A 247415-nucleotide genomic window follows, 5' to 3' on the forward strand; every position below is an offset into this window, starting at 1 on the left:
AGCAACGCCGTGAACGACGACCCGCCATCAAAAACAATTGCAAACTGAACACAAAAGCACAAACCACCAGTGGAATAACTGATTGTGCTGCTGAGATTCAAACACGACTCAAGCTGAATGTGTCCCCTTTCCATAATTCATACAATGCAGACTATATGCTTTATATATGCACACTGTCGTTGTAGAAATCAACACACAGAAGTGTTGTAAACAAACAGCAAACTGATTTCAGCTGTTAGAATATTTGGATTTGTTAATTGGCACTGAACAGCAGCTTAATATCATTTATCCTGGGAGGGCCGTGAATGTCCTAAAAAAAACACACACACAAATATCAACCTCATGGTGGCGCTACAGGAAGATTAAAACAGACTTTCAAATTAAAACGAACGTGAATGTTGAGACATTTTACTGAACGGGTGAAAGTTGTGACTTGGATAAAAAGTCAGGGCATCAGCGAGGACAGGACTCATCCTCTGAGCATCATGGAGAACTGCACCAAATAGTTACACAGTCCATCAACTTAAGAGATATTTTAATCCAAATCAAAATGGTGGACAAAAAAAATCCACAGACCTACTATTGAAAGAGACACCGGTGGCATCGGTAAAAACACAAACAGGACTTCAGAGTCATCTTTGAAACAACAAAATGACATCAGATACAGAAAAAAATAAAATAAAGGACTACGAGTTATACGAGTGGACAAAAATAAGCACAGGATACACACCTGTGAATTACCCCTCAAACCTCTGGATATGGAAATCATATTTCATGTCTGATGGTATAAAGAACTTGTCTGAAAAGATCAGTTAAATCGGGTACATATCAGTTTAAACAGGAGGTGTCTGCATTAGTTTTAGCTCAGTCTATCTGATAAACCGGTAACGGGGTGCAAATACGAGCTACAATCTGTCAAGACACGATAAACGCAACACGAACACGCCGCGGAAATGTTGGAACACCTGATGCAGCAGGACGGAGGATTGCTGTGCAGACTTTGATTTGTTTGATCTGTACAAACTGGAGTCAATCAGTCACCGATTACCGTCGCCATTCTTGCCCCTTCAAAAGGAAGCGATTACAGCCGGGCCCTTGATCTGTCCCGACAGTCTCCGGACCGCGCTGGCAGGGGCCGCTCGCATATCGGTCTGGAGGTGGCGGAGCTTATTATTACCAGTCTGCGGCTGCTGTGGCTTCCACTTGATGTGCACCTTTCATCTCAAAAGCCATTTCTCAGGGAAACAATAACCAGCCCTTCGCAGCCTTTTGAACTCACCAGGAGGGGGCAGCAGTGGGGATACGGATTAAACGGGTGACACGGGGAGGAGGGGAGGGAGGGGAAAGGGGGTTTGCATCCTTTGTTGATGCACCGGCCAGTCTGTCAACACGTATGATCACACCAGTGTCAGCAGCTTGATTATATATGTATATATATATATATATATGTATATATATATATATACATATATATATTCACAGGGGCTGCGTGTGGCTTCTTTTACATTTTTCATAGAAAAGCAAAAAATTTAAAACCAGAAACCAAAGGAGAATTTTTTTTTTTTGTTTAGGCTGCCTTTTGGAAACCGATCCCTCCGGAACCAAAGACAAAGCAAGGTATTAAAAGATTACAAGATAAACAGTTATGATATGTTCACATTTATTGTGCAGTGACTTTTATATACAGACGTTTTATACACCTAATTTACACGAACAGAAATAAATTAATCTGCTAATGTTCTTTAACTGATCTGGCTTTAGTGTTGCCACTGACTGGACACAGCAATCTTTGAAGGAGAAAAAGCACAATAATTCCAAGTGACACATGAGTGACAAGGCAGTAATATGAGTCAACGTCATCTAATTTCCATTAGTGTTATATCTTACACAAGTAAAGAAGCAGTTGGTAAGAGTTTTAGTGCCACGACTTCCAACGAATGCGTCCACGACGGAGCTTTGCTTTCACAGCAACCGTGACGGCCGGATATTTGAAGATCCGTCTCAGAATCGCACTCGTCTGAACGCAAATGGATCGCAACAGCGTGGACGCCCGCACAAACGAATGTCTGGAACTGATTTAGTGCAACTTGGTCTGCTGAAAGAATTCAAGTGACCGGTGTTGGTCAACCCAGTGCCTCCACTTCCTGCATCTGCTTCAAATTAAAAGCTCTCGCTTCAAATTGAAAGCCTTCCAGCGTTTCATACACAGAAACTTACCAAGAGGGTTTTAGGCTTTGTTATGTCTCAAATATGGGTTATATATTTTATGGTTATAAGTGTTACAAGTTCCACATTTCTTTTGGCACTTGGTTTCTCAATTCAAATTCTTCAGTTTTAGGACTTGGGAGAGAAAAGAGAAAACTAGTGCTTAAATTGTTAGTAATTAATTGCTGACAGCTGATGAGATGATTCAAACTATTTAAAAACAATGTTATCTTTGTTACGCGTCATGTTTAGAATTCAATGTTTTAGCAAATATAGTTTATCATTATTTATTGAAACATTTTTATACATGATTTTTTTTTTCTTTCACATAATAATTTGTTGTCATATACTTGAGTGATACATTGGATGTATATAACAGATTAGGATTTCTGCTTTTAGTGAGGTTAGTAAGTCTGAGGGTGTTTCGTAAAAAGCTACTGACGTCTCAGACAATGTGGCCAAACGAGTGCCAAATAACTAAAACATCTTACAAACTGCATCTTTAACATTAGAGATGACTATTACTATTGTGCTACATACAGTATTGATCACTGACAGACATAAAGATAAAATACAACTTGGCTAATTAGTGAGTTCTTTATAAAAACTAGATCTAACGAGCTAATGTGAAAATCGTCTTAACTGTGTACATTATAGTGCGTGGAAAGAATAAAAAATACATTAGGTGGAGCAGCCAGGGCTCAAAACACATCAAAATGTGGCCGAGGAAAAAAATAAAAATGTAAACCACTGGAGACATCATCTCTGGGTTTCCCATTTACACAGACTGTAAATGCAGACGTGAACCTGCTCTCGTGTTTTCAGTCTGAAGGAACTGACAGGAAGTCTAACTCTCTACTGCTAGCTTATGATAAACACTGACACCAAGTACAGTGACATGCCTATGTAACACGAAACAACACGTCACCTCCAGCCTCCTCTTACCACACAGAAACACAGAGAAAGAATTTACAGGATACATTGATGGCTTTTAAGCGCTATACTGCTGCAAGCGGCAATAACCCTAAGCTATCGAAACATGCAGCTTGTGGTGAGTTTCTACAGTACTATTCAGTAGTTGGTGGCGGTAAACAGCGGTGAGAAAACCCAGAGTTTGTGGTTGTTGTTTTTTTGTGTGGTTTTTTTTTTTTTATTACTATTATTTCTATTACGAGATAATGATTTTTCAACATGGCTCTGTTGTTCCATTAGCCTCACACCCGACCCACGCACTCCGACTCTCTCACCAAAGTGGACAAATAATCACATGGCAGTCATCTTATCACCACACCGCAGTGGAACATCTGATTATTGCACACTAGCACTGAACTTGCAAATGTTCATGCAGAATGAATGAGAAACACGCTACACTCAAATCCGTGGTTGCTCACTATGTGACAGATGACCATACAGCTCTTTGGAAGACTAAAATACATTGTCTGGGAGAGTCAGGGACACGACGACGTGGCGCATTACTGAGACGCCTGCAGCGCTTGTATGACAACCTAAAGTGGTGGAGAGAGGTGTCGAGATGAGTCAGGCTCGGGATCTTAGACACCGATGATGACGACTGCGTTACAGTACGTTCTTGAGATAGTAGAAAAGGAGGCGTGTTAAGAGATGAGAATTGCACCGAGGAGGACGAGGGGATGAGTGCATTTCTGTGAGGGAGTCTATCAACCTCTTTTTCAAGCAAATTCTAGCATCTGCATGTAAAATATATTACATCCATATCCAACATTCATAGCATTGTTTCTGTTAAAACACAAAAATAGTAAAGACTCACAGAAGGGATCCCAGCAAAGAAACCATTTGATGCCAGGACTCCATCCGTTTGGAGATGAGAGTTTAAAATTCTTATAGAAAGTAGAAGCCATAAAAGGAAATAAATGCAATCGTTTCAGACACATTTTCCCCACAAACTACTCCGCACACTAGATCAGGGGACTGGACAGAGTGACACGGTCGTAAGGCGAAAAGTGTGGCTAAAAGAAGGAAGGGAAGGGAAGGGGGGCGGGGGGGTTAAGAAGGGGCTGTTTGTGATGGACCTTGTGTTTAATGGACTGTGGATCATCTTCGCTCCAACTCAAGGGGACTGAGAGCCTGACCTGTAGCTCTTAAAGCTGCCCAGCAGACTCTGCACCCCCTTCTTGACCCGTCGAGCCACCGAGTCAGCAGGAGGAGTCGGCAGGCAGGAGGCGAGGCTGGGCGGACGTGCATCCAAACATTTCTGGTAGCGGAGCTATGAGTAGAAAACATACACGAGACTCAACATTCTGCACGTAAACAGCATTTGAGCCAAATTAGCTTTTCACTTTGGGGGAAAGGGACACAAACAAAAAGCACATTTCTCGGGTGCGTCCTTCCTCCATCACACGTCGCCGCTCTGTACTCACCATGCAGGCGGCCTGCACAGCCTCACTCAGACTGGCAGCATTGGGTTCGCACCAAAACATGTGACAGGTGAAGTCTCGGGGACCCTCCGCCATGATGAACGCGAAAGAGTGCACGTCTTTCCCTACACCCATGAAGGACAGGAAACGCACCCTGCACTCTGACAGCACCTCATCGTCCTGCAGGGACAAATATGAACAGCAAAAAAATAAATAAAAAAAGTAGAATCATCGAGTGTGGTTTCGATTTTTCTTCCATGTCTGCAATATTCTGACGCGAGTGCGACGTATGTTCATAAAACTGAGCCAATGATGTACGACAATAAATGGATGAAAGAATTCCTCCGGGGTTTTTTTTTTGTGACACGTGTACTTTGAGAAGTAAAACCTCAGTGTTCAGATACTGAAAAGTAGCATGCTATGCTAATTTCAAACTAGATCGCAGCACAATAACGAGTTGACACGTTTCCAGTGTTTCATCGATGCGGTCAAAGGTGGGTGACGTGAACAGTCAATGGTGAAAGTAGCGCATGTAAGTTTTACACTCAAACATACTGCTGGCATCAAATGTATTCCCTGATTTCAGCTCACCGTACCGTCATGTGGAGTTTGTTTTCCGTTACCTGTTTGGAGAGTATGGTGAGGGTGGCTGGTGCCACATTCACAGAGACTGGAGTCCATTCCTTTTTATCTTTGCCTTTGACTGCTGCCTCCAGGGTGTCATTGATTATTTCCATACCTGTCAAACATGCACAGATCACATGATACATTCACTATAGAGTTACTGCATTACACTGTCAATCAGCATAATCAGCATCAACAGTTTGAAGCACAAACATCACGACTATCTAAATAAACAATTCCATATCTGAAGGTGTTTTCTTACCGACTGGTCGAGCCACCGTCTCGCAGCCAAGATAATAAACCTGGAAACGCTGGAAGAGTTCATTTTTCGGAACAGGAAACTCTGTAAAAGAAGGAGAAAACGTACATGATCGGTTTCCACACTTTTAATTATGACGGTGTTCAAAGTGTCTAAAGGTAGTTGACTTTACCTTCAATAGGGATGACCACCGGTTTACCTGGGTCAGAGTGGAGTCTGCTCACCCCCGGCCTGGTTGCCTTTCTCTCCATCATTATCTAAAGTTCAATTAGGTGAGGAGAATGTGTGAATTTCAGATAAAAAAAAAAAAATTAAAAAAAAATCCATAGTTGAATGTGGACTAAGACACTGCACTGATTTCATAATTTTTGAATTATGAAAGAAAATAAAACCTGAAAAGGGCTGACCTTGGAACACATCTCATGTAAACTGGTGGCGATGTTCTTGGCAGGTGAGTCACAGCGGAAAACGTGACACTTCAGAACCTGGGTCAGGTTGTCTCGAGCCACGTAGGCAAAATCCCTACAGGTGAAATCAGAGGGGAAAGGTCACATTCACATTGAGTCAATTATACAGTGTGAGCCAGGTTGAACAAATACACACTAATGTGCACATAAATCACACACACACTACTGCAAACACAAAACAACTTATAACTATACAACTTTTACAGATAGTAATCATTAATGTATACCTTTCCCTGTTTATGATGGAAAATGCAGCATGAAAGATAAGACACAATTGTTAGACGTCAGACAGACAGAAGGCAGAAACAGTTTCCATCAGCTGTAATCGGGGTCTGCAGTGTTATCGACAATCCAGCAGAGGGCAGCAGATTGCAAAAAAAAGACAACAGCCTGAGTGAAGAAAGACTTCTTAAGGAATACTGAGGCTGAATCATGAATGAGTCATGACTGAAGGAGGCTCGACATTATTTTCACATCAATCTAAAATGTGATTTAAATATTAAAAAAATGTCCTCCATGTCAAATTAAATATGAAAACTTCCAAGATCGTAGTTTAGCGGATTTAAAAAAAATAAATAAAAAAAAGTACATTCATACATGAAGTATAACAGACCAATAAAAAAAAGCAAAGAGTTTTTAACAGCATGCTTTGTGTCAAGCAAATTTAGGAGGGCAGATGAATAAAAGGCTATCTTTCTTTTTGTCCTTGTACTGTGGACACTGACCTGCCGTTGTCTCTGCCAACGCCCCAAACACGGATGCTGCCAATGGGCTGAGCATGAAGCAGAGTCTGACCCAGTGGGTCGATCAAGTTCATCGTGTCATTCTCCAGGACCATTAGCATGTCTTTACCCTGTCGGACAAACACACTTTTAATATGAACAGCCTGCTTTAAAAACATTTCACCAATCAGACTAATTTGTGGGCTGGTAAAAAGTTAAGATCTCCATGCACACATTTGTACACAATTCAACCTTTACTTGAGGTACCGAGATATTTTGGTAAAATTCCCAAAATGAATTTAGACAGGGAAACTTTGAACTGCTTAAAAAGACCTTAAAATATGCATACATATCATATGATGGTTGAGGTAACACAATCAATCTCTTTCAACCAAAATATGTCTGTGGTGTTTTGCACTGACCAGCAAATGCAACATGCATCTCCACTAAAGTAGACATTACATAAATAGCCATGAAAGTGTGTGTGTTGGTAAAATCCCCTCACCTCTCCCCAGATCCCAGCAGTGTCGTGAAGGTTGTGTTTGTGATAGGAGAGCTGCCTGATGCAGTTGTTGACAGCAACACTGCTCTTGCCAGGAGCCATGTCCTCCTCAGACATCTCTACCCAGCCCAGGGAACGCACTGCAAAACACTGGCAGCACAGATGTGCAGCTCATTAGTACCAAACAGGACCGCACAGGTAAAGGTACCAAACAATGGACTCGGGTGGTTTAATGGTAATGCTGACGCTTTTTCCCTATTTCGCATTCATTTAGCTGGGCTGGTGACTCCTCAGCTGAGAAAATGCTTACAAACATGCAACAACAGCAACAACAAAAAAGGCATTATTTGTTATGCATACAAGAAACATAAACATATCACCTATACAGGACAATTATCCATATGTCTAAGTTGCAGAAATGTGAATTCTGTACAACACAAAAATAAAAGTTTCAACTGTTTTTGCTTTTTTAGGTGATTGATTAGTAAGAGCCAGCACGGTATTCTATACTAATACTCGAAGCAAAACTTGCAAACTCTGCATTAAATCTAAAATACATGTTTGAGAGAAGTTTTCAGTGACAGTGCAACACCTATCCAACACTTCTGATACCAACAGCAATGACAGTATTCCTGAAATTCAATCTGAAGGCCTAATTTTCTGTCAACATACTGAAACATGTGCTTTACCTTAGTTTCTATATCTGTGCAGAGTGGAGCGAGCTTCTCTTCTTCCTCAGACTGGGAGCAGTTGTAACTACAATGGAAGAACAAAATAGTTAAGGACAGGCAACAGAAAAAAAAAAAAAAAAAAGAATTATGTGACAGCATACCAAATACTAGCTGATGGGAAAACTTGAACACAACATACTTTAGGTTGATAGATGCATAGCGTAGAGTTGCTCCTTCAAACTCCTTCAGACTTTGATCAGATGCAACCTCTCCCTCCTCCTGACGACACAGTAAACAACTGCAATTTAAACTTTGCTTTGCTTAAATCCCACAAGAGGATGTAAAATCTGTACAGGTCAACACTCAGTCAGTATTAATAGACAGAACAAACATGCATCGTGATGCAGTTGGCATCTAAAATATTGGACAAATTGAAAAAGGTGTTACAGTAAGTCTCAATATGTTTTATAGACTGCAATTTGTCTCGTCTTGTCCAAAACCTGACCTATGTTCAAAAGACATTGAAAAACTATTTCTGCTAGACTGTGAAATGGTGACTTACCTTCCACAGTTCGCCCTCACCAATACCTTCATCTGTGCTGGAAAGTTGAGCCCAAGACTCCTGAAAGAAATGTAACAAAATCTCCAATAAACTGCAGATTTAAGTGTCATTGTCTCCTATTAAGAAAAATGTCTGTTGGAACTTACCTCAGGTTCCTCACAGGGTGTCGTCTCCAGGGACATAGTGGAGGACATCATGGAGTCGCCGACTTTCCCCAGGGGTGAAGGAGGCTCCCACTGGGTGGTGCCGGTGGGGATGTGCCAGTAGTACGTGCCCGATGTATCTCGCACCCTCATCCATCCTGAAGGCAAGTCGGTGTCCGTCTCAAAAGCGCTGGAGTCCCAGAAGGACTCTTGAGAGGCAGGGAGCGAAGGAAGGGGAAGTGTTCAATGTCAGGTTGAAAAAGATTTTAAAAGCTCCATGCTGACCAGGCAGAAAAAGAAAACCCAAGAACAAACAAGGACAAAACTATATCCTATGAGAAGTGCTGACAACAATGAAAGAGTTGAATATTAAAAGTAATATCTGCTGTATATATATATATATATACCCTGCTGTAGTGAAGAAATTTCCCCTCGGGGATTAATAAAGTGTATAAAATCTAAAAAAAAAAATTAAAAAAAATCTAATATGGTCTGACAATCAGATTAACTGGATGGAATAATGATTTACCATAGTCAGCAATGGATATTCTATATTAAATAATAAGTCATCAAAGATGTCTTGTGTTGCATCTTTTAGAAATATATTAACTTTCCTTTTAGCAGCTTAAAACCAAAAAAGACAGTTCAAACAACAGGAAGCCTCTGCTGCTGCATTTGTAAAGGGTCTTTATCTCTATTGTAGATTGTATAAAGTAAAATGTCATCTAATATAATACTACATTTGTACTATTCACTCAACTGTGCAGTACACAATGTTATGTCGATGTCTATTACGAGCGTTACCGATACGGATAAATGAAGACTACAGCCCTTTTCTGGTACTTCTATTTACCTCTGTTGCCATTTGGAGAGCTGTCGGCCGTGTTGTCGGCCGTGTTGTCATGAACCAGCGGAGGCCAGCTGGACTCTTCATCGCTTGGTGTCCCGTTCATGTTGGAGAAGAGGAGGCAAGCATTTCTCCCCACCACGTTGCCCTCTCTCTGTGACTCAAGGTTACTCTGTTCTTCTGCCACTTTTTCTCCCCTGGTGTCACCTGATGTCTCCTCATCCTCCTCCAAATTGTTTTCCTTCTCTTTATCATCCTCTTCCCCCTCTTTACCTTTCTCTTCTGCAGACTCCAGAGTGTCGATGAGTAGCGGCTCATTCAGGATGTTCTTGGACTCCTCCTGGCTGAGACCGGGGGTCATTGCTATTTTGGGAGATTTGGTCTGCTCCTCGCTTCCTTGCTGTTCTTCCTGAGTGGTGTTCTGGTGAGGGAAGTCGTCCTCGTTCCCATTCTGGTTGATATTGCAGTTGTGGTCCTGGTCCTGTTGGTTCCCGGCTACTTTCCGGTTCTGGCCTTCTTTGACCCACTTGGCATTGTTGCCGGTGGACTCCTGGTCGCACCAGTGGCTGCCGTCGTTGAGCTTGTTCTTCAGCTCTTCATCTTGCTTTTGTTTATTCACAACGTATGTCATATCTTCATCGTCATGACCACCCATGGTAGCTTCCCATGAAACTGCTCTAATGGAGACAGAGGTCCAGATGTGTTAGCATCGCGGTTAGCATGACAGAAGGATTCAGTCAACAGTTTCTCACCGGACTTCGAGCAAAAGTGTTACGGCTGCAAATATATTTAGAAGTTAGAAAGGTCATTATCGCAAAAACATGTTCAAGTAACAATGTCTGTAAAAAAAATAAATTAATAAAGAAAAAGAAGCTCCTACGACAGTTGAAGCTAAAGGATGAAGTCTGTTTCTGTTTCGTATATTCGGGTTGACCATCGCTGCAGTTACTTTCACTGTTGGATTCGTTGGACGAATACGAAACGCACTTCAGCAGCTTCACCTTCCATTTGCCAACACGACCTTTTTCTTTTTATCATGAGATAAATGAGCTCAACACAGATGCAGTCGTGAGCCTAGAGCCTGATTTTTTTGTTTTAGATTCAGCCATGTGATTGTAATCGAAAAAAAAATCCAGTTCTCAAGCAGGCCGTGTACTAAAAACACAACGGTATTTATCAGATGCCACCGTCGCAGCTGGAGGCTAACGGGCACCATCCGCCATCGACACCGTCATCTTGGCTAGGCTAATGTTAGCTTCCGTGCTAACGTTTCCAAAAACAGGGAAATCAAAAGCGGGTGCGGTGACACCGACGCACCGCGCTCACGTTAAAGGATCTTTACTTACCAGCTCCGCCAAAAACCCCCCCTGTTGTCGAAATACAGTGAAGCGTGCGGGCTAACTACATATTTCCACGGGTCGTGAGGGCTCGCTCTGGTTCTCGGTGGTGATTTCTGTCAGTGGGCTTGGCTCGTGAAGGAGGGCGGACCTGCGTCACGGATTGACGTCACAGGCGGAGCCCACTGCTGCCACTCAAGATCTGAATGAATTTTTTTTTAAAAAATCAACATTTCAGACTGTGTTTGGACATAATGATCCGGTACTGCGTATTTCCAGCTTCCCAAAACTCTAAGCATCGTGCGATAACACTGGCTGATACTTACCAGGAACTCAAAAAGCAAACTCAAGTCTTCAAAGTGAGTTAATGCCGCCGTCATGTGTTGTAGTAGAAAGCAAGTACAATATTTCCCTCTTAAAAGTAGTGAAGTAGAATAATAAAACAGCATGATGAGATAGAAGTAAAGCACTCGAGTGCATTTTAACTCTGCCCTTACAGAGTTAAATTAAATGATAAATTGACATTTATAAGGGCAGATGATCGTCTAACTGGTTCCTCGCTTAGAAAAAGTGAAAACCAGCGAGCTTTATTTAATGATTTGATTTAAATGTATAACAATTAATAGCTTGTTAGAAAGTAATAAACATTAGTGACTTGCCAATTAAACGACTTTTCACAACCTGGCAGCCTTTTAATAACCGGTAATGATCTACACTGATACTGATCTACAAGGCATTTATTAGATATCGATACGGGCATTTGAAAAGTTTGATCTTTTTTTTTTTACCAATTCCAACAATAAATGTACACATTTGAGTTGTCCATATGTTTCATTTTTAATATACTTATATATAAATACATACATTTGTATAAGTCTTTCTTGATTTTGGCTTCAACCGGAGATTCAGCACAAACAAGCAAAGCGGGCGGAGGCACATAAAGGATGCAGGTAGAAGAAACTACCTGTGAGATTCATATAAAGGCAGAGGTGACACAGAGGACCAAATAACAACATGAAAAAAACAATATAACAGTATAACAGTATGCAGAAAGTTAATTCCACCCCTTAATGTCCCAGTCACCTTCTGTTGGCAGCACTTAACCATGAAACTGGAAGCCCCCCACCAACAACTAATTTTAACTGTACCTACTGTATGTTATCCAATATTAAATCACAGTGGCGGTTTCATTACTCATTCCTGACACTAAAAGGAAAACAAGGCATTACATGTCAGACTGCATACATGTCTTGTATTCAACATGAAAATAACACTTGAGTTAGGTGCAAACACTTTTAGACATCTCGACGGAGGCTGACTATACTTTGGTCAATAGTACAGCTAACAGAATTCAAATAATGCCATTAACTCAAGGGACAGTATTTAAAATAAACTAGATTAAATTAGCCTGTTTAAGTAATCTATCTGATTGCATCAATACAATGAACAAGTGGGAATTAAGTCTTGTGATGCCTTTTGAATCAGCAGGTTGTACAGGATACAATCAGGGACCAATGCTCAAAATAGGCCAAACTCATCATCATGACTACACAGCTAAGCTGATATGAACATACACTCAAGGGAAAAACTCATTCATATAAAGTTGTTTTTGTTTTTTTTAATCATCTTGCATGTTTAGATGCTTGGTTTTAGACATTTTTCATGCTTGCCAAGTTTGCTGCAACTAACACAACAAATCTTTTCCCACAAGACAAGCTTTTGGGTAAATATGTTTATGATGAGTCGCCACTGTAAAGGGTGACTTTTATTAATAGTGAGCCCACGTCGGATAAAATAAGGCCTTAAATCCACTGAGGCAATCCAGCAGAATGTCATGCTGACCTCCACAGGTTATCCAGTCTCTAGTAGAAGACTGTACTCAGTTCACATGCTTACACTTTCGAAGATGAACGGTCAATACTAAGCCCCTGCAAAGACAGTATCACCACATCAGTGACAGAGAAAGTAATAAAAACGTGATATTACATTGAAAAAAAAAAAAGAAGAAACAATATAAAAGAAGTGACTGTTGCTGAACTCATCTCAGAAGCAAAAGCTACAGTGGCGTTAAATGCAGCGGTAGAGTACGAGTTTAAGGCAATACTGGTAAGCACCACACCACCATATCAGAGTCATATCTGGGGTAAGGTATTCAGGTAATCATCAGTTGATTAAAAGAAGGCAGAAGAGTTTGTTTTTTTTCACTTGTCCTGCATTTTTTCCAGGATTGGCACAATCATGTCAAATTTAGGCCTCTTTGCTGGGTCTTCGTTCATGCATATCTTCATGAGTTTACAAATGTGGGGCGAGATGCCAGGAGGGATGGTGGGCCTCAGACCCTCCAAGGAAACCTAAAACCCAAACCAGACAGACAGACATTACTAAATGCACTAAAATAGAAGGTAATGACTGCGAGCCTTACCTGCAAGGTATTGACATTTAGTTGGTAATCTAGTGAATGCTAGTCCTGCTAACCTTCATTCCTATCTCCATGTTGGACAGGTCAGCATACGGCACTTCTCTGGTCACCAACTCCCACAGTAGGATAGCAAAGCTCCACATGTCTGCTGACCGGCGGTTGATCTCTTCAGGCTTCTTTTGCAGAGCTGAGCACCGCCAAGAACCACATTTGAAGGTTATAGACAATGTCTATGAGAGTACACATGACATATACAAGGTGCGGGGTTCCTATATTAACGTGTTTTATTTTTTTGGAATAAATTTAGCTCCAGCTTGAAGTATTTTGTTTGTAGCAAAGTTCTAATAATATCTAATCTGAGACTCCATTCAGATAAGCAGTTATTTTCTGTGCAGTCAAACTGTATTATCAAAACAGTCCATTTAATGCATGTCACAATAAACCATAAACTACGTTCAAACAAGTCCTGTATCATAAAGCCTCATCATGAGGTAATTCCTTAACATTGAGCACTGTGGTAAACCATATGACAGCACTTGGAGAGTTTGATAACCACAGCACCCACAATAGAGTCCTGTGGGCTTTTGCTCTATGATCTGGCAGCTGTACTGTCGGTTGCTATGGAAACCAAATCAAATGGAAGACGATCAAATGAAGAGCTTTGGGTTTCTGTAGTTCACTTCACAAACCCAGATAGCAAGTTACAGACAGGAGGTGCAACTTAAAGGGAACATTTGAGCCATTTCTCTTTGCAAACTCAAAATGAAAGTGAAAGAAGACAAATGCTAAACAACAGTAGAGCGCATCATGCTATCACTGCAGAACAATTAGTTGATGTTAATCAGATTAAATGGCATGACAATGTAAAAATCGACAAGGAAATTTCATTTTTAAAACTATAATTCCTCTTCAGGCAGCTGTGTTTATTTAGATAACTAAAATGTCTAAACTAAACTACGACCAAACCCCCAAATATTTGAGTATAAAAGGAAAATGTCACTATATCCTGTATCCTGACAACTTTCATTTAAAATGAACCTGCAAAACTAATATACCTTCCAAGAAGTGATGGATTAAACCCAAAGCAATTATTTGTACATGAATTATAATGGATATACAGTTCCTTTTTTAGCATCCACATTATATTTAGGATTAAAATGTACTACATGTAAGATCACTTGGGGTAAATGTTACAAACAAATCTTTCTGAATAGAAGACCTATTCAAATGCTTCATCTTAACCAAATCTGCACATTTGTGTTATCAATAGCAACCCTCTCACTACCCACTATACATATACTGTAGGGATGTTGTTTCTATGGTAACTGATGGTGACAAATCCTCCATATACTGCTCTGTACACATCTCACCCTTTCCTGTGATATCCCATTTCTGTTTGCTGCAGAAGTTCTCTGGTTATTTTCACATCCTGTAATTAGTTTATGTTTCAAACCTACTTGGATTTCACTGTATCTCAAGGGGAAATCAGAGGTAGATTACATTTGGCTCAGAGACAGTCTGGAGTGACCGGCAACCATCATTCATGCTCAGCTTCAGCTGTCACGTTAGATCTGTGCTGTATGAGTGATGCCTACCCTCAGGGGCTACCCATGCAGGCGAGTACATCCTGCCAGGACACTGGAAGGAGAACTTGACGTCTGCCATGCTGATCCTCGCAGTCATGTCTTCATCTATCTGTGAAAATATGAAGCGAGATATCACAACACCTCCTCCCTCCTGCAATTTTCTGTGTTTTTTAGTCAACGCAATTTCCTTTGATAAGTCTGTTGTTGTTTATGACAATTGGACAGATTTAGGAGTTCCTCTTACCATTACACTCCTGCTGTTGAGATAATGGCGAGGGATCATGGGTTCAAGTGTGTGTAAGAAGGCCATCCCACAAGCGATGTCCAGAGCAAATTTCACCGCCTGTGTCTGGTCCACCACAAAGTCTGACAGCAAGATGAAGAAAAGGTAATACCAGGATTAAAACACTCTTTTTTTTTCCCACCACATAACAGGATGAGAGTGAAATTGCTGCTGTAGAAGAGAAATGCTTAAGTGCAATAAATCACAAATCCCTGCAGGGTATGGACTTTGTGACCAGAATGGAGATACTCACTTGTGCCTTCATGCAGCACGTTGTAGAGGGAGCCATAAGGCATCCAGTGTGTGATGATGATGGGGTGAGGGGCGGGAGGAGACTGACATGCTCCCAACATGGGTAGGACATTCGGGTGGGAAAATATCCTGGGATGAAGCCCAAGAGGGACGGACGGACAGAAAGACAGACAGACAGACACACAGAAAGAAAGAAAAAGGCAGTCCAACAGAGGATTTTGACATAAACAGACGTTTTGTGTGAGATGCAGTTTCCCCCAAAATAAATACATAGAGTTTGGTTCAACACAATGCAAACAGACAAATGAGGGACCACAGGAAAGAGGCTGAATAATAAAGTGAGGATTAAATAATAACCTGAGTTTGGGGTACTCCTCATTGAAGTCTCTGCTTTTCCGAGTGCTCCAGTCACGAACTTTTAGCACCTTAACAACAATTTCATTTCCTTGCCAGCGACCTTGCCACAGCTACGGATGACAAATAAATACAGAGGTGAATGACGTGTAGCTTTAACTGATCATCAGCAGTTCTGCACAAATATCAAGCACAATTAAATACAAGAAGCATGTAAAGTACCTCTCCAGACTGGTTCTCATTTATTTTAGCAAGTAGAGAGAGCTGTTTGTAGTCAACGCCTGCATGTTTGTTCAAAGTGCCATTACCTAAAAAACACAAGATGGAGAGAAAATAAAGAGACAAGTTAAAGCTCAGACTAAAAGCCCATTATTTATTGGAACTTTTCACTAACACCATGCAGAAGAAACAGAGGTGGAAATTTCAAAAAACCACAGTAAATCTAGTTCGGAGGTCAGCACGGAACATTGTTCTGTTTAATGCAGCACTTTCACCAAACCAACGGTTGGAAACTGGTCAGCTCATAAATTGGTTTATGTGTTGCTGGGACTCACGGGGTCGAGTTCTGGTGGTGCCTTTCCAAAACGTGTCCTTGAAGGGAATCTTAGTCAAGTTCTGTCCCAATTTCTCTGCCTTTTCTGGATGTTGGAGAAATAAGAAAATCAACACAGAGCAACAAGACAGACACATGTACCACTGGTTCATTTAAAAGTAGAGAAATATTTAGTCATAAAAGAAATTTGGGATACCTTTGAGGAGTTCACGCAGGTGCGGTTTGGCTTTGTCCAGGGGCGATTCCCCATATTTGTTACAGATGCTCACCTGAGCCCCATTAGTCACAAGGTCCTGAGGAGAAGACAGATTGTTGTCAGCAACATTTTAACATGTATATATATTTAAAAAAACAAAAAAAGAAAAGAGGCAAGTTTCAGCTTTATCACCACCAGGGGGTGCACTAACCTCAGCCACTTGGTCCTGGCCCCAGAAGCAGGCATAATGCAGTGGTGTGTTCCCGTGTTCATTGGCTGCATTGGTGTCTGCTTTGCACTGGATCAGCTAAAAGGAGGAGAAACAAAGTATTTGATGTAAAGCGAGGCAGCTCAGATCTTGTTTGGGCTGTACACAGATATGAGTCCTAATGCTGCCAAGAAAGGTCCTGGAAGGTTGTCTTGCCTGTGGACACATACCAGAGCTATTCAGACATGCCTAATATTAAACTGAATAGTTGCCCGGCAGCTATTCTAAATCAGACACCCTGCAGTAGAAGAAGCCTCACATTATGGCAACAGAACTGCATAAAACACATACATGGAAATGATCTTTATATTTCTTCTATGGATTGACAAGAATATATATCAACAAATCCATTTACTAAAAGGGTCACGGTGTGCCTCTCCGTTTTACAAAGCAGACCTTCTTTACAAAAATGTGCTACATGACGTTCCACATGGCAAACTACATGCTGCATCACTAAGAGTAAACCAGTCGATAACGGACAGGCAGACGTTTCATGTCTCCGAGTTTGTGAAGACGTTACTATTAGTTGACACATCTTTCTATTTCCAGTTCCAATGCAGCTATTGACTGAGTACAAATTTCACCCTTATGTAGGAAATTATTTGAATTTATGTTGGTGAATTTTTTTGGGGGGGGAATGAAAACCTTCACATCATAACATGCTTGTTCATTACAAGTGCGGTAGTCAGCAGATTTTAGAAACATATTTCATCTGCTGATGGGGGAACTGCAAGAACAGACATGACCTTTGGATTTGCTATTGCTCTTCAGATGATATCATTTCAGGTTTCACAATATCCCGTGTTTATGAAGCAAATGTGAAAAGATGTAGTATCATTGTTACAGAAGCACTCCATGAACCAGGAACCACCCTTTTCATGTGCCCCGTGTGTTTACATGAACCCTACCTTTCCCACAATGTCGCGGTGTCCATGGCTGGCCGCCAAGTGCAGAGGCGTGTCGTCTCCCCGGTTCATGACGTTGATGCGTGCTCCTCTCATTATGAGCATGTCCACCACACTGGAGCGACCCTCTCTGCAGGCCCAGTGGAGAGGGCTGAAGCCGTGGTCATCTCTGTAACACAGGTTCCACAAACAAACCTTCAGCACAGCAGGGAGTGTACTTTGGGAAAAAGCTTCAGAGTCTGACTTTGAAGTTTTTCATGCAAACAACTCTCTTGTGTAACTGGCACAACTGGAACTGGTGTTTGGAGCATGTTTGGTTTTGACACTCTAAATATCCCTGAAAAAAACTAAACAAATCCCTCCCACTCCACCTCAAAGGAACAAAAACAAAACAAAAAAAACCCCACATCAGATCAATGAGCTGTTTTGCACTGTATATGGACTAAGACACATTAAGAATTGCTAAGTTCAAAGACCTAAAAACATACTCAAGTACTGCAAAATGCAGCCCGAACACAGTCCTGTAATACATCTGACCTTCATTAAGAGTATACTATTTTTTTTATTGTATAATGTTGTTTTGGCATTTAGTGTTTCACAACTTTATAATGGCAAGTGTTAAAAAAAAAAAAAATACAAATAAGGCCAGACAAAATAATAAAAGAAACTGTCAGTATAACATAATACAATTGAACAGCAATACAAACTACAGCCTTCAAAATGATCATACAAACTGAACGATAAAACCTTCAGGCAGGAAGAGTTTACAGCAGGAATATTATTACTATATAAGACTAGTTGTACTCAATAAACGGGAGGCTGAGTGTATGTATTTGAAACGACAGCTTTATCTTCTTTTAGGGGATGTAGTGCTGCAAAGTTAACCTGTGGAATTGCAAAATTAGGAATTTGTTCATTTGTACTTTTGTAATTTTCTTCCTCTAAAAATAAGGAAGTTGTTGTGACTCAGACTGAGATAAGTGCTAAAAGGCCTCTGGCACAAATCACTCATCACTCCTCGGTGTCGCAGTGACACTGGCAGCAACACATGTAGGACAGTGGCCTAGATTACATGACAGGAAGATTGATGGAGTGCCTCCTCAGTGAAAGGGAGATAAAGACTGGGCGATTAAGACATGGCAAGAGCTGAGTGGCAGAAAGTCAGTCAGCAAAAAAGGCTGAAGAAATAAAATAAAACAGGCGACCCAGTGTTACCCTTCAGCAGTGTTACACACACACACACACACACACACACACTCCAGCTGATGTGTGTGATTGTGTTATTCTGCAACTCTGTTCTTTGTAAGTGGTTGTGGTCATGTCCTCCTCTCATTGCTTCCCCTCCCTCTCACTTCCAATGAAACAGATGGACTGCATTCATGATATATTCCACTTTCCATATACTTTCCTGTTGTGTGTGAGCATTACTGTTTGCGCCAAGACACAGCACAATCCTCCTGTTAATAAAGTTATGCAGTTGTTCTGACATTAGGAGTAGGCAGATGGCATAATAATAGGATCGGAGAACTGAGGGAGTATTATGAATCTGCAGGAATTTGAACCCTCTCCCTCCCCACCGCCATCAATTCACTGGCTTGGATTCACACATCCTGCAGAGCTCGACTCCAAACAGCATCAAGAGCCCCACAGAGACCCTCAGTCTCACAACACACATCTATCTGTGCGACCTGCTGCCAACATAACAGATCTGCTCAGAGAGCAATTTCCTCTCAGACTAAAAGGCCAAATCCTCAAAACTAATTAGCCGAAAGTTTATGAGAAAAACTCCCCACATCTATAACGTTATTAGCTTTCAGTGCTAAGCTGGTGTCTGTTTGGGGGAGGAGGTAGGCTTGTGACGATAATGGCTGTATTCTTCAAAAGCAGGAATGCACACGGTATATTCTTTAAGCAATTTTGTGTTCCCATGTGCGACAGTCCAACCTTAGTAAAAGAATCAAATTACATATTATATAATCATTTCACTGGGCTCTACTCGTGTGACCAATCGAGGTAAATCAATTTATACCGAGGTAAATCTTACATTAGAAGACGGCGTTCACTCTTCTAAAGCAGATTTTCGGCCTAATATCTGTCCGAGTTGTTTGCGTACCGTAGCGGTGGGGACTAGACAAGAGCTTTCTCTGTACGCAGCTGCCGAGCTGGTGTCTACGTTTAGGGAACATCCGTAAACTGTAGCATCTAAACATAGCCTGCATGTCAGGGGTTTAAGAAACACCTTTAAACTTTAGCGTCTACAGAAAGGCGTTTAGGAAACATCTGTAAACTTTAGCGGCTACAGATAGCCTGCACTTGAGGCGTTTAGGAAACATCTGTGAACTGTGGCATCAGCTGATGGGTCTTAATGGGAGGTGTTATCTCTAAATTGTAGCTACAGACATAAAAAAAAAAAATGTAAAAACCCGGCTTCCACTTTCGCTCTCTAAGCTGCATGAGTCTGCGTGAACATTGGTCCCCCGCTGTGCCACCCACCGCCACAAGTTAATTCTCTCTTGTTTCACTAACACAGCACATATTGAAAATGATCAAACACCTCTTAATATTCAGTGTAACTGACTGATGTTTATTTAAGAACAAACACATCCGGCTCCACTTGCTGAAAATGTACTTGTGGTGATGTGCAGTGAGGTTCAGCCCTCTTGTGTCTGCGTGTATTTCTGTTCCAGGGGACTTTATATAGGACAGATTTCCCCTTTAAGCTAACTTCATCCACCAAACCCAGAGTGCACTCGAGTGCCAGTGTATTCTCCCGTTCACCCCCTCTCGCAGCGACCGTGGTAATATATTTCAGGCACTTCCACCTGCCAGCAGAGCTCAGTCTGGCAGACTGAAGAGCCAGAGGAAGAGCCCCTGTCTGCACCCTGTATGTCTCTGCACAGACGTCCCACCGACTCGTATAACAAGCCTCAGTGACGGAAAACAGGTTCACAGAAACATTTATAAAATCATGCAGGTCCAACAGTACATGAGAAGAAAACACAGCTGCTACTCTCACCCGGGTTTCACAATGAATCCGAGGCCAAAGGTTAACCTCGGGTAAATGGGAAAAATCACTTCATCATTGCAGGTATGATTTGCATTTAAACTGATCATTTTAAGTCTTGTTGCCTTAGCTGCACACTGGACTAACAGTCTGGCAAGAGCAAGTCAGATTGGACAATAGTTGCATATTAATCAGGAACTGATGTCAGACTGCAACTAACACGTATTTTCATTATAATCACTTCATTAAGATAATATGCTTCTTTTTTTTTTATTATTATTTCATTGTTTGATCAGGAAACCGGGATAAATGCCTGTGAATGCCAACGATTTTTGTTCACACAGCTCAAGGTGATGAAATCTTTTGTTCAACCAACCCAAAACAAAAATGGTTGTAAATGAATTTTCTGCTGATTGACTTATTGTTGCTCCAAACTGATTTGGATATAGATTAAAAGAATATTGGTAATTATTTTCTATATTTTGTTGTTTGTTCTTTGAAATTTCAGAAAATGTTTATTATCATGGAGGAGTAAAGGAAACACAAATTATTCACATATAAGAACCGGCAATCAGAGAAGTTTTGCATCTCTTCATTGAAAAAATAACGTAAAAAGATTTATCAAATATCAAAATAGTTTCATATTTATTTTTTGTCCATCAAATAATTGATTAATCAACTAATCATTGCATCTCTAAAACCTTGAGATACTGCTTTTAATTCTTTACAATGTAAGACAAGGATATGTAAATATTTATTTAATAAAACAATTTAAACTTCATCAACTGCTATTTGACACACCATGAACAAAATAATTTGATTATTATCAATTATTTGAGAAAATTATCAGCAGAAAAAATATTAGTCTGCTCCACATGTAGGCTAATTAGGATTTTAAAACTAAACAGGCCTAAAATTCAACGTCACCCATTGTCCTCCATGCAAAACTATAACTCATACATCGAGCACCAACTAAGTGGCAGCGTAAAGCGTATTCAGAGAGGATGATTATAATGCAAATATTTGGGAGAATTTAAAACTCTGCAATTAGGTCTTTTAAACTTGGCGGAAGCATTGAGGGGAAATGAGCGGCGTTATCTAATACCGCATTATACAGGAAACATCAGTGGAGGGGACGGTGACGTGCGCTGCCATAGATTAAAATGCACATTCCTCTTTTGAAAAAGTCACTATTTTCCAAACACACACACACACACACACACACACACACACACACACACACACACACACACACACACACACACAGAGAGATTCCCTGTCTGTTCCAGCCCTGCCCACTATAATGATCTCCTCCCCCTCTCTGTCAGTTTGGGTCGGTGGTAGATGGCTCCCTCGAGGCTGGTGAGTTACTCCTTGTAAGGAGATTCAGCATTCCACAACTACTCTTTGTCTGGGAGTTACATCAGAGTAAACACACTGTCATTGAGGAACACAGAAAATATTAGTGAGATTCTGCTAGGCCAGAGTATAGTGGGCTCGCTACAATACCAAGGGCATTTTTAAGTTCTGCAGAAAAAAGGAAAGAGCGAATGTGTTTCACCCACTGGTGCAGATATATCAACCGGAAAAGGGAAGTTGACATGTAATCAGCTAATGGGCGAGTCACATGCAGGGATGCATGTATCCACACGGGCTTAAAGCAGTCTCACAAGAAGGGGACACTTTAAATATAAAGGAAAAAAAGCAACCAATAAGTCCAAAATAGAAAAATATCCTAAATTCCTGAACAAATTCTTGAGTTTTAAAAGAAAAAAAGGAAACAAATTGCAAAAATAAAGTCTATTCAGCATCTTGTGTGTGCTGATTTGTGGTGGTAGTATTTCAACAGCTGTGGAAATATGGTATAACACAATAATATGGTAAAAAATATACAAGTCTCGACATCTTCACAGGAAGAACAAGTCAAACTTATGCTGATCAAATAACATTAATATAATTTGTGCAAACAAAAGTGTACCTAAAGACATTCCTGTGCTTTAGAAGGCAACAAAACAATGTTTTCATGACGCGACTTAACATATGTATATTACTCCGTTTCAGACATTGTCAGAGTTTCTCTGAAAACCATGATTCATTTCATGTTAACTTGAACATCTGTAGGTTAAACTTTGCAACAGTATTTAAAGATCATGGCAAAGAAACAGAAAAGCTCCTTTGTTGTCACACGACAGCAGATGTCATTGAAATTTGACAACAATGTTCTTTGCAAATGAATCACTGTCACTAAAATAAATAATCTATCTGGACGTTAATGTGCTCAACCTTCTGACCACAAATGTACAAAATATAGAGTAAAGATGCAAAAAACAGAGCAGCACCAAGGTACACAGTCGACACAGTCAAATGGGTTCATTAATTCTTTCTTTGTTTGTTTGCTCTGAAAACAAATAACAGTGAAGTCTCCAAAAGACAAGATTTGTGGGAGGTCCACAAGACTGGACCGGCAAGTTCTGCCAAGTTCATATTTACAGAGTCAGCTCAGGATAAAAGAAGCAGCAGATAAGGACAGACTGTTCATCTGTAACTATGAGGCAGAAATGTCGCATCAAATCAGAACTACCGAAGCCTGCAGTATTTTCTGCACCTAAATCGTGCAATAATAAGTCTCTATTCAGTTCTTCTTCTTTTTTTCTTTTTTTTAATATATATATATATATATATATTTGTGAAGCCTGAATTTAATTGCAGCAGCTAAATGTGACTAACTGTAACAGCACAGCACGTTTCCTGTCCAACATCATGCTTTTGAATTACTCTGCTGGCATTCTGGACATAAACATGCATCCAGAAGGAAATGGGTTCAATCACAGGGCACCATCTCACTGGGGAATGAAAAGGCGGGCTCTCAGCCTGCCCCACAAAATACATTTAACAACGCAACATTTAAAACCAAGCATTGACACTGCATATTGTTTTAGAGATTCGTGTTATCTGACATCGCAAATTAAGGCTGTGGTGAGTCTCATGCAAATAAGTACAACTGCAAAAAAGTCATCTTTGACTAAAAATTGACAGAGGAGTCCTTTAACGTAATTATTTATCAGCCTGAGTAAATACTTTACCAGTAAACAAATTAAGTAGACCACAGTCAGTGTGATAGCCAGACTAAATAATCAAAATGTGATTCTTTTTTAGCCTTTACACAGACAAATTAAAACACAATCATAATAAGAAAAGGACTCTATGATTTTTTTTTTCTTTTGTTAACAGTGCACTTCTCAAGCGAACTTTTTGATTCCATTTAATGGACATGGATAGAAGTGATTTGTAAATTCTTAACATCATTACATCCTACAGACAAGAAAATAAACAGTGGCTCACCCTTGATTGAGGTCATTCTCTGTATTGTCCAGCCATAAGCGAACTGCCACCGCATTGCCTTCCCGGCACTGCGTAAAGATATCGTCCATTTTGTCGGGTGTACTCTTCTTCTCTTAAGATGCAGCCGTGGGAGCAGCTGCAGAACTGAACTGAGACAGATGACGGAAGCGAACCGAGGGGTTCAGGCGAGTCCCGGTCAGCATCAGCGCCTCATCTGGGACAATGAGGGACGCAATTAGAGAGGCTCAGTGGGACTCACACAGCCCTGAAAAACAGGGACACACAAAAAAAAAGGGAAGCAGCTCTGTTAATTCCTTTTCAATCAGTTCAACCTCTGCTACAACCAGCTTTTTATTCTGTTGTACAAACCTTAGGAGGAGAAACCTGTTGAGTAATCTCATCCACCTTAGTAATACTGGGTGGGTGTGCAGTTTACAGCATTGTGACTAACAAAACTTGGCTGGGACTTGCATCCTGTGCACCAGATTAATATTTTCATTCAGTCAGTGTCATGCTAAATTCTGTACTTTCCTAACACATTGCTGAGAGACAGAAAACGTATCTGCAGCTATTTTCATAATCGTCATTCATCAAGTAAAAACATCAAACATTACCCGATTACGTGGATGTACTAATTTCGTTTTGTTTCACTGAATGTTTTTGGATCATTGGTCAGTCAGGTCAAATAGGAAAGCTGAAGATGTCGCATTTGAAAAGTCTGAACAAATCCACAATCACGAAAGTCATCAATGATATAATGGAAATGAGTGTGATATTTGTAGAGTGTATGTAGATACAGATCAGGCATTGTGAATAACTTTATATGTGTATGTATATATATATATATATTTGCATAAACAGTGAAATTGCAAGACTACAGGGATCCCAGTTTTGACAAGTTACGATCACTGTCAATGAAGAAATAGTTCATTTTGAATAACACAAGCACTCCCATAAAAAACAAAACTACTGCTAATTAACACGACATTCATCGACAGCCTAAATACAACGTGATATTGAGATGATTTAGTGGAGTTTGTCTTGATCGATAGTGCCACATTATAATGAGGTTAGCGATTCACTGCTTTTACAGCAACCTGAGTGGCACCTCTGCTAATCCAGCTAACACAAGGAGGGGACGGGGACGGGGACGGGGACAGGGACAGGGGGGGGAGACTCACACAAAGTTAGTCTGCTATTCCTTCACCGGGTGTTTTCATTACAACACATCCGACAGAAAAGCCTCGATGAGATCCGTCGTACAAAGCAGCAGCAGCAGCATCCTCTGGTTGGCTAAACGAGACGCTGGCAGGTTTTCTGCTAACAAGCTAACCAACTGTCTCCGTTTCTCTCATTTGACGCTGACTGACTTTGAGAATTTGAAAACAACAACAACAACAACATCCTTTTATTGTTAAGCTGGAAAAAAACAAAAAACAAAGAAAACAAACCTACCTGAAATGTTCGCTTGTTGCCGTGCAACGTAGTAAGAAAGAGCAGAAGTTATGATCCGCGTTATGATGCCTCCGGAGGTGGACTGCTTGGAGGGACGTCCACACCCCGGAGGACGGACGTACGTGCAAACCTCTCCCGGAGCGCACTGCCCCCTACAGGCGGCAGCGTGAACTGCAACAAGTCCAAAAAACAAATATTCACCGCCTCAGGTAATGTTTTTTTTTTTTAGTTTTCGTTTCATAATTATACTATGTGTTAAAAAAAAAAAACAACAGCATAAACATAGGGGGTGGGCTTCAGCGGAAAACGCGTGTCACCCTTTCTTTTGGATTTCCATTAACAAACGACTATCATTTCCTCTTAAGTGCCTTCCTGTTGGGAAAAAAAAAAACTGCCCATTTCTCATGTGTTGCAGCAGATCTGGGATCCCGGGAAGAATTATACATTTGTGTACTTTAAATATAGCACTTTGGTCATCAGCTTAGATTTAGGTTTACCCTAGGGTGTATGTGCGTGTCCTTCAGGTATAGCCACCCTGAAACACCACGCAGTTTCTATCGTATTAGCGTTTTGGTAATTTGACATGAAGCGTCTTTGGACTGGTAAAATAAAAGCGAATATGTGCAAACATAGAAACACAACAAAATCACAAAAGCCTACATTTCCCAGACATCTCGGGTGTGCCTACGTCATTGCCCTGCGCCTGTAGTTCTGTTTTGCTTCCTCGACGCGCATGTCACAAACCAACGTGGCTCTTGCTTTTGGAGAGGACATTTCTGCCACTATTGAATGTAGTTAAATGTCCATTAAAGAAAAGTAATTCCATTCAAACACCGGAACAAGCCGCTTGCTCGACACGTGAATCAACTCGTTTTGGTGCCTCAGCTACGACCTGGTGAGCATTTTGTGGTAGCAGCTCTTTGATGGTAGAAGAAGTGGGTGGCCCTCATCGCCGAGAAGGGTTTACATGTGTGTTTACTTTCTTGTAGCGCTCGGGGGGGAAAAAAAAAACCAAAACATGTTTAATGAGGATGAAGACTGGAATGACGAACGAGACGCTCAAATCTTGACTAAAACTGTCCTCCAAGGCAGCCAGAAGGCCAACAGCAGCACAAATGTCAAGGTACGTGAGAGTTTCTCCTCTCCTGTGCACATGAGGATTTTTTTTTTTTTTTTGGTATATCACAGCAACAAAGTAAAAGTTCCCTCTTCCTATCCCGCACAAAAAAACAAAAAAAAAAACCTTCTTGCAGAGCATAAATATTGGACAGTCTACTGCTTAAGTTAATGCGGTCTCACTATATCACAGTGGTCTGCACTGTTTTTATGGAAGGACAAATTATTTATACTGATTTTATCCCCCGATCAGGCCAAGGTTGTTGGTAAAAAGAGCCTGCTGCGCACCCTGGAGACACTGGGATCAGTCCCAGAGTGGAAGAGCGACAACCCGCAGCAGGACAGCGACACGGAGACAGAAGCAGCTCCATCACCCAGTAAGAAGAAGAAGAAGAAGAGACGGAAGAAGAGGAGACGTGCAGAGACATCAGAGGAGCAGCAGGAGAATGGAGACACGGGTGAGACTGTCCAGGAGGACAAACCTAAACCAAAGATGAAGAAAAGAGATTTCCAATTTGGTGAGTAATTAACTGGCTTACATGTGCAGAAGTGTTTGAATCTCTGAAATGACCAAAACCACTCTGTCTCTTTCCAAAGGGGCCCGAAAGGCTGACAGCACGTCTGCAGGCGGCACTGAGGATAAAGACGTAACCGATGTAAACAAACCACAGAACTCAGAGAACATAAGCAGGCAACAGTGGAAGAACAAAATGAAGAACAAGAGGAAATGTAAAAATAAATACCGCCAGAATGAGCCTGAGGAGGAAGTAAACAAAGCAAAGTCTGCAGATACACAGGAGCCAAAGGAGGAAGTCAAAACGGATTCATGCAGCAACAACAACAGGGAAAGAAACGGTCGCCCAGCAACGCAGAAGAAGAAAGAGCCACAGAAAAGGAAAAAAACGGAGGAAAAGCCACCGATTGAAAAAGGAAAAATAACAAAGTGCGGCAAAGCTGACAAAAGTGCATCTGAATCTTCTGCTGACGGATCAAAACAGAAAGCAGGTGACTCGGGAGAGGAGATCACAGAGGATCAGCAGCGGCTCTCCGCCAAACCACCAAAAGCCGAGCTGAGCAAAGAGCAGAGTCTGAAGAGACAGAAGCTGCGTCAGATTCTCCACAGCCTGGAAACGGAGCGACACCAGAGTCCCGCAGAGCAGCAAGACGAGCCGGCGGCGCCAGAGGAAGAAGCGAAACAAGACTGCACCTCCTTCAGGTCCCGCATGGAGCAGCGGCTGGAGGCGGCTCGTTTCCGCTACATTAACGAAGTTTTGTACAGCACCTCCAGCGGCGAGGCGAAGCGGATGTTCAAGCAGGACCCGCAGGCCTTCTGGGTCTACCACAAAGGATACACGGCGCAGGTTCAGAGGTGGCCCGCAAACCCGGTGGACGCCATCATCTCGTACATCCAGCAAAAGTGAGAAACCCTTCATTGATGTTGTAATAGATTTCTTCAGTTTCTTTGGTAGGAACCACGATCTCAGTTCATGAAACCAAACAAAGATTTGCGACTTCAGCATTGAAATACATTTGGGAATAACATGTAACTAAATGATCTACGCTCAAATATCCACTTACCAGCCGTCTAGGGTTTTTAAATGAAGCCCGTGTTTTCTTTTACGCTGGTAACGGGCTCAGATGACCTCGCATGACCGACATGGTAACGACTCCAACCTCTAAACGACAGCTCTGATACGTCAGTTCATGTGATGACAGATGAAGAAGACTCTGAGATTCAGATAAAAGCGCCAGAAAGCAAATTAAAAACAGATCTCTGAGCTTAAACTGTTTCGTTACACATCAGATTTGAAGCTTCAGGATTTGAATGTCTCCTACTTAAAAAAAAAATCTTTGACACGCTTCTTTCTGATTGGGATTTTATCTCCTAGTTTGTCTATTAAGTCTCTAAGTTCTCTGTTAAACTCAAATGTGATTTTTATAACTTTTCATCACAACAAAAACAGTCAGTCATAACTGAGAGTCCCTTTATGTTTCATATTCAGAATACTTAATAATAATAATAATAATAATAATAATAATAATAATAATAATAAGACGGGAGATTCTGAATCATCTCAGATCAACGTCTAAATGATTCAACAGACTTTGAGCAGAAAGTGTGTTGAATCATTTGATTCACCAGGTGCCCTGAATTCAGACGAATACAGTTGGATAAAATGCATCGTTACACCGATGTGAGTTTGACACACAACTTCAGGTTGTTGAGCTGTGGGTCCCAATCCCCCGTTGACGTCATCTATCTGCTGGGGACGGTAAACATGCCATGAGTCTGCTGAGGACTTGCTGACGCAGCAGATAACGCTGCAGTCGGTGTTCGATCGATGCCGCCGCGAGAAGGCGGCCTCGTTAACGTCAGCAGTTCGCGAGCAGAGGAACAACTTGTTGTCCGTTTGTTGTTCCGTGAACCTTCAGTCGGCATTGCTGTTCACTCTTCTAATTATAACTTCTGTGCATTTCAGACCTTCCTCTCTCGTGGTCGCAGACTTCGGTTGTGGCGACTGCAAAATAGCGCGCAGTGTGAAGAACAAAGTGCACAGCTTCGACCTGGCAGCGGCCTGCGAGCTGGTCACCGTCTGCGACATGGCCAACGTGAGTGCCTCCTCCAGTAACTACCGCACATTCTCCGATTGTCACTGTCAGAAAATTAAACACACTCTCCGTCCGAGCAGGTGCCTCTTAAAGACGCGTCAGTGAACATCGCTGTGTTTTGTCTTTCTCTCATGGGGACCAACCTGGCTGATTTTTTAGCCGAGGCCAATCGAGTCTTAAAAACGAGGTAAAGGATGTGACGCTGAGCCAGAATATGAATGTTACATTTTGGCACACGCAGCGTATGTCTAATTGTTTTGCATATTTCTTGAAGCGGGGTCCTTAAAGTAGCAGAAGTGGCGAGTAGGTTCGACAACGTGCGGAACTTCATCACTGCACTGGCAAATCTGGGATTCAAGATCGTGTCCAAGGTGAGGCAACAAACATGACGACTCCAGTGAGCACATTTGCAGGAGCTTTTTAAATATTAATCATGTTTGTAAATGCATTAATTTAAAATGACACGGTACGCTCATACTAAAAAAAATGAAGGATTTTCTGCAGCGTAAACACAAACAAAAGTGCAACACAATCTGATGAAACTGCCACACATATACAACAATGTTTACTGCCAATACAAGTACAGATCATATCTTTTTCTTTTTGGCCCCAAGTGGTGGTCGGTAGCTGGCGGCAGCATCTTCTATAATTTATAGCTTGTGGTGATGTTGGCAAAAAAGAATATTCAGTAGACCAGTTTACAACAAAGAGACGATTGAAGGTAGATGGACATATAAACAGTTCAGTCTGAACAAACCTTTGACCACTTGATGCCGAGCAGCTGAGTTATTGCAGCGAGCCTGTGAGAATGACTGTTGTTATGTCTCTGTTTTTTTTTCTTCAGGATACAGAAAACACTCATTTCTACTCCTTTGAATTTGTGAAGACGAAAAACGCTCCAGAAAACGTAAAGAAATTTGGACTGCAGTTGAAGCCCTGCATGTACAAGAAAAGATGAAGACGTATGTGTGCATCAAAGGACTGTGCTTCTTGGATTTACTGTTTTTTTTTGTTTTTTTTTAAAGCAGTACAGATTTGTAAAGTTTTATTCATATGTCTCATTTTATTTTGATCCTGCTGTTTGTTCAGATTTCAACACAGGTGACTTATTTTTTTCATGTAATACACTGATCTGTGATTATGTACCATCACCATCCAGATAAACGCAGGTTTCTTTATCACCTACATATACAGCTGCTGATGTTGGCAGTCTTATAAGAAAAGATGTAAATGCAACAATGTGAATTTGGAAAATAAAATAGAAAATATAAACCTTTTTAAAACAAGTGGTGTGTGTACGTTAAACAATTTCAGGAGCATGTGCATCCATTTATATCCAGTAACAAGAAGCTTTAAAGCAGCTATATGGTAGAAATTTTAAAAGGTAAAACTCAAAAAACCTCCTGCATCCAGTTGCAAGCATGATCCTTCGCCACAAGAGGGTGTAACAATGCTGCAGTCCAATGAAGGCAGATGAGCCAGAGGTCCATCTGTCTACCTCTGGACCATACTGTATATTGTTTGAGAATTTATTTATAGCATTGCTCCTATCGTGACAGCAGGTCCTCACTAATTTAGCTGACCAAAGATACAACAAGGGCAGTTGGCGGGTAAAGTCAAAGGTAAGCCCGGCAGTCATTGGAACAAAATGGAAAACTGGAGGAAAATGACATTTAAATGACTTTATTGACAAATATTTTTAAGAAAATCACAGAAAATACACTCGGAAAGCAAAATGCAAAATTCAAGTAAGGTAAAAAAAAAAGTGCAAATCTTGTGCTATCGTATTAATGCCAATCTGTATAAAAGCTTCCATGTTTCAGTGCACAGCTTCACTTTAAATGCAACAGTCATAAAAATACCAACAATGCAGTTTTTGCAAGCCTTGATGTAACTTTTGCATAATGTAAACTCAATGTGATAAGACACACAACGCTCTACAAATCGCCTTAATCCTCACACTGTACTCTTGACATCAATGACTATGGAGTAACTGATCAGCTTGGCGAGCTCCTTACTGTCCTTTTCTGTCACCACTGGCTTCTTCACCTCTGGAGAGCCGGGCTCCTGCATCAGGGTCGTCAAGGCCGAGAGAGACTCGTGCTTCTGAATAATAGAGCGCGAGCAGCAAAGACACAGAGGACAGGACAATAAGGGAAAGAAGCGGTTAGTTTGTAATCGCATATTAAAACAGAGAAAATGAGATGAAAAACAAAATTTATAAACACAAAACTTTCTAAAGGAAAATTGTAAATCGACAATCAAAGGTACCTTGTGTTGTGTCCTGCTGTTTTGTTTGCTGTAAAACAAATACAGGTTGTATTAATAATTTTAATAATTAAGTTCTGAATTATTTCTGAGGGGATTGCAGCGCCGAGCGTCACCACTAGATGGTACTGTGACACAAACGCAGAGTTAATCAAATGGTCAAGTTGCGCTAGTGAATGAATGCACGATACGCGACAGGAATATAAATGGATACGAGAGGTGACCTGAGTTCTCATCATTGATCTCTGCTGTCAGAAGGACCTGTTCACTTTGTACATTACGACCTCATCAACCCAGTGATGACCCGCTGCTGTCCAAAAGTGTCCCCATCACTGGAGGGGAGGGTGAAGAGGGGGGGTGTATGGGAGTCCCAGAATAGCTTTCCTCTCGGGGAGTCATGTTTTCTTGTTGCTCAGTGGGAGTCTGACCTTCCCAAATTAGCTTGAAAGGACCCTCCCACTAGAGTAAGGGGTAACAGGACAGGACCTTGACCAAGTGGTTCAGCCAGAGGAGCAGGTGTATTCAAATAACCTGTAAAACCACTCTGATTTATTCACACTTAGACCTGACTGGATCCTGACAAACATTCTTAAGAACACTTGGCAGTGAATAGGAAAATGTGGAAACTTCTGCAGGCAGAAACCATAAACAGTCCTCCGATTGGGACATATCCCACATCAGTTGTAAAAGACGTGACTCACTCAATTCTTTCCAGCAGCATCAGGATCAAGAGATAAATTCCTGGATTTGTATTTATTTTTTAACTGATGAATGGCTGCTAGAATTTCATGACACCAATAACCTCACAGCATGTGGATTTTCTCGACCTTTAAACTGCACTTTTGCAATATGGCAGTGATGAGAGTGAGCAAGCTGAGAGCAGTCGGCTGCAGAAACTGCCCGAATGAACACTGCTCAGAGCCAGAGCAGGAAACTGGAAAATAAATATGTTTTTGACAAACAAAGTTGTACCTGTCTAGAAGCATGGCTGCTGTGGTAGAGGCACCTGTCTACTTCAACCACATAACTTCCTGTTTGTGAATAACTTTGCGATACTGCTGGTTTTGGTGAGTCGGGTTAGCGATCCACACATCCTGTTTGTCTGGTGTTGTACGACGTTGGCAGCGTTGCCCTCATTTGCCCGTCAGCACATCATGTGCCGAGATGAAACCTGTAATCTGTGGAAGCGTTTAACTCACCAGCACATGCAGAGGGTGATGACGAGGATGAGAGCGATGGCCGAGGCTGTAGAGATGCAGATTATGGTTGCCAGAGCTGCAACACACATATGCAAGCAGCACAGAAAGCCACAGCTATCAGATCAACAAACCTTATATTAAAACTGTGAACACAGCTCAGCATGTGGATATGATCAGACCATATTGAGTAAACTTGTCTCTCTGAATGAGAAACACAACATGGTGGGCACTTACCAAACAGCTGTCCCTCCATCATGACCTCCACTTGAATGTTGACCGTGGCTGTGTGGTGATAGAAAGACGCCCGACAGGTGTACTGGCCTTCATCGTGCTTTGTGAGCTCTAATTGGAAGATCATGGCGGCCCCTTCCATTTGGACAAATGAGCCGTCACTCCTGAAACACAAGTGACTTTGAACTGAATTTGTCTTTAAAGTAAAAAAATTTACAATTTTCCTTCATTGCCGAGGAAAACTGTAGAAAAACGACAGCCTGCAGGCAATTAGCATAGCTAGTAGTGGTTATCTTAAGCATAAAGCCTGAAAACAGGAGGAGAGGTAAAACACCCAGCCAAGAAATAGTTCCACATTTAACCCAATATAAAAACTTGTACAGTTTCTGTTTTGTACAGGTTAAACAAGTGGAATATACTGTGTTAATTAGCAAGAATTTAGCCCATTTTTTTGTACATATGGACAGAGACGGATAGTTGTGGCAAGCCTAACTACACCTGCGTTGGTCACAGCTTTAGTCTTTGCTGCGAATATAGTCTGGGAACCCAGTTCGCATGAAGGTTTGTTCAGCAGCTCTGAAGGGCGGACCAATCAGTGACCAGTAGAGGTGGCGAAAGGCACAGACGTTGCAGTCGAGAATTTTTGTGGAAATGTAGTTCTAACAGTGGCGGCGATGGTCGGCAACCATTAGCATGCAACGACTGGAAATGATTTCAAATCAAATTGTATTTCCAACCCCTCTCCCCTTCAAATCTACAATGGCTGAAAAACTACCGTAAAACGCGAAAGGCCCTCTCTAGAGCCAGTATTTGGTTTGTCTCGTTCCCTATGTAGATAGGTTCATTCTGAGGTGACAAAAACGCAACCATTCTTAGTTCAGGCTATTATACACTAAAGAAAATATAATATAATCCATTTCTGCTAATAGATTGCACAAAATCCTCCACACTGGACCTTTTAAATGGTTGGAAACATTACATTTTGTGCAGTAAAATATGTTCACAGAGGGCTTCCTGGTCATGACTAGGTGTAGATAACAGATGATAGAACACCTTTGACAGTTGATGTTGTACTCCGGCACGTTCCCTTCAACTCGGAGAAGTATTTTCTGGTCGTGATGATTCTCGTGGAGACACACTCTGTATACAACAGGTTGAGCACTGTAGCGGCTTTTCAGAGGAGTCGAGTCATTCAGGAGTCTCACAGAGGAGATGTCTGCAGAAACATCCATCAAACATGAACTTTGGATCTCTGAATGAATTGGTTTGAGTTTCTACAGTGTAGATCTACAAAGTGAGCAGGTGTTCATATGAGTATTGTTTCTGTTACACTCACAGTATTTGGGGATATGAACGGTCCTCTTCTCTGTGACCCCATGTTCAAACTGGTACACACAAGTCAGGTCCTGCCCCTCATGAAGGACCAGAGGAAACTGATAGGTCAGCCTGGTTTTCACTACGTGTCCTCCGTACTCTGACTGCTGAGGCGATTGACTTTTGGCATTTTCAGGAAGGACCCACGCAAGGTTTTTCCCGACACACTCCCCTCTGCAGTCACACACTGCCAGCCAGAGAGGAGAGTCTCGCTGTCGCACCACAGACGCACTCAGCAGAGTGGCTTCTGAAAGAGAAAAGAGAGGGGGGGGGGGGGGGGCAGGATGGAGATGAGCAGCTGTGTGAGGCTATGTGAGGCTGTGTGTGTCGCAGGAAGAAATACTGTATTTGTAAGAAAGAACTAGCGTACTGTGCACAGGAATGTGTATTGTTCTTTTCTCTGGTGCCTCCAGGCTCGAATGCTTCACCACGCATGTCAGATTCTGCCCAGCATACAGAGAGGTCAGGAAGTGGACAGAGCTACGGGCCGATACCAAACCATCGGCCTGGACTTCGGTCTCCGTCAGAAAACGTACGCTGTTGTCGTTGTTTCCAGCATGCCAGGTAATAGCTGCTACAGGAGAAGCAGTGTCTGCAGAGCAGTCCACCTTTGTGTACTGGTGACCATCTTTCCACTCGGTGCTGGCGTTGATGGTGATGTAAGGCCGAGCTGCGTGGGAAAAAGAAGTTAGATAACAGGAAGTGAGGGCTTTCTTTAGAGAAAAAGATCAAATGTATGGTGCGCTTCCATGGCCAAATATGTCCGCTGCTCAGACTAATTTATCCATTAGTTGATTTGTTGAACATACCGCAAAAAGGGAGGGTTATGCTTCTGTTCTCTGGTTCCTTAAACGCTGGGTGATTTATCACACACTCTGCAGTGAGCTCCCGAGGCGAGCAAGCAGGGAGGAGTAAAACTCCCCTGACGGAGTGCCTTCCATTATGAGAAGTGGAATTGAACCAAAAGTCCTCAGACACACCCTCTGGTAGAAGCCAGGACAAGTTGGCTGCAGGAACGGCGTCAGCTGCGAAGCACTCGATCACCCTGCGTCCATCTTCCGTCCGCAAATCAACTCGTATTGTGGGAGGAACTGAGAGGAAGTTTGACATGAATATTTTACAGTCAGACGATGCAGAGATTTAAAGTAGAGTCAGTCCTGGAAGTGTTTTTACAAGTACCTGCAAAGAGTTTTACCTACCAGGCTGTATGACTTGAGGTTTAACTGTGACATTGATCCGCAGCGTTGCTTCAAGATGGTGATACAAGAAGACGCATTCATACAGACCAGCGTGCTGATGCTCCAAAGGACCCTGAACTGTGAGGCTTTTGCCAACCAGCTCCACACCCTCAGGCAAGGGCCCATCATCTCTGCAGGGAAAATAAACAAAGATGTTTCTGTTTCAATATTTGCCAAATATGGAAATATTACAGGTGAAAACATTTAAAAAGTAGCATAATCTGAGACAGATCAACATTTTAAACAGGAAATGTGCCTAAATCTGGTTCCTGCTGTTTGTCACTTGTGGTTTTGTGCCACCAAGCGTTGAACCACATCCTCTACATAATCTCGTACGTAGATTGTTTCAGTCAATATGTGCATGAGAAAAAATTAAAGTACTATTAATGATACATTTTTCTGAAAAAGTCCGTCGTTATTTTCATATATGTACTGTATAGTTATATTGTTTCCACAAGAAAAAGAAACCACCCAAAAATCAAAACCAGTTAACTCTACAATCAACCATATATGAAGACATAAATTATGATATTAAAGATATAATAATCATCATTAAAGAAAGATTTTCTGCATAACAGCATGCTGAAATTTCCACCAGAGACCCATTTCTGTCCTAAAGGGGTGTTCAATAAATGTAATGCACTTTAGGAATGTGAGTTTTCTTAGGAAAGATAGATTAAAAAGATAATCCAAGCACCTGAGCCTACGATAACTGGACTTTGCTAGCATGGGTAAGACTCCTACATTTCCCATAATGCAGCTCAATAACATGTTTTCTTACTCTACCCAGCCTGGCATGTCAGATTTCACATTGCCAACTGTTAACACAGGCTCTCTGTGGTTTGTTTCTTATATTGTCCTGAGCTCCTTTACAGCATCAGAAGAATTATTGTTTCAGCAGAAGTGATGAAAATAGATGAAGTGCGCCTTTAACACTGAATCTTTCTCACTTTTTGCAGGTAAGACTGTAACGTGGTACATTCCCTATGATCTCCAGGCTGATAACAGCGTCACTCTGTCCTTCCTGCAGCTCTAAAACTTCAGCGGCTTCATACTCATCACTGGTGCTTCCCAGCTCCGAGTTCAGCTGAACGCCAGACAAATCTGTAGATAAAGAAAAAAAACACGTCTTTGTTTCCTGCAACTTTTACTTCATGAGCATCTGCAGTTTTTCCAAATCTGAAATAGTGGTGCACTCACAAAAAGTCGGCAGTGTGGTGACTCGTGACTCCTTGTGTTTAAATTTGGGGTGGTCAAACACACAGGTGACGCTGTGACCTTGATACTCTATTGCAGGGAGATGGACTGAGATTCTCTGCACATCTGAGTCCGTGTTCTTCTCTCTCTGCAGCTCTTCAGCCGTGTTCAAAGCCAAAGAGATGTCAGCGTCAGGTCTCCCTCCAGATGAAATGCAAGAGACCACCCAGAAATCATTTCCTCCTTCTTGTACCATCTCTGCTTTAATGGTCACAATTGGCCTCACTGGGGAGCAGGAAGAAAGGTGAGAAGAGTTATTCTTCCACAGCGTCTAATGTTTTTTCCAGCAAATTAAAAAGTCAGATAGCAAGTGGAGGTTCAGAGTGTTTTTGTTAAATAGGAAGCTGGGGCCGGATGAGCTGGATGTTAGCTAGACACAGGCCGCAAGGGGCTTCATTTTGGGGTTTTTGGAGAGTGCTGACTTAAGCTTATCACCTGTCCCATCTGTTGGCCGAGCTGCAGCTGAGAGCAGATGTCTGGCCCAGCTGCTGTCCACCCAAAGTTGGGAGAACCACATGCTTTAATACTGGGAATCAGCCGAGATCAGAGTCTATTATCAAATACATAAAAGTTGTGGTGTCATGCAATCGCCAGACATCCCTAATGAGTAAGAGAAGCAACTAACACCTCATAATAGCTCGGGTGTTTGAGAGGGGTTCGTACACTAAAAGTGAGTTAACGGACTTTGGTTTTAAAAGCTCCATCTGTTAACACCTAAAGTTATGTGAGGATTAAACCACTGCAGTCCAAAAATTACCTAAACTGCAGTACTTCAGTGGAGTGTAAAAGTATAATGGACAAACGAGCTGGCTGGCCCGGCTCATGCTAAGTGGACTGTTACCAAACAGTCTGCCATATAAACTTTCCCAGTGTCCATGAAGAGCTATGGACGCTCTGCACTGCCTGGAATGTAGATTTAAAGGCCAAAGAAATTAAGTAATTAGCCACAAAAATATCGTACTTCTTAAGAAGTAAGGCAACAGTCGAGTAGTCTTCAACCCTTCGTGGGCGTTTCTGGAACAATTGTAGGAGAGAAATATCAGATTTGTTTTGTTTTCGAGGAAAATATATCTTCTTATGGTGGCATTTTGAGATAACCAAATGGAAATTGTTCTATCAATCTGCATCATGATGCCCTCCACAGCGGTTTTTACTTTCTTCCGGCCTCCTGTTTTACTATATATGTGCAGAACCAGAGCCTAAATATATGATCATTTCTGGGTTAGTTTCTAGGATGCAGAGGTGACAATAAAACCAAGCCTGTGCAGGGTTTTGAGTTTGTTTAACCAACTGTTTCTTGCCAGCCTGGATGTGCTTTGTGCTTTCTGCTTGACTTTAAGATGCATCAAATTAAAATGCATGAAGTTTCATCTGGGGGTAAATTGTGCTACACTCAAAAAATGCATACATTTTTCTTACTCTTTCTAAACCTGCCGCCTGCATAATAAAATATTTTCACCTTATTAAAGTCCATGTGAGCAGGAAGTGGCCTGTTTATATGTGCTTTTTTTACAGAACAATATTTGCATTTGAGTTGTGTGTCTGTCCGCACGGTCAATCTCGGTCTAGTAAACCCGTGTCTTAAACTCTGTTTAGTCCTGGGAAAGATATGACTCTTTAGCTGCAAATGCTCACAAAAAACAAAATAAATAAAAACAATGCAGGGGAATAAAACAGGCTTAGAAACCAAAACAACGACCTGAAAAGATGCTAAAATGCTCAGTGCAGCTCATAAGAACTGCAGAGTCAGCTCATAACTCTGTATGTTATTGACATATAGTCATAGAATATTATAGCAGCTTTTACTTGATATAAAAAAAAGTGAGTGTGCCGGATTTATGCTTCCATTTTATTTAAGATTATTTTAGCCAATGTAACGATCATAATCTTAGTTAAAAGCTGTAAAATTGGAAAATGGGGTTTCACCAGGTCAACAGGTGGACATGTGTACATTTTGAACTGGGGGAATACAACACTATCTTATAATATTATTAATATGTTGCTGAGTTGTTGCAGCTTTTTCGTTTCCTATGCTCGCCTTCAGTAAAAGACTGCATTCCCACTAAAACGCATTGCACTGTACGATGTGATTTATGGTCTGTCACTGCGTATGTGGAGCGGAGTAAGAAGGCACAGCCGGTGTGAAAGATCAGCAGGAGAAAGTTATTGTGTTGTAAGATGCTGAGTCATGATGCATCACTGCAAACCTCTTTCTGGTAATGCAATACAATATGTCACCTCCTGGCAACACACAGACATACAAACACAACACCACTAAAGGGCTCTGCTGTGAACGTGAGTTTACCATAGGTCTCCACCCTCACTGTGGTGCGCTTGAGGTTTGGCAGGGTCGGATGTCGGACCACGCAGGTCACGCTGTCCTCGTCTTGCAGGTGGGTGGGGAAGTGAAGGATGCTGATCAGGGTGGAGGTGCCGTTCGAGTGAGGAGTGTCACTCACGTTAACGGTGAAGGGGTAATCTGGAGGAGGAAGGTCGTTGACCAACCATCTGATCTGAGGCGTGGGCCTGCCACCGGCGGCAGAGCACGACACAGACTGGTAGTGGGTGCCGTTTATGGTCTCTGCATTCACCAGGATCTGTACATCAGGCCGAGCTGAGGGTAAAACAACAAGTAAACATAATAAATGCTGCTGGTGTGTGTTATGCAACATGCAACTGCTTGCAAAGAGAAGGTCTGGTGTGAGTAACATCCATATGAAATTGATTTAATATATTTTAATAGCATTGGATTCATTTTATAATGAAATGTATTGGAATGTTATGATGATATTGTTTGCTTGAGGTAATAAAAAAATAGCTGGGACACGATGTGCTTGTTTCATAATCTCAAAACTTTATTGATGTATTTTTTTGTTATTTAGAAATCAACTGCAATGCAGTAAGTATTTTTTTTTAAGTGTAACTGACAACCCAGAATTTGCGTTGTATTTTTCAACAAACCTTTTGATAGCTTTAATCCGACAAAGTATTAATTTTACCATTTTTTTATCTGGGTAGAAAATATAACCCAACATGAAATTGGGTTATTTTAAAACAGCGTTTTTTTGGTGTGTTGGATGCAACATTTCTATTAAAATAAAGTAGATTTCTTCTCACGGAGAAGAGTGAATAAAAAAAGAACATTCACATTTTTGACTTGGCTCACCTACAACCGTGATGAATACACTGGCAAGAAAATCGTCATCCAGTGATTCAAACTCACAGATGTACTTTCCCTCTACTTCCACAGTGGCCACCCTCATCTGAACCGTGAGGTTGGTGGGAGACTCCGGGTATGAAAAGTTGTCGCGGCTGAATGGTTTTCCATTTTGAAACCCTGCCAGTCGCTTGGCTGTACTTTCAGAGTTGAATTGGCGTTTCCACTTGGCGCTCTGGATTTCACTGTTGCCCAGATATATACAGCTCAGGTACACGTCCTCCCCAAGGACCGCTGTGATGTTGGGAGAGATCTCGATAATCGGGCCACCGTCCGGACCTGAAACACAGTGTCCGATAATAACGAAAGGTCAGAAGTTCGACTCAACGGTCGTGAAATTGCAAACGCCAGCAAAGCAGAAATGCCTTGAGGGGTAAAATGTGATCGTTGGTGTTTTGACTGCAGGGTGATAGATGTCCATTGTTGTGCCTGTGAAAGAAGTTTCCCACATCCTAGTGTCTTTGATTAGCTAAGTGAAACTGTGATGGATGAGGAAAACTCATTGGGTCAGTGGTGATAAGGTCATTGTATCCTGATTAGAACCTACCAATGACTAATCAATAGACACAAGACTAGTGGTGTGTTAAGCTTAACGCTAACATGTTGATGCTTTAGAGGAAATGTTTTATTATCTTAATTTAGTGTAAAAATGCTAACATTAGCATATTAGCAAAACCCACTTGTTTTGCAGGTGTTTGGTTGTCGGTTGAGGTTTTTACCCAAAGTTATAATTAAAAAATAAAGATAGAAAGTCATTCTTGTGTGCATATATTATATTTTAAAAGTTGCAATCTGTAAAAACTTTAGTATAAGAAATTCAAAACAGTTAACTAAAATGTCAATAGGATGTAAAGAAATAACAAGACATGTGTGTAGAGATATCTATAGAAGTTAGCATGCTAACCAGATCCACTGCTCGTTCCTACCCGGCTGTAGTCAAACATGAAAACATATACAAGAAGATTAAAGCTATGTTGTTGTTTTTTCCCTCCAAGTCACATTTGTCATTTTTCATTTGGCACTTCAAAGTGTAATTGAAATATTGTCCTGCTGCCTGTAACATGTAAGGCAATTCATCCAAATATTGTTGAAACATTTTACTCAGAACGAAATACTCATGGTGGCGTTACAGGGAAGGTTCCAATTTCACCAAAATCATCTTGGTATATTATGTGGGAGACTTTTATGTCTGCACCAAATTCTGTACCAATCTATCCAACAGTTTTGGAAATAATTCCTACGATTGATCCTCTGGCCACCATCATTAACTGCACCAGATTTCATGGCGATTTTTACAATAGTTGTTGAGATATTTAAGTGGTGGACCAACACTGACATCCTCAGAGCCAGGCTGCTAAATGTGAGGCTACAAAGCAAGCCAAAATATCACATAAAAAAGTTAAAGTTAAAGTTGTAGCTGCCCTTTAATACTCTAAAGGCTGAAGGCAAAAACTGGACTTTGTGGCACGCAGTGACACTTGATAAATGTGACGTTGTCCCCTCAGTGTATATTCAATAGATCACTCCATTATGATAATGAAATGAAAACAGATCCAAACTTAGACAGAAGCGACCTCGTCTCTCCTCACTGTTGAGAAATCAGCCAGTTCGGAGAGGTTTCAGAGGAGAGGGTATAAAAGCTGACAGGTTTTAGCACTTGCACAGAGGACAGTGTGCAGACTAATGCATACCAAGTCCCCCTCACTCTTGCTTCTTCTGCTGACCTCATCAAAGTGCACTGCAGGACACAGTTTGCTCTTATCAGTCAGTTGTAGCCACTAACTTCCATTCAGCTTCAAATACATGATGAGTAACTGATGAAGAGTTGCAGCCGGAGTACTTCATGTACAACCTGAGCATACAGCCAGCTGCTGCAGTCTGAACTGAGCTGTTTGCATCAAGCACTCTTAAAACCGAAATGCTGTTTGTCTTCCTATACATCACAGTAAATGGAAACAATGTGGAGAGCCTCCAAAGCTTTCAAAGAGGAAAGGACAGCAAGGGAGAGAAATAAATATGCTGTATCAGTCCAATTATGCCTAGTGGCTTCATAATTCATTTGCCCTTGCAGGTTATTGCCAAAATAAATGTCAGCCAAGAATGGAGAAGGCACACCTTAAGGATACAAACTAAGTAATAACTAGAAAAAAAACAAAAAAACACATGCATTCTCCATCGCATCACATTTGCTACGCCCCAGAGGCTTTTTTTCCCTCACTGAAAAGCAACAATTCCCCAGAAAGTCTTCATCTACAGAATAGTGAAACTGTGGTAAACAAATATGACTTCAGGAAAGAGAGCTCTTTCTCACAGTTAGGCTTTCATCTGCAGCTGGAAGTCTCAGTGACTCTGCAGAAACACAGACAGCACTAAACCAAACGGTAGGATCTCTAAATAAGTGTAGCCTGTAGAGGGTTCCCCCCCCCCCCTTACACAAAGAAAAAAAAAAACATAACAACCCTCGTATATTCGTTTTAAAAGGCTGTAAAGAAATTATTGCAGTTTTAGGTGACAGCCAATCGATAATAACGAACTGCCTGCCACAGTGACAGTACAAACATGTCATTAGTAGTATATTCCAGAAACAGTTGTCATTTTGTGGCCTCATGATGCATCCAGCATGTGCCTCTATTGCCTGTGTGCATTCATATTTGGACGAATCAGAACCACAGCAGCGCTGCTCAGTGTAAATGCCACAGGTTAAACAAGACCCTTAGGTCCAGTAAAACAAACCCATAAACAGCTGACAGTCAGAGATGGCCTGTAACCCAGCAGACTTACCCAGAATTTCCAAGCAATGAGAAACACTTAGGACAAGACCCAAAACCAATAGCCATGAGCATCCCATGATGGTGTCAATGAGTGAAAGAGAGCCGGAGGACCCAGCTGTATGTAGGCACAGTAGTATTTAAAGAGTGTATGTTTTCTGTGGTCTATGGTTAGAGGTGCACACCCTCTACAGTTGACAGTGACGTTCGTGCATGTATGCTGCCACTTATACACCCAGGTGTACAAGCTCACACACACACACACACACACACACACACACACACACACACACACACACACACACACACACACACGACTGTTGTAGATCAAAATGCTTCTTTTTTGTATCAAAAAACAATTACCTGCTGTTTGTGGGTTAGAGTTACAGATTTGCATGTCTTATACAGATTTCACTTCTCATATGCCCCACAGTCTGTTTTCTCAGAGTGGCCGCGCAGGAAGTGTCTGTTCAGTTACTCAGCCAACTCATATAGCCGGGCGCCTTGGGAAGTGGTAAAAGCCATGCATCATTCATACCATCCCGTCCCTGCTGCAGCCCCCAGAGACCGTCTGTCTGCCCCGCAGTTTGGAAACTCACTCACTTCTGATCATTGTTTTATAGCGTATTGCTTCTCTAATTCCCTTGGAGGTTGTCTGTTTGGTTTTTTCAGACTCTTATTTCCTGAGCACAATTTGTCCCAATGCAAAGAAAAATGCAAACCAACAAATGTGTTTTGCAGCAGTGCACAGCATTTCAGAGGTTGCTATCTTGTATTTTCCGATAATCAACCTATGTGTTGAGTCATGGAGACCACAGGTTAATGACGGTGAATAAGATGACCCGAGAGAAAAGGAAAATGCTCATGTGGTTTGTAACGGTTTTTTGAATGATCTCTTATGAAACTGTCAAGCACAGTGAGAACTTTTGTAGCCTGTGACAGTGGGTTTTACAACAAAGAAAATGGTAGTGCTGTTATCCTCTTTCATTCTCTACCTCACACACACACACACACACACACACACACACACACACACACACACACACACACACACACACACACACACACACACACACACACACACACATACACACACGTTTCCATCACTTCATAGGACACTACTTTTCCTAGAGACTAATTCAAAACCTAACCATAACTACTACTTCCCTAAACCCTTACTTAAACCTTAAACCAAGTCTTTACCATAACATTTAAAGATTTACATTTTGTCCCACAAATGTGACCAATTTATGTCAGGATGGTTTGCAGGCGATGAACATCCATGAAAAAGCTTTAAAACGGCTTTTCATCCACACACTTCCTTTTAATTGTAGAACATAAAGCTTCAATTATATCTTTATCTGCACCATAAGAAATTAGGGTCTTTAAATATACCTCAAAATCAGGAGTTAGACCCCCAAAAGAGAATATGTAGGAGCATTAGCAACATTCAAAGCCTATTAACTCCTAAAAGTCCTTCAAATGGTTTTAATTGGTAATCCGGCCAAAGTTGAATTGTTTGATTGAGTTTCTGTTGAATTATTTAGTTTTATGGGACCAACTAAAAGCAGATGAACTGAAAGTACATTGTGATATTCTGTATCTAAATTTACAAATCAGCTTCTGAACTGCATAGATAGGTGAGACGGGTTTTGTCTGCATGATCTGAGTAAGATTAAAGCCCCTTATTACTTCCAGTCTCGCTCTCAGACTGGATTCTGACTGTGGATGATCATATCTCCGGAAGGCAAAACACAGTTCAGTCGATTGCCAAAATTAAATGCAGCATTTGATTTTGAGGGCAAACACTTGACACGAAGTTGAGTCTGTCTCGTAACACCCCGAGGAATCACATGGACATGGAGGTACTTTCCTGCTGATTAAATTACCTGACGTGGTTATTCCCAAAAGGTAGGCGGAGGTAGAAGGGAGTTTGGAGAACGAGCCTGGAAACCTTTAATATTTTCCGGGTGTCCCTTCATACTGTCTGCGAGGTAATGCATTTTACTGAGAATGAATTGTTAACATTTCACAGACAAAGTATTTATAGATTTCACAGATGTACCGCTGGCATCCTTTTCGTCTTGCTGTCCTTCTCTTTATCACTTTCGCTATGGATGTGGAAATGCAGCTGGAAAAAGGTAGTTGGTGATCAGCCAGTAATAACGTGTGTGCAGTAAAGGACCAGCGAACCTGCCTGCAAGGGGCTGCGTGGTAACTTACTTAACTCTGTCGAACCTTATCATCACTCTCTACCTAGGAGGAAAACCACTGATCATCTGTACAATCTCACCACCGCTGTTATTCATTTACAGCTGAACTATCACCAAACCCTAGAGCACTCCCACACAACCCCCCCCCTCCCCCCCCCCCCCCCCCCCCCCCCCACACACACACACACGAAGATGCGGATTCCACACTGACACAAAACTTGATTGATAAGCTGTTATCAATCCCAGTCACATACCAGTATTGGCCTGTGACACTGCTGGCATTCGTGTACAAAGAAAAAGCAAAAATTAAAGTATCAATACCATCAGCATCCATCGCTCTCTGGGCTTTTCATCTTCAAGTATAATCTAATACCACGCATACAGCGGGAGATGTGTGTGGTCAGCACATAGAGAAAGAACAGAGTTTTTGTACTAATGTGAATCAATTAAATAGAAATGTTTTATCTGACATCATTTGTCTTTTTCTTGGAGAAAGCAGCTTCTGACTTTTAAGGCCTCCAAGAGCTGGAACAAGTTAGGAAATGTCTTCAAATATCAATTTAACACAGCCCAGCTTTTTTTTTCCTTTACGAAAATTGTCTGCATTAGCAGAAGTAGTGCAGAGTTACGATCATCCAAATATATTTAAAAAAAACAGTTTGGCATTTTGGGAAACATGCTTGTTCACTTTGTTTTATCACGAGCCAGATTAAAAATATTTCCAGTCATTTTTGTGCAGTAAATATAAAGCTTAGCTTTGCACAAATCCTGGAAACAAGAAAGGAAAAAGCCAGAGTGTGTCTGTCCAAAACATAACAAAAGCGTCCAACCAGCACTAAAACTAATTAACACAGGCTATTATATCGACTTTTTAGGACAGACAAAAATAGAAGTGTTGGCTAGCAGTTAGTAAACTTAGCTGACAGATAGCTTAGCAACTTCAAGAACTTACTAAACAGACATTTAAGTCTCTGCAAGAGAGAAAATGTGCACATTTCTCAGTTTTCATTCAGTCATTTACCAATTGGGACAATGGAACCATTTGTTAACACAATACTGACATATTATCACCTTCAGCCAACTAGAAAACGGGTGCCTATACAAAGCCATACTACCACACTATTTAGTATGCCAGAAAAAGATTTAGTTTGTCCCAATACATATAGTATGTGAAATGCAGTACGCTGAAAATACCATGATGTCCTCCGAATCCGGTGGTATTTTGCAGTATTCAGGCCAGCATGCTTCTTTAGCTGTTCTGACCAACAGTTGTCTGCGCAGCGGAAGATACGTCACGTCAACTGAGCCGCCGAGAGAGTTGGTGCAAGTCGAAAACAGAAGAACAACAACAAGAAGAGCAACAAGAAGTAGAATTAAGCGTACACATTTCATATCATGTCCTTTTTCTTTTTACTTTTAACTAAGAATGTCAAAGTTTAAGGTGCATTTTTATGGAGAAGTAGTATGTCCCAATAGTACACATACTGCATGCAAAAGTACATAATTTGTAAGGGTAGCTGCCATACGTACCAAAAGTAAAACGAAAAAGTATGCCATTAGGAACGCAGCTTTATGTCCCAATACATAGTGCTGAAAATACCAGGATGTCCCAGTACATCCGGTCGTATTTTGCAGTATGCTACTCAATGTACTCCAAGGCTGTTTGATTTACAGCAACGCAGCACATTTTATAATGTGAATTGTTGTACACTTATATTTATTTCATTTTAGAATGAAATAAATAATACATACGTGAGGCACCTCACTTTTCATCAACTGATTGATAATACTTCTGTAGATGAACAAAGGGTGTGAAGTGCGCTCAGGCGCTGAGGAAGTGACCACAAAAGCAGATGCACGCTTGTAACTCTGAAACACATTTAAATGCAGAGGAGTCAACATTTCAACAACACCGTCATGAGTCTGCTGCACTTTAAACATTGTGTCTTTAGAGCCAATACGGGCACTCATGACTTAATTTACTGACTTTCCTGACCTTGTTTTTAGGGAGACATAATGGTTCCTGATGCGTTTTATCAACTCCTATAAAACATCATACATCCATAATGAATCATAAACCTCTCATGAATGTTTATGACTTGTTGTTTGACAGCCTTCTAAAGTCACATTACTTTTAATGCATGAACAGTATGACATCACCCAAAAAAAAACATAGAAACGTATAATTTCATATCACGGATACGTTGTGATTCTTGTTGAATCAGCTTTCTTTGAGCACTTGTGTTGTTGTGTGTTCGCAGCTTAAGATGACTCATACTGAAATACTGGTTCATGTCATTTCTACAACTGTCACAAAGTATCTGAAAGTTCATCAAACACAAACTCACTCTGCACTCCTTATGATGAGAATATGGAGTAGAAAGTTTGGTGCAGTTGCAAGCTTGTTGAGTGCAAACTTAATGAAAATGTTCAGGAAAAAAAAGCCTTTAAATTAAACAGAAACTGCTGCTTTTTTTTGTATCCTTTTCTCTCAGAGTCATAACTTCTCTGATCAATCTCTTCTTTAATGCCCTCGAGTGCTTTAATGGTTGAAGAGGCTGGTCACTGAGTGCTTGATGGTTATTTAGTTGGTGGAAATTACTCAAACAGTGATGCGGCAGTTCTGAAGATGATGCATCTAATGTTCAGGTCATAAGCCATTTATGTACTTCAACAGTTGAGGCCAAACCGCTGAGTGCTTAATGGTTATTTAGTTGATGGAAATGACTTAAACACACTCAGGAAGAGTGGCGAGGCAAATCTGGTTATTACAGTAAGTCATAGATGGAATAAGAGGGAGAGTTTGTGATAAATAATAATGCTTTAAGATGTGTTTCAAGGCAATATAGCGCTTTGTTTTCTGGTAAAAATCAGAAGAGTAACCGTGGTGTCCTGCCAGCTGAACCCAAAGCTTTGGTGGCTCGTGTGTAGACGGGAGGATTATTCTCCTTCCAGGGGTGAAAAAGTGAGCTGCTGGCAGAGCATCAAGTGAGAATGTTAGTGAAATGGACAGCAGATGGTTCTGGTTCATGCACCGGTTGTTCGGGACGTGCTGAGCATGACTGGGCCTGTGCACCCGTCCAGACCTGGCGCCCGTCCTGGCTTCCCCCACCACAGGACTCTTCAACCAGCAGGCTGCGTGAGTCTGTGCCAATGCAACCTGCACAACTCCCATTAGAGGAGGAGGCGAATTACTGAGGCTTATCTGAGGAAATGACGCCATTATTCTTATACACAGCCAATCAAGGGAGCGTTGTGTGTTTATCTCATTTTACAAACCATGAAGCTGCTGTTGTTGTAGAACCAAGAGGGCACACCTCAGTAACCACTTCTGGTAGTAGCTGTGAGAAAAGGTCGATCTGCGGTTGCCTTTCAGGGGTTTGACAAGTTGAAAGTCAAAGTCAATAAATTGTATTTGACCCTCATTTGACTGAATAGCTCCAAACTGACAGTATTATTCAAATACAAGGCCTCATTTTGTATAGTGATTTATCATGGATCATTGGTTAGAAAACTGAAAAGCAAAAGTACATCAACACAACTCTCTATGGGAGCATCAAAACTTGAGCATCAAAGACATCCCTCCCACCCACAACAGCCCTGGTTCAAGTCTGACTGTAGAGCCGTGTTGCATTTGATCTCCCTCTACGTCTGCCTCGCCACTGTACATTATAGAATAAGGTAAACGTGTCTAAAATAATGTTAGTAAAGCTCCTTTAATCAGTACTTTTATAGCAAGAACAGCTGACATTACCATGTGGAATGTAAAACTAGTCACTTATTTTAGGAACTGGCATTTCTTGGCTTTGTTTTTAGCAGCAGCAGGATGCTACTTTCAATGAAAAAAGCCCTGATGAACTGACAGCAAACTTCCCACTCAGCCTCAAACAGCAGACAGACATAATTAGCAAGGAGGGAGGGAACAAAGCGGAGACCAAAACAGAGCTGGAGGAAGAGTCCATACATATTTTATTTACTCTTTATCCTGAACACTAGTTACAGCCGGACTGGAGCCTATGCCAGCTGAATTTGGGCAAAGGCAAAGTACACCATGGACGCATTTTGTGGGAGGAAACTGTGGAGAGTCCATGCAGGCACCGAGAGAGCGTGCAGAATTCCTGCAGAAAAGGTTCAGACAACCAACAGGTCTGAAACCAGAACCTTCTTATTGTGAAGCGACAGTTTTAACCACTGCACCACTGCGCCGCCCTTCTGGACTGAGTTAAATATTGGAAATATGTCTACAATGTCGCTCCCCTGCATCTGTAAATAAGCAACTGAATACCGTCTCAACTGTTGTTTAGTGGAAACTAAGATTTCTGAAACACTGAATCACTACTTTATGAAGTAGTTGTGTTGTAAATGTTTAACTGTTTTAAAGCATTTAATACAGTCCAAACTGGCAACGACACCTGCTAGCCAAGTATTGTCTTTGGGCATTTGATGGTCAAGCACACGTGATAACCCACCATGACTTCTCCCACTGATTCATGAACTGCTGTTTTCCAAGCTTTGAGTTGAGCATTTTGGCCGTGACCATTGTGGCCATTTGGATGAGCTGGGGAGGAGCGAGGAGTGGGTCTGACTGAGAAGCCTATTGGAGCCAGAGGTCTTTTGGTGCCAGCCCCTAGTGTCCCTTGGGGATATTGCACTTTAAAGCACTTCCACATTGGCTTATGTTTTCAGATCCGAAGACCATTTCCATTTTTGTATAAAGTCTCCTTTAAAAGTAACTAAATACCTAATTGTGTAAAATCCATATAACTTCAAGTCTGTTAGCTCATTGACAGCAATGTCGGTTTCTACCAATTTACTTGTCTTATGTGAAATAAAACCTTCATTTTCTGTTGAATTTATGTGTTTCAGATGTGTTTTTGACAAAGTCAGACACGCTCTACACTGAAAGATGAAATATTGCGTATTGCAGTTTGGGGATGCCTTCTGCAGGAGGTCATAAATGAGTCAAAGATGTGGCTTTCTTTGACAGGGAGCTCTTAATTAAAGCAGTGTGGGATAATGAGAGTTCACCTCCGCTCAAGCATGCACTGCATTAACCTCAGCTGACACAACAGAAAATTCACATGCAACCTTAGACCTGGGGGACAAATTACTCTGGCACCGGCCAGGCAGGGACTGTGCAGGAAGGCGAGCAGCAAATCAATAGAGTTTTATAGACCTGAATGATGCCTACATGTTCCTCCTTAGCTCTGCTACTTTCATTCATCTTTCTGTCTTACAGCTGCTCGGGGAGAGAAGCTGACATTCACACACTTTCAGACTGCTGTGATGGAGATGTTTTTCCTCTCTATTAACTGATGTGACATCTCTATTCTGGCTTAATACTTGATCCGAGTGCATTCTTTATTCCTCTGTAGAGCTTTAGGTTACAGATTTAAAAGACAAAGAGTACCTGATGCAAACTTCATGCAAGAAGCCCATTCAGATATGCTGCTAACTAAAACTCATTGCTGCCACCTATAGGCAGAACTGATAACTGATGAGCGTTATGATGCCCAAAACACCAAAATTCATAGCATAAAACAACCCCAGTAAATAATTGATTACTTATCTAAAAGAGATACAAACACCTGAAATGAAGGGTGAGGTTCCCCAATCTAGTGTTTTTAACATTAGTGGGATTCATTCACAAATTCGCAACCTGTTCTTGACATTGGAGGAGATTTGGGTTTTAATGTTTTAATTGTTCAAGAACAATTTAAAATGGTAACCCAGCACATTTACTCAAATATTGTACTTCTTACTCTTCTGTATTTATTCAACAGATTATGTCACTGGTTATGCTACAGATTCAGATTATTAATACAAAAATATATGTATTGAGCTGAGCACCAGGCCTTATAGTACCGAAAATTACCTGAACTGTTACCAGCTGCAATATTAGAGCGGTACTAACAAATTGAATGTATCAATAATTAAATTACAGCTACATAATTCTGTATTAGTACCTTTACCCTTTGTACTTTCAATACATTTTACTGCAAAGACTTTTGTGTTTCTACACTATGGGTACTTTTATCTAAATATCTGAGCTCTTCTTCCACAATTGCCAAGAAATGAATAAAGACACAACTGCGACATGCAACTATATCCTGGAGAGCGAAGTCACCACTGTCCTGAGTTCATGGTGTCATCAGTGTACATTTAAAAGTGCTTGTTTGTTATAGCACAGTCAGCTGCTGAGGTGAGTTGCAGCCTATGAAGCAGTGTGAACAGTCATTTCACACACACACACACACACACACACACACCCTCAGAAATCCCCGTGGCGCCTCTTGTATACGCAATGACCGCTCAACCACTGCATTCCTGCAGCACACTGTACTGCAGGTCGGCCCGTGTAAACACAAGTTTTCAGACAATGACAACAGAATCTAAAGGGTCATTCCCACACGTTTAGCCTCTAATGGGAGAAACTGTGTCTGTCGGCTCTTATCAGCAGAGACTGTTTCAAACCAATACTTTTCAGCCGGGAGGTGTCTTCAGTGTCCCCGAGTGACCGCTCTCTCTCCGAGTCTGCCAGTAACACACAGCCTGACCTTCATCTTACCTGCGCTGACTCAGCAATTCCTTCATAATGTTAAGTGATTATGCTGCCGGTGACGCCCTGTGGGGTGTGGAGAGGCATTTGTCAAGAATCAGTGCATCACCCTCACTAACCACTTTTTAAAAGCCTGAAAACCTTCAGGCCATAAATCTCGACTTCTGGAAACCGACTGGATGCTAATGATTCCTCTAATGGGCGAAAGTTAACGATGAGCAATCAGTTTGGCCATGTTTACATGATTATAATGTTGTAACACAGTTATTCCACTCTTTTATTTTTTTTTATTTATTTATTTTTTTACCTTTAAACTCAGTTTCATTGGGAAAGCTGAATGTGACAAAAATTATAAAAACGAAATACAAATTTTGTAAAGACTGCTCATGCATACCTTCAGATGTTCAGCACAAGTCAGTGTGTGCATTTGATTTCACCCTTAGGAATTTCACTAAGAAACACTAAAAACTACAACCTCACATTGAAGCATGTTTCTGAGTTCAACAAACTATGACAGGAAAACAGGGAGAGTTTCGGTGCTTTGTTTTAAAATGCTAAAAAAAAAAAAAAACAGGCTTACAAGCTGGTTGGCAGGTCGGTAGAGAAATCAGCAACGGGAACAAAACCAGGAACAAACTGATATAGAACAAAGGCAAGAGTGCTGGTGTATATTCAGAGGAGCTGATTGGGGAATTGGGAGCAGGTGAGGTGGGTGTGTTGGACAGGTGACCTCTGGTGGGTGGAAGCGGTGAAACTCAGATGAAGCACAGTATTTTCTACATGACACCTCCAGTTTACCTTACCCAACCTTCTTCTTTTGCTTATGCACTGGCTACATTTGGTTCATGTGACTAATGGCAGAATATGCGATACAGGAAGTAAAGTTATATGAAGGTCGGGTTTCGGTGACTCAAGGCTACACGGTGTGAAATGGATCTGCGTTAAGGAAACCAGGGTCATCAATAGGTTTCACGTTTTCTGTATTGAGGGACAGCATTGAGTTCAGATCGTATCACAGCTGCTCAGAATCAAATGGGAATTCATTTTTGTTTTGTTTCCAAGTGATGAGTTATATATTTCATGTTGCGTCTGTCCGCAAGAAAGAATAAAACATCATTTTGGCCTCGCAGTGTTCATGTTTGGTGCAAATGTACTCATGACTGAAACGACAGTTTGAATAAATACATTGATGAGTGAATTCATTCTATATAAAATGGCCTCGGTGTGTAAAGGCCTTAACATGATCATTAGGACATGTTAGCACGCTCAACATTTTACTGAACTTGCATCTATGTATATAAGAGAAAAAAATATATGACGTGCCAGGACCAAGACTTTTGGTTTAGCTTGTTAGCATGCCAACATTTCTATTAGTATTAACGTGAACTGATATATCCGAGGCTGGTGCTGTCATTGACGTTTAACCTCGCTTGATTGTGCCAAAGCTTGCAAGTACGGCTATGGACTCTTGTCTCTCGTTCACGTACTCAGACATTAGAAAATAGTTCTTCTGTTGAAAACTTTTTTTAGGAGGGGACACATTTAGTTTTCAGATTGCTTGTAGTTTATGAATATGTTTCAAGAACTGAGGCTCAATTAGTGTGTTTGTGCGCCTTTCGTTACGCACAATACAACTCTTTCCTGGTTTTGTTTGACAATATGAAAAATACAAAATATTACCAGCCTTATACTTCAAAAATAATCAAGATTCATATTCTCAAAAACGAGAAGAATATTTTTTTTCTCTCAAAATCTCCCACAAAAACGACATGAGAGATCGTAGAGGACAGGGCAGAGGACACTTGTTTGTTGACCAAAAACAGCTGAGATAATGTCTCAACCCGGAGACGCACTTTCTGCCCAACGCTGCTGCTCCTTTGCCAACGTAAACACGGCCTGACCTCACAGCCTCTGTCCCTTCTGGTGTCTTGGTTTGGTTGAGATGCACTCCATCATTATAACACATATGACTATACACTATATAATTACTGACTCCCCTGGTCAATGGCTGTTTAATGACATGTAACATTTTGGAGGACAAAACAGAAAATGGATCTAAACTTCAGTTTTGAGATTTATGCAGGGGGCGGGGGGGCTGAGACATTTTTGCGAGTAAAGTTGGTCTGACTGGAGCCAGACGCAGAGGCCAGACAGTTTTAGTGCATTGTGGAATTACTAGCTGGCTGAAATGAAAGTGTATCGTCACGGCTACCAGACCCCTGATCTTCACGGCTGCTGACGTTCCAGTGCATGACCTCTAAAGGTAACACAGCCCGGGGAGATATTTTCAAAAGAACAAACATCTTCCTCGGCCAACAGAAGAATGCCCCATGACATTCGTTCTGATATCACTACAAGAGACGCCCGGATATTCAGCTCATTAGGAAGGAAAAAAGCTCTGACTGTGCAGTGATGTGAAGTTCAAATCAGGTGAGACTTTATTTACTCACTAATGAAACTAATAAAACTGTTCTGAAAATAAATATTTATGACATATACAAGTGCCAAAAATGCACTGGAATTTCGAGGTGGTATTTATTTAACATTTATTTAGTCTCTTGAGATACATTATTTAACAAGAGAGAAGTGGCCAAAATGACATTTAACACTCATTCCCACACAGTTAAATTGCACTATTTACATATAGAAGAATACAATATGACCTGAGAAGCATGAAAGACAGAAGATAAACCATTTAAAACAACACTCAAGAAACGATGTTTGAACGTGTTATTTGAGCTTTTAATAGGGGTTGGTGAAGGAAATACTCGTTAAAATACTTGGTCACAAGTAATACTTCTGTATTGAAAATGCAGAGGTACATAAACAAAAAAGTACCACAGAACTGCTGCTGACTTTCATATTAATATATAAATTATATCTGTAATGTGTTTATATGCAAGTAGCTTTAGTTAATCAATTTGGAGCTAATTTAACCTAATTTAGATACAATGGAGTATTTTATTCTCTTTTGATGCATCATACTGTATGTTATGATGTATTTTAGCTGTTAGATGATTGTTGTGAAGTAAAAAGGAAAAACATATCTAAGTACTTAAATAAATGTGGTTATATTTCAATACTTATTTAAGATCAAATAAACAAGCAATTTTGGCTTGGAGACAATATACAGAAGTCATAAACCCCACATACCAGGTCCCTCATTCTTGAAAAAAATGATCTCTGAAATATTTTAATAATTGGGGTTTGTTATATTCTATTTATTGAGGTAAATAGGAATAAATAGGACAATGGAATTTGAGCGTTTTAACACATTTCAAGATATTTATAAACTCTTTCTCATTCACTTCTATCTTGTGATTGAAGAACAATATATTAGTCATAAGGTGTTTTTTTGAGCACTTAATGTTAGTTCTTAAAGTCGATAATATCTTGGTTTAAAGTGTCAGGTGACCATATAAATGAGTGCATCATCTGCATAGAAACTGATCTTTGTCAAATCTTTCCGTGTTGTTTATAAAAACAGACAACAGAACACCTTATATAATAGATGTCATCATTGTTTTCAACATAAACCTTGTTCTGTGAAAGACAAAATCAGCATTGTTTGTTTAATATAATTAAATATGATTCTGTCCAGAAAACTGAGGGGCGTTTAAGTCGTAAAGACACATCTGAACCCTGACATCACAGGAAGAAGTGAAGGTCAAAGGTCAGAATGTATGTCCTTATTCTCATTCACACCTTCTTACGAATGGACCCAGAGCTCATCCACCCTTCATCTGAACAGCAAGCATTAACATGTGACTGGTCAGCGGGGAGTGACCAGGAATTGTTACTGCCAATAAACCTGAGTGTGTATGAAGGTTCAATCTGACAGGATGGATAAAAAGGTGGGAGGAAAATGTAATTTGTTGGAAATCCATTTCCGAGTGGAGAACAGAATGAGCCTGTAACGGCTTTAATCTAACAATCCAGAAATGTTTAACCAACCTTCATTTTTCCTACCTCCTGCTGACAGAAACTGTGAACATGTTCTGTTTTGTCTTCAGTTTTCAGTCGTCTGTCCATCGTCTGAAGCCGAAGGGGCAGCAGCCTCCAACTCCTGACCGTCGCAGCGTGAGCACAGAGCTGGCCAGTGCTAAGTCTCAGTAATTAAGACTTCATGCTGTTCAACTTTAAAAGCTCCTAAATGGGCCTCCCGCCGCCCCCCTCTACCCTCCCTGTTGAAAGTAATTTATTCGATTTGACATGAGTTGTGCTTCACCTCCTCCTCGCCTCTCCCTCAACACACGCTTGTGTTGTGCCAGAACAATGGAGTTCCTCTCCTCCTTTTGTCTCTTTTTGCTTTTGTCATCCCTGATTCTGTATCTGATCATGGTTGTGTTTAATTAAGTCAAAAGTGCCTCAATTTAAAGCAGAGCGCAGACGATTAGGAAAGTCAAGTGGTCAATCAGGAAACTAATGTAAAGAGAAAACAGTTCCAGGAGAAAGAGAGGGGAGGATAAAAAATACTGTACGTCCTTCCTGCTGCACTGATTTTCACGAGTGAGTGTGGTTTTTCAGCTGATTATACACTCATGGATGAACCTAACTCCTTAGTTTAGTTCACTTTGTTCTATGACTGCTTAACTATAATCAGTGAAAACAGTTATGTGTGGACACTGACCCCAAACAACAATTTAATTTAAATATATTGGCAAGTTAAGGTTTAAAAATCCATAAGCCTATATACACCAATAGGTTTCAGGATTAACCCTGTAGGGGTCCCTGATGTAAAAAAATAAGCTGTGGTTCCCCTTTGAACCCTCATTTCTCGAATTCTCTGTGAAAGTGCTCTTTGATGAAACATATGCCCAACAGAGTTCAAAAACTTTACCGTAGATCACGAGAACACCTTCATTATGAAATCATTCAAAACATAAACAAATTAAATGGAAAATAAAAAATAAAACTATGTCATCTGCAAACATGTGCATATTAGTCAGGTTGATGCAGCAGAAAAAAAATAATTAATCTCCAGCGTTTTATTTACAGTCTAATATATTCATACTAAAGTACTAAAACCTGTCCTCTCTTGAGCTTCTATCGGGAGCTTTACCAAGAACAGGTTGCAATGATATCATTGATATTAACCACCCTTGATCACAGGGACGAGGCAAAACGTAGACTCGGTCAAAACCGGGAAGACAAAAATTAGACAAAGAGGTACAAAAAAGGCTAGGCGAGAGGCTCAGTGAAAAAACACTACAACCCTGGAAAACTCATGAGAAAATACTGGGAAACACTAAGAAGAGAGAACCTGGAACGAAGAGCACGATGGACAACAACAAACTGGCACAGACTGACAGAAACACGCGGACTTGGATTTATTTCTCAAATCAGATCTTTAGGACAGACTGTCTGCATTGTTATTTGTGAGTGAGCTGATGAGATTTGGTGTGTCCAGACATCATCATGAGTAGCTGTGGTAACAATATATCCGCAGTTACGCTGGTGACGCAGCTTTCCAACACGAAAGCTGCCAGCACGGAGGTGGCAACAGACAATTTATGTTGGCTTCTGTCTGGGAACTGTTGTTATTGTTGTCCTCTCTTCGAGCACTACGCTAATGGTAGCATTGATTGTTCGCACTCTGACAATGATGTCATCATTGTGTCTCGCATTTTGAGTTACGCAATAAATCCGATCTAAGCCAGCAGAGCGTCCGGACTGAGACGTAGAAATCTAATTGAAATTGCATGTCAAACCACCTCTAAATGTGGTTTGGATCTGGATTGCAAAAAAATTAATTTTCTGTGTTTGTTTTTACTGTTCAGACTTTCACATATTTTATCTGGCTACAAATTGGATATGACCAAATTAGGATTTGGGTTGGCAGTCTGAACAAGGCCTAAAAAGATAAGATAGCAGGAAGACAACTGGATGCGAATGGAAACAGTGAAGACAGAGGTAGATAATCACAAACGAGGGCAGGAAGTTAAGACACCTGAAACGAGAGGAAAGGGTGAGTATCTCCAAAATAAAACAAGTTATGAAAAAAAACAGAAAAAGAAAAAAACATGACCCCAATCAGAAGGTGTAACAGATGCATGCTCAGGACAACCACAGCCTTTCTTTGGTCTCATCATTTACTAGCTCCTCTATGTTCTCCTGTCTGCCCTCAGTGTGAGTTTGTGACATCACAAACTTACAGCAGTACAAACGGCTCGTTTCTGCAGCGTTTTGACACGTTCACGATATTTATAGAACACTTAGACCTGCTTTATAATCAAAAAGGAAGATGAAATGTAAATCTATATAATATGGGTCCTTTAAACTACGTTTTAACTAATGGTCCCTCTACAACATGGAAACTTGAAATTATATAACAATGCAGATGTCACTTCTAAGTGTGATATCTGAAAGTGGAGCCTTCAGGCTACTTGAGAGTCTCGGGCTACTGGCCAGTTGGTAATCCATCTTTAAATAGGGTATTAAAAATAGTGTAGTAAACCATCAAACCCACACATGTCGATTAACGATTAACAATTCAAGTTGTGTGCAAAGTGTAAATAGTCCCAAAAATAGTCGGAGTACAGAGAAAACATTACGTCACATATAAAAAAAATATTTAAAAAAATATATATACATATATATATATATACATACATAAGACACATTAAATTGTTGAATGTAGATTTATTTATGTTGATAACCATAGAAATGTACTTAGAAATTGTCCGATTATAGTTTTTTTTCAAACTTTTTTCCTTTTATATGTTCAAAACAGAAAACAGTTTATGGAAGAGGGAGCAAATAAAACAACAAAAAAAAAAAAAATCAAATCTTTGAGGTAAATGACCAAAACTGCTCAACAAAATGTAACTGGAGTCTTGAAAAATTGTTCCTAAATGGAGCAGTAACAAGCGTGATTAAAATATCAAAAACAAAATGGACTAACATGACAATAAGAGTCATGAAATTAACAAGGCTCAACTTATAATGGTGGAGGCTTCTGTCTGCTTTCGACAGGTGAATGCTATATCTGCCCCTGCAGTAAATCAGAGCCATAAATCAGATAGGTTAAGGTCTCGCTGATGTTGTTGTAACCAAAAAGCACATGTCCGGACTGTAGACCCGAGCACCGGTGATGCATCATCCAGCCGAACAGCTGAGTGTGACAAGCTCATCTGTCTTGGCCAGCAGAGTTCTTCCTTGTTTGATAAAAAGATTCAAAGACGAAGGCAGCGAGCACAAATCAGAGCTAAACAGATGATAAAACATCATAAAGCCCAAACCAGCTGACTGATTCATAATGAGCTGAGTTTGCAGGGGCTTAATGCGAGGTGAAGTTTTATGACCACTCATCTGCTCCAAGGACTCGGAACTAACAGCAACAGGCTCCGGCGGTGGTCTGCTGAGCTCTGACACCGGAGCAAGCGGGGAGTCACATGACGAGCGCCGTCACATGCGCACAGCCGGTGGTAGTTCGGGTGGAGAGACGTCCGGCTGTCAGACCGCATCCCCACCACCGGGTCCAGCTGCCCAGAGGAAGCACGCAGAGGGAGCGGCGGGCGTCTGGTCAGTCGGTTTAAAATGCTGCTTATTGGGTCTCGTAGAAGTCGTAGACTGACAGACGCAGGCAGGTGAAGTAAACACAGCTTTAACACTAAAAATAACGACAGAGAACAGCAGACCGGCAGACAGACAGATGGACGTCCAGACAGAAAGTGATAGATGGTGGAACTCAAGTCAATTTTGAAGTCATTTTAAGCCACAGTTGCTGCACGGCACCGGGGATGGCAGGGACTCAGTCGGTCTTTGGTTCAGACTGAAATATTTCAACATCTATCGGACAGACTGACAGGACATTTTGTATCGACATTCACGGTCCCCAGAGGATCTCCTCTATAGACTTTGGTAATTCCTTGGTCTTCCTTCAAGCGCAACCACGAGGTTCACAGTAAAACATCTTGATGGATAGTTGGATAGATTGCTATGAGATCTGTTAAAGATATTCAAGGGGGGATCATGTGTGGATCATTGAGCACCAGCATGAGGGCCTCAAACATTCTCCATGCAAGAATGCAAACGCAAATGACAACGTCTGGCCCAGCTGGTGCAAACAGGCAACCTCAGAGAACAAACTGAGATCTCAGTCCTCACAGAGGCAATACAGGCTAGTTAAAGCTAATCAGAGTGTTTCCATGACTACAGTGGTAAACAAACATGGCATCCTCGGAGGATTGTGCACTGCTGTTCCTACTGTGCTGAAGAAACAATAAAAACACAGTAGAATCATTGTTCTGCCTTTACTCAGAGGAAGACAGCGAATTCCTGTCAGGATAATTGGTTCACGCATTTCAGTTTGAGCCTCAACTAACTGCTCAGTATGATTGTTTTGGGTGGGAGTTAACGGAGACAACTGAAAGGAGAATTTCTTGTTGTTGTTTTGTGCTTTAGTGACCCGATTTGCAATGCTCTGACTCGACTTGTTTGATATTGATATTTTTCAGGAGACTAACCCCAGAACGCAACGACAAATGAAATCAATCTCGTGTAACTCAAAGCTTCTGAAATTGCGTGGACCGTGTCCAAGGCCTGAAGCTGCTTTACCCTCGCATGGTGCAGCTCCTCTCGACTCAACTTTTTTTGTTTTCCATCAGGTAGAAGTTGCACTTAGGACCTGGTACTTTTTTTTGGTGTCACCCGAAGTTCCATACAAGCCAAGCCGACACTGAAAATGCTGCAGACCTCTGATTGGTCAGAGAGAATCAGCACTGGATCCTCCATGAAATCCACCAGTCGAGAAGCAATTTGTTTCAATTCACTGCTTATTCAATTAATGGCAACCTGCAAAACCACGTTGTGGTCAACTGAGGAGATCGAATTGTTCCTCTGTTTGTTTGCTGAACAAACAGATCCAATCAGTGTGTTGAAGTCAAAAGCCACATCTTCACTGATGCTAATGGCTCTTTTCAAAACCACCTCAACAAAATCACTGTTTACTTCTACAATAGAAAATTGCAAATAAAGTTCAGTGTGAGCTTCCTGTCTTTCTTCAGGGCCTCAGTTGTTTGAGCACAACACCTCGGAGACGAGCTTTGCTCTGAACAAGCGTCCACTGCCTTGTTTTCTAGCGGGAACACATAGCGGCGGGGTGGGGGAACAGAGTGTGACAGAAGACTGGCTTCACTAAACATTCACTTGGTGCAAAACTGTGTTTGAAGACAGATTAATCTACCTGCATCAAACAGCTCCAGTGAAGGAGAGACAGAACAAAACCTTCTATGAGTCTGCACCTCTTAAATAAGAGAGTGTTTGTCACACTGTGGAACCTCGTGGTCTGCAGTGTTTCCAAGTCACCCTTTAGTAACAGCTCAACTCAAGTGGAGCCCATCAGATACCATCCACGGACAATGGAAAACCAAAAAAAAGCAACTAGAGTCGAGCCGAGCTGAGTCGAGTCGAGCCGAGCCGGTCCCGTCAGTGGAGCAGGGGCAAAAGTTTCCACAGTGAAATCTCAGCATCTACCAAATAACCTTTGTAGAGATATTCATGTTTCCCAGATGAGGTGTTTTGTGATCCTCCAACTTGTCCTTTAGCACCACCAAGTTGACATGTTTATTTTATATTAATATTTGGACAGCTATTGGATGGATTCCCTGAAATTGCTTGATGTGCAGTTCCTCCGTGCTCCTCACTTTCTACTTCTACTGAAGCACAAATAAATATGCAGGTCCAGGCCAGCAACATTTCAGTCTGCTCCATTCAAATGTGTGTTGTTGTTTCCTCTTCTATACCCTAAGGACATTTCCCAGGGACCATTGCATTGTTTTGCAGGGATTAAAATTCACTGAAGATTATATCTGCTCCAGCACTGCAGAACAATGCCGGGGGATGTGGGGGTCTCCCTGTCACGGCCCAGTAAGATGGCCGCCCACCCATTCTGATCAGAGCCTGTGACATGCCATGAGCCCAATTAGAGGCTGATCCATAAGAACAACTCAGAGCCACGTATGTAAAACCGTGTAACTGCCTGCAGCTTTCACTCTGACGTGCGCGTTTGTGTCCTTAAAGGTGACTGAAGAATGATCCGATGGATATTTTCTCACCACGTCTGTATGTTTATACCTCATTTATTTGACGCCAGAGAGAACCACTCTATCGTCCCACTTTAATTTAATATTGTGCAATGGGATATGCTGCTCTCAGTACTTTTCTTTAAACCGTCTCTGGAAAACTCTCTGAGTCAGCAGAGAGAAACGCAGCCTCACAGCAGCGAGCTTTTCCGTGGCAGCCGAGCGGGCTGGGAGCAGCACACGGGGTCGGATCTGTGAATGGCCCTCAGTGCGATCGAGAGCCACAATGTGGCTCATCGATGAAAACCTTCATTGTCTTGGCTCCCGGTCTCAGAGGAGTCGCTGCACAAAGGGCGTTTTGTCACAGTGGCCGACCGCTCGTCTCTGTCGGAAGTACAGCCATTTATAATGCAAACAAGTCTCATGTGCTGCTTAAAGGTGAAGCAGGATGGTTGACAAAAATGTCCTGTCTCAGGTAAAAAAACAAAAAAAAACACCTCTATCCTTTTTGTATCAGCAAAATGTGTTTATTCTGTGCTTTCTACAGTGCAGCATAAAGCAGACGATTAAGCCATTTTCCATTACGGCTGTCATGTCGGTGATATACTGCATCATTTAAAGGCTCCATTGTACAACACGTTGAAAACCTACACTTGTAGCGTGTAAATCACAAAAGACAGAGTGAAACAGTAGCTGTCCACAAACAGAAAGACCCGTTTTTTCCAACCATATTCTGCAAGAAGTTTATTTTTATTGGACTATGTACTATGTTAAATTAATGACTCGTTGTGTAAAGTTGTGTCACTGATTCCTTTACTCCTTTATTGTAGGATTTGTTTGGAAAAAAACTAAATATAGCAAATCACAAATGTAAAACACAGAGACACAAAGAAATGTGGCAATAATTACAAATAAAATCATCTCAATGAAAGCTCTTTTATATCGCATGATGCTCCTCAGCAGCAGCTGCCCTGCTGTCATCATGAAATTGTTCCTAAATGTTTTCTGATCACTTTATCACCAAACTCATTAAACCTACAATAATCTCATGACCTCTCAGGAGTAGCAGAAACAAGCTGAGCATTTTTAAAGCAACTTCATGCAACTTTTGCTGAGCGGCAGCAACAGTGACCTCTGTGGCCATAAGAGGTAATTACACAACATCATGATTTCAATAAAAAAAACTGCAATCACACTTTGCACTCATGTTAAGTCTGAATACGCAGGATACTAACAAACAGAGGAAAGCGACCAGTGCGGATGTCCGAGGGAAAGTTTGCTAACATCACCTTTAGATGTCCACGTAGCGGCGAAACGAAATGTCGAAATAGGCTGACTTTTGAGTCGACAGCATTGCTTACACAGCCGAACATCAAGCAACAACACAAAACATAGCAAACCATCTAATATTACTAACGAGTCCAGCTCTTTGTCTGTCTGGCAGCCTTTTATGTCGCAAAGCTCTCATGAAACGACTAAAAGACAGACCGAGGTTTACTATGGTGAGGCTTCTTGTTTAACATTTAACATTTAACATTTAATATTCTCCAGTCAGTCTGACAATAAGTCAGTGTACCAGCACAAGGATTTTTAAAGCTGTCATTTTAAGGTAAAACAGTTGTACAGTACTTCTTGAAGTTGATACTGCCACCGTTTATTTATTTGCCCATTCAGCTGATGTGGAGGCGCCATTATTATTGTTTTTTTGAGCTTTCACAAAAATCCTTGTTTGTATATCTAGGGAATATAAGAACAATACTCGTTTTCCTTCTTGCTCTGTTTGAAGCTCTTTGGATGTCAAATCTTTCTCTCTGTTCACCAGCAGTTAATTATCAGGTGTTTAGCAGGTAAGGTAGGTAGGTAGGTAGGTATATACTTTATTAATCCCCGAAGGGAAATTTTTTAATGAATGAGGCTGTAAGAGCTGTGAGCCAAAACAGTAAGAAACAAAACAGAGTTAAAAAACCAAAACAAGGAGCTGAACCACACCAAAAAGGTCAACAGACCTGGCAGGAAGTGCAGAGTCGGTGGATTCATCACCGCATGTGACATTACTGATCTATTGTCTAGAGTCTGTGATGTGTGTGAAAGCTAAAAAAAAAAAAAAAAAAAACGACGCTAAACGAACCTTGAGGTGAGAGAGTCCAAAATAAAAACAACTTCTCGATATAAAAAGAAAACAAGCAACAATATGAAATGACCTTTTCACCACTTGCAGGGTACAAAGAGACAACACCAACGAATGAAACAGAGCTGGGACTTTTACTTTCTTGTCTGTACTCGGCGCCGCAGGTTGCTGCTGCCGTGAAGCCATACACGCTTCACACCGAGAAGAGGGCCAGCAGGACCGAGGGCCATGTGACAACATTTTTGTTGTAACTGCGCCGCACTCTCCCACCCTCTGCAGCATTTCATTATTTCCAAACCCATGAGCTCAAACAATTTGTCTGTTCAGCTCAGTCAGCTGTGGCCTTTGATGTGAGCACCCCGGCGCTGCGGTCGCGTTCATTAGCTAAAACCTGTGTTTTTGGAGAAGAGGAGGACGAGGAGGAGGAGGAAGAGGAGGAGGTGGAGGTGGGTAGCAGTGCAGAATAGAAGTTGCCACCCCTCTTTTCTACTTAATAAAATGAAAAAGTAGCAGAAGAAAACATCACCGCTGATACACCAGGAAGAAGAAAAGACAGGGTTTTTTTTCTCCTTAAGGTTTGTTGCTGAGAACCCGGCATGATGTCTCTGGGTGGGGTCTTTAGAGAATGTTGAAAGGACCCGCCGCTGTTTTACGACGTAACAAAACTAAACACATTTGCCGACGGATTCATTACGTGTGAAAAAATGCACCTCGCAGCCATCTGCCAGAAACTTAAGAAAGGAACAACAAGAGGTAACCCTAACCCACCAGCACAGGCTTATTTACCCACCCTGCCTGCACAAACATGCAGATGGTAGCAGTGATGGATTAGGCCGGGGTTATCCCAGTCAGCCAACACCGTGATAATAGAGTGAGTGCTTTTGGGCCCGGCCAACGTGGACCTCGAAGTGATGAAAGTCCAAGACGGGAGATTTCTGCCCAACATGCCACAAGAGATTAAGTATCTGGTTTCTGCTCTTAATCTGGAACAGAGGCGGTGATTGTCACTTTGCTAAACAACACACATTGATAATGTTTGTGGCACCTCCAAAGCCAGGTTAACACTCGGGATTAAACCAAGGCACTTAGAGTGGGAGGGCCCGGATTAGGGGTGCCATTGTAAATTCCTTTGTGAATGTTTCCAGGGCCTAATTTCAGTGCGAGAAGTTCACCATATTTAAGGGAGACACATCTTACTCTCTGAGGACTGATGGGTGACAGGAGGCAGCTGTGGGTGGTCAGCGGGCCAGCGGTCGGCGCAGGTGGGCCGAGAAGCCCGGCGGCCTCGCCCACTTCTCTCTGTGAACTGGTGATGAAGAGGGTGCTGAGATAGACAGGATGAAGAGCCGTGTGAGATGGGTCAGTTAGTTAGTGCACAGGTGTGGACAGTGGAAGAGGCCGAAGGAGACAGAGACTGATGGTGTCTGACTTCAACGATTTCTTCACTTCATTTGGAGGACAAAAGCTGCTACTGTCTGTCTGTCTGTACACCTGTCCGTGCGTCCGTCCATCAGTGCCTCTATTCATTATCAAACTGTCAGGTTTTTGTTTTTCTAATTAACTGATTGATTGATCTAATCTATAACTGTCACACACACACACACACACACACACTCACAAAGACAACAGAAAAAGCAACAGGTCCTCACATTTAAAGGGTTGGAAATGGGAAAAGTAAAAAAGAAAAAGAAAAATGGAATCATTTAATTGCATCCTTTTGTCTGGTAAGAAACTGCAAGCAAAAACCTGCAGTGGTGATGTGAAATTTAATTAAAACTATTACATAAAAACATTTTATTGATCTGCACATTAAAATCCAAAAAGGAGAAACACTCTCGGCAGCCCATCTGCATGAATGATGACTAATTATTTAATTTATCCAGAACCAAAACTGTTTGACTTGATTAATGTTCTGTTAATCAACCGATGAATATCAATCTATTTCAACAAATAAAGATAAATAAAGTGCAGTTTTTCCAAGATAAAATAGGACAGACCAAACCTGACTCGGACAGAGTACAATTCAAGGCAATTAGCTGAAGATCTACTGATGAAGGCCTCAGACCAAACACAAGATCTTAAATCAAGAATTCAAACCACGACAAAGCAGAAAAATAGGAGATAGAAAACATCTTGCATACTAATTATAGGAAGAAAATGCACCAAAAATATCTACATCCAAGCAGAAAATGCTAATATTCAATAGCAAAAGGGAAATAAAGGATTGATTAAAGAAGGCAGAATTAATTAATTAAAGTTATCTAAATTTAAACAGTCTGTCGTGTTTATTGTCTGTATTTTAACTGTTGCAGCACATTTAAGTCAAGTAATTAAACAAATTAAATGTAAAAAAGGTTAGAGAAGCCCCACTCCAGAGCTTTCAGCCACATCCCATGGCCTTCATTTGCAGATGGAACTGGTTGACTGGTCACAAACCGTGACCCAACAATCAAACCTGGGTCACATGATAACAACAGTTCGTTAAATTAAAACTGAAAGCGCTGACAGAAATCTAGCAAGTGGCCTCTGAGTTAAGATCTAACTGATCTAACAGCTGATGATTTCATCACCTTTAAATCTGCCATCGTAATCCCGACTCAAGTATTTGTTGCCAACAACAAATCCAGGATCGTCTGGCAGCGTTTTTGGAGGATTTACACGCAGTTTTCATGCAAACGTTTTTTTTTTTTTTTTTTCCAGAGGACTTTATAAAGCACTTCTCAGCTGTGTTTTTGCTTTAAAGTGGTGGAATGAAAGTTTATTTATCTTGGAAACTGCAGTCACAGAACAATCTCACCCCAACGTCCATTTAGTCGCTGTTCTGGAGCTTTTTACCGAGTCGCAGTCTTCTTCAGCTGCCGGAGTCCACTTCTCTTGAAACTGTGAATGTTTAAATTGATCCAAAAATCCAGAACAGCTACGAATGGCTTTTTTTTTTTTTCAGATTTTGTTCCCAAGGTCAAAAATGAACTTTTAATCTCAACTCAACTGTTGCAAAAAAAGAAAAAAGAAAAGAAAGAACAGAAAACAGCAAAGTTGAACTTGAAGACTCAGCAGTCAATGCTTTGTCAATTGTGGTTCAGCTCTCACAGGTTTTCTGTAGGACTTTAATTCCCTGACCTGCTTTTAAATCTCTGGGTATTGTTTTCAGCTGTAACGCAGGTCAGTTCTACAGAAGCGAATGTTTACTGTTCTATCAGCTCCGACTAACAATGCAAATTGTGATTGTGTCTCGTGAGAGGGTGCACTTGATCAAGATCGCTGTCATGGTACAATCGAGTGCCATTTGGCTACAAATGAGGACAGAATGATGCCACCTGGCTCAAAGTGGCACACATCCCAGATCCCAGGGGCCGCCTCCGATTGGCCGGAGAGAGCAGGTGACAGGAAAGTGGAGGAGGGCGGAGTTTTGTGTGCTGCAATAGTTGTTGTTGTTGTTGTTTTTCTCCTAATGATTTTTCTTTTTTTGGGACTGACTAAATTGGTTTATCTTGAAAATCAATACCTGCATGCGGGTCCTTCCATCTCACTCAAGCTATCAACCATCCGCAAGTACAGCAACACTGACTGAAACCATGACGTCTGGCTCAACATCAACTAAAAATAGTGTCATTTATCAAACACTGTGGATATTTTCTGCGCTGTTATTGAATTATCTTTCAAGTGTACCAGATCAATCAGCTCTGGACAGATATGGTCAATGAAAAAAAAAAAAAAATGAAAAAAAGAAGCATATTTTAAACAGATAAAAGTAAAAAGAACCGAACTCCTCCCTGAAAGCAGAATCCTGCGACACATTTGAGTGCAATAATGGTGGTCTTTTATTGCAAACGAAGGAACAAAATACAATCAACCCCACTTTCGTCTCTGATTGCTGTGAGACGTCAATCAATCGATCAAAGGACAACATACAAAAAAAAAAAAAGTATTGGTCACAAACTCTCGAGAACAAATATAAAATGCAGTGACAACGGGATCGCCGTCGACATGAGACAAAGCTCCTCGGACGCTCGTAAGATAAACTAATACTCTGTGAAAATTACAGACCTCATACAAAAAAATAAGATTTTTTAATAATAATAATAATAATAAAAAAAGCCAGCATATTTACAGGACAATAATATTTTCTATGAATCTGGCTTGCCTAAATTCCCAGTGAAACTTTGCTTATTAAAATGTTCTCAGTAACCAACTTGTTACACGTGTCCTTTCAAAGTGTATAAGGCATGACAGTCAACCTTTTGTCTGTTCGGATGCTTCGATAAGAGCAAATCTTAAATATGAAGGTGGAACAAAGGAGCAGTCGACCCTCCTCTTTAACGATAATATCCTTTACATGAACGCTTGCAACAATTGTCATTTGTTTTTAAAGTTCCTGTGCATTGCTCAGCCCATTTAAGGCACCAACTATTCAGTAGGGGAGCCCAGAACAAACTATACACAAACATATCAGTCAAACGGAGAGAACAGCTAATCCTACACTAGTCCTAGTTGCAATATGTACATGTATATAAACATTAGAGATGAGAAATGATGAGCGTAGAAGGAAGTGAATAACTTAATTTAAATGCAACCAGTTGGTGAACGACCGTTGAAAAGAATAAAGAACTGTACAAAAAAACATTCATCACTTCAGCTCGTTTCGCTTTAGTCCGACAGTCTTTGGAAGCCGAGGCCGATGAGAAGATCCTTTTCAGAGCAGCGGCTGCAGTTTGCATGGGGCGACTTTACCAAATAAGAAGCTGACAGCTGTGAATCTCATAAAAAAAAAAAGAAAAAGAAAAAAAAAAAAGTCTATATATCTCCGAGCACTTCTGCTGCCAAGTGCGATGAGGGAGGGGAAGAAGAAGTTGATTAAAAAGCTGATGGTTTGAGGTGCGGACTGCTCTTTGAATGCGGGCTGCAGTGGCAGATGTGTGGCGGCGATGAGAGTGAGAGCGAGCTGCAGAGATTAAAGCGGTTTATTCTCAGACATCTGAACCTTCGACCAAAACCCTGGCATGAGAAAACCAGGGTGGAGCGGGGGTTCTAAAAAAAGAGAAAGCTTGCACCCAAAATCTATAAAAACTCCCAGTAAGAAGGGAGACCGGACCCTCAGTCCTGATCTGACCGAATGACGCATCTTTATCTACAGGGTCCTTTTTCTGGCAACAAACATCCTGATTGAACAAAGAGGGACTTCCCCCCCCCAAAAAAAGGATACATTTTCCCCTTTCATGTGAGGCTTAGCAGAGGCCACTTTGATCCATGTATCATTCCCGAGGAAACAAAAAGAAAAGCTGGAAAAGAGCAAGGTCAAATCAGGCGGCGGGAGATGAGATCACTGATGAGGTCAGCTTTTTTGTTTCAACTTAATGACACTGGATTTGTTGTTTGTAGGAAAAGAAAAATAATATACATATATCCCTCTGGGAGCCGTTACACAGACAGCTCCAACCTACATGGTTCTGATTTCTTCACTCTAGGATTCAATTTCTTGTTTCCATGATCGCTGTAGATCCTCGGAGGAGCCAAACCCCAACATTACTGAATGTTCAGCGGTGACGTCGGCTGCTCGCACAGTTTCCAAGCTGTTCGAATATTCATACTTCCATACACACACTGGGCGGGATCGGTTTCTGGTTTTGTTTTTTTTTGTGCTTATTTACAATCATGAATCATGACAGTAGAGTGTCGAGCGGGAGCAGCAAAGCTGTTGGTGGTTTTTAGAGACCCATAATGTCAGATGATGACAGCTGTTATAGTCACATCTGGGATTTATATATCATATGACTTTGATCTCACGTTAAAGAAAACCTATAATGACCAATTGATGTTGGTCTTACAGACAGAAATCAGAGGGGAAATGGAAAAGACGGCGAGGCAGCCTGTTATCATGGCGGAGTGGAGAAGGCCGACTGGCTGCTTCTGATGTTTACTGACAACTGGAATAACAGCGTTGTGCTTCTCGCTGCTTCAATGTGACTTCATTAACATGTTCAACACTCTTTTCAAAACTCATAATACTGGTCATTTTGTGGTTCTATTTGGGGTCAACACTTGCTCTGCAGAAGCCATTCAAAGTATTTGCATTCAGTAATGATCTGTCTGTATGATAGCTTTCATTACTTTGCTGGATTCAGATCAGATGACCTGAACTCGAGTCTGGAGTCGCCGTTTATCGTTCAATATTTTTACGCAGAGAGAGCTTTTATACGGCCACTGTTTCACAAGAAGAACATTTGTCTTGCAAAGCATGGCGCGGTCGTTAACTCGGACTGTCATTGTTTATCAAAAATTCAACAGGTTAACGGACATTTTCCTTTCTTTTTCCCCATCAGCAGATCAGTTTTTATTTCTGGTAACGAGAAAAATGAGCAGCTGCATTGATCCGTTAGACGAAGAGCTGCCGTGGACACTCTGCACACCTTCGCAAGACAACCTGCAGTTTTGCGGAAAACTCCTGGTGCCGTGAGCATCCAATCAGATTGTGGTTGCAGTAATTTTCAATTCAATTTTTTTCATCAGAACAACCGGAGTTTGTTTGGCTGCACTGTGAACAGAAACACGGTTTATGCTTCGTGTATTTGTGACAAAATAACTGCTTTTAGTTTTCAAACCAGACTTGCTGTAACTGTGGCGACCGTGGTCGTCACCAAATCAACCGGGATCCAAATTTTAGGGATTACAATAACGAACAGAGAAAACAGTAAAACGTAAAAGTGAAGCTGAAAGGAGTTGTGAGGGAGTAGATCTCTCAGGCTGCAGCTTTACTGTCTCGGGACTTATTTACAGGAGATACCGTGAGTTTGCAGAAGCTGCACAAGAACTTCACCAAACTGTTTTAGGCGGGGCAGTGTTTCTATGTGACGTACTTCCATCAGTCAGCTTGCTTTTCCTTTGGTACGAATGCCTGTGTAATCCTCCCTTTTAATCATGTGACTTTCCCTTTCACTTTATGATACCGTTTTTAAAAATAAGCATGCAATATATTTTGCTTTAAATACAGGTTGCAGCCATGATAAACATTTCAACTGTATGTAAAAGCTGAAAACACTCAAGAGACCGTTTTGAAAAGGCCACAGAAGTTGTGAGGTTTCATGGGAGCAGAGCTCAGTCGGTCGGGGGCACGAACACTAACGAGGGTCTGAGAGTCTGAGCGGCTGATCTGGGACCTGCGACGAAGACGGGGGCAAACACTAACAAGCAGAAAAACAAAAACCTCGGTCACGTCAGCTGAAACATCACTATGTGCCGAAGCCTCTTCGACCGACACAGATCATATCTCCGAGGTGATCCAGCTTATTTGTAGCTCCTCGAAATGCTACAAAAGTGTAATACAATCCACAAACATGTCCTTAAGGTTAAGTGGTTACAATCAAGGCAGAGCAGTATTGTTCAAAGAGCTCATTGTGAAACTGAGCTGAGAAAATCGGATGTATCCATTAACTGAAATGACACGGCCTTTAAATGATATTTATATCTGTCACTTCTGAAATGATTCTCAGTCAGTCAGGTTGTCCATCTGATCCTCAAACGTACCACTCCCTGCGTGAGATCACAGATCCGTCCATGTGGGACACATAGTCGCTGTCTGTGCCATTGTCATAGCAGTCCTCCGGGAGGTAGGGGGAGCCGTTGTTCACTATGGGGCTGTGCACAGGGGGCCCGGAGGGGTGCATGTTTTGCGTGTTGTAGTGATCTGGGTAGTAGTTTCCTTCCTTGAGGCCCCTGTGGACGTCCCCCCTGTCGGCCCAGTCGTCCCTGTCCTTGTGTTCGGGCGTGTAGTCGGGATAAATGATGTCTCCACCCAGTTTGGGTTTCAGCTCCTGGCTGCCTTTGCTCGTTTTGTCCCCGTAGACCTCCTGCAGCTCATGCGGCTGCAGCACGTCCAGCTGGGACTCCTTCTGCATGTCAGAGGGTCCCAGGTACTGTTTGGTGTAGTAGTCCCCTCGGAAGGTTCGGCGCTGGCGCATAAAACAAGCCCCACCGAGGATCAGCAAGAGGATCAGGAACAGAACTCCACCCACTGCCCCGCCAACGATGGTACCCAGGCTGCTGTCAGGTAAGGAGGCCAGGGTGGGGGAGGTGAACAGGGCCCTCCGCTGGTCCGTGGCGGTGCTGGTTCCGGAGGTGTCGCGGCGGAGGGAGGCGGTGGTGCTGGGGGCTGCGGTGGTGGGGGGAGGATCTGCAGAGCCAACATGTGATGAAAAGATTTTAAACCAGCAGAGAGGAAAGAGGACAGATGGAGTGAGGAGTCATAAACGAACAGAGGAGAAAGACTGCACTTTATGTTCTGTAACAACGGACAAAGCAAGTGTGAATGGTTTTTAGATTAATTTCTAACAGCAGAGTCGGAGCAGAGACGAGCCTCTCCCGAGAGAGAACGGAGCCGTCGGAAGCGGTGCTGCGGAGCAAGAAGTGGGGAAGCGAGCGGCGCAGAGAGAGGTTAAGTGCTCGATGTCAATACGTGCGTGGGTATGACGGAGACACAGAGCGGGAGCGCGGGACGTCCACTCGCGAGCATCTGAGTGAGTCTGATTCGGTCTCCCCGCTTTGTTTCTAAACCCTGCTGTTGGGAAGTCATGTGAGAAGATGAAACGCCGCGGGATCGATGCGAGGCTCCTGCATCCACCGGCGGCCGGCGTTGACGATAGCAGCCAGAGCTGCAGGGAGAAGGGCTGCGTGGAGCTCAAGGTCGGGATAAGTGCCTCCGTGGTGACCTCCAGCCTCCAGGACCGGCAGCAGCCCGATACCACGAGTCCATCAGTGCACAGGCACATCAAAGGCCCGACTACAAAGCAATATGACTCGCACTAATAAGAGGTCTGCATCACCAGGAGGTTTTTAGGTGGTAGTTATCAAAATCCAAATCCCCGTAGAGCTATAATGATTTCCACAGTTTGGTAACTGAGTAAAGAATCTAATTACCTACAATTATACACAGCGTGTGAGCCTGAAGGATCAGGAGCAAAGCAAAAAGGCAGGAGAGAGGATAAAGGAGACAGATCAAGGTCGGTGAACTGATACACCGGCAATCACCTCCATCATCAGTCACCATCAATCCCACCCTGCAGCGGGACGTTTTAGCCTCACGCGGGTTAAAAGCATCTGCAAAACATGTAGCTGATCATCTGAGAGGCGAGCAGCCAAAAACCATGACGCTGCCGAGGCAACTGGAAATGTGAAACAGCGGGGTGGGGAGGGTGTGGTGGTGGTGGTGGGGGGGGGGGCGCGTTTACTGAGCTCAACCTGGCCATCTCCACAGGGGAGCGAGGCGAGAGGCCGCATGGCCAAAGTGTTGATATTTGACAAGAGAAGCAAGATAATTGCTCAGTGCAAGTCGGTCCTGGACAGGATGTCAGCTGTGCTTTCGTTTGGAGCAGGAGTCCAAAACCCGGCCTGTACACAGATGGAGCCCGACAGCCTTTTTTGGGACGTCTCCAGGTCTTTCCTCTCCACAGTGAGAAACCAAGCGGACCGTGTGTGTGTGTGTGCGTGTGTGTGTGTGTTTGTGTGTGTGTGTGTGTGTGTGTGTGTGTGTGTGTGTGTGTGTGTGTGTGTGTGTGTGTGTGTTAGAGGAATACGTGCGCAAAGGAAGCAGTTGCTTTGTTTGGAAAAGGTTTAAAAGGAGCGGAGAAGAAATGAAAATAAAAAGAGAGATGCAGAGTTCTCGGGATCCACGCCCTGACTTTATAATCATGAACTCAAACAGCAAACCAGGGGCAGATGGAGGGAGCAGACGGCTGCAGTTTAGTGTGCTGCGCGGTTTATGACCAGGATTTATATCAATGAATCTACAGCATAGAACAAATGCGGGAAAACCCCGTTCCACGACTCAGAGAGGTCCACTCTCTCTTAGTTTTAAGCTATCAAATGTTGAGTCAAGTTAAATATTTAATCACACTCTGCTGCTGTAAGAGCGCGATATACTGTCGGACGACGTATTCTACGAGGTGCAAACACAGACTTCTGGCCACTGCGAATCTGTGAACACAGTTCATTTTGTCCTGCTGTGAAACCTGACCTTAAACAAAACACAGAGGAAGGCTACATGGGAGCAGACTCTGCTGACGCAGCAGGGGTAAACACTCTCTTCCTTATCCGAAACATCTAATGTTGCCAAAACCACAACACTGGAATCGTGTGGCACCGATACTCTTTATCTGCACACCGTGCTCCCCTGTTGCCAGGAATGTGTGTGTATATGTGTGTGTGTGTGTGTGTGTATATATATATATATATACATATATATATATATATATATATTATATATTATATATTATATATATATATAAGGAGGTTGAGCTCTGCTGGAAGTGTTGATCTGTAGGCAGATTGAACTGAGAGTTTTACATAAGAACTATATGAATGTAAAAAGCACTTGTTGAATTGTTTCAGTATCAGCTGATGAAGGTAAAGTCATGCGAGCAAGCAGGTGGTTAAAAGAACATCAATGACGCTTCATGAAACTGCGGAGTAAAGGTGAAAATGACCTTGCACCCAGAAGTTCACATCCTGACTGCGGATACCGATGTCGTTCGTCACTTCGCAGCGATACACTCCAGAGTCATTGCGCTCCAACTGGCGAGTGAAAGCCAGGCTGTTGTTGGAGATCTCAACACCTTCAGGCATCGATCCATCCAACCTGTACAAAAAGTCAACATGACGGATATTTCAGTGTTCGGTACATCAGAGACAAACCTGCAGAAAAAAAACCAACCCTTTATACATTATGTCATCGCTCTGTGTTTAAGAAACATGTTTGTAATGTTTAGTTGAAAAAAAAAACAACAACAACAACAAAAAACTATGACTTTCAATGACTTCACTGCTCTGTTGGGTCAGTTTGCCTGTTGCAACTATTACACGGCCACATGACTGTGATAATTTGAGCTGACTGCTCTTCCGTCGGCCGGGATGAAAAGGTTTCAGCGTCTGGGCAAAAAAGAAAGAAAATAAAGAGCTTGGCTGTCTAGACCTTTTACGGGTGCTGTCAGCTCAAATGAGGCCATATTTCTTGTTTTGAAAGCAAGATGATGACAAAGAGCTGCCACTAGGCCGGTGTTGCTCTGATGCATGAACCCTTAGGAATCTCTTATTTATAGCGGGGGAGTCCTCCCCATGGGCGCAGCAGTGCATTCGACAGCTCCAATGTCCGGGTTCCAAAGTTATTCTGGAGGTAATTTATAGACGGGAGCTTCTTCACTACGCTGCTTCGTTTAGGTTTGTTTCAAGCGGTTTAGATTCATGCAAGTAAACCAAGCAGCAGCTGATATGTCATGTTTTACTTGTTAACATGAGTTACTTCACAAACACGCTCCTTCTGCCTGTAAGTCGCTTAGCTATTCATCAACAAAAAGACTCATCCCTCATTGAGGCAACTCTCTAAATTGTTGCTGCAGCCAACACCGTGTGGAATACCAGACGCACGTTCAGTCAAGTGAGGGAGATTTGACTTGAACAAATAATGAACTGTTCCGTCGTCTAGCCGAAGAATAACTGTTTACACCTGGTTTCCATATTTACATTTTTTTTTTTAGCGATCCCGATCATGTGTTGTAGTCTAAAACCATCTGCTGAATACTTCAGGACAAATATCAAATGTTCCTCCCAAGTTTATGAGTTGAGAAGGACCGTCTGAAGGCACCTTTTAAACAACTTAATCAACTTCAATGCTACTGAGGGCCGCAAAGGATGCAACAGTTGCCTTTAAGCAGGACCTTGACTCCAAAGGTCTAAATTTAGTGTGTGTGTGTGTGTGTGTGTGTGTGTGTGTGTGTGTGTGTGTGTGCGCGCGTGTGCGTGTAGTTGACGCATAAAGCTCTGCAATCTGGTAGCTCTGTTCAAATGGTGCTGTGTGATAACTTCAAAACGGAGGTGAAACCAGTTTTACACTTCACTGACACACCAACAACCAGAAGCGTAGGTCGTGTATATTTTAAAAACACGCCACAATTATCTGTTTAGACTTTGGGGGAAAAAAATATGACTTTAAATTTCCAAATGAGAACCTGGGTTTTCCTTTCCACTTCCGTACGGAGGTTTTTGAAATTGGTATAAAACATCATTCAGGTACTTTTGCACGTCCATTTAGACAGAATTTGCAGCAAAATCTCATCAGATATGAAGAAAAGTCCATAAACAATCACAGAAGTTATAGATTCAGATTGACTTTTTGACTAAATCTACAGCTGCAGGATGGCTACCACTTGGATGAGGCGGCCAGGGATCAAATTTTATGGCAGACAGAATCAGTATCTGATCAGTTTTCCACATGAAGGCCCACGTTGAGGATACTGACCTGATCCATGTGAAGTGACGGGCTGGTGGGTTCGCTTTGGCATCACATGTGAATTTCACATTCGCTTGACCCACATACCAATTTTTGTCAATTCCTATTATCGATACCGTTGGTGCAACTGTAAAACAAAACACAACATGATGTAAAAATCAGCATTATTCAACAAAATATGTTTTTGTTTTTTTTACCTCCTACAACAGTTAATGATGACCAGCACTTATTCTATTTGGTTTAAGGTAAGAAACTAGGACTTCATCAGTCATTGTGATCCCAGCAGCCATTGACAAATGAGCTTCGCCAGAAGAAACAAAGCCTGTATTTTAGGCACAGTAGCGAGCGATGACAAAACAAAGGCTGTGCAGGGCTGTAACGGGGTACAGGATCTGTTGGTGAGAGCGAGCCAAGAGAACAAACAAATGACCCCGGGTTGGTGGAAAGTTACAAACGACAGACTCACTCAGACGGTAGATGAACTGCAGCTAATAATAAACTCCACTGCCTCAGCATGACAAAGAAAAGAACTGAAGGAAGGCAGGAGGATGCCCGAATGAAGCCCAACACATGCCACTGTAATAACACATGGCAAACACTGACTTAGAGATCCAATTTTTCATTTTGATTTCTCTGGAGGACAAATGAGGAACTCATTACTGTGCACAAGAAGATGCCTCGGCTCACTGTGTCCACTGACCCTTTTCACACAGTCCGACGTTGAAATTGTGCTTCTTTTGCACTTCAAATCCCTCGCCTCTATATTTGACATGATTTATTGAGCTGGAAAGCGTCTTTCTTCCGGTATTAACCTTGGTTTTCTGCGTCTCCATCTGCCGCCCCCAGTAGCCTCCCGCCACTTGTGTTGCTGCTGAGGCCTGATCAATATTTCATGAAATACCTTCATTAGCCTGCACTCACATGGTCCCGACACAGACGAACACACTGCTCGCCAAGGAAGTATGCATCAATGATTATACCATTAGGATCACTCTTAAATCGCCCCTTTATGGGAGAGGAAAGAGTTGGTAGCGAGCAGGCAATTAATAAATCAAACTAGCATCATGGGTTAATATCGATCAAATGTACTGTTCCTCTTATGGCTGCAAAATGAATCTATTATTTCAGGGACATATCCATTTTGCTTTATTCTGCACTGACAACAGTGGATGTTAAATTTAATTCAACCATATTCATAAAAATTGCAAGTGTACACATTTTCCTGAGCAGACCTCGTACCTAACATAAATCAAAGCATTCAAAATAATAGCAGCTCAGTGCTGCGGATGCACGGTTGGTTTGATGTTTTCAGTTGTTTTTGAGAAGTTTGTTAATATTTTTCTGTCAAAGAGCCACAATAAATCGAATTCCTACTGTAGCAGCAGGACAATCAGTCTAAAATAAGCAGACTAAAAACAAACAAATGTATGTTTCTATTCTATCAAATCAATGTGTTCCCCAATGAAACAAAGTGTCTCCTTTATGGGTTTAATTGCATCAGTTCGCAAAAAACGTGTGCTTCTTCTAGTTCAGGTTGTGAGTACTAAAACTTTGATTTATATTTACTGGTGGCTCCTTCACTAACTGCAGATTTGGTAGTTTGATCCCCGTCTCCTCCAGTTTACTTCAATGTGTGGTTGAAGTGTCCTTTGGCAAAACACTGAACACCTGCCTCTGTCCATCCAAGTAGATAAGCACTATAAGTGCAGTCCATCGACCATATTTATGGATCATATTTTACTGCAGTACATTAGTGAAGGTTGACAGACAGTTTGGGCTCGTGTCATTATACTTGCTGTGTTGTTCTAATACAGAAGTTTTAAAGAGAGGATTAACAATATTGAGATTTACCAGGGGTGGTCTACGGCACAGAGGAGCGTGCTAGCTAGGACTACATGTGCAACATTTCAAGAATCCATTTATAGTTGGTTTGGGTCTTTTCACCAGCTTTGTTAACACCGACATATTTACTATCCCGTGTAAGACAGATAAGGATGTGCTATAATTCGGCACTTACACTGAACATTTAGCGTGTAAGGTATCCGGAACTCGGTCTGCAGGGCCGGGTGGCGCACCACGCAGGTGAGCGTCTTCCCCTGGGCGTAGCTCTGCGGCTGCCACATGTAGCGCACCTGTACGGTGGTGGTGCCGTTGGCCTCGTCCTGCGCGAGCTTCTCAGCTCGCCCGTAAAGATCCGTCTCCCAGAAGACCTCGGCAGCGGGACGACCCCGCTCCGCTATGCAGGTGGCCACCAGCGACTCGTTCCCGCCGTCCAGCAGAGCGGCGGGGCCGGCGGACACGTACACCTTCGGATCCACTGTTTACAAGAGAGTGCCGAGAAGGAGGAAATGACAGAATGGAGAGAAGATTACAAAATAAATATTGATCTTTTTTTGCGTATGCATATGAATAAATAATGTCCAGTGGTCTCGGTATACTTAACTGCCAAAAGAGCACAGATTGACTTCTTCCATTTCACCTATATGCATTAAAGATGGATGAACCTTGCTATTCAATCATATGTGGGCATTCAGAGGAGACGTCTTTATTGTTGTGTGTCGGACATAAAGTGTGTTTGAGAAAATGTAATAGTAGCATCTTATTGTTCCAATAATATGGTTCTAGAAAAGTATATCAGTAGCTGAAAACTGCGTATGACCTTGGTGAAAACACAGAATCTGAGGCAGCAGCCAGCACTGTGCTGTGTTTGACTCTGTCGTACTGGAGAATGAGGAGCTGAGTTACTTTACACCCCTCAGTGCTGCAGAGCTCGGGTAATGTTACAGAAGCTTCCTGAGAATGACTGGAGGTTTAGCCGTAACAAGGATTTTCTCAACAGAGAGGCAAAACAGATCCATGCAAGAGGGACGTGACCAGAATAATGCAACCCTCTACCTGTTACGCAAAGCTGTAAAGCAGGTTATTTAAGGCTGGTCTGGCCAACAACAAAAAAAGAATCATGTGCTGTCAGCAATGACACTTGGGACAATTCAGCAGGATAAAGCAGAAAAAAGGACAGACCGAATTCAAAAGAGTTTCGTCTGAGGGAGGGGAGCACACAATGGAGGGGCGGCGAAGTAAACTGGCTACTCAGGTTATACAAGGTCACGCTTCCAGGTAGTTTCACGACAATGTTCATTTCTTCTTCTTTGTGTTGCAGTGCACCAATTCGTCCATCTCTGCCTCTTTTAAAAGAACACGAACAGCTGCTCCACTTACGGCAACGGTGACAGTTTTAAAGGTGGCGCGTGGGGGCACACACCCGCATAATCCACAAGACAAGGCCATCATCTTCAAGACACCTGCCACTCCCCCACCTCCTCGGCCAAGCAGGAGGTCAAACAACTAATAATAATAAAGAAAAAAAAAAACTACTGGCACCCCAACTTTCCAAAAATAACCTGCCGTCTCCCGTACCCCTGTGCATGGGCGGGGACGCCATTCTCAGACCTCCACTTCACTCACCCCTCTCTGCCCTTCCTCACAGGCTATAAACAGTGGCTGCTCTATGTTCGGAGGCGAGCTGGCTGAAGCATCAGAATAACTAAACTAGACGGACGTGTTAATTCGGAGTCGCTGTCAAAAAGGGAGGGGAGCGCTCTGGATGAGTGGAAATGCGTTGGGGGGAAAGGAGTAACGATTTTCCTTCAGCAAACTGGCTGCAGTGGCTCTTTCTGGATCCACATATGCACTGAACCACATAGACGCACTGAACGCTGATGTCAGAGTGGGAACCGCTACATAGAATTTATAAAAGAAGACATTTAACTGGACATTCAATGACCGTGCATCATTTCTAGCCCTGATATCAACAGAACTATTGAGTTTGAATAAGCTTACACAAAAATTAAAGGCTGTCAAGAATCGAAAACAACACTTTGTCAAGTGAAACAACCAGAATTATTTGTGCAAAGGAAGCCTCGCACGACAAACAGGTAGGATCAATAACGTTATCTGCATTTAAGCTGCTGGTCTCAGTAGCTGAGAGGACAGAACAACAGATGACATGAGATATATAGCAACATGTGGGCAAAATATAGCTTTCTAAAACTCAATACACAGAAAATGTGAGGAATAGAAATGAAATATTTTTCATACTATAACACTTTTAAGCAACTTTGAACCACTTCTCTGTGGGGCTGATTTCCCCATTTTATGACTCAACAAAGAGTTGCATTATTAGTCAGATGAATGATCAAACAACTTTAAAACCAAAATGCTGTTTGCGGTCAAGCTCGAAGGCTTGGAGGTTACACACTTGAAGAATCTGCAGGGCTACTTGCTTATCACCAACATCTGCCTTACAAAATTCATGTGTGAATGTTTTATTTTGAAGAAAGTCAGCTGGTGTCCAGTGTGTTTTTCCTGCCAGCAGCTGAGAACAAAGAGTTATTGTCATTCATTCACTTTACGTGTCATAATCTCCTCCTTCTGGTTCCTTCCTATTGCTTACTGGTTTGGCTCCGACACTGTAGCACACTTCTGCTAAACAGTTCCTCAAAAGCCGGTGTTATTTCTGTGAGTAGTTGCAGACACAACGATGAAAAAGAAAGCTAATACAAATATTGAATGATTGTGTCTCATGATACTGATTACATTCAAGACGAGGTTTGGATCCAGAGTGCAACTTTTGAAATGAAGTCAATGTCCACTGCACCTGTTAATCAATGTGATGTGTACCGTGACTTCAGTCCATTATTCATGGGTTTGCATGTTTCATTGTGTTACTTTAGTTCAATTGAAAGCAATCGAAATGCAGTCATGTGTTTTCTTGTAAACCTTAAAGTGTAAACGTGAATTCAATTACTGAATTTCCCCACTGTGGGATTAATAAAGTCCAAGTCTAAATCTGGGAACCTTCAGTTGAGTTAAAAAAAAGAAAGAAAAAAAAAGAAGAAATGAAACTGAAACAAAGACAGTTTCAGAGTCTAATAACAAATCATTAAAACCTCCAACTTGAGTCAAAAAGGGAATTAAAAACCTAATTGTTTGCTTCTTTTGTACTAAAACCAAAACTAAAGAAAATAAATAATGAACTCAGTGGATCAAAATCAGTGGTGGTTGACATGATCTAGAACGAAGAAGAGGTGGTATAATATATAAACTCTTAAAGTTGGATAGTTGCATTGACTGCTTTATGGTAGCCGATGATATAAAAGTGAGATTTAGATAATAATAATCTGCATACTGTTAATAAATTCCGGTTTAACATTAATATGTTCTCTATATACTGCCATATTATACAGGATTGTTCAGAGTTATAGTTGTAGGGTCACAGCCAGCTTGTTACTGAGGGACGCTACAAATTCCTTACGATCAAAAACATCTTGTGAAAAATGTACAAGTCAACTCAAAACAAGACAGTGATGAAGAGCGGCGTCTTCATCACTGCTTTGGGAACTTGGACCTGCTGTCTTTAAGTGTTGCAATTGCGATGTGCTCTTTCAGAGAAACACCCTGTGGGATAATTAACTCCCCCACGATCTGTGTCAAATTGCAGAAAAAAACATACAAACATACATTTCCGCTATAATCACACTGCAATTACATCTGAATTGTAAAGTAGGCCTAAGCATGTGTTTATGTATGGGTGTGTATGCATGTGTTTGTATGAGCGCAAAAAAAAAAAAAAAAAAAAAAAAAAACATCCCTGAGAAGCTGTTCAGAGAAGACAGCAAGGTGTAATTGAACTCTGTGAGGTCCCAGACACTGTGGCTGTCGCAGCAGCACTTAATGTAGCGCTCATTAGACATCAGAGTCTGCTTCAGTCTCCGCAGGGAGACGAGAAGCTGCTGCCTACGGTGGAAAATCCTTCTCTCAGCACCGCTACCCATTTAGAGCTCCAAACATACGCTGACCACAGAGAAAGTTCATGTCCGCGGTCCTCCGGCAAGACGGGTTAGTGTCCACACGGAGAGGAACGTACGTGTGTGTGTGTGTGTGTGTGTGTGTGTGTGTGTGTGTGTGTGTGTGTGTGTGTGCGTGTGTGTGTGTGTGCGCACGAGCGTGCAGATGTTAAATCGTTTAGTGTTTTCAGTGGTACTGTATGTAGCAATTAATAAATATATCTTGGTATAGTGTGGGTTTATTTCTTGTTTTTGTTGTGTATTATATTTGAAGTTATTCCTGTTTTTTGTTGGGGTTATCGAAGTAAGGCAAACATTTGAAATCAGTAAAAAAAAAAAAAAAATAAGTACGATGAAGCCAAATGTGCGGATACCTGAAAGTATCTTTTGATAGAAATACTGTACAGTTTAAGGTGTGCTTTCATTATTAGTGATGAAGGGTAAAGAGGGAAGAACTAACGACCATCTGAACCGCCTCGAGGGAAGGAGCTGCAGATTTTAGCTGTAAGACCAGTCTGACATGGCAAAATGCAACTGAATGCCATGAGAGTTGCTCTGTATCACACCCTGAAATGAACTTGTTGTTGCATGCAGCGAAGTTGCATCTCGTTTGGACAGTTTCAATTTGCTGCGTTGTGTTTATATGCTCGCTAACTGACCTTACAGAGGATCATACGGGAACTCAGTGAAACATTTCAGCAAACCTTTCAAAGAACTAGTGATATAGTGATAATGAATGAGATAAGGAGTGAGGAGGGTGTGGGGGTGTGTGTGGGGGAGGGGGGGAGGGGGGTCCGGGGGGCACAGCAGCCTCAGTACAGCTGCAGACGATGCGGGGATTTAAATGTACATGGCATCCTTCCAGGTAGTAATTTAAAGGTTAGGCGGCTTCAGGGAGCAGTTTATCCTCCGGGGCAAACACTTAGTGGTCACCCAAGCTTTGCTTAATCACAACTACAATGTCCTGCATTCAAAAGTGAGATTTAAGGACAATGTAAGGAACCACTCAGTGAGGAAGGCAGTGAGAGAGCTATACTTTACCTAATATATTAACGAACGTTGACGCTTGTGTGTTGCCCAGAGGAAATGTTGCCACTTTGCAGGTGTAGGACCCGACATCCGCAAAGCCAACTCCTTCAAGGGTAATGGTGGCATCTCGTACTGAGGGGGAAACAAATGAGATGCGCTTGCCATATTCTTGAGAATATGAGGTCCCAAACTCTGGATTGAACACTGCCAGGGTAATGGTGCCTGAAGGAAGACGACGTTCCCAGGAGCTCTGGGTGAGACTGAGGTTGGAGCCCACTTCTATTCTGCAGCCCAGTGTGATGTTCTTCCCCAGCACCGCATTCACTTTGTCAGGAACAACCACCTGGTTACTGCTCACACCTGCTGGGAGAGAGACGGACAAAGATGAGAGTCAGATAAACAACAGCAGCACATCATTGCTGCAGCTATAATCAAACTGGAAGAATGGATTTCTTAGGGACAGCGTTACTTCATTGGATGAAGAGATTACAGTTTTTGTTCTCCGGTGTCTCACAGTGGAAGAAAATGATTTCAATCTAGACTCAATTGTCTAGAGCAGCACGTTTCCGCTCCTCCACTATGGCTGCAATAACGACACAGACGAATGTATTATCACCAGACGAGATTCAAATTCACAGAACAGTGGCTGAGATGTCCCAATCAGGAATGAATACGAAGAAAATTACTGGATCAGTGTTAACGCTGGGAAATAGGACATAAGCACATACTCAAAGGGTAACTACATTTTCCTGCAATGACACACAGTTCGCGAGATTATATGTAAATTAATAGTGTTGACTTATTGGACATGTGCTGTTCCCATCAATATTTCCTGGTGTTAACAGTGCGTACGGCCAATACCAATACTCTTCCAATGGTCACAGTAACAGCCATTTGTTTCATACATGTTTTTTTCCTGAGGCTGAAAACACACCAGACTTCTTCTGATTCACTCTGAGTGCTCTGCTTTCCCTCTTAATAAGCAACACACCTTCACCGCAGGACACTCAGACTGTCCCTCTTGCTAATTATCAGAGCACCTTTTAAGCGAGCAAGAAAAAAAAAAACTCTGGAAGGAGATGAAACAAAACAAGCAACTTGACGGTTTTCATCCTTCTTTTTATGAGGCCCTTAATTTGACTTGAGGCCCACCACAGGTTTTTTTGGAATGGCTTCATGGATGCATCATGTAAACTTGGCCTTGAACACACCAAAACCATCACTCTCTGAAGAAGAAATCAACACTAAAGGAAGAGTGATTATATGTTAATGTTCAGCATGTGGAAGGACAGTAAGTTGTGTGCGTTGCTGGAAAGAAATTGCTTTACATGATAATCGCCGTTCTTATTTTCCACAGTTCTAAATCGGTTCACAGATGCTGGAAATGTATTTGTATTTGTGCGCTGACATGAACTGTAAAAATAGGTGGAAATCTACTTATTCCACCCTTTAATAACTTTAAAAACGTAAACAAAAAAGATGCACACACACTGATACTGACAGGCTCTGTTAATCACAAAACGAGCCCCGTCAAGACCAGTTCACGGTCTGTTATGTTTCATTTGCGGCTCACTGGTCAAACAACAGGAGTTGTTTTTTTTGTTTTTTTTACACAGTGCACCTGAAAAGAAGTCAAAACACAGTACTCCTCTTTCTGTTTCCGGAATGTAGAACGGTCTCGATTCGAGATTTAATTCTGAATTGAATCGCGACACAAACAATCAGCACCAGACCGTGTTCCTGCCAAAGATTTCCACCCTTAGTAATCAGCACATCACAGTTGACAGATGTGCTTCTGGGTTGTAGCAAAACAAACAAAAACATCCAGCTCACTCAAGCTAACCTGAAATAAATCCTAAATTACAGGTTATGCGCTGAATGGGAGAAAAAAAACCTTTCCTAAATCAGTTTTTTTCAAGAATAATCACATAAATGAGTCATTAAAAGAAAACATGTATGTTTATTTTAAGAGGCTCTACAAAGATTAACAATCCTGCTTAAGACTGAATTATAGAGCAAATCCTGTTTAAACCTTGTGAAAGGGTTTGTTTTATAGATAAAATATAAAATGATGATTTCATTCAAAATATTCAAACACTATGTCTCCGTTTTCTTAACACGATAGCAGTCAGAATAGGCTATATTGGGGAGCCATAAATTTCCACTTTGTACGTAGTCTCAGATGTGTATGGAGTAAAGCTTATAAAAGTGGTCCATTGGCTGGTATTTTGAGTCTTTGGCATGAATGTGAGCGGTAAGCCACAGCAATGCTATCTTGGTTTGTGAGGAATATAGCCAAGGAGGCTGAGGCTCCCTGTGCTCCATTACGTCCCCTGTAATTTCAGGGATTTTACTTACACACACACACACACACGCGCGCACGCGCACGCGCACACACGCACACACACGCACACATGCACACATGCACACCGTGTCTCTCTTCCAAAATAAGAAATAAGTGTGTGACCATGTGTGTAAGCATCAGGCATTTTGTTTGAATGGCTGCTGAGTCTTATTGTATGTTGCATTGTGTTTCATGCTGGGTTATCATATTTGGTCTGTCCTGTTTGTTTTTTTTTCTCTCTGCTGATCCACATTTTCAAAATATTTTGCTTATGTTGCTGGCTTTGCTGCGTAAACTGATCTAGCTATGCTACGTATTCAGGCATATAGCCCATTACCTTCATCAAATAAATCAGCTTGCCTTGGTTGTCATCCACTTGAAAAGTCACTTGGGAAAGTCACTTTGGAATAGTATCCCATTTCCTCACAATAATTCAGCCCACCGTTGAATCGTGACCTGGTCTAAAAAAAAAAGAAAAAAAAAAAAGAAAAGGCCCTGCAGTGCATGTGTTAGTGTGTGTTTGCACTCCTTCTGTCAGAGTCCTCTCGGTGCACCACATGGTGTGAGGCAGAATCAGGGTCAGAGTCGTGTGGGTTTTGCATTCTCCACTCCACGGTCATCTGAGCTGACGCGACAGCTGTTTGTCGTCACCTTACAAGAGCGACTCCGTCGTTTTGCTCGAGAAAAAAAAAAAAAAAAAAAAAACGTGACAAAATTATACCGCAACAAGCGCAAGCTTGACAGTGAGGACTCGATTTACAAACTATCTGCAAGTGGACCAAGCAGGCTGATAAAAATCCTCCTGCAACACAGGTTGTCCAAGTAGTAAACCAACATGCCTGGCATGCGTGACATTGTATTGATGCATGCAGACACGTGTCTTCGACCAGACCTCTCCCCAACATACTCCACATACTGCAGCTACCTGACACGACACTCCAACTGCTACCGGTCCTAGTTTGTCTGTCTCAGTGTGTCAGCTCTCAGGCCTGTTAAAGCATACAAAGAAACGAGACCCCATCCATGCTATGTTCTGTTTGTTTTACGGTAAGCGTTTGGAAATAAGAAGGAGAGGAGGGAGAGAAAGAGGAGGTGTGGGGGGGGTGGAGGGGAAGGGTGTTTAAAGAGGACTCCACCCTTACCATGAGGGTAGGAGAGACAGATGGCCTCTGCATGGGATACCTACAGCCAGGAGGAGAGTGGGGAAACTTGGCACTGCGAGCCACAACCATGAAGAAAACAGCCAGGCCTCACAAACTAGAGCACCGTGACATATTATCTAAAATACTGCAGGCAAATGAAATGTAATCAGTGCGTTAAACAAAGCTGTCATACAGTTTCATCAACAACAACAAAATAAGCATACTGCTGCAGAGCTGAGGCACCTCAGGAGTGTCACTACTTTCATTAGTGGTTATCCGTCTTATCCAGTAAACCAACAAGGTTCAGATTTTTTAAGAGGATGCACTGGAAAAATTACAATTTGCTGGCCTTCTTTGTTCTATGTCAGTTTGAATACTTTGAAAATCACTTAGTGAACTCTTAATGGGAGACCTTTCTTCCCACAGAATAGGAAGATCCCTGGCCTACATTGAACGAAGAGAAACAGGCTGCACTTTTGCCCCCTTTTCCTCGAGAAAATCCAAGGAAAGAATGAACTCATGGGAAGGATATGCTTGCTCTTTGAAGAAATGCTTCATATTTGTTTCTTTCCCTCCTGACATCACTAATTGCGACAAGCTGCTCGAGAGACGCAAGGGTAAATCAAAACCTTCCGCTTTAACTGGCGACCGGCTAAAACCTTCCACGTCGGCCGTTTGACGAGCCAAAATCTCCACCTACCCAGACCTGACCCAGCTTCGGCCCTGACCTCCCCAGAGGAGGCTGTCTCCTGGCTTGAAATCCTCCCAGTGAAGCCTGCAGTGCGTGTCAGAGCAGTGTGAGACAAGGGAGACCCACGGCCAGACACATTCGCAAGCAGCAACAAAATAGACAATATGTCATGTTCATGTAGACAAACTCCATGCATAGATTATCATGTCAAACGGCACTCGGAGGGACTGATCTGAAGACCTCACAGGAGAAGAATGCAGACATGAGATCGGTGCAGGAGGGAGTGTGGTTTAGGACTAACGCAAGAGGAAACTCTGGAGTTTACCAGAGAATGAATGAGGACACAAAGTAAGAATTAGGGCAGTTATTGAGACGAAGTACAGGAGGGAGATGGACAGAATAAAAAAGACTGGAGCAACAGTGAACTGTGTAAGGACATAAAAATGACACTGGGCAGGGTCAATTATTGTCTACACAAACTATATTATATCAGTACAAAATAGGCCACAATAGTTTGACAGATTAGTCAAAAAGCAGTTATATGATTCATTGGATTTACTGGTGATGTACAGACATTTCTTCTAAAGGGTAATTTGAAACATACTACACTGTATATTGTTTATAATAACAAGCATTGTTTGTACCGTATTCTCACCAAAAGATTTAGGAACATGGCAAAGTTCAACAAGACATGTGAAAACACATGCTTAGACGATCACAGACCAGACCACAGTTTAGACATATCATCGTTCCTTTATTTATAGCTGTAATGTCAGTAATGATCCGTCACTGTCCAGATATGATCACATCATGATAACGTGTGCAACCATGGCAAGTATGAATGTCACTGTTGAACCATTTAATTTATTCTCCCACTTAAGTTTAGCAAACCTTGAAGATAAACCAAGCGGCAACCAAGGGTGGCGTCGACCAAGGGTGGCGTCGACCAAGGGTGGCGTCGACCAAGGGTGGCGTCGACCAACGGTGTAGCCAATAGCTGTGAAGCCTCGGATTTTGGTTGTCACCATCTAGCTATTTTGGAGCCAGAAGAGACCGTATTTGGACGAGCTGGGAGGAACGAGCGATGGATCTGACTCAATCTGATTAAGAGCCTGAGGACACTACACCCTCTCACCAATAGCGGAAACCTGAGTGCACCAGAGACCTGTCAATCAAACAAACACACCCCCAAAAACTTCTGTATACACTCAGTGGGTTGAACCAAAATTGGAGCAATAAACCAGAATTATCCTTGAAATAGAAATGAAATACAAAAATGTGTGACTTCCCACTAAATTGTGGAACGTCACAAAAGATTTTAAGGCGGTCTGTCAAAAGTGGACAAAATGTTTGTGAGTCCTCTCTTAAAAAAAACACAATACGCCCAAAATCAGTGGTCTCACCTCCAATGTGTTGGCAAATGACCTGGAGTGCACCAGACCCAGCCTAGTCCTCACTCTCTTCCCTGGTTCAGTCATTTTCAAGTGTGTGTAGGAGGTAGGCAGTGCGTCATTATTGTTTAATGAGTGCAGTAATTCATACTCTTTACAACCACTAAAGTCCCTCAATCTACTATAGGCCAATGGAAACACTTGCACACTTTTAAACCTTCATCTAATTATCAAGGTCACAAAAAAATGTTAATTAAATTGCATTTGAAAGTTCATTTGCAAACTCTGCCAACCTCACAAAATGGCACCCAATGTCTAAATGGGCTTAAGCCAACAGCAGTAACAATTCCTGCGCCCTCTATATATACAAGCGCAATCAAACTTAAAGAAAGAAAAACTTGAGAAAGGCATTTGATAGACAGCTTACCATTGCTTATGTGCTTCAGCATCCATCAGTGGGAAAATGAACAAACAAAACAAAAAAATATCAAACAGTTTGGATTTTGTATTCTACTTGGGAACTTAATCACTGGATCTTCTGCCGGAGTCTGCATTTGAGAGGCATCTATGTCTCTTAACGCAGAAGATGCAATGAAGTCAATAGGCAGTGTAGAGCCATTTGTTTGGCATCGTTAGCTTCTAAAGCGGTGGTCAGGGGAAAGAGCCCATCAGACAACGCCTGTATGCCGAACACAGGCCCACATTTTTTGTGAGACCTATAACTCCGTCTCAATCAGTTAGAAACAGGATGGGCCAACTGGTGAATTGCCTGTTTTATAGCGTGCCTTTATCGTAAGAAATATTTGTGCAGCGTGATGAAAACATTAGTCCCGACACCAGCTCTAATCTACCCCTTCCTTCCTAGCATTGTATCCAGTGAGGGTGTGAGGTGTATTCAGTGGGCTAATTCGTGGTGGAGACAAACACCGGCTGACGGGCCTTTAAAACGGACCAGACGGGCCTCTTTCACATGTCACCGTCCTCTTCAAAACCTTTTTCTCTGTGCTCCCCCGTACCAATGTGGACTTGCATGGCCTTCTCACCCAAGTCACATTTGATTAAAGATCAGTGCTTAAAAGTAAAAGATCAATAGTGTGGACATACAGAGCGTCATGACAGGAGGGGGAGGGGGGGGGGGGTTGTGGTATTTAACTATGTACGCACAATGCTATAGGCCCTGAGATGGGCAGTGATGTTATTTTTACATGTTGTTTTTTCTACGTGGTGTGTGAATGAGAAACTTTATTTGGGAGGCTTTCTTTTTAAAGAGGTCATGTTGGTTTCAGTATATGACACCTCTGACATGTAGTGACACCTCTGACATGTAGATGCTAATAGCAACCGCACCGCACACCAAAATGGAGGAAGCAGACTGGTTCATCACACGTACGAACAGCTCACCAAGTGCATCGTTACAGTTACTTTTCTTTTTTAGAAAGTTTTTTTTTTTTTTATTGTTTTTTTTACATTCTCTTGTTTCAAGGTATTTAGTAAGTGTCTACAGTGGTGTTTTATAGGTGACTTAGTAACTGTTTAATTGATCCCAGTAAATGATTTACAGTGTTTGTTAAAATCGACAACGAAGCTAAACAAAGACATCTTCGACCAGCTAGTGATCGTTACAACTAAAACCCTCCACATTAGCCTCCGTAATAATAAAAGATGTGCTCAAGTTTTCCACACAGCCGTTACATCTGTGACTTCCCACCTCTAGTGCTCCCAACCAGCTGAAAATAGCAGCCTGCTAAACAATGCTCAAGTGTAAACCCAGCAATGAACCATGCAAATACACATATAGACAGATTAGACTGGAGCCCACGATTTGCTTTCAGACACGTTTCCACCACATCTACACGTCACTATCCTTGGAAAATGACTGCAGTTTCCTCATGAACAATATACAAACAAAACTCCATTTGTATTCATTAGGACAGAAACAGATCCAGCCCTTACTTTACAGAGAAGAGAGAATGTGTTCTGTACTAATCACAGACTTCACTGCCCTTGACTGGGTCTAAATGGGCTACTGTACTTTCACTAGGCCAATCTAACATAATGGAAACACAGTTTCCCACATGCCACAGAGACCCCAGAGGGAATTAGATTGTTTTTCTTTCAATGATTCTCATGATTGTCCAATGTTAGCTTTCTTGTATGACGGCCATTTCTGCCAACAACCAGAAACAACATATTATTTTTACAAGGGATTTACATGATGCCAGTGAATGTCACATGTAAGGTACACACTGAACAGATGGTACCACCGAATGTGCAGAGATTTGTATTATGTATTAATGGAACAAAGATATCGATAAGAAAATGGTGGGTATAAAGTCTGCTCAGATACACAATTTTATTGTCATGTACCACTTAACCAAGATAAATTGTATGCGAAAATGTACTTAACAATCAATCTGATTGCGATTCATCCACAAAAATCTACCAAAACAGTTTCATATTTCCTTAAAGAGCAGTGTTTAGGATTTTGGGACATCTAGCGATGATGTTGCAGATTGTAAATAACTGAACACCGCTCGACTTACTCTTCGCTTATAAGCGTGTAAAAGAACCTATATTGTGTGTGAAACCCATGAAAACTTTGTCCCTTCTGCACAACTGTAGAAACATGGTGATGCAAGTAGGGATCTGCTCCCTGTGTAGAAAGGCTCGATCTAAGGCAACAAAAACACAACGATTTTTAGTTTCTGGTGATTATTTACGAATGAAAACATAATTATGAATATTACATTTCATTAAGTCCTACACATTGAACCTTTAAATGTTATATAATTACATATTTGACATTGAACTAACAGTTGCAGCGAACTAAATTCGGCCACTGTATTTTTAAAGAACTAACTGATCTAAATATTGATGTTGATGAGCTTAAAATGTGGATATGATATGTTTGAGTTGTTAGAACTTCAGAAATACCAAGTCCACCTTCCTGCTTCTTTTCCTTCACAATCATTGGTCAGACACCAAACTGACTAAATACTTCAGGTGCAAACCACAAAACTGCAACATTCACTTTTTGACTCTGAGGTGGAGGATCTTTGTTGTATTTCCTAACCCTCTCTTACACACATTTTCTATTAAAAAATTTTCCGTTTTTATTCACATTCATACACTAATGTTTACTTGCATGTGCAGCGAAACGCTTGCATCTTAGAGCTCAGCTAAGCTGCGGTACAGAAGAGCATCGTGCTGCAAAACCATCAGGCTGAGGTGGACGAGGCGCTGCGCAGCAGTCCAGAGTACAGAAGACGAAGAGTAGGATTTCAAATGGCTTTTAGCAGGCACCAATTCATTTAAATATAACAACATTTTTATTGTATAACATATTGTCCAAATACATAACTTACAACAATTCTGCAGACTAATCCAGGCATTGTCAGTAGTGACAAAATGTAAGCCACACCAGTGATTTTGTCCGGAGTTAAATGTTTTTAATAAACTATAGATATGTCTTCAATTAGTCTACATTCAGGATTGTTTTTATTCATGACGGTTTTTCCACTTTTTCAAGCATTGTCAAGATAAACGGCAACTCCTTTCATCGATACAATATTTTCTCCTCTTGAAGTGTGTACAGCACTATCAATAAAGGAATCTGCTTTGGACTTTCTCGGGTAATCAGCATCACAATACTGCATGTCAGCAATCGCCACAGTCACAGCAACCGGAGGAAGTAAAGCAATCCAACAGAACCCTGCCTCTGTACTGTGTACATCCAGTGGTCAATAAAAACAGTAAGTAGTTTGGTCAGTGTGGCATTTCCCGAGCTTCATCCTGGTCAGAGGGAGTTTGTTTTCCCAAAACACCCACTTTTCCCGGCACACACTCTCACCCTTCTCGAGCAGATTAAAGCTGTACTCCTGATTTACTCGTACCACCCACTTTGAACAGAGAGAACAGGGAGATTTAGGTGCCTGGTCACTCTGAAAAAGCACAGCTGACTAAGGCACATACGTAGTAACCTCACAGAAAGACAGGAATACGTGTAGCTATAACAACATGCCTGAAGCAAAACATTTAGCCTGCTATGCCTGCCTACGATGACATCATATCACCTTACATACTGCACAACTATGTCTACACTTCAATTGAATGGGAATACTGACAGCCCCTCTTTGCAGTGTTCTATATATTCCCCACCAACATCTGTTAAGTCCACAGAAATTCGATTTGCTAAAGAAAACTAGACTCAAAAAAAGTCAGCAGGAGAACATCCAAATGCACTTTTTCCAGGAATCAGATTACGTCTGGTTTGACGTAGTGTTCCGAAAACACGAAGCTCTCACTTGGATGCAAAAGACAAATATTTTGAACCCATAAAGGCAGCAGTACCCCATTTATTGTCAGTCTAACGGGTCTGGGTTGTAGAGACATAAGGCCTTTAAACTGCCCTCCTTCTTAAAATGTAATCCAATCTGTACAATATCTGATATTCTAACAGTCGTTTAAGCCCTAAATGGAACTGGCCATTTGATTTGTTGGGAACCTTTTCACAATCCAAGTAGAAGAAAACGAAATAGCAACCTCGTACAACGACAACGTTTATCAGAAGTGAACGGTAATCTATGAGTCGTCCCGAGTGACAGAGCAGTTTAGCAGTTGTAAAAAAAAAAACCAGACAGTATACAGATATGTTCCTCTTTTCTTCATCGATATTAAACAGTGATAAAAACCTGGGGTCTATTTGGTCTACTTTTCCAGAGCTTTGATCAAGATGGGCAAATTTATTCGGATTAACAGACTGTTTGGAAATAAAGAGAGGATCTCAAATTCAAACAGAAGCAGGGAAACTTAAGTAAGGGTTGAGGAGGTTGCGTGGACGTGCGATCATTAATACACCATCAGTGATGGCAGGGCAATACAGAATAATTTGGCTGGAAAAAAAAGCAGGGACACAGTTGTGTCCTAATCAAGTCTATAAAGCAACATATTTGCGTCTTGGAGCTGGAGGTCTTTCTTTCTGTGGATTTCAGTTCTTGATGTTATCTGACAAACATAGAGGGTGGTTGGAGGAACCTGGAAAACCTGGGCTTCAAATCTGAAAAAAAGTCAACATGAAATCCAACAATGTCTTAGCCTGTTATTTTGTCAATGGCTAATAGACTGTTTAAAGCATATGAATGTTCCCAGTTGAAATACAGCAATCTTAAATCTCCGCCCAAAGTAATGGAAGAAATAGTTTTAGTCCATTATTGTAAATAATGCATGCAGTGAACATTTCCTGCTCACTTGTGGTTTTGAACCTGTGATCCAAGTCCAATGCTTACTGTGTTTTCACTGCTTATATGTCACAGATGACCAATGTCTGTTGATGGAATAATTAGATACAGAGTGAATATTAACTCAAGTTTTTAGGATGATAAATAACACAGCCTTTGATAAAAGCCAGAATTGCATTTGATTGACTTGCTGAAATTGTCCATATATCTTGAACACAATGTCTATTTTCATTCTCTGTGCAGATCACGGGTTTGAATTGAAGATAAACACTGCACTGGAGGCCTCGGAAGGAGCATGTAGGTGGGTGTAATACTGACGATACATCCAGGCTGGACACAGTCAGCAGATATGGGATGTGGGCAGGTGTGGCGAGTCTTCGTATTTGCTACAGCACGTCAGAATTCTTTGTGCGCGGCCAGATGAGACAACACTGCAGATAGCTTACTCTCTAAAGTCCGCACTGCCCAGTATTTGACTGGTGGGTGTTAATAATCTCCCACTTGGGTGGTAGGGGGTGTGTCAGCGCACACAACTGACTGTGTGCCCATCCCACAGCTGAAAAAAAGTGAAACAAATAAGAATGCATGGGGAAACAGAGCCACACCTGTTTCCCATAACCTCTGCGCTCCTCTCCTGGGGGATTCAGTTGCTGACTGTGCACATCCTGCCTACGTATACCTCTTTAATATGGACTGTAAAGCCACAGTACGTCCAAGTGACCCCAACCTCAGTCACACAGTGTGATCTACTCTTTCAAGGGAAAAACCCTCCTGAAAACAGCAGGCAAAAACAGTTGAAAAAGTTCCCCTCTGTTCATTCACAGTTGGTAATTAACCACGGAAATATCTGGAAGCATTTATACAGACCAGTTTCCTACGAGTCTGTGATGGAATCAGTCAATTCCTGTCTATCTGAGATTTACTCAGTAGACAAAAGACATACTAGCTAAAACACAGTGAAAATAGCACAGCTAATATTAGCATTTCCTACCTATTTTTGATCAATTTTCCCCTTTTCCTCCCAATTTTGAATGGCTAATTACTCACGCACTGGGGTAACTCCCAATGTTGGTCTGTGGAGGAAATAGACTTAAAACAATAAATGCCACCAGAACCGTTGTGATTGGCTCATGAAACCAGACGGTTGGATTAAGGGTTTTAATTAGCTTGATTCTATATTTGAGCCATTAAAATTATACCCCACGAAAATGGTTTTCGATTTCCCTAACCTGTCTGTGACCCTCAGCTAAAAGCCCATTTACTTCTACAAAAGATGCAAATCTTGAAAAGACAGATCAGAAATATTGAAGCTCGCATGTTGTATAAAAACAGATTTCCATTCCTTTTTTTTTTTTTTTTTGTGAATGGAAACACTGTGAAAACAACCTATCCACAGAATAACGCACACAGCCCCGTATTCAGCAACTATGCCTGTAAACAAGTCGTTTGGAGTTTATGATGTCACAAACTCGCACTCCTCAGCATGGCCAAATGTGGGCTTCGGTGAAACCCAGTTTGTGGAATAAAACACTAAGCGGTCATTCGGCCACGGAGCTATCCAACAACAAGATAGAAGAAAACTTGTGCTTTGCCTGGGCGTGTGTCGCATAGTGATGTCAATGCAGCTTAAAGAAACAGACACAAAGCCGTCTGTTCTGTCTGGAGAGCTCCAGAGAAAAGCTTCAGCGGGGAGATGGAAAACTATATTGAGGTGTTTTTAGGTACTTAACACCACAAACATATCTTGCGGATAGCGAGGCTGCAAATACAACAGAGGGAAAATGTGTAAAATGTGAAACCTTTAAGTTTAACTAGCAAATGCTAATTTTTTTTTTTCTTAAAAGCTCTTAGAGCTCTTAAAAGCTGTTAGAAAACAGTGCCCACCTCAGGGATTAATGTGCAGTGCATTTTGGTGAGCTAGCTACTATGTATGGGTCGAGCACTGTGTATGTAGGAATCACGACGTACAGTAGTTGTTTGTATGGTAATGTGGGTAAATGTCACTCAGTGTAATTGTGTAGCTCAGTGATGTGTTTTTAGTGCTCTTTGGTAAACAACAGAGAAATCAGCTGTATTAGGTTTTGGCTACTCATAAAAATACTGTTTTACAGAATCAGCCATTGTTGCATTTGGTCTCATCATTGGACTTGTTGACAACAAGAAAAATATAGTATATCTTTAACATTGTCCTACAAAGGCATAAGAGTAAAAATGGTTATATCTGACTAAATCCTGAGTAAAATACGGCGTCTGCAAGACTGAGGACAGGGCATCTCGATTGCCATCTACAGAACCCTTATTATAACATCCGTGTTATACAGTATCTTTTAATCAGGGTAATTCAGGTTAGTGCAGGCAATCCCAATCAACAACTTACTGCAGTGTAAGAGATTTTGTCTTTGTTGTTTTTTTAATTATCCTTCTTACAGACAAGTTCAGGGATGAGCTAAACCTGGGCTTTACAGCTCTGAATTCACTAATGGACCACCAGGGAGCTGCTTGCCATTAACAGCCTCTGACAGTCAGTCACATCTGTCTCGGAAAAAGGAAGCAAAGGGTGGAGTCAACAGAAGCTGGGGACCACAGCCTGCTCCATGAACCCCACACACACAGCCTCCACGTCCCACAACAAAGCCACACACTCATCTGCTGATGGCCTTCCTTCAAAAAGAAAACACTGCGTGCATTTAATGTGATTAGGACTGTTCACTCAGCTGCTTCACAACCGAGGTTTATGATCAAATAAGGAGGATCAGATGAATACGACAGCTGCGATCCACAGATGTGCGTCCAAACGCTAAAAATTTACTTTAAAGCCCGTCTTTGCATATAATTCAGACAACAAATAACCAGTGTGGATACTTAACATCAACCATCAGTGAAACTTGGGCCTATACAGATATTTTTAGTCAGTAGATCACTTGTCAAGTTTACCAAGTCATATTTTTAAGGGAACATTCACTGTTTAAAGAAGACTGACTGGAAAAACTGTAGATATAACAAGTGATGTAAAATTCCTTGTGACAAAAGAAAAGCCAGCAAGGTTTGTGTGTACCTTTAAATCAAGCTTTCCCCCCAACATAAGGTTTTGACCTGATCTGCCCGATGCCATGTGGTGGTGACAAAGCTACAGCTCTTCTAATTACATTCCCAATGACAAACTTACTTCTTTTGGCTCCATCATGCTGTCAATTAATGAGCACTGAAGCACATTAACCGCTATAAGCTCCAAATCTGCTCAGTCAGTGCACTGCTTTTTCAAATCTATTTCTGTTTTGACTCTGTAATTTAGGTGGCTCCATTACTACATTATTTATTTATATTGTGAATCATGCCGCCCCAAAAGAAGGAACCACAAAACGATGGTCTTCAATTACAGACCTCACAGCCTGTAGCCACGCCTTGAATGAATCCCCTCCCCACAAACCCATCTACACAACGGGGAATCTGAAAGTGACACAGTTAAGAAAACTGACATCGAAAGTGTTTTTTTTTTTTTTTTCACAAAGTCCCCTGCGCACTTGTAAGCCTGCACTCAAAAAACAAAGCACACAAGTCTCCTTTCCACACGCGACATCAAAACTAACCTTTTGCTGGCTTGTTTGTCCTCTGTTAATAGTAAGCAAATGTAGCTGGAAATTTGCATACACATGGGTCCAAGCAAGCACGCTGGGAGGCTGCACGGATGAAACTGAAACAGTACGTTGTTTATCAGTTCCCTGTGATGATTTATGAACCAGTGTTTTGTGGGCACAGACACAAAAAAAAGTATGGCATGAAGAGGACTCAGTAAAAGCATGTGTTGAAAGTGTGTGTGTGTGTGTCAGCACGAAAGATAAGACTGGTGGCAGCTGTAAAGACACTACAAACTAGAGCTCGACTGATGAATCTGCAAAGTCACTATATCAGCAGATATTCTTATCACTGATGCCAGAAAATTTCATCCGACATGGCTTCTCAGATGTCAATATTTTCTTGGTTTTTTTTCCTCTCTTTTAGTCGGAACAGACAGTTTCATAGACCGAGCACTTACACAAGAAATTATTGATGAATCAATAATTACAAAATAAGGGCTAGTTGCAGCATTATACATAAAGGTATTGGGAAATAGCAGCTTTAAAAAAAAAAAAATAAATAAATAAAAAATCACGTGTGGGAGTATGCTACATATTACAATTAGCCATGCAGGAAAAAAAGGTTTTCTGTTTTTTTTTTTTTTCTAGAAACAGAAACTACAGGTGCATATTAGGAAAAGCTGTTATTATCCTTGAATTTAGGGAAACAAACGGTGCATTCCTGAGTAGTATTTACTTTAGTATCCACTCGTGTTTGTCCCCCTTTTTTGTCTAAAGGGGGGGAGGGGGGGGGGGTCTGTCAGGGATCGTAATCCCAGCTCAGGGCTGGGATACTGCAAAGCTCTCCAGCTGCTCCACCCGGGCACGTCAGGGACTGGAAGGTGCTCTGGCTGGCATGCGGCCCGACAGCAGGTCAATACTTCCAGAGACTCGGCGACTGCAGTGCCTCTCTTGAAATATGTCTTAATTTCCCCCTGCCACCCCTTCACGCCCAAAGCGGAGGAGTCTGCGCTGCATCTCCCCCCCTCCTGTATCACAGCGGTTACCCCCACCCACCCTCCACCCACACCCCCACCTCCACCTCCTCCATTTGTGACCAACCACTTGGCAAACTTTTCACAAAGGAGCTCCTCTTTGCTCACCATAAGTGACACCCACATTACTCCATCGCGTTTCTATTTTTGCTCACCGCGAACCGGCGCTGCTGCTCGATGGGTTTGCAGCCATCACAGAGGGAGACGAAGCAGCCGGTACTTCTCTCTGTCTGTCTCTCTGTCTCTGTGTCTCTGTCTCACACAAACAAACACACTCCCTGAATGATGTTAGCTCAGTCACGCGGTGACACATTGGAAGTAACGTTTGCCAGAAAGTGTGTACGCAGAAATCCCCCCCAAAACCTGGAGTTACCTCCCGGACTCATTGGGAGCCGAAACTATAAATGACTTCGCTGTTTGGTTTAAAGATAACGATTCTTTAACGAGTTATATTCAAATGGGAAAAGTCAAGACGAGGTTCAGCTAACGGTCAACCGACGCCGGCAGCTACTTCCCAAACCACCGTAACGGTAACGTGAAAGGGGGGGGGGGGGGGAGCTGCAGACAGACGGGGAGCAGCCCGTTTAAGCTTAGCCTAGCTGGGTTTGAACGAGCCCAGTCCAACTCGACAAGGACCGACCGACCGGCTTCGGCGTGCGTTAACGACGGACCCTCCGAGCGGCGCCGCCGCAACTTCTTGCCCCTAAAAGTATAGCCCCGCGGAGGGTGTGTGGAGGGAGGGGGGGGGGGGATAATAATAATAATAAATGACGGAACAGTTCACTCACCCGTAAGTCCGTACAAGGTGAAAATGGATGTTAAAAGTCGCAGTCCGTTTGATGGCGAGGGCGAAGTCCCCCTGCGCGGTGCTCTTTTCTCCATGGTTTGTGTGTGTGTGTGCGCAGCGGCGCTCTCCGGTCCGTCCTCCTGCTCTCTCTCTAACTCTCTCTAACTCTCTCTCTCTCTCTCTCTCCTGGGGAGCTGCTCTCCATAGCGACCGATCCGCGTGGGCTGTACCACTTCTGCAGGACAACAAACAGAAACACACGTAAACCTACGCACGCACGCACTCACGCACATGGTCCCCCCCCCCCCCCCCCTCCCCATCGCCACTGATATCAGGGGCGGAAGAAGTTTTCAGACACTTCGGTGAAAGTACTGCAATAACGTGTATGTTGTATTTTATACTGAGCACATTTTTTTTTAAACTACTTTATTTCATGTCGGTGAGTTTAATCTGCAGCTGTGTATGATATTCTATAAGATAAACCTATATGGCATCACTGTCCTGCGAGCTCCGTTTTCAGCATTGTGATGATACATCTTCAGCAAATCCAAATGTTTTTAATTCAATTATTTATTTCAAGATGTCGTAGAAATGTTCTCAAATTGAATCCTTTAGTATTAGAAGCCGCCAAAAATCAACACAATTGGAGATACGTTATTTTCACTGGATAAGACAAATGTGAAAATGTGTAATCTTAAAAGTAACTAACTAAAGCTGTCAGACAAATGTAGTCAAGTAAAAAGAATAGTATTTGTCTCTGACAAATGGTGGAGTTAATGTATAAAGCTGCATGAAATAGAAAACTTTGAATAATTTTATACATTTTATATACTTCAGTAAATGAACTTACATTCCACCTCTGCCATATATGACTTAATTTCTAGTAAGTTTATTCACAATCTTGAGGTCCTCAGTATTTGGTGTAACCAGCTTTTGCCTCTCAAACAGCACCAGTTCCTCTTTTTAAGGTATTTGCACGATCTTGTGAGGACTTACCACAGTTCCTCTGTGGATTAAAGCTGTCTCAGCATCCTCTGCCTCATTGTGTAATTCCACACTGACTCCCTAATGTTGATATCAGGGCTCTGTGGGGGCCGCACCATCTGTTGCAGGGCTCCTTCTTGCTTTTGTCGTTGATAGTGGCTGTATGTTTGCTCTTTTAGTCATGCCGCAGCATGAATTTGGGCGTAATCTCATGCTTCTCCGGTTGTATTAAACATGTAAAATGCTTTGAGAGTTTGCACAGTACTGGACATCATTCTGCAACAGGTCATTCTGCATAATGTGCCATGTAAGGGTATTTGTTGGTATTGTAGTAACAGTAGTTGTAGTATAAGGAGTCACAATCATTTTCACACTCATGATTTAAGACATAAAAAAAGAGGATGAAAAATATTTACTTGCTACTAAACCTTTTAATTGGAGAGGACTTTTCCTGCTGGACAGAGACCAGGCTCGATTAGCAGTTGGACAAAGTGGGCCCAAAGGCTTGAGGTGGCTTCAGCATATTAATATTCTGATTTGTTAATCATTTTTTAAATAACTGTTTGCAAATGTAATTTGGAGTTTAAAAAAAATTGCTTCATCAAGTTATTTCTAGCAAATGCTTACACATTTTACAGAAAGCAATATAAGGATATTATATAACTCACATGGCGATTGTAGAAGTGGGAGTTTTTTTTCTCTTTCTCTTAAAAATAATAAAATGAAAGTGAAATTGTAATTGAATCTGTGGGGAATTCCCTCGTTCCAAAGGCATTTGAACTTGTGAAAACAGGCATTAGTTGCACACAAAACTGCAATAAAGACATTTATTGCACAAACAACTGTTTACTTTTCAAGCCTGATTATCATCTTCAGAGCAGCAAATGAGCAGATAAAGGCTCATCATGGTGCTTGAGGAGACCTTTATCTGCTTTTGGCAGGTCCCACGGGTGTTGTGGGGATCATACCAGCAGCCCACTGGTTACACTGCAGTCTCTCACCACCAGGCCCGGCCTATTTATAGATCACATTTTCATATGCAGAGCTTGAATTGTAAACTGATATAAATGCTGCTTTCCTCATCACTTCATGACCATTCTTGTGAAATAAAATGAAAATGTACATATTTTTTTTAGTCTATTTACCACATGTGGTAAAATGGAAGAACTTGTATAGGTAAAGAAAAAAACAAAAAAAGCAACAAAAGAGAAATACGATTATTTTTGTACCATTAATCAGGCCTAATCCTACTGGAATCTTCATCTAAATTTGTAATTAAATACCCTGCGAATCTAATGATGATAGTCACTAATAGTTGTGCTAGAAATTAGGTTGGGGAACATATTTTACTGACAATAATGTGTAACCAGTGTTATAAAACTATTCTAAAACTCTGGGGAAAACAAGGAAGTGAATGTGAAAGTTAATATAAACCCCAGGAGGTCAGCTGCTGAAGGACAAAGTAAACGCGTGAGAGGAAAGTGCTGAAAAATACTGTGACTACTCCGTCCTAAAACAAAGTGGCAATGAAACACTCCTGCATTGTTCCTTTCTTTGAGATAATTACAGCTTTTACACATTCAGGAATCCGTCGTTGTGTGCAGCACAGTGCTATTATCATACACTGAAGCTTGAACTGATAAACCTGCTTCCTCAGCAGTTTCAGGCAGACATCATATTTATTCGTCGAAGATAAGCAAAAATGTTCGTTTCAATGTGGCTCCCTCACGTTGAAGCCGCTGCTTTCATTCTGCGGTGACGTCTGCATGAGCCTTGACTCCTCAACGGGAGACGTGAACTCTGCAGGGAGCCTCCATCTCCTGCAAAATGTTAACCCCCCCCCCCCCCCCCCTCTCCCCTCTCCCAGCACTACAGCTCAGCTTCACTGTGATTAAAGCATGACCCATGATGTGTCACTACACTATACACCCTGCTTTTATACCCTCTGGTGGTTTATTTATATCCTCAAAGAGCTATAAATCCCCAGGTGAAAGTGCTGCCCTTTTCATCAATCAATCTCCCCTCCTGGGTCACTTTGCATTGGAACAGTAAACTTAGTGCAGTGAGATGAATCGTGTCTTTATGAGACGATAATTCACTTCTTATTCTGTCCCACCCAACATTTAATGTGTTAATGATATCAAGAATTTGAGTGAAACAGTTTCAGTGAGGCTTATTTCAGACCACTGGCATATGAAATACATAACGCTACCGGATGCTCAAACAGCCCCCTCAACGGCTCTTGATAGTTTATGAGCATTTATGGCCCATGACTTTTGTAATTGTGGTTACTTCATTAACGTTTCATGCAGCGAAAATACCTCTCGGTAAGCGCCATTACATTTTCTTCCAGGCAGGCCAGGCTGCACTGGCACCACCTCTCCTGTGACCAGTGGGTGCACATCCACAACACGGGCTGTCTGGGACATTTGGTTTTACAGTCTGTGAAAACAGCCTTTGTTAAACACAACATTCCTCACTAGTCACATTGGTGAGCCAGTCCTTGCACACCTCCAAACCCCCGTCCCCCGCACCCGCCCCCCACCACGCCCCCTCCAACCACACTCACAGTCCCATCCCCTGCCAAGGCTTGAGCATCTAAGGGAGAGGTCACCTCACTGCTGACGCTACACACTGGTGTTTGCAGCTCCACATAGGTCTTCCCTATAATGAGCTCCCCCTGTAATGACCCTCAGCAGTACACACTGACCTTTGAAGGGTATACATGCAGACAATTAGGAGCGAACCTGTTACAGAGCATGTTCACCTGACTGACAGAGTAAAGCTACATAACATAGACTTGGTGATACACTTGCAGGTACGTGTCCATATATTTGAAATGCTACTTTAGTTTTTCCAGTTGTTGATTTACTCCCAAAACACACAAACAAGTGGGAACAGAAAGTGCCAACGTTTGGAGTTCAAACGAATCTAAATTCATGCAGAATCGTCCTGTACTGTCTGTGCACACGCTGGTTTAGAGAAATGCCACATGCAAAAGCAGGTGTCAAGAGTATGCATTAATGATTCTCTAACAATCTGGGGCTCCCAGTTTAATTACAGCCATGAACACCAAACAAAACAATACTGGTCAGATCGGGTGAAATAAAAGTAAAATATGGGAAAACATCTGCCATGCTGCAGATGCAATAAATGGAAGAACTGCAGAAGTAGAAAATGAAAATGTGCAGCAGTTGGTTTGGATCGCCATCTGCTGGAATAAAGCTTCAAAACAAAGGCAAGTTCTATTTTAGCAGAATAACTTTGTGATTTACTGTCTGAAATTCTAAATCATTGGTTTGATTTTGAAAGTTGGTCCAAAGTAAAGTTGCCCCCTCTCCACATGTATGTGAGGTCACTGTGCATTCATCTCACTTTCAGGTTCAACCAAATCTCAGCCTTCATCACTTAGCAACTTCCTGAAAGCAAAACTATCCGATTATTGTAGAGTCGTTCAAGTTTTCCATTTTACGTCTTCTAAAAACATCCCAACCCCTCCAGTTGTCCGTGCTGCTGGGGGGAGGAGGATGGGGGGGTGGCCCAGTTTGTTTTGTGTTCTATGACCGTGCGGACAGATGTGATGCTGTAGATGAAGTGATGACAGCGAAGGAGGAGGAGGAGGGAGGAGGTGGGGGGTTGAGAAAAGGCCTAAAAGCTCGACGGGGGAGAGTGAGGACACGGATAATTTGCAGTGAAGGTAAAGCTGCTGAGTGAAAAACAGAGATACAAACAACGAGCAATGCAACCCTGTTTTTAAAGATGGTCTTAAATATACGAGCGGGAATCTGTGGATAATTCAACTGCACCAACGAGAAATGTCGTACCTCCCAAACACTGTCACTTTGCCAATTGTGTGGGCCGGTTTATTGTGTTTACAAAGTGGCTTCTGGTCATTTTGGGAAACAGAATAGGTGACCACGGGAAAACAGAACAATCACACTGACAGTCAGAACAAGCGTGAAAAAATATGGTTTACAACAACTCTCATCCTATGAAATTCATGTGAGTGGACACACTGTTCCCTCCAATTTCATCATAAATCAAATGTTTTTCCGGTTTTTTTGGGGATCAACACAATGTTACATAAAAAACAAAAAAACCAGAGGAACACAATAGCCCACTTTGGAGCTGGCAGATCAAGTTTGGCCCGAAACCCTCTTTGCTTTGTCCCACCATGACATTTGAACAGCTTGTGCTTATTCTCTATATTTATAAGTGCTGTAAAATCCCAACTGGAATGAATCATACATTCTGTGCAGCTAAACAGTACCTTGTGTCCGTTTAACGGTAATGCGAAGCACAGTGCTGTCAAGCTTCCCTATTAAAATACATTGGCCTACGTCTTATCTACGAAGAAAGGTGGTATTCTCCTGTGCTGTTAGTGATTCCTATAGTTTTTTCATTAGTCAGCAATTTTGTCTTAGATATTTCATATATATTTTTATATATATATATAAGAAATATCTAAGACAAAAAAATGTTATAGTTTAAAAAACTATAGGAATATATATATATATATATATATTTTATGAAATAGAATTTCATATTTGTTTCCCCCCCCCAGCGCTCCTTTCAGATTATTTTTTGGCCCTTCACAGGAAAGAACTGGGGCAACTGTGCACTAAATCCTTAAAGCAGTGATTCCCAAACCATGGTAAGTGTACCACTGATGGTACGCGAGCTCCCCCTGGTGGTACTTGCTGATAGGCCTAACAACTGAGCTCTTAACTGGCACAAGTCGAAGAAAATTGTCATTTCATTTCATTTTGACGTGACAATTTGTGAATTATTGAAATACTAAGTGGAAAGAGAAATACTTTTTTTGAAATGGCTACAAGGTTCATTTAAAGTTTTTAGAATAGGAAGTGGTGAGTGAGGAATTAGTTGGTACATATAGACTTTCATGGTTGGAAAAGTTTCCGAACCTATTCTTTAAGTAAACCAAAATGTCATCAGAACATTTGTAAGAAATTTGAATCCATCACAACAAATGAATTTGAAAAATTACAGTTTTGTTTTTACACTAGTCTTTATTGCATTGAATAATGACAACACAGAAATCTGGTGCTGGTTAGATCACAAACCAACAAATAGTGGAAAGAGAACATAAATGGCTGATAATCAGTTATCAAATAAATACTCTGACATGAGCAAATGCTTAAAAGGAGTTCCTGAATTATAGAAATATTCAAATTTGTTTGGATTTCCTTTGCAGCATTGATGCAAGCACATAAACTTAAACAACCCACAATGACTCAATTCCCAAAAGCAAAAAAACATCATTGCTACTTGTTGGTGTTTTTTTTGTGTGTTTTTTTTTAGTCTTCTCTCAGATAAGCGTCAGGAATCTCTTCCTCATCATGACTGCTCCCTGAGGACGCAGCATATTGTGCCATCCTTTCCACCTCCATCACTTTAGTATCGGCCAACTTCTTGTCTGCATCTAGCGAGAGTTTCTGTGCCTCCTCCACCAGCGACCGGGCCACCTGAATGTTCATTCTTATCGTGACGGACGCATGTTCAGCTCCTGAAAACAAACGGATGCAAAGCACGAAGTTCAAAGACTTGACACACCACCGCCTCGGGTTCAGACATTAGGCGAGGTCATTAAAGAGGCGCTCTTGTCCATCATCTCCATTTTGTTTGACACAAAGCCCCGCGGAGTGACGGCAAACGAGCCGCACGCTGTCCAAAGTGTAACGCTGACAGCAGCAGAATGGGAACGAACACAAACAGCAACACGCAAAACACTTTTATTCATCATCACAAGAGCCCTGGAAAAAAAAAAAAAAAAAAAAAACCTGCCTCGACACTACAAACCGTGACGCCCCGACCATTTTACCACGCAGCCAGTCGAGCCACGCTCGCCCACCGGACGTGATCTTTCACACACCTGATACGTACGCCGCCTCGGCTACCGTTTCACACAGTTTCACCGCGCTGACCCACGTCGACTCGAAACGCTTGAATTCCTCCTGTCTGTCGTTCACCTGTCAGGACAGAGAGAATCGTAAAAAAAAAAACCCAGTTCTGGACTCAAACGCACGCACACACACACACACACACACACACACACAACACCCCCGTTTCCTTGTAGGGTTCGCAAGTCCCCGTCATATTTTTTTGTTGTTTAAAAGAACTACACAAACCACTGAATGCTTTTTCTTGAATTAGTTTTCACCGTAGATGACGACGTAAACTGACCTCGGCTCGCTGGCCAATGATCACCAGCCAGACCGAATCCTCTTCTGCTGCAGTCAGTTTTCCCAGAGAGGCCAGATATCGTTTTTGGAGGGCGATGAGAGTGTGCACGGCCTGTCGGCAAACACAGGGAGGACACACGGCTTCCCTTTTAACAGCAAAGATCAACGACGGAGGCGGAGTAGCATATCGGGAGGATTTTTGTGTTTTGTCAACACTTGGCATCGATTACAGCTGTTCTGGTTAATGTTGCGGCAGATTATCTTTACTCATCTGAAGTGCCATTGTCTTGATTTCAGTCCCAACATGTTCCTGAAAATGTTTCACAATAAAAGCCTTGTTAAGAATTAAAGGGTTTCTGTCTACCGAAACACTTGAGGTCTTTTAATTTGAAACGGGTACCGCAAGTTTGTATGAACACGTGACGCTGTAAATTTAACAGAGCAAATGGTCACGGATCCAAACGAGGTCAAATTGGTCGAAGCACCTCTTAAATGTCAATCTGACAGCTTTGACCAACTTTGTTTTTACTGGCTCTCCTGCAATTCACACGCTTCAGAGATTATTGGATCTTCAAACACTGCGAACATGTTATTTCCTCGGGAGGAGAAGAAATAAGCATCTCAGCGTGGCTCCGGCAGCACCCGGTGAATAACAAGACGGCCGGTCGGACCTGGAAAGGTGGAGATCGACAGGGGGGGGAAGAACACACCTTTGTGTCGTCCAGCTCGTTTCCATACGGATGAAAAGGGGGGGGGGGGACAGTTGGGCAACAAACCTCAAGCGTTTTACCTGAAGGTGTGAATACTTACTTTGGAGTAGTCCGTGATGGCGTCCGTGAGAGCCAACGTGGTCTGAGAGAGAAAAGTGCTCGAGCTGTCCGTTACCAGAGAGGCTGCTCTTCTGATCAGGGAGTCGCGGGAGAGCTCGTCCACCTGCGGGGACACAAACGCGCGCCCGTGATTGACCGCCCGTGCGCTTTGGATGGGGATGGGTGGGTGGGGGGGGGGGGGGACTCGCTCACCTGTCTGAAAGGTACCGCACACAGTCCGCCGCCGACGACGGCCGCGGACGCGACGCCCCTCCATCTCCCCGCCGTACGGACTGCGGGTTTTCTGCTGCTGAACAAAGTACGAGCTGAAGTCCTGAACAAAACAAATCAACACTTTTAGTTGAAAAACAAGTCAAATCTGGCGACGAAAGCTCGAAGAGCCGGCAGACAAACGCGTTTACTCGCGTGCCGTTTCTTATTGAACATCGTTGTAAAATGCTGTACATTTAAAAAAATTAAAAAAAATGCTGATTTATTTTTTTTATCGTATATTTAAGGTAAACAAAAGCAAGTTCAAGGTCCGATAACTTCCTGTTGTTGTTGCTGACGCTTATCATCCAAAACATTAAAATGTTCGACGGCTTTCATTTTCACGGGACGCTTATTTTTTTAACGATGCGTGTTTATGTGAAAGAGTCCGTTTCTAACAGAATAACGTCGTTTGACTTAAAAAAAAAAACAACAACAAACATCTTACCTGAGGAAACCGAGATACGCTGCCCCCCTCCGGAGCGCGGCCATGTTGGTCCGTTACAATAAAATGTCCGTCTCATCGAGCAAAGGTTCCTTTGCTTTCTTCCTGATGTTTTATTGACGGTTGGCAAAAAAAAACAACAAATGCAAGTGCATTACCGTAATCCGCTAGGGTCGAATAAAACCGAACAAAATCAAATAAACACACAGGTATGTGAAACAAATAAATGCCGCCTCACTTCTATGACAATTAATCATGATCGTATCTTTTTGTTTGCAAAAGTGTTTCCATTTCAAATACTGTCCTGTATGTTTATTCCTGCAAGTCTTACGAATCAGATTTTTTTCTTTCTTAGTTTCTTTTTTTTAATGCTTTTCCTCAATCTCTGCCTTAATCTACATGTCTTTCTCACTTAAATGAACAGTTATGTAAATGCACAACTATGGAATGGAAATACCGCATTTCTTTGATGACTTCCTGCTAATCAAATTGTGACCATCTCTCTTGTGTTAGCAGATAAAACATAATGCAATTCTTTTCACCACCTTAAACTCTGGAACAATTAATGCAATTCCAGTTTAAGTGATTTGTATTCTTTGAAACATCTGTGCACATCTGTAGAAGTCAGTTACGAGTGACTGAACACTGCTGCCCTCTTGTGGTGGAATAGTGAAATATAATTTCAGCGACAACATCCAGCTAAACGCTCTGGTGTGTTCATTGGCAAATAAACAGATTTAGTTGGGCTTCGATCTGTCTCTCCTGTTTCCTCTCCCTGTGGAGGTTGTATTCTTCAGGACATCAAGCCCCAAATAAATCAAATCAAATAAAAGGTGAAACTCTTTAAGGGTTAAAATTTAAAATGCAGTGGTGCACATTTTTACAAGTCATGGGCACCGGAGCACAGACCGAATTCTCTTACACAACCTGAAGCCACCTACAGTGAAAGCAGACGTGTCATTTGTGTCTTTGTGTTTCATTTGCATCTTGTTGCAGTCGTTTAATGTCTCTGTGGGGCTTTTGCACATCTCTTCCTCTTGCATCTCTTTGTACGTAGTCCCTCAATTTAATTTTCCATGAAATTCTGGTCAACCTGGGTACACAGCTCAAATTCCTCACAAGCATTTTCATTTTAACTTCGAGGCATGTAAAGATGAAACGGCACCGTGCGAATTTTAGGGCGCTTAGATGGCCATCGAAATCTGCCCGTGACCACAGAGAGAAGAGGCAAATTTGGCAAAAATGTTCACAAAGACTCAAGGATGAACTGATTAGATTATGACGGTCAAAGGCAAAAGGTTAAGAATACAGTGACCTCCTGTACATCTGCTCGTCCCATTTTCACAGACGCAATATCTCCAGAACGCCTCGAAGGAATCTCTTCACCTTGTTGTAAGATTCTGTTGTGAGGACCATACCAAGTACCCCGAGATGACTTGTGTTGTGATTTGGCGCAATAAAAAAAACTTGAATTGAAACTTGAATTGAAATTCAGCACAAACGTTCACTTGGATGCACTGATTAGATTTCTGGGGTCAAAGATCAAAGTTCACTGCGAGCTCACGTCCATCCGTGCTCGTCCTGTAAACACAATATCTCAAAAATGCCTTTAGGGAATTTCTTCAAATTTGGTACAAGCCTTGATCTGGACTCAAGTTAACGTTTTAGGTCGATGTGACTGTGACCTCACCTCTGTTCCGTTAATATGAACACAATATCTCAGCAACGCCTCGAGAAATGTTTTCAAAAACTGGCACAAATGTCCCCTTGGACTCAAGGATGAATAGATTAGATTTTCAGAGGTCGGGTATAAACCTTGAAACTGTTTTTATTGTGAACATTTTTCATTTAGTTAGGATGAAGATTTGTGTGAAGCGTCCAGGATTTAGAATTTGAAGCTTCTCCTAAGTAAGTGTATATAATATATATAGATTGTATATAATATATATAGATATATACTGTACTGTATATACTGTGCATTTTATATTTTATATTTATATTTTATATTTTTTACTGCTATTTTACTGCTATGTTATTGCTTTTCTATTGTTCTATTATTATCTTGTTGCTTCTGTATGCTGCTGTAGCGAAAAAAATTTCCCCTCGGGGATTAATAAAGTAACTACCTAACCTAACCTAACCTAACATCTGTGTTTGAAGCAACATCTGCAGTCTGTCAGGTTTATTGGCTAAACATGATGTGAACACATAAAATAATTATTTCCAAGTCTATATTATGTTAGTCTGGACAGACATGGACATCAACTGCAACTTGTCTTGTTGGTAGAGGTGAAAAAACGGCGAGGCGGTAATTCTAGTTATTTCAGAAATTTTAGCTTCTATTTCGACATCAAATACAAACATTGTGTTTAAAAGTTGTGTCACCAGTGTTGAAAAACTTTTTTTTTTTATTCCCTGTGAGGTTGTTTTCCTCCAGTTACACATGTCCTCATTAACAGCCCTTCAACAGAGCAGTCTTTAAATAATTAATGATGCCATTAATCATCACTTTTAATGAATTTCAGTGGAGTGTATTAATACACACAGGATTGTAGACAACTGACTAATTATCATCATCATGAAGAAAGCATCATCTGATGAAAAACAAGCCAAGACAAGAGTGTAAAAGTCCCTGATGATCAAAGTTAGAAAAAATAAAAATAAAAATAGATACGAATACTCATTTATTAATTTACATGACTGATTTTCAATGTGTGTATGCACACATTCATACAGACATTTTATTTACGACATTACAATACAGTTCACTTTATTCGGTGTAAAAACAACAATAAGAGCTCAAACAACTCAGTAGATACACGAGTTATCAGTTATCTTGTTGTCTGCTCAGCTGTGCTCTCTACTTCATGTTGTTTGAAAATGTCCTTTAATACTGACATTTTACAGGTATTCATATCTTATATTTATATCTTATCTAAGTCCCTTTGCTGTTCTCTTTCTTTGGGTCCTGACATTGATATTTCGATGACGTTTTTCTTAGTGTTTGCATTTTTATGGCGCTGCGCTTGGCATAAACATTCACTTGATAACAAGGATTAACTGATTAGAGTTTGGTGGTCAAAGTTCAAATTCACTGTGTTCAGCTCATCTGTCCCTCCCGTTCTTATGAAAGCAATACGTCAAGAACCACTTGAGGGAATTTGTTCAAATTTGGCAAAAACATTTACTGAGTGCCAACAATGACCTGATCAAATTTTGAAATGTAAAGGTCAAAGGTCAAAGTCACTCTTTCCTCACATCAACCAATGCCTGTGAACGCTGTGAACAAATTTATTCAAATTTGTCATAAATGTTCACTTTGGCTCGGCAATGAACTGTTTAGATTTTGGAGGTCAAAGGTCAAGGAGACTGAGTTCAATATCTATATGTGTTTGGACTACAGCTTGAGCAGTTAGCAGAGGCATACAACCGTTAGGCAGTAAAAAAATTTTTTATTTAATATTTCCCTTATTTTATTGACTATTTTTGTGTGGATCATGACCATGTTTCATGGCGATTTTACACTATAAATAAAACTTACCATCCACTTTATACGTAATATTCCTTTATTTTGCACGACAAGTGGGTCCCTTCAGAATATGTTTTTCACCAAGAGTGTTTTACACTCACATTTATCTCAATGAGGCCTCGGTGTTGGCTCATCTCTGGCAGACGCAGGATCATCCGGCCAAAAAAGTTGAACATGTGTCATCACAGTACAGTGCAGCAAGAACAAAGTATTTTCCAAAACATTTAAAAGTAAAATATACAGTGTTCAATACTAAAAATGAAATCCAGTTTAACTGGTGTATAACTGCATCCTTATATGTGCAGATATCGATTGCTTAGTAGGCAAAAAAAAAAAATTCATTAATGTTTAGATAATTTATTAATTAGTGAATCGTGGGCTAAAATAAAATGTTTTTCATATTGATTTTTATCAGTGAAAAACGTTTTTAGCTGCCGATGTGTTTATGTCATGTTGAATATTTTAGATAAGGGATTCATAGCGGCAATTGATGAGTCAATCCAAGAAAAACTGTGTTTTATTAACAGTTTTATTGCCAAGTAGCTGAAAACTAACGAGAATAACTAAACTTTTGGTGTCAGTCACAAACTTTTTCCATCACTTTTTGCATGTAGTGATCTCATGCTGTGTTTGAGTGTGTACAATACTGCAGATGTGTGTTTGTATTTCAGATTATTAAGTGACACAGTGAAGACAATAATACATGATTTAAATATGCTGGCTTTGTCCTCAGAGCCAGAGGAATCGTGGCTTTCAACATTGAAATACTGTGTATGGCGGACAACAGCTCATTGGCTGCTGGTCAGTCGTTCAGGCGAAGCCCTGCATATCATGTCATTTCAGTTTAAATTTTTGTGACGCTTTTCCTCTGCATTAACTTCATGCCGATTACAACTTTTTTTTTTATGGAGGATGTCTTTTACACCACCATGCGTTACGTCTTATTTTCCAACACGTTGCTGTCTGATTGTTTGATTTTAATTATAACAAATCAGTTGCTGATCTTGAGCTATTTTCGTGTCACCACACAGAAGAGGTTGTGTCTAAAACATGGACACTTCACACATGTCGTCAAGTGATCAGCACCACCCGACAATCAGCTCAGTTTCAAGGTGGACACCAAAGTTTAGTGTGACCAATTGCAATACAAGCGTGTCAATAAAAGTTTTGATAACAATGGTGAGTACTCACTGAAACTTCAAACGAAATCAATAGTTTTCCAACTACAACTTTTTAACCTGTTGTGTCATCCATCTTCACTCAGGGCCGACACCAACAGGGGACTGAATAAATAATTAATGAAGCAATTAACCACCACCTTTAATGAGTTTCACAGGAGTTCGTTGGCCATAAGAGAATAGTGATGATCAGCTCACTAACATCGCTGCTCTGTTTGGAGTCTAAATCCACATGGAGAAAAACAAACCACAACCTCATCAGTGCAGGAGTGCACTCATCAGTGGAGTAATCCCTCCTGACGCCTCTGCTGCTGCTCCCTCAGAGCACAGACCGAACAATGACAACAAACCAAACTTTACGGCACAACAAACTATCAGATACAGAAGTTTCATCATTATTAGGTAATATAAGTAAACTTGGAGATTGTGAAAAACCACTTGTGTTGTTTTTTTTTGTCGTTTTAAACAATGTTTAAACTCAACTTGTTTGATTTCAAACAACATGAATAAAAATGGAAGTTAAACATTTTATTTTATATGTTGAGTTTGACAGTGGAAAGACATAATATATCCACATATCTCTCAGCTGAAGTCCAATGTGGCTCACTTCGATTGCCCAACTCTTATTCTGCACTGGACTGCAGGTATGTGTGCAGCTGAACAGCAAAGTGTAAAGAAAGAGTGCTGAAACATACGAGAGAGAGATGAACTTTCAAACTGAAGAAATTCAGTGACAAGAATTTTTAATCAGAGATTAAGAGTTCTTCATATACTCACAACACTGTGGAGATGTTCATCTTCCACAGGTGGCAGAGTCATCTCAGGTCAGCTATTAGTGAGTTTTACTTCTTGATCATGTGCATCATCATTGTTTTCTCCTATGTTCAAATATTGAAAGCAGCCAAAGCTGCATCAGAAGAGAATAAAAAGTCAACAGGGAAAGGGCTCAGAACAGTGGTTGTTCATGGTTTCCAGCTGCTGCTCTGCCTCATCCAGCTGTGGTGCCCATTCATAGAGGCTGCTGTGCTTCAGATTGATTACATGTTATTCATTAATATCAGGTACTTTAACTACATCACCTTTGTTCTTGCTCCGAGATGTCTGAGTCCTCTCGTTTATGGCCTCAGATACTAAATGTTTTTTCATGCACTGAAATACTACGCTCTCTGTGGCTTGTCCAGGAAACAAACACGTTGAATCAAACTTGTTTTTATGTGTCTCGGCCTTTACTGATATTTTTTAATGTATTTCAAATTCTTTAACTGATTATTTTGCAACAGCAACAAAAATGATTTAAATCTGGGGATGCTGACGTGTGTGATTATCTTGGAATAATTATGCGATCCCATTTTCTGTACGTTTAATAACAATACATTAAACACAACATCTGCTCCTTTTCAATCCTTCATCAAAAGTGGCAAAATGAATCACTCGTGTTTGAAACAGCCCTGGCTGGACTCGGTGTTGTGTATTTGTACTAACATTTGAAATCAGTACCAAAAAATATCATTCATTTGTTACAATGAGAACTGTCTTGAACAAAAATGCTGCACATATTAAATGACGTGGCTTCTCGTTCATCTCTACGACAGCTGGGTTTTTTCTCCACCTTTGTGTGTCACTTTTACCTTCTGACATGATCAGATAAAAAGTCTATCTGCTTTACAATGAACCCTGTGGTTAAACCTGCAGGGCTGATAATTACAGTTGTTGCGTATTTGATTAGTTTCTATTTCTGTGGGACAATATTTCCTAAATGCACATTGCGATGACGACACAGTGGTGACCAAATCTTCAGTTTGGTGTTCCTCTTGTGTTGTTGCTGCCCTATAAAGTGTTCACACGCAGCTCTTTCTCTGATGGCTGCAAACAGCTCAGCAGAGGATGTTTGTGCTCACGAGTCGTGTTTCCCCAGGGTTTGCTTGGTAAACGGAGTCTCTTGCTTCTTTTGACTTCTTGATGTATTTCTGTCTAATGTATAGTAGATATATGTCAATGTTTCTATTCTACAACGTATATTCTTGTTTTCCTCAACAGAAACTGTTGCAGCCATGAAGGTCTTACAAGTGATCTTTTTTTTAACTTTGTGCCACAGACACTCTGAGACTTTGGTTTTAGATTTAATAGTTAGAAAATGTTTAGCCATAAAGGGTTTCTTGAATTTTGGATGTGTCTTTCTAGAAATTGCAGCAGTGGATAAAACCGGTTAGTATTTGCTTGCAACAGGGAAATATATGGCGTCCAATAACTCCCTGAATGGTGGTGAATTGTCAAGGTACGATTTTCGGGTCATTTTTGTTCAGGTGCTGGTCTCAGTTTTCCTTTGCATCAACCTTTTTCTCATCACAACTTTTTTTATGGAAGCTTTCTTCTACACAAGTATGCGCTACATCTTATTTGCAATTACACTGCTGTCTGACTCCCTGTTTTTATCAGGGACCAATGTCCTGCTCATTTTGGACTATTTTCATTTGACTATGCAGATGTCGTTGTGTTTTATTATAGTTATTGTTTTGTATCTGTATGTATTTGTCACACCGGTCACTCTGACAGCGATGACCCTGGAGCGCTACGTGGCCATTTGTATGCCCCTGCGTCATGCAGAGCTGTGCACCACACGCAGCGCTCTGCACTGTGTCCTCATCATTCACTGCCTCAGCTCTGTGCCTTGTATTGTTTTTGTCTCCATCTTTGCATCAGCACCCCTCAGCTTCTACAAACAACACAGAGTCTGCTCTGTGGAGATGCTCATCTTCCACAGGTGGCAGAGTCATCTTAGGTCAGCTATTAGTGAGTTTTACTTCTTGATCATGTGCGTCGTCATTGTTTTCTCCTACGTTCAAATATTGAAAGCAGCCAAAGCTGCATCAGGAGAGAATAAAAAGTCAACAGGGAAAGGACTCAGAACAGTGGTTGTTCATGGATTCCAGCTGCTGCTCTGCCTCATCCAGCTGTGGACCCCATTCATAGAGGCTGCTGTGCTTCAGATAAATGTTATGTTATACATTAATATCAGGTACTTTAACTACATCACTTTTATTCTTGCTCCGAGATGTCTGAGTCCTCTTGTTTATGGCCTCAGAGATAAGAGGTTTTTTAATGCACTGAAATACTACGCTCTCTGTGGCTTGTACAGGAAACAATCATCAGGTTAAATACATGACGCTACAAAAATAACACATATTACACCTTTTTCTGGCTTTATTTAGAGACACATGTGAGATAATAAAATATGGTATTTTATTATTGTAATGTGATTTAAACTATTCAATTGTTCCTTTTGCAACAATGAAATCACAAAAGTTTGTGATGATGCTGACACTTGTTATCTTTGAGACTGTGTATGATATTCTTGTACTGATGAATATGCCATCCTATTTTCTGTGCATTCCAGTACATTAAACTGACCTACAACATCTGCTCCCTTTCATCCCTCATCATTGTCTTGAACCTAAAAAGTGACAACATGAATCATTCATGTTTAAAACTGTCCTGGCTGCACTCATTATTGTGTTTTTGAACTGACATTTGAAATCAGAGACAGCTTCTACACAACCATATGCTGCATGTTTTTTATTGTTAAACTGCTGTCTGATATCCAGATATTATTCACGTCTGATATTACAGTATTTCACTTTGCTTGAGTTGTTCGACTGTTCTCTACTTTTTAGACACAAGTTATGCTTACGTTTGAAATAAAAACAAAAATAAGTAAATCAGCTTACAGTTAAGCTCTAAGCATAAATTATAGGGCGCCATGTATATATTGTGAAGGTAAACTCAGTTGCAAGTTCATATGTTGTCATTTATTAATATGTTAATCAGGTATTCTTAATCATTTGTCAATATCTGAATACATTTTTTTAGTAATGAGATGTCAGGATGTTGTATAAAACCTTTGGAAATACCCCTTTAAACCACCTTGTTTAACCTCTTTTATGAGGAATTGTCTAGGTTGATGTGTTGTATAAGGACCTTGTATAATAATAATGTGGAGCTCCTGAACTCTAGTCTTTCTGAGTTCTTTCTATTTTTTTGTTTTTTTTATCATGGTACATTGTATGATTGAATTTGTAAGACAACCTAACAGTTCTCACATAAACCAGTTTCTAATGTGGAAACAATAAATGCAGTGAAATTAGACTTTTAAGTGTTGCTTAATTCTTAATCCACCAAATAGTTCAATTTAATCAAAATAATCACTTTACGCAACTGAAAATGAGGAAAATGTCACAGGAACTCAAAATATGTAACGAGTATATATATATATATATATATATATATATATGTGTACATATATAGCACAAGTTATCTTTTAATTACTGCTGAACCACTTTATGTTTGTGTATTGAGATTACAATCTCATCTTGTCCAGGGTTGTGCATGTGCATGACAATATCACAGTAATTTAGGATTTCAGCCTGTAGAAAGGCAACAAACACAGACCCACAACGCATTTGAAAACAAATACACAGATTTTATTTTTTTGCTATTAACAGTGACAAAACAATGATGGACAGACTAGTTTTATAAATAAATGTCTTTGTTACGGCAAACATACATTGTGATCCAACAGTAAACAAGAACCACTGCAACGCAACATGTACAGGAAAGTCTATAATTCCATTTGCTGACATTGACTTATCAAATAAATAGTTTTAAATAATGATTCATGCAAAAGTCAATATTTCCAAAATGCAATTGGTTGATTTCCTTTCCCAAATTAAGTAATTTTGGGTGTAAATACAAACATGAAAATATCTCACTGTCTCAAATAGGAAGCCATAGTTGGAAATCAAAAGTTGTTAAAAGATCAATGTTTATAAAGGTGAATCCATATCACTATGAAATCAACAGCACAGTGACATGCCTTTCTCCCCGCTGTTTTCAAATATCTCTCATCGTCTCAGTCCTCTCGGAGATAGGCCTCCTGCATCTCATGCTCTTCACTGTTGTCCAGGAAGGCAGCGTATTCTGCCATCCTCTGGATCTCTTCTACTTTCATCTCTGCCAGCTTCTTTTCTGCATCCGCCGACAGTTTCCGTGCTTCTTCCACATGCGACTGGGCCACCTGAATGTTTGTCCTCGCTGAGATGGACGCCTGCTGCGCTCCTGGGAACACACAGATGCAAAAGGAGGTTTTCATAACAGCGTTCTGAGTTTGAGAGTTCGGTGTGGACCATAAGAAAGCACTCATAAAGACTGAGATGATGCAATCATTGTAAAGACACTAGTCTGACAGGAATTCAGGCACACGTTTTACTCACCTGAAGTGTACGCTGCCTCTGCTGCCAGTTTACACAGGTTAACAGCATTGATCCAGTTTGATTCATATCGTTTGCATTCATTTAGTCTCTCACTGGCCTGTCGGGGAGAAGACACAGAGTTAATACAGTTAATGTGTGGTTTTTGGTATTTTCACCAGAACATCTCGGTGCTTTCAGCAACACACACCAACCTCTGCACGCCAGCCGCTGATGGCCTGCTGCAGCGAATCCTCTTCTGCTGTGGTCAGTTTTCCCAGTGTGGCTAAATAGCGTCTTTGGAAGGCAATACGAGAGTGCACGGCCTGTTAGCAAACAGAGGGGGGGCAGACGGTCAGGGACAGTGCAGGGTCATTCTCAAAACAATGACTTCAGGGGAGGTGTAGCCTCCCTGACAGAGTGATAATTAAACAGGTTCACTTTTTTTTAGTAGCTAATGTGACTTTAACCCTAAAATGTGTTCACGTGAAATCCTCTGATCTTTTATCTGTGGACTCTGCATTGAGTGAAGTGTTGTATTTTTTGTGTGTGGGGTTCGTCAATTCCCTCAACTTCTGAACTCCAGGCTTCCTGCTCCCAAAGCTGCTGTAGGAGTAACAGAAAAAAGCAGGTTTTTAGTTTCTTTGTGGTGAAAAATGCCACTAACGAATCTTCAGGTGATGCTAACCTACCTGAGGAAGCGGATGCAGGCAGCTCCTCTCCTGAGCACACTCTTGTTGGTCCGCAGCAGTGAAATGTCTGCCTGGTTGCCCAGAAGTCCTCCAGCAGCACGGCTAGCACACACTGAACACTGCTCCTTTTCAATCCTTCATCAAAAGTGGCAAAATGAATCACTCGTGTTTGAAACAGCCCTGGCTGGACTCGGTGTTGTGTATTTGTACTAACATTTGAAACCAGTACCAAAAAATATCATTCATTTGTTACAATGAGAACTGTCTTGAACAAAAATGCTGCACATATTAAATGACGTGGCTTCTCGTTCATCTCTACGACAGCTGGGGTTTTTCTCCACCTTTGTGTGTCACTTTTACCTTCTGACATGATCAGATAAAAAGTCTATCTGCTTTACAATGAACTCTGTGGTTAAACCTGCAGGGCTGATAATTACAGTTGTTGCATATTTGATTAGTTTCTATTTCTGTGGGACAATATTTCCTAAATGCACATTGCGATGATGACACAGTGGTGACCAAATCTTCAGTTTGGTGTTCCTCTTGTGTTGTTGCTGCCCTATAAAGTGTTCACACGCAGCTCTTTCTCTGATGGCTGCAAACAGCTCAGCAGAGGATGTTTGTGCTCACGAGTCGTGTTTCCCCAGGGTTTGCTTGGTAAACGGAGTCTCTTGCTTCTTTTGACTTCTTGATGTATTTCTGTCTAATGTATAGTAGATATATGTCAATGTTTCTATTCTACAACATATATTGTTCTTGTTTTCCTCAACAGAAACTGTTGCAGCCATGAAGGTCTTACAAGTGATCTTTTTTTAACTTTGTGCCACAGACACTCCGAGACTTTGGTTTTAGATTTAATAGTTAGAAACTGTTCAGCCATAAAGGGTTTCCTGAATTTTGGATGTGTCTTTCTAGAAATTGCAGCAGTGGATAAAACCGGTTAGTATTTGCTTACAACAGGGAAATATATGGCGTCCAATAACTCCCTGAATGGTGGTGAATTGTCAAGGTACCCTTATCGGGTCGTTTTAGTTCAGGTGCTGGTCTCAGTTTTCCTTTGCATCAACCTTTTCCTCATCACAACTTTTTTTATGGAAGCTTTCTTCTACACAAGCATGCGTTACATCTTATTTGCAATTACACTGCTGTCTGACTCCCTGTTTTTATCAGGGACCAATGTCCTGCTCATTTTGAACTATTTTCGATTGACTATGCAGATGTGGTTGTGTCTCATTATATTTATTGTTTCGTATCTGTATGTATTTGTCACACCGGTCACTCTGACAGCGATGACCCTGGAGCGCTACGTGGCCATTTGTATGCCCCTGCGTCATGCAGAGCTGTGCACCACACGCAGCGCTCTGCACTGTGTCCTCATCATTCACTGCCTCAGCTCTGTGCCTTGTATTGTTTTTGTCTCCATCTTCTTTGCATCAGCACCCCTCAGCTTCTATAAACAACACAGAGTCTGCTCTGTGGAGATGCTCATCTTCCACAGGTGGCAGAGTCATCTTAGGTCAGCTATTAGTGAGTTTTACTTCTTGATCATGTGCATCATCATTGTTTTCTCCTACGTTCAAATATTGAAAGCGGCCAAAGCTGCATCAGGAGACAATAAAAAGTCAACAGGGAAAGGACTCAGAACAGTGGTTGTTCATGGTTTCCAGCTGCTGCTCTGCCTCATCCAGCTGTGGACCCCATTCATAGAGGCTGCTGTGCTTCAGATGAATGTCATGTTATACGTTTATATCAGGTACTTTAACTACATCACTTTTATTCTTGCTCCGAGATGTCTGAGTCCTCTCGTTTATGGCCTCAGAGATAAGAGGTTTTTTAATGCATTGAAATATTACGTTCTCTGTGGCTTGTACAGGAAACAATCATCAGGTTAAATACATGACGCTACAAAAATAACACATATTACACCTTTTTCTGGCTTTATTTAGAGACACGTGAGATAATAATATATGGTATTTTATTATTGTAATGTGATTTAAACTATTCAATTGTTCCTTTTGCAACAATGAAATCACAAAAGTTTGTGATGATGCTGACACTTGTTATCTTTGAGACTGTGTATGATATTCTTGTACTGATGAATATGCCATCCTATTTTCTGTGCATTCCAGCACATTAAACTGACATACAACATCTGCTCCTTTTCATCCCTCATCATTGTCTTGAACCTAAAAAGTGGCAACATGAATCATTCATGTTTAAAACAGTCCTGGCTGCACTCATTATTGTGTGTTTGAAATGACATTTGAAATCAGCAACAGCTTCTACACAACCATATGCTGCATGTTTTTTATTGTTAAACTGCTGTCTGATATCCAGATATTATTCACGTCTGATATTACAGTATTTCACTTTGCTTGAGTTGTTCGACTGTTCTCTACTTTTTAGACACAAGTTATGCTTACGTTTGAAATAAAAATAAGTAAATCAGCTTACAGTTAAACTCGAAATACAAATTATTGGGGGCCATGCATATATTGTAAAGGTAAACTCAGTTGCAAGTTCATATGTTGTCATTTATTCATATGTTAATCAGGTATTCTTAATCATTTCTCAATATGTTAATTATTTTTTTTAGTAATAAGATGTCAGGATGTTGTATAAAACCTTTGGAAATACCCCTTTAAACCACCTTGTTTAACCTCTTTTATGAGGAATTGTCTAGGTTGATGTGTTGTATAAGGACCTTGTATAATAATAATGTGGAGCTCCTGAACTCTAGTCTTTCTGAGTTCTTTCTATTTTTTTGTTTTTTTTATCATGGTACATTGTATGATTGAATTTGTAAGACAACCTAACAGTTCTCACATAAACCAGTTTCTAATGTGGAAACAATAAATGCAGTGAAATTAGACTTTTAAGTGTTGCTTAATGCTTAATCCACCAAATAGTTCAATTTAATCAAAATAATCACTTTACGCAACTGAAAATGAGGAAAATTTCACAGGAACTCAAAATATGTAACGAGTATATATATACAGTATATATATATATGTACATATATAGCACAAGTTATCTTTTAATTACTGCTGAACCACTTTATGTTTGTGTATTGAGATTACAATCTCATCTTGTCCAGGGTTGTGCATGTGCATGACAATATCACAGTAATTTAGGATTTCAGCCTGTAGAAAGGCAACAAACACAGACCCACAACGCATTTGAAAACAAATACACAGATTTTATTTTTTTGCTATTAACAGTGACAAAACAATGATGGACAGACTAGTTTTATAAATAAATGTCTTTGTTACGGCAAACATACATTGTGATCCAACAGTAAACAAGAACCACTGCAACGCAACATGTACGGGAAAGTCTATAATTCCATTTGCTGACATTGACTTATCAAATAAATAGTTTTAAATAATGATTTATGCAAAAGTCAATATTTCCAAAATGCAATTGGTTGATTTCCTTTCCCAAATTAAGTAATTTTGGGTGTAAATACAAACATGAAAATATCTCACTGTCTCAAATAGGAAGCCATAGTTGGAAATCAAAAGTTGTTAAAAGATCAATGTTTATAAAGGTGAATCCATATCACTATGAAATCAACAGCACAGTGACATGCCTTTCTCCCCGCTGTTTTCAAATATCTCTCATCGTCTCAGTCCTCTCGGAGATAGGCCTCCTGCATCTCATGCTCTTCACTGTTGTCCAGGAAGGCAGCGTATTCTGCCATCCTCTGGATCTCTTCTACTTTCATCTCTGCCAGCTTCTTTTCTGCATCCGCCGACAGTTTCCGTGCTTCTTCCACATGCGACTGGGCCACCTGAATGTTTGTCCTCGCTGAGATGGACGCCTGCTGCGCTCCTGGGAACACACAGATGCAAAAGGAGGTTTTCATAACAGCGTTCTGAGTTTGAGAGTTCGGTGTGGACCATAAGAAAGCACTCATAAAGATTGAAATGATGCAATCATTGTAAAGACACTAGTCTGACAGGAATTCAGGCACACGTTTTACTCACCTGAAGTGTACGCTGCCTCTGCTGCCAGTTTACACAGGTTAACAGCATTGATCCAGTTTGATTCATATCGTTTGCATTCATTTAGTCTCTCACTGGCCTGTCGGGGAGAAGACACAGAGTTAATACAGTTAATGTGTGGTTTTTGGTATTTTCACCAGAACATCTCGGTGCTTTCAGCAACACACACCAACCTCTGCACGCCAGCCGCTGATGGCCTGCTGCAGTGAATCCTCTTCTGCTGTGGTCAGTTTTCCCAGTGTGGCTAAATAGCGTCTTTGGAAGGCAATACGAGAGTGCACGGCCTGTTAGCAAACAGAGGGGGGGCAGACGGTCAGGGACAGTGCAGGGTCATTCTCAAAACAATGACTTCAGGGGAGGTGTAGCCTCCCTGACAGAGTGATAATTAAACAGGTTCACTTTTTTTAGTAGCTAATGTGACTTTAACCCTAAAATGTGTTCACGTGAAATCCTCTGATCTTTTATCTGTGGACTCTGCATTGAGTGAAGTGTTGTATTTGTTTTTTTTCCAATGATTAATAAACCCTCTGACTTTGGTCGTCCTAAAATGTGCATATTGCACGTAACATCAACACCTACCTTTGAATAATCTGTAAGGGCGTCGATAAAAGCCAAGGTGGTCTGGGAGAGGAAAGTACTGGTGCTGTCTGTGACCACTGAGGAGGCTCTTCTGATCAGCGAGTCGTATGAAAGGTTTTCCACTTGCTACAAACAGAGAGGGAGAAGTTTTAAACTCCTTCCTGCATGTTCTACAAAACATCTAGAGCATGAAGACATTGAACATGAAGAAACAGTTGCAGGTCATGTCATACTATCTCTGGCACTCACCTGTGTGAAGGGGTCAGCACAAAGCCCACGGCCAACACTCAAACACGCTACGCTTATGCGTGTGGGGTTCGTCAATTCCCTCAACTTCTGAACTCCAATCTTCCTGCTCTCAAAGCTGCTGTAGGAGTAACAGAAACAAGCAGGTTTTGAGTTTCTTTGCAGTGAAAAATGCCACTAACGAATCTTCAGGTGATGCTAACCTACCTGAGGAAGCGGATGCAGGCAGCTCCTCTCCTGAGCACACTCTTGTTGGTCCGCAGCAGTGAAATGTCTGCCTGGTTGCCCAGAAGTCCTCCAGCAGCACGGCTCGCACACACTGAACACTGACGAACAGCTTGCATTTTAAAGGTTAAATAGATCTGTTGCACTCCTGTCGAATCTGTTTAGTTTTGCTCTGAAAAATGAGTTGCTGTCTGCAGGTTTTCTAAAATGGAAACCGTCCTCTCGCTGTTGCCTTGTCTTTGTGAAGTCAGAAAAATGATCGCTGCTAGGGAGGTTTCAGTCTGTTCAACTGTCCTGTGCTGTGGGTATTTGTAAGGCCTCAGCTCCGTTTCATTACGTAAAAGGCATTGATCTGTTGACTCTGCCTACTGACGTGCGTACATGGCTTTATCTGCAAAACCCCAAAGATACGTGCAAGTTGCAGAGGTCTGCGGGGATTGTTTGACCAACACTGTGTGTGTGTGTGCCTACATGTTTTTACATCCAAGTGTGGACTTAAACCTGAATACAAACCAATGCAAGAGGACATATGTCCCTGTGTGAACCGAAATTTAGGTTTTGGAGTGTTAAAACCTGTTTTTTAGGTTAACATGAGGTTAAGCTAAGGGTCAAGGTTAGGCATATCGTTGTGATGGTAAAGGTTAGGGTGAGGGGGGCTAGGCAACGCCTTATATCAATGGAAGTCCCCACGGCCATAGTGAAACAGGCGTGTGTGTGTGGGTGTGTCAGCGATCAGTGTCAGTGATGAAGTACGTTTGTCCCGCCCCTCATTCACTGTGATTGGATGGCTGGGTAAAAAGTGAGAGTGATGAGCCGCAGCGTTTTATTCAAAGTTGAAAATTTTTCAATTCTCAGTCCAGAAAAAAAAAAAAAAAAAAACTCAGAACATTCACCGCAGAATAAACGCTCAGCGCCGATTCACGTTGCTGCGGGTTTTTTTAAAAGATTGGATGCTTCGGCAGAATACTGCCAAATGTGGTTTGGAGCTAATTTGCAAAAATGGTGTTTCATGGTTTTTTTTTACCGTCCCTACTTTTAAAAATCAATCCAGATACAGTCTGAATAGGATAAAATACAGGTTTGGGCTGGCAGTCCGAACAAGACTCATTCACTGGGCACAACGAAGCCACCCATCCATTGTCCAAACTGACGGACTGACCTGGCCTGCAAACCCTTCAATCTTGTTGCTGTTGCATCACTGAGAAATCTCCTTTTTTTTTTTCTTATTTTTTATTGTTGTCCTTTTATTTGTGGACTCCAGTAGGTTTTGCTGAGAGTTCAATGCCCTGAACAAACACAAGAAAATGAAGAAAACATCTTCACTTCTCTGACAACGTAAAGGAAGTCATGTTTGAGAATTCACTGCAAATCAATAAAACTCTTTCACAGTTTGTAATTTTACAAACACACATTTACTGTTCTTCCGTAAATCTGAGTTAGTAAATTAACTTGACAGTTTTATAGTCTTAATTGATTAAATATTCATTTGATTGTTTGGATTTTTCAAGTTCCAGTATATTTTGTACCTTCCCAATCATGCAAAACAAATAAAAGAGAAAGGTGCCCTGTTATTCTATTATGGCTAACAAGAGATAAAAAGAAGCTTTGGACAATAATACTCTGCTCATTAAGAAGAGTAAAAACCTCTGACATCACTTCACAGCTGACAGACAGCTGATGGCCACTGAGGGGGACGAGCAGGAAGTGCCGATGATGCTATTGGTGCTATTCTTGGACCGTCTAGACTTTAAAGTCACTGACGCTGCACAGATCTCAGCAGAAGATGTTCGTCTTCCAAGCAAGAGACAGGTTTAAGTAGACTACTGTTGGACATGTATCATTTGTTATTATTGTTGAATTTGACAGATATATTACAAAATGACACATGATAGGACTTCTGGTAAAACCTCAACACCTTGTGTTTCTTAAGAAAGTTCATGGATAACAGCTCATTGCTTGCAGGTGAGTCTGTTGGGCGGCAGCTCAATGACAGGATCTTGATTCTCCAGATTTTAGTGGCAGTTTTCTTTTGCATCAACGTGCTGCTCATTGTGACCTTTTTTCAAAAGGAGTGCTTCTACACAGTAACACGCTACATATTGTTTGCTGTTGCACTGCTGTCTGATAGCCTGATACTTACAATGAGCAACATCATGTTTATCATGATCTATTTTCGCTTTTCCATGCCCATTGGGTTGTGTTTCATTTTCTGTTTTGTGTTGAGCATGTATAGCTCGGTCACACCAGTAACTCTGACAGCGATGACCCTGGAGCGCTACGTGGCTATCTGCATGCCCCTGCGTCATGCAGAGCTGTGCACCGCACGCAGCGCTTTGCACTGTGTCCTCATCATTCTCCTCCTCAGCTTGATACCCTGCTCTGCTGTTATGTTTGTATTTTTGTCCTCAGTCTCCCTCAGCTTCTTCACACCGGTACAAAACTGTGCGATCGACACTTTCCTCATTCATACGTGGCAGGATCATGTTCGGTCAGCTATATATCAGTTATACTTCTTTGTTATGTTTACCGTTCTTATTTTTGCATATGTTAGAATGATCAAAGTGGCCAAAGCTGCATCAGGAGAGAATAAAAAGGCAACACGAAAAGGACTCAGAACTGTTGTACTTCATGGTTTCCAGCTGCTGCTCTGCCTCATCAGGCTGTGGTGCCCATTCATAGAATTTGCTGTCTTTCAGATTGATCTTGCGTTATTTATTAATGTCAGGACCTTTAATTACATATTTTTTCAAGTTGCCCCCAAATGTCTGAGTCCTCTCATCTATGGCCTCAGGGATGAAAAGTTTTTCCATTCACTGAAGTACGATGTCCTCTATGGTCTGTTTAAGAGAAATCACTGACGATGGCCTCCATTCAGTGTGTTTGTGTTTAGGGTTTAGAAGCATGTTGTAGCTTTAATTGTTGTACTCCTCCTTTTATTTTCTGTTCTGATTTTTTTTTTGTGAGGAAGACACTGTTAACCTCTCACACAATGTAAAGTCTGATGGGAAATATGAATGATTTCATGTTTTTCTACTTTTGCTTTTTTGCAAGCAGGGATATCTTACAATCAAAGGCTCCAATCTTTGCTCCTAATACTCTTCCATTTTGATTGTTTTACACTCTACCATGTATACTGCTCTTAGGACTTCCGAAAAAGAAAGCTTGGAACAATCCCTTGATGAACTTTACAGATATATGTTACTGTGTGTGTTTGTGACAGTTGTGTGGCTGTGAACCTGAACATGATGATGCAAAGTGACAGATTGATGAAAATGCCTGGAATCTAACCATCAAATAGACTCACTGTCTATCACTAAGCAGTGGGGGAGGAAATGGAGAGGTTTCAGTGAAAAAGTGTTTATCGGATGAGAAGCTACAGGTTGCTGAACGGGTTGCTGTATTTTATCATGACGTCAAAGGCCAAGTTCGTTCCCAAAGTCTTGGGGAGCACTACAAGGTATGTCCTTTGGTTGGGGCTGAAGACTACAAATGATTGCAAATGAAAAAAAATTTGTCTACTTGTTATTTTTGTAAATGAAAAATGAAAATAAAAACTGAAATGTGAACTTTGGTGTGTGTTGTAATCATGCCTTGTTTTTAAGCCCTGTTTATTTCCCAAATAAAATTAATTTTACAATGCAGTAAAAAAATAATAATAATAAAAAAAAAAATATATATATACACAACCCCGTTTCCAAAAAAGTTGGGACGCTGTAAAGGGTAAATAAAAACAGAATGCGATGATTTCCAAATCATATAAACCCATATTTAATTGAAAATAGACCAAAAACAACATATCAAGTGTTGAAGCTGAGAAATTTTACTGTTCAATGAAAAACATCTGCTCATTTTGAATTTGATGGATCAAATTAGCATATACTTTTCAAGCATCAATAAAGTTTCTCAGTTCCTTTGAGCCATATCATTTGAATTCATTTGCTCTGGTCCAGCATGCCTCCAGTTAAACGAAACACTGTGCATGTACTACAGGAAGAAGAAAAGATCTGACACTTTCAGATGCATTTAGTGCTCATTCATTTTAAAAGGCCAATCTTCGACATATCGGCCATGTGCCTCAGAAGGAAAGGAAGAAAAAAACATATTGCGTGGTGAACCTTCGAGGGCTCCGTAAGAAAGTGAAAACATAAATCAGTAAATAAAGGAGAAAAAGGTGGCACTCCGTAAACATCATACCGATTGAACAATAAGTTGAATCAAACTGATTCTGTCTGATCATTTTAACAACCTGAAAGCTGCTTTGGATAAAACTGTCAAAGTGTTTATGGTATCTCAAAGAAACAAACATGGTCGAATGTAAAAGTGTTTCCTCCCCTCAAAAAGTATTTTTCTCAAAATCAGATGTGAGACAATTATAAATTGAAAGGTTGGCTTTGGCTCAGATGGTAGCTTAACTGGGTTGCCCATGAATCATATGCTTGGCAGTTCGGCCTCCGGTTCCTCCTGTCCACATGCTGAAGCGTCTTTGGGACACTGAACCCCGAGTTGTTCCTGATGGCAGCTCTATCGCCACTGGTGTGTGAATGTGTGTATGGTGAGGTGATGAAGCGGCATAAAAGTGCAGACAATTTACCAATTTGTTAGTCACTTTTCCATGCCATTTAATGTGTCACTAAAACTCTTGTTGCCAAAATCTTTCCATGAGCATTTATTCCGTCTGAAAGCCTGCATATAATTTATTTGCTGATTCAGCATCCACCAGTGTTCAGAGGCAGAAAGTTTGTTTTGGACACAGACTCTGGTCCAACCCTCTGCGGTCCTGATTACTGACGCAGAACTTACGCAAGGAGCTGACGAGCCCAGTGACGAGCTCTCAGCAGAGTCAACTTGTTTGCCAAACAAATGAAAACTTCAGGTTGCACAATTGGACTCAGGAGCTTTTGTGTTAATAATCAGCTAGTCTGTTAATTACTAAGCAGGGGAGACAGGAGCTCTCACTGTGCTCTGGAGAAACCAGCTTAAACATCTCTAATGGATTGCCTCAACTTCTTCGAAAACAATACATGATTTTACACAGCTTTTTGAAAAGAGTTTAACACTGGAACTAGAAAAAGTGCAGTACTTGAAAAATACCTCCTGTTTTCAGTCACATTCGTCTGTTTACTTTATGAACATTGTAGCCTCGCGAAGAAGATGTCTCAGTAATGCTGGAAATCCTTGAGGTTTTCTTTCAATTTTAAATTTAATTTCTTTTAAATTTTGTTCAGGCATTCACTTTGACTTAGAGACGACCTGATTAGATAACCAACCAATTTGAAAACCACGAAGCGATCATTTTAATTAATTTGCATTACACTGATCTAAGAACAAAATTATTATCTAACATGGCTCTTTGCTCAAAAACATCTTAATGAAACAGTGACCTACATTGCAACAATAATCATCTGTACAAACTAGGTCCTTTATTTTGGCCCAGGAGCTCTTTCGTTGCCCTGCGGTGATGAACTCGTCTGCAGCTCACCGACTGTCTCCACACTGATATCTACAATCTCATTTAATATGAAACAAACAAACAAACAAAAAAGGTTGAGTGACGCTTCCAAATCAAACAGCTGCTAAACGGCTTTGTACAGGACACAGCTGGAACAACTGACCCAGGTCACCTGAAAGTGTCCACTCAGCAGAAAAAGCACCATGCCAACAATCAATGTGAGAGCTCCCCTTCCAGCTGGAAAGGGCTCAACTGGGTGACTGCATCAGCAAAACACACAATTAAAGAGGCATGTTGTGGTGCTGGTGCATTTCTAATGTCTTGAAACCACCTCAGTGGTTTTGGTTCGCATGCACATCATGCTAGTAATCCAGTAAACCAGTAAATTCTGGTAACAACACAGAACTTAAAATATAATACAACACAAATCCTTTACTTAAGCAAAGAATATAGTAATATAGCATAAAATTATTTGTTTGTTCTTGCTTATCTATCGTATTAAACCATTTTTGATAAGACGGCAGGTCATTAAGCTCATTTCAATTGTTGTCAGTAGATTTACTTAGTGTGACTCCATCTGATTTGGAACTTGAAGTCACTATGCCCCGCCCACTGATAGGACCTGACTGCACCACAGGCCTGTCAATCAAACAAACAAGCCCACAAAAATGTTGCTTTTTGAGGCATAATATCTAATTAAAGGTGGAATTATTAACAGATGAACCACCAGAAAGCCAGTAAGAAGTTACTTTAAAGCATGACACCATATTAACTTGTGAAAAAAATGTGTTGACTTTGTATTTCATGAGAAACATTTAATGGGAGTCTGTGGAGTCACAGCCTTTTTGGAGTTAACCCCTAGTGTCACTCTGTGGTATTGCAGTTCATGGCACTTACTGCGTTGGCCTCGTCCACTTTTATATACAGTCTATATACAGACTCAAGGAGATCCTGAGATATTCATGAGAATCGAATGCATGTGAGGCCACAATGACCTTTGACCTCTGACCACTAAAATCGGACTAATTTATACTTGAGGCCAGGTGAACGCTTGTGCCAACTGTGAAGAGGAAATTCTCTTAAAGCGAGATATTGTGTTCACAAGCCTACGACGTGCAGACAGAAAACATGAAAACATGAAACCTTCAAACTGCTTCACGGCTCCACACCAATTCTACTTTACTGTACTTGAATAAATGTACAACAATGATGCTGTCATTTTTAGTCTCTCTTGACATGCATGGTAAGAAGTAGTGATGGTGAGATGAAGCCTCATGAGGCATCGAACCACTTCAGCCAATTGGTTCGAGAAAGGGTTCATTTCTCGAAGCTTCATGTGCACACGAAACCACCTACTGGCCAAGTGTATAATCACAGGCAGCTGTATCTGAACCACAAGTGATGCATTGAATTTTTGTGTCTGTTATGGCTGTTGGGAATGACTATGAATTACAAAAATGTATGACCAAATAATTTCTGTACATAAATTATCACATATGTGCATAATAAAATATTTTTTTAATGTATTCTGTGTGTGTAAATTTTCCCAAAATGGTAGTATCATATGATATGGCAGGTTGTGTAATAATGTTTTTCTGTCACTTTAGGAAAATGACATGGGCTTAAGCAGGCAGAGGACAGTGAAAGTGCTTGTGGAACTAGCAAGAGGGGACTGAATATGCTTGTGTAACTTGGACAATGATGTACAGGACAGGGGACATTTTATTCATTTTTATTCAGAAATAACAGTTTCTCAACAGTTTTTGGTTTTGTGGATGTCCACATGTCAGAAGTAAGGCTGACAGCAGCCACCTTTTCCACTTTAGCCTTAGCCTTCTCCTTAGCTGACTCATACTTGGCCTCCACCATGGCCTTCAGAGCCTAAAGGAAAAAATATATAGTGCTGAACTGTGAGACACAATAAAGTATTCATTTGTTTCATGCATGCACCCATACATACCTGCCTTGTAGGGAGAACATAATTAGGATCCAGTTTGGACACAAATGCCCTGAATCCAACATCATCCACAATACTGAAGGGCTGTGTGTCCTTCACTATCATGGAGACGAGGGCTTCATCCAGCTCTTGTTTTCTGGTGGCTGGTTAAAAGAGAATAAATACAGTGTCTGTTACCTGTCTTTATTTGCACAATAAACAAAAGTGAACAGGGAAAAATTGTGATGGTGCATTTGTAATATTGTAATGACTTACCTTGGCTGGGTGAAGCTCCAGTTTCCTCCTTATTCTCATGCAAGGCACGGTAATGCCTCAGCATGGATGAGGTGTTGTTATTGTACCCCAACTCCTTGGAGCACAATAAACACCTCACCTTTGAATAAAATAAGAAACTGTGAAAAATACAGTTCTTGATAAGCAAACCTAATGTGTCTGAAATAGAGTTAGATTTACCTTATTAGGAGTTATCAAATCAAAGTGTTCCCACAGGGGAAATCCTCCTCTTCCCAGCTGGCTCCATCTTATCACCTCCTTCTCTCCTTACTCTCCTAAATCTCCAAACTATCTCTCTCTCTCTCTCTCTCTAACTTCTCCAAACTATCCAAACTCTCAACTGACCTCAACTCTCCACCAACAACCCACATTTTGAACGGAGCCTGAGGGGTTTATATTGCTTGTCAAACCTCCCGGCAAAATCTGAACCACTTCCCGAAGCAGTCACGTGGTACAGCCGGGCAGCGAGGCTTCGGACTTCATCATTTTTTGGCTCCTCCCCTAAATGAAGCAAGCCTCGACACACGCTTCGAGGAAATGCCCCCTCCGTTACTCGACACACGCTTCGAAGCGTCGGCACATCTCGTAACATCACTAGTAAGAAGGTTTGATAGTTGCACATCGTAATAGTAAATTTGTGTCACTCTTTATTGCTTGGAGATATAAGTGACTAATTGTTATGTTTTTCCCAGCAGCAATTGTTGATTTTGAATTCATGGAGAGAGACTGTGGTTGTCGGTGTGAGCAGTGAGTCACCATGAAGCCTAAACTGTGTGATTTTACAAGAACATAGATGTCTGTAAAAAGTATGGATCAAAAACATGCTTTGCCTGAATTTATTACGTTGATATGCGCCTCCAGTATTTACAGTGGGTACGGAAAGTATTCAGACCCCTTTACATTTTTCACTCTTTGTTTCATTGCAGCTATTTGCTAAAATCAAAAAAGTTCATTTTATTTCTCATTAATGTACACTCAGCACCCCATCTTGACAGAAAAAAACAGAAATGTAGAAATTTGTGCAAATTTATTAAAAAAGAAAAACAGAAATATCACATGGTCATAAGTATTCAGACCCTTTGCTGTGACACTCATATTTAACTCACATGCTGTCCATTTCTTCTGATCCTCCTTGAGATGGTTCTACTCCTTCATTGGAGTCCAGCTGTGTTTAATTAAACTGATTGGACTTGATTAGGAAAGGCACACACCTGTCTATATAAGACCTTACAGCTCACAGTGCATGTCAGAGCAATTGAGAATCATGAGGTCGAAGGAACTGTCCAAGGAGCTCAGAGACAGAATTGTGGCAAGGCACAGATCTGGCCAAGGTTACAAAATAATGTCTGCAGCACTCAAGGTTCCTAAGAGCACAGTGGCCTCCATAATCCTTAAATGGAAGAAGTTTGGGACGACCAGAACTCTTCCTAGACCTGGCCGTCCAGCCAAACTGAGCAATCGTGAGAGAAGAGCCTTGGTGAAGAGGTAAAGAAGAACCCAAAGATCACTGTGGCTGAGCTCCAGAGATGCAGTAGGGAGATGGGAGAAAGTTCCACAAAGTCAACTATCACTGCAGCCCTCCACCAGTCGGGGCTTTATGGCAGAGTGGCCCGACGGAAGCCTCTCCTCAGTGGAAGACATATGAAAGCCCGCATAGAGTTTGCCAAAAAACACATGAAGGACTCCCAGACTATGAGAAATAAGATTCTCTGGTCTGATGAGACCAAGATTGAACTTTTTGGCGTTAATTCTAAGCGGTATGTGTGGAGAAAACCAGGCACTGCTCATCATCTGCCCAATACAATCTCAACAGTGAAACATGGTGGTGGCAGCATCATGCTATGGGGGTGTTTTTCAGCTGCAGGGACAGGACGACTGGTTGCAATTGAAGGAAAGATGAATGCGGCCAAGTACAGAGATATCCTGGAAGAAAACCTCTTCCAGAGTGCTCTGGACCTCAGACTGGGCCGAAGGTTCACCTTCCAACAAGACAATGACCCTAAGCACACAGCTAAAACAACAAAGGAGTGGCTTCGGAACAACTCTGTGACCATTCTTGACTGGCCCAGCCAGAGCCCTGACCTAAACCCAATTGAGCATCTCTGGAGAGACCTGAAAATGGCTGTCCACCAACATTCACCATCCAACCTGACGGAACTGGAGAGGATCTGTAAGGAAGAGTGGCAGAGGATCCCCAAATCCAGGTGTGAAAAGCTTGTTGCATCATTCCCAAGAAGACTCATGGCTGTACTAGCTCAAAAGGGTGCTTCTACTCAATACTGAGCAAAGGGTCTGAATACTTATGACCATGTGATATTTCAGTTTTTCTTTTTTTAATAAATTTGCACAAATTTCTACATTTCTGTTTTTTTCTGTCAAGATGGGGTGCTGAGTGTACATTAATGAGAAATAAAATGAACTTTTTTGATTTTAGCAAATGGCTGCAATGAAACAAAGAGTGGAAAATTTAAAGGGGTCTGAATACTTTCTGTACCCACTGTATATAATTGTAGTAGTGACTTTGATTTAAACTGGTTTTAAGTTTGTGGAATAAAAAGAGTCATCAGGCCTTCTGCCCTCTAAAATCTGTTCCTGTGAGAAATGTAATGCTTAATGATGATAGCATTAAATGAATGTATCTCTGGGGAAATAAGGGTCTGAGTTAAACATGAGGCTGAACACATCAGAGTAGGGGACAGACGTCCCTGAGATACTGCTCACTGAAGACATGTTGTTTTGTGATAAGAAGAAGACACATCTGAGCTCCTCTGACAGACCAAGACATTCTTCGGTGAGTGAAGTGCTCTTTTATTGTGGATGAGGAAATGTGTACTCAGTTACAGAGAAAATAGTTTTCTTTAACGTGGTGAATTAGTGTATTTTTGTCTCTCCATTTGTGAAGTTCTTTTATCTGAAGCGATACAGTTTAGTTATTTTCCAGCTGTAACTTTTAATGGGATTTGTCTTCATTTCTGTATGTGTATATAGAGCTTTAAGTCCTGCTTTTCTTGACCAGGTGTGTTTCAATCTGCAGCTGCAAAATGCAGAATTTTACTGAGCTTCCCGCCAATGCAACTTCCCAAAAAAGCCTGTCTGTGATCATCAAGGTGTGTGTGGTCATCCCCTTCTTCTGCCTCTTCCTCTGTTGCATTATCATCATGCTGCACGTCTTTGCATCTCAGAGGCAGTTTCTGGACACTTCACGCTACATCCTGTTCGTCTACATGCTGGTCAATGACACCCTGCAGATCCTGTCCTCTGTGCTGCTCTTCCTCTTCGTCATGGGTCAGGTGAAATTTGCTATTGTCTACTGCGTTCCTCTGCTGTTCATATCCACGGTCACTTTCCAGAACACACCCTTAATCCTGGCCACGATGTCACTGGAGCGCTACGTTGCCATCTTATACCCCCTGCAGCGCCCGGCCGCCTGGCGCTCCGACCATATCTGGATCATAATTCTGTCTCTGTGGTGCATCAGCTGCATTTTCACCATCGTGGAGTACTCCATTGAGGAGTACGACCCTGCTGTGGATGTCCTCTCTACTCCCGTGCTATGCAAAAGCATCACTTTCAGCTCATCTCCATTCCAGATATTGTTCAAAGCTGCTGTGAGCATGCTCTTTTTTGCAGTGGTGGCTGTCATCATCCTCTTCACCTATATGAGAATCCTGCTGGAAACCAGGAAGCTGAGGCAGGACCGTGTGTCCGTGAGCAGAGCCATGCACACTGTTCTGCTGCACGGCTTTCAGCTGCTGCTGTGCATGCTGGCTTTCACCATCCCCATCACTGAATCTCTCATCGTGCTGCACGCCAACTGGTTACCAGAGGACATCGCCTTTTTTAATTACTTCTGTTTCGTGCTCGTCCCGCGCTTTCTCAGCCCGCTCATCTACGGCCTTAGAGATCAGAGTCTCCGTGGCTACATTGGGAAAAAATTCCTCTGCAGGTCAAACAAAGTCAAACATCGTGTCAGAGGCAAACTGCTGGACGGCTTGTCTGCTTCTTGAACAGGCTGATTTAGTTCTGACTAAGGCACACATGTCCGACAGGTTGTTTTTGTGATGTTTAAACAGGCTATCTGCAGGTTTTTAAAGAGTTGAACAGATTTTTCATGCTGTTATTATTCCCCCTGTTCAAACTGCCATCAACCTTTTCCACCCAGGTGGTCCCTGTACCAGGACCAGGCTCTAGCTGTTATAAATATGCAAACCAGTGACAATTTTCAAATGACTGAGATGGATGCAGCATTTGTTCCTTTTAATTTCTGTTACATCAAATCTGTCAGAGTGAGCAAGTTCAATAACATCAGTGTAACTGACTTATTGTTATAAGGCCTCTATTTATTCCCTAATTCACAATTTTGATAAAAAAGAAAGGAACTTTGGAAGATATCCACATTATTTGTCTCACAAAGTCAGACTGCTGAGGCCTCAAATTGGCTGATATGCAGTAGAGGGATCCTAAATTGACCAGACAAATGATTACAGCAAGTAAAAACTGTTTCAGTGTTAACATGGACATCAAATTATTGATGCGGTGAGAGAGAGAGATTGTAATATGTTAATAGATGTCTGGTACCTGCTACAGGTGTTTGGTTTTTTTTGTTATAAAATGTTTTTATATCAGATTGTACACTGATATAAAATTGTGATTGATGCAGCTGTACAGTTTCAATCAGCCCCATCAGACCTGAAGTTGCAACTTTTGCCAGCTCGGAGGCTCATCCTCTCATTAACGTATATTTACGTTATATATATATTTATATATATTTAAGAAAAAAACGTACATTTTTCCATTCAATATCATTTTACTGGATCCAGAAGGCATTAATCAAATTAATTATATCAATAGAAGTTGTTATTCTACTCGGAAAATCTAGAATAATGTGGACGGTAACTCCGCCATATTTTCGCTGCTGATTTTCCATCATGCTTTCATACTTTTGAGGGTCAGCTCATAAAGCAGGTAATAATTTGCATGTATATGGTCTTTAAAAACTTTAATATGGTCAAACCTGCAAAGGCCCTGTTGAAATATTTACTGTCCTCTCAGTGAATAGAATATTGTTCAAATATGAAGATGTATAGTCAAAACATTTGTAACACGAAGACCTCAATCCAATCTTTGAATAAAACATTTAATTAAACTGTTTTTGTTTCACAGATACACTGTTTTTTTTGGTTCAACAGTTTTATAGATCCGATGCTGTTAAACATAAAGCAGGCAGACGCTGAATATCTGTGCCAGCAGCATCAATAAGTGGTACAAGTTATGTGAGTGAATTTAAGGTAACTTTAATGGAGTCTGGCAGCGGTTCTGGGGCTCATGGATTTATGATTAACCAGTGAAATTACCCCAACTGCTTTTTGCTCCCCGTGACCCACTTTCATTACTTTCCCACAAAAAACCCTAAAAACTCTTCAGACGATGTTGTCGATGTTAGAAAGTTTTCTTTGCAGCATATATTATGCTAGTAATCCAGTAAACCAGTAAATTCTGGTCACAACACAGAACTTAAAATATAATACAACACAAATCCTTTACTTAAGCAAAGAATATAGTAATATAGCATAAAATTATTTGTTTGTTCTTGCTTATCTATCGTCTTCAACCATTTTTGATAAGACGGCAGGTCATTAAGCTCATTTCAATTGTTGTCAGTAGATTTACTTAGTGTGACTCCATCTGATTTGGAACTTGAAGTCACTATGCCCCGCCCACTGATAGGACCTGACTGCACCACAGGCCTGTCAATCAAACAAACAAGCCCACAAAAATGTTGCTTTTTGAGGCATAATATCTAATTAAAGGTGGAATTATTAACAGATGAACCACCAGAAAGCCAATAAGAAGGAGTGACTTTAAAGCATGACACCATATTAACTTGTGAAAAAAATTTGTTGACTTTGTATTTCATGAGAAAAGTTTAATGGGAGTCTGTGGTGTCACAGCCTTTATGGAGTTAACCCCTAGTGCCACTCTGTGGTATTGCAGTTTATGGCACTTACTGCGTTGGCCTCGTCCACTTTTATATACAGTCTATATACAGACTCAAGGAGATCCTGAGATATTCATGAGAATCAAATGCATGTGAGGCTACAATGACCTTTTACCTCTGACCACTAAAATCGGACTAATTTATACTTGAGGCCAGGTGAACGCTTGTGCCAACTGTGAAGAGGAAATTCTCTTAAAGCGAGATATTGTGTTCACAAGCCTACGACGTGCAGACAGAAAACATGAAAACATGAAGCCTTCAAACTGCTTCACGGCTCCACACCAATTCTACTTTACTGTACTTGAATAAATGTACAACAATGTTGCTGTCATTTTTAGTCTCTCTTGACACGTATGGTAAGAAGGTTTGATAGTTGCACATCGTAATAGTAAATTTGTGTCACTCTTTATTGCTTGGAGATATAAGTGACTAATTGTTATGTTTTTCCCAGCAGCAATTGTTGATTTTGAATTCATGGAGAGAGACTGTGGTTGTCGGTGTGAGCAGTGAGTCACCATGAAGCCTAAACTGTGTGATTTTACAAGAACATAGATGTCTGTAAAAAGTATGGATCAAAAACATGCTTTGTCTGAATTTATTACGTTGATATACGCCTCCAGTATTTATATAATTGTAGTAGTGACTTTGATTTAAACTGGTTTTAAGTTTGTGGAATAAAAAGAGTCATCAGGCCTTCTGCCCTCTAAAATCTGTTCCCATGAGAAATGTAATGCTTAATGATGATAGCATTAAATGAATGTATCTCTGGGGAAATAAGGGTCTGAGTTAAACATGAGGCTGAACACATCAGAGTAGGGGACAGACGTCCCTGAGATACTGCTCACTGAAGACATGTTGTTTTGTGATAAGAAGACACATCTGACCTCCTCTGACAGACCAAGACATTCTTCGGTGAGTGAAGTGCTCTTTTATTGTGGATGAGGAAATGTGTACTCAGTTACAGAGAAAATAGTTTTCTTTAACGTGGTGAATTAGTGTATTTTTGTCTCTCCATTTGTGAAGTTCTTTTATCTGAGGCGATACAGTTTAGTTATTTTCCAGCTGTAACTTTTAATGGGATTTGTTTGGGATTTGTCTTCATTTCTGTATGTGTATATAGAGCTTTAAGTCCTGCTTTTCTTGACCAGGTGTGCTTCAATCTGCAGCTGCAAAATGCAGAATTTTACTGAGCTTCCCGCCAATGCAACTTCCCAAAAAAGCCTGTCTGTGATCATCAAGGTATGTGTGGTCATCCCCTTCTTCTGCCTCTTCCTCTGTTGCATTACCATCATGCTGCACGTCTTTGCTTCTCAGAGGCAGTTTCTGGACACTTCACGCTACATCCTGTTCGTCTACATGCTGGTCAATGACACCCTGCAGATCCTGTCCTCTGTGCTGCTCTTCCTCTTCGTCATGGGTCAGGTGAAATTTGCTATCGTCTACTGTGTTCCTCTGCTGTTCATATCCGCGGTCACTTTCCAGAACACACCCTTAATCCTGGCCACGATGTCACTGGAGCGCTACGTTGCCATCTTATACCCCCTGCAGCGCCCGGCCGCCTGGCGCTCCGACCATATCTGGATCATAATTCTTTCTCTGTGGTGCATCAGCTGCAGTTTCACCATCGTGGAGTACTCCATTGAGGAGTACGACCCTGCCGTGGATGTCCTGCCTACCTCCATGCCTTGTAAAGGCATCACTCATCGCTCATCTCCATCCAGGATATTATTCAAAGCTGCTGTGAGCGTGCTCTTTTTTGCAGTGGTGGCTGTCATCATCCTCTTCACCTATATGAGAATCCTGCTGGAAACCAGGAAGCTGAGGCAGGACCGAGTATCCGTGAGCAGAGCCATGCACACTGTTCTGCTGCACGGCTTTCAGCTGCTGCTGTGCATGCTGGCTTTCACCATCCCCATCACTGAATCTCTCATCGTGCTGCACGCCAACTGGTTACCAGAGGACATCGCCTTTTTTAATTATTTCTGTTTCGTGCTCGTCCCGCGCTTTCTCAGCCCGCTCATCTACGGCCTTAGAGATCAGAGTCTCCGTGGCTACATTGGGAAAAAAATCCTCTGCAGGTCAAACAAAGTCAAACATCGTGTCAGAGGCAAACTGCTGGACGGCTTGTCTGCTTCTTGAACAGGCTGATTTAGTTCTGACTAAGGCACGCATGTCCGACAGGTTGTTTTTGTGATGTTTAAACAGGTTATCTGCAGGTTTTTAAAGAGTTGAACAGATTTTTCATGCTGTTATTATTCCCCATGTTCAAACTGCCATCAACCTTTTCCACCCAGGTGGTCCCTGTACCAGGACCAGGCTCTAGCTGTTATAAATATGCAAACCAGTGACAATTTTCAAATGACTGAGATGGATGCAGCATTTGTTCCTTTTAATTTCTGTTACATCAAATCTGTCAGAGTGAGCAAGTTCAATAACATCAGTGTAACTGACTTATTGTTATAAGGCCTCTATTTACTCCCTAATTCACAATTTTGATAAAAAAGAAAGGAACTTTGGAAGATATCCACATTATTTGTCTCACAAAGTCAGACTGCTGAGGCCTCAAATTGGCTGATATGCAGTAGAGGGAACCTAAATTGACCAGACAAATGATTACAGCAAGTAAAAACTGTTTCAGTGTTAACATGGACATCTAATTATTGATGCGGTGAGAGAGAGAGATTGTAATATGTTAATAGATGTCTGGTACCTGTTACAGGTGGGTTTTTTTTGTTGTTGTTGTAAAATGTTTTTATATCAGATTGTACACTGATATAAAATTGTGATTGATGCAGCGGTACAGTTTCAATCAGCCCCATCAGACCTGAAGTTGCAACTTTTGCCAGCTCGGAGGCTCATCCTCTCATTAACGTATATTTACGTTATATATATATATTTAAGAAAAAACGTACATTTTTCCATTTCATATCATTTTACTGGATCCAGAAGGCATTAATCAAATTAATTATATCAATAGAAGTTGTTATTCTACTCGGAAAATCTAGAATAATGTGGACGGTAACTCTGCCATATTTTCGCTGCTGATTTTCCATCATGCTTTCATACTTTTGAGGGTCAGCTCATAAAGCAGGTTATAATTTGCATGTATATGGTCTTTAAAAACTTTAATTTGGTCAAACCTGCAAAGGCCCTGTTGAAATATTTACTGTCCTCTCAGTGAATAGAATATTGTTCAAATATGAAGATGTATAGTCAAAACATTTGCAATACTAAGACCTTAATCCAATCTTTGAATAAAACATTTAATTAAATTGTTTTTGTTGAACAGATACACCGTTTTTTTGGTTCAACAGTTTTATAGATCCGATGCTGTTAAACATAAAGCAGGCAGACGCTGAATATCTGTGCCAGCAGCATCAATAAGCGGTACAAGTTATGTGAGCGAATTGAAAGTAACTTTAATGGAGTCTGGCAGCGGTTCTGGGGCTCATGGATTTATGATTAGCCAGTGAAATTACCCCAACTGCTTTTTGCTCCCTGTGACCCACTTTCATTACTTTCCTACAAAAAACCCTAACACCTCTTCAGACGATGTTGTCGATGTTATAAAGTTTTCTTTGCATCATATATTTGGATGCAAACATCAGCGTGTGTAGTTCGTGTGTACAAAACTGTTGTCTGAATGCCCGTACTTGTCGTCACGCTCATAGAAAGGAGTAGAGACTGCAGGAATCCTCTCAAAACTTTCTCCACTTTGAACCTTAACCGTTCTTGCATTCGTTCAGCTGGTGACATCATTAATACTTTCAACAGGTCACATGTCGTTCATGTATTCCCTGGCTTTTTCAAGAAGGGGGTAGCTTCATAATACAACTACAAAAATGCGCACACAAAAATCAATAACCAAACTAAACGTGCAAAACAAACACTCACAAAAGATGCAAGTTCCTCCTACTGATGAAGGTCAATGACCTTAAACAACAAAACTTAAAAAGCACATTTAGTATTTATCCTTTTTTTCTGTACTTCCACAAACTTTATCCCCCCCAAATCCCATTAATACATTTTTAAAAATGACTTTTAAAATGAGATAATGGTTACTGTTAATTGCCTGAGGGTGGCAGCAAAGGACAATTTCCATCGTGATATAAAGTAAATGCCTTGCTGCTTCAGAGTGGTTGTTGTGCAGAGTTTTCGCCTGCAGATGTCGCTGTGACTCCAAATCTAAAACCTATACATGTACTTAACTTTGATTCTTTAGAAAACTAATAAACCAACTAAGACACACACTTTGAAGCATGAATGTAATTTTGTATATATATATATATATATATATATATATAAAATAACATTTACAGCATATGGCGTGATTTTTTTTTTTTTTTTTTTAATGAAACAGCTCAGATTGTTTGAGAAGAAAAAGCAGCGTCTACAATACTACATGAACTTAATGTTATAGAACAAATTGATGCAAACTTATTGTACTGAGTGAATTCAGGCTGCGGGTCAGTCCCATCAATAGAGGGCGGAAGATGAGCAGATTACCCACCCCCCACCCCCACCACACACACACACACACACACACACACAGCGAGAGCCAAGCGCAAACCCTGAAGATCCTCAGAGCTTTTCAGGAAAACTGAGAGGACGCTCTGAAACCAGTGAAGCTGCTGCAGCTGAAGAAGAAGCGGTAAAAGGTTTTCTTTCGGAGATGAAGCATGCCGCACGCGTTTACTTTCTCTGCGGTCTCCTGGTTGCAGCTGTGATTCCCAGGTCTTTGGGGGAAATGTATACGTCGCTGCTGAACGTAAAGCAGGCGATCATGGTCGAACGGAAGCTGATCGATTACTTGAGAACTTATATTGACCACGAGTCGGAGAGACTGGAGGACATCAGACGGTGAGTGACGTGCATGATGAAAGATAGACTTAGGCTAACTAGTTGTTGTTGTTGTTGTTTTTTATTAAAGATGAGCGCTTTTTCTGTTGCATGTTAGAAGAATAACTGATTAATTGATTTCCACTGAAGGTATGTGTCTGAATAATTAAAGATAATCCCCTGTTTTAAATGGAGTTCACTGAGTCTCCTGGTTTAATATGTTAATGCTGGCGCTGCTCCACACAATGAGTAATAATGGAACAAGTTTTTGGGCATGACGACAGCACATGTGGTAGTTTTACTGTATGGTGACATTATCAGATCCACAGCTGCATTTAAATGAATGTAATTTAGATTAATTTAGATGCAAAAATGAAAAATACAACTTCTGTTTTAGGGTTAGGTGTTTCTTTGTATTAAAACAACCAATTAATAGTTTTTTACTGGCTGTACTTTTCAGTCAGAAATCACTTGGACAGGATCACTGATGCAGAACAAGACTTATCAAGTCTTTCCCCACTAATTTATGCTCATGTTTCAACAGTTTCTTTGTGGAACTGCCTCTAATTTTATGGAGAAAATGACTTGGCCATGAAATATCAAACAGTAGCTTAATTGTGGTGGATTTTTTTGTGGTGTAGGGTTGGAAAATGATTAACTTGATGATAATGGTAGATGATCAGATGCAGATGTCCATGAGTCTGTCTAAAAAGATGATCCTACACACAGTCCATCAGTTTTAAATGTCATGTTTCATATTCAAATTATCATTCCAAACATCAGATTATGATCTTTATAAACAGTTTTTTTCACTGATATAGAATAAAAATATATAAACTACAAGGATTTATTGAGGTTTTTTTTTTTTTGTTTTTTTTTTTCTGCCCTGATGAAGACCCTTTCCCTTTTGATTTTTCTCAGTTTTTATGCCAAAGTGTCGGACCTGCACACAGAATTTTACAAAGGTCCTGCAGCTACAATGGTGAACCCGCTGGTGGCTTTCACCCTCATCAAGCGCCTGCACTCAGAGTGGCTGCACGTCGTCTACAGCAACGAAGCCCTGGAGAACGCACAAGGTTTGACTAACAACCTCCCTCACAGACGCATCTGTTGGTGATAACTAAACAGCCCCCGCTGCCCTCGTCTCTGCTGTCACCATCCATCCCCCAGCTCACCTTTTGGCCCTCTGCTGTCCAGCTCTCAGGTCCAGTTACGAGGAGGAAGAGGCCGATCTGCCCAAACTGGAGGACCTCCAGGGGGCTGCCAAAGGGCTGATGAGGCTGCAGGACGTGTACGCGCTCCAAGTGTCGAGCCTGGTCAGGGGCCGTTTCCAGAGAGTCACTGATGGCGAGCCCATTGATGTCTACATGCCTGTAGTGTCCGTCCCGCTGTCTGGGGATGACTGTTTTCTGGTTGGGAAGGTACACAAGACATTATTTTCCTTTACTGCTCCCTCTGATTGGTGGTACTGTGTACAATGTGTAAGTAGATTTTTTTTATGTTTATGTGCAGTCCAGTAATTTGGTCTGTTAGTTCCCAATCTAGGGGTCAGGCATCGATTAAGGAACACATGATTTATGAGATTATTTGTAGGAAAGAAGTCCTGCCACACAATCAGAATCTGCTCTTTTTGTCTTGTCCTTGTTTTTTTCTGAGACACTGGAAAGTTTTACATTATTCATCCTCACAGTTATTGTCAGAAACTGTCTGGGGGGAGTTCACTTGTTGGTGAAACAACTGATAGACATCTAAAACTTGAACAGGAACCAGATGCTACTTTTTTAATTTAAGATAAGAGTTTATTAATCCCACAGCAAGGAAATTCAGTCGTCACAGCACCTTAAGGATAGAAAGTACAGGTGGAAAAAATAAAAACACAATACAAATTGGATAAAAACAAAAAAGACCCAGAAGCCTTCAACATTAAAGAGACCATTTACTTATACAAATGTACACAGGATGTTTTCACATTAAGAAACGGATCAGTTTTGCATGTCGGTGACACAAAGTAAAAGGATTTAGAAGATTTTTATTTTTCTGCAATTCAAAAACGGTGAGCTTTGATAACGTGTTAGATTGTTTTGATAAATAAAACTGTAAATTCAGCTGTCAAATAAATGTGGTGAAGTAGATGTATAAAGTAGCATAAAATATAAGCAGTTAAGTACAAGTACCTCGATATTTAAGTACAATACCTGAGTACCTGTCACCTCAGTATTTCCTAAACAGGCAGAGACTTACAAATTCTAGTGCCAAAGTTCACAGAGAAGGAAAAATAATCTACAGAGGCCAAAACTGCAGCAACACTTTGTAGTACATAGAAGAATTTCAATGTTAGACCAACAAGTTTAAACTCGTGGCCTTCATCAGGCAGATCCAGATGAAGGCTCTGTTGAAGTCATGGGTTGTAAATCTTCTTTTTTTTTTTCTTTCCTTGTAATTGTTTCTAATTCCTGCAATTTCGCTGCAAGAAAGTCCCTTAAAACTTTGCTAATTAAATTGCGACAATGACAAAATTGTCATGACTACGTAGCAGAAAAGGAAGGTCAGCCAACCATTTTTAAAATGGGGTTTGAGGAAGCTGCAGCTGTTGCGGAGCACCGCACAGTACAAATACAAGTTGTACAAGTACCACTATACTGCTGTTGGATAGAAGGCATCAGTGATTTAATAGTGTGCATGAACCAAAGCGCACAAAAACACGTTCATATTTCGGTGAAAAAAACAAATAAAGTGGGCAATATCTTGGCAGGTGACGCATTCAAATGTTAAGGTCTGTTGTGATCAGTTCAGAAAAGCAGTGTGTGATTCAAAACAACGCTACCCTGTCAAAATACAAGTGAGTGTACTAACATGTAAGTGTACCAATGGAATAACGTGATTTGAGACACAGACAGAGTTAAAGGACAGAAGGGGACAGAGACAAGGAAATGGACAACAAAGGTCAAACTAGTCAAATTCATCAGTCATGACCTTCTCGATCAATTTTCTGACTAAAATAGTCTACTGAGTGCTCATGTGAGGGAACTAAGTGGAGAGATATTTGGACCCTGCTGCTGTGAAAAAAAATTCCCTCTCTGATTAACATCCTTTCTCTCTGAAGGTCTGCAGTCGTTTTTATTGCAGACCTTTCAGTCGTATTGTGGTGGGAATCCAAAACCTTCAGCTAGGAAAATGTGGGATTCTTCCCATCGCGTGCATGGCAATCTTTTTTCATGTGAAGATGAATATGCCACTCTATAAGTACAGAAGAAAAAAAGAAAAGGAAAAACTGTTTCCCTCACAGTGAATTCCACTGTTTCTGTGCGGTGGTGATGTGTGAGGGCAGGGCACTGTGTGGGAGAGACATGCGCTTGTATGGAAAATACGTTGTCTCACGCTGCAGACGTTAAGTGCAAAGAGCAGAGCTTGCCTTCACTTGTACTGAGATTAACTGAGAAGGCCTGTATATGGAGATGCTGAGTTTTAGGGTGTTGTCAGTTAAATAGGAGCTGCCTGCTTTTACGTGGCTGTTAAACCGCTCTCCAGAACCAGCACGTCCTTTTAACAGAAGTTTGTAGCTTGTCGGTGTCATTAAGTCGATTTTTTTTTTAATTTTTTTTTTTTTATACTGTTTAAATTGAATACCAGCAGATTCTTCACTCAGGCTCTTTCGCTCGTCTGCTGGTTAAGGACTATTTTTAAAATGTTCTTCAGCCCAACTGCTGCTCAACTGCTCCCAAATTAAAGGGTGTAATGTTGTGTGTAAACCTGTGGTGGAGTAGGTAACTCAGCATATTTGATTAGTTGGTGAGTTACTGTGTGTGTTTGAGGGGTTAAATGGTATGTTTGTGTGACGTTTGTAGGGGGTTGTGGACATAATCTGCGAGGAGCCACATACCACCCTGTCTCTACGTGGGTGCCATCAGGCCTTTAGTCAGCACCTACTTCATCAAGTCAGCTCCACGTCGGCATGTGAACCAGATAAAGCTGAGTGTAGCCAGTGTTTGTGAGTTTTTCAATGTCAAAATATTCCTTTGGACATGTATTTCATTCACTGTGCAGTTGACTGAGGATTCATACAGGTGTCATCTAAATAAAGAGATCATGTCCGTTTAGAATTCCACTACTATAACACAGAAAAAGCAATGCAGCTCTGTATTTATGCCTGAAACAAACTATTTAAGTTGCCAAATTATAGTAGTTAAAAGTAAACCACGTAATATTGCACGCAGGTGGCCTACGAGCAAGAGGACTATTATCACTCGGTGCAGTGGTTGGAGGAGTCGGTGCGTCTCTTCAGGGGAGCAGGAGGACAGTGGAGCCCTGAGAATGAAGGGACGTTGGAGGATGCTCTGGATCACCTCGCCTTCTCTCACTTTAAAGTAGGTGGACTCACATACAGGAAGTGCACAGGATTGGTGGATTACACTGCCCTGAATTCCTCTCATTGTTTCAGACAGGAAACGTCTCCTACGCACTGAGTCTGTCTCAGGAGTTACTGCATCATGGTAAATATTTTCCTTTATTTTGTGTCCTCTTACTTTAATCCTGTCTGTGCTGCATAAATAATCCCTAGTGGACTCTCTTCATACAGTTTTTGTCTCATGAATTTCCTCTCAGATCCAATGAATGGACGAGTTTTGCAGAATGTTGAGAAATACGAAAAGCTGCTGGTTGCTGCAGGTCCACCCAGGAGCGACAGGTTGAGGAGACCCACCACCACATATCTGAGGACCAGGGACACCTACGAGAGGCTCTGTCAGACTCAAGGCTCTCAGGTGATCAGGAAATTTTATTATTTTAAACACGTGCTGGAAAATATCTGTGTTAACGCGCCGCTGTACTTTTGAGTCTGTGTCGCAGAAAACATTCAGTCATAACAAGCTTTAAGTTACAGTATTTCCTGCCCCTGCAAATGCTTCAGGTTCAATCTGTATGTAGAAATTTACATTATTTAAATCATTCATTTGCGTATAAACAAGAGTGTACATTCTAGCAGCTCTGAGGCCCTGCTACATGCTAACATGCGAATGTTTAGCAGGTATAAAGTTTATTCTTCCTTCTGGAAAAGGACGTTATGCTTTTGGGACAGTTTGTCTACTTTTTTTTGTCAGCGGGATTACAGAAAAACTAGATTTTCATATAACTTGGTGGAATGGTGATTTTACTGCAATTGCAATATAACATTGTCCCACTAAAAACCATACATTTCAAAATCCAGAAGATGGGAGGAAACTTGAAAAGTGACAAAACACAGGGAATGCTTGAAATGCGATGACTTCATACAGGGTCTCATGCCAGATGTAAGTGTAATACACGCATTAGTCCACCAGAGGTTACTTTAATTGTCATGGTTATGTGAGGCAAAACGTGACAGTATCCGATAGTGGACTGACTTTGGTGTCATACAACCTTGCTTCCAGATTTACGTGGTCCTTTATGAGACACGTACTTGCTCAATACAGCAAGCAGTCATCATGGAGCATGAGGGGACAATGGTTCAATAAAGGAAAACCAAAAACCATACAGTTGCATTGTTGGCACAGTTGTATATATATTGTGGTTGTAGGAGAAGATCATAGTAGAGTGAACTGTTGGTGTGGCTGCAGCTCTTCGAGGGGCTCTTCGAGTTTTAGTATTCATCACAGTTTACTGTGTTGACACGCAAATATTTGCCAACCAGCAGAGCTGAGGCTGATGGGAGGGTCATTAGTCTTGCAAATATTTGGTCACAAACAAAAGTAAATGGACTAATAAAAACTCACAAATTCAATAGCATTAGTTCTTTCAGCGACAACAACTTCTGTACAAAACTTAATAAAAAAAAAAAAAAAGAATTTAAGTGGCGCTAGATTATATTATTAGTATTATTTATTAGAACTATGAGCAGGCTTTATTCTCTGAGAACCATTAATATCTCTGCAACAATACTTTTGCAATTCATCTACATATTTATGCATCTTTTAGTCTGGACCAAAGTGGTGGACGACTGAGGTTTCACAGAGCTAACATCGATAACATATCCAAAAATAACATTTCAAAGCATAAAACTAAGAATGTTTTTCATTAGGGCCCGAGCACCGATGGTGCGAAAGCCCCATTGTTGTCCAAGCGATTATTATGATTCTCCGTAAACAACTGCTTTTTTGGCGGCTGTAGCATATTCAAAAACTCATGAAAGTTAGTACACACATCTCTCCCGACGAAATGTTTTTTATTTTAGTGGAATCGTGAGTGGGCGTGGCCAAATGGCTCAGCATTAAAAGTTATCAAAATAATTTTTAATAAACGTGTTTTAATTGAAACTGCTCCTCGTCATTTGTTGCAGGTGAATCTTTATCTAGATGAATGTTTTAAATTTGTAAAATATTTCCTTGTTTGTAAAAAGACTGTAATGAGTCAACAGACATGTTTGCTTTGAAGCTCATGTGGAGAGAGAACAATGCGAAGTGTAATTGCTTGTGGATGATTTTCCTCTTTTTGATCTTGTTAATGGACTTCAGATGCCCGTTTCTCCCAACAGCCGATGCATTTTGAAAACCCCGGACTGTTCTGTGACTATTTCACCCACGACAATCCTGCGCTGCTGCTGCTGCCTGTGAGACGGGAGGTGCTGAGCCTGCAACCGTACGTGGTCCTTTACCACGACTTCATCACCGACGCAGAGGTGGAGGACATCAAGAGGCTCGCCCAGCCAGGAGTAAGTGCTCAACACTCGTGGGTGAAATAACCCTCATGTCCTTAATATGTCTGTTTTTTTTAGGAATTGAGAGGAAAAAGCCACATATTTAACATCAACACTCATTTTCAGTTAATTAAGTCAGATCCTTAAATGGTTGTGTAATCCTGTGTTTTAAAGAGTTTTGTCAGCAGCTCGTCCACATGGGACTCACAAAATGTGTTTTCTTGGCAATAGCAAGAATTCAATAGAGTCTGTTAAAGAAATCGACAAACAGATGAAGCGTGGTGGGAAATGTGTGGCTATTGCCTTGTGAACACCTTGTTCCTCGATAAAATTACATTGTTTTTGTGACTTTTGCATTCAAAACTGAGGAATTCAACAAACTTGACAGCTGATGAAACCAAGGCTTTTGTTTTTCACTCGTCCGTGCCCTCAGTAATGATATTGTTTGTGTAGAATATATTGTGTCTTGGCTTCTCACCAGGTAACTGTCAGATTCTCAATATTTACAATATTTCCCTCTTTGTGCCCCCGAACAGTGGTTTTATTACCCTCTGGCCTCCTGGACATTTCCTCAGATGTTGGCTTTGTAATAAATTGTAAACTAATTGGCTGCATTTGAGCGGGACTATAAATATGACACACAGGACAGTTTAATGTTGGGCATCTACTCGTCTCCTATAACATATGCTGTGCATTGGCAGAGATCCTGATTTCCTGTAAGACCAATACCTAAAGATCCACAGCATCTTCACCACTGAGTCTCATGTCTTCATGCCTTTTGACTTCAAGCATCCAATAACAAACCAGCACATTTAACTGTTTGTTTCAGGTTCATCAGTCAGAATTTGTGCCCTCTGGAGCATTTAATTAACAAATAAACGCAAGTCCTGAAATATATACACTTTTTTTCCCGATACTTGTAGAGCTTTTACTTCTTTATATTGTCTAAAATATGATGAAGTATTGTAGACCAAACTGTTGGTATCTAAAGTAGTTGAAATTAATTCCAGCGCAGACTATAAGAACAAAATGGTGCTAACAAATTAATGCAGCTATGATAATAATCCAATAAATGAACATACCTGTATTTAAAATGCTCTGAATTTGGCAACTTTTACTGTTGATACTTTAAGTACACTTTGCTGATGATGCTTTGTCCTTGCAATGAGGGGACTGACAAGGAGAATTAGCTTAAAGTCAAAAGGAAACACTGTGCTTCAAAGCCTTGAATCTAGTCTGAAATAAATCATTGAAATAGGAGCAAAAGTGTTTTAAAAAAAATAATGTATATATTCGTTGATAATGTGCTCTGCTGTGAGGCTCTCTGGCTGCAGGGGTCTCAGTCAAACTTTTCCTACCTGGAAGATCTTGGAAAGACCCTGTGAAGGAAGAGTTGGTCTGCCTCCAAAGATTTAGCGAAAGGAATGAGGGATATATTACTATGAAAACTTGGCTGAGCGCCTCAAACTGTCCAAATAACCCGGCTGGGCTATACTGGTGAACATTCAGTCCGCGATCACTGAGCAGCATCTATCTAGAGATGAAAATCTTCAGTGCAATCTCCTCACTGTATGCTGACTCAGTGACTTCAGGGAATATTTGGTGGGCTAATTCAGTTGGTGCCACTATGGTTTCTGTGAGGTTTTGGCTTTGTGCAGTGAGTTTTCCGTCTTTCGCTGAGATGGAAACCCCAGTACTTTCTTCATCGTTATGTCAGCTTGTGCGCTGATTGAAAACAGGCCCAGGGTACGACATTAGTTTGGAGCTGTGAGCTGCATTTATTAACCATGAGCATGGTTTACACTTTGCTCTTTCTGGAGCCTACAAACAAGACTCTGCAAAAACACATATCTGTTCTGAGTTAGCAGATCTGCCATTTATTTAGCTATTGATGTGTGAAATAATTAGTTGACTCAGTGTTTTGATTCTGTGAGCCTTGTAGAGTTGAATGAGTTACTGTTTTTGTAGATGGTATCAGGATTTTCAAATGCAAAATTAGTCTGAGATATTGAATTTCCAGTTTTCTGCTTAGGACCAGTCAAAGTATGTCAATAATTCAAAACAAGTATGAAAGGCAGCGTGACGATTCTAGAGTCCAAATAAATCATAGAGGCTTTAAGAAGGGCCAACTTATTCCACAACATCTGGACTTCCATAGACTCCTTTCCAGACTCAAATTTCAGAAATTGTGCAGAAAAACTAAATGAAACTTGAAGCTGGTGTGTGTGGGGAGGGTACAATATCTCTTACACTCTTATTGGTTTGCAGTCAAGAATAATAATTTGCTCCAAATGGGAAGATTAATTCAAGTTCATCCTGATTTTTCTCTTGTCTGCTCTGAGTTTGTATTATGGACATGTCTTCGCAGCTGGGCATCAAAGCTCGCCTGCTGTAGCAATAACAAAAATAAGATGCTGTGTGCTGTCTTTGCAAACAAGTTGAGGAGATCTGTGGTGGCAGCTGGGGAGAAACAAGCAACGGCCGAGTATCGTATCAGCAAGAGGTACAAACAACAGACGAGACTTAATGAATTCCCAGACTTAGTTTGAATTAAATTACTGAAGATAAACAGAGTCTCATAAATATTTACTGTTATATCAGCAAGACCAGTAAGACAATATAGGAGTAATAAACTCACAGCATGCAAATGATTGTATGATTGATATCATTTTTCAAGTCGTGCAATTTTTGTGATTATTATGTGTTATTGGCAGTGCCTGGCTGAAGGGCTCAGGACAATCCATTGTTGGGAAGCTGGACCAGAGGATCTCGATGCTCACGGGTCTGAACGTGAAGCATCCGTATGGCGAGTACCTCCAAGTAGTGAATTATGGGATTGGTGGCCATTATGAACCTCATTTTGACCATGCTACAGTAAGTTACTTTTTAATTAGTGGTGTCATTTATTGTGATTTATCAGCTCTCTGATGTCTGTTTATTTGTCCATGAACGCAGTCACCTACGAGTCCTGTGTTCAAGCTGAAAACTGGGAATCGTGTGGCGACCTTCATGATATACGTGAGTGAAGTCAAAACATCTGCTGACCCCATTTGACCCGCACAGCAGCCAGAGGTTCTTGGGCAGGTTCCTGTTGGCTGTTCCAAACTCTAAATTAAAAACAAAGAGATCCAGCCTTTGCCACAAGTGCTGCAAGACTTTGGAACAACCAGCCTGAAAGATTGACTGGCTCTGACCTCACTGGCGACATGAATGTTTTGTAGACGTTCTGTCATTCAGCAACCTAAAACCAAACTGTACTAACTCCATCCTACAGACTAGGTCTGTCATTTTGTCTTTAAATATCCTATTCACCCTTTAGTTCTGACCATTTAGCCCCTTTTTAGTTTTTTTGTAACTCAGAATAATTCTAGGAGAAACAATGACTTTTAAGACACTGCAGCAGATAGAGTGGCTTTTCATAGCATGAGCACATAATTATCTTATTACTCGTATAATATCGTATTATCTTATTGCTTCTGTATGCTGCTGTAGCAAAACAATTTCCCCTCGGGGATTAATAAAGTAACTACCTAACCTAACCCTAACCCAAACACAAGACACATCCCTAAAGGAATGTCCTTTTCCACAGCTCAGCTCTGTCGAGGCAGGTGGGTCCACTGCCTTCATCTACGCCAACTTTAGCGTTCCTGTCGTGGAGGTAAACACTCAGAGGTTCTCAGATGAGCTGAGAGCAGCCTCCTTCGTCTTCATTTTTGCCTCGAGCTACATCATTTTCACCTCACTCACATTCTCTGCTTTCAAAATGTTAAAATGTCAGATCATAGCCACACTAGCCATGAGACTTTTACCACAATACAGCTTTTGTGTCGTCAGTACAGGTTTTTTTTCGGTTGATAAATGACCTTCAGTGGGAGGTTTAACAGGGTGTAACCTTTCACCTTTATTCTTGTTGCAGAAAATAACTTGGCTTTATAAAACTATAAAATTACTAATTCGAGTATGTTACTGCTACAGCTGTTGTTTAATATGAGGTGTCTGACTGTTTCCGTTGTGCCTAAACACAATACAAACAGATTATTGTGCTCCATGTGCATATAATGTTAATTGAGGAGAGGGAAGCAGTAACTTTTATGACCAAATATTCCAAGTTACGTCACTTGATCAACATCAGCGCCTGTGATACATGTGTTCTTGTGACCACTGGTACATCCACATTTGTGATTTCACAGTGGAACTAAAACTTGAGCGGAGAAACATCAAATTTTGTTTAAAACTTCTGGGGAACAGAAAGAAGTCGTATGCAGACATAATTCAGGAACACAATTGTGTTATGAGCGAGAAACGGGCGTTTTTAACGAGTTGTGAGTGGACGCGTTGTCATGTTAAAGAACAAAGTGCTGTCGTGCCACAGTTCATGTTGTTCATGCCGAATGTTTTCCCTCATATGCTTCAGAACATCAGAGTAGAACTCAGCGTTGACCGTCTGATTCTGGGGGACAAATTCATGGTGCACAACCCCACCAATGTCAAAGAAAACCCACCTGGTTGTGCTCCTGACCCGATGCGCCTTTTTTGGTTGATGACGTTCTGTCTCTCCTGAAACACAAATGAAACTCAGAATATCTTGTTCAGCTCATTGCTTCATTGCCATAAGCTTTCTGAAGCAAGTTAAGGATCTCTGCTGCTGATTTCCTTAAACTTGACCAAAAAAAACAACAACTTTGCTTTCTTCTCAAATTTAAGTTCCATTGCAGAGTTGCAAATGTGCAGGTACAAGTGGGCAAAAAAAAAGGCATTGAACAAGTGACGTAACTTGGAATACTTACTCATGAAAGCTATTGCTTCCCCCTCCTCCATGTACATTACTGTCCTGCACTCCATTTGTGTGCATCAGGAACAGTCGACCTCTATATTTTGATTTGTATTTTGATTGTTTGATAATTAATTAAGCTAAACTGAAAGAAGTAAACTGACTGATTTATCATAGTTTCTAGAGCTGATAATTAAGAAAGTCATTGTCAGATTAATGAGTAAATAAAATAATTGTTATTTAACAACCTTTCATGAGAACAAAAAAAAATGTCTAACTTGCTGAAAGTGTTTGTTTTTCATGTCGCAGAAAGCTGCCATCTTCTGGTGGAACCTCCACAGAAACGGCCAAGGAGATGTGGACACGCTGCATGCTGGTTGTCCTGTCCTCATTGGGGACAAATGGGGTAAGACTCAGTAGGTTCAGTATGTGACGATGCTGTCGACAGGAGCTGAGAAGTGATGTAAATGTGGGAAAAAGTCAATCATTAACATGGTCTGTTTCTCACAATACTTATCCGGAGATCAGATTTTACAACATAAATGAGCAAGACCACATCTGTGCTGCATTAAGCATTTACAAATGTTACAGAATGCAGCTCAGACACTGACGGCTCATCTTGGAAGCTAAATATCTGCTGCCGATGGGTCCGACTATTAAATGTGTGTTAAAGACCCAGTTGGACTAACAGCAGGATATTAATCACCAGACAGCAGCTGCAGAAGCAGTTAGTGGAGAAGATTTCGTTTTTATCAGGCTTGTATATCACCAGATATTAATGTCAAGTTTATACTTTTCAAACACAATTATTAAGAAGTTAAAAATCTGCACAGCCAAAGAAGCTATGATTCAGTTTGGATCTGTCTGTGCTTTCCAGTGGCAAACAAATGGATCCACGAGTTCGGCCAGGAGTTCCAACATCGCTGCAGCCTGAAACCTGAAGAGTGAGAGGTGTGGAGCGACTGCTGGGCCCCTCAGAATACAAGCCTCTACAATTGTGAAGCACACGTGCAGGTGGAAAGAAGGAGGCAGCCAGAAAGTGAGCGTACAGGCAGGAGAGCCGAGAAGGGGCAGCCTGCATCTGATTGGAGCCCCGAGCCCCAGGGAGCCTGGAGCATGGAGTGGACACTGCTGCAGTGGACACGGAGGTGGAGAGGGAAGAGGAGGAGGAGGAGGAGGAGGAGGAGGGCAGCTGGCAATCGACCCCCAGAGGCCAAATGCTCCTTCTGGCCAGTTCCTGCAGATGGAGAGAGGCCTCTGCCTTCGCACACTGTGCTGGTTTCAGCAGGCTGTTTACCTCCTGCCTACTAAAAAAGCAACATCTTATGCAGCTCTTTTCCTTCCCTGGGCCCAGTCAGGGGCCTGTCATTACTAATCAGCTGCTGATTCTCCAAATCTCACTCTAAAATGGGAAAATATTAACAGAGACACTTAATAGGCCAAACATTTAGTACAAAGGTCTTTACACACTTTTTTTTTTTTTTTTTTTTTTTTTTTTTTTGCACGTCAGTATATTTTTTCAAAGTTGTTTCTGTCATGAGAAATTTCACACTGAAGGTGAATATCACGTGGCAAAAACACAACTTCTTTTTTGGAAGGAGGTGGATTTTTATGAGCTTTTGCCCTGCAAGTAAACGCATCACCCAATCACATGGTGTGTGGAAGGGGCACAGACGACACATCACAACTCCAAATGACAATGTTGATTGTTTGTGTCTCCAGTCAGCCTGTCATTAGTGACAAAAGGCACTAAAATTACAACGATCTGAAGAACAAAGTATGGAGCAGCATTGTAGAACAACTAGCCCGTCAGGATATTACGTTTCTATGTAGTAGCGTTGGTAATATGCAGGCAAAAATATCACAGCAGGTTTGGCCAACAAACAAAACTCTTCTCTTCTTTTATCAAATGAAGAGGAGCAGGACAAGATCTTTATCACAGGATGTTGTTGAATCCATAATTTTTGAATGAGCTGACTCAAATCTATTCAGACCTTTGTTGGAACGAATGTTGCAAATTCTCATCACTGCCCGTATGGAAAGTTTGATGTTCAATATTCGTAGCCGAATATTTGCCGTTTGTGTCATTTATTTGTCACACCTCCGGTGAGTAACAGCCCTAATGATGTTGAGAAAAATGTTCTTTTTTTGTTTTTCCAACTGTTATTATTAGCTCTTTCATAAAGTACACGCGTATTGTGTCATAAGAGAAACGTTTTTTTTTTTAAAGGAGGTTTTTTTAAAGGAAGTTGATTTTTATGAGCTTCTGCATTGCGAATAAATACATTAAAACACATCACAGTACAGACATGATGCAACACAAGTTCTGCTCATTATCTTGAAAAAGCTTGACGGAAAAGTCTGCGCGGTGGAGCAGTTACCGGAGACCAAACCTTTGGCCATATTTGAATGGGACATGCCTGTGAGGTGAAATACTGTCACCCTCAATGTCTCAGCTGATGCTCTTTATACTCTCCTTTTTTTCCCTCTGCCTTGTGAAATAGGATACACCCAAAATCTGTTATTCTTTTGTCAAATAAGGAGGAGCAGGACAAGATCTTCATCACTGGATGATGTTGAAGCCATCTATTTTTAACTAAGCAATTAGTGTGAAATATTTTCAGGTGAGAATTTTGTATTTTTGTGTCGTTTCCAGTGTGTAAAGGGCTTAAGAGTGATAATGCTCCAAGAGGTGAAAATCTGATGTTTCCCTGTTTGGTTGAAGACAGATTATCAACGGCGATTGTGACGCTTGCAGACCTCAGGCCTGCAGTTCAGACTGGTGCAGTGAGTCAAAGCAACCAGTCATTGTGAGTGTGCCTGTTTATTCCCAGCAGACTGAATGATGTGATCACTGCTGTCTCTCTTTGGTTTGATATAACTGACTATCTAATGGAAAAAATGAGTCTGTAACTTTGCCTCTTACTGAGCTCCAGCTGCTGGTTTTCATTAATCAACCTGTCTGAACTCACACAACCAACGCGGTCTGCATACCATTCAGATATCTGTCTTAAGTAGGTCATAACCTGTTTTAAAAACAGTGAGGTGGGTCATACAGAGTATTAAAGTCCACTAGATGAGCTAATGACAACACCAGGCCTTTCTGCGTGGGACCTTTTGGGGGAAGTCTTGCTGCTTGAGCGGCAGGGATCCCTAAATAACACCTTTGCTCGACCCCACAAAGACATGAGTTTTCTTACCGGCTCCCCACAGTGTACACAGACCGTCTCTCTGAGCACACACTGACACACACACAGAAGATATGAACAGGACATGCACTGGATGCCTATCGCACATTCCTATGTGAACACTGAAGAGCAGGAGTTGATTAGCTTCCCAGGGAGCTGATTGGGTAGATGGGCCCTGCTGTTCTGAAGCTCTTTCCAATATGTTTCATTGTAGCTGTTAATGAGATTTATACCATCAAAAAGCTAAATTTAGACTCAAACTGTATGTGAGACCAAATTTTTTTTAATTTAAAGGATGACTCAATACTCCTGAGAAAAGGATTGCAACTGCTTTTACAACATTAATAAAAGGTGCTTTTTATACAGTCAAATAAACCTGGAAATCTAAGAAAGCAGGAAGGTTTAAACAAATATTTTGACATGTCCATCTTAAAACATAAAGCTCAGCGTTTCCCAGAATTCAAGCAGCTTTATTCTGCCCTCTTCCTGTACGCTCTCAGTCTCCCTCCATTTACCACAACAAACATGTCTGCAGAGTGTCGTTGCTATGGAAGAGTGCAGTCCCAACTACCTAAAGCACACATGACCAGATCATAGGTCTTCCTCAGCTCTTTGCCAAGTGTATACAGTAATCCTGCACATCCTGCTACAGACTTTTTTTCAACTGTGTGTGAACACAAGACACATTGTGTCATTTAGAGCACCAGCTGATTTCCTCTTACAGAGTTGGCAAATTTGATTTGATGGGAAGATACAGACAACCTGGCCAGAAAGGAAACAACAACAACAACAACAACAACAAAAAGCAAAGCAAAGATACCAGTGAGCCCGTTTTAAGTTCAAGAAAGAAAGTAAATCATCCTGCACTTTAGTAAGAGTGATGGCAAGAACAGTGCTTCCCTCTGCTGGTGATGTAAAAGAAAGCCAATTGGAGTCAGTGTAATATTATGTTTCTTTACTCTGTTAAAATGTGTGCTGCTTTACTGTAGCTAAAGTTTCACAGTACTTTATGTTGTTTATTTTACTATTTTTGTTTTTATTTTTGTGCGTGTGTAATACAATTCCTGATAATAGGCTAATGCAGCGTCTCCTTGCAGCTTCTTGTGACATTACAGAGATTTTGAAATTTCTCACATGGTTTCATTTAAATCAGTCATCAACAAATGACGTTGGTTTATTGTACAAAACTAAAGATTTTCATCATTCAAACTTGACTCTGAACCGCCACAGCGAAACAAACTCCATTTCCCAGAATGCATCAATGCGCGGCAGCGGAGGCGGGACGGAAGTTCTCGCGCGGACTTTGTTGCTCGGAAACAGTTTTCCGGTTTTTTTGTGTGTGTGTGTGTCGGTGTGTGTGTGAGCTGTTAAACGGATTATTAGTTGGGCTGGAGAGTGAAAATAAACATGCCCGACACCGGTTCCGACTCCGCTTTGGCCAGGCTTGTTATTCGCAGCGCATGTCTGCTGAGCTGAGGCATGAAGAGCAGGAAGCAGGGCTCCGTCAGAGCTGGCAGCATCAAAAAGAAAGGTAAGCTTAGCTTAGCTGCTAACAAAACCAACGTGAAGTGGTTGTTGACGCCAGCTGTCACAAAGCAGTTCTTCATCGACTCGTAACGGTGGAGTAAAACATTTAGTAAGCTGTGTCAGTAAAACCTGACTGGAAGCATCGAGGTTTTATTGTACTTTTAGTTGTTCGGGTTCATTTTCATTAATTCATTACTGAGGTTAAGTCTTAAGATCAATGACACAAGATTGTCGTAAGATTGTGTTGATTTCAGACACTCGTAGGTTAAAACTTTATAATCAGTAATACAATGCCTTGTTTAACTGGTTGATTTTAAAACCAAATCTTACAACAGGACATTACAGTCCTGGACATATATATGTATCATATCCAGTTATTATTTCTTGCACTCAGTGTGATGCTTTTTTTTTTTTTTTCTACACATCTGTGTCTGAATACGATGGCTGGGGGACATGGTTGAAATTATTGCAGTATTGGTTCAGAATATTTCCCATTATTGTTGAATTCCAGTGCAGCTAAAGTCTGCAAAATTGTGTGTAAAACAATTGTGATGATCTTCAAATCAAAGAATAATGACTTCAGTTGCTAGTTTTGCTTTCTCGAAGGCATCCTAAGAAAGTGTCATCGAAATATTATTCTGCTTGAAGACGATTGAAAATAATATACAATACTGCACAGTGTCATTATACCAACCAACGTAGAGCTAACAAGTGCAGCAAATACCGCTCTCAACTTTTCAAATGACATGCTGATCTTCGATATTAGCATTGCATTGTTTGTGTCGCCACTTCGTTGTAATCACAAATAACTCTTGCAGTCCCCAGTGACGTGTCCCCCTCTACCAGCCTCCCTCCCCTGGTGGAGGGCCAGCTGAGATGTTTCCTGCGGGTGACGATAAGCCGGGTGTTGTGGACAGTTCACAAGCCGCCATCTCCTGCGTTCATAAGGCTGCGCTGGTGGGGCGAGTCCTCCAACGGGACACACTTCTTTCCGAGAGATGGATCACAGCTGTCACAGAAAACCATCAAGTCCACAGCTCGCTTCCCCATCCGCTGCGGCCCAAAGCAGTTCACCTCGTACCTTACAGGTAAATAAAGAGACACCGATATGTTTGAGCTCGCTGTGCTGCGTTCTCTCAATCTATAACTTGCTGTTCATTAACAGATATGGGCTCTTTGGTGCTGGAGGTTCTTACGAAACCAGATCACTTGCCAGTCGCACGGGCTCAGGTCGCTGGCATCTCCCGTCTGTCTCTGTCAAACCCAGTTGGTGGATTTTACACTCTCGTATCTCCAAAATCTGAGAAGCTGGGAGAGTTACAGGTGAGTTTAAACCTGAATTCACACTTACCTGCCGACTGCATTTGTTGAACAGCACCTGTTGGTGATGTTTGGTGTCCTGACATTTAGCGCTGTACGCTGACTTTATGATTACAGCATAGATTTGGAGCTGTATGTCAATTATATGATCATCTGAAGTGCTGTTTTGTAGCTCAGTTTAACCTTACTGTGTCGGGCCAAAAGAGTGCCACAAGTAATATTTAAAAATAACTAAACATGGCACCTTTCATTACCTTATAATTTGATTATCTTTTTGTATTCAAGATTATTTCTTGAAAGTGTGGAGGAGGGGATCAGTAATTTCAACTTCTCAACATCAAGCATCACTGATTTTTGGCCTTCTTTTCATCATGTAAAATTGTGGCACTGACAATCAAATGATTGAAATCCCAGCAGCGAGTTAGATGGAAAGCAAAATTATCTAGATTTCTTTATCTGCGGTTGCATATATAACCATAACACTCTTAAGAATTCCATACATCTCCAGTTGTGTCTACAGCTTAGCTTTTTCTTGTATCCTCTCAGGTTTCCCTTAATTTGGAGCCTCTGGTGGAAGCCTTTGACAGCAGCCCCTCAGGTCCCACCGTAGACATCAGCAATGATGGACTGAAAGTCACCTCGCAGCCCATTTTGCTCTCAGCTGGCAGCGAGAAAGGATCGGTTGAGAGCACCGGACGAAACACACCGAGGTTTGGAGTACTTGTAATCATACATCCAGGATTGTCTTAAAATATCCAGTATTAAGTCTACATCTGAACACAGTGATCTTACTGAATATATTGTTTCAATGTTTTCAGAGGGAAAGACCACTTATATTTCCAAAATTCCCAGAAAGACAAAGAAGAGACTCTGGAGCATCTGATGCCAGTGAAAGACAAATCTCAGATCAGTCAAACAGCTGTGAATCCTTCAGGTCAGGAGGTTCGTCAGGGACAAACAAACAATGACATTCTTTCAGGTTGGTAGCAGCGTTACTTCACATGACACCTACATAACCACATAATGTGCAAAATGTACTGTTTCTGATGAGATATCCAACATTTACTCTCATCTCAGTTATTTTAGAGCGTGGAAACAAGCTAAGAAACGCAATGGTGGAATTAGCTTTGAAACGTGACATGGATTCTGCCCCGGCTCTGAAAGATACCCCTCTGCCTCTCCCAAGGGACAACATCCAAACCCCCTCCAAGTCAGTGCTTCAGAGGTTCATTAAAAAAACGGTGTTTTCTATCACGCAGCACAGTTTGTAACGCTTTATACCCATCTTATGTCAGCAGATCCTGTCCTTCTCCCTCTGGGATGTTGCTTGAAAATATCCTTAATGCTGATTCAACTCTCAAGCACGCTGATGATGATACTTTAGTCTCAGACAGTGGCTTGGACCGTCCTGCTGACATGGACAACAGAACTGTAGATCTGCTCCTTGGCAGGTAACAATGCGTGCATTTAAAAGAGAAACTGACAGGAAATTGAACTGGATTTTTACCTTTATTTTATTTATTTTTTCAGCTCTTTCACATCACCCCCGCCTCTTTGGGATGCACAAGGTTCCCCCCCTGAATATCTGTCTGGCCACAGCAGTTTGTGTGGAGATAGTGAGCTCAACGATCCGCAGTATGACCAGAGCTTACTGGAAAATTTGTTCTACAAAACTCCTGTGAGTATATGACTATAATTTCTGATGTGTTTTTTTTTTTTTTTTTTGTCTCATGTCTTTGTCAGTTTACTTGATTTTTTTCTATCTTCTTTCAGATCTTTGATACCAGACCAGATTATACCGAGGAGGAAGGTCAAGGGAGTAAAAATCCACCAAAACAGCTGAGACAGTCTGGACCCAAGATTAGTGAAGGGTAAGGGACTTTACATGCTCATCAAATCACACTGCTTGAACATGAAACCATAAAAGCATCTTTGAGAAGCTCAGGGTGTGTGACATGTAATTCAAAATGTACTTAATCGTTGTTTGACATTTATGCAAAAGGAAAAACATACAGTATGAGGAAAGCCTAGATTCAGACATACACTACTTGTTATACCGCTAATAACCATGATTTGACTGTCCAGTCCAATTTCAGAGCTTCAGCGGTCCCCAGCTGCTGGTGATGTTCATCCTATTCTGAGTGCGGAGAAGCTTACTTTGCTGAGTTCAATCCGAATAGCGAGAGTGATCGTCGACTCCCTGACTGTTCCTGCCGAGAGCTCAGCCACCACACCCAGAAAGACCTCTAATAAAGGGAAACCTTCACGACCTTTAATCAGCAAGAAGTGGTGCGTAAAACATCTAAAATGCTGTTGATCTTTGTAAGAAATGAAAAGGTTATTCAGACTAACTAAATCTTGCATTGAATTGTCTCTTTTGTTAGTACATATTTTGTGGAGTATGTGTTCCCGATGATCTCCTCTTCCAGTCGACGTGATCGTTCCAAGGCTGGAGGCAGGGAGGTGACCAGAGCTGTTTCCAGTAGAGTCACAGGAGGAGGTACGGCCTGTTAGAATCTGTTTTTATGAAACCCACTTGAGCGATGAACGCCGTTTGTGACTGACGTACACTCGTCTGTGTTTTTCAGTGGTAAAGTACCACCAGGTCTCCGTGTTTCCTGTCCACTTCAGTCCAGCAGCAGTTAAACAATGGTGGGAAACTGATCTGATTTTCAACATTTACACAAGAAAGGGCCACCAAAAGAAAGTAAGTAGCCTTACACTTAATATTACTCACGCGACTGGTTAAAATACTGGTCAGATTTTCAGGTAATAGTAAATTATAATGACATCTGACATAGTTTAGAAACATATCACTCCAATTTTAACATTTTGCTTTTATAATTAGATGTTTCCAATCTTTAAATGCAATGACTGGTGGTTTTTGTGTTTCATATTTTAGGGTCTGGTGTATTGTGTGACATATTTAAACAACAAAAAATAATTCCCTTTTTCTATGAAATGCTTAGAAATGCAGATTTACATTCAATAAAAGCTCATCACTGAATGACTTTAAAGTAATGAAGTGATGGTAATGACTTTGACTTCTCTTCCTGCAGCCTGTTGCCGTCGGTAAGGCGGTTCACCGGCTGCGCCATCTGCTGCAGAGCAAACAGCTGAGTCAGGACGTCGTCTTGCCTGTACTGAGCTTGGAAGGGAACAGTGAAACGCAGGAGATCGGACCTCTCAAGGTAATATCCCTGTGTTGTTGGTTTTTTTTTACCCAGGACATAATTTTTGCAAGTGATCCCAGGGACTGTCACAGGAGTAATATCAATATGTTTGCAGGTGTCACTACAACTTGGAATAGACAGCAAAGCTTTCTCCTCTGAAAAAAGTAAAAATAAGCTGTGTTGGAGAGACACGTCGCCTTCACAAACCGCACCCAGTCCAGAGAGAGAAAGCAGCTCCAGACCTCGACACGCTGACTCTGGCAGGGAGGAGTCACCACCTCACTCTTCAGGAGACTCCAGACGGAACGTTTGGACTCCTCAGAAACCCTCAAAAGAACCCTCGCCACATGTCGGCCTCCACACTTCTCCGAAATCGTGGCAGCAGGTGGAGGAGGAGCCCGGGGTCCTCCTACATGCCTTACTTATGGTACCAGATGGAAAGAACTTCAGCTGCGGGCCCCTGCAGGCTCCAAACGTGTACTTGAACTGTAAACTGTTTTGGTGCGACGAGATGGCGAGATCTGTCGTCAGCTGGCGTCAGACAAACCCCACGTTCAACTTTGTCCAGGTTAGTCCAGGAGATCCAGCCCTCGAACCACATCTAAGATTTGACCCCAAAGTTGTCCGGCCGTCTCAGTCTCTGGTCATTCTGGACAAACTACCCAAGTATCTTTGATTCATTAGTTCATGAAGTTCATCTTCCAATCACGATCTTGCATCACAAGACACGTATCTGTTTTCTGCTCCAGACACTTTTTTTAAAAAAATTTTTTTATTTCATCTTAACTCATTTTGATAGTTGTTTTGTAAATTCAGTTTTTTTCTGAACCTTCACACATTGTTACCTGTTTTTTATTGTGTTATTTGCATTCCTGATTTTGCATCGTCCTCTCTGAAACTCGTATCGCTGCTGTCCTGGCCAGGTCTCCCTTGAAGAAGGTTGCTAACCTCACTAGGACTTACCTGGTTAAATAAAGGTCAAACTAAATTGAAACTGACAAAAACAAAAATGGCAATAAAAGTGTCTGTTACGTCATGACGTTCGAGCTGACATGTCATACAGATCATTTCAGTTAACAATTAAATTGTCTTTTCTGCTTATAGGCCTAATCTTAGTGTGATGATAGACATACACAATATGAAGAAGAAGCCATTTATTGGCATTGAACTTTGGACCACAGAAACAAAAATTATATTTCTGTTTCCCTCCTTAATAAAAAGAATTTTCACTGTCCGTTATGACATAAATAACTTAAATATACAAAGCCTATTACCGCCTATTATACAAAGAAATTACTGGCCATGACCGGTACCGATCAATAAATAATGTACTACGGTGGTGCTAAATCTCCATGAATCTGAAAGAGGCACAAAGAGATGACATCATTAAAAGGGCGCCAGTCAAACCTTGATAGAAATGAACTGAAATGTCATCTTTTCAGTTCATTCCATCCATCTGTTTTTATATAGACGAATGGAACCAATTCTAATAACTATATAAAATTATTCCTGTCCGTTTAAATAATCGCGATTATATCATATTTGTGACAGGCACTGGCTACAGATGTGATTTTTCTTCTTGTTTTGTCTCAGGTGACGCCTGTGGCTTTAACCACAAAGCTGCTGGAGCGCATGAAGAATAATCTGATGGTGATCGAAGTGTGGCAGAAAACAGGAAGCTCGGGGCAGGATCGACTCCTCGGCCTCGTTAAATTACCTCTTCACCAGTTCTACATGTCATTTCGGTAAGTCGTGAAAAGAGAACACGTTTTTATATTTTTCTTGAACAGAATTTAGTGGAAGAAATGCAGCTTAGTCTGGATGAGGAGCAATTTGACAAAAACTATAAGTGACAGTAAAATGTTTTAGGTAATCAGTTCATCAACTATTTGTTTGTCAGACAAATTTATCTGCCACATACAGTGTGTCATAACGAACTAAGCATTCAGTTAAATATATTATTTAAGCTATTTTAGTAAATCAGCTATTTGCCTCTAGGGAAATTAGACAGACAAAACGGGCAATTTCTCCCAATTTTCAGACCTTTTATTTACCGAATGAATAAAATAATCAGCATATTCATTGATGCTAATAATGATAATTGTTTGGATAACAACCCTAGAAATTGCAAACACAGTAATGATTCAGTATCTGAGTTCAGAGCAGGCAAAAGGCTTCGCATGTCAGCTCCACATTCTCTTTTAATTACCTTGTCCTCTGGGAGGCGCTGTCATACACCTACACAGAATATGTAATGAGGTCTTTTTTCCCCACATGCCATTAACTTCTTGAACTCCTAAACACACAGGACACACTCTGTAACTGTGGATTAAAATGTACTCGTCCCCCGCAGGGATCCAAAGATCGCCCACCTCCTTCTCCAGGCTCAGTACCCCGTGTTAGCGGTGGACTGCTACATGCCCGTCATCGATGTGTTCTCAGGCAGTTGCAGAGGAAACCTCAGGGTTGTTCTGGCTATGGGTCGATCAGAGCAGGTAGTTACCCTCCAGCACACGAGGGATGAAGAATATGACTCTTCGACTCATCTTGTGAGACCAGTTCATCTGCTGGATCACCAGCCGCATTCACAAACAAAGGTCAGTGCAGCTTTTAATTTTATTTTTGTCAGACAGATCATTGTCGATCGAAAGCAGGCATTCGTATAAAAAAAAAAAACTGTTTGCTGTCACACAATAAAATGAACTGCCGGGATCACGAATTTCTTGTGTCCCACTAACATCATGTCAAAAGGCCCAGTGCCTCACCTTCCCTCTAATGCTGCTCATCTAATATAAGAAAGCGTGTGTTTGTATGTGCGCGCAAATATGTAAACAAAAGAATGTCATGCCTTTCTTTTCATCTTTTTCTCATTAATGGACGTGAATGGGAACACGCTCTAACTGCACTGACGAGATGAACAAGTCTGTTTCCCATTTGTTTGTCTCTCCCTTCAGGAGATTGCAGCACAAGTGGAATCTATGAAAGAGCATCTGTTTGTGATAAGAGTGGAGAAGATCAGCGGGTTGACGCCTCTGCAGTCCACCGTGTGGGGCGAGGCTGACTGCTACGTCCAGTACAGTTTCCCCTGTCAGGAGGCGGACGCTGCTGCGCCGGTGGACCAGGACCTCCTGGAGAGCAGTAAGGCCATTAAAGCATGCAAAACCTTCAGCCCAAGAAGTTTTCTGTTCCCTCTGAATCACTCTGACCTGCATCTCATCTCCGACAGGCTTGAACCTGAAGCCGTTTCGTACCACCACCACTCTCTGCATCCCCGACCCGGCGTTCGGTCACACTGAGACTCACGTTCTTCTGGCCCCTGAAGGAGTTCCTGTCCAGAGGCTGCTGCTCAGCTCTCTGTCAAGTCATGGCCTGAGCAGCGGAGGAGGCGTCCAGTTTGAAGTGTGGTGCAGGTTTGTTGTTGTGACTTTCTCATTCATCGAAATAACATTTTATTTTGACATGACATGTTGCATCTAATAGTTCAAATTCTGATTGTCAATCTTAAAATTTACCCCCAAAATTTCACTACCTAGCAATCGCTGTTAGAGTTGTGCCTCCGTGTGCCTCATGCCCTGAGTGTTGCTGTTATGTCGAGCGCTCAGGTGCTACTGTGGCTGATCTGCACTCTGTGAATAAAGTGTATTTTCAACTTTACTTGGCGAAAGAGTTTCCTCGCACTGCTTTGGGATTGTTTTTTCATCACTACCTCTGATGTGTTTCAACAAAAACATGGTTTCTTGTTCAGAAAAGATTGTCAACATAATTTTGAATCTGGGGTGTGACTGCTTAATGCAACACCTCAGTGTCAAAGTATTCGGTGATATTGCAATTTAATATCGTACATTCTTAAAATATTGGGCTCAACATGCTGGTTTTAATTGATTGACTATTATAATGTCTCTGCAGATATTATTATCCAAATGTCAGAGATCAGCTTGTGGCCAGAGGAATACTTCCGCTGTCCAAACTGTGCGCCATGGTCACCATGCAGAGACAACATCCTAACGAGGCTCAGATGTTCTCCCTGCCACTGATTTCCAGGACGGACAGTCCCACAGGACGCCAGCCTCAGCCGTCGGGTACACACACACACACACACACACACACAATAAAGGCAATAAAAACATACAAGGACACGACACAAGTTCAGCATGTGAGTGGGACTGATCGGTTTTGTTTCTCAGGCTTGCTAGATGTGTGCATCCGATACAAGCACCGGCCCGTGAGACCTGAAGGACGGGCTGGAAGAGGAGCCGCCTCTCGTGTAGTGACGCTCGTGGTTCAAGTGCACAGAGCATCAGGTCTGCAGGCAGCAGCGAGGTACGTCAGCACCACTGACGTCTGGACAGAGTTAATAGGTTTTCATTTCATCTATATGACTGATAGTAAACAGAATTTACACAGCCAGGAGTTCAACGTAAAATTCACACATATGTACATGCAGCAGGGACGTTTGGGAAATTTCAACATGTAGAAAACACGTGGGGGGGGGGGGGGGGGGGGGTTTCATGATGAAAACTGTCTTTTTGTTTTAAATATAACATTTTGATTGTTAAGCTCTTTGTTTGTAAAAATTTGTGTAGCTTCTCAATTGTGGGACACCAAGTGGGGAGGTTCTGTGGTTTTGTTGTGTGAAGGGGGATTGTTTTGGCTAAAATACAGCATCTATGTACTTTAACAGTATTCATGTAGCCATCAGTCAAAGACCTCCTCCACTGAAAATCAAGTGTTTAACCTTGTTAACAAGTCCATGTAATGTGTTTCTCATGATAGAAGAAGAGCAAAATAAGCAGTCACCACCATGGCTGAGCATTTTTATTTTCTGATAGTCTCAGGGTTTCATACGTCACATAATTAATAGCGTCAGCTTGCAGAGTGGGTCTTTGTATATGATCGAGCTGTCAGCTGGAGCTTCAGGTGGCGGAGGGGTGGGTGGGGCTAGAGGTGTGGACTAGTTTATTTATACAGCCAAGTACACTGAATGAAGGCAAAGAGGTGCATCTAAGCCTCTTTAAAGCAACAGTACATATACTTGTCGACAGTATCCTTCACAGCCTTTTTACTTTGCTGTCGCACGTCTTCTGTTTCAGGTTCTTATCAGAACAAGATGAACGGTTCAGCTACTTTACCTCTGTGGGGGTGAACACTTTCGTCACGGTCCATCTGTCCTTCTTGCCCGAGAGTGAGAGGAGGCGTACCCGCACAGCAGCCAGGAGCTTCTGCCCCGAGTTCGACCACCACATGGAGGTGTCCTGTGATCTGCTGGTTCAGAGGAGCAGCGGAGAAACCTGCAGCCTGGCGGAGCAGCTGGAGCAGGCCTCTGCTGTCTTCACTGTCTGGAACAGAGACAATCGCAAAGGTTGGAGGGAGCTTATTATGGTTTACTCAACGCTACACCAACATTTAATATACATGATGTATGTTCTTTTTTTTTGCTGGTAACACTTGAGATTATATTTATTTTGACAGCCATTTTTGTTTTTACAGTGTAGAACAGTGATCCTGTTTATGTAGAAGTTTTTGGTATTATGATATCAAATGTATCCTCAAGGTATTTTCAAATGGGAAAATGTAAAACATTATTTGTGAAAGTTTTTCTTGTAATATCATTTATTTTGTCCTGTTTGTTGTAGCAGTGAACGTTTCCAAACCTAAAGATATGTTGTTGGGTACCATGAAAATACCACTGAATGATCTCCTCCATAAAAGAACAGGTATGTTCTCCTTTTGGTGACTTCTGGCTCAAGCGTTTGTTCTTTTTAATGCTCCCTCAGTCACTTTGTTTCTTTTTCTTCCAACTTGAAGGTATCTCTGGCTGGTTTGGAGTTTATTTAACTCGGGAAACAAGTTCCTCTCAGCACCAGCACATCTTGGTCGGAGGCCTGGAGATCTCCGTCAGCTTCGCTCACCACTCAGACAGAGAACGGGTCATTAAAGCTGCTCAAGGTTTGGGCTGGGAGATAGACCAGAAGGACAGTGCAATACAGGACGATGAAGACTCCTGGGAACAAAGTATGAGAAAACTGTCTCTGACTTTTTCAACGCCTCGTGCGTGGATACCGCTCCACTGTTTGCTTCTGCCCGGCCACGGCGAGCTTCAGCGCTCCACCTACTGCTACCTCAGGTACAAGTTCTACGACCAGGACGCCTTCTGCTCGCAGATGAAACACCCCTGTGTCGAGGAGGGCGAGCGGGAAGGCCAGGCCACACTGAACTTTGAAGGAAGTAGAACTGTGGAGCTGAGGAGCACTCAGCCGTTAATGTGGTATCTACGGGAAGAGAGGCTGGAGGTGCAGGTGTGGGTTGCCTTTAAGAAAGACAAAACCAGGAGGCCCAGTGACACGGACCGACTGGTGGGCTCAGCGTTTGTCGATCTGTCCTCTCTCGCAAAGACACCCAAACAGAAGCTAACTCTGAGTGGTATGAAATATTTAATAACTTTTTGTTTGATCAATGCTTTAGTGAAATCATGTCCATATTTCAGGGTGTAATACGTTTCGTGGTTTTACAGGCGTGTACCCGCTGTTCAGGCGCTCAGCAGCGGATCTACAAGGGGCAGCTCTCAGGTTGCACATCACCCTGGCGGCAGGCTCTGATCCCAGGGAGGTACCTGCTGGAGGCCACACCCAGCTGGACTCTGACAGTCAGGAGGAGCTCCTTTCAGAAGAGGTGGCAGCAGATCGAACCCCCTCTCCCATTACACCCGGAAAATCACACACAAAAAGCAGACACGAGAATAAATCCTCCAGAGCCACTCCAGACATCACATCTGTGCAAGACACGGAAACAAGCTCGGATGAATCTTTCCCTGTGACTGTCGTAGTGGACCAGGCGATGCACCTCAATCTGAAAGGTGAATTTGTGACCTGAAGTCCTTTTTTATTTATTTGTTTAACCTTCAGTACCTTAATAATGCTGTGTGTGTTTCTCTGGCAGGCTGCCCTCTGGCAGAGCGCAGTGAAGGAATGCCGTGCTGCTGCGTTTCGTACGTCACTGCCGACTCTACTGAACCAGTGTCCACAGCTGTCGTCGCCAACACCGACTGCCCCGTGTGGGACCATCAGCACGAGTGCAGGTTACAAACCTGACCTCGACTTCAATCTTGTAACGGAAGCAATCAGATATCACGCTGATGCATTTGTTTGAAATTTACAGGCTTCCAAAGCAGCTGCTGGTTGATTCACAACAATCTCTGGTGTTTAAAGTCTGGCACAAAGGAGGTACAGGAAGCAGCTTCACTTCATTATTTGTGCTGCTTTGATCTGTTTGATGTATTAATTCACTCCTGGGTTGTTTTGCTTCCGTAGAGCTGGAGAGGGTGATTGGATTCGCCTCCGTAGACTTGTCCCCTTTACTTTGTGGGTTCTTGTCAGTGTGCGGTTGGTACAACATCACAGACTTCAGCGGTCAGTGTCACGGCCAGCTTAAAGTGTCCGTCACTCCGCTGAAGGGGGTCCAAGACCTGCGTGGGCAGAGAAGAACTCTTAACGAAGAAGCTGCCAAAAACTCACCGGTGAGAGCGAAGCAGTTCTTCAGACATTATCTTGCATTTAAAGTCCTTTTAAAATCTGAAACAAAACCGGAATGTGTTTCATTACCAGGCGTTGTTCCGGGCCACTCCTCTCAGCTACCAAACCACGGCCATGTACAGCAGCTTTCCCTCTCACATCAGCAGATACCCGGAGCAGAAGATCTCGTCACCCGACCACACGTACAGGCTGTTCTCTGAAAGGTCGGCATTCGCACACTTTAATTCAGCGCCACGTGTTGCTGAAATATACGTTGTGCCCCTGTATTTATCTGTCATCCTAATAGCAGGTCCAGTGAGAGCGACCGCCACTGTGAGCACATGGACAACGTACGTCTTTACCATCAGAGTCTGCAGGAACAAGCAACCTCTCACTCTGTTTGTAGTGACATCAGTCCCTCCAGCTCGGTCCTGTTTTCAGCTCTTAGGTATTAGTCTTCAGACGGTCTGTCCCCACAATCACTGCTTTATTATTCAGTTTTTTTATATGACTGGCATTAAATCTGAGCTGACTCTTTTGTTTTGACAGGAAAAAACTAAGTGAGCTCGACAACATTCAGCGCTACTTCAGTCGTAAGCTTTCAGCTCCCACTTTCCCGTCCATGACTGCAGAGGACTGTGAAAGCAAACAGGAGGAACGGAGGGACTCGGAGAGCGACACGTGTCAGCTTCTGTTCAAGTCCAACCAGTTAGTTGGAGAAGTCAACACCATCATTAAGGGTGAGTTCATCTTTCAAACAAAGAGCTTCCATTTGATTCCTGTTAGGCTCTGAAATGATCGGGTATTAATCAACAAATACAGCTAAAGTTTGTGTGCACACGATTTGATGTCACAGAGACAGCCAAACACACAGCACAGATCCTGAAAACAAAACAGCATTTAGAACAGGCAGGATGGTACATCACATAAAAGGGGCATTCATTATGTTATCATTTATGATTGTTCTTGGCAGTAAATTTGTCTCCAGTTTACCCAAACTTGGCAGCGGGCCCGGAGTTCATTGTGGACACAGTCTACTGTGTAGCTTTCACACTTTAACCATAAAAGGAAGCAAACGGTCCTGTCTGACGGTCTGAAGAAGAACCAGAGGCACTCAATACAAACTAATGGAATAAAGTCTTGCTGCTGCTGCTCCTGCTATTTTGGACCTAGATGACATTTGTGTTTGATAACTTTTTAGTTGTGACAAGGTCAAAGCCACCAGTGTTAAGTTCTGATTTTAGACATATCACGGTGAAGTTCATAAAATCTTTAAATGGAACAGAAAGAAAAAAAACACAAACTAGTTTTATTTGTTGAGAGAATCCGATTTAAACAAAAAGTGGTAAAAAAAAAAAAAAAAAAGTTATTAGCACCTTTTCCAAAATGTTAAATTATTTCTTTAAGGAGGGATTTTTTTTAGTTTTTATTATAGTCTTTACTTTTCCTCTTCACTCAGGTCTGCAAGGACACCGCTTGGAAACGATTCTCTCCGACCATCAGAACAACCCAACACCTTCCCCTGTCGGAGACAACGACCATCAAACCATCCCCGAGATCCTCTCCAGTCCACACAGAGCTTCAGATTATCCACAAGAAGTTGAGTCTCCTCTGTCGTCTCAGCTTCCAGAGATGTCCGATCACCACACAGACTCCGAGCCCGAGGAAGAAAAAGACAGACGAAGCTGCGAGGGTAACACGTCCGACGATGAAAGTGAAGAAGCTCCGCATGATACGGGCTGCAGACAGGATGAGGAAACGGATGATGAGGAAGAGAAAGATGAGGACTACGAGGAGGTTGTGGTGAAGCCCAGGCCTCTAAACGAGGTGACCTCGTTAACAGACAGAACCAGTCCTTGGACCAGCATCCTGTCAGACCCTGACCTGGTTTCTCTGGAGAGCATGGAGGTACCAGAGGAGCCCCACCTGAGTGAAGACGAGGGCGACAAGAGGCAGACGGTAAATATAGAAACTCGTGACTGCGGTGGGAAACAGAAGTGTCCCAGACGGGAGGAAAACCAACTCCATCACAGTTTTACTGGATCAGAAGAAGAAGCCTCAGATGCAGAGAAAGACGATGAGAGGACGATAGAAGCTTTAGATGAGAGACGAGCAAAAGAACCCAGCAGCACCAACACAGGGTCCGGTGATACGGCTTCATCTCCAACCACACAGCACGCCACAGATACCCGCAATGCTTCATGCTGCCTGGACATTGAAGATGAACACCTCCAACCGTATCCTTGATCTGTGTTCACCGATTCATTTCTGGCTGTCATATTTGTTTATGCTGCTCTGATTTGCTATTGGAGGCAAAGTCAGATCAGAGATTCATTATAAAAGTAGTTCAGGTTGTGGATTATTTTCCTAAAGTTGCAGCTCAACCTCCGTCAACCAAAACAAAGCAAAAAATATATGTTTTTGCAGTATTTACATTTTTTTTTGTCTTAAATTGACCTTGAATGCTTTAGAGGAGTTTTAAATATCTCCTTTTTATTGTATTCCATCAGATGGATCTTTTATTGTGCCTGGCTTGTATGATACCATCATGTTCTGTCTGTATGGTTTTTTTTTTAACATTGTGCGTGAAGCTCCATCCCTGTGGAGGTCCCTAACTTCTTCCTGCCCTCCCACCAACTGGAGGCTTCGATGAAAGCCATCCGTTTAGCTCCGTCTTTCTCCCAGATGTCCAGCGACCCGGTAAGTATTTCTCACTGGCTCTGCTTCTGCCATTCACACTCGCTCACTCTCTCCACCACACTTTTACTTTTCACCGTCCTCTCGCTGGATACCTCCGTATTTTTGATTCTAACCTTCTAAGTTTTATATTTGCATTCCTTGTTTGAAGAATTTAACTCACTTTGCAGAAGATTCACATCAAACCCGACTGTGAACAAATGACACGACTGCCACAGAAAAGCTGTGTGTTATTTACAGCTATATTTATAACTTTTCACATGATGCGTGCAGGAATGGTGACACTTTGTACCAACTGAAGTTCACTGTAATTTATCAATTGTCCTGTTGTGTCTTGTGATGTAACATATCCCCATCGATACCTTTGCATCTGTCCATTAAAACTAATTCTGAAGAACAATTTCAAGAGTTCATCTACGAAAGGCATCCAGTAGAATCATATGCACAAACCAAGTAGTTTGATTTATTCTTGCAATGTAATTTGTATTCTGGAAATACATTTTCAACTTTATTCTTGACATTTTAACTTTTTCTTAGAGCGTAATTTAAAAATCCACATCTTTTTTTTCCCTTAATGTGGCCATGATATTCCATCATAGGCTTCAGCTGAGGTGCAGCATCAGGTTGTCATGTGACCACTTAAACTCCTGTGGATGTTTCTGCAGTTTAATGTAAACTTACTGCAGAAATGGTTCAACCGTAGACTTTATGTAGAAATGGACCTAATTTGATCTGAACTGTGAAGTCAATACGGAAATGCCTTAAGTGCAATACCACTGAGGGCCTCTGGGGGCGGTCTTTAAAAACCTCTGGCCCCAATAGACTCCCATTCACAAAGTTACAACAAAGCTTAATGCTCAGCAAACTACAACAGCAGAGATAAAGAAGATAATATTTAACAATATGAAAATAATCAGATGTCAATTGTTGAAAAGACTATTTTTTTTTTATTTTTATGGGCCACAATGCAAAGTAGCGTGAAGACGTCATTTAAAAGAAGATGGTGATTTGGTGAGGATGACGGTCTCATGATGACTTTGATAACACCACTAGAACAGTACAACAACAGAGAACTCAGACACGCCTACTCTCCTGCGGGATGACGTGGCTCTCGCCTTTTGAAGAACCAGTTCGAGCCTGTTGTCGATCTGAAGGTTGTACGTCCTGTACTTCTGGTGGACACGTGAGAAGCCTGTTCAACGGCGAACCTGCTCGCGCTAACCGAAGAAAGGCTTGTTGTGTCTGAGTGGTGACTCGTGATTTACCACACACCTAAAACACACAATGACCTATCCTCACTCTAACGTGTTTATTTTAGTCCCGCCTTGTAAATACCATCTCGTCATTATTTAAGATGAAGCAGAGGATCTTAGTTCTTTTTGTTTTAGCTCTTACTCTGCAGCTGCATTCTGTCTTTGACCTTCCCAGGGCCGGAGCTCCTCTGCTCACGGCATCCCCCCTCGCAGAGGCCCCCGGCAGCGTCCCGACATCTCGCCGTCGTCCATGAAGAAAGAGACGGAGAGAATAGCAAAAATATTCACAGCGCACATCGATGAGACCCGGTAGTGTTTGCTGATGACGGCTTTCGAACAACAAAACAATCATGTACATTAAATGTAACATTTTATATTTTTATAAATAAATATTGACTGTTTTCAACACTTGAGGCTCTTTTTGTTGTTTGTTGTTGGTAAAGTTTTAAGGTGTAGCACGTGTGTGTTAATTCCATTTCTACGAGTTTTTGGTCACATTTGTAAAGAACTGACGTTAGGACACCAATGAAACCTGGAAATGTTGTTGGTTTTTTAAATGGTAAAGAGGGACTCTGTAGATATTCAGTATTGCCCTTTCCTAAGGTCAGTAAGTAGCCAACTTTGTGCAGCGTTGACCGAAATATCCTGACTTGTTCTTTAAAAACTGGTTGCTACAATTCTCAAGACCACAGTCATGTTTCTCAATGTGACTGAAGTACAAAGTAAAATGATTTTCGTGTGTGAAATCTGTGGATTGAGAGCACAAAATAGATTTAATAAAATAGTTCTACTACCTTATTGCAGTTGTTATTATTACAAAGTTGAACTCTGGTAGTAATAACTTCTATAACTTCCTGTATCCCATTTGCTTGCTTAAACATCTGCAGATCCAGTCAGACCAGCTGCCCGACCAGTGCAGCGCAGAACCCAGTCTGAACCAGAAACACACCTCCAGATGCTGGTGGGAATGTATCACCACCTGATGATACAGAGGACGGCACTTGTAGTTTTAAAGCGTGTGATTTGTAAAAAGTAAACTATCCTCCTGGTGATCAGAGTCGCTCCTGGCATTTCGTGTCGGAACAGTCCTCAAGTGCATGTCTGGTTTTCCGGCAGGGCGGTGCAGCAGCTCCGCTGAAAGTCAACACTACAAGGAAGGCTTAAATCTGACAGCTGGCGACTCGCCAGGTGTTTTCGTTGATATGTAAAGACACCAGCTTCGCTTGCTCTTCTTCTTTTCAGTTTTTATCGTTCACGTTTGGAGCGTTTTTGTGCGTAATGGTGCACGAAGAATACTTAACTTTCACTGGACAAACTTTTAATCTCCTGAAACTTGAAGATGGCTGCAGCAGAGTTTATTCCCGGGAATGAAAGGATCCGAGGTCAACCTCATCAAATATTTAAATTGTGGGATATGACCCTTTAATGTGGACAGAAGTTGCCTTGTCTCTGGTTTTCTCGTGAAACTTTGTTGATCCTCAGTTATTGATCATGGTGGCAGTAACAACTGCTGATTTGGCGCCAACAGCAGCTGTCAAGATCGTTTCAGCTGGAACAGCTGGCTGCGTGGCCGACCTGGTCACCTTCCCCCTGGACACCGCCAAAGTCCGGCTGCAGGTGAGAAAGACTCGGGTTTATATCCACCTAAAAGACATTTTATTTTTTTCCATTAATTCTATGTTTTATAGATTTAATTTCACTGATGGTCTTCAGTTCAAATTGTATTTTTAGGTCTTAAATAGCAATATGTGCTTGAGACATCACACCAGAATCAACCTTTATAAGCTCTCCTTGTATAATTGGTGTGCAATTACAGAAGGGAAATGCCTCCTCGTGTTATTAAAACCCTCTAAGTCATAGAAAGTGCCTTCAGGAGTAAGTATCACAGCTTACAAACATTTACAACAAATGAAAAAGGAACTGATAACAAACTTTCATGCACATTTTTCCTCCAAGCAGTATCTCGGTTCACTTTACATCCACTTTCCACACATTTAATTAAAAAAAAAAACAAAAAAAAAACGTTATTATGTTATTTTTAGATCCAAGGTGAATTCAAGTCTTCACCGGAGGGCCAGAGGGCCAAATACAGAGGAGTGTTTGGCACCATCTACACCATGGTGAAGACCGAGGGCCCGAGGAGTCTGTACAGTGGGCTGGTCGCAGGGCTGCAAAGACAGATGAGCTTCGCCTCGGTCCGCATCGGCCTGTACGACACCATGAAGCAGTTCTACACCCGCGGATCAGACAGTATGTGTCTCTTTACCAAAATGACCACGTTCCACACAGCTCCAGTGGCAGATCACACATCCTGTCTAAGACAATGAACAATGTTGAATATGATCACTGCAAGGGCTGCAAATACAGTTCGTTTCCTTATCAACTCAATTTCATGATTAATAAAAAAAATTTTTTAAAAAAACTTAACTTAAAATCCTTTCATTTTGATGAAAGTGAAAGAATTGGAAGCAAATTGTCACATTTGAGAAGCTGGAATCACCAAATGTTTTGGTACTTTTATTTATTCTGACCTACAGATATAAAAACATAAAAGAACAATTAAAATGATGGACATTCAGTTGCATTAATGCCCCGCGTGACTCGTGTTTCTCCTAACAAGAGTAAAAACAATTTGATAAAAAATAAATATGTTCATAAAGTAGACACGTGGCTTAATTTATCCCAACAGCAACCAGTAAAGTTATACTAAAGTATACTGACTATATTGAAGGAGAGCTGTTAGACAGTTCAAACACTGCCCCCAGATGTCAGAAAATAATACTTACACTTCAGAAAACATCAAGAATAATACTGCAAAAAAAAAAGAAGAACGTTTTAGTACATATGACATGGTCATATCAAGACAATTACAAAATCAGCCTACTATCACCTTTAGAATATATCAAGGATTAGAGGACTTATGTCTCAACAGGATTTGGAAAAACTGATGAACCATCCCGACCCGTCAGGTCGTCTGGGACGGGTCTCCTTTCCGTCCCGAGTCAGAACTAAACATGAAGAAGCAGCGTTCAGTTTTTCTGCTCCACATATCTGGAACAAACTCCCAGAAAGCTGCAGGTCTGCTGAGACTCTCAGCTGCTTCAAATCAAGATTGAAGACTTTTCTGTTTGCTGCTGCCTTCAATTGAACCAGACTCAAGGATGTTGATCAATTCCCTGCATTTCTGCATTTTATTACTGTATTTTATTACTTGAATTGCCTTGTTGTTGAAATGTGCTATACAAATAAACTTGCCTCACATCAATACATTCCAAATCCTGGAAGTTACGCTAAAAACTCAAAGAGCTTCATCGCCTGAATTTGCGCAGAAAACTCCTCCAGGATGCAGGACACAGGTCGGATTCTTCTGTCAGGGAAGTAACAGTGTTCCTGCCGGAGGCCTCATCTCGTCCACTTCTGTCACTGCCATGTTATTAACTCCATAAAAATATTTTAGCTGCAGAGTCTTTCCAGTCTGCAGATCAGGTTTCCATCCTGATTAAATACTTCGGCAGCTAACAAGTTAAACCAGTTTGAATGAAAAGTGTTACACCGCCGACTCCTGGGCTTCCAAATGTTTGAAATAAAGTCAAAGTCAAATTCATCTATGTGGCACACTTATACACGACAAAAGTAAACAAAGTGCTGCACAATATTGGACACAATTCAAACAAATCAAAGAACAAAGAACAAAATATCAGGCAAAACATCACTCTGGGATACATAATATACAAGAGCAGTAAATAAATATTTAATGATGTAGGATATAACATGCAGCCAGTAAAAAGATTTCACTGACAGCATATTAACCGGCTGACGAACATTTTCTAAGAATAACTCTGCAGCCATCGTTTCCAAAAGGACACTCTAGTTTCATCTCTGATTTGTTCTTTTGCTGGCGTCAACAAAGTGTCTCATAAATGCGCTGCTTGTACCACAGATGCTGGAATCGGCGCTCAGCTGCTGGCGGGCTGCACCACGGGGGCGATGGCGGTGGCTCTCGCTCAGCCCACCGACGTGGTGAAGGTCCGGTTCCAGGCTCAGGTCCGGCTGCCTGAGAGCGGCTCCGTGAAGAGATACAGCAGCACCATCGATGCCTACAGGACCATCGCCAGGGAAGAGGGCGTTAAAGGGCTCTGGAAAGGTGCATTGAACATGGGGAAATACTAACATATGTGGATTGTGCACATGAGTCTTTTTACAGGAGTTGGTGTGTGTCGGCGCAAAAGACTACAAGTCTGAAATGTTAAAAAAAAAAAAAAAAAAAAAAGCCTCCAGTCAAAGATGAAACTGGCAGCTGCTTCCAGCTTATCACCTCAATCTCTGACCAGACTGTCTGCAGTTCGAGTTGCATTGTGGGTATTGTAGTCACTATGTTTTGACAGCGAAGGAGGACGTGGAACAGAAGAGATCTGTGGTTCTGCTGCCCCGGAAGCAGTCCAAAGTTTGGACATGTCTACTTATTCAAAGGTTTTTCATAATTAAAGACACCAAAGGTATGAAATGACACATTTAAAATGTATGTAGGAAGCAAAAAAAAAAAAAGGTGTGAATAAGGTTAAATATTTTTCATATTCTACATTCTTTCGTTCAATTTCATGACAGCTTTGCAAACTCTTCATTCTCTCAACCATCTTAACAATATTGTCATTCGCCGGCTGCTTTTTAAGCGTTGCCTTGATTTATGAATAAATCTACGAAAGCCTTCACACCATCACAAATCCTCCTACCTGCTTCTCACGTGCAGAAAACATTCATTAGACCTGTCTGAGTCTCACAGAGACATGGCAGCTCAAAACAAAAGTCTCACATTCAAACCAATTTGCAGAGATTTCCAATCGCTAAGGTCCTCTTTTCTTCTTCTTCAACCAGCCTCCTCTGATAATCTGATGTTGACATGTGTCTGCGCTGAACATCCAGCAAGCGTCGATGTGGGCTCTAATCCAAGCTGCTGTTAATTGTTCAGTTTGCGAGGCTCTAATAAAGTTCTCCGCAGCAGAAAGAGCTCCTGGTCCTCCTCTCCTCAGGTAGTCGTCACGACGGACAGTTTTATCACAGCATTTGATTCAATTCAATTTATTTCATTCGAATTAAATTTATTCACCAAATCTTAAAAAAAAAAAAAAAAAAAAAAGTTATTTCAAGACTTGTATTAGAGTAAAGTGCTTCCAACAGAATCTTACAATACTATATTGATATTATAAAACTCATGACATTTTTCTTACTGACAAAACATTTGAATGACTGAATGTGTCCAGACTTTTGACTGTTGCTGCATTTTAATCTCCTATTTGTAAAACTCCTTTAAGTGTGACTAATATCGTATTAAAATTTAAAAAAAAAAAAAAAAAAAAGAGTTTAACTGTCTTCTCAGGTTGTCTTCCAAACATAGCTCGTAACGCCATCGTCAACTGCTCCGAGCTGGTGACCTATGACATCATCAAAGAGCTCATCCTGAGGTACAACCTGATGACCGGTGAGTGCACCTCGCTGTTCCTCCCTTTACCGTCCTCTGTGTGGCCTTTAATAACCAAACGAACGCGGCGTTCTCCGCAGACAACATGCCGTGTCACTTCACCGCAGCCTTCGCGGCAGGTTTCTGCACCACCATCGTGGCGTCCCCGGTGGACGTGATAAAAACACGCTACATGAACTCGGTGCCCGGGCAGTACAGCGGTGCCGTCAACTGCACCTTAACCATGCTGATCAAAGAAGGACCCACGGCCTTCTATAAAGGGTGAGTAGTGTCCTCATCGCCAGACAGCGTGACAGAACCCTTTCTGCTTAAGTTCAATCGATATGTCTGGTTGCTTTTGTAGCTTCGTGCCTTCGTTCCTTCGTCTGGGATCCTGGAACATTGTGATGTTTGTGAGCTACGAGCAGATTAAGAGAGCCGCGATGCGACTTCGGCGGTCCGAGGAGTCCGACAGCCGGTGAGGTGATGAAGCACGGTTACAGCTGCTGCTGGTCCGGACCTCTTCATCCTCAGGGATAACAGCGCACATTAAAGAGGTCATCCTTCAAAGAAACACTGCAGGGACGATTGATAATGACTTGTTTATTTAATGATTAGAATAGATATTTTACCCTGTTTCTAATAGGCCTTTTTGTCACGTCCCTGTATGAACATTTAGTTTGAACTCTGTGTGAATCTTACAGTAAAATCAGGACGCGACAGAATTAAAGAAATGTAATAAACGAAAGGATATCCATTAAGGTTTCAAAAACATTGACCCACATTTATGCACAATGAACCTCACCGAGTGTCACTTCATACCTGCTCTACTACCGGATGCTGTTACAGATACTCTGTTGTATAATCCCCTTTACATGAGACCTTTCAGGGCAACAATGCAAAGATGAAACTCCCCCAAACTGTCAGATACTACACACGGAAAGACTTTCCGGGCTGGATTATGTTTTAGAGAGAATGATCCAATATTTTTTACAGAACAGTTTATCTATGTTGTGTCACTGTGAAACCAAGCTCTTTAAAAAAAAATTAAAAAAAAGTCTCCTCATCATAATCAGGTTCTCCAGCGGACAATGCAGAGACACGGATGTGAATGAGGTGAAAAGCACAAAACAATCAGCTGACAGATGAGAAAATTGCCCAGTTTGATTCTTGCGGGACAAAAGGAGCTGCTGACAAAGATGTAACTGAAGTCTGAGGCGGAACAAAAGCCGCTGAACACCCTCCACCTTGCTAATCAGCTGCTGTGGTGCCAGTGAGGTTTCTCCACGGGTGAACTGGTCTCATGGCAAGCAGCGCCGGGCCGAATGGCACTCTGGCTAACCCTGGTGTGTGTGTTCAGGCGAGTCGACGGGGAAACAAAACGCTACGATGCCGAACAAATGAGGAGTCTTTACAGGATTGCTTTTGGCCTTTTAGTAAAAGACTTGCTGGTAGAAGTGACGGATAGATGGAGGGTATTTGTGAGCGGAAGGAGGAGGTGCTCGTGCTCCTTCGCTGACCTTGGCAGGAGTCTCTGCACACAAATGACCAGAGATATCGAGTGTCAGTGAGCAGTTCCAGTTCACCACAGAGGAAACGTTGCTCTGACCAGACGCATGTTTGTCACCAGTTTTTACAGATGATAAATAAAAATCTAACACATTTTTGAGCGCCAATGGATCAAAGTTGGTGACTTCTGTTAAAACAGGTATTGATGGGTTTCGCGTACCTTTGCATTGCATGACAGTATGCGAAAATTCTGAACTGCTGCTGCACTGTCACAGTAAATGACAGATCATTTTAAGTGTTTTTCCTTTTCTTTAACCCTTTTATTACTTAGAAAAAGATGCCGGAAAGCTTTTTTTTTTTTTTTTTTTTTTTTGGCATTTGAAGGGAAAATAGTTTGCAGCACACGGTGATTGAACAAGTGTGTGTCCCTTTAAACTGCTACGATCAGAGGGATCCTATAAGATCTCGGTTAGAGGCTCTCTCACATGCTCATCAGGAGCACTTTGTTTCACCTGTGATGTTCTCCGTCTCCTGGCTGGGAGACTTTATGAAGAGGTTGGTTTGGTCTGTGTGTCTCCAGAGGGTCGACATGTTTAGTTGACTGTCCGGTTGCTGTGTGGTTTAGTTTTTGTGCGTATCGTGCTTTTGAAGTGTTGAGGATTTTTTTTTTTGTGTGCCTTATTTCAACAGTGTTAAAAAAAATTCTAACTCTGTTTCCAAATTTGATTTTGTTTGTTTGGGTCCAGTTCTTTTAATTTTGATAAACTTGGTGGGCTTCTGTGGGGAGTTGTTCTTCCACGGGCTCATTCTCAGTACCCAAAGGGCCCCTACTTGATTGCTTTGTTGTTGTTTTTGTCATATTGGTAGTTTTAAAGTTTTTACACTTTGAATTTGTGCTCGCAGACTATGTGTAATTAATACAGCAGCACAGTTTTAACCTGCTAAATGCTATTTCCTCAGGAGCTGTCTCAAACTTTCTAATAAATGTAGGCCGTAGTCTCTTTTCACTTGTTTAAGTTGTGTGTTGGATCATGATTGACCTCCGACAAGCAGAACACAACATAATAATCTCATCTTTCCAGACAGTATTTGAACCTTTTTTTGGTGGAATGTCAGAGAAATCCGAGCTCAGATAAAGTTAATACATCAGACTTGGTCACCTGACTCAGAAAAAAACTGTGCAAGGGAGAGAAATTAAATCTGAATCTTTATGTTTAAAACTGTTCGTGTGAAGTGTCTCCTCATTTTCTGAAGGTACTACAGAAACAGAAGCTGCTAGAGAACATCTGAACTCTATAACGTAACAGAGAACAAAAACTAAATCATTTGTTATAATTAAGCTGCATGTTGCTCCAAACAGGACACTTCTTAGTCTGATATAAGTGATTGTTATACTCTTTATTGTTCTCCCCAGATGTCTTAACACAAAGATTGGAACAAAAAAATCGGAACAAACAAACTTTCAGTAGCTGTCAGGTTTTAATACTTCAATATTTTAACCTTGTCCAAACTTGGGTCCTCGGTCTTAGGCTTCACTGTTGTTGATGTTGATGCCTCCTCTGCTGCACCTTTAGTGGCTGAAGACGTCCGGGTCTCACCGGCCATCTGAGGCCTCGTCCGTGCCCTCCTGAGTGCCGATGCTCATCGTCGTCAGAACAGAGATGGGCGACGTTTACGTGGGCGCAGAGCGGCAGCAGGAACGGAGGGTGGCAGCAGGCGGGCAAGAAGACCGCCGTGGTCAGGCTGCAGAGAGGGTGAGTCTGTTCAGGGAAGCCCGCTGAGAAACTCTGAGTTTCCACGTGGACCTCACAGAGTCTCTGGGTTGTGTTCCGTTCATGTCTGAGGATCTCCTGCAGTTTCTTCACCAGGACCAACCTGACGTGGTGGAGTTTCTGAGAGCTCAGAAAGGACTCCACAAAATCTGCCAGAGCCGTCTTTCCCTCTGCGAACCTCTGAAACAGCAGCTGTGACAGGAAACACACACATTTGTCTGCTTCTCCATCGGCCTGAAGTGTTGCATGTGTTGTCTTATAAATGAAAAACAGGTCTTACTCATCAGACAGATGGAGGTTTGTCACAGCCTTGCAGACAGTGAGAGACTCTTTATTACCACAAAGCAGCCAAATGAGCCACATTCAATATCCTTTTGTAAAAAAAACAAAAAAGCATCTCTTCGCTTGTTTATTTGCCGACCCTGTATCATGGCATAGCGTGAAATAGACACGCCCGTCCACTCCAGCAAAACGTGAGATGGTCACACTTTGGGCTGTCTGGGCGTGAAAGTTACACGTTTTGTATGCTGGAAACTTACACGTGAAATGTCATGTGAGGCGGGATCATGTGACCAAGCCCCCGCAACATGGGTTTTGAGACCAAGTACAAAGGGCAAGTCGCAGACTGCCATGCGGGACGAATCCAGGAGGTGACAACGTTTTTCTTGAGTTGTTTTTTTGTCACTAACGCCAACCAATGTCAGATTTGTTCAGCAGCATCTTATTGTCACCAATATTTTGTGTAATATGATGCATTAAAAAAAAAAAAAAAAAAAAAAAGGACATCACAGACTGATATAGTGACTCTCAAAATGAAGTTCATCCTCACCTCAAACTCCTCCTCTGCATGATTGAGCTTTTTCAGGAGGCACCACTGAGCGTAATGAACGCTGTGTTTTTCTGCTACAAAAGGAAAAACAAATATTTCAGGATGTCGGCTAAACAGATTTAAGACAGCTGGGACAAAATACGTCACAGTTGTATATCAGAACTCACCCAGTTGTTCTCGTTTGGCCTCAATGATGCGTCTCAGTTTGTCCAGCTCCTTGTACTTGCTTGCTAGAAGCAACTTTGCGTCTCTAAACTTTGGTTTCTGAGAGAGATTGGCTTTGGCCAGTTTCTGATTTGAAACCAGCATCTTCTTTGCCGCCTGCTGCAGCCTCTGAAGCTGGAAACGACCACATGTTGTTTAAGAAGCAACGAATCCAGAAAGAGGTTTATTTGCTAGAATAAAATGAGAAGTAATGTTTCTCCACACATGTGAAATTAGTCATTTGTCCTCTGCCACTTTATGCTTTTTATTTCAGATGGAAGTTTGTCTTCACTGCAGTTGTTTGATTTGAAAGGCTGTATAATTGTTTAAGTACTTTTGTTGATTCCAGTTTGTGACGTGGAGGTTTTCTGCTTTTTGTTTTAAAAATTATTTATTTATTTCATTCATTCCTTCAAACTTTATTTAATTCTCAGGAATATATTGTGTGCAACCCTCATTTTCACTGAGGCTGAGATTAAATTGGGAGCAAATAAAACAGATTAAATCAATAAACATAATCTAACATAACAAAAACGGAAGTCATCAAAATTAAAACATTAACGAGAAGATTTTGGTGTTTGGATTGTAGGTGGGACAAAACTACTGCTTCTCTTTATTTTCAGATTAGTTTATTTGTTTATTTATGAACAAAAAAATCTGGAAAAAACTCAGCAAATGAACTAATAATGAAAATAGTTATTAGTTGCAGCCCTTTGTCAAATACCGGTGAATTACACTTTTATATGCATGCAGTAATTGTAGTCTACCAAATACTTTTACTTTGAAAACTTTCACACCTACAACATTTCAATGCAGGACTTTTACTTGTTGTTTCAGTGTGTCACTAAAGGATCTGAGTATCTCCTCTCTACCACAGATGATTTCTGTCTCTCACCTTCTCACTGCACCTGACGATGTGATTTATTTTCTCCTCGTCCTCCAGCAGCTCTCGCAGCTCTCCGGTCCTCCAGACGCGGGAGAGAAGCTGCACCGGCAGAGACATGACGGCCCTCCGCTCCTCTCGGGAGGCTCCTCACCTCTCGTGAAGTTGGAGCTGGCAATGCTGCGTTCATGAACTGTCGGAAACCGCGTGATTACACGACGACAGAGCGCGTGACGAAAAGTGTCTTTACGGCAGGAAAGGTGTTTCTTACTAAAAAAAAAAATAAATAAATAATAATAAAAAAAGGTGTTTCTTACTTACCGAAAAAAGAGGAGTCAGCAGGTACGTCTAATATGAATTATTAACAATTTGGGTTGTTTTTTTTTGCAACAATAACAATATATTTTTTTTATACATATCAGAATCAGAATCACTTTATTGACCATGTATGTTGACACATACAAGGGATTTGACTCCGGTTATTGCTTCGCTCTCAGCGTCCAAAAAAACCCCCAAAACAGACAGCCTATTTACAGCACAGGAATGAATGAAGATATATATATATATAAAACAATGGTGGAATTGCGCCTTGTGCAAACGGTGTTGATGCTGTTGGGTGTGGTGCCCAGATTCCAGTGATATAAAACATGTTAAGTGTTGAGCAGAGAGGATGTCCAGGGTGGGATGGACCTGCAGAGATACTACCTGCCCATTTCCTGACTCTCGATGTGTATAAGTCCTGAATGGAGGGCAGCTCGGCACCGATGATTTTCTCTGCAGTTGGTGGCTGAGCCAAACCAGACGGTGATGGAGGTACAGAGAACAGACTGGATTATGGCTGAGTAGAACTGGATCAGCAGCTCCCGGTGCACGTTGAGCTTCTTGAGCTGCCGCAGGAAGTACATCCGTTGCTGGGCTTTCTTGATGATGGAGTTGATGTTGGACTCCCACTTCAAGGTCCTGGAAAATTGTGGATCCCAGAAACCTGAAGGTTTCCACAGCTGTTGTTAAATATAGAGGCCAACTATTAAAAAAAAAAAAATGGTTGTAAAGCGCTTTATGTGTATTCAAAAAGGACAAAAAGTAACAGTTAGCTTAATGAAATATAATGAAACGTGAAAGAAAAAACTAAACAATAAATCAATAAAACAGTGGAATTAATATGAAGCAAGTCTAAAATATAGTGAGTTTTTTAAGACTGACTTAAAGGACAAAGCTACTGAGAAGGACTTTTGTTGTGTCAGCAGTTGGCCCAATGTCAAATGTTTTTATTTTCAAGTGTCTGCCCCTTTAGTGTCATTTTCACACAAACAATCTGCATGATTTTCTTTAAAAGTGCTCAAAACTATACTTCTGTACTACTTCAAAAATGTACAATTTGTGTAACATTTCAGGTATGAATGAAGCCAACAGGAAATAAGCATCTTGCTGTTGTGGTTGCATTTTAATGTATTAATTCTACTTTATATATTACTAAGAATATTTTACCCTCGACATGTTTAATATCATCTTAAAATGAATATCCTGCAGAGACTTTCATATTTAGTTTTTGGGAAATGTAGATCCATAACTCGATTTTCAGTCTCCTTGTGACTACTTAAATCCCTGGGATCAAAGATGATGTACGTGCTGTCTGCTTTAAGATAGTTTGCAAAGAGAATTCCTGCATATTTTTTTAATAACACACATGGCACAGCATCCTATTATTGCCTATGTTCTATAGTCATGGTATTTATGTCACTGATACGTAAAAAGAAAATCCAATAAACACACATCTCTCCGTCCACAGTGACTGCTCCATGCAGAATCTGTGCCGTCGGCATCCTCTTACTGATGTCCAGCCCTGTCTAGGAATGTTTTTCCTGTTGACTGTCAACGTGACCGACTGCCCTCAGAATAACTCTGCCCCAGCTATATGTGGCTTCGGTTAATCCTTAAGACGAGCACTGCTGATGACCCTCGTTGCCAGTGGCCAGTGAAAGTCCTGCACTGAGCCTGAGGAGCTTCATCTCCCGATATCATGCAGATTTACCAGAGCAGCCGTGAACACAGGATGCCTCCACCGAGTGAGTAAAACCTCCTTCTCATATTTTATCTCTATTTTATCAGTGCGACATGATGAAGAGGATTCAGATCAGCGTTAAACTTTTATTTCTTTTTATACTATTTTTTTTTTTACCACTTGTTTATGATTTTTAACACAATTTTTTTTTATAGCTTCACGTCCATATTTGTTTGAAATATGTGTGCATTCTGTCACAGTCTTGTGCTCTTTGTAAATATTGTGAATTTACACGGCTGTTAAAGCTCTCCACTGTTACATAAGGAGCTTCTCATGCCTCCTGCTGTTTTTAGGCAACGGTGTGTCCTGCTCATGACGACCTGAACGGTATCTGCTGCTGGACTGCTGTCAGAGGCAGAGATTTCTCATTTACTTTGCTTTTATTTCCTTTCACCTTGCTTACATGTGCTGCAGTCAAATCAGTGTTATTTAAAGGCCTCATAGGGAGACATGTACAGTGGGTACAGAAAGTATTCAGACCCCTTTAAATTTTCCACTCTTTGTTTCATTGCAGCCATTTGCTAAAATCAAAAAAGTTCATTTTATTTCTCATTAATGTACACTCAGCACCCCATCTTGACAGAAAAAAACAAATTTAGAAATTTCTGCAAATTTATTAAAAAAGAAAAACTGAAATATCACATGGTCATAAGTATTCAGACCCTTTGCTCAGTATTGAGTAGAAGCACCCTTTTGAGCTAGTACAGCCATGAGTCTTCTTGGGAATGATGCAACAAGCTTTTCACACCTGGATTTGGGGATCCTCTGCCATTCTTCCTTGCAGATCCTCTCCAGTTCCGTCAGGTTGGATGGTGAACGTTGGTGGACAGCCATTTTCAGGTCTCTCCAGAGATGCTCAATTGGGTTTAGGTTAGGGCTCTGGCTGGGCCAGTCAACAATGGTCACAGAGTTGTTCCGAAGCCACTCCTTTGTTATTTTAGCTGTGTGCTTCGGGTCATTGTCTTGTTGGAAGGTGAACCTTCGGCCCAGTCTGAGGTCCAGAGCACTCTGGAAGAGGTTTTCTTCCAGGATATCTCTATACTTGGCTGCATTCATCTTTCCTTCAATTGCAACCAGTCGTCCTGTCCCTGCAGCTGAAAAACACCCCCATAGCATGATGCTGCCACCACCATGTTTCACTGTTGGGATTGTATTGGGCAGGTGATGAGCAGTGCCTGGTTTTCTCCACACATACCGCTTAGAATTAACGCCAAAAAGTTCAATCTTGGTCTCATCAGACCAGAGAATCTTATTTCTCATAGTCTGGGAGTCATTCATGTGTTTTTTGGCAAACTCTATGCGGGCTTTCATATGTCTTGCACTGAGGAGAGGCTTCCGTCGGGCCACTCTGCCATAAAGCCCCGACTGGTGGAGGGCTGCAGTGATAGTTGACTTTGTGGAACTTTCTCCCATCTCCCTACTGCATCTCTGGAGCTCAGCCACAGTGATCTTTGGGTTCTTCTTTACCTCTTCACCAAGGCTCTTCTCCCACGATTGCTCAGTTTGGCTGGACGGCCAGGTCTAGGAAGAGTTCTGGTCATCCCAAACTTCTTCCGTTTAAGGATTATGGAGGCCACTGTGCTCTTAGGAACCTTGAGTGCTGCAGAAATTATTTTGTAACCTTGGCCAGATCTGTGCCTTGCCACAATTCTGTCTCTGAGCTCCTTGGACAGTTCCTTCGACCTCATGATTCTCATTTGCTCTGACATGCACTGTGAGCTGTAAGGTCTTATATAGACAGGTGTGTGCCTTTCCTAATCAAGTCCAATCAGTTTAATTAAACACAGCTGGACTCCAATGAAGGAGTAGAACCATCTCAAGGAGGATCAGAAGAAATGGACAGCATGTGAGTTAAATATGAGTGTCACAGCAAAGGGTCTGAATACTTATGACCATGTGATATTTCTGTTTTTCTTTTTTAATAAATTTGCACAAATTTCTACATTTCTGTTTTTTTCTGTCAAGATGGGGTGCTGAGTGTACATTAATGAGAAATAAAATGAACTTTTTTGATTTTAGCAAATAGCTGCAATGAAACAAAGAGTGAAAAATGTAAAGGGGTCTGAATACTTTCCGTACCCACTGTACAATTTACAAACTTGACCTTTTTTATTGCAGATATTTGACCAGCAGGAAAAGCACAGGTGTTTCTTTTTTACTTTAATAACTGCCTCTTGTGTATTCTGCCTCCCGACAAGGACACCTGGCAGAGTACAGCTATGAGTAATATTATTAGTTACACCTGGGCTTATACTGCAACCACAAGTCAAATGCTGCGTTCAATTGGAACTCGTGAGCTCTTGGTCACAACAGGGGAAGTCTTGGCTTGTAAAAACATTGTTGCTGGGCAATGTCAACGTGGACGGCATCTAGAAGCTGCAGAGGCGAACAATTTAGCAAGCTAAGAAGGGGGTAACGTAACGCAGGAAATGCAAAGACAGATGGAAAAGATGAGGCTGTTGGAAGATCAACATTCTCCTCAGACGTAGGACGTTATCTAAGTTACGAAGACCAACTCTACAATATATTAGCTTAACATCCAATGAAAAATTAACTTCCGTGACCTCTGACCTTTCTGTAAACGTCAGCGAACACCACGTCACAACTCGTGAACTTAGAGCTTATAGAAAAGTTAGAGTTACGACGTCGTGAATACCACAAGAGGGCGCCGTTCATATGGACTCTTCTCGTGTACATGGTAAATACGACCACATTTGAATGCAGCAAAAAAATAGGTGCCATAGAAAAAGAATCCACTCAGGCCCGGGCATAAGTGAAAAGTCTTTAATGCTTTTTAGACTAAAAGGAGTTCTGTGAGATGGTTTCTGCTGCATGTTGCAGGTAAATAAGAAGATAATTGAAGAGGATGCACAACAAACAAACAAACTGGCAATGTATTTCATCTGAAGTTAGTTTGATACAGCTCTAATTAATGGTTTAAAAAGTTATTTTTGTTCAACATGTTAGGGTTTTCCCTTCATGTCTCCTTCACTTCTGCTTCCACACCTCTCAGCGCAGTGATGCATCACGTGGCACTCTGGGACGTTCGGCCGTGAGTGAACCAGAACCACCAGAACCACCAGGACCACCAGAAGCACCAATGAGCGCTGACATGGATCCGGAGCAAAACGGCGAGCTGGGCGACTTGGTCGCAGCCATGAACGTGGCCGGCAACCGCATCACCCCGTCCAACGGCCACAAGTCGGGCCCACCGAGGACCGCCGGCGCCCGCAGGGCTCATCTCTTTGACAGGAAGCTGTCTCTGCAGGAGAGAGGGAACCGCATGGCCCGACAGCCGACCATCGAGACCAAACGAGTGTCCATCACAGACGCTGATGTGAGGAGTCTTGAGCTCATTGGTTTCGACACAATTCAGCATATCGCTTGTGTAGATGATTGAATTCTCCCTTCAAATTTCTGCAGGACTGCGTGCAGCTGAACCAGTATAAACTGAAGAAGGAGATCGGAAAGGTGATTAATCAGTATGATTTGTACTTTATTTGTTTACAAGTGAAGAAATATGATTCACAGAGGTTGTTTACCTTTGTTTTCTGCACCACAGGGTTCATACGGCGTGGTGAAATTAGCTTATAATGAAGATTCTGAAGAGCATTATGTAAGTTAAAGCTTTTGAAACACATGTAGGTATTTACATGTCAGTTTGTCTTTGTTGTCATCATTTGCGTCAACTAATTTATTCAGGCTATGAAAGTAGTTTCCAAGAAGAGGCTGATGAGACAGTGTGGATTTCTGCGTGAGTGAAAAAAAACCTTTTTAAAAGTTTCCATCCAGTTTCAGTCGTGCGCTGTCAGCGGTGACGTGTATTTGTGTGACTTCCAGGTCGGCTGCCTCATCAGGGATCGATCTCGGCGCAGGATCCGTTCCCGAAAGCCCTGCTGCCTCTGCAGAAAGTGTACACGGAGATCGCCATCCTCAAGAAACTGGACCATCACAATGTTGTCAAGCTGGTGGAGGTCAGTAAGACGACGCAGTTCTGCAAGCTTACTGCACGTTTCGCCAAGAAAACTGCAATTTACACCTGCAACATGAGCAGAAAAACACAACTCAATCACACAGGTGTTTATTATTATTATTTTGGATATTTAGGCGTCTTCTCAGGCTGAGTGGTGAAGCTTCAGTATACTGTGTCACTGGAGTATACGGTGACAAAAAACTGGGCTCTGTCATGGTGCGTTCATAAACAACTTGGAAGTGGGAAGGTTCGAACCTCCGACTGAGAAAGTCTGAGGTTTTCGAGAGCTCTGAGAAGTAGGTTTGACGTCACTTGACATGGCTGCGTTTGCTGTGAAAGGGAGAGATTGACTTGTAATTACTTTCATGAATTTGGCTTCATCATAACGGCAGATTTCACGTCTGACGTAATGTTAGCCTTCTGGTTCGCTGCTCACCGTTACTGTAACTGACAGAAATCATGCCAGTAGATTAGAGAGCATTTAACTTGCTGCTTCTTTGCTTTTTGTTTTAACTGACATACAACCAGAACACAAGCAGGTGTCTGATCAAACCCGTTATGTAAACTCACCTGGGAAATAGGAGCTTACCTAATGGGAACTTTCCCAGCTACCTGAATGCAGCGTCAGATACAGAAAAGTGACAAATAACCTCGTCAGCATCCATATAAACCAACACAGAAAAGAAATGGAGCTCAGGAGGTCAATATTATTTGTAGGTAGGTAGGTAGGTATTTACTTTATTAATCCCCGAGGGGAAATTTTTTTCGCCGCAGCATACATACAGAAGCAATAAGACAATAATAGAAACAATAGAATAAAATAATAGAATAGAATAATATAATAATAGAAAAGCAATAAAATAAAATAGCAGTAAAAAATATAAATATAAAATGCACAGTATATACAGTACATTATATATCTATATATATTATATACAACAAACCAAGAAACACAGTCAACATATATATATGTGTATATATATACATACAGTACAGTATATATCTATATATATATATATATAATATACAAGCAACCAAGAAACACAGTCAACAGTGTTATTGTACTGTGATGGATTTTGCCAGAGGTGTACACTTCATTTCTAAATTGTTTGATGTACGGATAATTTGAACAGATAACATAGCGAGCAATCAAGTTAGGCTAAGCTAACCAAGTCCGGCTACTTTCAGGGAAAAACGCTGCCATGTCAAGTGAGGTCAAACACACTTCTCAGAGGTCTCAAAAACCTCCCACTTTCCTTCTGGAATATTCCCAGTTCGACTGGTGTTCAGGTGAATTTGCCAACTCAGAGGCTGGAACTTTCCTAAATCCCAGTTGGCATGAATGCACCATTCGACTGCCAACTGATTGATGTCACACATGGTGTTTTGAATCTTTGGGAAGTTGAAGTCCAAAACACAGCTGCAGTTACCGCTTCTCACCATAGGGGCCGTCAAAGGGAAGAAAACTCGTATAGACAAGATTGTAACTTTAAAATCCACAAACGTACGATTATGATTGTTGTCATTGTACAAACGTACACCTGGACAAATATGAGACGGCTAAATTAACGTGTATCCCAGGTGCTCGATGATCCCGATGAAGACGGACTTCACATGGGTAGGGAATCATTCATCCAATTTGCATTCATAATATGATTTCAGTTCATCATTTAGAAGTCATTAAAATCTGATTATTTGTCCGCAAGCCTTCGAATTGATGACAAAAGGGTATGTCTTTTTTTTTTTTTTTTTTTTTGTGGATTAATGTATTCTGTCGAGCTCCGAGTGGAGGTAGCCGGCTGTTTGAAGAGATACCTTATGAAAACTGTTCTACCTCTCTGCACCTCTAATCTCATTCAGGCCAGTGATGGAGGTGCCCACCGACAACCCTTTAACAGAGGAGCAGGCTCGCTTTTACTTCAGAGATGTCGTACTGGGAATGGAGTACTGTAAGTTCGCAGGATTTATAACCTCATTATAAATATTTTAGTGCTCATAAACGTGTGGTTGCATTCTTCGTGTTTGGATTCTGGTGTCTACAATTTGTTTAACAAGGGCTCTGTCTGTATCAAAAAAAATACAAGTCTCAAAATGATTAGCAACTTCTAATCTACAAATATGTAAAGTTAAATGTTTATAAGTGCTACTGTTGTTTTATAATAAATGGAAATATCCTCCTTACCCCAGATACCATTTTATTAGAAAATAATTTAGCACACTTGTTGACAGGACGAGTGGGAAGTAGGAAATGTATAATTTAAAAAGTACATATTTTTGTCAGCTCACTGCAAAACAAATTGAAAAAAAAATAATCATACTTCTATGCCCTACATTTTCACAGAGATAATGAAGTATTTTATGGTTATAAATTGAATGAGCGTCTTCTTCAATTAAATTCATGAACTATTATTCTGTGAAGTTTAAAGAGGGTTTTAAACTTTAAATAGAAGTTTGAAAGATCAGACAAAAAGAGGCCCAAAACAGGCATTAAATGTTTATTAGCGTAACTTCTTTATTTAGCTGCTACATAAAGAAAACCTCTTTGATTATTACCAGTATTTTGTATTTATTGACCAGAAGACTGTATAACTGTATGACACCACTTTACTGTTCTAACATCTGGAGAGAGCTGATAGTTTTTAGCTCAACAATGTGATTTTTTTTTTTTTTTTTTTTCCCTTTGCCCAGTGCACTTCCACAAGATCATCCACAGAGACATCAAACCGTCCAACCTGCTGCTGGGCGACGACGGTCACGTCAAGATCGCAGACTTCGGTGTGAGCGACGAGTTCGAGGGGACGGACGCCCGCCTGTCGAGCTCGGCGGGGACGCCGGCCTTCATGGCTCCTGAGACGATGAGCGAACAAGAGCAGAGCTTCAGCGGGAAGGTGAGACCGAACTTCGGCTCGTCGGTGAATTACATACGTTTTGGATGCGATGCATCACATCAGGCTGGGCTTTTCAAATGTGAGAAATTGTGAAGAAATGCTGTCTGACAGCCTGCAGAGAGCGCCTCGGCGACACATCCTGATAATCCGTGTGTTTGTTCACCAGGCGTTAGACGTGTGGGCGATGGGAATCACGCTCTACTGCTTTGTCTTTGGGATGGTAAGAAAGTTCACAGGGAGATGCACGCACAATTCAAATCCAGTCCAACATTTATTTTAAACATTTTAACAATTTTATTTTGTATGTCCTGCTGCAGTGCCCTTTTTACGATGAATACATCATTTCTCTGCACAACCAGATCAAGAACAAACCTGTGGAGTTTCCGGAGACGTGAGAAATCATCAGGAACTATTTAGATAGTACACATTTAACTGTTCTGTCTACAAAAAAGTAACAGCATGGATTCAAACCGTAGTGTATTCATAGACCACACTTCTATAAAGAGCAGCCGACAGCATGTGGCTGCAAATGACTTCGCTTTTCAATCACACTTTGTAAATTTGTTCTGGGACGTAGAATAACTTGAACATGTTTTTATTCATATGCAAGAACTAAATCAATTTTTTTTTTTTTTTTTTTTTTTTTTTTTTTTTTTTTTTACAAACAACGTGTGCTCACTTGGTTTTGGAAGAAAATGACATTAAGAAGCAAAATATTTCAAATCTTATTTGATAAACCTTGACATATTATTGTGTATCATTGGAGTATGCTGGCAGAGTAACCACCCGTGGTCTCATTTCACATATTTCTTATGCTGCTTTTTTTTTTTTTTTTTTTAACAGTCCATCGATAAGTAACGAACTAAAAGATGTCATTGAAAGGATGCTGGATAAAAACCCTGAAACAAGAATCACTATCCCTGAAATTAAGGTGAGAATCAGAATCTACTGCATCCTAAGATTATACCAAAAAAAAAAAAAACATCTTTACAGTGAATGTATGTTTATGTGTGTATGTGCTGCTGTTGCAGCTCCATCAGTGGGTGACGGAGAACGGCTCGAACCCCCTCCCGTTGGAGGAGGAGCACTGCACGGTGTTGGAGGTGACCGAGGAGGAGGTGCAGAACAGCGTCACACTCATCCCTAGCCTTTCTGCAGTGGTGAGTCGCACGTCACTTTCTTTCTGGTCAGTGTGGAACAACGTGAAGACCACAGCTTGTGTGTTTCAAATTGAAATTTCTGTTATTGTTTCACCTCTTTAAACTGATTAGGTAAGGGCTTTTCTTAAAATCCTTATTTTCCTGCTGGTACAACTTCATCTTGGCTTTTATATCACAAATTGGCCACAGAATAGCATCTACATCTCAACCACTTACAGCTAAATACCTCCTGCACTTTAATCTCAAAGTTTTTAGAAGCACATAACATTTAAAATACACTTTATACTATTAATACTTTACAAAAGACACAAAAATATCAACAAAACCACATTTTGTTTTAATGCAACATGATCTAATCGTGATTTTTATGAAAGGATGTGAAACATCCTCTGATGCTGCTATAGTGTAAAACTATGAAGATTAGGTGCTCAATAGTTCACCACAAACTGAAATAAATGAGTTTATTTTTTACGAGATTTCATACTTAAGAAACACAAAATCAACCATCATTTAAAGTGTATATTTTCTTCTCTGGCCGAACTGTTTTGTATTTTCACTGAGACTCCCTCTGTATGTCCTCTGCAGATTCTTGTGAAGTCCATGCTGAGGAAGCGGTCCTTCAGTAATCCCTTCGAGTATCAGGGCCGACGGGCGGAGAGGTCCATGTCTGCCCCCGGAGGTCTTCTTACGTAAGTGGCCTGCTCTGCAAATCCCGCCTGCTGCGCTCTGCCAAAGTGCCGGCTCTGCGATTAGGCTTCTCACAAAACAAAGCAGCGAGCAGATGCTTAGATAAAAATAGACCCGTTCCATACTTCAAATGAAGTGTCTCTCACATGTCGCATGTATTAAATCTACCAGCAGACGGTCTACAACAGAGGAGAGTGCAACTCCTGTGTAACATCACTGCAATGTCAAATGATTCGAAATTTTATTACCTGACAGTAATTACCTCTAACATTTGAAGAGTAGTTGCTCTGATGTAAAAATAAAAACAGTTCAGATTCGCCACATTAGGAATACAGGCCTCAGTTTTAACTCCCGAAATATTTATTCTTTCAATGCTTCGTACGTCCACTTTTTTACTTCCGATGAGACTCGATCTTCCTCTGCATGCAGTGTTGCACATGTTCTGTCATTCTTCAGCTGCTCTTTGCGGCAGGAGTTGTGCTTCTCTGCCTCTTTAAAATACCCCAAGGGTGTTCTGTTGGACTCAAGTCAGACAACATACTCGGCCAGGTCATAGTTTTTTCCCACTGTTATCGTGTGTGCTTCGGATTGTCATCACGCTGGAATATTTCTCTTCCCTCAAGCTGTTAATGTCATCTCTCCCGACACCTTTCACACTCATGCAGCCCCATTTCATCGCATTCCCACCTCGGGACGATGCGTTCACTGAGGTAGTCCTGGCCAGGTTCACGTCGAACATCTTGGTCCCATCAGATCAAAGAAAGTGCATCAGGCTTCTCTTGCATTGGAGCTGCATGTTTCTGCTCTGCAGTTACTGGCTCCACCAACCAACCCAACTCAGAGTTTCTCTATGCTGTTCTTTTCTGTCTCTGCTCTGTCGAGGCAGATGGCCGCCCACCTCTGAGCTGGGCTCTGTTGGAGGTCTGCTTCCTGTTAAAGTGAACTTTTTCCCTCCATTTGTCGCTCCTGTGGAAATTGTTGGATTTTTCTCAAATAATGTTGCAAAGTTCTGTTGTTCGGACTCTACGGCGTTAAATGCCCTGAGATGACATATGTTCTGATTTGGCACTAAATATGTAGAACTGAATTAAATTTGAATGTTTTTCAGCAACATTTCATCTTGCACTTTTGTGCCGAAGAACAAGCACGGGTTTTTATTCCTGGACGCTGTCCGTAGAGGTGGACGTTATGTAATGTACATCACACTGTCTGAGCTGTCACAGACACACCGATTTTAACTGATAACCAATGTGCCAAGACTAAAACACTTGGCCGTCCCTTCACACAGTAAGATTGTGGTAGTATAGGGCCCGTCTGTGGCGTCACTCTCCGAGGGAGCCCTGTGCCTCTGACTCATTGTGTGAGTACAGCTGCAATAGATTTTTAGTTGGTCACCGAACCTCCTTTTTTATTTCCCATCTTTTTAAAGTCTTACGATCCGATTTTTTAAATTCCTCTGGCAGTTCCCTTACATGTCAGGACTCCTACCTGTGAGGTACTTGAATTTCGACAGGGTAGTGTTGTCTCAAACCGCACGCTGCCGTTTTGCACTGAGCGGAAGTAATCGCAGCATGTGTCTGCCACCACTTCCTCGGCCGTTTAGGGTGGAAAGTGTGCAGCGGCACACACTTCTTTTTTGATAGTTTTAAGGTGCATGAGGTCCAACGATAAAGCAGTTCTGCACAGGTCACTTTATAACTATGCTTATGTAATTAGTCTATTTGGACATCACAGGTGTTTAGTTGCAAAGAGTTCCTACATTGAGGCCTGTGTTTATAGTCTCACAAAAGAAGAAGAGGAAATCGTTTTTAACTTAAATGTGCTTTTTATCTGTGGTGACACAAATTTGAATCATTTGACCTTTAAGTGGTATTGCACAGGGGTGTACTCTCATCTGTTGTGTCCTGTATCTACAACAGTAATCTCTTTCTGATAGTGTATATTTTTTGTGCTTTGGTGTTTAAGTTAGCAGCACACTCAGGCAGATAAAAGCGTTTGTCCTCTTCTGATAAGCTAAATGGAAACCCCTGCGGCAGCAGTGACGGCTGCGCCGCTTTTGTTTTCCATTAACAAGCCGGTCATGTCTGTGGGGGGCTCGGCTAATTACTCCTCCGCTGGGAGAGATGTGGAGCTGCAGCGACATTCTCCTCCTCCACACTTTCCCAGCCACCAGCAGTACAGCAGCACAGAGCAGTCTCCCATTCAGTGAGATGTGTGGAGGACATCTGATACACAACATGTGACGGTGAAATCTTTTAATAAGATTCTGATAAAAACTGAGGCTAAAAGCAGGTGTATCGAACTGCTGGAACAATAAAATCAAACATATACATATTTCACAGTCTTCAAGGTGTAGGTTGGTGCTAAAGAAGATCACAACTTTTTATTGATCTTCTTGGAGGGATGATGTATTGTGGCATTACATTCCAGTTTTCACTTCACTGCCGTCTACACCAAAAACAATTTAATTCAAATTTTGACTTTGGAGGCCGTTCTGATGGAGACCCAAAATGTTCAACTGTACAGCACTAAGAAATTCAGAAATACATGTGAATAAACACAGATGAAACATATCTTAAACAGGATGTTGCAAAATGTTAGCTCATTATTTTTAAAATATTATTTCATACAGATTCTTAAATACCTAAAAATAATCTAAATGAAACGTAAAAATAAATTACATATATTAAAAATGACAGATTTGCTGATGAGGAACTGACGTGTGGAAAATAGGCTTATTCACTTTCTTGCAGAGAAGTATGAGATGAGAAAAGCCAAGTCACTCTCATGTCTGACAGTTAAACATGAAGCTGCAGCAGGCTAACTTAGCACAGCATAAACATTACATTTCATTTAGCTGACGCTTTCATCCAAAGCGACTTACAATAAGTGCATTTCAACTGTGAGGGTACAAAACCTAGAACAATAGGAATCAAGACTAGAAACATTAGCATCACTCCATCCAAAGCTAAAAAAAAAAAAAAAAAAGCCTGAATATCAGTGCCTCTAAAGCTCATAAATAAACATGTTATAACCAGTTTGGTTTATCATTTACAAAAACAGAAATATATAAACAACAAATTATGTTTTTTTAGCTCAACATATAACCCCCATAAAATCACAAACTGTTGGTTTTTCTGTGGATTGAAGCCTGAAAGGGAAGCGAACAGTTTCCCCCTATTTCTCGTCTTTATGCTAAGCTCAACAAAGCTAATTGAAGATAGCTGGCTGCAGCTTCATAGACAAACAGAAAGTGTTCTCATCTACAGTAACTCTCGAGCAAAAATGGTGTATGAGCTTATCTCCCTAAATGTCAGCCTTTGACCTGCTGCAGTCTCGCTCCGATCAAATCTGTGTTTATCATGAACTGTATAAATCCCGGCCTCTTATATCGCGTCTTCTCCTGCAGTGGTTCTTGGGGCTTATCGAGGTGCTCGCCTGCGCTTCATCCTTCCTTGAGGTAAATTTCTAAAAAGCCTGTAAGTTCAGCTCCCTCCGCTTCAGACTTAGAGCTTCTCATCCGCTGTTTGCTCAACCTTAAGAGGATTTAGGAGGAACCAAGTGAACACAAAGCTCTCAAAGAGCTGTGCCTAAAATAAAAGGACACGCAGCAGGGCCACTGATGAGTGCTTTGTGTTTGGCTTCCCTGTCGCTTCTCTCCTCTTGAGGTTGATGTGGATAAAAAAGTGATGAGCTGTGGTGTGAAGGAGACGTACTGCACAGCATTTTTAGTCTAGTGTTACTCCCCCAATTCTCCTCCTCCTCTTCTGCAATCTCACTTACTACCTTCATCGACATGATTGAGCGTTTGTTGCCCACAGGAAAGTCAGCAATGAGGGGAGCAGAGAAGGAGAGTTGGAGGACTTGTATGAAGACGAGTCATTTACTGAGTGCACAGATTAAACAGAAAAAAGAAGGGAGTGTTTTGAAATGTAGATTTTTGTATCTTTCTTTGTCTTTTTCTCTCCTAATTCTTGCTTTTGCTTCACGCTTGCTGAACTTAATTATAGAAGACGGTGAATAGTCCTCCATAAAGAAGATTTTTTTTTTTTTTTTTTTTTCAATTTTCCTAAAGCTGTTGAAAATAATAAAGGTTATAATATTTAAAAAAAAAAATTGTTTAATTTGCAGCTTCTATTACATGCAGCACCCCTGCTGTTTGGTTGAGTAAGAAACACTAGATGGGAGCCTTGTGGAAATAAAATCAGTATTATCTTCTCTGATTTTCCCCTTATTACTTTTATTCAGTGAGGCTTTTTTAGGAGGGTTTTGGCATTTAACCATCAATAGTATTTTAGAATGCAGTTTTAATACACATAAATGCACGCTGTCTAATCACCACATTTTCCTCACCCTGTTTTTAAAGCCACATTCTGAATATTGACTGCACTTTATTCTCCACACCTTTAGAGGGCAGCATTTTGCTGCATTTAAGTATCTCCACAGTAATATCCCACCTTGCTGCAGTCCAGCTGAAGACAGCTGAACACCTTTCACCTCCTGGGTCACTGCTCTGACAGTTACCTGAGATTTTCCTTTTGAATGATGCAATTAGTAGACATAAAAGGGAATATGAATATTATTTTGTGGTCTAATTCCCATATATGCATTGTTCTTGTGTTTTCAGCTTTAGAAAATCATTTTCCACCAAAAGCTCCAGAAATGTTACACTAAATTACAATAACACGTGGCCCAAACAAGTTCTAAAATTAATGTAATCCTGCTGTTTAGGTTTCTGTTATTTGTAAAGAGCACATTTTTGTCTCTATTAAGATATTTCTTCCCATCCATACATTATCGCAACACTCTCTCTTTTCTCCTTTGATTGTGCTGCAAAAATAAATGTTTCACTACTGAGGAAAAGGAGGAGGCATGATTCTGCAAAATGTGAACTCCCCAAACAAGAGTGCCGCTGCCAGTCACCATCACATCACTACTGTCGCAGCATAGTGTGCCAATCAGCACACATTTCAAGTTAATCAAATTGAGCTGGATTTAAAGAGGCAACATTTCCTGAGGTAGAGCGGGCTGAAGGTTTTTCTGGAGGTGTGTGTAGTAGGTGGAACAATATCTCTCATGGCCTGAGAAGGAACAATATGGAAAAGATGCAATGGCAACAAGCACCGAGCAAAGAAAAAACTGCGGATCTATGATTAGAATTGAAAATAAATCAAGTTGGGTTTTTTTTTTTTAAGCTGGGGCAGAATAAAACTGTGACTGCAACATACACAAAGATCACGTTGCGGATGCAATTGTAGACATTAAACAGTTAAACTGCTGAAACATCAAACAGTATTTACCTTCAAAATTATTTTGACGCTTCAAAGTCTTTGTAGCCGAATAGACTTTTTTGTACTACATTAAAAATAGCAACATCTTTATACAGTTTATAACGACAATAAATGAACAGACAGCTGATAAATGTCCAACACTAGTTTACATTGTTAGCAGTGTTGTCCCTGGCCTAAACTAAAGCTAATTTACTCCTTTTTGGGGGGATAATAAATGCTCCAAAAATGTAGTATATGAGTGGGTTTTTTTTCTTACCCCATAAGCAGACAATAGCAAAATCTAAAATCATTTAAAAAAAAATATGAATGGATAAAGTAGTTCTGTTAAATGCTAAGAGTCTAACTAGGTAGCAGAGTAACTATTAACAGTAAGTCCTTCCCGGCCAGAACAAAATTACAAAAATGGATTGTTCCAAAAAATGTTGGAGGCTATTCTATTAGATTTTTTTTTTTTTTTAGTCACATAAATAAGCAAGAACTAATTATCCCATGAAAAAAAAAATAACAATGACAAAGAATTCCTGCTAAATGTAAACTGGTCGACCTTGCTTGCAGAGTGTTAGCAGGAACTGCTGTCTCAATTCTTGGCAAATGTAGGCTACTCAAATTTCTAGAAATTGAAAAATCTGTTTTGATGCTCCAAAATCGTAGTAATTAAGTTTTTATGCAACATTCTCAATCCCTGAAGTTTAAATAAAATAAAGATGTTGCAGTTTGACTAAAATCCTTTAATATTCAAAGCCTGTCTGGTTTGTTTCTGTTTTAACTGCTCTGACTGCAGATGTCCATCCGGTGTCCCGGGTCGGTCTGTAATGCAGCATAGCCACAAAACAAGGTTTACACTGTGAAATGTAACAGCGTGTAAAATGTAAACTATAAATTGTAACGTGGAGTTTTCCACGTTACAATTTTCTGCTGAAGTAGTAACTATTCTCGCGTGAACGTGTTCAAATAAAATAAGAACAAGCCTTTAGCCACTGCAAGCTAACACGGTTCATTTGTATTCCTGCAGTCAGCCCTTTTTTTTTTCTTTCTTTCTGCTCGCTGCAGTTATGTGAAGACCAAAAGAGGAGAGGCTTTCTGAGCAACGATTTCTGTGGAAACTGTTGCCACGCAACAGCACAATACTGCGTTCGTACAGGGTAGTAACTTCACTGTATGGCTGCTCTTTTTGTCAGCTCACTCACTGCCCGAGTAGTAGCCTAATAAAACATTCTATTCTATTCTATTCTATTCTATTCTATTCTAGTTTCAAATGCTTAAAAACAAGCCTTTATTTTGGGACTGTGACTGTGGTGTCATTGGGGAAACTTTGCTCCAGCGTCTACCTCCACACCCATACGCCCTTCGGTTTCCACATTCAGAGCCAGCCATCGTTCGGCTTCAGATACAGAGCAGAGCACGAACCCTCGGCTCCCCCGTTAGCCCTCTATTGCTTTTGCCGCGCCACGCTTCACTCCTTCAGCCTCAGCCGGCTCCACGTCTCCAGCCCCTCTCTGTCCGTTATTCAACGTCTGACCCCGCTGGCCTGCTGTCAACTGAACTCTACCCCACCCCCCACCCCCCAACCCCCAAGGCTGCAAAGTGAAGGAAGTGGATGTTTTTTTTTTTCTTCTGACTTCTTCTCTACACTGTGGGAAATCCCCTGTGCCCACGTGCATAATGAGTCACCAACTAAGGCATCAGGCAGACCCACAAACACTGCAAGGTATAATTTGTCAACCTGAGGGGCTAATTGTAAAACAAAGCATGTCGGCTCTAAACTGTTACAGAGACACACCTCACACTGTAGCAGAAACAGGACTCTTTGAGGAGTGCATGCACTTACAATACAGAGCGGAAAATGTTCAAGATTAGGTTATTATGACTGTATAAACTTGATAGTTAAACGATAATTTCACTGTATCAAAAGCCTTCGTGGAGAGAACGGAACAGGAAAAGCCCAGCTAAATGCTAACTAGTCAAACCAGCAAGAGCAGAGTAAATGTTAGCAGATACTGATATCTATAGCTTTAGCAAAAGCTAATTTACCCTTTTTCTTTTTTTTAGAGCCGAAAAATCTATTTCCATGTTCCAAAATCACTGTTATTGATTCTTTATACCGCATTAACAAACAATAATTGAATTTTAATGGCAATAAATTAACAGCAGGTAATGTACAGTAGTCCTCCTAAATGGTAAACCTTTGGCCATCACTTCTATCTCTACAACCTTAGCTAAAGGTAATTTACTCACTTTTCTTGGAATGGAAAATATTTATTTTGATGCCCCAAAATCCTTATTACTTGGTTTCAGTAGAAACAAAACAAACAAAAAAATCTAATTCAAAATCATAATTAAATCAAAGCAACACCCACTAAGGTAGTCCTGCTTAACACTACTTATGGTCTATCTAGCTATTAGTGTAACTTGTAACCGTGTATAACTTTACCTATTGCCAATCCACCCACGTCTCTTGGAATTAAAACAATTTTTACCACACAAAAAAAACTATAGATAAATCTTTCATCATAAAAGGAACACCAAGTAAGTAGTCCATAGGTTACATTAAGATTCACTGCATAAATAAATAATAAATAAGTTTGAGCACACGTGTCTTATTTTGATGTCTGTTAATCTCCTGAAGTGGGAGGCCCTGAAACAACATGCGGTTTGACGTAATAGTGATGAAGGAGTGGAGTGGAGAGGGAGGACAATTTTAGTCTCATCCTTTACAAACTTCACGCAACTCTCTGTAGTTAGGAATAATCACCTCTGGTGTTCAAAAATGGAAAAATGAAAAAGCCTGTAATCAAATAATTAAATGAAAAGACTGCAGTGTTGTGTGCTGCAGCCAAAATGAGAGGTGTAATGTACCCCAGAATGTTTTGGGACGAGTGCTGCTAAAATAGTCTCTTGAAACCTTCAGCTGAACGTTGTGGCACTTTTTGATAAATAATACAAAATCTCAATGTTGGCCTGAATAATTCATTTCGCAGCAGTCATGCATAACAGCTGTCTTTGTACCCCGAAAGAGCCAGCAGCTTTCCGTGTCGTATCATAACTTAATGCTGCAAGAAAACATTATAATCACACAGTGGAAAACAGCAGATGTCCGACTCCAACGAGTATTATGTGTGTATTTGATGTAATTTAATGTGTTTTGATGAATCAGGCTTTTTTTTAATGTGAACTCTTTCCATCCATAAAGAGGCAGATAGTCTCTATAGTGGAGAGGCTGTCAAATTGATGTCTCTGGTCTACTCACTGTCTACTCACAGGCTGCAGGGAGGCCTATTTATAGGTCTGTCTCTGTTCTCGGTCCCCTCTTTCTTGCCATCTCTCTTTGCTCTCTCCTTCCTTACCTCTAATGGGTTGATATTTCTGGAGCTGTACAGCTATTATCTTCTTTTGCATCTTTGAGCCGCAGATCACGTTGAGTCGGATCATAAACTTTTCAAAATCCGACGTGTCTGTGTGGGGAGCTGCTCAGAAACACATCCCTTACCTGTCTGGTATATCTTTGCTGAAGAACGGTGATTCGATTCAGCATTAATCCGAGTTTTTATTTCTAAAACCTGATTGGTCATGAGCTGCCATGTTTCAGCTCCTGGCCTCCAAACCCACAGAGCCGTCAGTCTTTATCCATCCTGGTTTCTTTCAAGAAACGTCTCAAGTTTTAATTACTTGTGAGTCCGTTTTCAGGCCGTTTATTTGATTGCTGCTGCTGTTCACAGAGCTGCCACTTTTGCCCCAGAGCCCTAAAACAGTATTGTGGTTTGGTTTATGTTGAATTGTTCAGCAAGGACTGTGAGAAGCCAGATTAAAGGCCTTTTAAAGGCCTCAATATTCTATTGATACATGGACGCCAAGCAGGCTATTAACATTTAATGATATATATATATGTTAAAAAAAAAAGTTAGGTGCACAGTTTTTGTGAGTTGCTGCATTCATACAGCCCTGTATGTACCGTGGACATGAGAAAAGTCCGTATGAATGATGTCGTAACCCAAAACTTTTTATAAGCCCGAAGCTGCGACGTTTTTTGCTGATGTCTACAGAAATGCCAGAGGCCATTCAAATACATTTTTAGTTGGATGTTAAGCTAATATATTGTAATTTTGGTCATGTAGAGCTTTTCTTCATAACGTGCCTATGTCTCAGGAAAATGTTGATATTTTCCCTCTGTGCCTTTGCATTTCCTGCATTACGTCCCGTATGTCATCCACTAAATTCACTTTTCCAGATTAGTTTTCTGGAGGTCCATCATTAATGAGAAAATAAGTCTCAAAAAGCTGTGTTTTTGGGGGGGTGTCTGTTTGATTGATTCGGTTACAGCTGTCAGTGGGCGGGACGTAGTATCATCAGGTTCCCAATCAGATCGAGTCAGATCCACCCAAAACTTGCCCAAACAGGCGACGTTTTGACCTTCTATTTGCCACATTCAGGCACATGGCTGACTTTCTTTTAGCCCAATAAAGTTATGGGGGCTTAAAGGACTAGTATGAACAAAAAAAACACTCTCACGGCCGCACGATATGAAGCTACAGCCAGCAGCCTTTTAGCTTTGCTTAGCTTATCATTGCATAAAGACTGGAAAAAAGGAGGAAGCCGCCAGCGTGTATCTCCCCAAAGGTGACAAAACTGGTCTACAAGCATGTCTAACTAACTTGACTTAAATCTTGGTTGTTTAAGCCACATATAGAAACCACCCTTTGTTCATGTCCCAGCAAATAATCGTAACAAACAAGTTAGAGACATTTGGATGCTTTTGATCAGACAGAGTAAAGCTGTTTTTTTCTTTTTCACTCTTTATGCTAAGCTAAACTAAACTCACTGGCTGCTGACACAGCTTCTTTATTTGCCAGACAGATTTAGGAGGGATATTTTGATCTAAAAGAGGAGGAGATGTGTGTGAACTACCTCTGCAAACTTGAAGGAGCTCACTAAATTCAGAGAGGACAAAAATAACCTACCTGTATCATCTTCAAATTGCACTTGGCTTCCACAGTTTATTTTTAATCCGTCATCAAAGATATACTTTCTTTTATATCACCCGGAGCTTTTCAATGTGACGCTGTCTGAAGTGGCCATTCACTGATGCTAACGAAGAGTTTGATCTAATGATTTAGAAGGCATTTTCCTCAGGGTGACATAACTACGGCTCAGTGGTAACTTGTGCATTGTCATCCTGCCTTCAGGGAAATAACGCTTCATCTGATGAGACCGAGCGGTATTTGAATAGGTGGAAGTGAAGCACAGCGGAATAATTTTCTGTTTCCTGTAGATGTGCCCTTTATAATTTAATCTTCTCCAGGGATGTAGATGACATCAATTATATAAACAATGTAATTGAATGGATGCTGTGTTTGTTTAATGAAGACGAAATCAACTGTACGTCATTCCATGACAAATACCTATTTCGTTTTGCTCTGATTTGAAAGAATTTGTCATGAAAAGTACTAAATTGAATTTGCAGCTGCTGTAGATTCAATTACATGTCCATCAGCGAGCCCCAATGTGTTCTGGGATGTATAATGTCACCAGCATTTACCAATAGCCATGACGCCACTGTTCCTGAAAGTGTAGCAGTGCATTAAAACACCAGCTTGAAGATCGGTTGGTGCTGAATCCTACCGCCTCCCGTGTGCTTATAGCGTTCATTTTTTACAGGATGCAATAGGTGTCTGAGCAGTGCAGCAAGGAGCCGGTGGGATACTTATTATAGCCCTAGCAACAGGAGCGGGATTGGTGGGTGCGGAGAGTGAGCCTGTCAGCTATTGGCTGGCGAGGAGGACCTTTCAAAGCACAGAATTTCATCTCATGAAAGGTTCAGTGCAGCAAGCTGCAGCAAAGAGGCTGCAGTCTGCGGGTGGGCGATCCAGCAGCTTGCCAAATCAGCTCATCAAGCAGCGCCAGGTTTCGACTGCCAGTTTGAAATACAGAGATACCCATAATTACCGAGATAAACTCAACCTTTCTGTGACAAAACAACAGGCAGGTGACTTTAACAGGCTAATAGAGATGCTGATTCTCCAGCCCTTGTCCATCCTGAGATGCAGGAATGTTATTTTTAATGTAGCTCTCTGCCTTGATCATAAAACCTGTTGTCTTTTAACGGAGTATTCTTTGATCTGTGCCCTAATTTAGTTAATGATTAGCGAAGTGGCCTTAAAAAGAGCCTCATTTAAGACACACTGTGGTCGCTGTGTGAGCTGGCAGCGTCTCCGCACTGCAGCTAATAGCCTCCATCTCAAATGTTCAGCTACAGACGCTCAACACATACAGTGCACATACCCATCCAGATATGGACGCAAACACTCACACATACCACACACACCAGATATGTGACCCACGAAGGGTTACACAAGGTCTGCGGGACTTCCTGTATCAATGTGTGGGCAGAAATGTCGACTACCTGTAAGTTTACAGAATGACAAGGAATGACGTGTGGTGTTTCTGGTATGACAGCAAATGGCTAGATTACAGCCAGAAATGAAAATATAGAAAAATACAGATAAACAAATAACTTTAATGGGCAACAGATGGCAACCAAAAATTCCTCAGAGCAATACAGTTTGTATCCCATTTTCAGCTATCGTCCACCCAACTCTAATTTCCAGAAGGTCAGCTCTTCTTTGATCAAATTCTTGATTAAAATTTTATTCTTTTTTTAACCTCTGATCTTTGAAGGTTTTCATGTCACAGAAACAAGGATCAACATCCAAAATAATGAAAACTTAAAAAAGCACGGAGAAGAAAAAAAGAAAAGACAAAGTAATTAAAAAGGAATACAACAATGTATGCATTCTTGGCAATGAGTGAAAATCTCCTGATATGGTTTTCCAAAAAATATTCCAACAAAAAAAGTGAGAGAATATTCGCTTTCCACTCGTTTCTACACACACACACGAGAAAAAAATTGAAAGATTCGACTCCATTCTAATATTTATAAACCGTGTGAGCAGATTAGGATTTCATGCAATTTAACTGGCGAGCCTTCAAGACTGTCAACTTTATACTGCGTTAAAAATAAATCAAAGCAGCTGTGACACACAGTGTGAGCTCATGGAGGCTGACTCATGCCGGTGACATAATTGGCATACATGAACAAGGTTGTGTGACTGACCTTAAGGCTTTTGGTTTCTCTCTAGGCCATCACACCCAAAATAAAAAATAAAGTCCCAAATACTACCATCTGTTAGGAAAAATAAACTGCCATCTGTATGAATATATTAATGTAATAATCTATAGAACTAGCAGCATTATGACGATAAATCCGTTCAGCAGCTTTCTGTGCTCCTAAGCAGCTTCCTAGTGTCTAAGGTTTGTTCTGAAGACGTGCAAATCAATAACCACCTCTCTTGACTTGCCTATGCTGTCCTTCTGACTGTATTGGAGTGCATTGGTGTTGATTATTCATATCTATGTGCTGTACAGACAGCAGACACGTAAAAGTGAGGAACCATTGAATTGAAAATAGAACTTCTTGCAAACATGCTTGCAGGAACTTAAAATAGCGGCAGGTAAATCATTTTTCCTGTTAAAGGTTAACTTGCAAATGAGGCATATTAAAATGATACAGGCACAAAAAGAAAAGCACGTACTGTACTCAGGGCACAAAACGAAGCATCAAAACATTTTTTTCAGTGAAATGGTTTTCCTTAAAAACAAATTTACTGATGGGTGACGATACAACAATACACTAGACCACCACGGAAATGGTGCATGTATAATTAAGTCATATTCTTTTTTATTATCATAGCTATTATTTCGGTTCTTTGTGCAACTGCTACATAATGACTCACATTCAAGATATTTTTTGTCACTCAGGAACAGCTAAAAGGTATAAAAACAAACAAACAAAAAATTTATACTGTCAGAAATAAAATATGGTCCATGTTTGTGAATTCATAACAGAAATATTGAGCCTGGAAACTTCACCATTAGTAAAACTGGATAGCATGACAGAAAAAAGTACTTAAATACTGTTCAAAGAATAAAATATATCATAGTCATACTTCAATGTGACAAACACCAGCTGGTAAGATTAAGTGATCACTGGTGGGTTTTTATCTTCCTTTTTTTTTTCTTTCATTGACAAATTAAATACACATATTGCATGTCACTATAGCAACGCCCATTACAGGTCAATTTTTACGATCACCATTTTGGTATAGCAAATCAAAAAACCATAACAAAATGAAATAAATTAGAAATTAGAAATCAACATCAGACCAAGCCTGTTTTTCTCAATCATATGAATACTTAACACCCACAGTATAAGTTAATAAAGTCAAGCTACTGTATATAAATACATCACCAGCATGCACAATATTGAATAATCGATATTATTGTTGTCATCATCTTACACTGAAGAAACAGTATAGTAGGCAAGTGCATTTAATAAAACAAACACAGAAGTAAACCACAAACTCTGAAGCTGCTTTTATTTTATTTTTTTGTCATTTTTTTTGTTTTATATCGTTAAGTCTCTGCCTTTAGTAATCTTCACCTCCAAAAGAATCGATGGTTCCAGTGACATTACAGACTAATCTGTGCAATGCCAAATACACTTTAGATAGAAAGAGGGAAGTTAATTTAATCTATCCGGTCCTCATTTCAGTTTACTCGTGTGTAATTTATCCTCTCAAATTTAGGGGATTTTATCAGTAAAACTTTCTCTATTTGTTAGTGTGAGTTTAACATCAATGGCTTTCAGGGCCCTTTCTCATTTATAGACTACGACTGGAACCAATGCAAACTAGTTTTGTGAGGCATTCCCATTCAAGCATTTTCTCTCTCAAGTGACTCAAATGCATCTCTATCACGCAAAAACCAAACTAAGCAGCTTATCTTGACAGAACAAGATCAGTTCCTATGCCAGTGTGAGGCTGCCATTTCAATCCAACAACAACCACTTCAGGCTGATTGACTGACATATCAGTGGTTTTGGCAAATGTCAAAGAGAAAATCAAGAAGACGGAGGCCCCTTTCAACTGTATATATATTTCTATATATATTTAAACTAAGATTTAACCTCCACTCTCACCTCTCTTTTGATTCTTTTAACACATGGAAAAATAAAGAACTGCTGCTGCGGTAGTATCATCGGCAAAAGCGGCTGCCAAAGTCCACCGGCCCTTCATATTTTTTTTCGAAGTGTGGCTTCTCTTTAATTGTTGCCCTCCCCTCCCTCGTCATCCTGCTGGTCACTTGTCCACAGTGTCAAGTTGTCTCGGAGCAGCTGCATGATGAGAGTGGAGTCTTTGTAGGAGTCCTCGTTGAGGGTGTCGAGCTCGGCAATGGCGTCGTCGAAGGCGGTCTTGGCCAGATGACAGGCCTGCTCCGGGGCGTTCTGGATCTCGTAGTAAAACACAGAGTAGTTGAGAGCTAAGCCCAGGCGGATGGGGTGGGTGGGCTGCATGTGCTCCTTGCTGATCTCGTGAGCCTCGTTGTAGGCCTTCTCCGACGACTCCACCACGGTGGCCCTCTTCTCCCCCGTGGCCACCTCGGCCAGGTACCGGTAGTAGTCGCCCTTCATCTTCAGGTAGAACACTTTGCTCTCGTGCTGCGTTTCGCTGCAGTTCTTGATCAGGAAGTTGTCCAGGAGGTTGAGCACGTCCTGGCACACGGCCTCCAGCTCCTTCTCAATCTTCTCCCGGTAGGCCCTCACCATCTCAATCTTCTTCTCATTGCCGTCAGCCGAGGTCTTCTGCTCAATGCTGGAAATCACCCTCCAGGAGGAGCGGCGGGCGCCCACCACGTTCTTGTAGGCCACAGACAAGAGGTTCCTCTCCTCGTTGGACAGGGCCTCGTTCAGCTCTGTTACCTGGAACGAGGAGAAGATGGACCGTTTAATCGCCAGTTTACGAGAACGAGCCTCAGAGAACCAGACTGCAAAAGCGAATCAATACCACAGCATATCATTCGAGAAACAATCCATAAAAAATCGGCAACAATTTCTGACCAAAACAACAAACATTTCATGGCTACGGCTTCTCAAAAGTGAGGTGGTTCTGCTTTTATTTGTTTTCTATCATTGTAATTGAAATTGTAAATTTGGTTTACAACTATTTCAGGATGAGCAACATTTCAATTCCCAGTTTCCATGGCAATCCATTCATTTAGTGCACCCATAGCTCAAACTGCCACATGGACAGTTGATGCTCGTTAGTCAGAAACGATATTCAAGATAGTCGGTTGGGAAACGAGAGGTTAGGAGAGCTGGAGGTGGCTAAAATATTCCCACGAGCATTCGGGGGCAGCTGCACTGTAAGTGAAAACCATCACTGCACAGGCGGTTCACGTGTCCCAGTGACCTTCTCTCTGGCTCAAACTGACCTTCTTACCTGCCTGAAACGCGACGCCGTGACATCACTCTGAGTTAGACCGTTAAATTTAGACTTTGACGATCAGGAGGAGTCAGGTAGTTGTCAAAGAGGCTATGTATCTATAAAGAGGGTGATACTACTCAGGGTTATTGGATTGGAAGAGCAACTTGTGCTGAAACATGGCCTCCGTCAGATCAATAACTGAAGAGAAACATGTCCTTTAGCTTTAACAAAACCTTGAAGCATTTTTTTTTTTTCATCTGAAAAGCTTCACCTTAATGTGCTAATAAGCTGCTTCTGACATTCTCTGCTCAGGCAGAGGAGCACAAAGATGGCGCAGGCTCTCCGACGTCACAGCGAGCGGAAGGAGAGCAGGGTTCAACCTATAGAGACGGAGTGGCCTTCGCTGTGCCTGTCCAAAACTGCCACACAAATCCAAAGATCCCATTTGATTGCAGGCGACAAACGTGCGGAATTTACGGTCAAATGAGGCAGATTCCTGTTAATCCAATGACTCAACTGCTCTTTTCTTAAAGGAAACTAATGGGTCACAGCTGACAACCATGCCAGCTGGACTGCATTTAGACATATGTACGTATGAAAATGATACAATACCTCATTGCTGGGTTGACTACCACGATACTCATTTAAAGCTATCAATCAGTCGTTTTACATGTAATTAATTTAAGCAAAATGTCACTCCTGTCAGCTTCTAACACAATCTCAGATCATGTAAGTTAAAAATCTTTTGTCTCTGGGAACTTGGGAAGGGCATTTTTAAAATGATATTAATTATCAGGTGCAGCACCAGCATTTCCACATGCATTTTTCATGAGGAAGACAAAAGCGACGGCCTGTCGTTTGTCATTTTCTGGCTGCAATGGCAAGGGATTCCCTTTGATCGGAGAGCACACACCCCTGCAAAAGGGCCCAGTTTGGACCGCACTGACACGGCAGATTGTTTAAAGGGAAAGGAATCCCTCCCTGCACTCACATCATCCCACCTCCTGCAACCAGACACCCTTGATGACAAACGATCCACAGGGGCTCGTTCCATCTCTCCCGGGGAACGTAAGACAAAATGTTCCTCGGTTTAAAGATTTCAATCGGTGTGTGAGCTCATGCAGGCTCGGCTGAGACTCCCAGGATGCTGCTGGTTCCAGTATGAGCTGGTGTGACACAGCAGTTTTTTTTTAACCCACTGGTGAATCCAGTTCCGAGAATTTCTTAACCAGAGAGCCAGAAAAAAAAAAAAAAGGGCAGATGGAAAAGCAGACAAAAGGCTCTCTCCTCAGGACCAGCCAATAAGAGCTGAGGAAGCTATTGTGAGGCTGGTCAGCCATGTCATCCACTTCATACCACTTACTCAGGGTCATCAACCCAAAATGACTTGAAATTTCTGCCAGATATCAGCTCTGTCGCACAAGCAGCACATGCACTGATTGAGACATAAGGATACATGAGGAATAGAGCGAAGGAGAAGGTAGAAAACGAGTCTGTAATCAAATCTGATCATATTCACTCCCTGCAATATGACAAAGACTATTCTAGAGAGATTCTGCTGCCTCCTACATTTGTTTAGAAGAAAGATCAGCTCTTTTTTGGAGCATTTTCTACAGAAATCATGCTCCAATGAAGGCTCTCAGCGTCATATACTGGTATTAAAATGAGCTGTTATTTATCATTATTATTATTATTTTAATCTATGTGACAAAGAGAAGAGGAAGAGGAGGAGGATGAGGGAGCAGCAGTTGATAGGCATTTTCCCGAGCAACCTCACATGGCTCCCAGCAGCAGAAGCTCTTATAAATTCAGCATAATGGAGGAAAGGGAGGTAAGGGGGGAAAAAAGCAGCAAATGCAACACATCAGAGCCTTTATGTGAAACGAGCCTCTTATTAGCAGAGAGATGAAGCTCGGGCCTGCATGCATGTCATTGTAATATCCCTTCATGGAAGCTTGGGCGACAGAAAGGCACCGCCCAAGGACCAGACGATTTGGACTCAGAGAATGTCAGAAGCAGCTTGTTAGCACATCAAGAAAAGAAAAAAACGGGCTCTGAGCTGTCGGTGGATTGGCGACAAGACAATAAACACATTAAAAATAATTTTCCAATGACGCCTGGTTGTAGTGCAGTAATAAGGAGCCGGGTGTAACCTGCAGATTAACAGCCAACATCAGTCAAGACTTCGGGACGCGCCTTTTACGCGAAATGAAGCAGCGATACAACATCATCCACACACATCCAAGTCATAAGAATTACCTGGTTGTTTTTTTTTTTTTTTTCTTTTTTTTTTTTTTTTTTAAAGGACTTACCGATTTCATAGCAGCTGCCATATCATCATATCTCTCAGCCTGTTCAGCCAGCCTGGCTTTCTGCACCAGCTGCTCGCGATCAACCATGTTTTAAATGATATTTGGCTGCTGTGTCGAGCTGCTCTACTCTGGTTTTGGGGATGAAATGACTGATATTTTAAATCGCAATGCAGTGAAATCCTACGCGAGCGTAATGCTGCAGCTGTTCCCTGCTGTCTGTCTGAGCTCCTTGTAGACGGGACACCCTCTCCTCTCTCCTCCCTCCCTCCCTCCCTTCCTCCTCCTCCTCCTCCTCACACACTCTCCCTGGGCTGCGTCATCACTTGGAACGGTGGGTGTCTGTGCCAGTGATGTAACACTCCTACATGGGAACCAGAGGGCCAGGCCTGTGGGACAGACGGGAGCAGCGCTGGGCTAAAGGTCTTATGGGAAATGGAGTCCTCTGTGGCGGCTGCAAGCTGGAGACAGAGGCCGGGACAAGTTGATTGACTATGCATACATACCTGGCACAAAGGTAACTGTTGTTTCTCTAAAGATAAATAACCTACTCATTCGTTGTTTAAAAACACCTGGTAATTGTAACTTACTGTCTATTATTGCAGATAATGTAGACTAATGGGGAAATAATGGGAACAATTCCAAACTTGCCCGAGAATAATCAGGTTTTAAAGATTTCTTCAAAGTCAAAGTAATTCACTGATAGTTATCATTACATCTAATGGTACATAAGAAAATGAACTGTTTTTAGCTAATTCGGTGTACATAACTACCTGAAATGAGGAAAAAAAAGTCTCTTAACGAGGCTTAATTTGCTGCACACAGTGTAACACTGTACGTATTAAAAGTTTATTTTTGATGTGTACGCTTTGATGTACTGACAAGTGTCACTGAATTACTTTGGGACTGAAGAAATATTTAAAACCTGATAATTCTCAGGCAAGTTCTGCAGCGTTTCCATTCCTGCTCCAGTGCAGGCTGTGTGCTCCAAACTATACACTGTAAGCCTCGTTTTTTAGCCTTTTGTTTAGATTTATGACACTGAAGTTTGCCAAATTAACCATTAACTGTTTAGTCTTTATTATGAAATATTTTATTAGCAAAACTATCATGTAATATAAATCATCATCTTATGTTTAACAAACCAAACTTTCTGCTACTTTATTCTTCAATTTCACTACATTTCAGTGGTAAATATTGTGCTTTCTCCTCCCCTACATTTCTAGTTACTCTGAAGATGACACCTCTACAAAAAAACTTTTAAAAATAACACATTGTAATAATTAAACCAGTGGTCTATATATAATAATATATCAGTCAGAGGGACCAAACCAGCACTTCTACTTTAATACATTTAAAGTATTTTAACTACATTTTACTTTAATGCATGACTTTTATTTGTAATAGAGTATTTTTCTGCTGCTGTATTGGTACTTTTACTTAAAGGATGTCATAACTTCTTCCACCACTGCTGTTAGTCTTTGCAAAACCACAGCTCCCTCCTCTGGCCAAAAGGGAAAATTAAAGTGAACAAGTGTTATTCTTTAATTTAATTTAACTTTTTTATTCCCGTAAAGAAAATGTGTAGCTGCTCGTCACAACCATCATGACACACAGAAGAACAAAAATCTGCTAACCACGTGAATTAAAAATAATCATAGGATATAAGCTTAAAAACTGTATTTGAAATTATATAAAAATTTAAAAAGAAAAATCGATCTAAAAGTCAAACAAAACAATGAGATCATACAAAAATCACATTAAAAGAAAAATACATTTCTGACATTTAAAAATAATAATTCACAACTAAAGGGGAACACAATGGAAATGTACTCGATGCCTGTACTCGATGCATTTTTCAAAGATCACTCTGCTTGTGGAGATTGGTTAGTGCGGCTTCCTGTTTCGATCGAGCGCAAATGAATGAAGGAGATTATCATCTGCTAACCCAGCCAGAGGTCAAGACAGGTGGTGATCACTTTCCGTGGCACGAAACTGGGTCAAGTCATGTTCGGAGGAGGAGTAGACAGGCCAAGAAACACTGCGTCATCACGCTTAAAAAGGCCTGATGTTTGATGTTATATTGTCTTTACAGAGTGAAATCTTCCTTTATCATATATTGCTTTGTGTGGTTCCATTATCATTTTATCTAAGAAGGAAGAAGTGAGGACTATAAGACCAGAGCTAATGCAAAAATATGATAAAACAAAATGATAATAATCATTTGAACGTACGCTCACAGTTCACAGCTTTAAAATAAAGGTTTTCTAAGAGGATTTTTTTTATTCCTCATGAAAAGTAAATCCAAATTTGTTTTAAATCCGGGGTTTATAACTCTTCTCTGCTTTTATATTCAACTACTGGGATTTGTTTTTTTGTATATTTAAATATATGTTTCCATGTCAAAATATTTCACATACTCTTCATGTGTTTTAGAAGCAGCATTTGTTTCCTTAGCAAATTGCTGCATTTGAAACAAAATATGCCTTTTTAAAAAAAACAAAAAACCTTAGTGTACATATAGCTGTGCTGCAGTGCACCAGCAGTGCTGAACTAATGGATCTATCCACTTGCTTCAAAGAGGATTACAGCTCCTTCTGCTTACGTTCGTTACCTCAAAGTAGGATGAGGGCAAGGAGAGGTTTGCTGTCCACAGCAGCCATCTGTCTGCCCAGTGGACAGTCGAGCGCTCACGCTGCTGTAAATGGAGACGGGGCTCCAGTTGGATGTTCTGATTTACCCAGACGAAGTGAGGCTCGCCACTCCGGAGGAGCTCGGGGAATGGGAGCTGGAGACGGCGAGCCAGGTGTCCATACAAACCATCCGACTCTTTGTGGCACTTTACCCATACAACCCTGCTGCGATGTCTCCCAACCCCGAGACGGCTGCAGAGGAGCTTCCGTTTGTGCCAGGCCAGATTATCAAGGTGAGAACAACATTTGAGAGCTTCTCTTGGGTGTTTGAGTAGTTCACCTCATCTCTTGAAAAACTGCTTTGAAAGAACATGACGGTGTTTCCTGTTAGTTTTAAATTTAGGCCAGCTCAATGTGCCTCAAAGCTTTGTTCATCATATCCTGTCACTGTTTTCAGCAGATTCATGTGATTTGCCGCCTTTTTCACTGCCGCGGCAACATTCAAATATACATACACTCATTATTTTCCTTCTAAAATCCAAAATAAAGTGATAAAACTAACTGTGTTTTTTTTAGGTGTTCGGGGACACAGACGCTGATGGTTTCTATCACGGTGAATCCGGTGGTCTCTCTGGTTACGTGCCAAGCAACATGGTGGCTGAAGTCTCGATTGACGACGAGTACCTGAAGCATCTACTCATGCAGCAGGGATTCCTCCCCGTGGACCACACAGGTATCAACCCTCTGTTTCTGCAGGAAACTGATGTTGCACACAGACAGAACAGTAACAATAATTACTTCATGGTGTTATTGTTAAAGGAGGCTGAACAAATCAGTCTCCGGTGGCTCGGAGTTCATCTGTGAGAGGCTGTTTTCACCGAGCTGCTCCTTGTAGGAAGTTTATAAACAATACAACAACCCATAACATGAAGAAAAAGTCATTTTATTAAATGAATCACTTCAAAATGTAAAAGAAAATAAACATTTCTTTCAGTGCCCATACAGGGACGTCATCTCTTTCAGCAGGTGTCTGTCCAGGTTTGATGCTTTCACTGACCTTTGTGTATGTTGACTCTCTGTTTTAAAGTTTCAAAGGTGATTGCGTCTTTCGTCCCACAGGTATGTCTTTAACGTCAATCCAGAGCGACGTGGCCTGTTTACCTGACGATGTTGTTGTTCAAAGAATGGTGGCCTTATTTGACTACAATCCCTGGGAAAACTCGCCCAACATGGACAGTGACGTGAGCACGACGACGTCACATAAACTACATTTTATAAAAGTTAAAAAAAATAAAACAAATTTTCAGTTTTATACAAAGTGACTCAAACTGCTTCTCTTCCAGGTTGAACTCGACTTTCGATCAGGAGACATCATCTACGTGATGGGTGACATGGATCAAGATGGATTTTACTTTGTGAGCGTCCTCGCTGCAGTTACAACACAATGATTAATGCACTGACGTTTGCACACAAGCGTAATTAACTTTCATCTCATTTATAGGGAGATCTGCATGGACGACGAGGTTTGGTCCCTTCGAACTTCCTGCAGTCGTTTCCCTGGGAGTAGAAGAGACATGTGCTAACACATGTTTGCTACACATGCCAAGACAGTAAAAAAGGAAGCTGGTTTTATCTTTAAAAACTAGTTAAAAGGACATTTTATGAGTCAAAACATATTTTTTAAATTTTTATGTTATAGTTTTGCGCTGCATTTGCTTTAGAGTTCATGTTAAAGAGGCAAACTAACTCATGTTACATGTATCAATCAGCTTTATTGATGCTTTATAGTTAAAAGTGCTCTTGTCATACATTTGTTAAATAAGTCCTTTATTGAAAAATTCAAACAACAATTACACATTTTTGGGGGCAAAAGAAATACAGAAAATATACAAATAACATATTTTAAAAATCAAACACAAAAATTGTAAAAGTTTTTTTATTTGTGCGGCTTCATGCACTTTCAGTATGCACAGAATTCACAAAATGAAATACCAGATGGCAATGGATAGATAATTTTAGCCTTAATAATACACTCAAAGTGTATTAATATAGTTTGTCCATTTTTGCCTTATAGCCTGTTTTCATATTTTCTTTAACTGGCTTGTTTCATGTAAATAGAAAAAAGAAAAACACTTTTGTTTTCTAGTTTTGCAGCAACTTTTATGTAAAAAAAAAAAAAATCACAACAGAAACTTGGGAAACAATTAGTGTTTAAATCATGTAATAAATTCAAGAACTACAAAGCAGAAACATGAAATAAAGTTGAATGTTACAATTACAATGTTTACTGGCTTTCTTTTAACTACAGACAACTTTCAGTTTTCACTGGTTATACTGCATTCATTTAAATAATGTTCTCCTCTGACAGGTTAACCTGTTAATTTGTAATAAATGAACTCAATACAGAATTGAATGAGAAAATCAAAAGAGTAATTGAGCAGGTGTTAAAACTTTCACACAGTCGGCCTGGTTTCTTCTTTTGTGTTCCTCTGCAGCCAACAGTATACTCATCCATAAAGTAGGAAACACTACACTGTGCAGTGAAGTTTAGTAGTGCTTTCTACTTTATGGGTGACAACACTGTACATCAGTAGCTTCTGGTCGCTCCATCGCAAATACTGAAGAACAATGGGGCGAATAAAGGCAGGTTCTCTAACATTATTTTATAACTTAGAGAGAAAAAAACACACACAAAACATTTGACAATTAAAATGAAGCTGACATAAAGTAGGAACTCCTGTATATTTGAGATTCTTTTAACTGGAAACATTAGAAGAATTAAAGCAGCAGTCATCAGTGTGAGGCTCTTACCAGCATTAGGACTCCAAAGAAGAAAGAAAACCCAGAAGTGAGCGAGATCTTTTTATCAACCCTCTCTGAGCCACGTGATTAACACAGGAAGAGTTGCAACAGTCACACACACTCACACTTACGCACACACACACACACACACACACCCACACACACACACACACACACACACACACACACACACACACACACACACACACACAGTGGTAAGAATAGTAGTTAAGTGTGAACATATCCCTAAAGCTACATTAAAGTATTTTTTGTTGTAAAATATGTATGTTTTTGTAGATTTAAAAATATATTTTTTAAATTTATTGTACGTATGAACCTGTAGCTGCTTAAGGTTGAAGTACTTTGAACACTTTCAGTTTTGATTTTACATTATATTTCAGAGTTTAATATATTTTTATGTACAATTTTACTGACATGTATTTTCACAACGTAGAAATACATTTTTGGAAGTGTACTTAGTTACTTTCCACATCTGCACACATACACACACACACACACACACACACACACACACACACACACACACACACACACACACACACACACACACACACACACACACAACCGCACACAAACACATGCAAATTCAAAGCCTGAACTCATGAGGTCCTGGCTGACTGCATCACTACTGAGTCGTGTGATTTCATCCCTTTTAAGGACATACAGATATGAGGTGGAACCTGCTTCTGAAGACTGAACCAGATAGATATTGATTTCAATAATAATTTATGTGTGGATGTGTACTAATTATCTCAAAACTCTTTTACCAATGCACTCTTGACGACTCTCTGAAATAGCAACATTATACAAGATCATAGTGAATGAAAGATTTCCAGCAGACTTCATGATTTTTCGGGCTCACTGTAGAGACGTTGGAGCTCTTAAAAGTTTTTAGTCATACAGGAAGTGTGGGTCTCTTCAGCACTGTCCTCAAACATGTCAAATATCACAACTGTGCATGTTTGTGTGTAGATTACAGGAAGAGCATTGCATCTCATTTATTTTTCTGAGAACTCGTTCACGCCTACATGTGTTTGACAAGATGAGAGTGGGGGATGGTGGTGCAGGTTTTTTTTTTCTATCTAGCAGCCAATGTGCAATATGCTTGCAACAACAGAAACTTTGCAAATAGCACAGAGACAGGTCTGTGTCCTCCATTGTCACGACAACCCAAACCTCAGAGTCACATCAACTGAAATAAGAGGAAGTGCGGAGGGGAGGGAGGGGAGGGAGGGGAGGGTGAGGCGGCAAGCACAAACCGAGAAAAGATGTCCTTGTTAGATAGAAAAGAAGAAAAGACAAGCAGATGGCAAAGAAGAAGAAAATAGCAAAACAGGAACTGACAAAACGTTTAATTTGCTGTTGGAGAGCAAACACTAAAAGGAAAACAACTTTTTCCACAAATCATGAACCTGTGTAGCAACATGACTGTGCATCCTGCAGATTATCTCAGCACTGTTGCACTGGAGGCTGAGTTTGCATCATACATCTATTCCTGTGCAATATTGGATTATATCCACAGTGATCCCCTCAAGTACTTAATGTGATAGAGATAGTATCAAGAGTGCCAAAAACAAGCTCAGGACCTAATGATACCAGTGGGTATTATCCTCCCAGGTCGCTGATTGAATTATGTTCTACCTTTAGTGACTGACGGAAACAAACTGTGAATGTACCTTTTTCAGTTTTTCAGTCGTTTATTCAATCAAAAAATGTCACTTGCAACAACAGAAACATTCATTCCTGTTTCTCTCCTCTCAAACAGCTTTCTCATCATATGGTTTGTTATCGAGTCACAAAACGAGAGAAGAAACTTCCCAAAGATAGAAATAAAAAGTCATGCACTTCTTCAAATACTGTGTGTACAGTATGAAGCTGATACCAGCCAGTTAGGCTTGTTCAGTGCTGCCACATAGTGGACGTTAGAGGAGGTGACGCTGACAAAATCCAACTGGAGAGGAGAAAAAATGTCAAAATAAAATGACATTTTAAAGGAGAATATTTTTTTTATTCTTTATTTGGATAATTAACCCTTTTTTTTAAATGAGATACACACAAAAACAAACAATCATTTAAAAACACATCAACCAATAAAGCTACAAGTTATCATACAAAATGTAAATTAAAGCATTGTGAATAATTATGTACAAAAATACCTTACATTGACCACTGCTCTTGTGTGTATCCAAAGTCTTTTAACAAGCAATTTATATATACAAAGTTTCTGTCACTGATGGGAAAAACATGTCCATAAAAAGTATTTACTAACCAGAAGTGTCAAAGTTTTTGACCCAATAAGAATTTACGATATTTCTGCATAAATAAACACGATTAGATTTCAAATAAATTCTAAAAGTTGATAAAGAGAATAGATTAAGCAAATAAGACTGCTTATGTCAGTAATTTTTGTTAAAAAAGTAACAAAAAAAAGTGATAAATAATGAGGTATGATAATAAATCTACAATTTAAATATAAAATTCATGTTTGATATGCAGTGTTTTGAAGTATAAGGTTGTCTTTGTACCTGTATTTGACAATCATTAATTGATACAGACAGTATTCATTTATAATAGTTGGGTAACTTAAGTTAAGCTTTCATCTTGTAGCCTGCAGAGAGGTCGCACTGGATAGCAGCACTGACATGATGAGTGACACACTGTTAACCAGAGCAACGTGGCCTCTGGAGTGATACACCTGCCTCCCATTCAAGGGCTGCAACGGTCTGTGGGTTTTGACCATTTGCTTCCCGTTAGGAAACCGAAGCTGGGAGAATGCAGTGAGCTGTAACAAAGAGGAAATCACAAGAGACAGATGAAAATGTACTCTGCACAGATACATTATGGTGCTGCCTCTGAATATACGACATGGATGCCGTTGTAGAAAAGGCTACTTAGATTAACTTAAAGCTTCTCAAATCAATATTTTTATATTATAAGAGATCAAATAACTGTAGCATGATATAGGAATCTAAAGTATTGATCAGAGATAATTATCCCGACTCTGCTGTTCTCCTTCTAGTATCTTGTGGAAATGTGTCAAAAGTGTCAAAAGTAAAAGTGGTCCTTATTATTAACATATATTTAAGTATATTTAAGGATTTAAGTATGAGATCAATTTGAATTGAATTGAATTGAATCTTTATTTAACAGATAGCCTATGTTTACCCATCTTTGACTCTCTGAGTCTAGTTTCTCTCACTTACACAACACAACAATGTTCAGGATGAAATACACATGGATGTACAAAATGTTGGCTACAACAGGTTGATCTGTTTCTGTGGATTTTATACAGGTAAGGCACAGATGAATAGTGGTGAAATAAATACTCAAATTGTCAGATGAAATAAATTTCATTGAGATTATATAATTGTGTCTTTAGTTCATTTGATTGGTAGTTCATTTCTTTAGCAACAATCTGCTTAAAAACGAACGGATTTCTCTGCTTTCCTACAGTTTGTAGCTGTCCTGAACGCAACGGAGTGACGCATTTGACGTATGCGGATATGAACCTCCAGCGTGCTGCTCAACGGTACTTGACCCTCAGCTGCCAAACTCGGCGTCGCTCTCCTCGGGACGGTGTCCCGGCTGTCATGGACCGCTGGAGGGGAAGAGTGGCTCTGGTGACCGGGGCCTCGGTCGGGATTGGGGCAGCCGTAGCCAAAGAGCTGGTCCGGTGCGGGATGAAGGTGGTGGGCTGCGCCAGGGACGTCGAAAAAATACAGGTTTGTTCTGACGTGAGAATTAAATTTCAAAACTTTTCAGGGGGAATCAGAGAGTAACAGTCCACCTTTTAACAAAAGGAAAAAAAAACTGGGGAGAAACTAACAGAAAAGCTAGCTGTGAAATAGATTAACTGCCGGTTTATAGGAGGAAAAAGTAGAGAAAAGAAAGTTACATTTCTTTTAATTAAAAATGCATTTTTAATATTTTCATGTTGCAGTAATTTAACGTCAGCTGTTAATAGTGGGGGGAAAAAAACCGAAATATAAACTGGTTTGGTGTTTAAAGTTACTGTCATCCAGATCTTTTTCTGCTATGTCAGACTTCTGTAAACCAGAGTAAATGAACTCCCATAAACACGTGTTGTGTTATAAAGTAATAAATCATCCACTAAGCAGCCTAATGCACCTGAACCATTAAAAGTGTATGAAGTAAAACATTAACTTTTAAACTGGGACATCCTCACCTTTCTTCAACAGAAACGGGTGGCTGCAGACATGAGGCACTAGAAGATGAATAAACCTGCTGCCCAAAATATTATCAAATAAATATTTGTCTAAAAGATCCTCTTGTAGTGCACTGACAACCCCTTTGTGATCCGATGTTAACACCGGGTGTGTCCAGGGCCAATCAGGTTAAAGATACCTTATTCTTAAATGTAAAAAAACAACAACAAATGACTGAATTCACAAGAGTTATTTTAGGCTTTTTTCCTGAATCTAAAGATTTACATGAATTCATAAACCTTTTGAGCGACGGGTTCATAAACAAACTGAAACACAGAGCCGACTTGTGAAGCCGACCGTCCGCTATCTTTCTCCTTCTGGTTTCAGAAACTGGCCGCCGAGTGTCAAAGTGAAGGTCACAGCGGCGTTCTGGTGCCGATCAAGTGCGACTTGACCAACGAGGAGGAGATTCAGTCGATGTTCTCGGCCATCAAAACGCAGCACAAAGGCGTGGACGTGTGCATCAACAACGCCGGCTTGGCTCATCCAGAGTCGCTGCTGAACGGCAAAACCAGCAGCTGGAGGAACATGCTGGATGTAAGAGCTGAACCTGGGATGAGGTGTTTGAGTTTCGGCCATTTCATTTGTACAAGTAAACAAAAACTTTAGAAAAAAAAGTCGAAGTTTTCACGTTTAAATCCTCAAAGCATTTTAAGACGACAGCTCCTGCCGTCTTGCAGTTTCCGTGGTTACAGGCGAGGTTAGTGGAAAAGGTGATGTTTGCATTATACAGTCTGAACTGCTGTCTCTCTGTGTGGCTATCGTGCTCACCTCACGTCAGCCGAGCTTACAGGAGCTGCAGAGTGTGTGATTCTGCAAATTTTTCTTTTAAAAAGTTATTTGTAATTCGTCACGTTTATGGTTTAGTTTTTATTTAATTTGATCACAGCTCTTGTTTTAAGAGGTATCATTTTATTCAGTTTTAGTCTTATTTTTGTTGTGTTTTCTGTCAAAGTTTTGGTTGAAGAAAGTATGTATTTAAACTACAATTCTTCTGCCTCCAGTTTGACGGCAGCCTTGTTGAACATCAGTAACTTACACACAGCAGCAGTATGTAATGAGTGAAGTTGATGCTTTTTGAATGGGAGTCTATTGGAGCCAGAGTTTTTTTTGTTGTTGTTGTTTTTTGAGCCGGCCCCTAGTGGCCCTCTGTGGCATTGCACTTTAAGGCACTTAAGCCTTTTTCAGAGCTCGATTCTACATTTATTTTATTTGCACAGTCTACCATAAGAACTGGTTTCCTCATGCACAACAGGCAACGTGAAGTTTGACGGGTGTTAAAGGCAGATATTTTCTTTACTGTGGGTGTCTTGCAGGTGAACGTCCTCGCGTTGTCTATCTGCACGCGTGAAGCGTATCAGTCAATGAAGGAAAGAAATATCGATGACGGGCACATCATCAACATCAACAGGTGCAGTTTTAATTACTGATGACTTAAATGATTATTTAATCAGAGAAAATAGTTTCAGAATTTGTTTTCTATCAATTGACTTGATTAGCTGACTTAATTGTCAGTAGCTACTTTTCTCGTACGATGGATGGACCTTGTTGACAGTTCGTATCACTTCTTCTGTTGCAGCATGAGCGGACATCGTGTGGTTCCCAGTGCCGACATACATTTCTACAGCGCCACCAAGTACGCGGTGACGGCGCTGACCGAGGGCCTGAGGCAGGAGCTGCGCGAGACCAACACGCACATCCGAGTCACAGTGAGGCTTCACCGCCGTCTGTCTGCATTTCAAACACAGTGTCTGCTCACTCAGCTTTCATTGTGCTTCCTTAAATTCAAATGATTAAATACTGTCACCGCATGTTTTGAACTTGGGTCATGATCCACTCTTACTCTGCAGAGCATTTCTCCCGGTGTCGTCGAGACAGAGTTCGCACCGCGTCTCTACAGCAACAATGTGGACAAAGCTGCTGCTTCATACACTAAATTTAAGGTAAACGCATTTATTCTTCATTCCCATTCTACTGTCGGTATAATTTCTAGTATAAACAGTCCTAATGAGGTGTTTTTTTTTCACTTCTCTGACAGCCTCTGGAAGCATTAGATGTTGCTAATGCCGTCACGTACGTCCTGAATGCCCCTCCGCATGTGCAGGTATGAAATTTCCTCTTGTTTTTTTTGCTGTCTGTTGTGACTTCACACATTATCAACCTTTGTTCTTTTGATGTTAGAAATATCCACAGTTCACGTTTAACTTAATAACTATCACATAACTTGTGTTTCAGATTGGAGACCTTCAGATGCGACCTGTGGAGCAGGTGTCGTAGTGCTGCAAAGTGTGACTGCTAACTAAATAGACTGACATGGGATTTATGCACTACATTTAATAAAAAAGAAAAACAACTTTTATCTCATCATGTTTGGTTGAAGTTTGTTCTATAATTTTGCACTTATTCATAGCACAAGATGTCAGAAACTTGTTTTTTTTTTCAGCTGTTATTACACAGAAAGAAAATTGTTTTGTAGCCAAAGATCACTATTCAACAATGTATGGTTTTAAACATGCATTCAAAAGAAACATAACACAACACAACAAATACAAATGATTGTTTTATGGATTAGCATTAATAAAATAACATTATATATGAAATGTAAAATGATGTGTTCAGCCTGTGATGATAAATGTAAAGACTGCCTTTACTTTTACTTTTTATTTAACCCTTGCGTATTGTTGGCTTAAATCCACCAGAGTGAAGAGAAACCTGCCTTAGTCTCCTTCTAAAGATCTGCCAGAGAAGTTTCCAGTCCAGAGACGCAAAGGTTTGCTAGGGACTGCCAACCACCACCCACCGTCTTTCTCATGTTAATTAACATCCATTCACTCAAAACCTACATTCGTGTACGTGCATAAATGCTGGCAAAGCACTTGGCTCGGTGTTTTCGGGGATATCCACTGGGCATTGTTAAGAATCCCCTATAGTGCCAGTCTGCAGCTCCTCACGACCAAACAGAAAATGCGAGTCAGAGAAATCGGGGTAGCCTTTAAAATGTGATTTGCTCTGTATAGTGACTAAAGTATAAAGTAGTTCAGTTTGAAATTACCGTTAACATTTCTTGTTGTAAAATGAATACAGAGAAGTGCAAAACGACAACAAAGAGATGCAAAACCACTTCAGAGATGAAAATGCATCACAGAGGCATAAAACGACCTCCGAAAGACACAAAATGAAAAAAAAAAAAAAAAAACATGTAAAATGCCCAGAAAGAGATGCAAAACAGCCATAAACATACAGAGAATGACCACAAATCAACACAAAACAACCACGAAGATACAAAAATGACCACAAAGACAAAAATGTAGCACAATGAGATATAAAATGAGACACAAAATGACCTCGAACAGACATAAAACAACCACATAGAAATGCAAAACAATCAAAAGTTACAAAAAAAGGCCACAAAGAGACACAAACACCCACAAAGAGACAAAATTAACAGACATACAACGACCATCAAGAATTTCAAAATTATCACAAAGATGCAAAATGGCCAAACAGATCAAATATGAACGCAAACAAACACAAAATGACCAGAGAGATATAAAAAAATGTCTGTGATCTTGCCTTTTATTTCACAGATCAGTTGCTCTTAGCAGAAACTGAACAAGCACTTCCTCCTCCATCAGCCATTTTAACCACTGCAGGTCTGTCTCTCTCGATCAATACACTCTCCTGTGTTGGGGAACATAATGGATTATTGGATTCTTCACCTAATAGAATGCCACAGAGCGTGATGTCCTCATCATCACATCCTCCCCTATACCACAGATTGTGCATTCCTTTGTGTATTTTTCTGCCTGACCAAAGCAGTCAGCACCCTTTCAGCCGTTCAAAGACATCGCCGCGGCAACGGGCCGGGATCAGAAAGTCTTAACACGACCGCTGCACGGTGGCCATTCAGCCACTACAGAGGACCGATAGAACCAGCAGCACATATAGGTTTAGGAAATGCTCCAATTTTGAAGTTGAGTTCAGGGGTTTCATTTTTTAATCACGTTTATTATTATTACTATTATTATTATTACTATTATTATTATTATTATTATTATTATTATTATGCCCTTACACGGGACAATATGAGCTTCATAATGGGTTTTGGCTTGTTGTATAACTGTCTGGCTCTCTGTTTGGGTTCACTATCTTCTTTCCGATCAGCTGTACGCTACCTGCTCAGCCCCAAACAGCAGACAACACAGTTAGCGATATGTGGGATAAGATAGTGGATTTTTCCATATGTTTATACGTTTGTAATATCAACTTAGCCTCCGTCGAAAGAGCATTTATTTTTTACAGAGCTGACTTCAGCTAAAACGGTAAAAGGCAACAAAGAGACTGAACCATGAAAAGTAACCAAAAGTAGATGTCCACATATGTTTGGACACATGGTGTCCCTCCAGGATTTTGCTGACTTGTTTTTTTGTTTCGTTTTTTTACATTATTGCGAATGAAAATGCCTGATTTTGCGGCAATTTTTTTTTTTATCAACAACTACCTGGTAAAGAGAACTATTTAATCACTTACTTTGATAATAAGCATGCTGCACATCACAGAAATATTTTTGCTATGATCTATAATCTTTATTTATTTTTTTTAAACAATGGGGCTCAAAGTTAGAAAAGTGATGTAGCTTCACAAAACACAATTTTTGACTAAGATAGAATACAAAGGTTAAATCTGCTGTAAAAATAAGTGCTTTAAATGCTTTATACATGATGTTAATTCCATATATCTGCCTACTGTAATCACAAAACAAGTCTCTTACAGCTGTAAGTGTGTATAAAACTAATTTAACATATTCCTCAAGACTACAATTCCCACAAACCCCGTCACTTCCGTTTTTCCAGGTTGTAGCAGTTTGTTGTGATGGTAAGAGGAGAAGCAGCAGAGCGTTGCTGATTGTAAATGAGGAGATACATATTTGTTAATAACGCAAGTCTTGTTTGGAAAGGTTACTGCATGCCATAATAATTTCAGGAAAGCCTCTGTTGACAACATTCTGGGAATTTTACAGAAAACTCCAGCTATTGTTTTTTTTGAGAAGGCTTGAATTTGTGGTAATCATTGTGATAGCAAAATATCTTAAATACTAAGTGGCTTTTGAAAAAAATATCTAGTAATTCATAAGACTGCAGAAACATCTGAAAACAAAGTTATTTTGTGTGGCAAAGACTTGGTCTCCCCCATCTGATCCCTTTAATCATCCTAAATGGTGGAATGAGCTCCCCAACGACATCAGGACAGCAGAAAGTGTATACATCTTCCGCCGCAAACTAAAAACACACCTCTTTAGACTTTACCTTGAATAGTAGCACTTAAAATGGCACTTACTTATGGCACTTTGAAGTTTGGCTATCTTGAAGAAAATTTTACTTTCTTGATTGTTGTTGTTCTGAATTTGTACCCTCATGGTTGAAATGTACTTAATGTAAGTCGCTTTGGATAAAAGCATCAGCTAAATGAAATGTAATGTTATGGATAAATTGGTAAAATGATGTGCTGATCTCTGTGTTAAAATGTGTTATCCTCTTATAAATCTGTTGTGGACAAACCAAAGTAACACATTTTTCAATGTTTCGTAAATCAAAGTTTATTATTTGTAAAAATTGGGTCATTAATAATAATATTTTCTGGGTATTTTGGCTGAGCCCCGTTTTCAATATAAAAAAATGAAGCTGTAATGTTCATTTGTGTGCAGATGCTGTGTGTTAAACATAGATATAGGGATAAACATTAAGCCAAAACGTATGTTCAAAGGTCACAAACTTGAAGATGAAATGGAAAATTCCTTCCACTTCTTCCCTTGCTGTGAGAAATGTCTTTATCACACATCTGATTGTGTTAGTCGCTCTGCTCTTTCAGCTAAATGATTGTGCGTGAAAGCCAGCGAGACTTCTTTGAATATTTGAATGTCGTCCAAAAAATATGGGAATTTAATCCGCGGAATGAAAGCTTGCATTGTTTCACCGTTTCCACTGTTTGCGAGAATTAACCATCTTTAGCTCAACCTGCCAAAGAAACATGTTACGTTACAGAATCGAGGTTGAACTTGGACATATAAAACTCCCAAACTCGTCCAGATAAAGTCCTCTTATGCAGGCATGTGAGGGTCAGCTGACAGGGAGGATTTCAGCCTCTGAGGTGGGCGTTACAAACCTCATTGAAAAGAGGTGAAAGTAATGAGGACCTAATCGGTGTTCAGAATGTGACCCTGCTTTAAAGCACACGCAGGGACGGCAGCAAATAGGCCAAAGTCCTCGTCCCCGTCCCCCTCCGACACAAGAACAGAAAATAAACAGCGTTTTCTTCGCATACCTTATGTCCCGCTGTAAAGAAATTAAAATTGTGTTAAGCAGGTTCGCAATAAGCCTCTGAGCTTTAGGTTTCTAGTTTTCTCGTGTTTATTAGATATGTCCAGCTGAGATGATTTGCACACAAAGTCTTTTTAAAAAGATTGTTTAGATTTTACCTGCGGGCATTCTAGCCGTGTGTCTCTGCTCATGTCATTGTCATTTGTCTCTTTGTGTTTATATGATTTTTAGATTTTAAAGGAGTAGTTTGAGTTTTGCAAAAGAGTTAGGTTGCTTCCACTCCAAAGGAAGCTACTGCCAGCAACAGCTTAGCTAAGCCGAGCTTCTCATAATTTCCGTAGTGGAAATTGGGAAACAGCTAGCAGCACCTCAAAGTCAAATTATAGGTAACTGATCAAAATCTAGCTGATTAGTTCGCTCTCTTTCAAGCCAGTTAGTTAGATAAAAAACAGAAGCACAATGAGATACATTCATAATCATCCAGACATTTTATTATTATTGGCATGCAAGAGAAAGTATTCTAAAACATCAGTCTCACTTTACAATCAAACAGGATTTGTTAAATGCTGAACCAGAAAAGATGATATTATAATGAAACAGCTGTAGCCGACCAAGAGCTGGGTTTTTTTTCAGCCTGCTACGGCTCATTGTTGTCGACTGGACAGCGCTGCCAGTGCTTTCCTTCTCTTCTTCCTGGTGAACTGTGCCTGCGCTCTCTTGACAGATAACTGAAGTGGACTCATGTCAGGCGCTGCGTAGGTGGTCATGTGGGGTTTTCTGATTCTGACGTCTTCAGTAGTGGCAGCGTCGGACGGAGCGGTTGTAAAAGTCACCGGGTCAGTTTGTTTCGAGGTAGAAACTGCGTGCCTGAGAGCATCAGCTTTCTGTCTCGGTTTCCTCGGCGGGCCGACCCGCTGCCGGTGGCGTTTTGCGCTGACAGTCGGGGCGGCGGTTGTGGAAAGCCTCCATTCACTGTGGGTTTCTGTTTCCAACTTTGCAGCAGTGCTTGCAGGGCTATTCAGTGCAGCACCCGTGTCTGGAGTGGTGAGAACCGGAAGCACGTTTTCAGAGCCATCGTGAGAAAAAAGTGGGTTTTCATTGGACGGGGGCACAACTGTTTTCCTCCTTCTTTTTCTCAGTCCTCTCTCTTTCCACCGCCGCCTTTTTAAAACACTAAAGGAGGAGTTCAGAGCCATAACTTGGGGTTTCCCTCCATAAATGTCCAGCCTGTGTGAAAGCTGCCGCTCTATCATGGGGAGCGATGGTATGGTGGGAGCCCCAGTGAGAAGGATCACTTTCAGATTGTCCACAGAGGAATTTTGTTGGGCAACGGGCACAATGGGAGAAGCAGAGCTGGCTTTCCTCCTTTTCTTCCTCCCCTCTCTGCCCCCTCTCTCCTTTGACCTGTTCCTGTTGACTTTGGTGATTACAATGGGGGTACGGGCATTGCTCACGACAAGTTGCTTTTCAGTGTTGCTGCCGAAGCTTTGTTCCTCGGACCGTGTTGTTGGGGTTATGGTAATGATGGTGGGGACAGAAACAGCACTGGAGTTGTCTGTTGTGTTCCCTACAAGCTCTTCAGAAGAAGGAAGAGTAGCTTTGTGGCTCTTCTTTCCCCTTCCCTTTCTTTGCCTTCTGGTTTTTGCTTTAAGTGGAGTAACAGTTGTCGTGCTTGTTGAGAGAGAGATTTCTTCTGTCAACACATCAGTGTCTGACTCTGCTGGCTTCTTCCGGACCTTCGTAGGTGATGAGATGGAAATAGCCTCTTTATCCATGGCTGGCTCATCTTTCATGACATCATTGGAGGACTCGTCCTTTCCTCCAAGCTCAAATTCGCCTCTTTTTGTGTCTCCACTTGATTGCTCACGTCTGTGCGACTCTCTGATGAAGTTACTTAGAGCGATGGCTTCTTCTGTGTTGCTGCCAGAGGCTGAAACTGTAGCTCCTTCCTCAAGTTTAACACTCACCTCTGCTTTCTGTTTTCTCTTCCTGCCCTTTCCTTTGCCTTTCCGCTTTTTGGTGGTTTTCTTCTTCTTGCCCATGTTCTTCCTCTTCTTCTTCTCTGAGCTTTGCGCCTCGCCTTTGTCGGAGTCGGCAGCGGAGCTTTGGGACGTGGAGACGGTAGCGAGGACCTTGATGAAGTCCTCAGCAGCGGTGACAACGTTTCTGAGCGAAGGCTCTTCAGGGCCCGACATCGTTGACTGAGTTGTACTCTCTGGTTTCTCTCCTTCCTTACTTTTCTTGGAATCTTCTGTCTTGGTGGGAGGTGCCAACGTCAGCACATCAATGACATCAATACCTCCAAAGTCATATGGGACGGCCTCCCTCACCACAGCAACGGACAGCTTCTCATATCGTTTACACCTATGAGAGAGAGAACATAGAGAAGCGGGTTGAGCGGTGAATTTGCAGTAAAAACAACTCAGTATGTAGCAAATAAGAGGTTCACACTGATACTTACAGGCCATACCAGTGCCGCTCTGCACACTGCTCTTCATAGGCGAGGTCGAAGCAAGGAACACCAATGACATTGAAAAACGCCTGACCGACAACCCGGGAGGACGTGTCATTGACCTGTCTCAGACAAGCTTTCAACCTGCAGAGAACAAAGGAATCATTCGCATAGAAAGAGATGCAGTTTGATCTGCAGCCGTTGGATTTAAATGAGAAACATGGAGATACTGCTCTCATTAGGTATCTACCAAGCTCTTTAACCAGCGCACCCAATTTCGGGTCATCAAATCAGCTATTGTAATGAAATGATTAATGCAGTAACGTTAATTTATTCTGCAACATATTTATCAACAGCTTCTTCTAATGATTTCCAACATAATTCTGCCTCTACAGACCTATTGAACACACATTTTTGTCAAACTCTATAGTTCTCTACTTTATAAGCAAGCCATTAAACCTAAAGCAGTTAACTTTACAGTAAGATCTCTACTGGAATTTTTTTTATTATTTATTACAGCATCTTTATGGGAAAAAAAAACTTGTGAACTGTCACCCTGGCTGAATTTTAGAAACTAATTGTTAATTGCTTCATTTTTGGAGAGAAAAACATTTGTCAGAATGACTTAACAGCTTTTTGTTGAACTTAAGGTCTGACGTTTAACATATTTAGTTTCAAATATCTGAATAATCGTTGGTTGTGCTGGTTCTTTAAAAGGCTGGTGCACATTATTACACAATTTTATTCAGTATATCATAAGGTTTTCATATCGTTATATTCTTTGCATTCTGGTTATCACAATTCAAAACTTATGCAGCTTTTTTCTTTTCTTTTCTTTTCTTTTCTTTTTTTTTATCACTTTCATGTGCTTAAAGGTTCAACCGTGGGCCAGTTAACAGTAGAAAACATTTCTTCTTCATATGTGAGACTTATCATATACAAAGCAATAAATTAATCGAGTTTTTACTCACGTATTATCACAGTCACAATGACAAATGGGGTGCCACTTGAAGTTAGTGTAGCCATAGTTTGAGGAGAAGGCGTGGATGACATGAGGGCAGTGGTCGTGAATGCGGCAGCAGCTGTCAGTGGCTGCAAACTCTCCTGCAAATAAGCAAGGTGGTCACTGTTATTAAACTGGGTATATATTTGGCACACACTCACGTTACACAAAGAATTACTAGAAAATATTGTCACCTACCCAGCTGGTCATAGCGATCGGCCGTGTTACCGGCTCCACACCACAAAGTCCCTGGATAAGTAAAGCCTCTCTTGGATCTTTTCAGAACCTTCTCCTGCAGCGCCGAGTCACCGCTGTCATCCTTTTTCGCCGTGCCGCTGCGCTCCGAGCTCTCCTTAAACTCCCGGCACAGCAACTTGGCTTCTTCCATGTGCGCAAAACGTGTCTCCAGCCGCCGCGCGGCTCTCTGCTCTTTCAGCCCCACACTGCACTCGTGCATGAACGATTTCACATGCATGTGGTTCACTATGACGGAGCAGTTGACGAGCTTCCCGGTGGGACTGACCACGGAGCGCACCACTTCGGCTCCGTCTGACACCTGGTAGAGGAAAATCTCCCCCACGATGGACATTTTTGCGCAGAAGGTGCCGTTGAGCATGGAGAACATCTCTTTGCTCTCCTTCTCCGCGTCCAGAGCGCGGCTCAGGAAGTCGCCCTTGACGACGTTTCTGTCCAGATAAGACAGAAAGACAAAGAAGACTGACCACATGATGCGGCGAGTGGCCCTTTCAGCACCACGCGTAACGGAGACAGCTCCTCGCGGTTTTCCGGTGCTCTCGAGCAGCCCTCCCACTTTTAAGGCGAAACTCAAGTGGTGCGATTATTAATACGATGAATGACCACGCTGGGAGGAGTCGGAAAGATTAACCTCTTTAGCCTGGGCAGCGTATCTGTATATTACGCAGTGAGGTATTGCACACCACTTTATTATTTCACTGAGGTGAAACCCGCAGAAGGAAAGCAGTGGGTTAATTTGTGGGTGCTGTGCAGAGCTTGGACCTCCACCTTTCACTGCAGAGGGACATGACCGCAAGTTACCTCCCAACCCCCTCAGCTCACCCCCCAGAGAGTGGAGATTTACTCTGGGAACACGCATGGAGGAGGTTCTAACTTGCCCCCGCTTTCCATGGTAACAGGCATGGGGTGATTGTGCCAACCCAGGAGATTGGACATCTTTCAAATGCCACAAAACAGCCACTGAATTGGTGATGACCTAAATCACAATGTGGGGACAAAACTCTCTCACTGAGGAATGTGGAGAAAGGTTGGAGCTGTCGCACGCAAAGCGCACTGAGTGACTGAAGTGCCTCAAAGTCTGATGGTTGATTCTGACTAAAACCAAAAACTCATTAAACTCACGCAGGGATCAGCTGACTGTTTGGCGTCCAGGTATCCTGAGAATGTTGTCATGAGCTACTTATCTGCCAAATAAGCACAACATATTTGTTGTTTTTCCATCATGTGTTTAAGGTGCTATTTTATTGCTTTCACATACTTGAAGTGGTAAAAAGTGGTGAGACTTGTTTTCTTCAGTATTGTATGATGATTTTAACAGCGTTAACCTTTCTTTAAACCTTTTGACAAACCTGTGAAATATTCAGATGCACACATTATGAAATATTCAATGTTTGATGTGTTTTATTTTTGCTTGGAAAAGAGTCAAGATGGATTATCAAATGAGAATGTTTTTTGATTTGTCCTCTTTTCAATAGCATTTATTTTGACACAAGGATTCTAAAGCTTGTGCATATAAGCATTACTGTAGCTGCAGAGTTTCAGTCAGGAAACATGTTTCTTGTGTGAAATAAGTGCAGCTCTGTCTTTGATATCTGATCTATGTGAATCATTGTGACAAAGTCTCTAAAATCTCATTTAGAAAAGGATGCCTAAAGTCTTTCTGCATCTGTGAACAATTCACTTTTCCTTGAAGAAAAGAAAGGAAAAACCTCTTGTCAGGTTGGATTTCTAATCAGCCCAGTGCTTGATCACATGGCTGGTCTTACTCCGAGCTCTAGAGGCGGGGAGATCCAGCCAACTCAAGGCACTGAAATCGGATTGCTGAAAGGCGGAGTGAAATGATGTAAAATCACCAGAGGCAACATGCGACCACATCTTGAGGGAGGGAGAGTGAGAGAGAGAGAGGGGGGGGGGGGGGGGGGGGTTTCTCATGAATTAAAAGTGCAGGGAGGCTTTGGAACCAAAAAAAGAGTCCTGATAATCCTGCTGTTCACCATGTGTCCGTGTGGATTCAGGTAACACCCGCACAGTGATACAGAAAGGTGACACCTGATGAAACACCTATAGTTTTAATTCCTGCTGAGCACTTTTATTTGCTCTCATCCACACAGGCCCGCTGCAGAACAGCGCCCCCTGGGCGAGCTGAGAGTCGAGCTGAGGTGCTGCAGAGTTTACAGATGCAACATAATTCCTGCAAAGATAAGACTGCAATTACCCCATCATCATAAACGCTGCTTATTTATAATTATAGGTATGTGTATTGTTTTGTTTTTAAGCATTTCACCTAAATATATTTCAACACTTTTAAAATCCATCCCCATGAACTGATGCAGTGTTATCAGTGTTGATATCTGCTCAGATTTATGACTTGGAAAATCTATAATTGTGCAAAATCAGAGCAACTTTTACTGTAAGGTTATCTGGGTTGAGATAAAAGCCAAACTGTGGGAAAGTCTAGTTGCTGTTGGCAGAAAGCTGAACACTCAATCCTGAGCTCAGCTTGAACTCCGTTGCATAAAACCTGGATGAAATTTCAGATGAGTTTATTTCATGAGAGGAAAAGCCTTTCCAGTCTGAGAACTGTAGAATATACTGGGAATTCAATCAGACCGAGGGTCGTGTTTCTCCTGCAGCAAACGTGATCCCAGCCTGAGCTTGTTCAGACACCGACCCCTCTGGTGACTGCAGCTCCAAGCAGCATTCACAATAACAACCTGAGGCATGCGTGAGGGAAGGATTAACATTTTCATAGGGTCACACTTCATTCATTCATTCATTCAGCTATTGTCAAATAACGTCAGTCTTTGGTGCAAAACCTGAAGAGATACAATGAAAAAACAAGTGACACCTCTTTCTTGGATCTTTGTTTCATAACAGACAGACTCTTTTGGGATTTCGGAGAATAGTACTGTGTAAAAAGAACCACCAACATCAATCAAAGGTTTTAAAATCTGTTGTTTTACAGCTGGAGTCTCAGACAAGTAATACACCCTTACTTCTGAAAAAGGTTGAATGTATATTCATCTGTAATTCTCATAAAGGTCACGACGTATCAACCTGAAAAAACAATGTAAAGTATGCTTTTCGAGCTGTGAAAGAGAGATATGTTTGTATGGCTGTTTATTTCAATCAGAAACTTTAAACATTAATCCACATGCGTTTTGGTCTGTTTTGACTTTATTTAAAGCACCATCAAAAATAAACGCCTGAATATTTTTCTTGCACTTGGCCTGAATATTATACATATTTTTCATAGTGAAATATATTTTAATTTAGCTGGATAATTAAAGTTGAAGTACAACATGGCTCCGTTAAAGGACCACAGCTTTTTACCCACTTCCTGTTAAACACAAATACTTTATTATTTTCATATCAGGCAAGTGTTTTGTTTTATTTGTTTTTATTCAACCCGAATATAAAAAGCAGCTTTCAGAAAGATGAACCTTCAGTAAGACGAGTCATCCTTTTCATATTGTCTGCTTTTATCTTGTAATTTAAAACAAATGCATTGCTTTCAATCGACCTCTATTAACACACAGCAATAATGACTATTTAACAGCTACAACCTCAAGTTTAAATATCTTCGAGTTGATTTGTTTTTTAGACTTAAGTGAAATTCCATGTTAAAGGTATGCCTGCAATACATTAAATGAATTAAATCGTGACTTGTAAAAAAGGTGTCAGTGAACTTTAAATTAACTAAACAGGCAAAACATTGGTGTAGCTCTTTCATCACCCCAAACAACATAGACTTTATGAAAATAATGATAATAATTTTTTTTTGTACAGCACCTTTCATATAAGAAATGCAGCTCAAAGTGCTTCACAGTAACAAAATTACATACACTAAATGCTTCAAATAAAAAACGATTTAAAGGAACATTAAAAGATATTAAAATGCACAAGAGCAAATCAAATTGAGAAATAAAACATAGGATAAAGCAAAACGTATTTTAAAGTGCAGGCAGGTGCAAAAGAGCTTCAGCTGCTGCGAAAGGCTGAAGGCGAAAGTAAAGAGAAATATTTTAAGCTTTCTTTAAAAAATATTCACTGAGCTAGCTTCCCTGATATCTACAGCTCCAAATAAGAAGGTGCTGGATGCAAAAAAAAAACAGCAATTTCTTTTGCATCAAATTTATTCTCTGAGCTTTTGGTTGACGAATCTGAAACTGGCCATTTAAATCATTAGTTGACTCGGTTTTGAATAAGAAATCCTTCACAGAGAATCTGTAACTAAGCTGAGTGTTAGCAGCCCTCTTCCACCCTCCATTCACCCCTCTGGAATCTGATACGGGCGCCTCCCTCAGTCACAGTTCGGTCTGTTCACCCCAGTTTGTCCCTCCAACTGCGCAGACAAGTGCTGCTCTTCAAATGGACTTGTTGGCCGTTCCTGCAGACAGGCATAAAGGATGGTACCTTTCTCTGATGGCCCCCAACACAAAGGGACCGGCATTGGCTTGGCTGGATCCGTCCAGACTCTACTGCTACTCCCAGGTATGATGACAGAGAAGGAATGAGTCTTTTCTTCTTACCGAGCAAACCATGAACCTCATCAGTAATAAACATCCAATGTGTTTTCATCATATGCACACTTTGCATTTTGTGCATTTTCCCTCTCTGCACTTGATCCAGGCTCTTGCAGACTGCGTCAGAGACCTTCTCAGTCCGTTCCACAGCGACTCCATTGACCTGGTTGCTGGGATAGATGCAATGGGATTTATTCTAGGTAAGAAAACAAACCAGTTCGTCTTAAGAAGGAAAATAAACGGCAACTTCAGAGCAATCACATGTCAAACTGATCTTACTTTAAGAGCTTGTCACTGTACTTGTTCTTAGGTCAGGAAACCTGACCCCTCAGGCAAAGAAACTAAATTTAGATGTTTAACTCTGCCTTTCACACGTCAGTGTTTTCCATATGAAGGTTGACCATGTTTCTTCTCTGAGATAAAGTTCTGTCAGTGTGGATGAATGTTTCTCATACTGGTTTTTCAGGAGCGTCTGTTGCCACCACTCTTGGAAAAGGTTTCCTGGCTGTTCGCAAAGCAGGTCACTTGTGTGTTGCAACCCAAGAGCAAAACTACACCGACTACAGCGGCAGAGAAAAAACTATGGAAGTAAGACTGGATGTGCTAAAACCAGGTTAATCTTTGTTTTTACCTCTAACCAAGTTACACGTTCTCCTCGGGATGTTCAAACTCCTCCGAGTCAAGAGATAAAAACGACCACACACGATTCTACTGTTGTCTTGTGAGGGATGACAAAAGGATATAAGTGCATTAAAACTGCGGTTATTTGTAGTTTATATAATGTCATCACTTTCATGCAAAAAGCAAAACATAAAAACTCTGAACTGAAAATGGAATAAGTTCGTTAGTTCAGTGGGCTCATAAAAAGCTTCAGTTTATGTAAAAGAATTAAAACAATAAGCAGAATTTAAACATATAAACTGAAAATCTGAGGATCATTTTTGACCGGGCTTCAACATTTTTATTTCTTATATACTAAATGCCCAATAAACCATCAAGTATTTCCAGAATTAATTTGCCTGTTGATCACTTAGTCGATAAAAAACATTTCCATAATGATTTTCTTTCGCCTGGAGTGATGTGTTCAAATTGCAGTCCAAAATCATCAGTTACATGTGACCAAAAAAAAGCAGCAAATCCTCTCATCTGAGAAGCTGCAACCACCGCGTTTGTTATGTTTCACTGAAAAATGACTAATATGTTTCATTGATTATTAAACAGTTGCTGATTAACTTCATATCAACTAAATAACTAACTTAAACCTGAGTAATACGCGACCCACAGGAGTTAAAGCGCAGGTTTCCTTTACTTCATGTCCACTGGTTTCCTGTGACGCAGCACCGTCTGGTGTCGGTGGAAGGAAAATACAGCCGAATGTGTTCACTGACATTTGTTTGATGAAGACGTAGATGTTATTCAGTCTCTTTGCAGTAGTAACTTTGATATCAGATATTATGAATGAATATTCATATGAGTATTATGAAAATAAACTTTAAAGGACAGTTGTAGTTTATTAAAACCTCCTCTATTTCTCATGAATGTGTCTGTCATGTCTCTGTGGGTCGTGCTGACTTTGCACTCTTTACCTCCGTCACAGAGATTCAGGGAAACGAGGACAAAACATCATGTAAACAACACATGTTGGGGAAACAAGCATGAGCTCCCTGCAGCTATCAAAAAAAAACATGATTTTTACACGAATCAGACACAAACCATTTCATCTGGTTTGTTACGACCTCTCCAGCACTAACACATGCAAGCAGGATGAATATGCAGGGTCACAAAGTTAGATGGAGATCCCTAATGCAGATAGAAAAATGGCCGTTCCAGGCAGCTCATTTTTATGTTTACTTTAAGCCAGGCTCAAAAACAAACTTCAAAATTTTTTTAAATATGACATGAGCTTTTTTGTGTGACCTTTACCTGAATCTCTACAAGTGCAAAGTTAGCAGGACACAGAAGATAAAATTAATTTAAAAGTTCTGTTTATCATCATCACTTCTGTCCTTTTTTTTTTTTTTTTTTATAAAAACATGATTTCCCACAACCTTTAAATTAAACCTGCCTTTGCTTACCTTGTAAACACAAAAAAAAGAAAAACAAGACAGCAGTAGATTGAAGTGTTCCTCCTGTGTGCTCTGCTGCAGGTGTGAAGGTGCTGTTAGTGGACCAGTGGATTGAGAGTGGAGGCACGATGAAGGCTGCAATCGAGCTGGTGGAGAGGCTGGGAGCCACAGTTGTAGGTCAGTCAGCACAACATACCCTTATTACACCATAATTTAATGACGCTCCCCACCAGAGTGAATATCTCACTCCGTCTGATGCAGGCGTTGCAGCCGTGGCTATCGAGAACACCGAAGGAGGGAAGTGGATCAAGGGAAACTACAAGTTCTCCCACTGCATCCCCGAAGAGCTGCAGAGCCAAATCGACGGGAAATATCTGGACTCCTTCAAAAGCTTCAATGTCTGAAAAAGTAAACACGATTCCTTAGACGTTCAGTGAGAAAGAAAAAAGAATAGTGACATTTTATAAAGATGAAGAATAGAGAAATATATTCATCTGCACAGACTTGTAAAGAAATACAGAGACATAATTGTTTAACTGACTTTTTAATAATTGAAACAGTGTTGATATGATGTCGTCTATCTTTTTTTTTATATCTTTGTGACATGTAAAACACACCATAAGAAATGTTTAGGACAATAAATGGTAAATATGTGCGCTCAACTTCAGTTTTAATTTGAAGCAGATCATCAGATTCAGTCATTGATTTGATTGTAAACAAAAAAAGTACCTTTGAAGCATCTGTATGATAAATATGGTTCTCAATTCGTGGGTCGAAAACCCGACACGAGGTCAAAAGATAAATCTAGAGTCACGAGATGATCAGCAGGATGGAAATGAAGGAAAAACAATTTCATGTTTCTTTTCAAAATGTTGTTACTTCTTGAAGCCGCTCAACTTACAGTAATATCGGGGTTAAACGTACATACTGCTTCAATTAAAGGAGCCGAAAGCCAAAAAATTGTGAACTTCTGACCAGCAATAATAAGAAAAGAGTCATTTAACACAACCAGAGTACCAATGTGAAGAAAAATCTGGACAGCAAGACGAACTACAGTAGCAAAACTGCAGATGTGAATTCAGCTCTAAGTAAAATAAGCATCCAGTCACTGTTTGATGTCTTGGCAGTACCAGAAGAGTCGTTTTGTGTGCGATTCCTGTGTCGCTCTGCAACTCCAGACAAGTACCACAAGAATCCGCACACATCCCAGAGAGGAAAAGTCTTTCTAGGCCAGGAAAAACTGAATTCTAAACATGACAGGAAGCAAAACGTCAGCGTGCCTCCTGCTGCCCCGACCACAGAAATCCTTCCCACCCAGATGGACGGTTATTTTCCACTGAGAAAAATCCTCATGCTGAGTCTGATTTTAAACTCCTGCTTCCACCGTCACTGACAGCAGTTGGGCTGTTTCTTCTTTGACTTCGACACGTTGTTTGAAGTGCTGGTGATTCCTGAAAGATAAGCAGAGCTGCCTGTTAAACTGTGTGACAAATACAATGGTTCCTATGATTAGAAGCTGTTCGGATACTCACTGACGACGTCTCCGATTTGCCTCGATCCACTTTTCTCCAGCTCGGCAAGAACGTTGGTCTCAAATGCCAACGAAGCAACTCGAAAGAAGAACTCTTTCACGTTTTCCCCTGCAGGATAGAGGAGATACAGATCTATGAAAACGACTGAAGGAGAGAGCTTATGTTTGAAGAAAGCAAGACCCTCCGCGGATTAATCACCATCACCTTCTGATCCTCCTCTGACTTAGTTCAAGAAATTCAACAACCTTCCTCCAAATTTCTCAACTCAACAGTGATTTAAAGATTAAAATTGTTATTTTTACACAGCTCAAACCACATATCAACCTAAAGAGTGCCAAACCTCCTCCTTCCACACCTTTTCGATGTCCGATAAATGGGAGCAGGGTCTGTGTTCAACCATTTCTGAGAGTTTTCTCAACTATTTTCATGTCAACAATCAAGTGCAATGTCTTCCTGGAGAGTTTAAAATGAACTCCCAGCGTGGACAACACAGTTGTATAATTTTACTGTATTTCCATCCACACACTCACCTGTCAACGAGGAAACGGCCCAGTACTCTGCGCTGATCTCTTTTGCTAGTTTGAGGGCGTCTTGTTCGATCCCTGAATACTGAGCAGGAGACTGTCAGACAAACACACACACACACACAAAAAAATCACAATCAGACATCAGCATTAAACACAAAATATAATCCTCATACTGGAACAGGATATTCACTATTTTAATAACTGATTATTTGGACAGTCGCTTTCTTCCTTAACTGATAAATCATCTAGTCTTTAAAATGGCAGAATAGTTAAAATGCTCATTAAAATCTAATGTTAAATTGCCAATTTTGTCCAACCAGCAGTCCAAAGAGGAAATCACAGAAATAAATTTGAGATATTCCAAGAAAAAACTACAACATCGTGACATGAAGATGAACTGAACAGTTTAAACAAAAGAATCAAAATGGATGGAAAAATAAACATTTTACCCTGAATTATTTAAAGTTTAAAATCTAATTCTGAAGCTACAAAACACTTTATACAACTTGTTTCTCACATGCAGTTGAAAAATGTTACCTGTAAACATTTTTTAATCCGTGTAGTTCCCCTTTTAAGTATTTAGAGTAACACTAAAAAACACAGAACGGCTGCTTTCTACCAGCTAACCAACTAACAATGAATACATTTGATATTTCCTTAGTAGTTTGAGTCACTGTTCAGTAACAATGCTAAACATGTTTCGATTAAAGCTTCTCTAATGTAAGTAAGATTTGCAAATGTAAAGTATTTGCTAGTTTTAAGACACACTTTAAATGAACTACCTTACAAATATTTTAGACTGTTGGTCGAACAAAATGCATTATACGATGATATTAATTACATGCAGGTGTCTCAAAAAAGCAACAGCAAAGACATTAAAAGAAGAAAGATCCGTAAAGATTCATTGCTGTTGAAGCAAAAAGACAAATAATGATAAAATGAACAGCCCAAGTAGCCACACTAAGTAATTACTGGTGCTTAGATACAGTTAGTAATGTCTGAAAAATGCTGCTGTCTTTGTCATTTCACCAATGTTATGGGGTCTAGTAAAGGAGGAGAAACATTCCTGAGGTTTGAGCCAGGACATAAATGCTTTCTGCTGCTGGCATCGATCCAAACAATTCACATCCAGCTCTGGTAAAAAACAAAAAAAAACAACAGACGTGCGGGCATGTCCACTTTAAACAGTCAAAGACATACGCTCAGGTCTTTCTTTGTCCCCACGAGGAACAGCTGGACAGCAGTCGGGTCGTTCTCTTTCAGGGCGTCTTCCAGCCACTGCCTGCAGACGGGAAAAGACAGCGTTAAAATCCACCAGCCTTGACAAAGCACAAACAATATTCTTGTAATTAATGAGCTCACCTCGCATGGCCCAAAGAGGCAACGTCATTTAGATCAAACACGATAATCACCACTGGAAGAAAAGAAAATATGACCTTAACAGCTGGGACACAGATTCCAGTCACTGCTTTGCTTGTTAAACAACGTTAGAGGTGGAAAACACACGACTTACCCATGGCTCCTCTGTAGTATGTAGAAGCAATGCACTTGAACCTCTCTTGGCCAGCAGTGTCCCACCTGTAACACGGAGACAGACTGTTAGAGGTTACATAGACTGACGTTGTTTTATTTACAGTAATGTTCAGATGTGACTTACAGCTGCAGGCTGAAAGGAACACCGAGCACCTCGAAGCGCTCCATCTCAAAGTCAACACCGATCGTCGCTTTGTAGTTCTTATCAAAGGCATCTTTACAAAATCTGAAATGACAAAGGAGGACTGTAACTGGTCCACAGTCATAACCTCAATGTTGGCGTTTCTTTGTTAGTAATGAAGGTGTATTATAGGATATTTGTCAGATATTTCCAGATGCAGATTTAACGTTTCTGCAGTAAATGAAAGTTAATAATAAAATAACAAATGTGAAGCTCTGCGCTTCCTTAAAGGAGCTACTGTTCATGCCCTCAAGAGTTATTTATTTCCCAGAACTGCACGTCACCCTGCGTTCACATATTAAGAGACCGTGTTTACCTATTAATCAGGCAGGTTTTCCCCACAGCCAGATCCCCCACCACGATGACCTTCGAGATTTTAAACCTGCTGAATAAAAGAAGAAGCAACACGTAAAAATAAGAGCCACATGAAGCAGACCACATACAGTAACTCCAGGTTTGTGTACTCGCCCGACAGTGCCGGTCCGCTGCTCCTGGCAGGCAGTCTTCACCTTGTTGTGGAAATCGTCTTTAGTGTGGAGAGCCGCCTCTTTCCTGAAAGGCTAAAGAGAGGAAGGAGGGTTTGTGAGGCGGTTTCAGAGAGACTACCAGGCGGTAGCTGTGATTGATTTTACCTGAGGGAGCTGAGCGATGATTCGGTCCCGTCGAACCGGAGGAAGAACACTCATGCCTGAAACCCGGATGGACATGAAGCCTGGAGGGAAACGATCGCTGGACAGAAAGATAACGACAGCAGCGTCAACAAGCTGCCATTTTAACCTGTTCAGGCTGTAACTTCACGATAGTTGGACCGCAGAGATTCCAGTCGTCAGATGGTGAATGAAACTTCAATCGAAATCCAACATGAAGATAGAAAAAAAACCATTTCTCATTGGTCAAAATTCGTCCATACATCAATTCGCAGCTATTTTGATGATCAACTAGTTATTTCAGTCATTTTTAAGAACAAAAAAAAAGTCCAAAGATCTCAGAATCCAGCTTTTCCCTGTTTTATATCATTACAGATTATTTTTTAATTAAATGTCTTTGAACTTTGAGGACAATGGATGGTCAAAACAACTAACAAATGCTTTTCAAATCAATTAATCTGTCTGTTATTTTTACAACTAATCGATTAATTGTTAATAAAAAGGTTAGAAAACCAGGACAAACTCCCATCGCAATTTTCCGGGTGTCGTTTACAAATGTTTTGTCCAACCAACAGTCCAAAACACAAAGTCATGTCAAACTTAAAAGGACATATGAAGTAGAAAATCTTCAGATTTCTCAGTTAATGTCTGATCAGTTCACCAAGTGATCATTTCAACCGTAAAATAAGACATTTGAAAGCATCAGCTTGAGTTGTGGGAAACAGTCATCATCATTTTTCACCATTGTAGATAGGTACATAATTGATGTTTTTTCAAAATTGTCAAATTAGTCAGATGTGAATAGAATTCATTAGTTAGAGCCGCGCTGAATATCCTCTGGACATTTTCTGTGTATTTACATATCTATAACTACATTAAAACATAATAGTATAATTAAAATGTTAATCCTGAGGTTGACAGCCATATTATTTTCTCTCTGTTCAACAGAAGTAACATAAATGTATCAGTTCGACTTTTCAAATGTAAATATTTGTTAAAGAATACTGAATATTCTTACATTTTTTGACTCAATATTTGTATACTGCCTTTATATATATAAAAGGATGAACATCTTTTAAACAGAATGTAAACATCTTTTTAAAATCTGTGTTTGCAGAAGAAATAACTAGAAAAACACTCTAAAGAGCTAAACTAACCAAGTCATTCTGTATTTGGCAGATTTTTTTTCATGAAATATGGGATAAATTAGCCCTCGTCATCTTACTGTTGTAACTTTGTTTCAGAGTTTTACATTTGTTTTCGTTTCCCAGGCCACCAGATCATAGACTGTACCCCATAAAAATGCACATTGGTCTCTCCGGCTCCCTATCCGGGCTACAGCGCCCTAGAAATAGACGCAGCCAAGCAGAGACCAAACAATACGGTCCTAATGAGAGAGCATGTTCGTTATCCATGACATTATACAGAGCCAGACAGCTGTAATCGGTGCTCATCCGCTTACTGCGTGGATCTGATTTAATCCCATTGTTCATCAAAGCCCTGGGTTAAAAAGAAATAGAAGTCTAATTTACCAGATTTGGTTTGGTCCAACATAAAACTGAAAACCTGGCGCCTTTAAAATAAGATTTAACATCCAGCTGAAGGAGAAGCATGAAAGTTACACATGAAGAAAAAAAACAAAAAAAACGCCGCGGGTCATTAAAAGTAAACTTGGGGGAGGGGAGGGGGGGGAGCATCGAGTTTGAGGTGTGGAGGTGTTACAAGATACCTGGGCGACTTGGGACGGTACTCCTCTCTTCTGCTTTTCCTCTTCCTCACAGGGACGCCTCTTGTTGCAGGGTGAAGCCGCTCGGGTCCATTGTTAACTAGGAAAAAGTTTATGGAGCTGAACTCGGTCCGCGGAAGTTGAAGGGAGCTGCAGATTGGTCCGGCTGCTGCTGCTGCTGACTCAGTCCCTTGCAATTATTCCTTCCTCCCACTTTTTCTCTGCTCGGTCCCCTGCTGGAGGAAATGAGGAACTAACTAACTAACTAACTAACTAACTAACTAACTAACTAACTAACTAACTATCTATCTATCTATCTGTCTGTCTGTCTGTCTGTCTGTCTATCTATCTATCTATCTATCTAACTGTCTGTCTGTCTGTCTGTCTGTCTATCTATCTATCTATCTATCTATCTATCTATCTATCTATCTGTCTGTCTGTCTGTCTGTCTATCTATCTATCTATCTATCTATCTATCTATCTATCTATCTATCTATCTATCTATCTATCTGTCTGTCTGTCTGTCTATCTATCTATCTATCTATCTATCTAATCGAAAATGCAAACAAATGAATAGTTATCTTAACTTTTCGTTGTTTATTTAATTATTATTTATTTCCAACGTAGTTACGTATACCTATTTATGCTCATATATTACACCCCTTTTCCGAATTACTTTGCTTCGTTTGTAAAGTAAATAATAATAAAGTGGGAATAGTGGAAAATATCAGTATACTCGTCTGCAAAAAAAATAAATAAATAAATAAATAAATTAATATATATATATATATATATATATATAAAACCACATTGTAAGCGAGATAACGTCATAGTGTCGCTGTTTCTTTCAAAGGCTGGAGGAGCTCAATACGTTGCCAGAATAACCAGAAGTTTGGTTGTTATTCGCAGTGTGTACACCAGGTGTCGCTGTTCTAATATCTGGAGGTACACAGGTAGGAAGATCGCTGTTGTTGTCACGGGGTTTCACCCCGGAAGAGTAAAGATTCTTCGACAGCTGTGGCGCTAAAGTTCCTGATACGTCCTGAAACTGGACATTTTTGCACTGTGGAAATAGTAAAATAAGCGACTGTCATTCTGCAAACTGAAAAAGCAGCCTGCACATTTATTAAACAGCATAACGCACAGCAGCAGGTAACAACAAACAGTCCTCGCAACACCTCAGTAATAGACTTAACTCCTATACAGTACTTTTTACTCTTAAGAAATGTAAAGCTGTAGAAGTTATTTTTCAGACCACATTTAATTGGAAAAACAAAATGATGCTCCTTTTTTTTTTTTTTAAAGTTTACCTCGATGTGATAGTCACATACACAGCGGCCACTTTAATAGGAACACTTGTCCAAAACAACTCTGTTGTAATTCTTTATTTTTATGTAGCTCGGAGTGTTCAGTGTTTAGTGACATTGTCTATTAGGCTATGTTTATTATTGTGGTCATATAGTTAAAGGTCATTAAACATCTACTAATATAAATTGATTGAGTGAATCAATCAACGAAACTGTAACAACATAAATGCGATAAAAGTAGACCTAATCTCAGAACTGTTGAACTGGCTTGTATAGGTGAACCTAATACAGTGGTGTAAGTAATAGTGGGACAAAAATGACCAACTGTTGACGCTGAATCTTCTGTATGTTTCCTCCATGTGTTTCCTTGTTGATGACAGAGCCTCTGATT

General features: G+C 41.1%; 24 protein-coding genes and 1 pseudogene across 36 annotated transcripts; 14 read left to right on the forward strand and 11 right to left on the reverse strand.

Moving 5' to 3' along the window:
* Positions 1 to 1643: 1643 nt before the first annotated feature.
* apbb1 (amyloid beta (A4) precursor protein-binding, family B, member 1 (Fe65)) lies at positions 1644 to 10876 on the reverse strand. Its single transcript, XM_069161301.1, has 14 exons — positions 10742 to 10876; positions 9402 to 10072; positions 8552 to 8757; positions 8406 to 8465; positions 8043 to 8122; positions 7862 to 7928; positions 7176 to 7322; positions 6674 to 6801; positions 5889 to 6003; positions 5654 to 5738; positions 5485 to 5565; positions 5222 to 5337; positions 4602 to 4778; positions 1644 to 4447 (listed from the first exon to the last, which is right to left on the reverse strand). Exons 2-14 carry the CDS (start codon positions 10048 to 10050, stop codon positions 4292 to 4294), a joined length of 2067 nt encoding a protein of 688 aa, XP_069017402.1. The 5' UTR covers positions 10051 to 10072; positions 10742 to 10876; the 3' UTR covers positions 1644 to 4291.
* A 648-nt stretch (positions 10877 to 11524) lies between these two features.
* Positions 11525 to 25473, reverse strand: LOC138205345 (integrin-linked protein kinase). 2 transcript variants are annotated; one of them, XM_069161305.1, is made up of 13 exons: positions 25350 to 25473; positions 23895 to 24108; positions 17552 to 17717; positions 16587 to 16682; positions 16376 to 16472; positions 16181 to 16264; positions 15849 to 15934; positions 15630 to 15739; positions 15274 to 15401; positions 14982 to 15103; positions 14747 to 14846; positions 13208 to 13338; positions 11525 to 13083 (listed from the first exon to the last, which is right to left on the reverse strand). In XM_069161305.1, exons 2-13 carry the CDS (start codon positions 23981 to 23983, stop codon positions 12934 to 12936), a joined length of 1359 nt encoding a protein of 452 aa, XP_069017406.1. In that variant the 5' UTR covers positions 23984 to 24108; positions 25350 to 25473; the 3' UTR covers positions 11525 to 12933. The 2 variants fall into 2 exon arrangements, with proteins under 2 accessions (XP_069017406.1, XP_069017405.1); XM_069161304.1 differs by having other exon boundaries at positions 23895 to 24159.
* A 545-nt stretch (positions 25474 to 26018) lies between these two features.
* rrp8 (ribosomal RNA processing 8) lies at positions 26019 to 30342 on the forward strand. 2 transcript variants are annotated; one of them, XM_069161302.1, is made up of 8 exons: positions 26019 to 26244; positions 26339 to 26472; positions 26719 to 26983; positions 27063 to 27882; positions 28946 to 29075; positions 29156 to 29262; positions 29350 to 29446; positions 29920 to 30342. In XM_069161302.1, the coding sequence occupies exons 2-8, from the start codon at positions 26368 to 26370 to the stop codon at positions 30031 to 30033; spliced, it is 1638 nt and encodes a 545-aa protein (XP_069017403.1). In that variant the 5' UTR covers positions 26019 to 26244; positions 26339 to 26367; the 3' UTR covers positions 30034 to 30342. The 2 variants fall into 2 exon arrangements, with proteins under 2 accessions (XP_069017403.1, XP_069017404.1); XM_069161303.1 differs by lacking the exon at positions 29920 to 30342 and having other exon boundaries at positions 29235 to 29262; positions 29350 to 29438.
* A 400-nt stretch (positions 30343 to 30742) lies between these two features.
* Positions 30743 to 42717, reverse strand: LOC138205471 (uncharacterized). Its single transcript, XM_069161502.1, has 14 exons — positions 42641 to 42717; positions 39809 to 40138; positions 38948 to 39256; positions 36586 to 36867; positions 36336 to 36489; positions 35347 to 35516; positions 34957 to 35238; positions 34518 to 34817; positions 34110 to 34394; positions 33827 to 33989; positions 32777 to 32937; positions 32543 to 32618; positions 31347 to 31374; positions 30743 to 31181 (listed from the first exon to the last, which is right to left on the reverse strand). The coding sequence occupies exons 1-14, from the start codon at positions 42705 to 42707 to the stop codon at positions 31032 to 31034; spliced, it is 2757 nt and encodes a 918-aa protein (XP_069017603.1). The 5' UTR covers positions 42708 to 42717; the 3' UTR covers positions 30743 to 31031.
* A 24638-nt stretch (positions 42718 to 67355) lies between these two features.
* On the reverse strand, positions 67356 to 99086 carry nectin3a (nectin cell adhesion molecule 3a). 2 transcript variants are annotated; one of them, XM_069161310.1, is made up of 6 exons: positions 98904 to 99086; positions 82714 to 83061; positions 77844 to 78143; positions 75836 to 75953; positions 74028 to 74179; positions 67356 to 71719 (listed from the first exon to the last, which is right to left on the reverse strand). In XM_069161310.1, the coding sequence occupies exons 1-6, from the start codon at positions 98995 to 98997 to the stop codon at positions 71064 to 71066; spliced, it is 1668 nt and encodes a 555-aa protein (XP_069017411.1). In that variant the 5' UTR covers positions 98998 to 99086; the 3' UTR covers positions 67356 to 71063. The 2 variants fall into 2 exon arrangements, with proteins under 2 accessions (XP_069017411.1, XP_069017410.1); XM_069161309.1 differs by having other exon boundaries at positions 82714 to 83064.
* A 5810-nt stretch (positions 99087 to 104896) lies between these two features.
* On the reverse strand, positions 104897 to 107678 carry LOC138205378 (diablo IAP-binding mitochondrial protein-like). The gene is made up of 6 exons (XM_069161353.1): positions 107617 to 107678; positions 107112 to 107232; positions 106900 to 107022; positions 106091 to 106201; positions 105780 to 105876; positions 104897 to 105413 (listed from the first exon to the last, which is right to left on the reverse strand). The coding sequence occupies exons 1-6, from the start codon at positions 107658 to 107660 to the stop codon at positions 105205 to 105207; spliced, it is 705 nt and encodes a 234-aa protein (XP_069017454.1). The 5' UTR covers positions 107661 to 107678; the 3' UTR covers positions 104897 to 105204.
* Positions 107679 to 111915: 4237 nt separating this feature from the next.
* Positions 111916 to 113517, forward strand: LOC138205224 (odorant receptor 131-2-like; annotated as a pseudogene).
* A 1037-nt stretch (positions 113518 to 114554) lies between these two features.
* On the forward strand, positions 114555 to 115475 carry LOC138205225 (odorant receptor 131-2-like). The gene has a single exon (XM_069160985.1). The coding sequence runs from the start codon at positions 114555 to 114557 to the stop codon at positions 115473 to 115475; it is 921 nt and encodes a 306-aa protein (XP_069017086.1).
* Positions 115476 to 116776: 1301 nt separating this feature from the next.
* Positions 116777 to 117892, reverse strand: LOC138205379 (diablo IAP-binding mitochondrial protein-like; the record flags this gene model as incomplete). The annotated part of the gene is made up of 3 exons (XM_069161354.1): positions 116777 to 117432; positions 117588 to 117684; positions 117779 to 117892. Coding segments are annotated over 3 exons (417 nt in total), but the record flags the coding sequence as incomplete, so codon positions are not given.
* A 1331-nt stretch (positions 117893 to 119223) lies between these two features.
* Positions 119224 to 120147, forward strand: LOC138205226 (odorant receptor 131-2-like). The gene has a single exon (XM_069160986.1). The coding sequence runs from the start codon at positions 119224 to 119226 to the stop codon at positions 120145 to 120147; it is 924 nt and encodes a 307-aa protein (XP_069017087.1).
* A 1286-nt stretch (positions 120148 to 121433) lies between these two features.
* Positions 121434 to 123590, reverse strand: LOC138205377 (diablo IAP-binding mitochondrial protein-like). Of its 2 annotated transcripts, none has more exons than XM_069161352.1 (6): positions 123295 to 123590; positions 123091 to 123205; positions 122842 to 122967; positions 122436 to 122546; positions 122245 to 122341; positions 121434 to 122089 (listed from the first exon to the last, which is right to left on the reverse strand). In XM_069161352.1, exons 1-6 carry the CDS (start codon positions 123429 to 123431, stop codon positions 121884 to 121886), a joined length of 792 nt encoding a protein of 263 aa, XP_069017453.1. In that variant the 5' UTR covers positions 123432 to 123590; the 3' UTR covers positions 121434 to 121883. The 2 variants fall into 2 exon arrangements, with proteins under 2 accessions (XP_069017453.1, XP_069017452.1); XM_069161351.1 differs by having other exon boundaries at positions 123091 to 123208.
* Positions 123591 to 125249: 1659 nt separating this feature from the next.
* LOC138205227 (odorant receptor 131-2-like) lies at positions 125250 to 126170 on the forward strand. Its single transcript, XM_069160987.1, has one exon. It carries the CDS (start codon positions 125250 to 125252, stop codon positions 126168 to 126170), a length of 921 nt encoding a protein of 306 aa, XP_069017088.1.
* A 4311-nt stretch (positions 126171 to 130481) lies between these two features.
* Positions 130482 to 131196, reverse strand: LOC138205473 (E3 SUMO-protein ligase ZBED1-like). The gene is made up of 4 exons (XM_069161504.1): positions 131172 to 131196; positions 130974 to 131091; positions 130722 to 130861; positions 130482 to 130642 (listed from the first exon to the last, which is right to left on the reverse strand). Exons 2-4 carry the CDS (start codon positions 131035 to 131037, stop codon positions 130484 to 130486), a joined length of 363 nt encoding a protein of 120 aa, XP_069017605.1. The 5' UTR covers positions 131038 to 131091; positions 131172 to 131196; the 3' UTR covers positions 130482 to 130483.
* A 2836-nt stretch (positions 131197 to 134032) lies between these two features.
* LOC138205229 (odorant receptor 131-2-like) lies at positions 134033 to 134998 on the forward strand. The gene has a single exon (XM_069160988.1). The coding sequence runs from the start codon at positions 134033 to 134035 to the stop codon at positions 134996 to 134998; it is 966 nt and encodes a 321-aa protein (XP_069017089.1).
* Positions 134999 to 138162: 3164 nt separating this feature from the next.
* Positions 138163 to 139128, forward strand: LOC138205230 (odorant receptor 131-2-like). The gene has a single exon (XM_069160989.1). The coding sequence runs from the start codon at positions 138163 to 138165 to the stop codon at positions 139126 to 139128; it is 966 nt and encodes a 321-aa protein (XP_069017090.1).
* Positions 139129 to 141552: 2424 nt separating this feature from the next.
* Positions 141553 to 154726, forward strand: p4ha3 (prolyl 4-hydroxylase, alpha polypeptide III). Of its 3 annotated transcripts, none has more exons than XM_069161174.1 (13): positions 141553 to 141849; positions 142750 to 142904; positions 143026 to 143249; positions 146043 to 146192; positions 146267 to 146318; positions 146431 to 146588; positions 148334 to 148510; positions 150934 to 150998; positions 151210 to 151369; positions 151451 to 151513; positions 152085 to 152153; positions 153576 to 153672; positions 154144 to 154726. In XM_069161174.1, exons 1-13 carry the CDS (start codon positions 141662 to 141664, stop codon positions 154212 to 154214), a joined length of 1629 nt encoding a protein of 542 aa, XP_069017275.1. In that variant the 5' UTR covers positions 141553 to 141661; the 3' UTR covers positions 154215 to 154726. The 3 variants fall into 3 exon arrangements, with proteins under 3 accessions (XP_069017275.1, XP_069017276.1, XP_069017277.1); XM_069161175.1 differs by having other exon boundaries at positions 152085 to 152103; XM_069161176.1 differs by lacking the exon at positions 154144 to 154726 and having other exon boundaries at positions 152090 to 152153; positions 153576 to 153663.
* A 2922-nt stretch (positions 154727 to 157648) lies between these two features.
* c2cd3 (C2 domain containing 3 centriole elongation regulator) lies at positions 157649 to 174340 on the forward strand. 7 transcript variants are annotated; one of them, XM_069161315.1, is made up of 33 exons: positions 157649 to 157985; positions 158800 to 159069; positions 159147 to 159304; positions 159848 to 160011; positions 160120 to 160280; positions 160379 to 160511; positions 160597 to 160752; positions 160832 to 160979; positions 161075 to 161172; positions 161387 to 161590; positions 161686 to 161801; positions 161890 to 162008; positions 162361 to 162492; positions 162590 to 163042; positions 164068 to 164219; positions 164828 to 165071; positions 165429 to 165612; positions 165701 to 165884; positions 166381 to 166553; positions 166659 to 166794; positions 167565 to 167833; positions 168108 to 168188; positions 168280 to 168894; positions 168986 to 169327; positions 169411 to 169549; positions 169630 to 169694; positions 169782 to 169987; positions 170076 to 170206; positions 170290 to 170430; positions 170532 to 170722; positions 171442 to 172219; positions 172574 to 172682; positions 174108 to 174340. In XM_069161315.1, the coding sequence occupies exons 1-33, from the start codon at positions 157934 to 157936 to the stop codon at positions 174243 to 174245; spliced, it is 6642 nt and encodes a 2213-aa protein (XP_069017416.1). In that variant the 5' UTR covers positions 157649 to 157933; the 3' UTR covers positions 174246 to 174340. The 7 variants fall into 7 exon arrangements, with proteins under 7 accessions (XP_069017416.1, XP_069017418.1, XP_069017419.1 ...); XM_069161317.1 differs by having other exon boundaries at positions 170293 to 170430; XM_069161318.1 differs by having other exon boundaries at positions 168111 to 168188.
* A 482-nt stretch (positions 174341 to 174822) lies between these two features.
* Positions 174823 to 181899, forward strand: LOC138205354 (dicarboxylate carrier UCP2-like). The gene is made up of 6 exons (XM_069161322.1): positions 174823 to 175549; positions 175975 to 176182; positions 177873 to 178076; positions 179307 to 179408; positions 179489 to 179669; positions 179752 to 181899. The coding sequence occupies exons 1-6, from the start codon at positions 175424 to 175426 to the stop codon at positions 179867 to 179869; spliced, it is 939 nt and encodes a 312-aa protein (XP_069017423.1). The 5' UTR covers positions 174823 to 175423; the 3' UTR covers positions 179870 to 181899.
* A 4666-nt stretch (positions 181900 to 186565) lies between these two features.
* camkk1b (calcium/calmodulin-dependent protein kinase kinase 1, alpha b) lies at positions 186566 to 199375 on the forward strand. The gene is made up of 17 exons (XM_069161199.1): positions 186566 to 186650; positions 189660 to 189983; positions 190070 to 190117; positions 190209 to 190262; positions 190349 to 190400; positions 190487 to 190620; positions 192201 to 192237; positions 192326 to 192347; positions 192480 to 192568; positions 193308 to 193507; positions 193674 to 193727; positions 193825 to 193898; positions 194351 to 194438; positions 194539 to 194667; positions 195253 to 195356; positions 198764 to 198814; positions 199176 to 199375. Exons 2-17 carry the CDS (start codon positions 189747 to 189749, stop codon positions 199255 to 199257), a joined length of 1455 nt encoding a protein of 484 aa, XP_069017300.1. The 5' UTR covers positions 186566 to 186650; positions 189660 to 189746; the 3' UTR covers positions 199258 to 199375.
* A 7761-nt stretch (positions 199376 to 207136) lies between these two features.
* ywhag2 (3-monooxygenase/tryptophan 5-monooxygenase activation protein, gamma polypeptide 2) lies at positions 207137 to 213487 on the reverse strand. Its single transcript, XM_069161329.1, has 2 exons — positions 213274 to 213487; positions 207137 to 210456 (listed from the first exon to the last, which is right to left on the reverse strand). The coding sequence occupies exons 1-2, from the start codon at positions 213358 to 213360 to the stop codon at positions 209800 to 209802; spliced, it is 744 nt and encodes a 247-aa protein (XP_069017430.1). The 5' UTR covers positions 213361 to 213487; the 3' UTR covers positions 207137 to 209799.
* A 1374-nt stretch (positions 213488 to 214861) lies between these two features.
* On the forward strand, positions 214862 to 218184 carry LOC138205360 (RIMS-binding protein 2). The gene is made up of 5 exons (XM_069161330.1): positions 214862 to 216196; positions 216480 to 216636; positions 217023 to 217144; positions 217247 to 217318; positions 217405 to 218184. The coding sequence occupies exons 1-5, from the start codon at positions 215975 to 215977 to the stop codon at positions 217468 to 217470; spliced, it is 639 nt and encodes a 212-aa protein (XP_069017431.1). The 5' UTR covers positions 214862 to 215974; the 3' UTR covers positions 217471 to 218184.
* Positions 218185 to 222236: 4052 nt separating this feature from the next.
* LOC138205357 (dehydrogenase/reductase SDR family member 11-like) lies at positions 222237 to 225305 on the forward strand. The gene is made up of 7 exons (XM_069161327.1): positions 222237 to 222448; positions 223280 to 223489; positions 224269 to 224363; positions 224532 to 224661; positions 224803 to 224895; positions 224991 to 225056; positions 225188 to 225305. The coding sequence occupies exons 1-7, from the start codon at positions 222317 to 222319 to the stop codon at positions 225227 to 225229; spliced, it is 768 nt and encodes a 255-aa protein (XP_069017428.1). The 5' UTR covers positions 222237 to 222316; the 3' UTR covers positions 225230 to 225305.
* A 4429-nt stretch (positions 225306 to 229734) lies between these two features.
* proca1 (protein interacting with cyclin A1) lies at positions 229735 to 233560 on the reverse strand. Its single transcript, XM_069161323.1, has 4 exons — positions 232923 to 233560; positions 232693 to 232825; positions 231731 to 231865; positions 229735 to 231633 (listed from the first exon to the last, which is right to left on the reverse strand). Exons 1-4 carry the CDS (start codon positions 233449 to 233451, stop codon positions 229914 to 229916), a joined length of 2517 nt encoding a protein of 838 aa, XP_069017424.1. The 5' UTR covers positions 233452 to 233560; the 3' UTR covers positions 229735 to 229913.
* A 3685-nt stretch (positions 233561 to 237245) lies between these two features.
* Positions 237246 to 240233, forward strand: LOC138205450 (adenine phosphoribosyltransferase). The gene is made up of 5 exons (XM_069161474.1): positions 237246 to 237473; positions 237612 to 237705; positions 237972 to 238118; positions 239653 to 239748; positions 239833 to 240233. Exons 1-5 carry the CDS (start codon positions 237351 to 237353, stop codon positions 239973 to 239975), a joined length of 603 nt encoding a protein of 200 aa, XP_069017575.1. The 5' UTR covers positions 237246 to 237350; the 3' UTR covers positions 239976 to 240233.
* Positions 240234 to 240321: 88 nt separating this feature from the next.
* On the reverse strand, positions 240322 to 245855 carry rab34a (RAB34, member RAS oncogene family a). The gene is made up of 11 exons (XM_069161473.1): positions 245721 to 245855; positions 243977 to 244073; positions 243813 to 243904; positions 243661 to 243729; positions 243288 to 243389; positions 243144 to 243208; positions 242993 to 243044; positions 242831 to 242912; positions 241634 to 241724; positions 241104 to 241211; positions 240322 to 241022 (listed from the first exon to the last, which is right to left on the reverse strand). Exons 2-11 carry the CDS (start codon positions 244049 to 244051, stop codon positions 240958 to 240960), a joined length of 801 nt encoding a protein of 266 aa, XP_069017574.1. The 5' UTR covers positions 244052 to 244073; positions 245721 to 245855; the 3' UTR covers positions 240322 to 240957.
* Between the last annotated feature and the right edge of the window lie 1560 nt (positions 245856 to 247415).

This window comes from Embiotoca jacksoni, unplaced genomic scaffold (assembly GCF_022577435.1).
Source record: "Embiotoca jacksoni isolate LCO1_2020_lvr unplaced genomic scaffold, fEmbJac1.0.p SCAF_28, whole genome shotgun sequence".
NCBI classification, from domain to species: Eukaryota; Metazoa; Chordata; class Actinopteri; family Embiotocidae; genus Embiotoca; species Embiotoca jacksoni.

Excerpts from the sequence above, each read along its gene's own strand:
- LOC138205230 (XM_069160989.1), top strand. The coding sequence starts at position 138,163 with ATGCAGAATTTTACTGAGCTTCCCGCCAATGCAACTTCCCAAAAAAGC.
- LOC138205345 (XM_069161305.1), bottom strand. The coding sequence starts at position 23,983 with ATGGACGATATCTTTACGCAGTGCCGGGAAGGCAATGCGGTGGCAGTT. Across the intron at positions 15,402-15,629 it reads GAGGAGTACCCCAAACTCAG|GATATTTTCCCACCCGAATG; the intron begins GTTATTATTTAA and ends GCTTCATCCCAG. Across the intron at positions 13,084-13,207 it reads ACATGGAGATAGGAATGAAG|GTTTCCTTGGAGGGTCTGAG; the intron begins GTTAGCAGGACT and ends TTTGGGTTTTAG.
- LOC138205227 (XM_069160987.1), top strand. The coding sequence starts at position 125,250 with ATGGATAACAGCTCATTGCTTGCAGGTGAGTCTGTTGGGCGGCAGCTC.
- LOC138205357 (XM_069161327.1), top strand. The coding sequence starts at position 222,317 with ATGGACCGCTGGAGGGGAAGAGTGGCTCTGGTGACCGGGGCCTCGGTC. Across the intron at positions 224,364-224,531 it reads CACATCATCAACATCAACAG|CATGAGCGGACATCGTGTGG; the intron begins GTGCAGTTTTAA and ends CTTCTGTTGCAG. Across the intron at positions 224,662-224,802 it reads ACACGCACATCCGAGTCACA|AGCATTTCTCCCGGTGTCGT; the intron begins GTGAGGCTTCAC and ends CTTACTCTGCAG.
- LOC138205229 (XM_069160988.1), top strand. The coding sequence starts at position 134,033 with ATGCAGAATTTTACTGAGCTTCCCGCCAATGCAACTTCCCAAAAAAGC.
- LOC138205377 (XM_069161351.1), bottom strand. The coding sequence starts at position 123,431 with ATGCAAGCTGTTCGTCAGTGTTCAGTGTGTGCGAGCCGTGCTGCTGGA. Across the intron at positions 123,209-123,294 it reads GCCTGCATCCGCTTCCTCAG|CAGCTTTGAGAGCAGGAAGA; the intron begins GTAGGTTAGCAT and ends TTACTCCTACAG. Across the intron at positions 122,342-122,435 it reads TCAGCGGCTGGCGTGCAGAG|GCCAGTGAGAGACTAAATGA; the intron begins GTTGGTGTGTGT and ends TCTCCCCGACAG.
- rab34a (XM_069161473.1), bottom strand. The coding sequence starts at position 244,051 with ATGTCCATCCGGGTTTCAGGCATGAGTGTTCTTCCTCCGGTTCGACGG. Across the intron at positions 243,209-243,287 it reads GTTCCTTTCAGCCTGCAGCT|GTGGGACACTGCTGGCCAAG; the intron begins GTAAGTCACATC and ends TCCGTGTTACAG. Across the intron at positions 242,913-242,992 it reads GCCTCTTTGGGCCATGCGAG|GCAGTGGCTGGAAGACGCCC; the intron begins GTGAGCTCATTA and ends TCCCGTCTGCAG.
- LOC138205473 (XM_069161504.1), bottom strand. The coding sequence starts at position 131,037 with ATGCTGAGGCATTACCGTGCCTTGCATGAGAATAAGGAGGAAACTGGA. Across the intron at positions 130,862-130,973 it reads TGGAGCTTCACCCAGCCAAG|CCACCAGAAAACAAGAGCTG; the intron begins GTAAGTCATTAC and ends TCTTTTAACCAG. Across the intron at positions 130,643-130,721 it reads ATGTTCTCCCTACAAGGCAG|GCTCTGAAGGCCATGGTGGA; the intron begins GTATGTATGGGT and ends TTTTTCCTTTAG.
- LOC138205471 (XM_069161502.1), bottom strand. The coding sequence starts at position 42,707 with ATGGGATGCTCATGGCTATTGGTTTTGGGTCTTGTCCTAAGTGTTTCT. Across the intron at positions 40,139-42,640 it reads TCATTGCTTGGAAATTCTGG|GTCCGGACGGTGGCCCGATT; the intron begins GTAAGTCTGCTG and ends ACTGTGTTTCAG. Across the intron at positions 36,490-36,585 it reads CACCACACTGCCGACTTTTT|ATTTGTCTGGCGTTCAGCTG; the intron begins GTGAGTGCACCA and ends CTTTATCTACAG.
- ywhag2 (XM_069161329.1), bottom strand. The coding sequence starts at position 213,360 with ATGGTTGATCGCGAGCAGCTGGTGCAGAAAGCCAGGCTGGCTGAACAG. Across the intron at positions 210,457-213,273 it reads TGGCAGCTGCTATGAAATCG|GTAACAGAGCTGAACGAGGC; the intron begins GTAAGTCCTTTA and ends TCCTCGTTCCAG.
- nectin3a (XM_069161309.1), bottom strand. The coding sequence starts at position 98,997 with ATGGAGAAAAGAGCACCGCGCAGGGGGACTTCGCCCTCGCCATCAAAC. Across the intron at positions 74,180-75,835 it reads CGTCACTTCACATGGATCAG|GTTGGATGGATCGATGCCTG; the intron begins GTCAGTATCCTC and ends CTTTTTGTACAG. Across the intron at positions 71,720-74,027 it reads TGTGAACTTCTGGGTGCAAG|ATCCTCCCCCCACCACCGCA; the intron begins GTCATTTTCACC and ends TTGGCTCTGCAG.
- LOC138205378 (XM_069161353.1), bottom strand. The coding sequence starts at position 107,660 with ATGGCCGCGCTCCGGAGGGGGGCAGCGTATCTCGGTTTCCTCAG. Across the intron at positions 106,202-106,899 it reads CCATCACGGACTACTCCAAA|GCCGTGCACACTCTCATCGC; the intron begins GTAAGTATTCAC and ends GTTTGCCGACAG. Across the intron at positions 105,414-105,779 it reads CGAGGCGGCGTACGTATCAG|GAGCTGAACATGCGTCCGTC; the intron begins GTGTGTGAAAGA and ends GTTTGTTTTCAG.
- rrp8 (XM_069161302.1), top strand. The coding sequence starts at position 26,368 with ATGTTTAATGAGGATGAAGACTGGAATGACGAACGAGACGCTCAAATC. Across the intron at positions 26,473-26,718 it reads ACAGCAGCACAAATGTCAAG|GCCAAGGTTGTTGGTAAAAA; the intron begins GTACGTGAGAGT and ends TCCCCCGATCAG. Across the intron at positions 27,883-28,945 it reads ATCTCGTACATCCAGCAAAA|ACCTTCCTCTCTCGTGGTCG; the intron begins GTGAGAAACCCT and ends TGTGCATTTCAG.
- LOC138205225 (XM_069160985.1), top strand. The coding sequence starts at position 114,555 with ATGGCGTCCAATAACTCCCTGAATGGTGGTGAATTGTCAAGGTACGAT.
- proca1 (XM_069161323.1), bottom strand. The coding sequence starts at position 233,451 with ATGTGGTCAGTCTTCTTTGTCTTTCTGTCTTATCTGGACAGAAACGTC. Across the intron at positions 232,826-232,922 it reads CGATCGCTATGACCAGCTGG|GAGAGTTTGCAGCCACTGAC; the intron begins GTAGGTGACAAT and ends GCTTATTTGCAG. Across the intron at positions 231,634-231,730 it reads GAGCGGCACTGGTATGGCCT|GTGTAAACGATATGAGAAGC; the intron begins GTAAGTATCAGT and ends TCTCTCTCATAG.
- LOC138205354 (XM_069161322.1), top strand. The coding sequence starts at position 175,424 with ATGGTGGCAGTAACAACTGCTGATTTGGCGCCAACAGCAGCTGTCAAG. Across the intron at positions 175,550-175,974 it reads CCGCCAAAGTCCGGCTGCAG|ATCCAAGGTGAATTCAAGTC; the intron begins GTGAGAAAGACT and ends TGTTATTTTTAG. Across the intron at positions 179,670-179,751 it reads CCCACGGCCTTCTATAAAGG|CTTCGTGCCTTCGTTCCTTC; the intron begins GTGAGTAGTGTC and ends TTGCTTTTGTAG.
- LOC138205226 (XM_069160986.1), top strand. The coding sequence starts at position 119,224 with ATGGCGTCCAATAACTCCCTGAATGGTGGTGAATTGTCAAGGTACCCT.
- camkk1b (XM_069161199.1), top strand. The coding sequence starts at position 189,747 with ATGAGCGCTGACATGGATCCGGAGCAAAACGGCGAGCTGGGCGACTTG. Across the intron at positions 192,348-192,479 it reads TTCGAATTGATGACAAAAGG|GCCAGTGATGGAGGTGCCCA; the intron begins GTATGTCTTTTT and ends AATCTCATTCAG. Across the intron at positions 194,668-195,252 it reads TCCCTAGCCTTTCTGCAGTG|ATTCTTGTGAAGTCCATGCT; the intron begins GTGAGTCGCACG and ends TGTCCTCTGCAG.
- c2cd3 (XM_069161315.1), top strand. The coding sequence starts at position 157,934 with ATGAAGAGCAGGAAGCAGGGCTCCGTCAGAGCTGGCAGCATCAAAAAG. Across the intron at positions 170,207-170,289 it reads TACAGGCTGTTCTCTGAAAG|CAGGTCCAGTGAGAGCGACC; the intron begins GTCGGCATTCGC and ends TCATCCTAATAG. Across the intron at positions 172,220-172,573 it reads GAAGATGAACACCTCCAACC|CTCCATCCCTGTGGAGGTCC; the intron begins GTATCCTTGATC and ends TTGTGCGTGAAG.
- LOC138205360 (XM_069161330.1), top strand. The coding sequence starts at position 215,975 with ATGGAGACGGGGCTCCAGTTGGATGTTCTGATTTACCCAGACGAAGTG. Across the intron at positions 216,637-217,022 it reads CCTCCCCGTGGACCACACAG|GTATGTCTTTAACGTCAATC; the intron begins GTATCAACCCTC and ends TTCGTCCCACAG. Across the intron at positions 217,319-217,404 it reads ATCAAGATGGATTTTACTTT|GGAGATCTGCATGGACGACG; the intron begins GTGAGCGTCCTC and ends TCTCATTTATAG.
- LOC138205450 (XM_069161474.1), top strand. The coding sequence starts at position 237,351 with ATGGACTTGTTGGCCGTTCCTGCAGACAGGCATAAAGGATGGTACCTT. Across the intron at positions 237,474-237,611 it reads GACTCTACTGCTACTCCCAG|GCTCTTGCAGACTGCGTCAG; the intron begins GTATGATGACAG and ends CACTTGATCCAG. Across the intron at positions 238,119-239,652 it reads ACTGGATGTGCTAAAACCAG|GTGTGAAGGTGCTGTTAGTG; the intron begins GTTAATCTTTGT and ends GCTCTGCTGCAG.
- apbb1 (XM_069161301.1), bottom strand. The coding sequence starts at position 10,050 with ATGGGTGGTCATGACGATGAAGATATGACATACGTTGTGAATAAACAA. Across the intron at positions 8,466-8,551 it reads CACCCTGTGAGGAACCTGAG|GAGTCTTGGGCTCAACTTTC; the intron begins GTAAGTTCCAAC and ends CATTTCTTTCAG. Across the intron at positions 7,323-7,861 it reads GCACAGATATAGAAACTAAG|TGTTTTGCAGTGCGTTCCCT; the intron begins GTAAAGCACATG and ends CTGTGCTGCCAG.
- p4ha3 (XM_069161174.1), top strand. The coding sequence starts at position 141,662 with ATGAAGCATGCCGCACGCGTTTACTTTCTCTGCGGTCTCCTGGTTGCA. Across the intron at positions 148,511-150,933 it reads AGAGGCTCGCCCAGCCAGGA|TTGAGGAGATCTGTGGTGGC; the intron begins GTAAGTGCTCAA and ends TTTGCAAACAAG. Across the intron at positions 153,673-154,143 it reads CCTCATTGGGGACAAATGGG|TGGCAAACAAATGGATCCAC; the intron begins GTAAGACTCAGT and ends TGTGCTTTCCAG.